The sequence below is a fragment of the Staurois parvus genome, unplaced genomic scaffold, assembly GCF_062004578.1.
Source record: "Staurois parvus isolate SC_StPar_1 unplaced genomic scaffold, SC_StPar_1.0 ptg001158l, whole genome shotgun sequence".
NCBI lineage: Eukaryota > Metazoa > Chordata > Amphibia > Anura > Ranidae > Staurois > Staurois parvus.
In genome coordinates, this window is record NW_028318954.1 from 3,769,374 (window position 1) to 4,057,731 (window position 288,358).

The following is a 288,358-nucleotide window of genomic DNA, read 5'->3' on the forward strand; positions in this document are numbered from 1 at the left end:
CAAATCCCACCCTTGATTCCTCTTAGGGGTAAAGCTCTTGAACATGCCCACCTCAACCCATTTACTCTCCCCCAGCATCTCGTCAGTTTAACCAAAAAGGAGAGATATTTAAAAAAAAATTAAAAAAATAAAACTCCCCTACAAACATAAAAAGAAAAGAAGAGAAGACAAGCAGACAACCTCTTTCTAGGGATAAAGAAGGAGAGAAGAAGGAGGGCTCCAGGGAATCACAGGAATCCGTGATCGCTTTTTCCTACGGACACAGTTGATCACGTGATAAGGTAAAAGGCCAATCACAGCAGCCTTTTACCACATGAACAGCTGTGTCCACTGACACAGCAGATCATAATGTAAATACAGTTGCCGGTTATCGGCTGCACTTTCCTCACGCTGTGACAGTGTGAGGAAAGTACTGCCGATAACCAGCAAATGTGACAGGGGAGATCTGCACTAATAATCAGGGCACAGATTATCAGTGCCGCCCAGCAGTGCCCAGCAGTGTCATCCATCAGTGCTGCCCAGCATTCCCACCCATCAGTGCTGCCTATCAGTGCTTCCTCATCAATTCCCACCAGTGCCGCCTCATCAGCGCCACCCATCAGTGCAGCTTCATCAATGCACAGCAGTGAAGGAGAAAGATTACCTGTTTGCAAAAATTTTTAACAGAAACAAAGAAAACTTTTTTTAATTTTAAATATTTTGCAGTTTTTTCATTTACAGTGCAAAAAATAAATACCACCAAAAAAAAGCTCTGTGTGAAAAAATTATAAAAATATATGGGTACAATGTTACATGACCAGTCAATTGTCAAAGTGCAACAGCCCTGAAAGCTGAAAATTGGCTTGGGCAGGAAGGGGATGAAAGTGCCTGGTAGGCAAGTGGTTAAATGGGTAACAGTCACTAGCAAGGGGCTAATCTAGTTTCCCACCAGAATGCTCCTTTCCCTATCTGCCCAGGGGTTGCAAGTGTACTCGCTCAGATCCTCTCCTGTACTGCTACGGAATGGCTGCTGCTACCAGGCCTATCAGCTGGGCTGCTCGTTTCCTGCCATACAGGTGGTCCACTCTCAGGGGGCCAGTGAGTCCTGAGGTTTCCTCCTTTCCAGCTCCAAACCTGCAGGCAGGCCTTCCTCCTCCAGCTGCACATCTTCCTGCTTCTCATCCCTCTACCACCACACAGTCCTGCCACTGAGCAGGCTCTTACACTTTTTAAAGGAGCCCAGCCCCTTGCCAAGCATCATTTTGGGGATTGGCTGAGGTCCCTCAAACGTGCAGCCAACCACCTACTGCATCCAAGGCCCTCCTCCGAAAGACTCAGAGCAGGGGGAAACTCCAGAGGGGCTAGCCCGCAGAGTCGCTCAGTCCTGACCAGAATTTAACCCCTCTGGCTATCTCACCTGAGCTGCTAACCAGCTCCTATTAGGGTCTAGCTCCCCCTAGCTAGACTAGGAGGGTGCTATAACAGTATGCCTACAGAAAATTACAACAGGGGCAGAGACAAGACCAGTCACCCTGAACAAGGAAAGAGCAGCAGTGGTAATGTTTCACACTGGATTACTGCACAGATCTGCAATAAATACACAAGCACACAGATTTAACCACTTGCCATCCTGAGGATTTACCCCCCTTAATGACTAGGCCTCTTTTTGCTATTCGGCACTGCACTATTCTGATAATTGCATGGTCATGCAATGCTGTACCCAAATGAAGTTTACATCCTTTTTTTCACACAAATAGAGCTTTCTTTCAGTGGTATTTGATCACCTGTGTGTTTTTTATTTTTCGCGCTATAAACAAAAAAAGACCGAACATTTTGAAGAAAAACAATATTTTTTTACTTTCGGCTATAAAAAAAATTATATAGTAAACTCAAAGTTAGTCATAAATTTAGGCCAAAATGTATTCTGCTAAGTTTTTGGTAAAAAAAAAAAATCCCAATAAGTGTATATTGATTACTTTGTGTGAAAGTTAAAGCATCTACAAACTATGGTATAGATACTGTAATTTACGCCATTTTTTTGCTATACAGCGCTGCACTAGTTTAACTGACAATTGCGCGGTCATGCAATACGGTACATAAACAAAATGCACAATAGAGCTTTCTTTCGGTGGCATTTGATCGCCTGTGCACTTTTTATTTTTGGCGCTATAAACAAAAAAAGAAACGAAAAAAAAAAACCCTATAATTTCTCATTTCTGCCATAAAAAATAGCCAAAAAAACCCTTAAATTTCATCATAAATTTAGGACAAAATGCATTCCACTACATGTTTTTGGTTAAAAAAAAACAAATCCCAAAAAGTGTATATTGATTGCTTTGTGTGAAAGTTATTGCATCTACAAACTATGGTATAGATCAGTGTTTCTCAACCTTTTTTCAGTCAAGACACCTTTTAAGATTATAGACAGTCCCAAGGCACCCATTAGAGTTATGGACAGTCTTGAGGCACCCAATTCTAAAATGGGGTGCCTCAAGACTGTCCATAATTTTAAAAGCGCACCCCATTCTAAAAGGGTGAAAAAAAATTCTAATAGTTTTATATAACGCAGCAACATCCACACATGTAGGACACCCAAAAATTTAAGTGATTTAGTCTTCCAAAAGCAAATACACTTTGGCACTGGTACTGACTAGTATTCCAGGGTTTCTCTTCTACCTCAGTTTTTCTCCATCACTGAGCTAATGTGACCCCAGCACTAATGGAGAGCGGCAGGAGAGGGTCAAACTAGGATGCTGTGCAGGCAACTGACATCCTCCTTATCAACTGATGATGACATTGGTAGTCAGGATGTAGGTGGCTAGAAGGTCATAATAGTGCACACTGAAAACCTGTGACTTTATGTAACTAAACGGTGGGCTTGTTCCACCCGCTGGCTTGTATACAACTTTTGGGCAATTTTTAGACATTTTGCCAATACTTTAAAAGCACCCCAGGGTGTCTGGGCACCCTTGCTGAGAAAGGCTGGTATAGATAGTGAAATTTACACAGCTTTTACTCTGACTGCCCATCACATTTCTTGAGGTGCTAAAATACCAGGACAGTACAAACACCCCCAAATGACCCCTTTTTTGGAACTTAGATGCCCTAAGCCATCTGCTGAGAGGCATATTGATTCCATGGAAGATTTATTTTTTTTCCCCACACGTTTATAGAAAATGACAAAAACTTTTTTTTTTTCTTTACACAAAGTTGTCAATTAAATTATACATTTCTTACACAAGCCATGGGTATATGTGGAATTACACCCCAAAATACATTCTGTTACTTCTACCGAGTATGGGGATACCACATGTATAAGACTTTTTGGGAGCCTAGCCACATACAGGAGCCTGAAATCTAATGACCACTTTGAAAGCCTGAAGGTGCGTAACTTCCTCATTTCACTTCCTCACTACCTATTACAGTTTCAGAGGCCCTGAAATGCTAGGATATCACCAACCCCTCCCCCCATCCGCCAAATGACCTCTTTTTGAAAAATTAGACACCCCAAGAAATTTACAAAGAGGCATGGTGATTAATTTTGCAGATCTAATTTTTTCTCACAAGTTTTCGAAATATAAAAAAAAAGGAAATATGTTTGTTGTCTCTTAATTTTTCAAAAACTTGCGGCAACAAACGAGATCTGAAAAATACTCACCATGCTTCTTATCAAATTCCTTGGGGTATCTACTTTCCAAAAAGGGGTAATTTGGGGGGGGGGGGGGGTTGGCGCTATCTTGGCATTTCAGGGCCTCCGAAACAGTGATAGGTAGTCAGAAAGCATAATGAGGCTATAAAGCCCTTTAAAAACCTGAAGGTGCTTACTAGATTTTGGGGTCCTGTACTTGGCTAGACTGCCAAAAAGTCTCACATGCGGTACCCCCATACTTGGTGGAAGTAGCAGAATGTGTTTTGGGGTGCAATTCCGCATATACCCATGGCTTGTGTGAGAAATATATCATTTTAAATGACAACTTTGTGTAAAAAAAAAAACTTGAAAATAACTTGCGGAAAGAAAATAAATTCTTGTATTGACTCAACATGCCTCTCAGCAAATAGTTTGGGGTGTCTACTTTACAAAAGGGTTCGTTTTTGGGGGTGGGGGCATTTTATGCCTAGCATTAGACGTTTATGCCACACATCATTCACTCCTCTAACCAACTGAAGACCAAGCCTTTTCTGACACTTTGTTCCCATGAAATTACTTTGAACCCGCAAACATTATATATTTTTTTAAAGCAGACACCCTAGTGAGTAAAATGGTGGGTGCTGCCATTTCTTTTATGTCACATAGTACTTGCGCAGCGATTCTTCAAACACAAAAAGTTTGTTAAAATAAAAAAAACAAAACACTTTTTCTTTTAATGCACAAAAACACAATATATTGGCCAATTATTTGGTACAATATAAAAGATAATGGTATGCCGAGCAAATAGATACCAAACATGACATGTTTTAAAATTGTGCATGCCCCGCGCAGTGGCAACAAACTGCATCCATTTTTAATATTCATAGGCAACACTTTAAAAGAATTTACAAGCTACCATTTTAGATTTACAGAGGAGGTCTAGTACTAGAATTACTGCCCTTGATCTGACATTCGTGGCGATACCTCACATGCATGGTGCAACCGCTGTTTACATACCAGCACAGGGTCAACACTCGTGCGCGCAGGGGGTGGGGGGGGGGGGGCTTTTTTGTTTTTTTTAATTCTTTTTACACTGTTCATTTTTTTTTTTCTTTTTGTTCACTTTTAATGCTATCACAGGGAATGCAAATATCCCCTATTACTTCAATGGGCATTGTCATATATTCTTTTTTTTTTGAGAAATCTGGGTCTATCAGACTCTAGATATCTCCTCTGCCCTTACATTATCTAATCTCACCAAGATCGGTGTGATCAGATGCTTTCCCAATTTACAAATGGCGCTGTTTATAACCTGAGAAACTAAAGTGATGAAATGCTTGTAGCTTCCGATTTCTTAGACTATAGAGATGATTGGTACATTCCGGTCTCCAATCAGCTCTATGGTCATCTGGCAGAAACACTGACTGCATTCTCAGGTTCCCCCGATGGCACGGGACTGCCCAAGAAGGCCATGGAAGGCAATGGGAGGGCATTGTCTCCCACTTCTTGTGAAAGCAATCCTGCAGCCAATTAGCCACAAAGATTGCTTTTACATGAAAGCCGATCGGCTGAAAAAAAATGATACCAGGATGATACCTGCAACTGTAGGCATCATCCTGGTATAACCATCCAAAGTCCAGTCATGTACCAGTACATCGCTGGTCCTTGTTGGGTATATATGCTGTTTTTTTTGTATGCAGCTTGTGGGCTGAATGAAAAAAAAAAAAAAAGAGAAGAAATCTCTGCCAGAAAAAGTGTGTGGTATGCCCACCATTAGAATATACTTCCCTGCATCCAAACACTTCTAATGGTGGGCACACATTAGGGGATTAGGGGGAGTACAGGTGCCGACTCTGCGAACACTGCGGTTTTGTGTACAATGTATCAAGTGACAGTGACCTACTGACACTGCACTTGCTGGGGGAGAAGGGGGGGGCTAAACGCAGGTGCCAGGGCTGATCCTGCTAACGATCTGTGTTTGGGGACACTATACTAATATGAACGCTGGTATAGTGCTGATCTGATCAAAGATATCAATCCATTCAGTGTGTTCCAGGCAATCAAGGGGTTAATGTGATTACTGGTGTACAGATGGGCAATCTGACACTATCTGGGAGGGGCGCGACAACCACGGGAGAGCAAATCACGTATATACACACTTGATTTTGCGCACCTGTGCCGCCCTGTAGCAATATCTCTGCTTTAGGGCGGTCAGGAAGCAGTTACAGAAGCAATTTGCATTACGGCGATGCATTATTTTAACTGACAATTGTGCAGTCATGCACTGCTGCACCCAAATTAAATTTACATCCTTTTTTTCCCACGAATTGTGCTTTCGGTGGTATTTGATTGCCCGTGTGTTTTTAATTTTTTGCGCTATAAAAAAACAAAAAAAAACAAAAAAAACAAAAACACAAAAAAACAAAACAATATTTTGGACTTTTTGCTATAAAACATGTCCAGTAAAAAAAAAAAAAAAAAAAAAAAAAAAAAAAAAAAAAAAAAAAAAAAGTAAATCGAAAAATTTTGTCATAAATTTAGGCCATAATGTATTCTGCTAAAAAAAATCCCAATACCTGTAAATTAATTGGTTTACGTGAACGTTATAGTGTTTACAAATGGCGGTATAGATACTGGGATTTTTCGAATAATGGCGGCGGTCAGCGACTTATGGCAGCTGTGACGATCGCGGCATCAAACCCCAGCCCTTCTCACCAAACTCGTGACCGAAGGACTAGCCAATCTAAAACCACGCTGTCACGTGCGTAACAATGCCACGCCCAGCCGCACCCTGCACAACAATTTTCCAGCTAATGGACCACAATCGATGGACCTGCAGCCTGAGCGCGATTGTTACTGGGTCAGGTTAATTACGCAATTAACCCTTCACACTGCCACCACCTCCTTTTTGTACAGAGCAAGAGGAAACTCGGCAATATTAGCAATGCACTATGATGGTTAGATAATCTGTATACCACTGTCACCGCAGGCAGGTTATACAGAGGGTTAAACACACACAGTACCGCTCTTCAGCGGCAGGAATTCGTAGTTTGCATTAAAGGCATTAGAAACAGTTCAACACTTTCAGAAAGTAAGATTTATTACTAAAAGGTCAAAAGGGTGCAATAAAAATATTTACAGAAAAAGATGTAATACATATACACACACAGAGAACAATAGCACAGCAAAGAGATAACAGAAAGGAGTTTAAAGGGTTAAAGTACTTGCCAGTCAGCCTTGGTTTAAGCAGTTTCAAGTCTTATGAGCCCAAAAGGATTTTTCTTGTCTCTGTCAGTTTTGATGTTAAAACAGGAGACCTTTTTCTCTCCCTTAACTCAGCTTAGCTTTTCTAGTATCTTCACTATAAACAATGCAGCCCTCCTCCCTGTAGGTATTTGCCGGTAATCACCAGGGGCCAGTGGGTAATCATTGGCTGGGACCCGGTGACTGACACCCAGGACCGCGAGTGTGCCCCCTACCAGGAAATGCAAAATCATGTATATATATATATATATATATATATATATATATATATACACACACACACACACACATAATTTTGCGCAGAGGGACCACCCTGACGCAGTAAATGTACTGTGGATGGGCCTTAAACGGTTAAATAATTATACATATGGCTCTTGTATATAGACAATATTTGCTTATTCCAGAATTCAATTTTAAATGTATATTTGCTGCTGATGAAGTGCAGCAGATGACTGAGCAATCTAACTTTGCATCTAACTGTAAGGTTAGGTTCACACATGTGGCTCTGCGGGCCATGTTTGCTTGGGCACAGCAGTCCATTCATTTGAATGGGCTGCCATGTCTGTTTCATGCACGAAAAAGTTTTCCTGCACTATTTTAAAACTGCAGCGGACAGGAAATCGCATTTAGAATGATTGGGGGGTACCATTACGTGTCTCTACAGAGCAGCGCATTTTGGCTGCAGGTGGTTTTAGGTACAGTAATAGCTGCGATTCCCGCACCAGCAACCACCTGCAATAGTGTGAACCTAGCCTTCTGTCCTGTAGATTATTGGCTGCAATACATTTTTCATATCTTTCCCTGAAAGGTGAGTTTGAACGATTTGAGGAGACACTCTCCAATTATCCGTGCAAGCCCCCCAACCATTTACCCACTGCACTTTTGTCCTTTACAGTTGATGGCAATACCCAGTGCTTATGGATATGGGGGATCATGTGACCTCCTCCTCCTTTGTGACTTGAGGCTAGAGGCCAATCACTAGGCCTGAACACGGTCATGTGACCCATGAAATGACACCAAACTTCCCAAAGTTGCCAACTTTGGTGATTTTGATAGGGAACAGAGAGAGGAGATTAGAGAGTGCTAGCAAGGTAAGCATAAGGGGGCCAGGGGAAAACTTTATCAGAGAAACGGTCACTTTGGCCTGCATGGCAAGATGACAGTGTCTCTAAGTATGGTGAAAACCTCTTAGTGAATTTAATGGTAAACTGCTCTTATAGGATCTGTGTACTTTTAGCTAAACAGTCACTAAATCTCTCCCCATTTCAATATAAACTGCGCTAACCACCATCACCCTCTCTAGCAGCTTTCTTGCCTCTGTAGTGCTGCCATTACCCCTTTACAATGTTGTTCCCTGAGGGAATGGGAGCCTGGGATTTGGGGTACCTAAAATGGACTGATTACCTTAAAAGGATCTTGACAATTATGGACTCTTTGCTACCTCTTGTGGATTATTGCCTTCATGGACACTTGCCTCTAAAAGGACTATGGACTTTGCCGTTATTCACGTAAGATTATGAATGCTGTCTACCCGGACTTAACGCATTGCCTGGCTGAACTGCCCCTCTGCTGTATGTCCCTGGACTTAACCCTTGCTATACCTATCAAGTGCCCTCCAAATCACTCAATAAAAGCCTTGTGTGCCCACTGCTCTCCGCGTGTGTTCTGTTCCACCTACACCTCTGTCACATACTGGTTGGCAGCGGTGGGATCAGAACATGGAAGAAGACGATTCCAATAGCCCCCTGGACCTAGCCTGGGCTAGTGAGTACAGGAACTGCACTGTGGCGAGTTTGCAGGAGAGGGCCCGGGAACTAGGCCTCCCCAGAAGGGGCCTATCCAAAGAGGAGCTGGTCACCGCCATCAAGGAAGCCAGCGCTCGAGGGGCTGACAGCTTGGATGCCCCTCAACCAGAGACAGAACGCCCTGCATCAGACAACCAAAGCCCCATGAGCCCCTGGATTACCTGGTATGAGGAGGAGATGGCCATCCTGGACCCCGGGGCCACTTTGGATGACAGGCTATCCAGAGGGCCCACGAGAGGGAAACCCTGGGAGGCATCAGAGGATGAGATTCCCTCCCCAGACCAAGAGCCCTTGGGCCTGACCCTCCAAGGGTGACTCGTAAGGATTTCAAGCCCTTTAGTGAAGTTGCAGGAGATGTGGAGGGGTTCTTCCAGGACTTTGAACGTATATGCCAACTGCTGGAGGTACCCCAGGCACACTGGATGCAGCACCTGGTTGGCCTGCTGGAAGGGGGTGCAGCTGCTGTGTACCGGACAATAGACACGCAATGGAATCGAGACTACAGGAGGATCAAACAGACGGTGCTGGAACACTACGCTGTAACCCCGGAAAGCCGTCCTTCAAAATGTACGCACACAAGATGTTGCGGTCCTGCCGGCGCTGGCTGGAAGGGGAACAGGCCCTCACCTCTGAACACGTTATCCAGGTCTTTCTGAAGGAACAGTTCTATACCCAATGTCCTGCAGAGGTGCAAGCGTGGGTGAACCCTGCCACCCTTGAGTGGGCCTCTGCACTGGCAGATGAGGTCCTCACCATCAAGCCCCACTGGAAGAAACTGGTGACTGAACGGCCCAAGGCCCAGAGCCCCTCCCGACCACTCCTTGGCCTCCCCACACCACCTTTCCAGCGGTCCATCATGCCAGCTCCAGTGCCCTCTCCAATGCCTTCCTACCGCCCCCGACCATCGGGGCCACCCCTGGACTGTTGGTGTTATGGGTGCAACCAGACCGGACACCTCCAGGCCAGCTGTCCCAGGAAACGCCTCCCCACCTGCCCAATCAACTACATCGAACTACCACTAGAGGAGGAGCCGTTTCCCCCACCGCCCAGCGAATGGGTGACCTCAACAGGTCAGTACGCCCTGGGGAGTCTACAGTGTTCACCCACTTGTCCCTTCCTACCCTGAGCAGAGGCAGCGCCACCTGCAACCAGTCCTGATCGATGGGCAAAGTACCACGGGTTTCCGAGACACCAGCGCCTTCCTCACCATTGCTGACACCCACGAAGGGAAACCGGAAGCCATTCAACCAGGCCCGGGGTTCTCCATCGAACTAGCAGGTGGCGCCAGGCAGCACATTCTCAGGGCTTCAGTACGTCTCGACTATGGATTTGGGGAAAAGCACTGCCAGATTAGACTTATGAGCAGGCTCCCCGCAGATGTCCTGCTTGGAAATGATTTAGGGGAGCCAAGCCAGTCGAGGTCTGCCAGCTGAAGAGGCCCACCTGGAAACACCTCCTACCCTGGATCCGGTGAGTGCTCCCAACCCTGACCTAAATACCACTCTAACCTGGGACTGGGAAAATGTAAGGGGAAGTGGACTCCGATCCCACCCTGAGCAGATTTAGAGCCCAGGCGGATACCGGACCAGTAAGGGAGTGCGGGGAGGAATTCTTTTGGGAGCAAGGACTACTGTACCACCTGACGGACTCAAGTCGCCCTGGCCAGCCTCGAACTGCAACTAAACAGCTGATCATTCCCCAACGGTTTAGGTTCCCACTGCTCCATATCGCCCACGGTATCCTTAGCTAGCCACCTGGGGAAGAGGAGAACAGAAAAAAGACTGACCCAAGCATTTTACTGGCCGGGCATCTCCCAGTCCGTTGCTAACTTCTGCCAGACCTGTGATGTGTGTCAAAGGAAAGGACGCCCAGGGGGATCGCCCCAGGGCTCCGCTCCGTCTCCTACCCATCATCGAGGAGCCCTTTAAGAGAGTGGCAGTAGATATCATCGGCCCTCTGGCCCACCCCAGTAAGTCAGGGAATAGGTATATCCTCACTATAGTGGACTACGTGACCCACTACCCAGAGGCTATAACCCTGTCTAGCATTTCCGCACCCAAGGTAGCAGAAGCCCTGGTCACCGTTTTTTCTTGCATGGGTTTCCCCAGTGAGATCCTAACTGATCAAGGCACCCAGTTTGTCAGATGTAATACAATCCCTGTGGCGCACCTGCGGGGTACGGGCCATCTGGACCACCCCAAACCACCCCCAGACAAACGGCCTCTGTGAATGCTTTAACGGGACCCTAAAAGGCATGCTGAAATCCTTTGTCGACAGTGAGGCAGACTAGGAATAACTCCTCCCCCATCTTCTGTTTGCATACTGGGAAGTGCCGCAGGAGTCCACAGGGTTCTCCCCCTTTGAACTACTATACGGGCGAAAAAGTCAGAGGTCCCCTGACCTTACTGCAGGAGCACTGGGAAGGGAAGGTTGAAGATTCGGGCACTCCAGTCGTATCATATGTACTCGAACTGTGAGAACGGCTGACCAAACTTGCTGCCGTAGCCCACAGCCACCTCAAAGCGGCTCAGACACGGCAGAAGGTGTGGTACGACTGCAGGTCTCGTGGACGGGAGTTCACCGAGGGCCAACAAGATAGTCCCCCACCCCCAGTACAAGCTACAGCACACCGGGGAAGGACCTTATAAGATCCTCGCAAAATTGACGAGACTAGATATGTGATTAGCCTAGACGATCGTGACCGGCAGCAGCACACAGTCCATGTAAACCTGCTTAAAGAACACCATGACAGGACCCTGCCCATACTGGCCATCTGCCCCACACCCAAAGGGGAAGCTGATGAGGGAACCCTACCCGACCTCCTGCAAGCCACAAAAACCACCCACTCCCTTGACCAAATTCCCACTGGGGCCCGGCTAAGCTACCAGCAAATGAGTCAGATGCAGGCCGTACTAGAGGACCAGGCTGTCGCAATCTCAGCAGCCCCGAGGCGTACCGATCTAGCCCTTCACCATGTAGAGACCCACAGACGAAAACCTATCCAGCAGGCCCCCCTACCAAGTCCCCGAGTCTGTGAAAATGGCCATCTGAGCAGAGCTCACAGAAATGCTCTAGCTGGGCATCATGAGGCCCTTTCGCAGCCCCTGAACTTCCCCAGTGGTGCTAGTGCCTAAAAAAGGATGGGAGCACCCGATTTTGCATAGGTGACTAAATGACTACAAAATTAGCGACGCCTACCCCATGCCACGCATAGACGAACTACTGGACCGAATTCTTCGGCCCAATACCTCAGCACCCTGGACCTCAGTAAGGGCTACTGACAAATTGCCCTTACAAGGGACGGCATAGAGCGCTCTACCTTCATTACCTCTTTCAGACTGATCGAATTCCTGGTGATGCCCTTTGGGATGAAAAATGCACCCGCCACCTTTCAGCGAGTCGTAGAACAGCTGTTGGAGGGATGCCAGGGATTCGCTTGTGCCTACTTAGATGACATAGCCATCTTTAGTGAAACCTGGGAGGAACACCTACTGCATCTGGGGACCATCTTAGACTGCATATGTGGGGCTGGGTTGACAAAAAGATTAGACAAATGTCAGCTGGGAATGGCTGAGGTGCAACACCTATGCCACCGAGTAGGGGGAGGGAAACTGAAACCATAACCAACAAAAGTCCAAGCTATCCATGACTGGCCTACCCCTCAGACAAAAAAAACCAAGTAATGTCTTTCCTGGGCACTGCAAGTTACAATCGCAAATCTGTTCCCCAATTTCAGCACTGTAGCAAAGCCCCTGACCGACCCTACCCGACCCTACCCGGAAAAACAGCCCTAGGATGGTGAACTGTACCCCGGCCTGTGACTCTGCTTTCCATGAGCTCAAATCCGCCTTTGCAAGCAACCCTGTTCTGGCTGCGCCTGACTACAACATACACTTTTTGGAGCAAACTGATGCTTCCACCTATGGCCTGGGAGCCGTCCTTAGCCAAGTGAATGAGACTGGAGAGGAACACCCCATTGCCTTCATCAGCCGGAAACATCTGGACAGGGAGGTCGCCTATGCCACCATTAAAAAAGAATGTCTGGCCATAGTCTGGGCCTTAAAAAAAAAACAAAAAAAAAACTTCAACCTTACCTGTATGGCCGGGAATTCACCATCCTCAACCCGCTCACAAAACTGAATAGGGTGTCCTGGGATAATGGGTGCCTCCTGAGATGGAGCCTCTCCCTCCAACTTCACCATCCAGTATCGACGGGGAAGCCAACACCAAAATGCAGATGGGCTATCCTGGCAGCAGGCCCCTCAGTAAGTGAGCTTACCCCCCACAAGTGCCTCCAAGGAGACCCGCCGAGGTCCCTTTGTAAGCACTTGTAAAATAAAGGGGGAGGGGCTGTCACAGTCCCCCCTCCCTCACTTCTTCCCCCCCTCCAGATTCCTGTACCCCCCCTTCCCTATTGCATGTCCCTGCACCCGCACATAGCCCACATAAAGTGGTGTCCCGGGAGCCAGGGAGCTGCCTCCTGCGGCGAGTCCTCACACCTCTCCTCGGCCAGGTGCCCAGGAGTCTGCCACCCCTCTGCTGTGTGCCCGGACTAACCATTGCCTGCCAGCCTGCCCTCTGCTGTGTGCCCGGACTAACCATTGCCTGCCAGCCTGCCCTCTGTTGTGCGCCCGGACTAACCATTGCCTGCCAGCCTGCCCTCTGTTGTGCGCCCGGACTAACCATTGCCTGCCAGCCTGCCCTCTGTTGTGCGCCCGGACTAACCATTGCCTGCCAGCCTGCCCTCTGTTGTACGTCCGGACTAACCATTGCCTGCCAGCCTGCCCTCTGTTGTGCGCCCGGACTAACCATTGCCTGCCAGCCTGCCCTCTGTTGTGTGCCCGGACTAACCATTGCCTGCCAGCCTGCCCTCTGTTGTGCGCCCGGACTAACCATTGCCTGCCAGCCTGCCCTCTGTTGTGCGCCCGGACTAACCATTGCCTGCCAGCCTGCCCTCTGTTGTACGTCCGGACTAACCATTGCCTGCCAGCCTGCCCTCTGTTGTGCGCCCGGACTAACCATTGCCTGCCAGCCTGCCCTCTGTTGTGCGCTCGGACTAACCATTGCCTGCCAGCCTGCCCTCTGTTGTGCGCCCGGACTAACCATTGCCTGCCAGCCTGCCCTCTGTTGTGCGCTCGGACTAACCATTGCCTGCCAGCCTGCCCTCTGTTGTGCGCCCGGACTAACCATTGCCTGCCAGTCTGCCCTCTGCTGTGTGCCCGGACTAACCATTGCCTGCCAGCCTGCCCTCTGCTGTGTGCCCCTGGACTTAACCCTTGCTATACCTCTGCTGTATGCCCCTGGACGTAACCCTTGCTATACCTATCAAGTGCCCTCCAAATCACTCAATAAAAGCTTTGTGTGCCAACTGCTCTCCGCGTGTTCTGTCCCACCTACACCTCCGTCACATAATCATTTCAGAACTTTTTCCACCTTTAATGTAACCTTTAAACTGTAAAACTCAGTTGAAAAACAAACAAATCTTAGGTGGAGGGAAGTAAAAATAAAAAAAAACTAAAATATGGTTGCATAAGTGTGCACACCCTTAAACTAATACTTTGTTGAAGCACCTTTTGATTTTATTACAGCACTCAGTCTTTTTGGGTATGAGCCTATCAGCATTGCACATCTTGACTTGGCAATATTTGCCCACTCTTCCTAGCAAAAACACAAACACTCCAAATCTGTCAGATTGTGAAGGCATCTCCTGTGCACAGTACTCTTCAGATCACCCCACAGACTTTCGATCGGATTCAGGTCTGGGCTCTGGCATTCGAAAACTTTAATCTTCTTCTGGTGAAGCCTATCCTTTGTTGATTTGAATGTATGCTTTGGGTCATTATCATGCTGAAAGATGAAGTTCCTCTGTGTTCAGCTTTCTAGCAGAAGCCTGAAGGTTTTCTGCCAATATTGACTGGTATTTGGAACTGAAATTACTCTGTATTACTAGCAGTGCATGCAATGAATGACAAAAGTGAGGCTTCCTACCTGTTAGCTAGGTGTCTCATCACACAGCGGAAGCAAAATAATGTTACATCACTCCTGCTTTCAATGTGAAACACTTCGAGTAGTGTTTTTGTCCTACACCTGTATATTCCTATGGGAAAGGTGTATCTGAAATGAATGGTGTGATGACAGGGTCTTTTCAAAGCCAGTGATTTTACTGCAATACACTTAGAAAGAAGTTAGCTCACCAGCTCTGTGCTCACCGGTCTTTGGCCTCTGCAACACACAGGAGAAACCCGAAAAGCCAACAACTACATCAAACAACGTAAAACCGGCAACTTCTGCATCCAAAAATAACTCCGTCTTGGCTGGGCGTCTTTATAGTTGCCTGAGGGCAGGCCCCGCCCAGCCTAGGTGTAGTTTCTGCATGTGGCGCTAGGCTCCGCCCCTGGGCGGGATGAGGGCTGTGAGTTGGGTGCTGAGCTGCTCTCTGCTGTGGAAAGTAGGTTGTGTGACGGTGTAGTCCGGTCTGGCCGGAGCCTCCTCCGGAGGTAGTGAGACTTCTCCCGGGTATCCTGAACTCCGCTCCGGCCATGGCTTTTGCCAACTTTCGCCGCATTTTGCGGTTCACTGGAGACAAGAGGAAGCTGCGGGAGTACGAGCACGTCCGGAGGGACCTGGACCCCAATCTGGTGTGGGAGATAGTGGGCGAGCTGGGGGATGGAGCGTTCGGCAAGGTGTACAAGGTGAGCCGGACACTAAGGGGTGTGCTAACCTGGGTGGTCAGGTGAACAGTGTGTGCAGGTGAGGTACCCAGCATGGTCCTATATAGTCGTCCACCTGTCATAGAGCCGTGTGCGGTCGTCCACCTGTCATAGAACCGTGTATGCTCGTCCACCTGTCATAGAGCCGTGTATGCTCGTCCACCTGTCATAGAGCCGTGTACAGTTCTACACCTGTCATAGAGCCGTGTGCGGTCGTCCACCTGTCAGAACCGTGTATGCTCGTCCACCTGTCATAGAGCCGTGTATGCTCGTCCACCTGTCATAGAGCCGTGTACAGTTCTACACCTGTCATAGAGCCGTGTACAGTTCTACACCTGTCATAGAGCCGTGTACAGTTCTACACCTGTCATAGAGCCGTGTACGGTTGTCCACCTGTCATAGAGCTGTGTATGATCCTCTACCTGTCATAGAGCTGTGTACGATCCTCTACCTGTCGTGGAGCCGTGTACGGTCGTCCACCTGTCGTGGAGCCGTGTGCGGTCGCCCACCTGTCGTAGAGCCGTGTGCGGTCGCCCACCTGTCGTAGAGCCGTGTGCGGTTGCCCACCTGTCGTAGAGCCGTGTGCGGTTGCCCACCTGTCGTAGAGCCGTGTGCGGTCGCCCACCTGTCGTAGAGCCGTGTACGGTTCTACACCTGTCATAGAGCCGTGTACAGTCGTCCACCTGTCATAGAGCCGTGTACGGTCGTCCACCTATTATAGAGCCGTGTACGATCCTCTACCTGTCATAGAGCTGTGTACAGTTCTACACCCGTCGTGGAGCCGTGTACGGTCGTGGAGCCGTGTGCGGTCATCCACCTGGATGGAGGCGCTGGGTGACGATGTCGCAGGGAAGGTAAACAAACGGCTGTTTGAAATGTTTTAAGGCACTTTTACTACATATGTTATGTCAGATCAATTCTTGTAATGCTTGGCTTTACTACACTATGAGAGACATCCTGTATCTGTATATTGGCAGAGGAGATGGCTGAGACCACTGGTCACTTAAAGGGGCATACACCAGGTGAGATATTAAAGGGGAGAAGATCTATTCATACCCCAGTGGGGGAAGTACTCCTAGAGACCAACTAAAGAAGGTTATTGGTCCATGATTGGAGGTGAGCACATTAGAGAAGGTGGGCGCACTATGTATGACGGGGTGGATTGCTGTGATCATTCAGCTCAAAGTGGAGGAAGATATTATTATTTTTTTTTTTATACAGTAATAACATTTGGGGACAATAAACAACGCTTGTTGAGTTTTATGGACTCATTTTTTGTTATATCACTATTGATTTTGTATTTATTGGAAAATCACAATTGATATACAGTGCTCAGCATACATGAGTACACCCCAACAGATTGGTCAGAAAACCTTTAGTTCAGTCACTTTTTTTCAAAGAAAAACGGATGAGTTTACATCTATTTTTTCATCATCAGCTGTCAACGGGATTCCCCACTCACAGCTGAATGTAAAAAAAAAATAGCCAGTAATTAAAAAATAATTTAAAAAATGGCATGGGCCCCCCCCCTTTATCTATACCAAGCCCTTCAGATCTGGTTTGGATTTTGAGGGGAACCCCCACGCCAAAATTAAAAAAAAATGGTGTGCCCCCCCCAAAAGCCATACCAGACCCTTATTGGAGCATGCAGCCTGGCAGGTTAGGAAAGAGGGGGACGAGCAAGCCCCCCCCAAACCATTCTAGGCCATATGCCCTCAACATGAGGGGTGCTTTGGGTCAGGGGGCTGATGGGGACAAGGGCCTCTTCTCCACAACCCTGGGCTGTGGTTGTGGGGGGCTTATTGGAATTTGGAAGCCCTCTTTAACAGGGCCCCCAGATCCCGACCCCCCCCCCCCCCATGTGAATGAGTATCGGGCACATGATACCACTACTCATTCACACAACAAACTGTAGTGTGAAAAAAGACAGGAGACATTCTTTGACAAGTCCTTTATTAAAAGAAGGTCCCCGAAGTAGGTCCAACGTCAATCACGATGCCCACCAACACTGACCGGGGAAAAAAACTAAAAAAAGGCTCCACTACCAACACTGGCCCCCGACCGTTTGCCTCTGAGCTGGTTTGACAGTTCTTAAATATGTAAGGGGGTGGGGCCATCACGTATGTGACCCCGCCCCCGTGTGATGTCAGTGGCCAGTATGCCCCGGTCAATGATGTCACCGGGTGTCCCCGTCCCTTACATATTTGAAAACTGGCAAACCAGCTCAGAGGTAGATGGTCGGGGGCCAGCGTCGGTAGCGGAACCTTTTTTTTTTTTTCTTTTCAGAGCGGAGGCGGTGGTGGGCATCGTGATTGACATTGGATCTACTTCAGGGGACATTCTTTTATTTTCCTTCTTTTAATAAAGGACTTGTCAAAGAATGTCTCCTGTCTTTTTTCACACTACAGCTTTTTTTTTTTTGTGAATGAGCAGCGGTACCGTGTACCCCATACTCCTTCACGTGGGGTAGGTGGGATCTGGGGGCTCCCTTATTAAAGGGGGCTTCCAGATTCTGATAAGCCCCCTGCCCGCAGACCCCCACAGCCACAGCCCAAGGTTGTGGGGAAGAGGCCGTTATCCCCATCAACATGGAGACAGGGTGCTTTGGGGGGGGAGCCCCCATGTTGAGGACATGTGGCCTGGTATGGTTTTAGGGGGGGGAGGGGTGCTTGCTCTTGCTTGCCCCCCCCCTTTCCTGACCTGCCGGGCTGCATGCTCTGATAAGGGTCTGGTATGAATTTTTTGGGGGCCCCTACGCCATTTTCTTTTTTAAATTTTGATGCGGGGGTTTCCCTCAAAATCTGAATGGCGTGGTATGGATGGAGGGGGGGACCCCGTGCCATTGTGGGTTTTTTTTTTTTGTATAGCCATGTACGGTTTTCCATCTGTCACAGTGCTGTGTACGATCCTGCACCAGATCACGGGGCCGTGTACAGTCCTGCACCAGATCACGGGGCCGTGTACGGTCCTGCACCAGATCACGGGGCCGCGCCTGTCATACAGTCTGTGTGCGGTCCCGCGCCTGTCATACAGTCTGTGTGCGGTCTCGCACCTGTCATACAGGCCATGTACCGTGCCAAATCGTGTTCCATGTTAGACACCTCCAGGAATATCAACCCTATTGTGTCATCAGCACCTGACAGATCCGTGCAAGGTCCCGCAGCTTGCTTAGAGCCGTGCGTGGTCCCACAGCTGACTTGGAGCTGGACCCAACAAGGAGACGTGGATATACACTTGCTCGGCTTGGAGCCGTGCAAGGTCCTGCAGCCGGCTTGGAGCCGTGCAAGGTCCTGCAGCCGGCTTGGAGCCGTGCAAGGTCCTGCAGCCGGCTTGGAGCCGTGCAAGGTCCTGCAGCCGGCTTGGAGCCGTGCAAGGTCCTGCAGCCGGCTTGGAGCCAGACCTGACAAGGAGATGTGGATATACACTGCTCAAAAACATTAAAGGAACACTTTTTAATCAGAGCATATTATCAAGTCAATGAAACTCCTGGGATATTGATCTGGTCAGTTAAGTAGCAGAGGGGGTTGTTAATCAGTTTCAGCTGCTTTGGTGTTAATGAAACAGCAGGTGCACTAGATGGGCAACAATGAGATGCACCCAAAAACAGGTATGGTTTGACAGGTGGAGGCCACTGACATTTTTTCCCTACTCATCTTTTCTGACTGTTTTCACTAGTTTTGCATTTGGCTAGGGTCAGTGTCACTACTGGTAGCATGACGTGATACCTGGACCTTAGAGAGGTTGCACATGCAGTCCAACTCCTCCTAGGATGGCACTTCAATACATGCCATTGCCAGAAGGTTTGCTGTGTCTCCCAGCACAGTCTCAAGAGCATGGAGGAGATTCCAGGAGACAGGCAGTTACTCTAGGAGAGCTGGACAGGGCTGTAGAAGGTCCTTAACCCATCAGAGGGATCAAAATCTGCTCCTTTGTGCGAGGAGGAATATGATGAACATTACCAGAGACCTATATAATGATCTCCAGCAGGCCACTGGTGTGAATGTCTCTGAAAAAACAATCAGAAATAGTCTTCATGAGGGTGGCCTGAGTGCCTAACGTCCTCTAGTGGGCCCTCTGCTCACTGCCCGGCACCATAGAGTTCGACTGGCATTTGCCATTGAACACCAGAATTGGCATGTCTGCCACTGGTGCCCTTTGGTTTTCACAGATGAGAGCAGGTTCACCCTGAACACATGTGACGGACATGAAAAGGTCTGGAGAAGCCGTGGAGAACGTTCTGCTGCCTTTAACATCGTTCAGCATGACCGTTTTGGTAGTGGGTCAATGATGGTCTGGGGAGGCATATCAATGAAGGGACACATGGACCTCTATAGGCTAGGCCAGCCTTTCTCAACCATGGTTATCCAGCCACCCTGGTGTGCCTTCAGGCTTCTTCAGGTGTGTCTTGACAAAATGCCTAAAAAAATTGTGTACAAGCCAGCAGGGGAATCAATCCTGCCTTTTAGTACACAAAGGCACAGGTTTTCACTGTGCACTTTTATGACCTTCTAGCTGCCAACATCCTAACAACCAATGACATCATCAGTTGATAAGGAGGACTTGGGGTGCATGCCCCTCTCCATCAGCACTGGAGTCACATTAGCAAAGTGAGGGAGAGAAACAGAGACACGCTGGAATACTAGTCGGTACCAGTGTGCAAAGGTGTATTTGCTTTGAAAGAATAAATCACCTCTAATGTTGGGTGCACTGAATGTGTGTAAAATAGTTTTTTACATTTTAGAATGGGATGCCTTAAGATCGTACAGAATTTTAAAGGGTGCCTTGAAATTATCCATAATTTTAAAGGGTTCTTTAATTGAACAAAGATTGAGAAACACTGGGCTAGACAATGGCACCCTGACTGCCATTGGGTAATGGGATGAAATCCTTGGACCTATTGTCGGACCCTAAGCTGGTGCAGTGGGTCCTGGGTTCCTCCTGGTGCATGACAATGCCGGCCTCATGTGGTGAGCGTATGCAGGCAGTTCCTGGAGGATGAAGGAACACCTCTGGTATATCATGTTTCAGTCCATTTGACACCGCCATGTTGCTCCTCAGACTGTCCAGGAGCTCAGTGATGCCCTGATCCAGATTTTGGGAGGAAATACCCCAGGACACCATCCATCGTCTCATTAGAAACATGCCTCGAAGTTGTCAGGCATGCATACAAACATGTGGGGGCCATAAAAACTACTGAGAACCTCTTTGAGTTGCTGCAATGAAATTTCAGCAAAATAGACTAACCTGCTGCATCATTTTTTTACTTTGATTTTCGGGGTGTCTTTGAATTCAGTCCTCTGTAGGTTGATAATTTTCATTTCCATCAAATGATGGGGAATCCTTACGTTCCTAACACATTACCCAGTCCGCATCAGTGTAGATATCCAGCATGATATTTTTCTAAAAGTGATCTATATTTTTGTTCGTATACATTTATTGGATGAATACATGAGAGCATTGGTGGTTTATTTTGCAAGATTGTGTTAAATGTGGGGACTGTCTGTGGGAGGTTGATTACAAAGTATTTATATAAACAAGGATGATTGGGATTTGGGAGTATGTGCTGATAATAGTATATACACTGATCAGCCGTAACATAATGACCACCCACCATTTCCCATCAAGGCATGGATTCCATTACACCTCTGAAGGTATGCTGAGGTATCTGGCATCAAGCCATCAGTAGCAGATCCTATTAAGTCCTGTACAGGTGAAACTCGAAAAATTAGAATATCGTGCAAAATTTTTTTTATTTCAGTAATGCAACTTAAAAGGTGAAACTAATATATGAGATAGACTCATTACATGCAAAGCAAGATAGTTCAAGCTGTGATTTGTCATAATTGTGATGATTATGGCTTACAGCTCATGAAAACCCCAAATACACAATCTCAGAAAATTAGAATATTGTGAAAAGGTGCAATATTCTAGGCCAGTGGTTCTCAACCTTCCTAACGCCGCGACCCCTTAATACAGTTCCTCATGTTGTGGTGACCCCCAACCATAAAATTATTTTCGTTGCTACTTCATAACTGTAATTTTGCAGTGGGAGGAGTAGTGCCACATCATTGGTGTCAGTGGTAGGAATAGTACCCCATCATTGGTGTCAGTGGGAGGAATAGTGTCCCATCATTGGTATCAGTGGTAGGAATAGTGCCCCATCACTGATGTCAATGGGAGGAATAGTACCCCATCATTGGTATCAGTGGTAGGAATAGTGCCCCATCATTGGTGTCAGTGGGAGGAATAGTACCCCATCATTGGTATCAGTGGGAGGAATAGTGCCCCATCATTGGTATCAGTGGTAGGAATAGTGCCCCATCATTGGTGTCAGTGGTAGGCATAGTACCCCATCATTGGTGTCAGTGGGAGGAATAGTGTCCCATCATTGGTATCAGTGGTAGGAATAGTGCCCCATCACTGATGTCAATGGGAGGAATAGTACCCCATCATTGGTATCAGTGGTAGGAATAGTGCCCCATCATTGGTGTCAGTGGGAGGAATAGTGCCCCATCATTGGTGTCAGTGGGAGTAATAGTGCCCCATCATTGGTGTCAGTGGGGGGAATAGTTCCCCATCATTGGTGTCAGTGGGGGGAATAGTTCCCCATCATTGGTGTCAGTGGGGGGAATAGTGCCCCATCATTGGTGTCAGTGGGGGGAATAGTGCCCCATCATTGGTGTCAGTGGGGGGAATAGTGCCCCATCACTGGTGTCAGTGGGAGGAATAGTGCCCCATCACTGGTGTCAGTGGGAGGAATAGTGTCCCATCACTGGTGTCAGTGGGAGGAATAGTGCCCCAACACTGGTGTCAGTGGGAGGAATAGTGCCCCAACACTGGTGTCAGTGGGAGGAATAGTGCCCCATCGTTGGTGTCAGTGGGAGGAATAGTGCCCCATCGTTGGTGTCAGGGGGAGCAATAGTGCCCCATCGTTGGTATCAGGGGGAGCAATAGTGCCCCATCGTTGGTGTCAGTGGGGGGAGGAATAGTGCCCCATCGTTGGTGTCAGTGGGAGGAGGAATAGTGCCCCATCGTTGGTGTCAGTGGGAGGAGGAATAGTGCCCCATCGTTGGTGTCAGTGGGGGGAGGAATAGTGCCCCATCGTTGGTGTCAGTGGGGGGAGGAATAGTGCCCCATCGTTGGTGTCAGTGGGGGGAGGAATAGTGCCCCATCGTTGGTGTCAGTGGGGGGAGGAATAGTGCCCCATCGTTGGTATTAGTGACACCAATGATGGGGCACTATTCCTCCCACTGACACCAATGATACTTACCTTGCTGACCCCTGCTCCAGCCTGGGCTCGCTCGCTCCCTCCCTCTCCCATGGTACAGACACTTACCGGTCAGATGTCTTCCTTCTCCGGCCGCTCTCCTCCTCTTCACTCGCTCGATCTTCGCGGTGCCGCTCGGCTCCTCCTCTCCAAGCCCCACCTCCTCGCCGGTGATTGGCCGCCTGTGTGCCTCTCCTGAGCTACAGTTCCAGCGGCCAATCACCGGCGAAGGATTGATCCCGGGGGTGTGTCCAGATGACAGGGATGGCATGTCATCCCGCCCACACCTGGAGACGGATAGAGGAGTGGTGTCTCGGTTCCTAAGGCCATCGGAAATATGTGTTTTCCGATGGTCTTAGGCGACCCCTGTGAAAGTGTCGTTCGACCCCCAGGTTGAGAACCGCTGTTCTAGGCTCAAAGTGTCCCACTTTAATCAGCTAATTAAGCCTTAACACCTGCAAAGAGTTCCTGAGCCTTTAAATGGTCTCTCAGTCTGGTTCAGTAGGAATCCCAATCATGGGAAAGACTGCTGACCTGACAGTTGTGCAGAAAACCATCATTGACACCCTTCATAAGGAGGGAAAGCCTCAAAAGGTAATTGCAAAAGAAGTTGGATGTTCCCAAAGTGCTGCATCAAAGCACATTAATAGAAAGTTATGTGGAAGGGAAAAGCGTGGAAGAAAAAGTTGCACAAGCACCAGGGATGACCGCAGCCTGGAGGGGATTGTCAGGAAAAGGCCATTCAAAAGTGTTGGGGACTTTCACAAGGAGTGGACTGAGGCTGGAGTTAGTGCATCAAGAGCCACCACACACAGACAGATCCTGGACATGGGCTTCAAATGTCAATTCCTCTTGTCAAGCTGCTCCTGAACAACAAACAACGTCAGAAGCGTCTTACCTGGGCTAAAGAAAAACAGACCTGGTCTGTTGCTCAGTGGTCTTCTTTTCTGATGAGAGCAACTTTTGCATCTCATTTGGAAACCAAGGACCCAGAGTATGGAGGAAGAATGGAGAGGCACACACTGCAAGATGTTTGAAGTCCAGTGTGAATTTTACACAGTCTGTGTTGATTTGGGGAGCCATGTCATCTGCTGGTGTTGGTCCACTGTGCTTCATTAAGTCCAGGGTCAACGCAGCCTTCTACCAGGAGAGACCGAACAATGTAGAAGAGCTGAAGGCCGCTATTGAAGCATCCTGGTCTTCCATAACACCTCAGCAGTGCCACAGGCTGATAGCGTCCATGCCACGCCGCATTGAGGCAGTCATTGCTGCAAAAGGGGCCCAAACCAAGTACTGAGTACATATGCATGCTTATACTTTTCAGAGGTCTGATATTGTTCTATGTACAATCCTTGTTTTATTGATTGCATGTAATATTCTAATTTTCTGAGATTGTGGATTTGGGGTTTTCATGAGCTGTAAGCCATATTCATCACAATTATGACAAATCACGGCTTGAACTATCTTGCTTTGCATGTAATGAGTCTATCTCATATATTAGTTTCACCTTTTAAGTTGCATTACTGAAATAGATGAACTTTTGCATGATATTCTAATTTTTCGAGTTTCACCTGTAAGTTGTGAACCGGGGCCTCCATGGATCAGACTTGTTTTTCCAGTACGTTCCACAGATGCTTGATTTGGATTTGAGATCTGGAGAATTTGGAGGCCAAGTCAATACCTAAAACTGGTGTTCCTCAAGCATGGTTAAATTTATCAGACCAAACCACCTTCTTCCATTGCTCCTGTGGTCAGTTCTGATGCTTGCATGCGTGTTGTAGGCGCTTTTGACTTTGGACACGGGTCAGCATGGGCACTCTGACAAGTCTGTGGCTATATGCAACAAACAGCGATGCACTGTTCAGACACCTTTCTATCAGAACCAGCAATTAACCAATTGCCTGCTGAGCACTTTTACACCCTTCCTGCCCAGGCCAATTTTCAGCTTTCAGTGCTGTTGCACTTTTAATGACAATTTCACGGTCATGCAACACTCTACCCACAAACAGAGCTTTCTTTTGGTGGTATTTAATTACCACTGGGTGTTTTATTTTTTTTTGCTAAACAAATGAAAAAAGACCTAACATTTGGGAAAAAAAATAAACGTTTTTCTTCGTTTCTGTTATAAAATTTTGCAAACCGGTAATTTTACCTCCTTTATCGATGTGCGTTGATGAGGCGGCACTAATGGGCAGCACTGATGGGCACAGATTTGCAGCATTGATGTGCACCTTCTGGGGCTGCATGGATAATCAGGGCACTGATTATCAGTGCCCTGATTATAAGTGTAGATGTCTCTATTCATGTTTGCGGTTATGAGCAGTACTTTCCTCATGCTGTGACACTGTTCTGGGAGGATGTCATATGGTGTCCCTCCCAGAACTGGATGACAGCGCTGTAGCTGTCATTCGGCTATGGTGAGGTCAGCAAGTGGTTAACTTTTACAATAATTTGAGCTATAATAACTTTTCTATTGGTTGGGACAACATGGGTCAGCCTTTGCTCCCCTTCTGCATCAATGAGCCTTGGTCTCCCATGACCCTGTCCCTGGTTTGCTGGTTTTCCTTCCATAGACGTCCTTTGGTCAGCCCTGACCAGTACAGACTAGGAACATCCCACAAGAGTTTTAGTTTTGGAGATGCTCTGACACAGTTCCCTAGCCATTACAATCCAGCCCTTGTCAGAGTTGCTCAACACCTTACGCTTGCGCATTTTTTTCTGCTTTCAACAAATCAATCTCAGGGTCAGCATGTTCTCTTGCTGTCTAATACTGTATATTCCACCCACTTTCAGATGCCATTCTAGTGGGACAACCAATGTTCACTTTTCCTGTTAGTGGCAATGTTATGGTCATATTATGGTCTATAGAGTGAATTGCCATGCTGCACTATTCATTGCTTGCCTTTTTTATTCATGAGAAGTATGTAGACTGCCTTTAGTTACTTTTACTTTTCAAGTGGTATATCTATAGCAAATTTGTATAGGTACTTCTTCTTTAAATGTTGTGTAGATTAGGGAAGGGTTAAACCCTGTCAGGTTAAGTCTCCATTCACACTATGTGGTTTGGAATTGCCGCCATTCCCCCCATGATTCCAAATCGTGTGGCAATTGACGCAAAACGTGCAATGCATGTTTGGGTGCCATTCATTCTAAATGGTACCCCAGACAGGCAGAATCACACTGCAGTTGCAGGAAAACTCAACTTTACAAAGCATGTGAAACTTGTCACCCAAAAAGGAGCAGGAACTTCTTTTGGATGACGATTGCGCATAGGGCAGCCCATTGAAATAAATGGGCTGCACTATGTGTGACACGTGGAATTGCCTGAAAATCACTCACACAAAATCACTAGCGTGAGCATGAGTTTCCACTACGCAAAGTGTGATTGGAGCCTTAGAGCTGATTTATACATGTATGGTGCAGATTGAAGCTCAGGTTTCACAGCTAATTGAAACAGTAGTTGTTCAGCAGGTCAGGTTTACAACAGGTTCAGGACAGGATTAGATCAGGTTCAGGTCAGGATTTTATCCTGTTTACAACTGATGGTCTGTGCGGCTTAGAAACGGTTCCTGTAATCCGCACCTGAACCAGACCTCACTGCTCAGAAATTGTACATGACTCTTTTTCAATCCGCATCGCCAGTGCATCGGACATATGTGAACAGGCACCAAGGGAAGCAATATATTTCCACATGTCATGTGGATTGGATGCGGTTCAAACCGCATCCAATCTGCATATATGTGAACCGGCACTTTCTCTTCTACAGTTGTAAGTACAACAGGTGTCCCTATTGGAAGACCGCACCTCTTGTTTTGGTGACAATCAAAATTTTGGAGTTACCTTTTTGTCTTGGTGACAATTATACAAGTGTGCATCTCCCCAGTGGGTACAAAATCAGCACTCAAAATAAACTTACTAGAGTATAGGAATATGTAAACTAATTATTCTCTTGTACTAGGTTTCCTATAAGTATATTCGTTTTAACTTTGTTTTGTTATGGATCATGATGACCTGTTTCAGCTTGTTTGGTTTATGAATCATAAACCACTTCAGTGCTTTTCATTTTTATTTAAAGGGGTAGTCCTCTCAAAATGGAAGTTTCAGTTATGGGTAGAAGCTAAAGTTTTAAAACATCAAAATCCTTCTTTCATACTAGATTTGCAAGCACTGCCACTTAGCTTTAGGGTCCTTTCACATGGTTCCGCTGTGCTTTGTTCAGCAGGGGATGTGTGACCAGATCCTCTGCTTAAAAAGAGCCGAATAGTACAGATGTCCGTTGTTTTACGTTTGTGCTTGTTCAGGTTGTGTCCACATTTACCCGGCAGACAGGGGAGGACCCTTGATCACTCTATGGACAGTTTGATGTAAACAGACTTGTGTCCAATTACATCAAGATGCTACCCATCCGTCATGTGTAGGTCTGAAAATATGGAAAAGGAGGAAATCCTTTTCTCTCTCCTTTTTTTTGTTTTTTTCCCAGACCTGGATGCACTCAGAGGTAGTAGGACACAAGTCTGTTGACTTCAGACTGCCCATAGACACATGGAGCTTCTCGGGTCCACCTGGAAAAACAGACAGGCTGACCTGGTCATAAAGCCTGTGTGAAAGGGCTCTTAGTCTAGATATGGTGTTCGAAGGGGTCTCACTCAGGCTACGTTTTTCATAACAATGTAGCTTAGCTCTGATAATAAAACAGTTCAGACTCTAAACCAGGGGTCTCCAAACTTTTCAAACAATGGGCCAGTTTATTGTCCTTCAGACTTTAGGGGGGACGGATTATGGCCGGCTGGGGTAGAAGATGTCCTGGGCCCAGAATACAGATGGCCTCAGGGTTGGTGGTCAGTAGGAGGAGAAGTAATGTCCCGTCATTGGTATCAGTGGAAGGAATAGTGCCCCATCATCGGTATCAGTGGAAGGAATCGTGCCCCATCATTGGTATCAGTAGGAAGAATAGTGCCCCATCACTGGTATCAGTGGGAGGAATAGTGCCCCATCACTGGTATCAGTGGGAGGAATAGTGCCCCATCACTGGTATCAGTGGGAGGAATAGTGCCCCATCACTGGTATCAGTGGGAGCAATAGTGCCCCATCACTGGTATCAGTGGGAGCAATAGTGCCCCATCACTGGTATCAGTGGGAGCAATAGTGCCCCATCACTGGTATCAGTGGGAGCAATAGTGCCCCATCACTGGTATCAGTGGGAGCAATAGTGCCCCATCACTGGTATCAGTGGGAGCAATAGTGCCCCATCACTGGTATCAGTGGGAGCAATAGTGCCCCATCACTGGTATCAGTGGGAGCAATAGCGCCCCATCACTGGTATCAGTGGGAGGAATAGCGCCCCATCAGTGGGAAGAATAGCGCCCCATCACTGGTCTCAGTGGGAGGAATAGCGCCCCATCACTGGTCTCAGTGGGAGGAATAGCGCCCCATCACTGGTCTCAGTGGGAGGAATAGCGCCCCATCACTGGTCTCAGTGAGAGGAATAGTGCCCCATCACTGGTCTCAGTGGGAGGAATAGCTCCTCATATCATTGGGAGCAATAGCCGGATAAAGGATAGCAAATGGCCACATCCGGCCCCCCGGGCCGCAGTTTGGAGACCCCCTGCTCTAAACAAAACTTGTGGCAGTTTTCACTTCAGTACTGTATTGTTGCTGCATCTGAGGTTGCATTCACACATGAGTGTTTTGAATCATGGGCAGAATTGCCACAATTTCAAAACGTTCTGCTAAAACGACAAATCGTGGAACTGTGTGTTAAGGTTCCATTTCATTTTAACGGCACCTGAAAAGGCCTTTCAATTCTGCTGCAATTGTCACAGCAAACTGCATCGCTCGAAGTTTCTGAACTTCTTTTGGGCGACATGCTTTGTGCTATGTGGTTTGCCGTGATTGCAGTGCAATTTATCATGGCAGATTCGCACTGCGTTTTCAAGTGCCATCAAAATGAATGGTACCTGAACATGTGGTTCTGCAATTCGTCATTTTAGCAGAGCGCTTGAAATTGCAGGAAGAATTGCGGTGATCCAAATGCCCATGTTTGAATGCAGCCTAAATGTGCTCAAATATCGTAACCACCATATAGCTGAATGGCACACCCCTAATTTCTTTTGACCCCCGCATGAAAAGAGGTGAAAATTCAGTTCCTATATATACTCAGTCGTGGAATCCTGCACAATGGTTAACTAACATTTTACACAGATCACTGACTACATGTTCCTACGGCTTGTTTACAAATTCATTTCATGAACAGTGATGTTAGATATTACTCACTGAATACATTTCTGGTAAGATGTAAATTGTTTGTGATGGGTTATGTGTATTTAAACAATAAATAATGGTGCAGTGCTGAATAAATACTAAATTAATATAAAATCAAACTAATTAAATCCATAGATAAACATACTTTAGTGAAAAACAGGTGTATCAATAATTAGTGCTCACACATATAATCAAAAAAATAACCCCAACACTAGGATCATATTAAGTGAATAACATAATTCATGCATGTGTATAAAACACTCTGTGAAATAATTCAATCTATATATTTACACATATACATATATCCACTGCAAACAAAATCCACACAATGTCCCAGTAATGTAAATATAAATATAAATCCGTGCTCCACAGCAATGACTCGCGTGTAAATATTGTGAATCCGGTGCCCACAACTTGTGAATCCAAAACCTTTCAAAGTGGCCCCTCACCTCCCAATAGTGACCACAAAGGCCAGCTCGCTTTCCCAAGAACAATCTCGTCACCACCAGATGGACCCTCCTGGATATTCACAGGCCTTTATCCTCCTGAGTACTCCACTCCCCTGGTACTTGTATCAGTGGTTCACCCACACAGGATCATGATAAAAACAGATAGAGATCCTCCATAGTGTAAATCAGTATTTATTGCATAGATAAATCAAAGAAATCCTACTCACATGTCCCACAGCAACATCAGGCATTTCCCCATATTATGGGTGCATGTGCATGGTTCCGGGTGTATAAAGATGGCCCCCACGCCGGAAATGACGTCACCGCGTACCGAAAGTCCTGTCACCGCGTACTGACGCGTTGTGTCACGATAGTCACGTGACTTCTTCAGGGTATCACAAAAGGGTTTACAAATTCATTTCATGAACAGTGATGTTAGATATTACTTACTGAATACTTTTCTGGTAAGATGTAAATTGTTTGTGATGGGTTATGTGTATTGCCGTCTTTACTCTACATTGGAAATATGTTTGCATTGTTAGGAGCACTTTAAGCCCAATTGAACTTTCAGTTTACATCCACTAAATACATTCCAGGTGCATTAAAAAGTGTATTAAGTCTTACTGTGCTTTTTTTTTTTTTTTTGTTTGTTTTGTTTACTTTTTTTTTTTTTTTTTTACAGTCTTTTCATATTATCCTGTGTCCATGCACACATAGACTTTTACCCCTGGTTCTCATTAGGTACAAATACCTGCAGCCACACCACGCACACAGAGGAATGCAGGACTCACAAGCGGGTGCCATTAATTCTAATGGCACGCCGCCCGCACTGGAGATCTGAGCCGTAATGAGAACGTCCGTTCCCGTGCGGGCTGCGATTTCCCAAGTAGTGCAGGGACTTCTTCCCAAATGAATGGGCTCTCGTGCCCGCGGAAATCACGGCCCGCATGACCACACAAGTGTGAACCAGGGGTTAGAAGCTTTTAATGGCAGGGGGCATTTACCAGCAGGAAAAAAAACCCCAGGGCCAGTGTGTCCAGGAGCAGCAGCATTTTGACAGAAAATCCCTTGCCACGTGTAAATGCATCTAAATGCGTGTTAATGCTGGGCTCGTTTAGCGCTTGATTGTTAATTAATTTCACTGGTTAGAAGAAATGTATTATTCTGGCCAATGAACTGAAACAACGCTCAAGCGCTTGACGCCTGTAAACGTGCCTAAGCATTTGTAACAGCGTCAGACACATTTTATAAGAGTTAGGCGGTTTTTGTTTTTTTTTTCCTGCCAAAATGCTGCTACCAAGAGGAGGAGCATTTTTAACTTGTCCTGTGTGCCCAGCTTCCACCCAAACTGCATTGGGATAGGTACAAATACTTACTTCTCCCCTTGCCATGTTTCCTGGGCTTTGCTGTAACACCTGCGGAACTGGGATGGTAGGTAGGGGAGAGCAAGACCAGCGACTTTCTGTTCACTGATTCCCCCCCCCCCCCCCAGCTAGTAAGAACCAGTAAGCAATGAGGATTTCATCACCTCAGTTTCAGCTGTCACTTTCAGTAGCCTGTGTGGCCAGGGAAGATGCAGAAGAATCATGATCTGTGCTCCATTAGTTTGTGGAGGGAAGGGGAGACATCCTGGGTCCAATGGAATCCTGATGTCTCAGTAAAGAGAAGCAAAATATTTGCACATAGAGGGCTTGTCAGCCCCTTGAGTGATGGCAAAAAAATTCAATGAAAATAATTATATAAAACTGAAGTTACACCCAAGTACTCTCCACCCCCCTTCTCTTCCATGTACACAGTGCATGAATATTGACACATGCATCTGGGGAGCCGGTGTATAAAAATGTCAGTTGCACTACACATAATAGGTATTGCTGCACAGGAGTGAAATCAATAATTCTAGGGCCATCACTAAAGTGTTACTAAACCCACAACAGTAAAATCAGTCTGTATATGCAGTAAAGCATGCTTGTTATACTCACTGTGGAACCTAAGGGGTTAATCCTCTGCATTGTGTAAAAAGCCGTTTGATCCTGACTTCTCTGCTCCTCTCTTGTTCAAATGTCCACATCTTATCTCAAAGGGGGCATTGTGCTCAACTATGACTTGTTTTGCACGTCTCCTCTTTTGAGGAGCATGTTGGTACTATGGGTCCTATCATTGATATATGACTCTTTTATGTCAATAAATGGTTATATGTATTTTACTGTGTGGTCTCTTGCTGTGCCCAAAGAATCCAATGCACTTGCCGTACCAAGCAGTTCGGTTTCTTTTTCTTTTGTATGTACAGGATTTGGCACCAGGAAGCTTTTTTTGGTATTTTTTTTTATGTATGTCTAGAGAGGTGTTTTTTTTTGTTTTGTTTTTGTTTTTCTTGGGAGAGTGCATGTGATCAGCACAAGGCCAATCAGCACTGTCCAGACAGAGGTGGGGTGTTTTGCATCCTCCTAGAGCAGAGAAAACTCCTACAAGCTTTAGTCAGTACTTTGCTGGACACTGATAGAAGTCACAAGACTGCTCTAACTGCTGATGAAAAAAGGTATTTAGCAGTTTATATTCACTAAAATAATTGCACTTCCAGGTTGTGTGTACTGTGGGAGACCAGATATAGTGAATGCAGGGTCCTGGGTTTAGTAACACTTTAAGGTTTTATTTATTTATTTCAAGTACTTATATATGGCGCTGTCAATTTACGCAGCGCTTTACATATATATTGTACATTCACATCAGTCCCTAACCCACAAGGGGCGTACAATCTAAGGTCCCTAACTCACATTCATATACAAGGGCATGTCTTTGGACTGTAGGAGGAAACCGGAGTACCCGGAGGAAACCCACGGAGGCACAGGGAGAAAATGCAAACTCCAGGCAGGAGGTGCCGTGGCTAGGATTCGAATCAACGACACTAGTACTGCCAGGCGGAAGTGCCACTGTGCTGCCCTTAACATTGAAACTTTAAAGTCCATCTCTGGAAAAGTCTGATTTTTTTTTTTTCTTTTTTTAACCTCCTCCCACCCCTGTCACTAACCCCCCCCCCGTTGTTGTTTTTAATTATTTATTGTTTTTTATAGTTTGTCCCTGTCAGGGAAAAAAGTTTTTTCAAATCTCTGTTCAGACCAATGTGAGTGCATTTGCACATGAACATTGCTGGTAGAGCAGCCCATTCATTTCAGTATGCTGCCCTACCCATGAAAAATAGGAAAGTCCTAGACACTTTCTTTTTTTAATCACGCCGAACCAAAATCACATGGTGGTTTAGCATGCTCAAAATGTTGTCATGGTTGCTGATGTGTGGAGGTGTCAGTACGAATTAAAGGCACCCTGTACATCTGCTAAAGTGCAGCACGTCTGTCTGCAGGTTAGGAATGTACATGTTCCCCGCTCACAGGGATGTGAACCTAGCCTAAAATCCAGGTGATATTATTACCTGCTTTCAGGATCTGTTTATTTTAGCCAGCGAGGGAGACAGTGCTGGTGAGGAAATGAACAGATAGCTCTTCTCAACAGAAAATGCTATCACTGAATGGTTGTCAGGAGCATTTCCTGATTTGATGGTGGAGGAAAGAGTTGAAGGCAGCCCAAAGAGTTCTCCTACTGTAATGCTGGAACACTTGTTACTATTTATCAAGGAAAAAAAAAGTGCTCAAAGAACAAGTGAAACTGTGGGCAGGCTATCAACATTTAAGTAATTACAAATTGGTTAGGGCTCATTCATATACAGTACTTGCAGAAATATAAAAGTCCTGGTTTTCAAGGAGTTTAAGCATTTTTAGAGCCTATGATGGGCATTCAGGTAAAAGCAATCAAGGCAGCTCTTGAGCCACCAAATCACTTTACAGAGCCTCTGAAGGTGTAGATCCCCCCCTTGTGATAAATACGATTAAGACGAAAAACTTAAAGTGTTACATTCTAATGAAAAAAAGAAAACTGCCCCATACACACCCAAATGTAAATGCACAGCATAGGACATGCTTTTGTGTGGAAACATAAATTGTTCCACATGTGGGTTATCATTGGAGCAAGTGCTATATTTCTAGAGCCGTAATTCATGGTTAACTCTGAACTGGTAATTGGTAAAGGCTTTGAAACCGTTGGCTATAGAGAACTTTGGGTACCATCGTTTTTTTTTTTTTATTATTTCTCAGGGGCCTGTAACTTTATTTTGACTTGTTTGGCATCTAATTACTCAATGCAACCCCAAATTTTTATTTTAGCAAAACATTGGGTATAATAATGTGTTTTTGCAGACAGATTCATTTTAGTGCATTTTTTTCCTGAAAAAATGCATTTGATAAACGACTGCGGAAATATTGTGCAACATAAAAAATTGCAGCTGCCTTTATTTTATTTTCCAGGTTCTCTTCTTTCAGTAGGGGTTTAAAGTAATTTCTAGCAAAAAATGCAGATTTTAACGTGTGCCAGAAATGAAATAATTGCCCAGTATAGGGGTTAACATATGCACTGCTGCTGTGATGACACTTATTTTGATGCAGCCAATGCATTGTATTGTAGTGTCTAGCTGACAACATAGTCCTGTGCACTACAACACATGCAATGTTTTATGGTGCATTAAAAAAACTAAAATATATATATATATGTGCAGCACAATGGCTTAACGGTTAGCACTTCCGCCTGGCAGTACTAGGGTCGTTGGTTCGAATCCCAGCCACGGCACCTCCTGCCTGGAGTTTTCATGTTCTCCCTGTGCCTGCATGGGTTTCCTCCAGGTACTCCGGTGAGAACCCCAGCCAATTTACCCTCACAACTGCCAAACATCCCTAAAGACACCTGCCCCCCCCCCCAACAAAAATAAAGGTAACAACTCTACACATACCTTTTTTGCCTGCAGTCTTCCTAGCCAATTTGGTGATGTCACAGGAGCTTCCTCTACATCTTTTGTGGGGGCTGGGAATTCTCTTTGGGCGCAGTATTCAGTCCCAGTCTGCGTGTTGACGCATCCCAGGGAAGGGGGGGGGGGGTGTCAGTAACAGGTTGGAATAATCAAGATAAAACACTTGCACATTCCAGTGACTTATATACAGTATATGTATTGCAGATCTGGTGTGGTTAATTAACAATTGAATGCATTATGATAATATTAGACCTTTGTGTTCTGCAAAAACAAGTCTGTCTTGTTAGGGACTGGAGGATGGTAAAATGTCAAATTATGATTTCATTATACCAGTTGCACAATGCATGGCATTTAATTCAGTCTTTATCCTTGCAGTAACTGTTTTCCAGAGGGCAAAAACCTTGATTTTAAACATGTAAAATCAAAATCAAATAGAAGTTATATGTTAAACACAAATCAATAAAAGATTGCCAGACTCAGTAACTATAAAGCACTGACCATGTTGGAGGAGAAATTTTGTTATGTAGGAGGTATAGGCCAATACAAGAAACTTTAGCCCTGGTTCACACCAGGGCGACTTGTCCTGCAACTTGAGAGTTCAAAGTCTCACCCCATTTGCAGCAATGGAACCGTTCGAATCACTTTGGCTTAAGTTGCAGCAACTTTAAAAAAGGTTCTTGCATTATGTTTGTGCAATTTCATCGTGACTTGCATTAACGTCTGTTTAATGAAGTCACAAGTCGCGTAAAAATCGCCTTTGAAATCTCGCTGAAGCAGAGTGACTTCAGAGCCGCACTAGTGTGAATCGGGGCTTAGCATTAAAGTATATGTGAATCCTCAGCTTGTAAAACAATCCATTCAGTTTAAAACGGATACGAAAGGCATTTGTGTATAGATATAAAACATTATAAACACTTTTTTTTTTTTTTTTCGCCCTTGTTTTATAAGATGACCACTCATGATGCACTCATCTATAGCATACATTGTGGTTCAGTCTGGATCTGTCTGAAAAAGCGATAGACCCAGACTGCATGCCTATGTGAAAGAGTTAATCCCTTTCTCTTCCATCAATTGTTTTTTTTTTTTGTTTTTTTTTTTTGTTTTTTTTTGTTTGTTTTTTTGGAGCTGCTTGAGATTTTTTTTCACGTCTAAACGATCTTCCACATGGGCACAGAAAATGCCATGTATTTAGGCAATCCCTTCAATTCTTGGGCTAAAAGAACCATTCTAGAATTTGTATGCACATAGGTGTATGCACGTTTATGCGACTAGACGTATGTACCATACATACTGAACTTGCGTTTTTTTTATGAAGGAACATTTTCCAGGAAGATCTGATGTTAATACAGCAGTACCGAGTGCAAGGACCCTTACCCAAATATTAAGGTCTGACTGTCTTTTTAAAAACAGTTTTAGATAACAGATATTGTTGGTGGTTGTGGCTTTGGGAATCCACATGTTAATTTCCTGTTTAAAAGTGATAGCACACATGGTTTGTGGATGAAGAAATACTTCCTGGTATATTGTTCCTCAGAAAATTGCTACATCAGTACACAGTATTCTTTGGCGTGCTGTATTTTTCTGTTTCAGTACTTTTTATTAAGAGTGAAGAAACGATACAAAGTATATTTAAAAAAACATGATACATTGGTTGCTTTAATTATTTAAAAGATAAAATAGATGGCTACATTCACATTTCTTAAACATGCAGGAAATGTGCGTCGTGCTAGCGGTGTAATTAATTGTTAATGGAACCACAGATTCAATTAGCAGATACTCATTTTGCCATACGTTATGAAACCTAAACGGATGACGATCCACCTCCAAAAGTTCAGTAATTATTTTGGAGCGTTTGTCAACTGAATGGGTTGCCCTGCGTGTGACATGCGGAAACGCACAAGAAATGTGCAAAAGAAAAAAAACGTGACTGGGAACACGAGTTCCAGCTACACGAAGATGTGAATACTGCCTAAATGTGATGTGACCAAAATATACAGATGAGGCCAATAGGCCTACTTATAAAGTATATGTCAAACATAACCATGAACTTATTTTCTCCCTTTGGGTCTGCTAACTACAGTATACCTTTGAAAATGTTTTGTTATATCTGTTCCATAACTGTGAAAAGACACTGCTTTGTCTACTGAAGTGAGTTACAGCTGAACAAGATGTTTCAAACCTGTAGGCTGAATAAAAACAATCTTAGAGTGGTTACATATTGGCCTCAAGTGATACACAAAGCTGAAACAAATCCTCCTACATAAGTTATACCTGTTTATCTATAGCCACCTGTCTCCTGCATCCATTTAAAGTGCAGAATTTATTCAGGATCTCTCAGCTCTGAAAAGCAGGGGGCAGAGAGCTGATTTGGAGAGAAGGGACATGCCCCCCTTTACACAGCTCACAGGAACAGAGCTAAGGCTGTCAATCAGCCGGAGGTCCCTCCCCTGTCACCATTTTTCTCTTGGTGTCAGGAAAATTCATCAGAAGTGATTCATGCTGAGAGCAGAGGAATGAGACAGCAGATAGAAATGACACGTAGTGCTCAGGATTGAGAGTACACACTATATAGGAACATGCTTTGTTCATATTTTGTCTGAGGTTAATAACATTTTCAAGATTCCTCCATCCACACAATACCTCAAATGGACGAATCTCCCTGTTTGGGCTATTGTATTCTGACAGCAGTTGGCTGTGGCTACAATAAATCAGAGGGAACACTAAAAGAATCAGGAGAAAATAAATAGTGGGGGTGGAGAGTATTTTAACTGTCCTCATAATATGTTGGACTCACAGCTGCCTTCAAAATGCTTTGACTGATCCATGCTGTCTATTGACCGTTTTTACATAATTTAATATTTAATTTTTTATTTTCAATATATACTTCTATACATAGACAGAAGACAAATATCTTGTTAGACTGATTTTGCAGCATATGCAATTATCCTGTCAGAAGAGTGCTTTATGCAAGATGGTACCCTAGGTGTGTGCATAGCTAAGCTCAGCAGATACCTGGAACCACTTTCATTTAGGAGAACAAATCTAACCTGTATATTAGCTTTCCCACCCCCAAGATCTTTCAGACATGAGTATGTTTGGACACTGCAGTTGTCATTTATTTATTACAGGTACTTATATAGTGCCGTCAATTTACACAGCACTATTCATGTGTATTGTGCATTTAATCAGTCCCAGCCTTCAAGTAGTTTACAATCTAAGGTCCCTAACTCACATTCAAACATACTAGGACCAATTTAGACAGGAACCAATTCACCTACCAGCACGTCTTTGGAGTGTGGAAGGAAACCAGAGCACCCGGAGGAACCCCCTACATAATCCAACCATGTAATGTTCCCTATAGAGATCTCGACCACTGCATAAAGTTGCCGGAGAGGGACCAGGAAACAGTCAGTATACGAGAGTATAGCTTGTGGGGAGCCGAGTAATAGGTGTAGTCCCTTTCTCCTGTGTGGAGTAACCTCCAGGCTTCCACTAGTTGATTGGTAGGAAGGAGTTGGGATATACATTTGCGAGAGCCTGATGAAAGTGAAGAGGAGCCCAAAGAGATATCCATTAAAGGGACGAGTGGGACATTAAAGTCACCACCAAGTATCAAGTAGCCCTCTGCAAGTCCAAAGTTTTGATAAAGTGGATTACAAGAAAAGGTCTTGAGTGTTGAGAGCATATATGGTTGCCACAGTCAACTTAACCCCACCAATCGTTCCTTTAAGGAACAAGTACCGTCTGTTGCCATCCACTAGGGCATCTGAGCAGGTTCAAGGTATATTACTAGAGACCAGAATGGAGACCCCTTTTGATTTAGCAGCTTTATTAGTCGCATGATAAGTCTGGGGTACAATTTGTTCCGGAGGAAAGGCAGTCGATCATCTCTGAAATGGGTCTCCCAGGTTTTCTGGGGTGCAAACAGCATTCTGCAGGTGTTGAGATAATGCTTTAAAAGTATACTTTTGGTTCTTTATCAGCCTTGTTCAACCAGGGTGTCTTCTGGGTTCTTCAGGAGTGCCTTGGCAAAATGCTTAAAAATTGCACCAGATTGCACAAAAACTGTGTACAAGCCAGCAGGTGGATCAAACCTACCTTTTCATTCTGCAGCATTAAAACTTTGGGAACACTTAGTGCCCCAACAGCCGATTAATGTCATTATTTGATAAGGAGGATGTCAGGCATCCTTGTTTGCACCCCCCGGGATGTTGCTTCTGCTATACTGGGATGTTGGTGAGCAGCCACTATATTTTTACAGGTATCTGCGGTACTTGCACTAGGGTTAAGGGGAGTGGCAAGGTACACAGCTTTGTATGTTAAGGAATGTAGGCAGGAAGGGTGGGGAATTTTTTAAATAAATTAACGTTTACTTTTAGTTTCTGTGGGCAGGTAGAATCACATGCAGTCATTTTATATCTTTTTGAAACTTTAGTGGCCAGATGTTTTAGTGCTATCATGATGATTACCCAGATGATGGCGTTACCCTCCACTGAGAAATATATGTAATGTATAATGATTAAAGTGTGTCTATGTTCAAAATGCAAAATCATATATTCATTTCCACATTTTATTTCAGTTATTTCTAGTCTACTGCTCTTAACCTGAATGATCTTTAAAGCGGAGCTCCACCCAAAAGGAGAAGCTTTTGCCCCCCGCTCCTCATTAAGGATCGGCACCTTTGGGGAGCGGGAGGGAGGCGGGTACCCAAATTTGACAGGTACTCACTCCCACTTCCGCTGCGATTGCCCAGGCGATCAGAAGCGGAAGTTGTCCTGCCCCCCTCCCTTCACGTAGTCTTCTTCAACACGTGACGGGTCCCAGAAGACTACGGGGCCATTCACAAAGCGCAGCGCTTCTCGCGCATGCACAGTGGGCACCCAGCTGTAAAGCCACAAGCTGTCACAGCCATATGCTCACTCTGACAATGCCGGCACCAGGGAGAGAAGACCGCCGAGGAAACCAGCGGTGGTGAGGACACCGCTGATCCGAGGGACAGGTAAGTGTCTGTATTTTAAAAGTCAGCAGCTACAGTTTTTGTAGCTGACTTTTTTTTTTTTTTTTTTTCAGATGCAACTCCACTTTAAGTCTGTAAACTGTTAAGCTTCCTACACGTTTTTTTTTTAAATTCTGTGACATGTATTCACTATGTCCTGTTATCAGGCGCTGCTGTGTCACACATTTCATAGAGCCTGCCTTCTGAACTACAGAGGTGCTGAGAGGAGGCGTATTAGGAGGTGGAGTCAGTACAGGAATCTCTGCTTGCAGGCAGCAAAGTACCATGGGATATGTAGTCTTTAGACTCTGAAAGTTAAACAGCAGAGGAGAAGATGCAAAGCATGCAGGGAATCCAGAAAGTTGTGGAAAGAGATGGCCAGCAGGCAGGCAGCAAGGAGATTTTTCAAGGAAGAGTATATTGGATTGTCAAATATAACTATAGTTTGTATTGTTGTTATAAAATGAAAGTAAATGCTGTGACCATAGTACTCCAACTTATTTGGGGCTCCAGCTAATACAGAGACTCCTTTCTTGCGCGGAATAAAGGAGGGGGGGGGGCAAAGATATGGACTAGAATCTGAGACAGTATTGCCATTAGAGTCCATAAAATATACTATGCATTTTCCCCCAGGTTATGTCTTTTAAAGTGATTGTAAAGGTAACTTTCTTTTTATTAATAAACATGTCCTACTTATCTGCTCTGTGCAGTTGTTTTGCAGAGTGGCCCCAAACCTCTTCTTCTGGCGTCCCCCTGCCTGTGCTGTCTGCTCCTCTTCTCTGCCTGTCTGCCCCATAAGGAACGGTGTGCTATGAGGGCAGACATGCGGTCTTAATTCTGAGCCGAGCTATGTGCATCTCTTCATACACATACACTATATTGCCAAAATAATTGGGACACCCCTCCAAATCATTGGATTCAGATACAGGCTGCTTCTGCAAACATTTGTGAAAGAATGGGTCGCTCTCAGGAGCTCAGTGAATTCAAGCGTGGTACTGTATTAGGTTGCCACCTGTGCAGTAAGTCCATCTGTGAAATTTCCTTGCTACTAAATAGTCCACGGTCAACTGTTGTTGGTATTATAACAAAGTGGAAGCAACTGGGAACAATCACAACTCGTAAAATGTCAAGGGGTCAAAAAAGCACACAGTGCGCAGAAGTCGCCAACTGTCTGCAGAGTCAATAGCTAAAGACCTCCAAACCTTGTGTGGCCTTCAAGTTAGCACAACATCAGTGCGTGGAGAGCTTCATGGAATGTGTTTACATGGCCAAGCAGCTGCATCCAAGCCTTGCATCACCAAGTGCAATGGAAAGTGTTGGATGCGGTGGTGTAAAGCACGCTGCCACTGGACTCTAGAGCAGTGGAGATGTGTTCTCTGTAGTGACGCTTCTCTGTCTGGCAATCCGATGGACGTGTCTGGGTTTGGCGGTTGCCAGGAGAGCGCTACTTGCCAGACTGTGTTATGCCAAGCATAAAGTTTGGTGGAGGTGGAAACTGCGAGTCAGGCCTTCTCGTTTGACATCAGTGCCTGACCTCACAAATGCTCTTCTGAAAGAATAATTAGACTTTCCCATAGACAAACTCCTTCCCAAAAGAGTTGAAGCTGTTATAGCTGCAAAGGGTGGGCCAACTCAATATTGAACCCTACGGACTAAGACTGGGATGCCATTAAAGTTCATGTGCGTGTAAAGGCAGGCGTCCCAATACTTTTGGCAATATAGTGTAGCACGGCTTGGCCCCACCCTCACTCCCTCCTCACAGGATTTGATTGATAGCAGCAGAAGCCAATGGCTCTTGTTGCTGCTAAATCTCCTGTGAGAAGAGAAAGAGGAAAGAAGTGCTCCTATAGATGGGCACAGCGCTTGATGCAGATTGGGCTCAGTTAAGTGATTGAAGGGAAGCTGGGGAGAGAAACGTTTGAAAGGTTTTTTATCTTAATGCGGACAGTGCAGTAATGTAAAAAACCTTCTTGCCTTTATGACCACTTTGACATTTTGCAGGTCATGAGTTACATTTTGGCTACATAAGCATTCTGTAGTCACCCATGTGGATAAATGCAGGATATGACTTTTTAGGAGAGCTCAAATATTACATTAGCAGCGTGATATTCTTCCATAGTAAAGTGAGTAGACAAGGAATACACAGGAAGCTAGAATAGATAGCAATGGGATCACCAACCTGGCTGTGCAGTGTGGTAGGCATATGTTAATCCCCAAACATTAAAATAGTTCACTTATATGTATTAAACATTTACTGTATATTCAATATGAATTATTTTTAGTAATTTTGTCTAGCCTTTCCCTCCTTTTTTTTTTTCTCTTTTTAATCCATTCCAGAAATCCTTAATTTTTTTCAGTGGTGTAATTCGGTGCCCATTATACTATTATTTTGAGAGCTAAATTTGTTATGGAGGTGCCAGACAGATCCTGAAACCATATGAATGCAACTCAGCTGAGTGATTAATAGATCTTGAGTAGAAAATGTACAGTATAGAAACTTAAATTATTTGTACAGAAATGTTAAATGGTGGGACCTTATGTGTTCGTTCTCAAGGAGAGGGTGTTGCTTGTAAGATAAGCAGAAGTGAAATTAGTGAAGACAAAGTTAACTGTAATAGACAATTTATTTTTTCAATAATAAGTGCTGTGCTTGCAAAACCATACAAAATTGTCATAAAAATTGTCCATAACTGCTGCCTGTAAAGGGCATTTGTATCCAAGTACGTATACATTAATTGTCATATGTACCGCTATACCCAGAAATGCCAGGTATTTCTCTAGAATGCAGAGTTGACTTGGGGCAACAGGTAGGCAAGTGGAATAGAAGTCAGCTCTACCTCCTGTAGGCACGTTAACGGTAATTTGTTCTTCATTGATTGACAGAGTAAGAGACTCAAGTCCCTACGGACTCTTTTTTTCAAGTAAGCAAACCTGTTTAGTCAAATTATAAATTGGCTTAAGGGAAAAAAGTCAACATTTTTTTTTTTGTACTGTCTGCTTGTGAAAAGGTTATTCATTTCCCTGTAATTTATTGGACCTTTGTTTGAAATTTTGACTGATTTGATATTGTTGTACTTGTAAATGACTTGATATAGGTGCTGTCCTACTCGTCAAGGGTTTGTAGTGTGGTGGCAGCAAAGAGATTGTGTTGGGTACTCCAAGGTTGCTAATTAAATGCTCGTTCTATGTGAACTACTCAGTTTTTCACAGTTAAAGAATTCTCAGTGGTCATACAGTGTAGCCAAAAACCTGGTACAGATATTCTCTAAAGCAAATGGCTATAGAAATACTTAGTCATCTATCCTTTGGTGGTCAGATGCAGTGACGTTCCGCTTTGAGATTTAGCCTCAGTTCTTGTCTTGTGAAACCAAAGTCAGCAGAACAGTTAATGATGGGAATTCTATTGAGATTGCGGAGACCAATAAAATCCAACAGAGGTGCTAATCCTTTAACATTCTAACACCAGAAAAATATCTGAATTTATGCTTAGTCTGCTGGACAATTCAACCTGTGGCCAAGAGTCTCTCTGCTCTTGCATATTTGAACTGCATTTGTGCTTGGCTTGACTTGTCCATGCTTATCCCAATCATCAGCCTGTTACCTCTGTGTCTGTGCTCTGTCTACCTGTCTGGAATCCGGACCTGTTTTAGTATTGGTTTGTTTGTGCATGATTGAAACATTCACTCAATGTTACTATCAAAATTGTTCCTGGGAAAAGCCTGGAGTACGTGGATGTTTTAGCAACAGCCAGCTGGGTAACTAGTATGAGCATGGAGATGAATATACAGTATGTTGCTAGCACACTGTTCTGGACATTAATACTGAACATTTTATAGATGGGCAACTCCTATCCTCATATTGATTAGTGCTTCCAAGTTAATAACTAGTCCATTAAGGAACGGACACACAATCCAAATCATTGTGCTGTTTATTCGGTGCATTTGAAGTTGTTTTTTGTTTTCTGGGTTTTTTTTTGTTTGTTTTTTTTTTTTATACATATGATTACGTAGGTATCACATTAATATTACAGTTGTACCTTTATGGTAACAAGGGGCTTACATAGGCAGGGTAATTTATAATTAGGATTCAAAAGAATGCAAACAATGCCATGTGCTCAATGAGTGCAGGGTGCAATACGTAGGCAAAGCATACAAAATGGAATACAATTTTATACAGAATGTACAAATTTCCTTTACATACATTATGGATCTGTAATATATTGTCCAAAAGGTTTGATCTAAAGCCAGCCATAGATGGATTAAATCTGACGTTTTTTAATACAAATACTGGATACAAGTATCTAATGTTTCTATTATAAGCAAGCTATTTTTTCGTATGTGTATGGACCTTTTTCTTTTAATACAAATACTAGATACAAGTACAGGCGTAGCTCGGTTTCCAAATGCCTCGGTTAATGTAATTCTAGGTTTACGAATGAAAATCCATTGAAAATGGTGCATCGGTTTACAAATTTTTTTCGCAATACGAAGTAAGTTTCCCCAGGATGCATTGCATCTTGGAGGTTTATAGCGCCAGCCCCATGCCTTTAAAGTGCACTTTATAATGAGTTTTGAACAGATCAGACTTTTACTTTTTTTTTTCTGACCTCCGGAATGGATTAACCACTTGAGCTCCAGGGGATTTACCCCCCTTAATGACCAGGCCTCTTTTTGCTACTCGGCACTGCACTAATTCAACTGATAATTGCGCGGTCATGCAATGCTGCACCCAAACAAAATTTACGTCCTTTTTTCACACAAATAGAGCTTTCTTTCGGTGGTATTTGATCATCTGTGCGCTTTTTATTTTTCACGCTATAAACAAAAAAAGGCCAAAAACAATATTTTTTTACTTTCAGCTATAAAAAATATATAGTAAACTCAAAGTTGGTTATAAATTTAGGCCAAAATGTATTCTGCTACTTGTTTTTGGTAAAAAAAAATCCCAATAAGTGTATATTGATTGCTTTGTGTGGAAGTTATAGCGTCTACAAACTATGGTATAAATACTGCAATTTACGCCATTTTTCTGCTATACAGCTCTGCGCTAGTTTAACGGACATTTGCACGGTCATGCAATACGGTACATAAATGAAATTTACATCCTTTTTTTTTTCCCCACAAATTGAGCTTTCTTTTGGTGGTATTTTATTACCTGTGCGGTTTTATTTTTTGCGCTATAAAAAAAAAAGGCTGACAATTTTGAGGAAAAAAAAACAATATTTTGGACTTTTTGCTATAAAACATATCCAGTAAAAAAAAATGCAAAAATCAAATTTAGTCATAAATTTAGTCATAAATTTCTGCCAAAATGCATTCTGCGACATGTCTTTGCTAAAAAAAAAAACCAATACGTGTAAATTAATTGGTTTACGTGAAAGTTATAGCGTTTACAAATGGCGGGAAAGATGCTGGGATTTTTAGTTTTTTTTTTTATACTAATAATGGCGGCGATCAGCGAATTATGGCGGCGATCAGTGATTTATGGCAGCGACCAGCGACTTATGGCGGGACTGTGGCGGACATGCTGACATTGGGGGGTACTGACTTGGGTTCACTGACATCCCCAAAAACACTAATACAGTGATCAGTGCAAAAAAAAAAAAAACACTGACACTGTACTAATGGCACTGGGGAGGAAGGGGTAACTTTATTTTGCAGGGAGGGGTTATCTGTGTGAGGGGAGTGTTTTAGTAGGGGGTGGGGGTGTGTACTGCACGGGACACCGCTGAGCGGGAGAGAGAAACTCTTCTTTCTCGATCAGCTTGTCCTCGAGCTGTCAGGGAAGTGACAGACAGCACAGCTACTGCAGCTGTGCTGTCTGTCACTGTTTGCTGGTGATCGCCGGGAAACAGCCGGTAAGGACCGGCTGTGACCCGGCGACTGACATCCGCGGCGGTGATCGGCGGGACAGATAGGGCGGCGGCGGCGCACCTCACGCGCGCCCCATATCTGTTTACAAAACACACGTTTTAAAACCTGGCTTTGCCTGCCTGTGCCACACTGCCGTCGTATTTCTACAGCGGCAAGTGGTTAATTGGTTTTTAATGCATTTACAAATTTTTTTTTTTCTTTCAGCATGTTCCTGTACAGTATTTTATGCCTTTTTAAAGTGCACTTTTATAAAGTGTTTTGAGCAGAAAAAAGACTTTTTTTTTTTTTTTTTTTTCTGACCTCCGAAACTGATTAATTGGTTTTCAATGCATTCCTATGGGAAACTGCATTTCGGTTTACGAATTTTTCGCAATATGAAACGTCCCGGAGAACACATTAAATTCATAAACAGAGGTACGCCTGTATCTAATTTTTCTTTATAAGTAAACTGTTTTTTCATATGTGTATCTACTATTTGCTCCACAAGTCTTGTTTGTATGCTGTTAGTGGAAGTCATTTTCTAGCTCTGTTGTAAGAGTATTTTGCACAGCTTGTTTTGTTTCTCGCTTGTGGTAAATGTAAGGTCTTGAGCCATCTCAGCAGAATGCTACATCCTGTGCACGCCCAGCTGTAATTTCTTATCATAAGTTTGAGACCTCACTGCTTGCCATGATAAAACCAGCATTACTGAACATGTCTCACACACATACAAACATAACAAAGCTGGTGTGACTGCATATTTGAAATGCACTCAATGTATTTCTTCTGTTTAATCCATGCGGTGTTCAGTAAAGCATTTCTGTCCTGAACTATGAGGACCACCATTGTTATATAAAATCATCAGTAAAAATGTTTGAAAGGCAGAAATTGTCAAACCTGCTGTAGTTCCAAGGAATAGTAGTTTTCTCAGACTAAACACTCAAAAGGTGAAATCATTTTCTGGCTCTATGAACATACTGACTGTTTCTCTTTGTTTTCACTTCTGATGCTGAAGCACAGTCCAAGTATTGAAGAAAATGAATAGTGCTTCTGATTTAGATTTTCTTTCTGTCCGGGGCCATTGTTTTCTATGTGCCCTTGTAGTGGCCAGTGTTAGCCTGGTGCGGAAAATCGCAGGTCACTGCACATGGTGAATACAGGCCCTAAACCATATAAACTTGAACAACTTTAATGATGTAATTATTTTGGTATGTCATTGTTTAATGATGGATAGGGTTCAATTATTTAAATTACATACCTTTTTTATGAAGGTGTGCATATTGCTTAAGGAATGTCAATATCTTTGGTAAAATTGGAGAAAAAAAAGATTTAACAGACTCTGAGAAATCAAAAATTGTAAATCCTTTTTAGACCACCACCAACCTTGAAATGATTCCACACCCATTTAGTTAACCTCTTAGACAACATTTAGGCTCCTTTCACATGAGTGGACCGATTAGGTCCGCCTGTCTTTCAAGCGGACCCAATCGGATGCTCCATTGCTCTCTACGCCCACCTCCATCCGATCCTGTCCGCTAAAAACAGACAGATTGGGATCCGTTCCCCATCCATCTGCCTGATCGGATTGGATGACAGGCAGACAAAAACACAGTTTCCCTCCGACACTCCATAGAGGACAGTGGGCTGTGTCTGCTCTGCATAACTGGAGCGGACATGCACCTGTCATCCGACTGGATCAGCGGGCAAATCCCCTGCTGAGCAAACGGATCCGCTGATGGGTCTGCCCTGTGTGAAGGGGGCCTTACTATTCCTTTGTTAGGGCCTGAATGTAGCTAAATTAAAAACCGAAAAATAGCTCAAGGGACATAATTTACAGTAAATAGGATGTGTCCCTTCTACTGATTCCTCTTCTTTTAGTTGAAATGTCCCTGCTTCTCCACCCCCACAATCTTTCAGTGCAGCATGGGTAAATACAACTAAAGCAAGCCATACATGGATCAAAATTTGGTTGGTTCAGAAGGGACTGGCCAAATTTCAATCCATGTGTTGCTCCTGTGGTTTTGCAGATGTAAAGAAGTCAATCTACTGATCGACTTCTGTGCAAGCAGCTGCGCTGTCAGATTTTCCCCACCAGATCTGCACTGCAGGCTATAGCCTGTAATGCTGATCTATGTATTTTGATGGTAGGGAAGCCTTCCTGCTGTCAGAATATAATAGCTCAGCGGGGAGAATTCTTCCATCCACATCAAATGTTTGGATGGGGGACATCAGGTCAGTTTTTTTTTTTTCTTTTTTTTTTTTTTTTTATTTAATTGAACCCGCTAGTTGAATGGAAAAAAAAAACCTGACCCATCTTTTGGCTTGCTTAAGGGGCTGTCACAAGCTCCAATCAAGAGAGCCCAACTATGTCTGCCCTTTCCTCTCAGCTCTGCCATTCATAGAAGACATGCTACAGCTTCTGCAAATGAAACACAATCTATGAATGGAAGTGGTGTACCTATCAATCTTCCACCCATTCTCCATTCAGAGATTCTGTTGCATTCATAGAAGATGTAGTACTGCTTCTATGAATGGCAGAGCTGGGCGGAAAGGGCGGGCATGGTCTGACTCTCTTGATGAGAGCCAGTGACAACCCCTGAGTTGTATTAACCCCATTGCACTGGAAGACTAATGTGGCTGGGGTGTTGGGCCGGGGATGGAGGAAGGCTTCAACTAAAAGAAGAGGAATCCGCACAAGAGACATATCCTACTGACTGTAAGTTATGTCCCTTGTGCTAATTTTTTTCTGTTTTTAATTTTAGCTATACTTAGGCTTTAAACATTGTACAGTATTCAGCATTTATCACATAATACATTTTTAAATTTAGCTAGTTTGCAGTATTGCCTAGATAGCATTAGCAAGTTCATTACTTTAAATTTGAAGGATCTTGAAGTTTGTAAACTTTGTGACGCTCCCCACACATTTACTTACTTGAATTCTGAGACACATATTCACTATGCCCTGTGATCAGGCAATGCTGTGTCACAGAATTCAGAGTCTGCTTTCTGAACTACAGAGGTACTGAGAGGGGGAGTTTCAGGAGGTGGAGTCCATACAGGAATCGCTGCTTGCAGGCAGCAAGGTACCATGGGATATGTAGTCCTTTGAATTGAGAGTTGAAATTGAAAGTAACGGCAGAGGAGAAGCTGCAAAACATGCAGGGAATCCAGGGGGTTGTGGAAAGAGATGGGCAGCAGACAATCACAACACAAAAAGAAAATTATTCAAGTATTGAATTGTCAAAAATAACTATTTCTCATAATATTATTACAATGCTGATGTTAAAAATGAAAATGTATGCTTTGACTATAGAACGTCATTAATTATTTTACATGGTTGCTGCAATCTTTGTCATATAACATTTATTTAGTGAGTAGATTTTAAGTTCTTATCACATTTACCAGAAAGTAATATTTGATATGACTCTATTTTCTAAAAGAATACAATTTTATATATAATGGATTTATTTATTATGAGCATGACCAACAGAAGAGTAGATTCTTGGTTCCTGACTCATTTCCTAACTGACTCAGCCACTGTGATTGAAGTGTTAGAAATATAAGAGGGATGTTTAGCATTTGTTTATGTTTTGCTTTGTTATAACCTGTTTGCCATTGTTCCAACCCCTCTGATCTCTTGAGTAAAAAGGCGGTGTCTTATGGGATTTCTTTGTTGGCTGCTACCTATATTTAACTGCTGTATAGCAGGAGGATAGGTTGCTCTTGAACACGTAGCACCAAAGTGTAATATATAAACAGACAGCACATACTGCATGTGCCAGGGACGTGTTCCTAAAATGCTGTAAGGTAAAATCTCCTAATAGCAATACAACCTGACAGTTTTAACCTTCCCCTTCCCTGTTAAAATGTGGTTTTAGTGCCTTCCCTTGGAGAGTTCTCTTTTCACTTCCTTTAGTGGTCAGCAGAAAAGGAAGTGGGGGTTTATTTTCCCAGTACTAGTACCTGACCCTTTCACAACTTATTGTAGGGGCCGTGCATTTTACATGTGTTGCTGGGCAAAAGGAAAGTGCATTTGCTGAAAACTGTACTAAAGCTGGCCATAAATGGATTGCAGTTTGACTAGTTCAGCAGGGACTGGCCTAATGGCAATCCATGTATGGGGACAGTGATTGTACAGAAGTCGATCTAACGACATGCTCAATAGAGTACAATATATCTATTCTAATGTATACATATGAATATGGTAAAATTCTTTGTGGGCTTTAGAGAATGCAACAACAAAACTAATACAAAACATAGTACAAAGTACATAGTACATAATTAGTCTGACTAAAAAAAGACAAAAGTCCATCCAGTTCAACCACGGAAAAAAATAAAATAAAAGCTATAATCCTATACCCACAGTTGATCCAGACGAAGGCAAAAAAAACCCCAGCAAAGCATGATCCAATTTGCTCCTGCAGGGGAAAAAAATTCCTTCCTGATCCCATGAGAGGCAATCGGATATTCCCTGGATCACCTTTACCTATAAATGTTAGTATCCAGTTATATTCTGTTATCTAAGAAACAATCCAGGGCTTTTTTGAAGCAATCCACTGAGCTGGCCAGAACCAACTCTTGAGGAAGTCTACAATGTTTTTTTTTTTTTTTTTTTTTTACTCTTTGATCTAAAATAGTTTTATTGCATAAAAGAATAAATCATAGGACTATTCAGACATTGCTAAATGCATATAATCAGAATAGAGGCCTGGTTGGATGGGCTTTTGCATGTTTGTGTTCCCATATAAGTCTATGGGAATTTCTAACACTGCTTGATGCAGATATTATTCAGGTCAAAAGGAGATCAACTGCAGGTCACACGCCCTGTCAGTGAATTTTGAATGATCTCAGAAGTGTCAAGTCCAAAACCTGTCGACACAAGGTCCTGTCCTGTAAACCTTTCTACCATCACACCTGTAGAAGAAAAAGGACAGTGCCGTGGACACATCCATATATAAATACTCCATTGGGCAATTTTACACCTTCCTGCCCAGGCCATTTTTCAGGTTTCAGCACTCTCACACTTTGAATGACAATTGCGCAGTCATACAACATTGTACTCAAACTAAAATTTTATCATATTCTTCACACAACTAGAGCTTTCTTTTGGTGGTATTTAATCATCGCTGGGGTTTTTATTTTTTGCTAAATTAACAAAAAAGTCCAAAAATTTTGTTTTTGTTATAAAAGTTTGCAAATAAATAATTGTTCTTCATAAATTTAGGGCGAGATGTATTCTGCTACATTTCTTTGGTGAAAATAACCCAAATTAGGATGTATTTTTTAGTTTGTAGGAAAGTTATAGAGTTCACAAACTATGGGATATATCTGAAAATTGATCAATCCTGAAGTACTGACAGCCAATCTAATTTCTTGAGGTCCAAGAATGTCAGAATAGTACAGATATCCCCCAAATGACCCCTTTTTGCAAAGTAGACAGTCTGACGTACTTCATAAGAGGCATGGCGAGTTTTTTGAAGTTGTATTTTTTTTTGTCATAATTTTTCGGAAAATGAAAAAATAAAAAAAATTATTTTCACTATTTTTTTTTTTATTTACATACTGTCACCAGTGCAGTACAGCGTCATCATATAACTGGCATGGTGATCAGGGACACTGACTGGTGACAGTGTGAAAAAAAAAAAAAAAAATATATATATATATATATATATATATATATATATTTTTTTTTTTTTTTTTATTATTTTACATTTTTTTATTAAATTTTTTTTTTTTAAGATTTTTTTTCATATTTCACTATGTCCAAAGTAGTACAATGTTACCATAGTAACATTGTACTACTTTGAGGAAGTGATCAGTATTTTTTTTTTTACACAACTTGCTTATAGCAAAGAATTACTTTGCTATAAGCAAGCATTTACCCGAATGACATCGATTCATTCAGGGTTTTTTTTTTTTTTTTTTTTATTTTTGTGCTTAGCTGTGATTTGGCCACAGCTAATCACATGACATATGCATGTGATTAGCTGTGACCATTCACAGCTAGACACTAGTATACAATGGATGGCATGAATGAAGCCATCCATTGTATACAACTGTCATGTTACCTGCTGTGATTGGTCACAGCAGGTCACATGGTACCGGCAACGGGGGCCGGTACTCAGATCTGTCATCAGCCGTGTCTGAGGTACACGGCCGGTGACAGATCGTGCTGCTGCGCGGCTCTGCAAGCACGCAAACTGCGCATGTGCAGGAGGACATCATATGGCGGCCTCTCGGAAAGCTAATACATTTTTACGGACGCCATTTGGCCATAGGCCGGGCGTCAAATGGTTGAAGGTTTTTTTATTTTTTTAACTAACATGTTATACTTCTCTGCTCTGTGCGATGTTTTTGCACAGAGCAGCCCTGATCCTCTTCTTCTCAAGTCGAGGATGTGTATAGGGCGCATCAATAGAGGAGGCTTCAGACAGAGAGATGTCAACCAAAGATGGAAGAGGAACTGGAACACAGGTACTGGGCAGCACTTCTGGGAGTTGAAGCAGACTCTGTATGTGGAAGAGGATGAAACCGGAAGGCGCTTCTAAGTGCAGTATGAACTTTAATGACAATAGTTAGAAACACTTACAAAGTAGCAGTTAAAATAGGCTCTATATAATCCGTAAGGATGCAGGGGCTCTATCCACCATGCGAGAACCCGCTGTGCCGAACCAACAGCTGAAGATGGAATGTCCAAGATAGCCGCCGCAAGTTTCGGGGTCGCTGGAGCACATGCTGTCCGGGAGACCACAACTGGAAGTGGCGTGGGCAAGGAGCGGTGACGTGTTTCAGAGCATGCGCAGAGCTCCTTCTTCAAAACGGGGAGCGGAACCTGCGGCGGCCATCTTGGACATCTCATCTTCAGCTCCCCCTGCAGCTGCTGGTTAGCACAGCAAGTTCTTGCACGGTGGATAGAGCCCCTGCATCCTGACGGATTATACAGAGCCTGTTTTAACTGCCACTTTGTAAGTGTTTCTGTCGTTATTAAAGTTCATCTGCATATACTGCACTTAGAAGTGCCTTCCTCTTTCATCCTCTTCTCGGGTCCCCCACCAGAGCTCCTGGCTCCTCTGTCTTGACCAGTGCGAGTGGTGCGAGTCCCACTGTATGCGTCCATAAGACACACAGAGCTGTAGCTTGGCCCCGCCCCCTGCTCTCCCCTCAATGGCTTACTGGCTGTGATTGACAACAATGGCTCCCGCTGCTGGGCCTCAGCTAATGAGGAGAGAGAGACCAGGGACACCCGAGTCTTCCGTGCATATCGCTGGATCAAACGGGGACTCGGATGAGTTTCAGGAGTCGGGGGGGGGGGGGGGAAGCAGCACACAGAAGATTTTTTACCTTCATGCCTGGAATGCATGAAGGTAAGCCTTTACAACCACGTTAATGCTCTCAATCAACATTAATGAATATGGAAACCCAACACTTCATATTCCTGTTATATGCCTGCTGTACCATGTACTTGTTCTCTTTTATTGCTTCCTTTGTGTGAATCCCTGGTATTTCTGCCAGTTTCTTCCAGTCCCTCTGCTTTCCTATTTAAAACTGACTAGACTAGGCATGGAAGCACAGCGTGGTCTGTTTTCTAGCTGTCCTGGGAACTCTGCCTACTCTCTCTGCCTACTCTCCTCCAATGATCAAGCTTGTGCCGACACTCCCCCCCCCCCCCCCCCCCACACACACATGCACAGCCATTTATTGGGAAGATCAGTGTGAGCTACTTTTCCTTCCCTACCTCTTAGGGAGCTGAGAACAAAGGGAATGTGATCTCTTATTAAAAAAAGGGGTAATATATATATTTTTTTATATCTATACACGAATGAAGGTGAAATGCCTGTATTTTGAACACATGTATACCTATTTTAATCCAAAAGCAGCTAAAATGAGCAAATTTGTCATTTGTTTCTTCAGTTTCTGGCCTAGGCCAAACTGATGTCATACATCCCTGGAGTCTTCATGGGCATTTTATCTTTTTTTTCTGGAGGAGGTGCTTTCCTAATTAACCACACTCTCCTGCCTGCATGCCTGAACTAAGAGTAGAAGGATTCCAGGAAGTAGATACTTCATGTATCATTTGCCCTTACTCAAGATGGCCAAGACTAGAAATGGTAGGGTTTATTTAAAAGTGATTTCTCAACAAAATAAAGCATGTAGACATGACGAACAAGTGAGTTTGCTTTGAAGATTAAAAATAGTGTTTGCAGTGCTCAGATGCAGTTACATTCTGCTTTAAGTTATAATTGCCTGGTGTTCCACTGTGAGTACAATATGAACACGTTTCATTTCTAAAAACTAAAGGTAAGACAAGTTAAATATTTATTTCTAATAGATTGGAGAAGGATTAGAACTCCTTCTGGGGTTTTACTGCAATCCAGGTCTCCATTAGAGGAGTTTACTCTTAGGCTACGTTCACACTAGCGTTGTGTGCAGGCGGCAGAGAGGTGTTTGGGAAGCGTTTTTACCGCTTCCCAAACGCCTCTGACAATTCTGCACATTGCAGCACATGGTGCTGTTCTAACGGGAGCATTAGCTTCGCGGCAAAACGGACGCCTCTGGTTGAGTCAGGAGGCGTTGAAACCTCCTATTCTAGTCTATGGTGCCACTCCGCAAACGCCCGGCCGGCGTTTGCGACGCGGTTGCGAGCCATTTGCGGAGCGGTAACACCATTTAAACTTCATTATAGGCGTTTGCGGAGCGTTTTTAACGCTCGGCAAACGTCTAGCAACCGCTGCTAAACTGCGCATGCAGCGTTTGCCAAACGTTGTTAAAGGCTCCGCAAACGCCGGACCAACGCTTGCCAAATGCTATAGGGGCATTTGGCAAGCGTTGGTAAAACAGTCAAGTGTGAATGAGCCCTTAGTGACAATAGGTTTTCCAGACAGGAAGTGAGGAAAAACCTATAAACAGGAACACAGACAGAATTAACAGGGGTTCTAGCCTTCTCCTACTGTAAGGAGTGGGGTTTGAACCTATCCCCACCCTATTCAAAATGAAGACAAAATGTTTTGGCTGGACATACACTTTAAAGCTCTAAAGGTTTTTTACCTTAATGCATTCTGTGCATTAACCACCTCCCATCCGGCCGTTGCATATAAAAGGGGCGGACGGTGGCAGTGCAGGGGCGGGTGGCCGTTTATAAATGGCCTCCCCGCCCCCTGCTTGTGCATGCTCCCTGGGAGTGCGCAGCACCGCAATCCAGTGCCTGCTGTGTCCTCCGGACACAGTGGAACAGCGATCGTCGTACGAGACCTCTGTGTGAGGTCCTGATCATGTGATCACTGATTGGCCAATCAGTGATCACATGCAGAGTAGTAAGCAAGATGTCACTTCTGACATCATTTCTTACTACGTGTGAAATCTGTGAATGATCACAGAGGTCACATGGTACAAGACAATTTACAACAGCCTTGTACCATGTGACAAGCTGTGACCAATCACAGCTCACACAGTAATTCTCAATGGCTGCAAGAATGCAGCCAGAGTGAAGGAGAAATTATTGCTTTTACAGCCTTTATGGGTGTAAAAGCAATCAGTGTAAAAAAAAAAAAAACTTTATAACCCCCCACAAGTAGTACAGTGTCACCATGGTGACACTGTACTGCTAGGGTAACAGTATGTAAAGAAAAAACATAAATAATATAAAAAAGTAAAAAAAAAAGTTTAAAAATTATAATTTTTGGTTATAAACTAATTTGGGTTTTTTTTTTTTTTTACTAAAAAGATAACGGAATAAATTTTGGCCAAGGTTTATGATGAAATATTATTTATTAGCAAAATGTTATAAGAAACACTTTTATTCAAAATTTTTGGACTTTTTCATTTACATAGCAAAAAAAATAAAAATCCCAGTGGTGAATAAATATCACCAAAATAAAGCTTTATCTGTCTCAAAAAAATGCTAAAAAATTCATATGGGTACAGTGTTGCATGACCGTGCAACTGTCAAAGTGTGATAGCACTGAAAGCTGAAAATTGGCCTGGACAGGAAGGGGGTAAAAGTGTCTGGACTTGAAGTGGTTAAGATGGAAAAATATCTGTCACAGACTCGCCTCCTTACCGCCCCTTATACTTACCTGAGCCCCATCGCTATCCAACACTGCATGGGAGCTGTCCCTCCTCACTAAGCTTATTGATAGCAGCGGGTGTCATTGGCTTCTGCTCCTGTCAATCAACTCCAGTGACAAGGGAGCAAGAGGTGGGGCTAAGTCTTGCAGTCTGTGTCAATGGATGCAGCAGCATGGCTGGGGACTGAGTGTTCCATGGGAATCTGTTTCCTATTGAGGGCAACTGCAAAAGAGGAGGAGCCAGGGGGTGGGACCTGAGGAGGATTGGTGACTTTCTGTGAAATTTTATTACACAGAGCAGTCCAAATCCTCCTCTTCTCTGGTCCCCCCACTTGCGCTCCTGGCTCTTCCCTCCTGCTGATCTCCCCCAGAACAAGCCGTTTGCTCTGGGGCACTCGTGCATGCTCTCTCCCGAAGTATCGGCTTCACCCCTCCGCTCCCTCCTCACTGGTTGTGATTGACAGCATGACTCCCGCTGCTATGTCTGAGCCAATGAAGAGGAAGAGACCTGGGAAAGCCACTGATCTCATGCATATTGCTGGATCGGGCTCAGGTAAGTATTAGGGGGGCTGATTGGGGGGGGGGGGGTGGCTGCTTAGAATGCATGAACACAAAACCTCTTCAGCCTTTACAACCACTTTAATATCACATATCCCAAAAAAATCACATTTGTGGTCTTGGAATAACATGTTCTATTATAGAAACCTATTTACAGTATTTTATTTGTGAAGCCTGCCTTGCAGCCTGAAAAAACTTTCACCAACACTTCTAGAACCCGTATGCTATAAGTTTCCTCCAACTTTGCTCCTGTTTTTCTTGCCTGAGGGTGTCATTTCACTGAAGCTGGAGCCCAGGAAACACATTCACTTCCTTGTTGAGAACTTTCCTTATCTCCTCTATCTGACACATCTACAGTATATGTCACATTTTTCAGTTAAAAATATGTGCAGTGTGGGCAGGGGCGGACTGACCATTTGAAAACTCTGGCACTGCCCGAGGGCCCGGGGTCAGTAGGGGGCCCCATGAGATGCCCCTGGTACCTTTTTCATAGGCTTTTTTTTAGTTTGGGCAAGGACACAGGGGCCCCATGATTCCCTGTTGTATGATTTTAAAGTTGCAGCGACTTCAAAGTAGTTCATGCTATACTTTGCTGCGACTTTCATGCAACTTGAGTGCCATAGACAGCAAAGTAAACTCTCAACTCCGTATGAAAGTTGCACCTGAATGTTATACATGCAACGGTTGTCTATTATCATTAATGAAAGCTAGTAATATCTATGTTGCACCCATCCAAAGTTGCATCAATGTCGATCTCCAAAGTCATACAACTTTGGAGTCCTACAAGTGTTAATGGAACCTTTGTTACTAAATATCGATTGGCAGAGAGGTTCTAATGGTCTGTGAAGGAAAATTGCAGGTTGTATGGATGACCAGACTAATAAAAAAAAAGAGCATAGGCGCCATACACCCAGCCCCACAGGGGACACGGAAATACACACTCTTGCTGGGCATTCATCGATCTGCACGTGTACCTGGATGGAAACGGAGCCCGTGTGTTTATAGTCCTGATGCTGGCGGCAGCCTCCGGGACTCCGGGCTTGAATCCAATAACAAGAGATACTTTGCACCGTTCTCTATTCATTGAACGGGTGGTGAGTGGAGCACTGCTTGTACTGAAAAGGAATTACAGCCTCTTCTATCTGAGGGTATATAGTGACTACCATATTGAATGTCTTTCATGTCACTTATTTATCACAGGATGGGGACATTATGCCACACTTCTTAGATGGTGCGCAGCATCCTACTTCCATTATACAGCGTGGATATCCATATTACTTCCACGTCAGATATGCAATAAGGGATGCATTTAGTCCGCATGCTGGCGGTGAAGAATCCCTGCATTATATTGGCAGGGCCCTGCCATTTCAACTACAGATGACGAATGTCATATGGAGAAGTCACTATTGTCATCACGTTTTTTTTTTTTTTTAAAGATTTATGTTCACCAAGTGCCACCTCTGGACACTATTGTCCACCTAAGCCAAGAACCACTCACTCCTGTTGAGAAAGTTATCTATCTGAGGAAAGTGTGTTTTCATATATCACAGCATCGGTTTTACTGGTGCATATATCAGTATTAAATTTTTGTGTTACATATGTATCTCTTTTATTAGATTTTTGCCCTGAGCTGGATTACATACTAGCATTGTCTAGTTGGGCTCCTCAGTCCATATATTACACTGGTACCAATGTTTTTACATTGCAATTTTGATGCATAGCCCTTTATGTCTATATTATTTGTGTACAACCCCATGCATGGAGGTGTTTCCAATGTGCCTGTGCTGCATATACACTAGACCTAGTGTCATTGTCTTTACAGCACAACTATACTCATGGCCGGTCATGACGTCCTTCTTTTAAATTTTTTGTTTTAGGTCAAATTATTTGGTATTGTCTCATCTCGTGGTGATGGCAAACTGTGGTATTTACCTAAATGTCTAAACGTTCATAATTTGCAATAAAGCATAATTTTCTAATACATTTTGGGGTATCGCTTTCTGTCCATTATGTAACCTCTTTTTTCTTGTGAATTTCTTTTCACACACCCCTTTTTTGCTGTATGGATGACCAGACCCAGTCATACCACCTATATGTTGGAGAATGCACAAATCCACAGTGAAATAGCTTGAAACCGATCCAAAGTAAAATTAATTGAACAAGGTCCTCTCTGGCCTACATACAGCCTCAGACATGACCTTTTATTCCACCACCTATGCTGTATCTACCTAATGACTGAGATGGGTACTTATTCTCAGAACTAAGTCAGGTGGAATTCTAAGCTGAAGGTTACTCTTTTAACTTCACAGCCGGGTGCCCACTGCTGCTTCCGATCGCCCAGGCAATTTCAGCGGATGTGGGAGCGAGTACCTGTCAAATGCTGGTACCCGCTCCCCCCCCCCCCCCCCTCCCCGCTTCCCAAAGGTGCCTTAATGGGGAGCGGGGGAGACACAGGCTTAAAGCGGAACTTCCCCTTTTGGGTGGAGTTTCACTTTAATTAAAATGCTATAGGTTCCTCTCAGTTGGTGGTGTGATCATTAATGCGTATCTAAACCCCAGAATGAAATTTTATGTATTGCAGTTTACCTATTCTTGGATGTGGTGGCTGGATTTCTTTTCTTTCTTCACACTTCTTTATGTTCACCTGGTGATTCTGCCACTATACACTTCCTGTTGTAGAATGACAGCCATACTGTGTCCCCCTAGGGTAGTTCATTAGGACTACATAATACCTTCCTATCTTCAGAACATACAGGAAGGTGTTTTGTAGTCAACAGCTAGGAACAATCCTAACTGATAACTATCCACAGAGTAAGGGAGCATTGGAAGTTATCATCTCATAAGATTTCTGGGTGGATGGACAGCTACTTTTTTTTTTTTTTTTGCACTTGTCGAACAGATGTAACAAAATGCTTTTCAATGGTATAATTAACAAACCATCATACTGAAGCAAATGGAAGAAATTTGTTGTTTACACACTTTTTTCGTGCTAAATTCCCAGTAGGTGTGTGTTTTTGTTTATTTATTTGAATAGTTGCATTGGCCTACCTTGGACCATAGTAAGGCTGCATATTCCATACCTAGCCAATCCATGTGGAAAAGGAGAATAACTGTAGTAGCTGTTGCTACTGCAGTGATTCTTGCTGTCTTCCAGGTCCCATGCAATACAGCAGCTCTGCTGCATAGTAACTACAGGGGTTCATTCACTCAGCCCAGGAACCATTGAGAACACTTAGCATTTTTTCAATGAATGCAATCCTTTCTCTGATTGAACAAGGTGGAGAGGCAAGGTGGTCTCCACCTAGTCAAATTGTCTAATCATAGAATGCCTTGTATTCCTTGAGAAAAATACAAGGCATTCTCTGTATGGTGCTTGTGCCAGGTGTGCAACCCCTTGTGGTTACTATGCAGCAGGGAGGCTGCTTGTCATGGGATCCAGAAGGCAGTGAGGATCACTACAGTAGTAGTGATTCTCCTCTTCCTCAGGGATCAGGTATGGAATATGCACACTTCCTTTGGGCCAACGATCATGGATCCTTCAGGGCTTGTGTAATGTCTTTCATTGTATACTGTACTTGTACCCTTGAAAGAATTCAAACAACTCTTAAGAATAAAAATAGCATTGTGGCTTGAAGAAGTTGGACACCTTCTACAAAATGAAAGTCTTGTCCATCACTACACTTCTGCTTTATAAACTGTAAAGAGTCCGAGCTTGTGGATTTCTTTCAGTTCCTACATATAAGATGACTCAAAATAATAGCTTTTACTAACCAGACTCTTGCTATGGTGTTAAAGTCTTCTCTGAAATGATGCTATTTGAGGTTCAATATCCTCAGTCCTCAGACGGGGTAACTAAATCTGCTCTCCAGCTGCATTACAAATGTCAGTGAATAAAAAAAAAAGTATTAAAATTGCTGTATATGCAATGCTTCTGTTCTTGCTTATCCAATTTACTTCTTGTTGCCTGACAGCAGACACAACTAAAATGTAAAGGGACAGTCCAAGTCCAAGATTTGGTGGAATAAAGTGATATTAAAGCTTTTTTTTTTCTGGTAAAATAATAAACATTTTATACTTGCCTGCTCTGTGCAGGCTGCTCTTTTGCACAGAGCAGCCCCGATCTTTCTTTTCTCGGGTCTCTCGCTGGCACTCCTGTTACCTATTAATCAGCAAGTGCCCCCAGGAAGCCGTATTCTATGGGGGAACTTGTGCAGGCTCCCTCCCGAGCCTCAATGCTTGCGTCTATTGACACAAACAGGACAGCTCGGCCCCGCTCCCTCAGCACAGGATTTGATTAACAGCAGAAGGTATCAATGGCTCCTGCTGTTATCAATCTGCCCAGAGAGGAGGGACAAAGCTGGGAGAGCCGCTGCTTTCATGCACAGCACAGGATCAGGAATAGGCTCAGGTAAATATAATGGGGGACGGGGGAATTCTGTTACATATAAAATGCATTAAGGTAAAAAAACTTTTAGGCACACTTGGATGTTTATTAAATGGAAACTATAACTATTTGATTTGCTTCTAAATGTATGTTTGTTTTTTTTTCTTACTATCTTTTACTTTTCCTTGCAATCTATTTTTTTATTATATTATATACAAAGTATTTTAAAACTGATAGAAACACCCTCTTTTCAATGGGCATTCCTGTCACTTTCTTCTGACAGTTCAGTACATAGACAGTCTACATCTAAGTGATCAGCCTGAACCAACTGCATACAGCACTTGCTGATTCTTAGCTTTTAGTCCTTCTTGTGCACTATGCTGTTTGAATGCAAATTTCTTTTTCACTTTTGGAGCATTCTGTCAGCAGGAATGAGTGTAGCTGGAAAGCACAAGTGCCTGCTGTCAGATTTGAGTACTTGGAGTTTACACTGCAATGTACATTAATACTATCGCCATTGTGAACACACTGTGGGTTTTATTTACTATCCTGAAAATTTGATGGTGAACTAGAACTGCTCAGATCTCCTTGTGTCATTTGATTTCCATGGGTTGTGCATTCTGGCCAATTTTTTTGATGCGTGTTCACACCTCTAGCCATTTGTAGACAGCTCTAGACAGTGGATTATAGAAAAGGAATGGTTTGTCTGGGTTATTTAACAGATCTCTTTTTACCTGTGAATCAATGAACAATATGGGTGTTATTTACTAAAACCGTTGCAAAATTTGGCGCAGAACTGCAGAGAAACCAATTAGCTTCCATATTTTATCGTCAAAGCTTAATTGAACAAGCTGAAGTTAGAAGCTGGTTGGCTACCATGCACAGCTGAACCAGATTCTGAGTGCTCCAGTTTTAGTGAATCTCCTCCCGTGTGTGCCTGTTGTCCATGCAGATGCCTGCTTTGTATCTGAAGAAAACATTTTACAGTTGTTTGGATGTGAGGAGGGTTGACAGCAGATTCTACAACCCCAGTTTGAATGGTGTGTAATAACTCTAGCATGATTTGAACATTGGAGATATTGTATTGTTATCTGCATCCCTAAAGTGGATCTAAAGGCAGAAGGTTTTTTTTTTTATCTTAAAGTGTTACTAAACCCAGGACTCTGCATTTACTATATCTGGTTTCCCACAGAACATGGAAATGCAATTTAGTAAATATAAACGGCTAAATACCTTTTCTCATTAGCAGTATGTAGCAGTCTTGTGACTTCTAGCAGTGTCCAGGCGAGCACATGTTAAAGCTTGTAGGAGGAGTTTTAATTTTTCTTTTGGAGGTTGCAGGACCCTTGACCTCTGTCTGGACAGTGCTGATTGGCCCTGTGCTGATCACATGCACTCTCCCAAGAAAAAAACCTCTTACAATAAACACCAAACTGAGCATGTGCAGGGTGACTCCACATGATATGCCTTATTAGGAGATAACAGGGGGCACTGATAGAAGGGGAGTCAGTATCAAACAGCCTTTTTACACAATTCAGAGGATTAACCCCTTAGGATTCTCAGTGAGTATAACAAGCATGCTTTACTGCATATACAGACTGATTTTACTGTTGTGGGTTAGTAACACTTTAATGATTCTATGCATGAAGGCAGAAAACATTCTGGGTGCTGCTTCCCCCAGGTCTATCTCTCCTCATTGGCAAACACAGCAGCGGGAGCCATTGGCTGCTGCTGTCAATCACAGCCAGTGAGCCAATGAGGGAGCAGGGGGCTGGGCTAAGCCATGCTCTGTGTGTGAAAGGACAATGTCCATTCACAGGAGCACAGCTCAGGAGTGAGCCTGCTCAAGTGCCTCCATAGGAAGAGGCTATTGCTGTTGGGGACACTCGGCAGGGATGAAGCCAGGACTGCTAGCAGGGGACCCAAAAAGAAGCATATTGGGGCTGCTCTGTGCAGAACCATTACACAGACCAGTCAGGTATAGCATGTTTGTTTTGTTTTTTGTTTCTTTACTTACAACCTTTAGGCTACATGTACACGGTAACTGCCACAGATGTTCACTCTATTGGCAGCAGAGAAACGCTAAACATGGCAAAAATGTGTTTTGCACTTGAATGTTCATTTTATTGGACAGAGTACTTGCCATAGAAATGAATAAACGCTGAAGTTGTGTTTTGACTTTTTTTTTTGTCCAAAACGTTCCTCCTTTGATTGCAATTCTTCTACGTTCAAAAGAGGAACGTTTAACCACCCTAGTGGTCTGATTATGTCCATATTTCTGTGCTCAAAGCGGTACATTTTTTTGCATTGAAATATGTATTTTGTTTTATTGTAGGCCTGTCATTTTTAGGAATAACTCACTGAAATTTGTCCGAACAAGAGTCTAGTAAGGATCCCGGGTATGTTAAAATTTGAAACACGAAATCATAATTATAATTTAATAAATAATCATTAAAAATAATAAAATTAATTCAATAATATAATCAAACCAAAAACACTGAAATTTGAAATATAGCGCCAAGTTCGCACATCACTGAGCAAAGTCACAAAATCGTTTTCAGTGTCTGATGACGAATTTCCCCACGAATCATCACTCAATTCTGCAAGTAGTTCTAATTTACTATCGCTGTTCTCTATCTGGTCTAAAACCGATTTTGACCTAAAGGGACGCTTTTTGGACGCCATGGACGTTTCTCAGTGTCCAGGCAGAAAGTACAGTAAAAATGTAGGCAGGGCACAGGACAAAGCACTAGGGACAAAATGTATGTGAAATGGTTTGATACAGTAATGTTTTACTATGTTATTTTAGTGAATTTAGTGAATGTCACTTTTTGTCATTTTCAAATTTCCCACCGTTCCGTCCCCATACATCCCGACGTCGCAGGGGATGGAACCCAGAAGACAGATGCCAGCATCCGCCGGAGGATATTACAGGGGACACTGCAGGAGGGACATCGCAGGAGCACAGGACAAGGTAAGAGAAGAACAGATCCCGGAGCAGCGCCGCATGGGAAGCCCGAGTGTAGCTCGGGGTTACCGCTTGTGGTAGTGAAACTTTACCCCGAGCTACACTCGGGAATACCGCCAGTGAGGTTAACTGCCCTTAAACTCCGATAAAAGCCTATGTGTAAGGAAAGCCAAAAAAGGGGGTGCACTCTCGTCGTGCATTGCCGCGGTAAAAAACAAATTTAATAGCAAGCGTAAAAGTGCATAATCACAAACCAAAGCAGATATAAAACAGAGACAAAGAGCCAGTGGTAATGGTCCCTGTGCTCTGAAGAAGGGAGTGCGTCTCCCGATACACGTTAGCTAACTACATCTATAGTTCCCCTTTATCTGGGACCATTACCACTGGCTCTTTGTCTCTGTCCTCTGTCCTTTATCAGTACTAAGATTTTTCGATCTCAAAAGGGCTGCATCTCCGAGAACGACAGATACAGTCAGCATGAAGATTTGAGCGCTGGTTTCGTTTAACTTGACATCTTTAAAGCCTATGTGTGCTTGGACACACAGGTATTTACGGAGTTGAATTCAGGGGCTTTGGCAAGAAAATGCCAAAAGCTCCTAAACTCATGTTTAGGAGCAGCAGTATACATGAGGCCTAAGGCTTTGTTCACATATGGGCATTTTGAATTTTGCACGCAAATTCAAAACACTCTGCTAAAATGAGAAATCACTCGTCACAAATTTCAGGTGTCATTCATTTTAATGGCACCTAAAAATGCAGTGTGGTTCTGCCATAATTGCTCCTTTTTGGGCGACAAGCTTTGCACCTCGCACCTCGTTTTTAGGTTCCATTAAAATGAATGTCACCTGAAATTCGCATTGTGCAGTTTCTCGTTTTAGTAGAGCTTTTTGAAATCGTGGGCAGGATCATGGAGATTCTGCCCACGATTCAAAATGCCCATATGTGAACAGAGCCTTGGAATCACTTTAATCCATCCTTGGCTGACAACATTCAGATATGTCCTCTACAACTGCTTCTGCTTGGCAGCATAAAAGCCCAGATTATTTACTGTTCTTTGAGAACTCTAGTCGGTCTATGAATTTTTGCTTAATGGTTTCTGCAGAAGCTCTTACCAAGTAGGATGATTTTTGAATCATTCACCTTTCGCTGACAAGTGTCTTATTGGCTCTCTTTTCGATCTGGTGTTTTGTAAATGAGGTGACTGCTAATATGAGGTAAGCTCCTTCTGCTAAGCTATTAAACTCCCGTGTAGCTTAGTTTTATGTTTTGTGCTGATTATATAATGATTACTGCTTTGTGCAACAAGATGAGGCCTGGAGAGTTCCAAAGTCCTCTGCTTAATAAAGGGGGCTTTTGAAACTATTTTTAGAACCACAAAATAGAAGGAAAATTCTTGGAAGGATTTAATGGAATTACTTTGGGTGACTTTTTATAAATCTTTGCACATATAATTCACACAACTTTTACTCAGGATATACACATTATTCTAATTGGATTCAGTTGGAACAATGAGTATATATTGGGTGAAGATAGTTTGAATAAGTTCGCAATATATTTAAATCAAGCTGCTCTAACACATATACCAGTAAGACACAATTTAAGGTATTCCTGACATAGCACTCATTTTCCCCAATTTGTGCAAAATCTTAAAAATCAGAAAGATCTGTCATTAAAAGGCACTAAACTCGCCACCTCATCTGTGCCATCATACACAATAGAAATGATTTGTGTGGCTGAATGTTTACAATTGACTATCAGTCAAGAAATCAACAAGTGATGTAGTAGCAGGGGCGGTCTGACAACTCATGGGGCCGCCGGGCAATAGGGGATCATGGGGCCCCCTGTTTTCTTGCCCAAACTCAAAAAAGCCTATGAAAAAGGTACCAGGGGCATCTCATGGGGCCCCCTACTGACCCAGGCGCTCGGGCAGTGCCCGAGTTTCCAAATGGTCAGTCTGCCGCTGCGTAGTAGATATAATGTAACTCAAAACTTGATCCTCTGTATTTACTTGCACTGAACAAACCAGTTACCTTTTAGATACAAAGTGGTGCAGTGCAAAAGCCCTTAGTTTATCTGTATAAGAATCAGGCGGCCATTCCAGTGAAATCCAATTATCTGCCAAGGCAAAATGTCTCCAGTGTGTCCAGTTCACACCACTGCATTGTGGTAGTGCGTGAGAGGAGTGCACACAGCGCAGTTGGCAAATGAACTGATGAAATGTCTCTGACATTTCAATAAAGTTAAGTAAAAAAAAAAAGGAGCCAGACTCTGAGGAAGAGGGTTACCCTCTAAACATGTGAGCCGGATTTGGCCCCTAGATGCCATTTCATTGAGGTCAGGGTCATTTAGCATGTGGATTAATGCATCTTGTGGCTATCTATGTGCGATCTGTCACCACTTGTTTGTGAGTATAATATTTTTACACGTTTTAATATACAGTTATCGTGGATAATGCACTAGACCAGTGCGCTCTTGTTTTATTCCGTCCTTGTGACATTTCTCTTACGTGTGGTACCACTGCTGACAGCATGATATGGGAAGGGGTTTTCTTTAAGTAACGCCCTTTTATAATCAACTGTCTGCTGGCCACCTGTTTAATGAATAATTAGATTCACTTGCAGTTGAATTCTTGTTAATTAAGATTTTGTTGTCTAAAATGTAGCTTTGCTCCTAAGACTTTCAATGGGATGTGTTCATTTTTGCAACATGGCCATGAATGAATTTGTTAGGAAAAATACTTTTTTGTGTGTGCAAATTAACAAATCTTGTTTGCAATCAATGACCCTCATTTGTGGGACTATTTTGTAGTATAGTGTCTCATAGAAAATGTTGATTCTGAAAGGAAAGTAAAGGTTTTCTGACATCTGTTGGGGTGTACTCATTTATGCTGAGCAGTGTATATCTTTTGTTTAACCCCCGTGTTCTGGATTAAGATAGAGCGCCATGGGCATTTCTTCTTTTTCTTTTCTTAAGCAATCTGTATATTGCAGTAAGCATGATTGCACCAAGTAATGGTCAGTATAGCAACACTTCATGCCCACTGGGTCTCTACCATGTTGGAGGGATGTAAAGTCTGTGTCTAGCATCAACTTATTTGGCCTTAAAGTCTTCATCAGGATGCAGGATTAGAAAAATATCACTTGCCATTCGTAATTAGGAAACATTTTGTAAGGACGCTGCACATCATGTCAATGCTTAATAAGCAATACAAAACTAAAAAGCTCTAACTCATACTTGGTACAAATTATGACATTGAGTGCAAAGTAAGATGATGGATAAATCTTACAACATTTTTAAGCATCATCGATTTTGTGCACATGACCACGTAATGTAATGTATAGCTCTGAGCACAGTTTGAATGCCCTAGCTCACCATTTTGGAACAAATGCAGTAAAATACCTAATGAAAGGTATTTCTTAACACAGTAGAGATGGCCTGGTAGTTAGCAGTTATATCCCTGCAGCACAAGTTTGGTTCCCCTACCTGTTCTATTGAAGTGGTTAAGGGTATTGATGCCAGAGGCAATGAGGCTATTAGACTTTCCAGAAGGAGAGGTCAGCAATAGTAGCTGCTTCATGTTTTATTTTTTGTACAGATTTCCTTTAATTATAGGCCCACGTGGCTGATTATATGACTATGGTAGGGACAGATAAGGTCCATGCTGTGCAACTCTTAGATTGTAAGCTCTAAGGAGCAGGGCCCTCTGATTCCTCTTGTACTAAATTGTATTGCAACTGTTCTGTCCTCCTTCATTTTGTAAAGTGCTGCGTAAACTGTTGGCGCTATATAAATCCTGTATAATAGTAATAATACTGATGTGTGACAGTGGTGGAGAATTTACCGTATGATGATGCTATTGAGATTAATCAGTAGACACTTGGCAGATTAAAGAATCTAATGAAGGAATGTATTTAGAATATGTGCTGTTCTAGGCAACACAAAATCTGCTGGCTACCAGCCCCCCTCTTCTCCCCCAGAGAGAGACTCGCCATCACAGCGGCTCCCTTCCCGGAGTCTCCCCAGCCGCTCCCACAGCTAACATTTGAACCCACCCATGACTGCTGCCCAGCCCCAGTGCTCAGGAGAACCAGCGTCCCTTCTGGGAGGGGGGGGGGGGAATGCCGCCCAAGGCACACGTCTTGTTTACCTCATGGCAACTACGCCCCTGATGTAATGGTCAATTTAAACCAAGAAGTTCAATCACTGTTTTGTACTTTTTGGACTCTTAGAGCAATGTATTCAACTTGTATGGAACCTTAAAGTTTGAAAAAGGCTGGGTTAGAGTATCAGAACACTAGATCTACTGCATATCACAGTAGATCCAATGTTCTAATACTCTAACCCAGCCTTTCTCAACCTTTTTAACACAGAGGAACCCTTGAAATAACTTTCCAGTCCCAGGGAACCCCTGCTAAAAATGATTGTCTACAACTCATGATAAACTAGTGTGTTGGTCAGTGGGAAGAATGTTCTTTACACTTGTGGTCATTGGAAAGAATGAACCCCTTATAGAACGTTAAAGAAATTGCTCAAGCAACCCCTAACAACCTCTGGAGGAAACCTGGTTGCGAAACCCTCCTCTAACTGCTTAATACTGGGAAAGGTGATCAACTACTTTCATTATCCTTGCTGTTATAAACAAATTGTTTTTTTTTTTTTTTGTTGCAAAGTTTGGCACATTTTTCTGTTTGTAATTCCTTAAAGGTGTGTAATGTCTCGAATAAATATCAATATATATATATATATATATATATATGAAACAAAATGTAAATTTTGCGGCTTTCTTTCATTGCCAGGCCAAAAACAAGGAGACGGGTGTCTTTGCAGCTGCCAAAGTTATAGACACAAAGAATGAGGAGGAATTGGAAGACTACATGGTTGAAATAGACATTTTGGCCACCTGTAACCACCCTAATATTGTCAAGCTGCTTGGAGCGTATTATTATGAAAACAAGCTTTGGGTGAGTAGACATATTAAATCTTGACATAGTAGTTGGTTTATCCAATAGGTGGAAGCTTCTGAAGTACTTCATAATTATAATTAATTTGATATTGGTATTAGAAAGATTTTACCTGTTTAGAGCTGATGGGATATAATGCAATTTGAAAAAGTGAACTGTAAGAGAAGCCGACACAGAATGAACATGCTGCAAGTAAGCTGATCTTACTTCAGCTCAGACATTTAGCTGCCCTCTGTCTGACTTGCATCTCCATAGACTCCTATGTCTTGTGCATGCTATTTTTTCCAACTGCCCATGAATATATTAGTGTATCATTGCCTGTGGCAAGAAAAACATGATTTGAACTCTGTGACTAACAGTGGAGAGAGCTGTGTAAATAGTGTGCATACAAGCATGCATTTCTGGCATCACTGTTAACCCTTAGTGGCCTTCCAGGAGTGTTCTCTCTTTCTTTCTTTATATTTATAACTGTGTGTGTCATGGAAAATGTAAATGTGTTGGACACTTGTGAAACTGTTTAAGCTTAGTGTAACCACCTCTTCTGTATTATTGTATTTTCCTCCATGCTGTTGCTTTGTCTTCAATCAACGGGGTTAATAAAGAAAATTAATGTAACCTTGTATAATGCCATACAAGGCTTTATTTTCCCGAGGTTTTCTTGATTTATTTTCAGAAGAAAGTGGAAAGAAGGTGTGTTGTTAAATGTGACAAGCTAATGTAAACCCACTTCTATAACTGCCTACCCACACCCATCCATCACAGAAATAATTTGCAGAGAACTAGAATATCCTTTCTAAAAAGTAATGGGAAAAATTCTCTATAAACATGCAGCATAATAAATGTGACTGCAGTAACGTCCACAGAAATAATTCAGCAAGGTTACAAATTTCATTGCTATCACTAAAGGCTAATTCACACGAGCATCATCCTTTGCCACTTCTCTGGAAAGTGATCCATGGTGACTTGATTTGTTGCCTCCTCACCACCCATTTTAACCCTGAAAAGCCTGCATGACTTGGATGCAACCAGTCGCGTTTGATGGAAGTACTGCCCACAGAATGTGATGAGGTATAATTTTTTCCATTTCCATGAAGCAAAGCATCCCAGTCATGGCATATGTACAGCCCTATGCAACTGTATGTCCTCTATAAGTTTGACAGTAAAATCAAGGCTCAACTGCTTGTTTTTAGTCCTGCCCCTGTGAACAAGGCATAAAATAACTACAGTACAATTGGCTGCTGTAGGTTACTGTACCTTCCATTATTTACTGCTCTGATAAAAATGCAGAAGAGGTTAAAATCATGCCAAACCAAGGTATTACTCACTAACAAAATTAGGGTTAAAAGCACCCACCCTAACTCCCCCCCCCCACCCCAATTCAGTAGTGCCCGTGTAGTTGTGGCTCCAGGGGACAATAACTCCTCAATTTATTGCTGTCAGTGGAATGGTGGCCCCCAAGAGAATATTATCCCCCTTCCCCCCAAACTATTGGTGTCAGTAGGATAGTGACCCTCAGAAGACAATGACCCCCAAATGATTGTTGTCAGTGGGATTGTGGTCCCCATGGGAGAGTAGCCCCCAAATGAATCACCTCTGAATTTGTTGGTGAAGGTAGGATTGTGAGCCCCCATGGCAGATTAGCCCCTTCATTCACTTACATCAGTGAGATGGTGGCCACCAGGTAAAAATAGCTCATGGATGTCAGTGGAAACGTCACTGTCATTGGATAGTGACTAACCAACCTAATTGTTTTATCCTGTCTGCGTTGTATGGTCTTTTTTCAAAAATTAGTGCAAGTTTACTCTGACTGCCTAGTGTGGGTTTCAGCACTTTATTTCTTGCACTGCTTCTTGAATACGGACCTTTGTCTACTGACATCCAATGGTTAACTACTGTCATGTCAAGCTGTGTTCAGTATTTACCAGCAATATACTGCAGGGTGCTATAATAACAATTAGCAGAGGGTATTGTACTTTGATGTCCACGGTTTATGAAACACTGTCTGCCATTGTTTCGCATTCTCTACTCTGGTGATGTCATGGCTCATATGTCCATTTTCTGCCCATCCAGTCCAAAGCGAGGAGGTGCGACTTTAACAGCCAACCAATCGTATCCAGCATCTAAAGCCAACTCCTTGATTCTGTTATCCACACTCTCAATCTTCTCTTCTCTTGGATTGTAGGGTTACGTTTCAGGCATTCGCTCTGTTTTTCGGGCCATACAATAGTTGTTGGTCCTGGGTTCCAATGTATAACCCCTGGCAAAAAGTATGAAATCACCATTCAATTGTTTAATTGCGTAGCAAAAAAAAATTAATCACAGACATACTTCAGAACTATTTTTCATTTAACATTCCAACCTTCTGGCTTTACGAAACACTTAAAAACCATAAAAAGAAAGCTGTAGTCCAGTTGCAACTGTTTTTGCAGATCAAGCAGAGGAAAAAATATGGAATCACTTTAAGTGATACTAAACCCAGGACCCTGCATTCACTAAATCTGGTCCCCCACAGGACACAGAACATGGAAATGCAATTATTTTAGTAAATATAAGCTGCTAAATACCTTTTCTCATCAGCAGTTAGAGCAGTCTTGTGACTTCAGCAGAGCACTGGATAAAGCTTGTAGGAGAAGTGTTCTTTCTTTTCTAGGAGGATGTGAAACCCCTGACCTTCTGTCTGGACAGTGCTGATTGGCCCTGTGATGATCATATGCACCCTCCCAAAGGAAAAAAAAAAAAACCTCTCTAGCAATACACACCAAACTGAGCATATGTATGTAACTATGGATTCAGTCTGTATCAGGTGGATATTTGAACAAGAGGAGGGGCAGAGAAGAAAGGATCAAACAGCCTTTTTACACAATGCAGAGGATTAACCCCTTAGGTTCCACAGTGAGTATAACAAGCATGCCATACTGCATATGCGGACTGATGTTACTGTTGTGGGTTTAGTAACATTTTAAAGTGTTACTAAATTTACTACACTTCTTTCTTTTTTTTCTTTTTTTTTTTTTTTAATCCAAACCGCTTTTATTATCAGAAAAGTAAAGTTATAGCATACAGGGTGTAAAATACACCATACTGTACAGTGTCAGCCTGTGGATGTGCAGATCCACCGAAAACTGAAAACCGCAATCAGTAAACATATAATGCCACATAACAAATAGAACTAAGACAATAAAAGCAAAACAAAAAATTAAGAACCGTAAAGAGTAAACATGTCACTTAGGGCACGATGCTAAAGACCAGTTTGACTTCTCAAGCACAAACCAAGGGGTGTGCAGTGGTGCCTAAGTAGACTTAAAGTATCAAACTTGTAACAACCTATCCATTATCAATTGAGATGGAACAAGCCCAGGTATGTCTAGCCAGCCTTGCCAGACTGTTTGAAATTTACGATGGGCATTACGGTGTTGGTATGTAAATTTTTCTCTAAGCAGTAATGAGTTAACATAATCTGCCCACTGATATCTGGTTGGTGGGGTAGGAGACAGCCATTGTCTAGCAATTAATTTCCTGGCTAGATACAGTAGTCTAGAAGCCATAATATACTCTCTGGGTTGAAATACTTCCTGATCTAATGCGCCTAGCAGGCACATTAGAGGTCCTGAATTATGGTACGATGCAATGCTAGGGAGATAGTTTGTAAGACCTCCTTCCACTATCTAGTCAATTTTGGGCAGTACCAGCTCATATGGATAAAGTCGCCCCTGTGTCCATTGAACCTTGGGCAGTTAAGAGAGTCCCTCCTGCCCCATTGGTGTAATTTTACAAGGGTCCTGTAAGCATGCATGGTGGAGAATAATTGAGATAATTTGTGGGAGACTGAGAGAGAGATCACTGGTACAGACTCCAGGGCAGCATCCCAGAGTTCGCCAGTAAGCTCACCGACATCTTGGGCCCAACTGAGTAACCTCTTTAAGAGAGCGAACTCTGTTAGTGAGAGGTTAGAGAGGAGAGATTAGTCTTGTAAGGCATGGCGACTTGAAGATACTGGTAACCTTGTTTGTGAGCAAGTGCAAATTCAGTTTGGAGCTGTACAAAGGACTTTAATGCTCTCCCTGAATACAGCTGAGCCACAAATTTCATTTCTTTTTCCCTCCAGTCCTGGAATCCCTCTAGTTTGGCTAATTCAGTGTAGTTAGTGTTGCGCCATAACTGGGTACTGGGCAAATACCCAGTCTCATGAAGAGAAATTTTCACAGTTCGCCACAGTCTCTTTAGGAGATCCGCATTGGGGGCTTGAGGAGGGAGGGCTGGTAGAGCCATTTCTAGGTGGGAAAGAGCAGGGAGAATAAGCTCCGAGAAGAGAAATTAGGCCCATGATAAGTCCCCAGTATCCAGTAAGTCTTACCTTACTAGCTGCTGAAGTTGAGTCACCAGGAAATACATCCTGGGGTCAGGTACCGCTAAGCCCCCAGAGTCCTTGCCGTATTGTAAAGTGGATAACCTAATCCTAGCCATCTCTTTTTTCCAGATGAGTTTTTTATGCGGTAGAACCATTTTTTAGGGATCCATATGGGAGAATTGTGAAATATGTAGAGGAGGGGGTCCGCACCATTGTAAGCTCGTAAGAGTAGGGCCCTCTTACCCCTCGTACGTTGTTTGTTGTTGTTGTACTGTGCCATGTATTGTCCCCCCTATTGTACAGCGCTGAGCAAACCCTTTGGCGCTATATAAACTCGTAGTAATAATAATAATAATAATTTTAATTAAATTCTCCCTCCCCACTACCGAAAGGGGGAGCTTACACCAGCTGTTACACTTCAATTTATGGTTTTGGAGCAGGGGTAGAAGATAGAGGTGTAAGTATTGTCTTGTATTAGGCGTGACCACCACCAGCAGATACTTAAATGAGGTAACTATTTGTATCTGCTGTGCGCAAACTGGGAAAGGAAGGTCTACAGGGTCCAAGGGCATTAGGTCAGATTTATTCCAAATAGGGTTCCACAGCCAGGGCTAACAGCAGGGGTGAGAGAGGACACCCCTGCCTTGTACTCCTTTGCAGCTGGAAGTAGTTCAAGAGATCTCCATTGATGCGCAACCGAGCTCTGGGGGCAGCATATAGTATGCGTACACAGTTGATAAATCGAGGTCCCATTCCGAACCTGGACAGCACCTCCCAGAGGTATGACAATTCTATGCTGTCAAAAGCTTTGGCAGCAACTAATGACAGGATGGCCCTGCCTCCAAGATTATGCAATGGGATTTGTAAGTTCAAAAAGAATCTGTGAATGTTATTGGCCATCGCTCTTGAGGGAATAAATCCAGATTGGTCTTTATGTATGATTTTAAAAATGGCCTTTGCTAGTCTGGAGGCCAAAACGTGGGCCAGTAGCTTAGCGTCCGTATTCAGGAGAGAAATGGGGTGGGAAGGAGTCTAGGTATAGCTTATCCTTTCCCGGCTTCAATAACACTGACGCGTTTGGAGGGGCAGTCTCCTCTTCCTCCAAGCTCTCAGGGTCATCCTTAAGAGGATACTCATGAATCTGGGAGCTGATCCTGTGTTCTGGCTGCTTTGTATCTGACACGCTTTTGTTTCTACAATGTTTGTCAGTATATTTTATTTTGGTTCATTATTGTTATCACCCTAGATAATTCACAAGGCTGGTGTGCCCTCTGTTTTCTTATGTAATGTTTTACCCCTGGTTCACATATATGCGACTGTGTGGGCCTTGTTTTGCATGGGCATGAGAGCCCATTCATTTGAATGGACTCCCGTGCCCCATGACATGCAGAGAAGAAGTCCTTGCACTTCTTCTGAAAACGCAGCCTGCACAGAAACCTCGGTTCCCAGTACAGCTGCATTTTCCAGTGCGGGCGGCGTGCCATTAGAACTAATGGCATCTGCCCGCGGGTCCGCATTCCTCTGTGCGGGTGCACGGATTTTCGTGCGGATCTGTAGCCACACCATCCGCACAGATGTGAACCTAGCCTAAAGCAAGGCTGGTAGAAGTATTCTTCCATACCTATTATAAATTTCAAAAGGTAGGCCATCAGATCCTGGGGATTTATTATTAGGGGCCATCGCCAAAGCCTCTGAGATTTCCACTATAGTAATGGGTGACTCCAGCCCTTTCTGGTCAACCTCCAAGAGACTAGGGAAAGGGCAGGAGTCTAAAAACTGAGTCAATTCAGAGTGCGTGGCAGTTGTTTGAGGCGTAGAGGTCTTCATAGAAGTGACGGAAGGCATGTAAGATAGCAACATGGGCCGTACAGACCTCACCGTTGGCATCCCTTATACTATTTATAGTAGAAACCTCCTGCTGTGCTTTTGCTATGAGGGCTAGGAGATGCCCCGCATTTTCTCTTTCCTCAAAATATTTCTGTTGAAAAGAAAAAGGTACTTTTTACAGCAGTTTGCACAACCACAGAGTTATAGAAGGCATGGGCTTCCAACCAAGATTTGCGGTTGGAAGGGCTTGAGTCTTTCTGTCGAGCATCTAATCACACTAAGTCTTCCCATTCTTTGGATCTATGCTTAACAGCTGAAATTTCCTGTAAAATTAGGTCTCTTAGGAAGGCCTTTAATGTATCCCAAACCACCCCTGCGAGGCCAAACCATCATGCCGCTGTAGACAGTCTGACAGTGCCTCTGGAATTGGGTAATTTACTGGAAATAATGTCAGCCAAAATGGATTGACCTTCCACAGTGGGTGAGATTGAATATATTGTGTTTGCAATGTAACCCAAAAAGGGGCATGGTTAGACAGAGTTCTGGGTTCATAAGCTTCATCTAACATATATGGCATGATAACCGAGTTACTAAGTCCCATACCTATACGTGATAGCCCATCATGAGTAACAGAATAACAGGAATAACATTTTGTAGTCAGATATTTCTCCCTCCACACATCTTGGAGACCTAGTTCTAACAACAGGTTAGCAAATTGGGTAGGTTGGGAGAACAAAAGTCTATCCCTGTTGCTTAGAGACAATTTATCTATAGAGGGGAGTAAGCAATTGTTGTTGTCTCCCAGCACCAGGAGGGGGATATCAGGGTATAGTACCATAAATTGTGCTAAACGTGTGAGGACATCCGTTGAGAAGGGTGGAAGGATATTTATATCGCTGCCACAATGCAGCGAAACCCATTCAATGTACACAGTAAGAACACATATCTGCCCCCCTTACCTATCTGCTCCTGTATATAATTAAATTGTGTAGTTTTAGAAATAAGAGTGCTCACTCCTCTAGAGAATGTGGAATAGTTAGAATGATATCGAATTGGAAATAGACAGGAGCGGAGTGAGCAAACAGTTTCAGGCTTCAAATGGGTTTCTTGAAGACATATGACAGATGGTTTAAAACTTCTGAGCAAATGGAAAACAGCCCCACGTTTGGATTTATCCCCCAGTCCTCTAACATTCCAGAAGAACAATAACAGTTCCTTACGTTGCAGAGTAATAATTGCTTTTAAAATGGTATGAGGGATAGCCCAGCCGGGCATATTTATAGAGTCACACAAATAATGTAAAAGCTAAAAGGGCTCGGGGGGGAAATACAAGTGAGATCCAAGACCATGGTACTTGATAGGACCGGGTCCTCTGTTTGAGAAAGACAAGAGGTGTGGGCAGAGTACAAGGCACCATTCAACATATAGGTGACCCAGGTGTACCAGTAACAAACTAAATTGAAATAGCAACAATGCTTCAATTGGGTAGGCCAAGAGGGCTATAGTCGTGGATGCATGAGGCTTAGGCAGGTGGCCTAAAGATCCATACAGGACCAAAAACATGGTGGGGTAAACACGTTGCCCCGTGGGCATGCAGGCAGTCAGGTGTGAAGGTTATAAAAAAAAAAAAGGAACCACAAATATGAGAGGGAATGGCAAGGAAACCCCGCCTTACTGCAGAGCTGGGCACAAGGCACAAAGGATTGTCAAGGTCCCCTCGATCATGTTCCTGAAGGATTTGCTAGGCAAAGTTCCGCTCTGTCCAATCAGTTCATGGCAGCGTTGGGGCTGTTGAAGTGAGATGTATCATCAGCGATCACCTTTAGTTTAGGTGGATACAGCATGGTATATTGGACGCCCAGTGCGCTGAGCTGTTTCTTAATGTCCAGGAATTTCGCTCGCTGTTTTTGAGCTTCTGCTGAAAAATCCGGGAACAAGGGATATTTGTACATTGTCAATCGACATGTTGGCTGTGCTTCTGGCTTTGGAAAGGATAGTGTCCCTATCCTGGTAATTAAGTAAGCGGAATAAGAAGGGACAAGGAGGGGCGCCAGCTGGTAATGGATGCGCCGGACTCTGTGGGCACACTCTACAGCAAACATGGGGGAAAAGGAGTCTCTCGTAAAGGTGGAGGTTAGCCAGGCTTCAATGAAGGCTACTGGGATGCCAACTGCTCTCACGTTGTACCGGCACAGCCAGTTTTCTAGGTCCCTCAATCTAGCAGCATTGGTAGAAGAAACTGATTGCGCTTAATGTACATCTCTGTGTATTGGCTGCCAGTCATCCTCCAAAGTGCTCACTCTCCCCTCAAGGCGGAGGTGCGGTCGCGCAGCTTCTGCATGTCTTGGTGCACCAGGGACAGCTCTAATTTCATCCCTTTTACTTCCCCAGTGAGATCTGCTATAGAGGAGTTGCAGTTAGTAACCTCAGAGAGAATCTCTCAAAGGGTAGGCTCAGGGTCAGTTTCATCAGGTGGTGTAGCCTGTTGCATATCAGACATGGAGGACAGGGTACTCACTCCAGAGCTGCAGGATGGGCCATCTTGGTAATCCAGATGTGGAAAGGTCTGGTCTGGGCCTGTAGGATCCAAGCCTGGATCAGTGACAGTCCAGGGGCTGTTTCTGTGAGTTTTTCCTGGTGAGCAGCCTGGCAAACAGCTTCTGTGCTGCCTCCTTCTGCTTCTCCTTTGTTGTTTGAAGCGGGGTACCCCCATCTTGGCCAGCAGCCGACTCTGTCACTGTCCTGGCATCCTTCTCCTACTTAGCCATCTCATATCGGAAGCAGAAAGTTGTCCAATGAGAGTGGTGAAGCCAGGGGTTCACATCACGGAGCAAATCAGAGCAGAAGACACAGTGCCAACAGGAGAAAAGTCAGGATCACCAGTGGAGCTATCTAGGCTTACATCCTACTGCATGCAATGCTAGCCACGCCCCCCAAGTTTTCTATCTTAATGCCTTCCGTGGTCTACCAGTACGCTTCCATTTTACAACCTTCCCATTTGATCTGTACTTGGTCCAGATTTTAGACACAGCTGACTGGCAACAACCAACATCTTTTGCAACATTCTGTGATGATTTACCTTCTTGAAGAAATTATATAATTCTCTCCTTTGTTTCAACTGACCTCTCTCTTTGTGTTGGATTCATGTCAATCAGCTTGGTGCAACAGCTCGCCAAGGTGTACAAGCACTGTTTTTTTTTGTTTTGTTTTTTTAATTGCAGACTAGTTACCAGATGTCATCTGATGCAGATGATTGTTTTAGAACTGTAAAGTACATGGTGATTCCATAATATTTTCCTCAGAATTGAGTGATTCCATATTTTTTTTCCTCTGCTTGAGCTGCAAAAACAATTGCAATTGACCAGTTTTCTTTCTTTTTTTTCTTTTTTTTAAGAGCTTCTTAAAGCCAGAAAGTTGGAATGTTAAATGAAAATAGTTTTGAGGCATGTCTGTGATTTTTTTTTTTTTTTTTTTTTTTTTGGGGGGGGGGGGGTTGTTTCTACACAATTAAACAATTGAATGAACATTTTCCAAGAGTGGTGATTCCATGCTTTTTGCCAGGGGTTGTAGACAGGAGGAGGGTGACAGCAGTCGCAGGAAGGTGCAGTCCCATGGTTGAGAACCATTTGATTGACATCTCCTTAGTCTGCTGATGCTTTTGATATGGCTTTTGACTGGAACATCTATCCGTAGAATTAAGAAATCTAAAGTGTCTCTAAAAACTGAAGTCTAGTTTTGGTATTTCTAATTCGAGTGAAACAATGTGGAGTTACATGCTGTTATAACGTGCTCAGATCACACCCTTTACAGAACTTGTTCCAGTTGACAATGTAGCGTGCTGTGATGTTATCAATATATCTCTGCTTTTTCATCCATGTCTCCTGAATGTCTTTGTCATTCTTGTGACAGCAAACCATTGCCATGTGGTGCTAGGTGGTTACTAAAAACCTGTTCTGATGAATTCTAACATACGTGTTTGTGGTATCTGTTTGCATAATCTAACCGTTCATTTTATCAATAACAAATTGTTAGTACATCCTCCTTATGCTATATGTTTGGAATTATTAATGCTTCAGGCATTGCATTGTTTATTATGCAAGAATGCTTGAAAAAAATGCACAAAAGTCACTACTGAGTCACAGCAAGTTGAATATAAGCTAGATTTCAAAAGCCAGTCACCAAGTGATTACTTTTTTTTTTTTTTTTTCCCCCAAGCATTAATGTTCTGCGATCAAGGCACCACTATATTGATTTATAAAGATTCTGTTAATGGCTATTACTGCTTGAAATGACTGATTTTATCATTTATTATTCACACACAACAACAAATTACCATTCAAATTCATAGTAGGATTAAAATTTATGGGCCAAACAAAACTGCTTCCGTGAGAAACATGTCAGTCTGTTGCTGATTTGTGAAGTAACAGTTATTTCATATGTCAGATATCCAAGAAAATTAGAATTCTTTACATTATGTCCACTTCTGTCTTTAGAGATAAGGGTAAAGTAGATCTAACCAGGATGGAAAACAGAGCATAAGGCAGCCCACTATAGATTATACAAATGTTTTCGTTCAATCAGCGGGTTGCATGAAATAAAAATGACTTGATTACTCCATCCAAACATTTGATGTGGATGAGGGAGTCCTCCCCGCTGTGCATTTTGTACTCTGGCAGGGAGACTTCCCTGCCATCAGAATACACTGATCAGCTTCTCCAGCTATATCCGACTGTGCAGGTCAAGTGGAAATTTTCTAACGGGCAGTTGTACAGAAGTCAGTTGGTAGATTGACTTCTGTACAACCACCCTGTCCATACATGGATTGACATTTTGGCCCTTGTATGGCCGGCTTAAGGCATTGATGCACACTGCACAAATTAAATATGTCCATGCATATTGAGAAACAGATGTCTTGCAGTACATGCTGAATACCAATGTCTTCTGCAACTGTAAAAAGACAGTGCTGAGATGCTGGCCTTAGAAGTGTAACTTAATATCTGAAAAAGAGTGTTCTGTATGGATGAGTCAAACTTTGAGGTGTTTACAAAAATGTATGTGAGACCTGGAGCTAATAAAAGGATGATGGAGTGCTAGTTGCTCTCTGAAAAGTATCAGAGTATATCCGTAATGGTATGGGACTGCTTCAGTTCTGGTAAAGTGGGAGAATCATGAAGGATTAAGCCCTGGTTCACACCAACACTACACAATTATTAGGCAAGGTTTATTTTGAAGATTAATTTCCTTATTGAACAACTACAGTGTTCTCTGTCAGTCCAAAATGCTAATAAACCTAAAACCTGAATATTTAAGAAAGTAAAAGTGAGGTTTTGGCTCTTTTAGAACAATATCTATGTGTGCACAATTATTGGGCAACTATTAGTGTGCAGAATTATTATGCAACTAAATGAAAAAAACAAAAATGTTCCCATCTCGCTTGTTTGTTTTATTATTCTCTCTTTAACAGATGAAAATAACTCATAATTTACAAATAAATCGAAGTCCCAGTCTACTTGTCCCTCATGACAATCTACTTGTCCTGTTAAAAAGAAATAATTTTTTCCCAAGATGAAAAAAATATGAAGGATTGATGTTTTTTTTAGGCAGAGGTGCTTTCAGTAATGTCTGGGGCTTTTAAAAACGAAAGGGGTTTTATGGTGACTTGAACTTTTAATGTTTTTAACAATGCGCTGTTTTATCTCCTACTCACTTCTGGGGGGAGGAGGCAAGTACATCTGTATTGGAAGCCTGCTGAGGTGGCCAATCAGTAATGCGGCTGGAGGGATGGGTGGGGGGTGAGGGATCACAAAAAAGTTAAAAATCCATCAGAGAGCTGGTGGGAACTTTGATTGCCACAGCATCCTTTTAACTCCGACACATATGAATTACACAGGTTATGGGGCTAATTTGATGAAAATAGGGCACTAAATGAGTTTAAGACCACCTTATTCAGACACAGAACCTGTGTAAATAATAGGTGTCTTTTTAAAGGGATGAGGTGGCAACTCACTGGTGCATTTGTCACTTACTGCTTCTCCTTTTCAAATCCACCTGTCACTATATTTTTACTCAGCTGCCAGCCAGCCACATTGCTGTGGAATGTGAATCTACATGAAGGGGAGTCAGCAGTATTCCAGGTTAGTCAGTGTAAGATCAGGTGCGGAGAGGACTGTCCTGGTGTGGAGGAGCAGGCGGTGGTAACACCCTCAGCTTGAGCTGACCATGACTGTGTGGAGGAAAGAGGGGAGGGGGCGTGACCTTGCTTCAATCTGCCAATGACACTTGGGAGTGCAGGACTATCCTGGTGTGGAGGAGGAGGTGGACGGAGCACCCTCAGCTATATCCTGCAATGACTGTGTGGAGGAGGGGTTGTTGGGGGGGCGCAGCGCAAGCCGATCTGCCAATGAGGCCTGAAAGTGCAGGACTATTCTGGTGTGGAAGAGGAGGTGGCGGAAGGAGGGACACCCTTGGCTTGCCTGGTAGCTGCTCGAATTGCTTTTAACAGGGAGCCAACAGTCGGCTCAGTAAGCCCTGCTGCTTGCCCACAGCAGGGCTAAATGTAAAAAAAAACCCTCCTGCCCAGAGCCCGGAACTACATGTCCTGGGCGTCGGGCAATAGGATTTGAACATCTCTGCAGTCATAAACCTTTCCATTCGTGGAGTCTGTCAGTTTCTTGATCTGTTGATGATCAACTTTTTGTGCAGCAACAACCACAGCCTCCCAGAATCTGTTCATAGAGGTGTACTGTTTTCCTTCACTGTAAATCTCCTGTTTAAGAAGGGCCCATAAGTTCTCAATAGGAGTCAGGTGAGGAAGGGGGCCATGTCATTCTTTCATTTTTAAGGGCTTTACGGGCTAGCTACGCAATGGAGTACTTCAGTGCATGCAATGGAGCATTGTCATGCATAAATATCATGGTCTTCTTTAAAGATGCAGACTTTTTCCTGTACCACTGCTTGAAATAAGTGTTGTCTAAAAACTGGCAGTAGGTTTGAGGGTTGATTTTTAGTCCATCTTTACCCAAAAAGGTCCAGCTAGCTCATCTTTAATAGCACCAGCATTTGATACCAGCGTCTGAGTCAAAGTGGAGCTCCATGCCAGTTACTGATCCAGCCACATGCCCAACCATCTGGTCCATCAAGAGTCACTCTCATCTCCACAGTCCATAAAATATTTGAAAAAAATCTGTCTTCAGATATTTCTTGGGCCAGTCTTGACGTTTCAACTTATGTGTTTTTCTCAGTGGTGGTCGGGTTTCAGCCTCGCTTACCTTGGCCATGTCTCTGAGCACTGAACACTTTGTACTTCTGGGCACTACAGGTAGGTTGCAGTCCTGGAATATCTGAAATCATAGTCTTGTGACAGGCAGGGCCCTAGGTCTTTGTTTGGTCTGTATTGTCGGAGAGTCCACTTACATTGTCCATGTTAATTTCTGCTGACATGAATGATGCCTTTTGGCTGCCAGAGTTGCTCTTCACAGGTCCTTAAATTGTACTTGCATGGTCCTGAAGTCTTCAAAAAGTGAGGTGGTGATGCCACGACACAAAAAGCAGAAACAAGACCTGGTGGCAGGCCTGGTCTTCAACTTTTGAGAATGGTTGTTTCTGGAAGGGTAAAGCGGACTTTCTTTCAATAACTACCCTCCTCTCTTACTCATGGTTGACCTCCCTGCCTCCATTCTCCCCTAGGCAGGAATGATGTAAAGGCTCCTCTTGTAGCCTCCTGGAGTGCCATTGTCTCATCCCAGGAGATTTTTTCACAGCTCAGGAAGATTCATCTAGCGTTGCTTCATCAGACAACTGGCTGCACAAACCCAGAGGAGACAGTCTGGCTCCCGATAAAGAAGCGACGGAAGAAGACATCATGGGAAGGTTTTTCAATGAAGGACCAATGACAGAGAAAAATACATCATTTGCTGAGCTTATGAATATATTTTTCCTGGATACAGTGCTTTTTAATTGAAGGCCATTTAATGTATCCTGCATGATGTTGGAAGAGGGCTGCTTGTATACCACTCACTCATGCTTTGTGGAGAAAGTTCAAAACTGACATCATAGACTGCAGTCCACGTTTGTAGTGTAATAGGGTAAATTACACAAAGAAGGTGTTAGTTTGGTGCCACCGACTATAGACTGCTGTGTGCACATTTAGAAGTGTCTTGCCCATATCAATATAGGAAAACATGCTTCTCCATCCTGTTCTGCATTTTTCACCTATATACTATAAAAGTATCTCAAACAGTAGTATAAATAGTGCAGTATTCTAAATAGTAGGTACATAGGAAAGCTTGGCTTTGCATTAACATGGATTTATAAAGTATTTGTATACAGGTTACCCATATTTTTCAGCAAGGTGGAAGACATGTCTCAATACATTCTCTTTAGCTCTGAAAGGGTTCATGTTTCCCTCAGTAACACAGTACAAAGGCAAATTGTCCATTCATATGCATGAGTCTACTAAAGAGTTAGTGGGCAGATAACACTTGTCCTGAATGGGGACATTGTCAGCTCCTTGGTATGGTATTCTGAGCAAGGCACAAAAACCTTATTCTTCCATCCCCACCTACAGAGTATGTGTACCCAACTCTGACGCACACAGCTGCTTTCCTTACCATGTTTTCCTTTGGGCAAATTTGCTGAAGGTGATTTTTATTTCTATTGTGTTTATACTGTAATTTTAAATGCAAGACTGCCATAAACAGATTTAACTAGAAATTAATAGGGTGTGTTTGAATGGATGGACAAAAGCATAGCAGTCTTGATTAATAAAATTATAGATCATCCATAAACAGCTATTGTTCTCCAGTATCACACAAAGAAGATCTTTACTCTCCTTGGAGCTTACTTGGTCATGGGGAGGAGATATTTCTGATTATGTGGAAATGTAACAACTGAATCTTTAGGTATTCCCTAATTAAAAAGGGCGAGCCTGCATATATGAGAATGGTAGCCCTAAAAGCCAAACATTCCTCTAGTTTACCTGGTCATGAGTTGAGGATTAATCTAGCAGCAAATTGGTGGCAACAGAGAGAGGTCATAAACTTTCTGCAGCTCAGGTGTTACACAACTATGCTTTTTTTGTCTGCTGTTCCCAGCTGATGAATTTTCCAGTGAAATGGTAGCTCTTTGTGTAAGGCATAGGACATACTGCTCTAAAAAACAACAATCCCATTTACATTTTTGTTAACATAATCATGTGAGTCAGTATTGTCAACATTACGAGTCATATACTACCTAGTCATTTCTGCCATATTTTTTTAAAATAGAATTAATTTGTTAAAAGCCAACTATTGTGTATTCTGTATCTTAAAGGTTAAACATTCTTTATAAATGCAGCAAATCTACATTGTGTGGTGTCTTGTAAAAATAAAAAAAAAAAAATCTGATTTTTTTATTTGTTTGACTTGTAGGACATGCCAAAAAAGTATCTGTAGCTATTTATTATCTGGGGCTGAGCTTATACAAGTGTGAAAATCTATGATTTTTAGCAGGAATACTGAATTAAAATTCACGGAGGTCCGGTTGGTATCATTTTCTTTCCTCAGAGGTCCAAATCTCATTTTTTTTTCTATTACTCTGGGCTTTCCCATTAAAGCCCTGCATACATCACAGTTTTCCTTGCAATCACAACCCCCACATCACAGCTCCCCCCCCCTCCTGACATCACAGCCCCATTTCACTCATTGCCCTCCTCCTCACACCACAGATGCTTCGTATCATAACTCCCCCCTCACATCCTGTCCCTCATACCACATCTCCCCCTTACATCACAGCCCCCCATACCACAGCTTCCCCCTCACATCACATCCCCTCCATTATCACATCTCCCCCTTACATCACAGCCCCCCATACCACAGCTTCCCACTCACATCACATCCCCTCCATATCACATCTCCCCCTTACATCACAGCCCCCATACCTCAGCTTCCCCCTCACATCACATCACCTCCATATCACAGCCCCCCCATATCACAGCTCACCCCTCACATCACAGCCCCCCCATATCAAAGCTCCCTCTTACATCACAGCCCCCCATATCAGAACGACCCCCTCTTACATCATAGCCCCCCTCACATCACAGCCCATCCAACTCATAGCTCCCTCTCTCACATCACAGCCCCCCATATCAGAGATTCTCCCTCACATCACAGCCTCCTGTATTACAGCTCCCCCCCATTTACACCCTATTTCACAGCTCCCCCCACTCACTGCCCCCCATATCACAGCTCCCCCCTCTGACATCAAAGCCCTCCTCCAATCTTCCCCCTACCTTAACTCAAGAGTGTGCAGGGCAGGGGGAATGGCAGAGTGCAATCCTCTTCTGAATGTACTTGTCGCCGGCGCAGCTGAACTCATTGCAGGGAGGAGGGTGGGAGGAATGGCAGGGTGGACTCCTCTTCTGTGTGACCTGTCCTGCCACCACTGCTGCTTAAGTCACAGTAGGGAAGAAAGCAGGAGGAATGGCAGGGTGGACTCCTCTTCTGAGTGTACTCGTCGCTGCCACTGCTGAACTCACTGCAGGGAGGAGGGCGGGAGGCATGGGAAGGTCTGCACTGAGGGCGGGAGCTGCCCAACTATTCTTGGTAAAAGGCGAGTGATCCGCTTGTTAATAGTAAAGATTGGGCAGCTGCCGTTCCTCCTGTAGACCTTCCGTGCTTCCTGCCCTCCTCCATGCAGTGAGTTCTGCTGTGGCAGCGACGAGTACACTCGGAAGAGGAGTCCACCCTGCCATTCCTCCTGCTTTTGTGCCTACTGTGACTTCAACAGCAGCGGCGGCAGGACAGGTTACACAAAAGATGAGTCCACCCTCCCATTCCTCCCACCCTCTTTCCCGCTGTGAGTTCAGCGGCGGCAGGAGAGTACATTCAGAAGAGGATTCCTCCTGCACTTTTTTCTACTGTGAGTTCAGCGGAAGGACAGGTCACACAGAAGAGGAGTCCACCCTGCCATTCCTCCCTCCCTCCACAATGCTGGGATTTTTAACAGCTGCAGCAGCAGGATGAGAGGAGTCCATTCAGGCTGCTAAGTGGTACAGTCGCGGTGCGGACAGGACTGTCACTCGGTCCGTGCCCGGAACCGCGGTCCGCCATTTAGTGACGCCTGATTTATAGTAAGCACCCAGTGACCTGTGCTAAATATGTGAGACATGATTTGTCAGTGCACTTGTACTACTATGGTAAATGGAGGATACTGCTGGACCCCCAGAATATCAACAAAGTTCCTCATGCCACTAAATCTTAAATGGTTGTTTTAGTCCAATAGTGTAGTTTTCTTATGCTATTCTTGGAGTTCCTCTCCAAGCTAAAGCAAGTCACAACTGTGACAAGACTATTTACTTACAGTATACACTTCTGTGCAAAGGTTTTAGGCAGGTGTAAAAAAATGCTGTAAATTAAGAATGCTTTCAGAAATAGAAGTGATCTTAGTTTTTTATCAATTAACAAAATGGAAAGTAAATGAACAGAAGAGAAATTCAAATCAAATCGATATTTGGTGTGACCACCCTTTGCCTTCAGAACAGCATCAATTTTTCTAGGTACGCTTGCACACAGTGTTTGAAGGAACGTGGCAGGTAGGTTGTTCCAAACATCTTGGATAACTAATCACAGATCTTCTGCAGATGTAGGCTGCCTCAAATCCTTCTATCTCTTCATATAATTCCAGACAGATGCAATGATGTTGAGATCAGGGCTCTGCGGGGGGCCAAACCATCACTTCTTGGACTCCTTGTTCTTTACACAGAAGATTGTTCTTAATAACATTGGCTGTATTTTTAAGGTCGTTGTCCTACTGCAGAATAAATTTTGGGGCCAATCGCATGCCTCACTGATGGTATGATGGATAAGTATCTGCTTGTATTTCTCAGCATTGAGATACCATTGATCTGATCAAATCTCCAAATCCATTTTCAGAAATGAAGTCCCAGACTTGCAAGGATCCTCCACCATGCTTCACTGTTGGCTGCAGAGACTCATTATTGTATCGCTTTTCAAAATTTGACTTCTCATTCTAGAGCACCTGCTGCCATTTTTTACACTCCAGTTCATATGCTTTCATGCATAGTTGAGTCACTTAGCCTTGTTTTCACTTCGGGAGTATAGTGGGGGTTTTTTTGGATGCAATTCTTCCATCAAGATCACTTGTGGCCATATTCCTCCAGACAGTAGATGGGTGCTCATGGAACCCACTGGTTTCCCCAAGTTCTGTGCTGATAGCACTGCTGGACACCTTCCGATGTCAAAGGGAAATAAACGTGTCTTTCATCTGCTGTATTAAGTTTCCTTGGCTGACCACTACATCTCTGGTCCTCAACTTTGCCCATTTCTTTGTGCTTTTTAAAAAGAGCTCGAACAGCACATCTCAAAACCATAGTCTGTTTTGAAATATTTGCCTGGGAGAGACCTTGCTGATGCAGTATAACTACCTTGTGTCTTATTGCCATGGTGTATGACCTGTGATATGAAACTGTTTTCAACAACCTCACCTTAGCAGCAGAATATGGCTGTTCCTCACCTTGTTTTAAGCCTCCTACACATCTGTTTCAGTTAATGACTGTGTTTCAACTCACATATGAAATTGATGATCATTACCACCTGCTTGGTATAATTGATTTACCCCTTGGCGCCGGCGCCTCCCGGCCCTTTAAGGGTTTCAGAAGCCGGGGGGAGGGGTTTTAGGGTCATGTGATCTCCGTGATTCGCGGTCAAATGAGCGTGAAAGGTCCCAATCGAAAGAGGAGTTTGGGACCTTTCCGCGTGTACCGGACATGTGTGCTGGGAGCGCACATGGCGCGCACTCTCAGCACATATGTTTTTCTTAATTGCACGCAAATGTGCGTCCACTCGGCATCAAGGCCCAGACAACAGGAGGCTGCACATTTGCATGCGGCCGGCGCCAAGAGGTTAATCATACACCTGTCTCTGATCCTACAAACACGTTTGACTTTGTGCAAGTGTAAAAATTGATGCTAGTTTGAAGCCAAAGGGTAGTAATGTCAAATTTTGATTTTATTTAGATTCTTCTTCTGTTCGCTCATTTTGCATTTTTTTTTTTTTTAAAGCATTCTTACTTTACAGCAATTCTTCGCATCTTCCCAAAACCTTTGCACAGTACTGTATGTTCCAAATCTTTTTTAAAAAACCTGGTCTACATTACTTGCTCTATTCCTTAACTAGCTGATTTTTGGAGAGAATTTATTTTTAGGTTTCTTAGTTACACTGATCCTAAAACTGTGTGTTCTTCACAGATCAGCAATTAGCAAAAAAATAGTGTTTTTAGAATACTACTAATCTATCCTCTACCTACAAGTTTTGAAAACAAGACCTAATCGGTTCCTTACAAGAAGTAGGAAACACCAATGTAATTCAGAGGGTTACAGACACACTCTTGTGGAATGCCTTCCTTCCATTTTATTAGCGTGACTACATCCAGCAATGGAATCATACAAATTCTCTGGATACCAGGAGGCAGAGTAACCTGATTGGCTTGGAGCTCAAAGTACAAGCTGAAATTCTAAGGTGCAGAGTGTGCAGAATACATAAAATAGACTGCAGCTCAGTGTCCTTTCATTAAAACAACTGTTGAAGTTAATTTGTACTGTACTACTAGCTGAATTTCAGAACATCAGAAAGTAAATAATACCTAAGGGTTACTTTTACTTTGCATATCTTGTTAAAGTGTTACTAAACCCACAACATTAAAATCAGTCTGTATATGCAGTAAAGCATGCTTGTTACACTCAGCGTGGAACCTAAAACATTAATCCTCTGCATTGTGTAAAAAGGCTGTTTAATCCTGTCTTTTCTGATCCTCTCCTTTTACTGTCCCCAATCCACCTGTCATAATACAGAGCAGCAGTGGCCAGTCAGCACATGCTCTGTTTGGTGTGTGTTTGCTACAGTTTTTTTTTTTTTTTTTGGGAGAGTGCATGGGATCAGCACAGGGCCAATCAGTGCTGTCCAGACCAAGGGGCAGGGCTCATGCAGCCTCATAGTACAGTCCAAGGAAAATAAAAACTCTTCCTACAGGATTAACCAGTGCTCAGCTGGACACTGATAGAAGTCACAAGACTGCTTTATGTAGCTGATGAGAAAAGGTATTTAGCAGTTTATATTTCCATTTCCATATTTTGTGTACTGTAGAAGAACGGATGGAGTGAATGCAGGACCATGGGTTTAGTAACACTGAATTTGGTTGTTTTGGAGATTCATGTACAAAATTGTATGTACTATATATTTTTTTTTTTACCTTACAGGGAAATAGTCTACAAGTAAAACGATGTGTACAAAATATTATAAGATGCTTGTGTGAGGCTTGTTGTAAACAGCATACAGGGATCATTTATAGGTATCATTTTGCTTTGTTGCAGATATTATACAGGTGTTGATTATTTTTTTAGTTATAGATGGAGAGGAGAGGGATAAGAACACCTATCCGGTTTTATTTCTTTCTGTCTCCCCATTACCGAGATTCACACTCTCTCTATTTGTCCTGTTCACCCTTGTCAAAAGTGAAAGAAAATCCAGTTTTCAAGAACAGGAATAGAGTGTTCTTATCATTAGGGGCAGAAAAGAGAAAGCAATATACATGGAAAGAGTGCAGGGCTAGCCACATGTATTCTGAAACAGGTCAGTATTAGGCTGCATTCACAATTTGTGATTTGGAATCTCGGGCAGAATTGCCTCAATTCTGCCACTGATTGCAAATCGCGTGGCAGTTGCTGCATAACGCACGTTTTGGGGCCAAGATCCTTTAATGGCACCCAAATGCGATGTGATTCTACTGCAATTATTGCGCGACAAATCGCTCCTTTAAAAATTGTGTGAAGCTTGTCCCAAAGGGAGCAGGAGCTTCTTTTCGGGTGACAAACGCGCATAGGGCAGCCCATTCAAGTGAATCACAAAATCGCTCTTTGCAAATCACATAGCCAGCACGCTCCTTGCCACTACACAATATGTGAATGGGGACTAGCAGTGTACATATTGGAAGTAATGACACATACAAGAATTAAAGTGGTTGTAAAGGCTCAAGGTTTTTTACCTTCATGAATTGTATGCATGAAGGTAAAAAACTTTGTGTCAAGCATCTCCCCCCCCCCCCCCCAATAATTATCTGAGCCCCATTGCAATCCAGCGATGTGCATGAGAGCCTTGGCTCTCCAAGGACAATCCTTCCTCATTGGCTGAGACAGCAGCACTAGCCATTGGCTCCCACTGCTTTCAATCACAGCCAGTGAGGAGAGGGGGCGGGGATGAGTCACGGCTCTGTGTGAATGGACATGCACAGCAGTGGCTTGGCAGCTAGCCTGCTTGGGTGCCCCCATAGCAACCTGCTTGCTTTGCAGACACTCAGCAGGAGGGAGAGGCTAGGAGCTTTGGTGGGGGACCCAAGAAGAGAAGAATCAAGGCTGCTCTGTGCAAAACCATTACACAGAACAGATAAAGCACAGTTCCAGCTGAAAAAAAAAAAAAGTCATCAGCTACAAACTGTAACTGCTGACTGATTCTCAGATGCGGTGGCTGCATCAGTTTTCTTTTTAAGGCCTGGTTTGATCAGTGTGCAGCTCCACATACACATTTATATGCATTTGTAACTAGCTGCAGCATATTTTGAATGTGTTTTTAGGCATTATATGATTTGTTTTTTTTACTGAGTTGCATTTTCATGCATTTGTGGTGGGTTCTGGTGCATTTATTTGCAAACACATGAAAACACTGCAATGGTGTAAACTAGATTGATTGATTGAAATGTATTCATTTGTCTTGTATATGCTTCTGTTTAAAAACACATTCTGGTGTAATGGAGCCATTTAGGCTTTTTTTCCTTTATTTTCACCTGTTATTTTTCAATCTTCTTTTAACAGATGAAGCTGCCCAACAAAAGTTTTAGAGGGTGCAGAAAAAACAGTTAACGTTGACAGAGGTCTTATAATTGTCAACTTTTATTAATTTATGTAAAACCTTTATTCTAAAAGGAAAAAAACTGTTGCTGTAACTGGGTAAAAAGTGTTAGCTGAAGTTTGGCTTTAATTTGTTTGTCAAGTCCACCATAAATCTAGTATTGAGCTAAAAAAAAAAGAAAGAAAAAGAAAGAAAATAAATAACACCCTCTCCCCAGTTTGACAATGCCACTGTCCAAGGGTGGCTCCAATGTTCCTCCAGTAGAGTGGAGCCACCCTAAGACAGGAGGTGTGTTATTGATCATCAGGTGAAAATAAAGAAGGAAAAAAAGCAAAAGAAAAAAAAATGCAGCAACCACACATAAGCAATGGTAAGCTGCAATATATTTTGTTTTGGGTTTAGTACAGCTTTCAAGTGTATGCATAGCCATGCTTTTTTTTTTTTTTTGTAGCTTTGTATAGAGTACAGAAGAACATCTGTCAAGTTTTTATTGCAGTCTGCCCAGTGGTAGGTGCATACCCTCTAACTTTCTTGGTCCCCAAGATAAAAAATGGAAGGGAAATGCAAAACTATCACCAGAACAAGACAGAAGTGTAAATATTTCAATTGGTACCCCTTTTCTGGTGACGGCTGTCTAAAAGGGAAATCTCCCTTAGTTTTGTAGAGATTTTCTGTTTTTGTTGCAAGAGAAATAAAAATTGCAGGAAATAATGAGCAATCTCCATAACAGGACACATACAGCAAAAAGGGCTCTATCCAAAAAGAAACTTCGGCTACAAACTTTATGGCCTATTCACACTGAACAGACAGCTGCTGCACAGTTAAAAACGGTTTTGCTGTCTGTTCTGGCTGCGGTTGGTGGCAGTTTGATGTGCATCACATAGCTCCTTTTTTTTTTGCTCAAACTTTATTTGAAGTGCACAAAAGCCACACTTCATTTGTTCTGCTGTACATCAGAGCATTTAGCTGTGCTACTGTACACTGACATGTAATCCTGTCTAGTGCACTGCACTAAATTGCATCATGTCTAGGTAAAGAGTGTTGGCTGAAGTTTTGCTTTAATTTGTTAGTTAAGTCCATCTTAAATCTACTAGTGATCTAAAAAAAAATAAATAAAATAAATAACACCCTCTCCCCATTTTGACAATGCCACTGTCCAAGGGTGGCTCCAATGTTCCTCCAGTGGAGTGGAGCCATCCTAAAACAGAAAGTGTGTAATTGCACTGCAGTGATCTGCATAATATCCGGTTTCTCCATGTGTCCTTGCTGTGGCTGGCATTTTACAGTGTAGTAGAGCACTGGTCACCACACTAGTGTGAATTAGCTCTGAAACTTTGCTCCAGCATTCTCAGTCACTCTTCATCTATGCAATACTACATCACCATCCTAAACATGCCGCCCTGCTCCATACATTAAATAAGGAATGACTTTGCTATGAGCACCAAGTTCTCTTTTTTTGGTTATTTCAGTGGAGTCCTTCCTTAACAGAATAGTGTTAAATGCAAATAAATTCAATCTATAACATTCATATGGAATGAGACCGTATCACGTATTAATGTACGTTTCTGTGAACTGGGGTTAAGTTCATGCCAGACATTCCAAAATAAGAATGTAAAGAATGGGGAAAGGCCTCATCTGTTTCATACACCTGCTTTGTTCAGGCATCACTGATTATCCCAGATACCAGGGTGAGGTGTGCCATAGATACATAAGTTAGGAAAAATGCCAGTTGTTAAACTTGCATAGGAGTGGTCAGGCTTTTATCATGCCCGTTGAGTTGACCTTCCAATAAATATGCCTTTTTGTTTAAAATTGTATTTTTTTGGTTACATTTTAATCACTATTTTAAATTTTTAAACTTATTTGTACACCAGTAAATTAGATTTTGGGTTTAAATATGGTGCAGGTAGAATTAACCCATAAGCTGACAAATTCACAGTGGTTTCATATACTGATGGAACTAGAAAAATGGTGACATTTTGTTTTTCTGTTTTAGCGTTGGGGTCATAGCATAGTTCCATCATGTTTAAAAGTTCAGTGAGTTGTGATTGTTTATTGCACAAGACCTGGCTATCTGATGTGCACATAGTAATAGGTTTACATTTTTTATTTTAAAATTGAATGGGGCAGGGAGTTATTAGGGCACCTGAAGATCAAAGATGTTATTGGCTCAGTCCAGGTACCTGCAGACTGAAGATGACTATGGCTGCATCCAACAGGTTACAGTAGGACTGGGCAACTGTATCTATGCTTCCACTCTCTGACCTTTTCTGTAGGGAATTCTCAGATGGTGACAATTATGGGCTTGTGTTTAATGTACACCCCTGACTGTCTAAGGACCTGTGTTGGTGGGCTTTTTTGGTGTCAGAATGCCTTGTCTATCCATACAAGTTAACTTGAATGCAAGATCAGCTTGAAGCATGTTAATGTACCTTAGAAGGAATTCAGCTGACCTTGTCATTGATCTTTGATCCAAAAATCATCTCAAACAGATGCCAGATGCAAGTGTAATGTACCGGCTAACAAGTTGCATTAGTCCATTGACAATAGACCTAAAGCTAGTAGGATTTTGGTTTGTCAAATGAACATGATTTACTGTTATGTAGCTTAAAGGTCAGTGTACTCAAAACATTCAAATTCCATCCAGTTTCTGTTTGATTTTATAACTTCATAGCCATCCTGACATATAAAAATCTATGTGTGGTAATTTAACTAACTATTGCAATATATTCAGCCAGCCACCTCACTCATTTACATGAGTGGAAACTATAAGTCTGCCCATACCCTGGTGTGGATCCATGGTCTTAACGCCTGCAATCATGCATGACCTTTGGCAGCCGTCATGGACTGTAGACTGGCCTCTGTGTTTGTTAAATGCTGGTTCCTGGGGGATGCACCGTGTCAGACAGGTATTGCATAGTAAAGCGACATAATTGCCTTTGTGCATTTGTAAAATGAGCCTAAAACGTTGCATGGAATGCACATTTGCTATACTTATTAAATTGCATCTACAGTTCAGAAATTTTGCATGCATAGCGTCTAAAATATACGTCAAAATTAAACTTAAAGTAGAACTAAAGGCAATGTTTTTTGCATTTTGGAGGGAGGGTTATAACGCCAGTCAGTGGAAGATTTCCCATCCATTAGGACAAATAGAGAGGGTAAATCTCCATAATGGGGGTACAGACAGCAATACAAACTGATAGGGTTTCTAATCCTTCTCCACTTTAACCAAAATAAAAAAAAACAAAACTTTACACTTTAGGTACTATTTACACTAGCAATCGCACAGGAACGCATTTTACATGCAGTTCTGTGCACTGCAACTTCAGCCCATTGATTACAAATGGGCTGAAATTGCGCCACAACACTACTTTTGTACCATGCGATCCGGTGTGGGCAAACACACTGCGTTTGTGATCTGCGTTTTAGCCATCATTAACTTTGCACTGATGCCTGCTGCAGATCTGTTTGCGTTCTGAATAAGGGAAACCCACACAGAACACAGGTTTCTTACATGGCATTCTAGTATAAACGTGACCCTGGAGTTCCAAATGCTCTGTGTCTCGCTGTTAAGACACACATGTATTTTTTTTTTCACACTCTGGAAAAATGTGTGCATTTATCACAATCTGGCAAACACAAAAAAATAAATCCTGGGAATAAAATGTAATCAGTTGTTACTGGAAATATTTCATCCTGTGCAATACAGACATGTTTTGCTTGTGCGGAATGAATGCTTTACATACAGTTGTGACCAAAATTATTCAACCCCCACTGAAATTGAGTGTTTTGGCCAGTTTGACATTGCTTTTGATCATTCAGTCATCTTGCTTACATTTACATTAAAGAGGCACTTGTAGGTCAGACAAATATAACATAACAGTTATAATGAAATAACCACAAATGTCTTTTCTGTGCTCACAGCATTATCAGTTTTATTCAACCCCCAAGTGACATTCAATCTTAGTACTTAGTACAGCATCCTTTTACAGTTATAACAGCTTTTAAACGTGAAGCATAGCTTGACACAAGTGTCTTGCAGCGATCTACGGGTATCTTCGCCCATTCTTCATGGGCAAAGGCCTCCAGTTCAGTCACATTCTTAGGCTTGCGCACTGCAACTGCTTTCTTTAAGTCCCACCAGAGGTTCTCAATCGGATTTAAGTCTGGTGACTGCGATGGCCACTCCAAAATGTTCCAGCCTTTCCTCTGCAACCATGCTCTAGTGGACTTGGAGGTATGCTTGGGATCATTGTCCTGTTGAAAGGTCCAACGTCTCCCAAGCCTCAGGTGTGTGACGGACTGCATCACGTTTCCATCCAATATCTCCTGGTACTGAAGAGAATTCATGGTACCTTGCACACGCTGAAGCTTCCCTGTACCTGCAGAAGCAAAACAGCCCCAAAGCATGATTGACCCTCCACCATGCTTCACAGTAGGCAAGGTGTTCTTTTCATCATAGGCCTTGTTCTTCCTCCTCCAAACATAGCGTTGATCCATGGGCCCAAACAGTTCTAATTTTGTTTCATCAGTCCACAGAACACTATCCCACAACTTTTGTGGTTTGTCCACATGGCTTTTGGCATACTGCAGTCGACTCTTCTTATTCTTTGGAGACAGCAAGGGGGTACGCCTGGGAGTTCTGGCACGGAGGCCTTCATTACGCAGTGTGCGTCTTATTGTCTGGGCTGAAACTTCTGTACCCACATCTGACAAATCTTTTCTCAGTTCCTCAGCAGTCACACGGGGACTTCTCTCCACTCTACGCTTCAGGTAGCGCACAGCAGTCGAAGTCAGCATCTTCTTTCTGCCACGACCAGGTAGCGTTTCAACAGTGCCCTTTGCCTTGAATTTGCGAATGATGCTTCCTAAGGTGTCTCTTGGTATGTTTAACATCTTTGCAATCTTCTTATAGCCATTGCCCTTCCTGTGAAGAGAAATCACCTCTTCTCTTGTCTTCCTGGACCATTCTCTTGCCTTCACCATGTTTGTAACCACACCAGTAAATGTCTAGAAGGAGCTGAGTATCACAGTCATTTTAAAGCTGCCTAATTGGTGCTTATTATGCTTGATTGCTGCTCGGTGACATCCACAGGTGTTTTCAATACCTGATGGAAAGCACCTGTATGAACCTCTGTTCTTCAGAGTGGTAGTCTTTAAGGGGTTGAATAATTGTGGCAATGAAGAAACCACATAAGAACCATTTACTACTGTATTACATAAACAATTGATGTCATTTTAGTTGCATTTGGGTAGTTACAACGTCCTTGTAGGATTTGATTCTGAATACAATTCCAAATGTACACTATAGTCCCTAAACCCCTTTACAGCATTGGGGGTTGAATAATTTTGGTCACAACTGTACCAAGCAGTCACATCAGCTTTCAAGCCAGAAAGTTAAATCACCAAAGCCTGATCCCTCTAGAATGCATTCTTCTGGCCTTGCCAGCATTGTAAGATAATGTGAAAGAGCAAGGAGGCCTCTTCTGTCCTTATTTTCTTTATGGCCACATTAGTAGGTCTTGATTGCACAACCAAATTCCAACATAAAAGTAATTAGTTATTCAACTTCCAAGTAAATTAGGCCAGAAAGGCCCTACAATGTTAAATAATTTAGGTCTTGTGTTTTTGGAGTTTAGTCGAGCAATGCCCAACAGCAAGAAACTATACTGTTAAGTTTTTAAAGATTTTCTACTTTGTTATTTACTATGTTAACTAGTGGTAGTATTTAAAGTGTAAGTAAATCCAAAATACTTTTCAGTGTGATGTCATGCTTACAGTATATATAATGTATGTTTAAGTAAATAGTTTGTGAATCTGTTCTAAAGTTTTTCACCTGACGATCCAGCCAAAATTGAAAAAATGGCACTTTCTGTTTCAGGCCAAAGACTTGAATTATCGGCAGCCTTCTCAACCTGTTTTGGGTGCCTCTTCAGTTGGCTGTTGGGTTGCCTCTCAGATCTGTTAGATATGTAGTACAATAGCTAAATGAAGAAGCAGTTGAGCAAAACTGATTTGTAACAAATTGCTTCACTGACATTTCATTTAATAATTGACAACTTTGGAAGTCATGTGCACAGTACACAGCCCAGTTGTCCATTCCAGGTCTAAACCAACCTTATCAGTCCAATAAGCTAACTGTATATTCTTCTTTTCTGTACCCATAAACAGAGAAAATGTGATGTTTGGAGACCTACATAAATTAAGCAGGAAGGACAAACAAGAAATAAACCTGTTTTGTTGCTGTTCCTGTTGTGTATAAATATTCTCTTCAAAGGGTCTCAACATCTGCTACATATTAGTTGACCAGAAATGTTTGTGTGAAAGATACGCTTTATGATGAAGTGGTACTTTAGACACCTTACCTGTATACCTGGTCTCCAAAAAGTTTTTGAAAAAAAAACAAATCCCATTCTTAGAGCTTCTTATTAATAGACACTCTTGGGGAGATTTACTAACCTGATGCAACCAGAATTTGGTGCTGCTGTTCATGGTAGCTAGTCAGCTTCTAACTTCAGCTTGTTCAGTTAACCTCCTCCCGTCTGGCCGTTTGTATATAAACGGCCGGACGGTGGCAGTGCAGGGGCGGGTGGCCGTTTATAAATGGCCTCCGCGCACCCTGCTTGTGCGTGCTCCCTGGGAGCGTGCAGCACCGCGATCCAGTGCCCGCTGTGTCCTCTGGACACAGCGGAACACCGATCGTCGGACGAGGTCCCGATCTTGTGATCGTTGATTGGCCAATCAGTGATCACATGCAGAGTAGTAAGCAAGATGTCACTTGTGACATCATTGCTTACTATTTGTGAAATCTGTGAATGATCACAGAGGTCACATGGTACAGGGCTATTCACAACATCCTTGTACCATGTGACAAGCTGCGACCAATCATAGCTCACTCAGTAGTTCTTAATGGCTGCAAGAATGCAGCTAGAGAGAAGGAGAAATGATTGCCTTTACATCCTTTATGGGTGTAAAAGCAATCTGTAAAAAAAAAAAAAAAAATCTTCACCCCCCACAAGTAGTACAGTGTCACCATGGCGATACTGTACTGCTAGGGTGACAGTATGTGGAAAAAAAATAATAAAAAAAAGTTTAAAAATTATAATTTTTGGTTATAAACTAATTTGGGTTATTTTTTTTTTACTAAAAATATAACGGAATAAATTTTGGCCAAGATTTATGATGAATTAATATTTACTTGCAAACTTTTATAAGAAAAACACTTTTTTTCAAAATTTTTGGACTTTTAATTTACATAGCAAAAAAAATAAAAATCTCAGTGGTGAATAAATACCACCAAAATTAAGCTTTATCTGTCTCAAAAAAATGCAAAAAAAATTCATGTGGGTACAGTGTTGCATGACCGCGCAATTGTCATTCAAAGTGTGCTAGCACTGAAAGCTGAAAATTGGCCTGGAAAGGAAGGGAGTAAAAGTGTCCGGACTTGAAGTGGTTAAGCTTTGGCAATAAAACTTGGAAGTTGATTGGTTTCTATGCAGAGCTGCGTTCTCCATTTTTAGTAAATAATCCTCTCTGGGTCTTTTTTTTTTTTTCTTTAGTTCCTTCATGTGAATCCTGTCCAGGGTTAAAATGTACTTCTTGCTTTAGAATGGCTGATCCTATTACAAAATCAGTGTGTCAGCTGTGGGTTTATGAGGGGGGGATTCCCACAACCTTGTTTCCCCACAACCCAGTTTCCCCACTTTCATGGCTAATTGGTTTGTTTTTTAGTAACTGGTGACACTGGGTTCCTTATTAGATGTGGTCACTTTTTGTGAGAGAGAGGTGAGGCATATTGGTGAAATAAAGCATTGCTTGCTTTGCTCCATATACCCAGAGATTGGTCTGAATGATTAATTCACATTACAGCACAGCTGGATAATAGCATAGAGCAACATTTTTAACCTTTCTACCTAAAAATCCTAAAAGTAATTTTTACGTCCCAGGGATCCCCTGCTAAAATGTAATTTAGCTACAGTTCATAGTACAGTAGCATAATCAGTAGATTGTAAAAAATTATAAACAGAATAAAGAAGACATTGCACCTAGAGCAATTGATACCAGAACTCATAATTGTATGGCATCCCCTGCTTAGTAGAGCTAAATATTCATGAAATTAATAATAATGGCCAAAACAATACTGACTAGGTTGACTATCAAAAATCTGAAGCCCTTAGTTTTAAAGTTCTGGAATGTGAGCTTTATGCTGTCAAAAGTAGTTTTTCCTTTTGATGGTCTTCCACTTTGATTGGATACTTAGGCACATTCATCTTGAGCAACCTAACTAAAATGTATGCCCTAAACGTCTTCCACTTCTGCAACACTTTTGCACTAACCTCATTCAGTGGCAAAATGGTACATTCTCTTGGAATGGTAGATACAATATTATTAAAAAGAACATTCTACTGAAGATAATATACTTAATACAAGCTCTGTCCATATTCATATTGAAGGCATTCTTCTGCCAAATCCATGCTCTTTTCTCCAAGATTATCTAGGTGAGTAAACCAGCAAGAATTGGACTCACTATCTAAAATTGCAGAGGGCCTTGGATTTCCAGATGTCGGCCTCTACTGCTCAGTGACTCATTTAGGGAGAATGGTAGATTGGTGCTGACTCATGGAATCTAAGTAGTGTGCCGATACAAAACAATTGGCCACTTTAGTCCCCCTATGGAATCTTCTGTGGTGCTCCAAGGCTTTTCATCACTATGCACTGATTCCACAACAGGTCCAACACTCGCAATTTTCTTAGGGCTTTTTGAATCTCGTTCCAACCTAAGGTTTCTGATCCCCTTTTTCAAACTTCAGCAGTGGCAGGCAAGACCAGGATAGTACACTTTGGCAACATTTTCAAATAGCCCATACTGTCAACTATGCAACACAAACCATTTTATTCCCCTTTAGGTTTTGGAGAATCCTTCAATTTCACCATTTTACGTCCTCACTTCCCCGCAAAGGAGTTGCTGTCACTGAGTGACACCTTTTTGAAACTTTGTTCGTTAAAAGACCTAGGTAAACATACACTCACTATGTTACATGTGTTGCTTTAAGGCAGAGATGGCTTGCAATCACAGCCATTTGTACAAACATTAGTTATCTTTTATTCAAGAATGCATGTGTACATCACACACAATACCTCTCGCAGTAGCAGCTATCCAGAAACTACCTATAAACTTTTGACAAGATGGTATAGAGTCCATAAAATCCTGTACTTAAATTCTCCATCCCTGTCCCCGGAGTGCTGGTGTTCTGAGGAGGATGAGAGAATGTTTTTCCATATATTCTGAGGGCCTGCAACTTTCAAAATTCTGGGTTAGTGTTGACAGCCTAAAACATTCAAGGATTTCCCTCAAGACTTAGCCTTCTTTTTGCTATATCACACACCATGCAGGGACAGGAATGCTCAGTGCTCACTTATAAACACTCTGGTATACATTGCCAAATCCTGTATCCTGACGCTGTGGCATAGGCAGGAGTCTCCTACGCGCTCACAATCGTTTGCTTGTATCAATAAGATCAACTCATGGAGGATATTTCTTCCACAGTCAAGTGAACAGAAGAATCCTTCCAACGATAGTGGTTCAACTGGAACACCTTTTATTTATTCGGCTGAATACACCTCCATCCATGCTGCTTCATGAGCCCTTGAAGCAAAATTGACATGGCAAACGTGAAAGAGTCAATATTGTGAGGTGACCTTCTCCATCTCCCCCATTTCTACCCTTTCCTTTTACTACTCCTTCCCACTTCTGCCCCCCCCTCACCTTCTCCCTCCTACCTCATGTCCACCCTCCATACTTGTCGCAAATGTGCACAACACACAGTGAAGTACGCAGACTCCATCTTGCTAAGAGTAGCCATTTCTCCCTTATCCTTCCCCTACCCCTCCCTCTCACTGAGAGGAGACATTTGGCCAGTGTGTGTGTGTGTGTATATGTGTGTGTGTATATGTGCTGGTTATGGGTCACTGCCCGGCTAAGGCATCTCTGAGCTAGGTGCTGAGCTGTCTGTGAAAGCTGTATCCTTTCTCACCTAGGAAGAGATAAGGCCAGCTTTCCCAAGAGAGTTTGAGTCTCACTGTCCAAAGTACCTGTGTAATTTCACACCTCGTAAAAAGATAACAGAGCCTTCCCAGGAGTTCAAGGCATTCCCAAGAAGCACACACCAGATAACATTTTTAAAAGATCCATATTTTCCCTATGTCTCATATCTTGGAATATGAAAGACTTACATGAAAACCGGACACCTCGTCAGATGGCCAATGAGCAGGCAAACAGTTTGATGGGTCACTCGCTTTGTCTCGGACCATCAGGGAAGCCGAAACGTAGAACTCGTGAACCGTGCAGTATATAATTTCATAATTTATATCTAAATAATCCTCAGACTTTGTCTGCATAATAATATACCCGCGGGTGGACTGTCGCTTGTGCAGATGGAAAATTATGGACCAGAATATGAGTTATGAAAGATGTTGGCTCCAGTTTAGGGCTCCGCCTGACGATTCCTCCCTAAACAGGGGATTGGTCCTTTACTTCAGAGCCACCCCCTGCTGGGAAACTTTAAAACAGGCCTAAGAGTTGAGTTGAAGACGTCTCCCATTTTAACATCAATACCACCTGGGGGAGACCCGTGCCCCTTCTGCTCAGAAACTTGATCTGCTTACATCCAAGGCTTAATGGCAAGTACCTTAACCCTTTAACCTCTCTCTGATATCTCTTTGCTGTGCTGTTATTCTCTGTATATTTATATATATATATATATATCTTAGTTACATCTTTTTTTTGTAAATATTTTTATTGCACCCGTTTTGACCTTTTAGTAATAAATCTTTCTTTCTGAAAGTGTTGAACTGTTTCTATAGCTCTGTATTGCAACTCACGAATTCCTGCCTCTAAAGAGATGCTACTGTTTGTTTAAACCTCTGTATAACCGGCCTGCGGACTGTTTTATACAGACGATTATTGCAGTCATTATAGTGTTATAACTGATAATGCAGGTTTCCTCTTTCTCTGTACAAAAAGGAGGTGGTGGCAGTGTGGAGGGTTAGTTGCGTAATTAACCCGACCCAGTAACGATCACCCAGGCTGCCGGCACATCGATTGTGGTCCGTTAGCTGGAAAATCGTTGTGCAGGGTGCAGCTGGGCGTGGCATTGTTACGCACGTCACATCGCGGTTTTAGATTGGCTAGTCCTGCGATCACGAGTTTGGTGATAAGGTCTGGGGTCTGACGCCGCGATTGTGACATATTAAACGTTGCGATCGTGGGATTGTCGTATGTTGGTGGCAGCGATCTTGCGATTGTGACAATACTCACCCCCTCCTTCACCTGACTGTTTCTGGTCTTCACCAGTCTCCTTTGGTGCATGCCAAAAGCACCTGCCCCTCTTAAGGGCTGTTTATACTGCTAGCAAAACTATGGCGTGCTGCAAGGAAGTAGTAACTGAAGTCTAGGCTAACATTAGAATGTTCTAAAAATCTGACTACAGTAGCGTACAATGATGCTTAAAGTGATTATAAACTCTATTATAAAATTGAACTCTATTAGAAAATGAAATTGCACAGAGCAGCAACCTCCTCTTCTCAGGTCCCCAGTTGGCGCACCCAGCGCCTCCTTTTTTTGGTGTGCCCCCATAGCAAGCCCCATGTTATGGGGTCATACTTGCAGCCTTGCTTCCTAGCCACTCTACCTGCGTCTATAGACACAGACAGCATTGCTTGGCCCCGGCCCTTGCTCCTTCTTTACAGGATTTGACTGACAGCAGAGGCAGACTGGCTCCAGCTACTCTCAGCCAAGGCTGTGAGTGCGGGAACAGGGGAGAGAGGCATTGCAGATGGTCACTGCGCTGGATTGAGTGAGAACTCGGGGGGGTGGGGGTGAGTTGGCATATTGCTACCTAAACATTTTTTACCTTAATGCAAGGAATGCATTTAGAACCATGTAGTTTTTGTTAGAATAGAAGCTTTATGACTCAGATTTGTAAGGACTATCAGTGCTCAGCCATTTAGTAGCTGTCCAGATTTGCTGCTTTTTATAAATTAAAGATTATGTGTGTGTATATATATGTGTGTGTGTGTGTATGTGTATATATATATATATGTATATATATATATATATATGTGTGTACAGTGTATATAAAAATTCTGCACACACCTGTTACCATGTCAGGTTTCTGTGATGTAAACAAAATAGGCAAAGATAAATGATTTCAGAACTGTTTCTACCTTTAATGCGACCTATAAACTGCAACTCAATTGAAAAACATACTGAAATCTTTTTTTTTTCTTCTGGGGGGCGGGGAGTAGACATAAAAAAACTAAAATTATGTGGTTGTATAAGTGTGCGCACACCCTCTAACTGGGGATGTTCAGAATTGAGCAATCACATTCCAAATCATGTTAAATAGTAGTCAGTACACTCCTGCCATCATTTGAAGTGCATCTGATTAACCCCAAATAAAGTTCAGCTGTTCTAGTAGGTCTTTCCTGACATTTTCTTAGTTGCATCCTACAGCAAAAGCCATGGCCCTCAGAGAGCTTCCAAAGCGTCAGAGGGATCTTATTGTATCAGTCAGCAGAAGGGTACAAAAGAATTTCAAAGGCATTAGATATACCATGGAACACAGTGAAGACAGTCATCAAGTGGCGACAACCTACAGCAACATTAGAGCAGCTGCGGGAATATCTGGCAAGTACTGGTGGTACATGTGGCTGTGTGGTACATGTGACCACAATCTCCCATATTCTTCATATGTCTGGGCTATGGGGTAGAGTGGCCAGAAGGAAGCTTTTTCTTACGAAGAAAAACATCCAAGCTCGGCTAAATTTTGTATGACCACATTTGAAGTCTCCCAAAAGCATGTGGAAAAATGTGTTCTGGTCTGATGAAACCAGGGTTGAAATTTTTGGCCATAATTCCAAAAGATATGTTTGGTGCAAAAACAACACTGCTCATCACCAAAAGAACACCATACCTACAGTGAAGCATGGTGGTGGCAGCATCATGCTTTGGGGCTGTTTTTCTTCAGCTGGAACTGGGGCCTTAGTCAAGGTAGAGGGAATTATGAACAGTTCCAAATACCAGTCATTATTGGCACAAAACCTTCAGGCTTCTGCTAGAAAGCTGAACATGAAGAGGAACTTCATCTTTCAGCATGACAACTACCCAAAGCATACATCCAAATCAACAAAGGAAGAAGAATAAAGTTTTGGAATGGCCCAGCCAGAGCCCAGACTTGAATCCGATCCAAAATCTGTGGGGTGATCTGAAGAGGGTTGTGCAGGGGAGATGCCCTAGCAATCTGACGGATTTGGAGTGTTTTTGCAAGGAAGAGTGGGCAAATATTGCCAAGTCAAGATGTGCCATGCTGATAGGCTCATAGCCAAAAAGACTGAAATAAAATCAAAAGGTGCTTCAACAAAGTATTAGTTTAACCTGTTAAGCTCCGCCCCATAGCAGAAATACTGCTACAGTATACGTGATTTTGCATTTCCGGGTAGGGGACACATGATCACCCTATCTCGGCCGTGGCTGTCAGTCACCGGGTCCCTGCCGGTGATTACTCGCTGGCATCTGGTGATTGCTGAGGATCTCTGATGGGCCGGAGAACTGTTAGTAAACAAAACAGTTTTCCTCCCTGTCAGCTCTGGCACACTGCTTTGCATGGCTGTGGACAGCACAGCCATGCAAAGTAGTGTGTGCTTACAGTGAAGCACAAACACATGCATTGTAAAACAGCAGACAGTTAACCCTTTGAGCACCCCACATGTTAACCCCTTCATGCCCAGTGCCATTTGTACAGTGTCAGTACTTTTTATTAGCACTGATCACTGTATTGGTGTCACTGGGGCCGCAGGTGGCCCTAACACCCAGGGCATTTTTTAACCGGCCATGGTTGGAACTCCGTTCCGCCACCCCCAATTCCCACCCTCTACTCCCCGCTAACCACTCACCACTGTCTTTGTAAACATAGAAGGCTTCTGTGTTTACAATAGACAGCTTTTCTCTCAGCAACTCTGCACGCGTTCACGGTGGGGAAAGATGTCGACCAGTGATCTCTCTGCATGTCTGAGAGATAGGTGGAGCCACCTACACCGCTGAGAGGTACTAGAGCTGGGCTAGGTAGGTGAGATACAAGGAAGGGGGAGAGCTAAGGGCAGTGGAGGCAGATGGGTGCAAAGGTAGGGGATGGGGGGGGGGGGTGCAGAGGTTAAAACATAGCGCACTCCTGAACATAGTCTTTCAGATGCAACCAGCCCTTTGAGGGCTACCCAAATTCCTGCAATGAAGTGGAGTTTGACACCCTTGTTGTAAACTGTATTATGAGCATATCAAAACCGTTTCCAAGTAGAAAAGGCAGACAAAAGAAGACCGCCCAAATTTGCTGCTTATTCTGTGCACGGACACTGCATTATAAAAAGCAATGTTTTACAGTTGCTGCAGTGTTTCTTCACTCCGCCATACTTTGTGACTGTATTGAAGACCTGTACAATGAAATGAATGATGCCACCAATAAGCCTAGGTTCACACCATTGTGGACCGTGTGGCCAGGTTTGCTCTGGCACAGCAGCCCACTCATTTTATTGGGCTGTTGTGCCCACATTTCCCGCAGAAAAAAGGTGCATTCACCTTTTTAAAAAGGCAGTTGCAGGAAAACTGCGGGTTGAGTTATACAGGGCTCCGTTCAGAATGAATGGCAGTACCACGTGTCTCCTAAGAGCGACGCAATTTATCTGCAAGTGGTTGAGGGTATGGAAACAGGTGAAATTCCTACAATTTCAACCAGCCCACTGGCAAGTGTGAACCAAATCTAAATGGTTTTGTTTTAGATTTAAGCAAACATCAAATTGCACATTTTGGTTAGTATTAGAGCAGAGCTTGAATTTGACTTCTCTTGAACTCATGGCTTTATATACTGTAAGGCTTGTGCACACAAACATCTTTTTCTTTAAATATGTTCCCAAACAAGTTTTAAAAGTGTGTAAAGCTGCATTCTGCTTTGACTCTATTCACATAAACACAGCTGTGTCTTGACCTTCACTATAGTTGGGTATAGAGGAAAAAAAGGAAACTAGCGGAGGAGGAAATGTCCACGGTGTGTTAATGATAAAAACTTGTGTTGACGTTTAAAGTCACACAGCACTCCTTAAGTGCTGCTACAAGCAATAACCGCCTTATTCAATTACTTTAAAAAACTTCTGATCTCAGATTTTTAAAATTTTAAATTGGTGTATTTGCAAAGACAGCTGATCAAAGTCAGGGATGAACAAATTGGCCTTCTATTTTTGTACTGTTAACTGACAACCTGTAATATTTCATCCCAGTAAAACAGTTTCTTTGGGTCTTTCATCAGCAGTTACACCCATGGACAATTTTATGCTCTTGCCTGTAAAACCATAAAAGATCAACATTTGGAATCTCTTTCTACAGATTAATGTAGTGATGACAATGTTTTATTTTAGTGGTTCCTGTTTCAAAGCTTCAAGGACTTTTAGAGCAGTGTAAGACTTCCAATGTATCTTTCTAGATGGCTTCACATGACTGAGCTACAGATAATTGCTTTTTCTCAACACACTGTGTCCTTGGAAATGAACAGTTAGTGTATAATAGTATCATGTACAGTATTGTGATTTAATATGGCCTCACTTACCCTACCTATTAAGATATTTAAACTTTTGAACATATATTTGTCAGATAATCATGTTTTTTTTTTCAGGGTTATGCTATAACTTCACAATCTTATATCACTGGCCTCTTGTCTTTGGACAACTTGGTTACACTTATAGCTGATGTAATCATTGCTCTTACACTATTGTGTACTGTATCTATAAAACTGTGAGCACCTCTAGCGTTTTACACAGTTTGTTTTTAATAACAGTCATAGACAGATTCCTGTTTTTTAAATGAGTAAAATTTCAGTCTTGCAAAACAAAAGGGTTGATTTACTAAAACTGGAGAGTGCAAAATCTGTTGCAGCTCTGCATAGAAACCAATCGGCTTCCATTTTTGTTTTTGTCAAAGCTTAAAGTGTTACTAAACACAGGACTCTGCATTCACTATATCTGGTCTCCCACAGTACAGAGAACATGGAAATGCAATTATTTTAGTAAATATAAACTGCTAAATATCTATTTTCATCAGCATTATATAGCAGTCTTGTGACTTCTATCAGTGTCCAGCAGAGCACAGGTTAAAGCTTGTAGGAGGAGTTTTCATTCTGCTGTAGGAGCATATAGGACCTCTGACTGGACTGTGCTGATTGGCCCTGTGCTGATCACATGCACTCTTCCCAAGGCAAAAAAAAACCTCTCTAGCGAGCATGTGCAGAGTTACTCCAAACCTCTTCTATCAGGAGATATTTAGGGGGCAGTGGAAGAAGTGGAGGATCAGAGAAGAGAGGATCAAACATCTTTTTACACAATGCAGAGAAATAACCCCTTAGGTTCCACAGTGAGTATAACAAGCAGTCTTTACTGCATATACAGACTGATTTTACTGTTGTGGGTTTAGTAACACTTTAATTGAACAAGCTGAGGTTAGAAGCTGGTTACCTACCATGCACAGCTGCACCAGATTTTGTACTCTCCAGTTTTATTAAATCAACCCCACAATGTCTACACCAACACCAAACATATGTCTGCTGAATCGGTCAATATATATTCTCATAGCACAATATACTATAATAGACCTAATTGGTTAGGAGGCTGTAGCAAACATTGACTGACATCTTTCTTGGGTCCTGTTGCAAAGTCCAGGCTTTGCTGACCCATCTCATAATAATGCACATTTTACTTAAGACATATGCCTGCACCAATAACGTGCTAGTGTTCTCTTTTCAAACAATAGCTATTTTCACCTCCAGTCCATTTCTAACCTCTAGCAGCCACACTGCCCCCTCCCACTATCGGCTAAATGTGGGGAAATATGACTGCTAGTACGTTGCCACCCAAGAATGGCCAGTCTCCATACCAACAGAACAGTGCCACCACCTTCACTTCTCAGGCAGGACTCCCCACGAGGTGACACATAATCACCCATTTACCTTCCATTTGTACATTATCTGATGCTGGTTGTGTCTAAATAGAGTGGGGATGGCATTCGTAGAATAAAAGTCTGCCACATCCTATGCAAGAAGGAGCTCTGGTCAAGTAGGTACCTTCATCATCACGCATATTACTTTGGGGAGAGCCATCACTGAGCCCCAGTCCAAACCACCTGCACCTGCAGTGCCTGTGCTCCTAAGCAGTCATAGTGCACATACGTAATCCCACAACTCATTGGCTGGCCCTGTACAGAACATCTTGGTTCCAACTGGACATTTTCCAGTCACTATGATGACCTAGTAACATGAATTTGTCCAGCCATGCTTTAGTATGCGTGTAAGAACTTGCCTGGGCAGAGTGATTGGCTTTAAATGTGCACGGTTAACCGTGTTTTGTTTTGTTTTTTTTGTTTTCAAAGTGAATGGTGGAAGGTAAGGTAGTTACAGATGAGTTTCCTTTAGGACTAATGCACAGTGACCTACATTTTTCTGCATGCAGAACCATAAATTAAGCAGATCTTAACGCAACAGTGTTGTATGCTCTGGGCCCATGCATGCTGACTTGTTTTGGTCCACAGTGTATAGCTTCTAAACCAAAAGTAGGAAAATCTGCTTTCACAGTGCATGTACTGTATTTTACACTGTAAACATGTAAATTTTTGTGTTAGCATTTACATTTTACAGCATGCATGGACCCTATTGGCTGCCACCACTGCTCAGGGCGGACAAGTAAATATCAACAATATGTAGCCAGTGGAGCCGCCACAACTGATTGCACTCTATTGATGTTTATATGTTGGCCTTAAATGTGTCCTATAAAAGGCGGTAGGGCATGTGCAGAATGACCTCAGTCAATTGACTTATGAATGGCTCATTCAGGGCTGACATGTAAACATCAATAGTGTATAATCAATGGGATATCTGGATGAACATTGTTGATATTTACATGGCAGCCAATAGGGTTCATGTATTTGTATGCATGTAAAGTAGGTGCAAATGTTACATGCATGCAGCGTACAGACAGCCTTTTACACAGGATCTTGCTCGCAGATGCAACAAGGCCTGTGGGCATGAGACCTTAACTTAGCTGTGTTGGTAATGCACAGCGTAAATGAGTTTTTATTTAGGCATGTGTCCGAAGCCCAAATTTTTTAAAGCTTTAGATAGTGTGGAAAGGTTATAACCTCTGTCAGGTTTTTCCATGTCCCGCAAGGAAATTTCACCCCTCTGTTTGTCCCAATAACCACTGTAAGTGGGACTAAAGGTGAAGGAAAATCCAGCATTTTGACTTGTCAGTGGAGCAGAATGATGGGGACACCTTTTACGGTGACAACTTTTCAAAGGTGCAAATTCCTCTCATTTTCTCTTGTTTTTACAGGACAGGAACTGAGGGAAATCTCCCCAGTTGGAAGCAATGGGTAAAACAAAATGACAGGGGCTTTAATAATTTCTTTCTGTGTCTTCTTGTACAGTTTTACTAACACAAGTTGCAAAACTGGGTTCAGGCCTTTAGGCTCCCCTGGAGCCTTTGTAAATGATTTTCTCCTGGTAGGCGTAAAGCAGCATCAAAAATGTGCCTAAGATGTGTTTTTGCAAATATGTTTAGGCATGTCAGGTGCTTGGGCAGTTATTTATTCCATTGGCCAAATTTTTTATTTATTCTTTCCATTGAAATGAAAGAATGCTCAGGCAGCAAACATGCTTTTTCCTGCTAACATGCTCTTCTCTTGAACGCACAAATTATGTTTGTTTGTTTTTGCCTCTAAATGCCCCTGCCACTAAGTTGTAAATGCCTATGTGTGCATGGACATATAGGCTAAAGCTGGCTACACATTATACAATTATTTTTTGTACAATTTCCTTTAGATTTACCAAAACCTTATAATATGAGGTCAAACCTAAAAATTCAAATTGTATGCAAGCGGGCATGCCCTTGCACTACATAGTTGAAGGTAAATCTGAAAGAAATTGAACAAGAAAATTGTATAATGTGTAGCCAGCTTAAAACAGAGGGACATTTAGGCAGGAAATATAAAGTAAAACAGGTGTTTTTGAGCTCAAGTGTGCATGAGGCCTATTATTTATTATACCTTTAGGCATTAGGGGTGTTAGAAACTGAACAGGGTTTTTATAAATTCTTTATCTATTATTTTCAACAAGGACAAGTAGGAGAGTAGCTGCTCAACAAGGCCAATGACATAATACAGCATATAAGTTGACCGATTCGGTTCATCTCCATGAACAATATCCAGTTACCAATACTCAAGTAGTAATGTCTTAGGTTATATTCAGGGAACCCAGAAGAGTATTTGGCAGATGGCACCTGAGGTATCTCAAGAAGAACTCTTAGGCATGTCGCAACTAGTCGTGCACCTGAATCTACACTATATTGCCAAAAGTATTGGCACACCCCTCCAAATCATTGGATTCAGCTATTCCAATCCCCTCCATGGCCACAGGTATATAAAATCAAGCACCTAGGCATGCAAACATTTGTGAAAGAAAAGGGTTGCTTTCAGGAGCTCAGGGAATTCAAGCATTCAAATGTGGTACTGTGATAGGTTCCCAACTGTGCATAAGGTCTATCTGTGAAATTTCCTTGCTACTAAATATTCCACAGTCAACTGTTAGTGGTATTATAACAAAGTGGAAGCAACTGGGAACAACAGCAACTCGTAGTATTACATGAAGGGGTAGGCCATGTAAAATGACAGAGCGGGGTCAGCACATGCTGAAGCACACAGTACGCAGAAGTCACCAACTGTCTGCAGAGTCAATAGCTAAAGACCTCCAGACTTCCTGTGGCCTTCAGATTAGCACAACAGTGTGTAGAGAGCTTCATGGAATGGGTTTCCATGGCCGAGCAGCTGCATCCAAGCCTTACATCACCAAGTGCAGTGCAAAGCATTGGATGCAGTGGTGTAAAACACACCGCTACTGGACTCTAGAGCAGTGAAAATGTGTTCTCTGGAGTGACGAATCATGCTTCTCTGTCTGGCAATCCGATGGATGTGTCTGGGTTTGGCGGTTGCCAGGAGAATGGTACTTGCCTGACTGCATTGTGTCAAGTGTAAAGTTTGGTGGAGGGGGGATTATGTTGTGGAGTTGCTTTTTTTATGGGGTTTGCCTTTGTCCCTTCGTTCCAGTGAGGGGAACTCTTAAAGCGTCAGCATAGCAAGAAATTTTGAACAATTTCATGCTCCCAACTTTGTGGGAACAGTTTGGGGATGGCCCCTTCCTATGCCAATATGACTGTGCTCCAGTACACAAAGCAAGGTCCATAAAGACATGGATGTGCAAGTTTGGGCCTGCATGGAGTCAGGATCGCAACCCAATAGAACACCTTTGGGATGAATTAGAGAGAAGACTGTGAGACAGGCCTTCTCGTCCGACATCAGTACCTGACCTAACAAATGTGCTTCTGGAAGAATGGTCAAACATTCCCATAGACACACTCCTAAACCTTGTGGACAGCCTTCCCAGAAGAGTTGAAGCTGTTATAGCTGAAAAGGGTGGGTCAACTTAGTATTGAACAACACGGACTAAGACTGGGATGCCATTAAAGTTCAGGTGTGTGTAAAGGCAGGCATCCCAATACTTTTGGCATTATAATGTAGTTGAAGGCACTCTCATGTATCAAAAGAAGATTAACAGACTAACAAAAAGGCCAGACAAGAAAAAAAAAGGAGGGGGGGCTAGAAGGCTGTTATGAAAGGAAAAGGGACATAGGGGGAGGGGGGGTTGAGTGTGTGATATCTGGGTGCTCATGGGAAAGAAGCAGCACCCTGAATCATCAAAAGTATCCAGGACGCCAAACTACAACTGTGAACCTACGGGCAATTAACCCTTGCAGTGCGTGGACAGCATAATTGTTTTATTTGCCTGGAGTTGGTGTTTATGGTATTAGTGTAGTTCTATTCCCTGTGCTGCTTGTTTGCCTTGTCTTGTAATAATTGGCTCGTGTGTTGTGGCTGCAATTTGCAGTGTCATGGCTCATCGATTCCCCTATGTCCATGCATTGCTGCAGCTAACCTGTCCCTGTGCTCCAAGGGGACAGGGCAACTTTCCGTTCTGAGTCACATTGCATTGCTAGCCACCCCTCCATGTTGCATCACAAATGTGTGAGTGTTAACACATCTCCCAGCTGCATAGTGAGCTCTGTGTATGTCTATGAATACTCTGCCTGTTTGTGTCTGATGTAATTACTGTGTGACTCTCACTTGCACCAGCACTAGTCTGATAGACCCAGGGACTGTGGGATATATAGTTTCTTCACAGGAAGTGTCAGGTGTCACATTACAGACAGAGGTCATGCACTAGGCTCAGTTCACACTGCTGCAACTTAGGATCAGATTTATTAGACCCCCAAGTCAGATGATATGTGAAATACAATGTTTCTCTATGAGAGCCATCTTAACTGATACTACACAAGTTGGTTTGTCTTTAGAAAAGGTTCCTGCACTACTTTGGTTTGACTTTGATATGACTTCAATGCCACAGTTTAAAAAGTCAAATCAAAGTCGGACTCCAAAGTTGCAATGAAAGTCACGCAACTTTGGAGTAGAGCTAGTGTGAACCAAGCCTTAACCTGCTTGCCTTACCTTGCAATGATGGGCTCCCGTGTTGTGGCTGCAGTTTGCAGTGTCATGGCTAATCGATTCCCCTGTGTCCATGCATTACTGCAGCTAACCTGTACCTGTGCTCCAATTACAAGATTTGTATATCCTGGATTTAGAAACTACTAGGGTGCACCAAAAAAGAATTTGGGGAAAAAAGCGTGTGTGTGAATACAATGTGTTGGATTTTAGTAACAATTTTCATGTTGGTACTAGCAACTTATTCTCATGATTGTGTTCATTAGTTTTTCATATATATATATATATATATATATATATATATATATATATATATATATATATATATATATATTGCACACGTGCCACAATTTTATCAAGATGTGTGATACAAATGACTACAATAAGCGGGTTACCACTAACACTCCAGCTGGATATGTTTGTTTACCACAGTAAGTGTACAGGAGAATCGGGCCCCATATTTACGAGTTACAACAAGCATATTGCTTTTTGACTTTGGCAACCAAAGACCATTTTTTCCCCTTCTCTTTTATTGAGTAATATGGGTTTGGAACTTCTGAACCTGCTTTCTGTATTGCAAATGTTGATAAAATTACCACAAGTTTTCCGCTTAAAGATAAGCAGATACAGTATTTCTGCTAGTCAGGTGCAATTTGGGAAATGTCCGCACACACTTGTACATATACTGTGTGTGTCTTTATTTTTTAATTTTTTTACTCTAATCCCTATTATAGGGTTAGAGACGTTAGAAGTTGTCATGCTTTCTTTTAAGCTAAAAAAAAGAAATTGGTCCAAAACTGATGCAGGATAGCAATACATAGGCAGTCTGTCGACTTTATTTTCTTGTGGAAACTGGTTAAAGTACATGACTTCCTTACAAAGACCCAGCTGTTATCTGGAGGAAGCCGTCATATTCCATAAGGCAGCTACAATTATTTGAGAGTATGTAGTACAAGATTAAAATCCTGCATTCTACATACTAATATGTAGACATCCTGTACACCATTGTAAGGAAGTGAAGACAGAGACGTTAGTATCCCTTGTGTTAAAAAATGTAACTTATATTTGCATCTACTGACAAAAGAATGTCCTAATAGAATAACATTAATAACTATTGATTAAAACACATATATTGCCAATATATTCTTATGGCTTATATTGTACATACACATTGCATATTATTCTCTGTCCTCAAAGGAACTTAACCACAATTGAGCATAAACACCGAAGCAAATCATGTTGTAAGCCAATTTATCTACAAGTATGTTTTTGGTTTGTGGGAGTAAATAAGAGCACCCCGCCATCACAATAATGGGGAGCAGAGAAGCTTCGTACCGATCAAACAGCAAGTGTAACGTTATTGTTCAAGCTATCCTATGTGCTTTTTTTGTGAAATCGTATCCTTAATGGATTTCTCTTTTTCAAATTTAAAAAAGAAAAAAAAATCCCATTCTATATCCCATATTTGTCCGCTTTATTATTATTATTATTATTTCAGGTGCTTATATAGCGCTCAATTTACACAGCGCTTTACACATATATATTGAACATTCACATCAGTCCCTAACCCTCAAGGAGCGTACAATCTAAGGTCCCTAGCTTACATTCATACATACACATATTAGGGCCAATTTAGACTGGATTGAAGTAACCTACTAGCATGTCTTTGGAGTGGGGGAGGAAACCGGAGCACCTGGAGGAAACCCACGCAAGCACAGGGAGAACATGCAAACTCCATGCAGGAGGCGCCATGGTCAGGAATCGAACCCATGACCCATTTACTGCAAGGCAGACGTGCTAACCACTAAGCCACTGTGCCGCCCATGCTTTCACAAAATAATTTTATATATATTTAGCATGGCTAAATTTTAAAGCATTTTACAAAAAACATTCAACCCACAACTTATTTTTCTGCCCCTAAAGAGTTTATAGTCTAATGTCCCTATAAAAATTGTGCAGACAGGTAATAGTGCTTGTTAAGATGAAAGACTGTAAAAGGACATATTATAAATGCATTACATTAAGGGAATTGTTAATTCACCTTTTGCAAAGGTTAGTGGTTTGCTGAGCCATGGTTGGTGACTCCAATGTATCCAATTTTTTTTTTGCCCATTTTGGTAATAAACAAAATTGATTGACAGCAGCAGGAACCAATGACTCCTGCTGCTGCCTTTGTGTTCTGTGTGAAGAGAGAGATAGCATCACTGCTGCAGATGGGCACAGAGATGGATTGAAAGAGCAGCCAGCTAAGTATTTAAAGGCGCTAGGGGAGCTGATCATGGAAGGTTTCTTTTTGTTTTTTTAATCTTAAAGCTGAACCCTATCTTTCGTTCCACTTCACATTGTTTGGGCCAATCAGCCAATGTGATTGTCTGGATTTTTTTTCTCATTTTGTCTCTCATAGTTGAGGTCTACCTATGATGCCAATTACAGGCCTCTCTCATCTTTTTAAGTGGGAGAACTTGCACAATTGGTGGCTGACTAAATACTTTTTTGCCCCACTGTATATAAAACACAAATATACATACATAAACATATATACGGTAGTTATAATTTATATCAATGTTTAACCCCGCTGGTGCTGATATTAGGAAGAAAGAAGCCTTCTTCCTCACATCACAGCAGCTTCTCGCCAAGACTCTCCAGCTCTGTGCTGGGGAATCTGGGAACGGAGATATTTTAAAGAGATGGCCAGTAAGATCTTCAGATCCCAACTTCATAAACTGGTTCTCTGCTCCTGACCTCAGCTTCATAAACTGGCACACCTGTTCTCTTTCTTAAACGGACACCAAAGTGTAAATGTAAAGTTGAACAAAAGATGGAGTTCAGCTTTAATACATAGAATGCATTGAGGTAAAAAAAACAAAAACTTATGCCTTTAGAACCACTTTACCCACCATCCAAACATCAGTAGGCAAAAAAAAAAACCCAAAAAACCTAGTTGTGGATGTGGTCTTGCATCAAAACTTCAGACCTGTAACTTTATAAATGAAAGCACACTGATTTCAGCCACGCACTGATCAAGATCCACAGAGCACAGCTGTTTTATTTTTCATTGTTAATGTAGATTAGTTACTTACTGGAAATGCAAAGGTTTATGTAATTTTCTTTTTTTTCTGCATGTGAAAGCGGTTGGAAGTAAGTTGCCCTTAGATTCTGTGTAGCTTTGTTTTGTGTAACTTTTTTTCTTTTTAATCTTGAAATACACTGATGCAGAACTATATTAGGATATCACATACTGTGTAATTTATAAAGTGGTTCTAAAGGCTTGACTTTTTTTCTTTCTTTAAAATAATAAACAGCTCATACTTACTGCTGTGTGCAGTGGTTTTGCACAGAGCAGCCCTGATTCCCTCACCAGAGCTTCTGGCCCCTCCCCTTCTGCTTGCTCGGGGGACACTTGTGTGTGTTCTCTCTCGAGCCACCACTGGGTGTCTATGGAAGACACAGTGTAGCTCAGTCCTTCCCCCTGCTTCGTCATCACTGGCTGTGAATGACAACAGCGGGAGCCAATGGCCCCAGCTGCTGTGTCTCAGCCAATGAGAGAGAGTCCTGGGAGAGCCTCTTCTGTTGTGCATAGCAATGGTTCAAGATCGGGCTCAGGTAAATATTAGTGGGGACTGCAGGGGGAGCTGTTCACTGTAGGTTTTTCACCTTCATGCATAGAATGCATGAAGGTAAAAAACCTTCAGCTTTTACTACCACATTAAGGAATAGCGACTTTACAGTCATCACAGCTTCATCTTATTTATTAAGCTCAAACATTCACTTTGTAATCAGTCATTTTAAAGCAAAAATCCTATGTTATTTACAGTGGTATTAAAACCCAAAAGCAATAATTTTATTATATTGCAGCTTCCCAATCTTAGATGTGATGACTACATTATTTTTCTTTTTTAGGCTTTCTTTCCTTTCCTCTCACCTGGTGATTCAGTCAGTAAGTCTGTTGCAAATGTATCAGTTAAGGGTGCTGAGACAAACCATGTACTACTGAGAAGGATACTTACAATGATCAGCTTTTTTTTATTCAAGTAAAACTTTTATCCTAAAAGAAGAAAAATGTGCTGTAACTGCAGTGTAAGCTGGAGGTTGGCTTCACTTTTTTAGTGTATCTAAATCTGACACATCTAACACCCCCTTCCCCAGAATGAAACTGCTGCTGTCCAAAGGTGTTCCTATCCTCCTTCATCCAGAGTAGGAGCAATCTACGGGAGTTGTATTGCTGGCCAGATCATCAGGTGACAGATCCCCAGATGAAAACAAAGGGAAAAGCCTAAAAAACAAACCTGATGCAGCCACCACAATTAATGATTGGTAAACTGCAATGTGCTTAATTTTTGGTTTTTAATTTAGTACTGCTTTAAAGTGAATCCAGGTGCAACTGATTTTACTATTTGCTTCACAAAGTGAACATTGATCATAAGTTTACAGCCTTTAATATAATCAATCCATGATGTATTTGAGAATACTGAAAGATGTTCTCATATTTAACTATGTGTTTAATACTTTAGAAGTTCTTCAAAATTGTGTGCATATTTTTATGAAAAGCAATTATGTGGCAGGGGTAATGCAGGGATTTTTTTTTTAAACTTTGGGCATTTTATATATTTTAAAAATACAACGATGATCATTTAGCAGAAATTAGGTAAAACACAATTCAAGTGGAACTCAGATTTTTATATCAGTGACTCACAGTATTGAAATCCAAGATGGTCAGCCAACCAGCATTTTCGATAGGTGGTCAATGGTAACTATTTTCCTAAATTTCTCATGACCGGTTTCCTTGAAAGCCTGCAGAATAAACGCAATGGCTAATCCAACCCTTTGTGTGGTTTGTCATTTTGAAGAAGCATCCTTACTAAATATTTATAGAACAGTCGTTTCAGTTGTGTATCATAAAAGGTGTTTGCCCACCTCCCTTATTTTGTTGTTGTTTTTACAGATCATGATTGAGTTTTGTCAAGGAGGAGCAGTGGACGCCATCATGCTAGGTACATTTTCTTTTCTTTTTCTTTTTTTTTTATTTGATGTTTAAAAATGACACAATTGAATGTGTAGCCAGTGATAGTACTCACAAGAAAGAGGAAATCTTAATAGAACCCTGTACTGAGAAAATACACAGAAACATTGCTTACATCTTTGGAAAAACACGATTTTCCTCGATATGTCTGGCTTGGGTCAAAAATAATATACATGCTTGGATACTAACATTTAAAAAGAATGGAGAGAAATTACAGTCTGTTACCACCAAAAGGCCAGGATTGACCTTCTCAAGGAAAAATTTACCTGTTCATATCACAGTGAACAATTACAAAAAAAGATAAAATCAAATGGTACCTTCATATTAAGATGTAGGTGAGTTTCTTTAGTCAAAGAAAAAAATCCAGCAGGATGTTCCATGCCCTGAAAGAGAATGAAAGGATAAGTGCACTTAACCATTTAGTCCACCCCTGACCCCTGCCTTTCTCCTAGCTTGCTTCTACCTCTTGGCCTGTGACCTACACTATTATACACAGTGGGAATAGAAAATAATCACCCCCCTTTAAAATAATCACATTTTGTTGCTTTGCAGCCTGAAAGGAAGACAGAAACAGTTTTTGTTATCCAGATGTATTTACTCAGTGCAACCTATAACATCCAAATGAAAGATATAACACCAAAATGTCAGAAAAAAAAAAAAAATTGAAAAACAGAATCCCTGGTGTTGGAAAAAAGATCACTCCGCAGTGCCTGTATTTTGTTGAACCACTTTTTACTTTAATTGCTGCCTTTAGTCTGTCGGGATATGTCTCCACTAACTTTGCACCTTTAGACTTTGCAATATTTTCCCACTCTTTGCAGAACTGCTCAAGTTTAGTTACATTTGATAGTGACTGGTTGCTGTAGGCCTCTTGGTAGTCTCTCTGACCAGCTTCCTCCTGGCTCTTTCATCCAGTTTGGAGTGATGTCCTGATCCAGGGAGGGTCTGTGTTGTACCACATAAATTCCACTACTTAATAGTAGACTTCACTGTGCTTCCAGTCATTGATAAAGCCTTTGACATTTTTTTGTATCCATCTCCTGACTTGTGCCTGTCCACAACTTTATCCCTTTTTTTTTTTGACATGCCTTGCCACCTGTAGTTGATTGTTTGTTTGCTCCAGGGACTGATATGTTCCTGGAAAGCTAACATGGAGAGGTAGATGAGAGAGCTATGGACGGAGGACTTAGAGACATCGAGGAGGACTGAGACATGGTGGTGTATATGAGAGGGATAAGAAGGGAGGACTGAGAGACATGGAGAGGTATATGAGGGGGTTATGGAGGACGACTGAGAGATATGGAGGGGTATATGAGAGCGATATGAAGGGAGTACTGAGAGACATGGAGGGGTATATGACAGAGCACTGTGGCAAGTCGGGGAGAACTGCACTGATGTGCTAGTCTTCTCCATGCCCTACTACCTGTCCTGCTGTCACTCTGCAGCGACAGGACAAACCATGTTATATGAGAAAAAAATTAATTGGGGGGTTCAGGTTGACATCATGTTTTACCACACAAGGTGACACCAACCCTAATGACACCACTGTTTACAAGTAATTTTTTGAAAAGGGAGGGGGTGGGGGGATTCTCTTTCCAACTCAGTGATTCTGTTTTTGGATTATTTTTCTGACATGTTGGTGTTCTATCTTTCACTTGGATGTTTTTAAAGATAGGTAACTACATCTGGATTAAACAGAAACACTGTATGTCTTCATTTCAGGCTGTACAGCAACAAAATGTGATTATTTTAAAGGAAGAGGGGTGATTCTTTTTCTATCCCTGCTGTATCCACAGCAAAAAAAAAAAGTTTGGCTGTAAAAACATTTAGCAATCTTCAAAATGTAAGGTTTACTTGCAGACAAATTCATCAAGGAGCAGGAGGCTCTTTTCCCTGGAAACATGTTGGCTTTATTTGATGCTCTTAAATGTTTGAAAACGGCTTTCAAGAGAGATGGACTTTTGTACCAGTTACTCCTTGGTACACACCTGAGAAATTCATCAGACAGCTATCTGAAATAGCTTATGCAGGCCATACATAGGTTGAATTCTAAACAAATTTTCTTTAAAAAATCTGAAATTTTGTGCGTTTTGTAATCTGATGGTGCACCATTAATTTTGAAATTGAACCAAGCAAGCCTTCAATTTCACCTCGTTTTGCTACAGAAAAAAAATTTTGTGGCCAAGAATTTTCTTTTCTTTCCAGGTCACAGCTCATGCTCATTTCTTTTTCGATTATATTTCTTGCATTATTCTCCCATCATTGATTCAAAATTCAATCGTTTTTCAAAAAATTTCCCACATGCCCAATCACACAGATTCAGACTTTTCTGTGACCCACTAGTGGAGCGAAATTTGAACGAAAATTCTTAGAAAAGATTTAAAAAAAAAAAAAACTCTTTCGGAATTTGAATCATCGGTTTTAATCATTTAGATCACTGACAGAAGAAATGAAAAAGTGTGGCTAATAATACAGGTAGAGCTTTGCTAAATATGCCACATTTGCTGAATGGAAATAAACTATTGACTTTATACTCTTTATGTGTACAGCTAGGACATTTTATGTTGGTGAAAATTTCTGATCCACATAATGAGCAAGTAGTTATGTATTCATTCTTCAAAATGTCTTGGTAAAAATGCTTTATTATAAAATGCTATATCTTTAAAGTTAATCCCAGAAACAGTGATTGTAGGAATTTATGTAATCCTAATCATGAACTCCTATTGCTCTGTATGAAAGTTATGATTGTTTTGTTATAGTGACCTGATTACTAAAAAATAAAGCTCTCAGGTATAGCACCTGAAAAAACTGAATCATTTAGTTGTACTGTGAGTGAGATGCAAAGAAACTGCAGTTTATCCACAAAGGATACAGCCCTAAAATGTGTCTGTTTTGGGCATCCTGGAAATGTAGGGCCATACGCACACTGAACTTAAAACACACTGTTTTTAGGAGACATTTGGTGTGTCTTTTTTTTTTTTTTGTTTTTGTTTTTCAAAAGCACCGCTATGTAAGCCTATTTGTTCATGCACACATAGGCATTTACAAGCATATGCAAAGAGGAGCGTTTACAGGCTGAAAAAAATTTAGACTAACAATGGGGCAACAAAAAAAGAATGTATAGGTAAAGGCTAAATAAACATATCCAGTTTGTGCTTCTACCAGTCTACCATTCTGAGCAGAATCTAAACCGTGTTCACACAATCCTCCTTGGTGTACTAGCAATCCTGCACATTTTGTTGAGCCAGGAAAAGGACATCAAATAAACCACAAAACAAAGGTAAAGGTAAAAAGTGCTTAGATTTAGACCTAGCCCTTGGACAGACAAGTTGGGGTTTATTTACTAAAGCTGGAGAGTCCAAAATCAGACTCCCTTCTGCATAGAAACCAATCAGCTTCTAACCTCAGCTTGTTCAATGAAGCTTTGGCAATGAAACCTGGAAGCTGATTGGTTTCTATGCAGAAGAGAGTCTGATTTTGGACTCTCCAGCTTTAGTAAATAAACCCCGTTATGTCCAAACAAATTACCAACCAGGTAACAGCCAAGAGCCTACATTGAACATCCTTAAAGTGATAATAAGCCCACACATAAGCCCCCTGAAGTGAATAGTGTTAGGTGATACACCGTGTTGAAGCTGTACATGTTATCTGCTGCACGCTGTCCTCCACAGCCTTTCAAAGTACAGCAAGTCCCCTACTTATGAATGAGTTCTCTTCCAGGTTTGTTCATAAGTCCAATTTGTTCGTAAGTCCAACAATGTGAGGTTTATAATACTTTTCACACAAATAATGCAATGGCTAAGTGGTTAGCACTTCCATTTGGCAGCACTAGGGTCTTCAGTTCAAACCCCAACCATGGCACTACCTGCGCGAAGTTTGCATATTCTCCCTGTGCTTGCGTGGGTTTTCTCTGGGTACTTCGGTTTCCTCCTACACACCAAAGACATGCTGGTAGGTTAACTGGCTCCTGTATAAATTGTCCCTAGTATGTATGAATGTGTATTAGGGACCTTAGATTGTAAGCTCCTTGAGAGCAGGGATTGATGTGACTGTATAATACATATAGTGGGGAAAATAAGTATTTCATCCCCTGCAGATTTTGTAAGTTTGCCCACTTACAAAGAAATGAAGAGACTAGAACAGCGGTCACTAAATGGTGGAGCATGGTCCGCGTATGGGCCCAGAAGCACTGCCACCCAGACCGCCAGCCCACAATGATAGATCTGCTGCTGAGCAGGGTGGTCGTCATGGCAACATGACATCAGACAGTGCCGGGGCACTCTGATGGGCATATTGAATGTTAAGGGGTACTCTGATGGGCACAACATAGAATGTACCCATCAGAGTGCCCCTTAACATAAAATGTGCTGAAGGGCACACCCTATTTGGACCTTAGCCAGAAGAAAATTTTTGTGACTGGACGACCTTGATTTTTAATTCAATACCCCTGGTCTATAATTTTTATCTTAGGTGTATTTTAAATGATAAAGACAGAATATCAACCAAACATCCAAAAAAACACATGATAGAAATGTTATAAATTGAGTTGCAATTCATTGAGTAAAATAAGTATTTGATCCCCAAGCAAAACATGACTCAGTACTTGGTGGAGAAACCCTTGTTGGCAAGCACATAGGTAAGATGCTTCTTGTAGTTGGTTACCAGGTTTGCACACATCTCAGGAGGGATTTTGGTCCACTCTTCTTTACAGATCTTCTCTAAACCCTTAAGGTTTCTTGGCTGTCATTTGGCAACTCGAAGTTTCAGCTCCCTCCATACATTTTCTATAGGATTAAGGTCTGGAGACTGGCTAGGCCACTTCATGACCTTAATGTGCTTCCTCTTGAGCCACTCCTTTGTTACCTTGGCAGTATGTTTTGTGACATTGTCATGCTGGAAGCCCCATCCATGACCCATCTTCAGTGTTCTGGCTGAGGGAAGAAGGTTCTCATCCAAGATTTTACAATACATGGCCCCTTCCATTGGCCCCTCAATGCGGCAAGTTCAGCCTGTATCTTTAGCAGAGAAACAGCCCCAAAGCATAGTGTTTCCACCTTCGTGCTTGACTTTAGAGATGGTGTTCTTAAAGTCATAGTCAGCATTTTTCTTCCTCCAAGCACAGTCGAGTCAAGTTAATGCCAAAGAGCTTAATTTTGGTCTCATCTGACCACAGCATTTTCTACTAGTCCATCTCTGAATCATTTAGATGTTCACTGGCAAACTTCAGATGGGCCTGTACATGTGCCTTCTTGAGGAGGGGGGGGACCTGACAGGTGCTGCAGGATTTCATTCCATGGCGGTGTATTGTATTACCAGTGGTTTGTTTGGTGACTGTGGTCCCAACTGCCTTGGGATCATTCATAAGCTCCTCTTGTGCAGTTCTGGGCTGATCCCTCACTTTTCTCATGATCATCCTTATCCCATGAGCTGATATCTTGCATATAGCTCCAGACCGAGGGCGATTGATGGTTATTTTGTATTTCTTCCATTTGTGACTAATCGCTCCAACAGTTGTTTCCTTCTCACCAAGCTTCTTGCTGATGGTCTTGTAGCCCATTCCAGTCGTGTACAGGTCTACAATCTTGTCCCTGACATTCTTTGACAGCTCTTTGGTCTTGCCCATGATGGTGAGGTTTGAATGGAAGAAAGCGATTCTGTGGACAGGTGTCTTTTATGGACATAACGAGTTGTTGTTAGGAGCGCCTTCTTAAATTGGCAGGACTAATGTGTACCACATGAGCACATAGCCAGTCTGTAGGAGCCAAAATTATTGTTGGTTTGTAGAGGATCAAATACTTATTTTACTCTCATTTGCATCTTTGAAAATTTGCAGCTTGAATGGTTCTTAAGTAGGAGACTTACTGTACACAGGTAATTAGATGGTATTTCTTAGCTTCCAGGAGACAGATATATCATTTAATACACATAGCAGATAGCTGAGTGTAATCTGACACCTGAGTGAAAGGAATGGACACATCCCCTTCTACTCAGTTTCACGTGGGAAACATGCGCATCTGAGACTGTCAGTCACCTGCTGTGTGCTACAAGGGAGACACCTGTTACCATGGATTGCCTGTTATCAGGGTAAACTATCTTTTTTAGAGGAAGGAGAGAGAAGCCAGGATCCACATTAGGTGCTATGGACTGAGGCAAGTACAGTTAATATGAGGATATGCTTTCATGTTTAATTTGAGGTTTACAACCACTTTAACCCTTGATTTCAGGGAAGTAAAGGTTGAACAAACAGGATATGTCCAAACAAAAGCTAATCGGCGAACAACTGAGACGCCCTTAACAAACCTTTGAGTTTAGGGAGAGGGAGAGCCATAAAATGAAGAATATACCTGATCGATAAGTAATCTCTCCAGAGATATGTTTGGAGGTAACAGCCCTCTCAGCCGCAAACCTAAATGTATAAAGAAACCATAAGCTGAAAAAAAGGGTAGAATTTGTAAATCTCAAAAGACAAAATTATAGTACGTTTTTCTCAGCAGAAATGAAGTAAAGGCATCCAACTACCAAGAACACTAGCAAAAAACTGAGGCATGATTGTTGGAGGTGTGGTTTTACAGGAACTAGCTTAAAGGCTAATTTCACCTGTTATATATATAAAAAAAATATAAATGCATGTCTTTTTTTCCAGGTAAAACAATGTGCATTTATTATTATTATTTTTTTTTTGCTCTTCAGCCTGTAAGGCATTGCCAGATTCCTGAAAGGTAATGCCAGATTCCTGCAGACTCTCAGCTGCCTGCACATACCTTGTACAGGTAGATGTTTACTGAATTGCAGGAAGAAACAATGAATTATGAGAGTGCTCACTAGCACTCTTGTAGTTCATTGACAAACTGTTCGCTGCGGTGAGTGACAGCGGTTGTAGTTCATTCATTCACAGAACTCTTATACTTTAACTTTGTTTCCTGGCATTACATTCTCCTGAAGATGGCAGTATAAACTAAATTTAAAAGAATTATTACATTGTTGTGTCCCTCAATGGACAATAAAGAACTGTCTGTAACAAATTTTTAAGATAGCCCATGCCGTTTGGAGTCTGAGATCTAAAATTGTTATCAGCATTTTGCAGAGGACCATTGTGCAGACATTGGCCTGTAGAGTTTCCCAGGAAACTGGAGTTTGAGTTTGGTTGAACTATCTTAAAGGCATGAGGAATGCCTACTGGAATGGATGATTTACGGGGATCAGTGGGATAAGGGAGAAGAAGAGCAGGGAGCAATGTAATTCTGGGAAGCCTTATCCTCATCTCCTGTTAGCCTAGCTGCCTGTTGGTGTATGATTTACTTGTTATACATGTTTACTTAAAGCAGAACTAAAGTCTAAAAGAAAACTGGGAGCAGGCATGCCCTTAGAGACATGTAAAGTCTCTTCTGCAATAAAATAAACCAACCTGCCTGCGCACCTTCTTCTGTAGAATGTACACTGAGCTGAGCATGCACAGCTCAATTTACCTTCCAGCACAGTACCTGTGTGCCACAACAACTGCACTCCTGTGCATGCTCGGGAGTGATGTCATTCTGCACTGGCCAGTCAAGATGGCCAAAGACCAGCACCTGGAAGAAGCTAGAGAGGCACCTCGCGGATGTCAGAGTGTTGAAGCAGAGGTAAGTATTCAGGTGCATGGCAACTGCAAATCAAGCAGAGGTTAAGATGGCAGATTACTTGACTGTAAAGGAAAAGAGGATTTAGTTCTTTTGTTTCATTTATTTAAATATATATCAGCAGTACTTATCTACTATGTCTGCCTAAGTTTGCTGACTGTTGCATTTTTACTTCTGACAGAACTGGATCGTGGATTAACAGAACCCCAAATCCAGGCCATCTGTAAGCAGATGTTAGAAGCGTTATCCTACCTCCACAGCATGAAGATCATCCATCGGGACTTGAAAGCAGGGAATGTGCTGCTAACACAAGATGGGGACATCAAGCTAGGTTAGAATGATTTTTCATTATCTTTAAGCTTTAACATAGTCTTTAAATACTAGAGGAGTTTAAACTGCATGCACTAGTCAGACAATAAAATGTTCAGTGTATGTCTAGGCTGGCCATACATTATACAATTTTCTTGAGAATTTTTCTTTAGATTTAGCAAAAACCATATAATAGGAGGTCAAACCTAAACAACACTTCAATTGTATCCAATCAGGCAGGTCCTTGCACTACATACTTGAAGGTAAATCTAAAGGAAATTGGACAGAAAATTGTATAGTGTATGGCCAGTTTAAGTCTGTGTAGATTCTCATTTAACATGGTCATAGTATATCAAAGTGGAGTGGAGTAGGATTATAGGAGGGATTCCCAGGGGATGTATCTTCAAAAGCTTATCAGCGTTCAATCACCTGAGAGTACCAGCCTATGTCCAAGGGTCTATACTCAGCTTGTGTCCTGTGCTGTACTCCAAAATGTGAAAGTTAGAGGCAAGTCAAAATTTCTCCTATTTATTTCCATGTTGTTGTTGGAGTTTTTCTTTCATTTGGGACACAAAGCTGATAGGTGAACCATGATTTCCCATGCCACTATTGCTGGACTTTGGGTGGATGAGGTTATACATCTAAAAAACATCATCTATATTATCTGGGCATACCACATACACTCAGGACTTTCTCAGCAAAGGTCTTAGAATGAGACCTGGTTGTCCTTGTAATCTCAGGTACTGTGTCCTGGGAGTGCGGACAGCAATGTCTATGTAAAAGCAGCCTTGGAAAAGTTTCTTTTCAGTCCTTACTAATAAATAAATTTTCACAACATTATTATTACCATGTAATAAAGCTCTTTTGTGTGCAGATCAAAGAGATATCCTTTGATCTGCATGTAATGTTCGGTAAAACAGCTTCACAGGTGACTATAAAAGTTTTTGTTTTTTTTTTCTTTTTTGATCAAAAAACATAGTGCTTAATTGAAGCATATGCATAAACAAACAATCTTTGACATTGTGAGACATTGGAAATCAGAGTAAGTACAGTAATCTATACAGAGGTTCAACATTGATTTGCAAACAGTGGAATTCACCAATGGTTTCTACCAGGTACCCACAAAAAGATCTATCTCTGCCTATGGTAGGTTAGGAGTAATGAGGTAAAGAATGTAGTAGTGGAAGCCTGGATACTCAATTATTAGCAAAATGAAGACTTGGTAAGGGGAAAGTCAGTCAGGCTGAGAAGGAAGTTAATAGATACCTATCAGGCCAAAACAATATACTATAAAGGGAGATCACTCGCGTGTGCCTGGGTGATGTAGCCATCGAGCCCAGATTTTATTGTATTTGGATGGGAAACCCTTGTGAATATAAATTAATTTGGAATTTTGGAATTTCCAAGAGCAAAGTGTTGAAGGTGAGGCACTTATCCAGCCCTGTGCAATCAAGTTTTGGGCATTTAAAGAAGGTTTTGTATAAAAATGTTTTGGTAAATGTATCCAGGTCAGGACTGGGGTAGAGTCCCAGTAGGCATTACTTGAGGTGTAGAAGTAATGGGCTTCCCATAGTGGCATGAGGAATCCTCACTACTTGCATCCAAAAGCCCTGTATAATGGGGCAGGCCCAGAGCAGGTGACAAAATGTACCCAGGGCAGATGAGCACATGGGGCATAATCTGTTTTGAATAGGGTGAAATTTGGACAATCTAATGGGAGTTAAGTAGGCTCTCTGCAGTCTATACAATTGCTTTAATGATCAGACAGCTTGGGGACACCTATTACAGTTGTTGATGACCTTGCCCCAGTTTTCATGATCTGTATCTTCAATATCCGCATTCCAGTGCACCTTTGCCTGGTAGAACAGGTTAGAGGCCAGGGAAGTTAGTAATAATTTGTAAAGCATGAAGATTACATTTTGAGGTTCTTAAACCTGGAGCACATCTATAGGGGGGCTGGGAAAAGGTGGTGGGTAGGCTGTGGGGAACTTAGTCTGCAGGGCGTGCCTTAACTAAAGATACTGATAAAACATAGTATTAGGGAGTGTAAATTCCTCTTTTAACTGGTCAAAGGTCTTGAGACCTCGTTATGTGAACAGATTTTGTAGACAATAGATACCGTTAAAGGCCCACAGTTTTGCATTAAGGAAAGAGAGAGGAGCTCAGGTAAATGCTTATTTCCTCAAAGGGGGGTGAAATCATGGCGTTTGAGAATATGTAGTTAGGTCAAGGCCAGGTCCCAGACCTGCTGGTAGTGGTAAAGAAGGCTCTGTCTATCGTCATGTGCAATTGTTCTCAGTAGACCTTGTATAACAGTGCACATGGAGTGTGGAATAAGGGTAAACACAGTAGAGCAAATTAAGGAGTGAAACCGTTGCCAGTTCAGCTTGTCTAAGTGGAATGAGTGGGACAATTGCGCTGCAAGATAGTATAAGCTGAAATCCGGTAGGGAAGCTCCCTCAAAATCTGTTGGATTCTTCAAAGTGCGCCATGAAAGGTTATGCCTACTTCTGCCCCAAGCAAAGGAATTAAGGATAGCTTCCAGGAGTTTGAAATGTTTTAAGAGGTAAGTATATGGGGGAGTGCCATAGAAGGTACAGGATTTTGGGCAAGAATATCATTTTTATTAAATTGATTCTGCCTGGTACCCCCAGTGGAGGCAGACCTGGGTCATAACCTAGTGGTATGAATACCTAAGTGAGTTATCGTGCTGGTTCTCAGCATGGGGAACAAATTCCTGTTCCAATGTGGGAGGGAAACTATTGATAGGAAGTACCTGAGATTTGTCCCAATTAATTTTGAGACCAGAATGTTCCCCAAACAGTTCAATTGTATGTAAAGTGGGGCCCAAGTTTTCCAAGTAAAGAAGCATATCATCTGCATAGAAGCTGATTGTTTCTACCAGTGAGCCCATCTGCAGTCCCTGTTTTGAGGGATTAGACCTGAGGGAGATTGCTAAAGGTTCTGCCGCCAGGGTGTATAAAAGTGTAGATAAGGGGCACCTCTGACATGTGCCCCGAAATAGGTGGAACAGGCCAGAGATCCAATTATTTGCTGACATTGTGGCCACTGGAGCCTGATGTAACAACTGAATCCATTTAATGAAAATAGGGCCGAGGCCGAAACATTTCAGACAGTCCCATAGATACGTGCATCTAAAGTTACTAATACACTCATGCCAATATGGTCATGTGGAGCTTGAAGGTTCATAAACCGGTATCTGATGTTAAAGGATGTGTTACAACATGGCATAAAGCCCATTTGGTCCAGTTGAATCAGAGACAAAATAACCTTATTGAAGCATATAGCTAGTATTTTAGTAAGTATTTTAATGTTTACTTGCAGGAGTGAAATAGGCCTATACAACTTCTGCCATCCTGGATCCTTGCTAGGCGTAGGGATAACAATAATGAGTGCTTCTCGCATGGGGGTTGGTAATGTAGAAGTTTCAAACATGGTGAATTTTGGCAATCAGAGTTTCACTGTATTGAATGTAAAATTCTATAGGAGAGCATAATAGTTTTTATTTTTAATAAAAATGTTTCTTATTTAAAGTATAACTAAAGGCAAAACTATTTTTATTTATCTTTGGGTAGAGTTGCAAGCCATTTATAAGCAAATGGTTTGTCCTTCCAATATACACTTGTTTTTATAGCTTAGTCTATTGCTTTTCCATGGGCTAATTGATAAGAAAAATAGTTGCTCTGTCTCAGCAGTTATTGAGCAGAGTTGTGTACTTTTCTGCCTGGTATATGGCTCTCCACTATTGGTTTTTGATTATTTATACAGCTGGTATTTTGTAGCATTTTACAGAGAAACCTAAAGTGGTAATTAAACTCAAAAACAAAATTTATTATATTCCAGTTTACCAATTCTTAGAGGTGATGGCTGCATTGATGTTCTTTTTAGGATTTCTTCTATTTTCACTTGGAGATCCAGCCAGTAAGCCTTTTTTCAACAGAACAAGCTGTCCTACACAGTTGTAGCAGTTTAGAGGGTTGAGACAAACCATTTACCACCAACAAGGGTGCTTGCAATGATCAGCTTTTATTTTTTATGTAAACCTTTATCCCAAAAAGAAAAAAAACTGCTGCTTTAGCTGCTTAAAAATAATCTGGAGTTTGGCTTCAAATTACTGGTTGTATAGTGTAGGCACTCTAATACAGCAAGTGTGTTACTTGCCAGATCACCAAGTGAAAACAGGTGAAAAAGCCAAAAAAGAAAGCTGATGCACATCTGATTGGTAAGCTGCAATATTACTTTTTTGATTTGTGTTTATTACTGCTTGAAACTATTCACATCAGTTCCTACATCCACTACAGTCAGACTGGGTAAGTGATCAGTATTATTCAGCTTTGTAGGAACAGCTGGCTGTGCTTCCCTGTTATATTTCAAGTTGTTGCTACACAGAGCTTTGTAACTTGAAGACTTGGCTCAATTCACTTTTCTAGAATGATCATTATTTGACATAACTGTTGTTACAACCAGCAGTGAGAGCCAACAAAATCTGAAAGTCACATGGCTGAAAATAACGATCTGCCTTAATGCTGAGTAAATTGAGCCTATTATCTTCCTTATCTTAAAAGTGGGAAAACCCTTTAAAGATAGCTTTTATATGGAACATTAATTTAAGTGGTTGTAAACTCATATATACCCAGTGCAGTGACTAGCCTCAGGTGATATACATAGATAATAAATCATCCTACATAAGTTGTACATGTTTATATGCAGCCCCCTCTCCTCTACAGCTTCCTAAAACACACATTTGGCACAGTATTTCTAAGCTCTAGAAACCAGGGGACGGGGATCTGACATCACACACTACACAGCTCAGTCACAGGCTGTGTGCTGAAGGGGGATCACCATTTCTTATAGATGGGAAAACCTTTCATCAGTGAGCCATGCAGATAAAGAAACTTGACAGCAGAGAGAAATGAGCCTTTACTAGCTAGCCACGCAGTGGAGTACTTTGGTGCATCCGATGGAACATTGATTGTCCTGCATAAATAGACAGACTTTTTCCTGTACCATTACTTGAAGAAAGTGTCTTTTAAAAGCTGGCAGTAGGTTTGGGAGTCCATCTTCAACCCGAAAAGGTTCAACTAGCTCATCTTTAATAATAACAGCCCATACCAGTAACCCACCTCCATCTTGCTGGCATCTGGGTCGAAGTGGAGGTCTATGCCCATTACTGATTCAGCCAGGGGCCCATCCATCTGGTCCGTCAAGAGTCACTATCATCTCATCACTTCATAAAACCATTTTGTCTTCAGATATTTCTTGGTGCAGTCTTGATGTTTCAATTATGTGTCTTGTTCAGTGGTGGTTGGATTTCAGCCTTCCTTACCTTGACCATGTCTCTGAGCACTGAACACCCTGTACTCCTAAACACTGCAGGTAGGCTGCAGTTCTGGAATATGACAGGACTGGAGGATAATGGGTTCCTGGTAGCTTCACATTTGATTATTCTGAAATCTTTGGCAGTTCATTTGCATCTTCTTTTCTAAACATGTTTTTTGCAAACCTCTGATTGCAAGGCAATGGTTTAGCATCATCATCCTGCAACAGGAAGTTTTGATAATGGCCAGATCTCCAGCTAATAGTTCCCAGGAGAAAAAGGAGAGAAGCGCCTCTAAGTGCAATAAGTCTTTTAATTCAAGTCTAAATGTAGAAACACTCACGTGTGTGAAGTAATCATAAGCATAAAAACCGTGGTTAACAATCGTTAACGGTGGGGTGGTAACCCGGGTGAAGAGCCGTCATCTCTCTGCGATGTGGGGAGGTCAGCTCTCAGCTGGAACAGCGTGGTGGCTGAAGGGGGAACAGCGGTGAGGCCAGCCTTCATGCACGTCCTCCCTCAAAGCCGGATGGAACGCACGCTGGAACGTAGCGGCGGCGTGGCCGTGATGACGTCAGATCCCAGGGTGCACTGCGACGCGTTTCGGAGCATGCACTGGCCGTGGAAGGCGGAAGTGCACTCCTTTTTCAAGCAGGGGGAAGTGGGTGAACAGGGGTGAATATATAGGGAACGTGAGTCTAATTGATCAATTAACCAATTAACCAGTGATTGACCATTGCTGTCAGGTGAATAGTGTAAACTCATGGATGTTAACTGGGGGGTAAAAGGAAACCAAATGGAAAAAAGAGAGGATGTAATAAATAAGAAAACGGAAGACGAAAGAAAAAAAAAAAAATTATGTTCTGGGAGATTAGTGGGGTAAAATGTTCACCTTGCAGCACTGGCACATCAATTATGTAACAGTAGTGAGCAGATATTTAGTGGTAATACAGCATGATTGCAAGATGATAAACATATTGGTAATAATACATGCAGATGACATTATAAAAAGTAAATTACATTGTAAAAAATTATAAAAAAATAGAATAAAATATAAATAATGAACAAAAGGTTATAAATAATAAACTAAAAATTGGATTTAAAAAAAAAAAAAAAAAAAAATCGATAAATTCGATTAAAAAATTTGATTAAAAAAAAAATAAATAAATTTTATAAAGAAAGGGGGGGGGGAAGTATCATTGTGAGTGTTGAGTGGCTGTGAATGGGAGATTGTAGTGTTTATAGTATAGTGTTAATGTCTAATTCCTCGTTGAGTCCGCCTGGGGACAATGTATCTAATGTAAATATCCAATAAGTTTCTTGTGAACAGAGTTTTTTGAAACGATCAGACTCAGAGAGATTGTTGTGTATGGATTCTAAGACCCATACTTGTAGGCCATCAGTGGATTTTTGGTGATATTCAAGGAAGTGGCGGGGGACGCTATGTTTGTCTTTACCATCTTCAATAAGACGTCTGTGCTCGCCAAACCTGGCGCGGAGGGGTCTGATGGTTCGTCCCACATATAGGAGGCCGCAAGGGCAGGATATACAATAGATCACATGATCAGTGGAGCAGTTGTAAAATTCTTTGAATGAATAGGTTTTTCCTTTTGTGGTGAAGTTTTTTTGTCCGTGTTTAACGAATTGGCAAGTTTTGCATAGCGCTTTGTTGCATCTATACATGCCGACAATGGGTATGAGGCAGATTGTGTTGAGTGTGTTGGTGGGTGGGTTGTATTTGCTGGGGGCAATCTTATTTTTAAGGTTGATGGCTTTGCGGTAGGTGTATTTTGGTTTTTTATCTAAGATGTCTATTAAATGTGGATCCTGTAGTAGTATCGGCCAATGTCTATTGATGATAGACTCCATTTTGTGAAAGTTGTTGTGGAATTTGGTTATAAATCTGACCTGGTTGGGAGGCTGTGTGTTATTGTGTGTTTGGGGTCTACCCTTGTGGTAGAAGGAGTGGGCCTCATCTACTAGCTTGTGTGGGTAACCTTTGTCTAGGAATTTCTTTATTAGAATGTCACTCTGGAGATTGTAATCTGAATCTGTGGTGCAGTTTTGTCTGAGACGACAGAATTGTCCTTTAGGTATATTTTGGATTCATTTGGGGTGGTGGCAGCTGTTGAAGTGGAGGTATGAGTTGCCAGATACGGGTTTGAAGTGGTTTTTTGTTAATATTTGGAGATTGTCATGGTATAATTCGAGATCTAGGAATACAAGAGTATGTTTGTGGTGAGTGGAGGTGAAGGACAGTCCAAAAGGATTTGAATTGCAATGGGTTACGAACTGGTCTACGTGTGATATTGGTCCATCCCAGATGACGATAATGTCATCTATGTAACGGCCGTAAAAGATGATGTGGGCGGCAAAGGGATTGTTGTGCCATATGTGTTTGTCCTCCCAGAAACTCATAGTCAAGTTGGCATATGAGGGTGCAAAGTTGGCTCCCATGGCTGTACCTTGAGTTTGTAAGTAGAAATCGTGGTTGAATGTGAAGTAATTGTGTTTGAGGCAAAATGAGGTGGCGTCTACTATAAAGGAAGATTGTTTGGGGTTGAGTGATGGATCCAAGGATAGATAATGCTGGATGGCGGTGATGCCTACATCATGGGGTATCGAGGTGTATAGGGAGCAGATATCTAACGAGACCCAACAATAGTCGGGTTCCCAGGAGTATGTTTGGAGTAATTCTAGCAAGTGTCCGCTGTCCCGGATATATGAGTGTTGAGCCTGTGCAAGGGGTTGTAGGAAGTGGTCGATATATTGGGAGAAACCGCTGGTAATGCTCCCTGCGGCCGCTACGATTGGTCTTCCTGGTGGATTATTTGGATTTTTGTGTACTTTGGGGAGAAAGTAAAAATACGAGGTGTTGTAGAAGTCTTTAGATAGAAAAGAGGCTTCCTGCTTGGTGATGACACCATCAAGTAAGGCTGTGTTCGTTAGTAGTAGTGCGTCCTGTTTGAATTCGGGTAGTGGGTCTTTAGTTAATTTGGTATACGTGGATGTGTCTGAGAGGAGTCTGAGGGCTTCGTCTATGTAGTCAGTGGTATTAAGAAGTACAATGCCGCCGCCTTTATCGGCGGGCTTGATAATAATGTCCTTATTGTTTGATAAAGTGGTAATGGATTTTTTTACAGTGTTTGGTAGATTAGAGGCGGAATGGTGCTGGTTGGGATTGCACAATTTGATGAATTCCGAGTAGACTACTCTATAAAAACTTTCCAGGTAGGGGCCCTTAGAATGTGTGGGATTGAATACTGATTTGGGTCTGAGCGTAGTGTGGGCCACAGGTGGGGGGTATAAAAGTTGTGAAGTGAGTGTAAAATCTAAAGGTGGGCCATCATCAGGGTGAGACTCAGCAAATAATTGTTCTAATATGTCTAAGGCGTCTGAGTCAGATGGGGTTGAGGGGTTGATATTGTCTGTGTCAGGTGAAATGGCTGTAGGCTGAGTTTTTTTGGATTGAATGTGAAAGAATCTTTTTAAGGTGAGATTGCGTATAAATTTATTCAGGTCTTTGAATAGTGTGAATAAGTTGGGTGGGGAAGTTGGGGCAAAGTTTAGACCGTGATTGAGCAGAGAGATTTCAGTTTGTGATAGTTGATGGTTGGATAAGTTGAAGATTTTTACAGTTTGCGGTGTTTGTGTTTGGTGTGTGTTGCGGTGTTTATTTCGTCCCCCCCTACAGCCTCTGTGTGTTTTCTTTTTCCGTGGGGGGGATTTTGACCTAAAAAAGACGGTGAGGTGCTGGTGGGGGAGTGGTGAGCAGAAATGAGAGTGGGGTTAAGATGATTGTTCGAAATCGGAAGGCCAAGGGTGATGACAGTATGGGCATCGGTGGATGGGGATATGGGTTGAGGGGTGTTTGTGTGGGTGATGGGAATCTGAGTGCCATTAGGTGTGGTGTCACCAGTTATGGGTATAGGGGTGGTGATGGTCTGAGGTATATTTATAGGGTTTTTTTGTTGTTGGTTTGTGGAAGTGTTATTGGGAGGTGTTTTAGTGTTGGGGCGAGACTTGGGTGTGTCTTTATTATGCAAGCTTTTGTGGTTGAAGTGATTGGTGTGTTGTGTGGGATATGATTTGGTGAATCGTGTTTGAATGAGAGGGGGGATGGGTTGTCGTGGTGTGGTATGTTGTGGTGTTCTAGATGTGCGGGGGAGGACTAAATCCATGAGGGTGGGGATGCTGTGATTTTTCCAAGTGAAAACTCTATTGTGGTTATAGTCATCTAGATCTCTTTTAAATTTGGCAATTTTGTTTGATACTATGAGGTTCTCTTGATGTTTGGTGTTCTTTTTTAGAGTTTTTAGCCACTGTGTGGGTAATTTGTGTCCGCTGTCTAGGAATTCTTGTAACATGATTTGGATGTGATGTGTATGCTGTTGGAATTTGTTCTCTCTTTGGGAGATGATGACTTCTATCCACTTGGTGGTACAAAATTCAGAGAGATTTTGCCAATTTTTGTGGTTTGTAGGATCCAAGAAGGGGCAGGCCTTTAAGATTCTCAGGCCTCTAGGGGTAATCTTGTATGTAAGATATTGATTGAGGAAGAATTTGTCCCACCATTGGTGGTTGGCGATGGAAATGAGTCTTTCTAATTTTTTAAATTTGCCCCCAAAGAGATAACGTGTCTTCCTTGGTAATATGACAAGATCAGAAAATAAATCAGATGGAAAGAGGGTAAAGAATTTGTCTAGGATATCGTATCTGATTGCCTCAATATCATGGAGTAGCTCCATGATGAAGGTGAATGGATGGATAAGTATTCAGTGGTGTATGAGAGAGGGGAAGGAAAAAAAAAAAAAAAAAAAAAAATTCGATAAAAAATTCGATGAAAAAAAAATTTTTTTATTTTTTTTTATATATATATATATATATATATATATATATAATAATTGAAAAATGATTGAATTGTGTCAAAAATAGATTGTATCAAAATTGTTTGAGAGAAAAGAAAGGAGAGGAAAAAAAAAAAAAAAAAGGGAAAGGAGAGAGTGGTTAATAGTTAATAGTTCCCAGGACCCCAGTGGAAGCGTGGCTGCAGAGGAGGTTTATATTCAGAGGAGGGATCCTGGTTCCATGCTGTCTGTCAGGTCCATTTAAAGGGGGCTTCCCGCAGATTCTTGTTCAACATATATTGCGTTTTAAGTATGCGCATCTAGTGAGTGTGCATTTTTTCAATTTTTGTTTTCAATCTTCCGCACAGATAAAGCCACACAGAATTATTGGATACCACTTGTGCAATAGGACCCGTTTGAAGCACTGTATGCTGACCTGATTGTGTCAAGCCTTCACTACTTTATGAACACTTTTTGTTATAAGACTTTCACAGTTGCACTTACTTTATTGCGCCCATCATAGCGCTTTATCCACTCATATTTGTTATCACTATTACTTAATATTGATTTATTAATATCATCACTAACAAGTATTCATTTATTATTCAATATTTCTTCAGTTTTACACTATGTAATGTTTTAGCTCTGCACTGGTTTCTATGTTGAGTATCTGTAAGGTTCCTTTTTCAGTGCAAATACGGCTGACTCAGTTGGATCCCTGAGCGCTCGCTGTTTCTTTGTCTGGTTTAATGTTTGCAAACCTGTTGACTATTTGCAAAAAATTGTTTGGTTCTGTGATCACTCCCCAATATTTTAGCAATTTCAAGAGTGCTACATCCCTCTGAAAAACTTTACAATTTTTGACTTTATAGAGTTAAATCTCTTTTGGCCCATTTTGCCTTAGGAAAAGAAGCTGCCTAAAAATTATGCACACCTTGATATAGGGTGTTGATCTCCCTAGGCCTCACCCTCCCTCATTGCACAAATGCACATCACCTGACATGCTTAAATCCAATAAGCATTCAAGTTTATACAGCTTGGAGTTGGACAGTATGCATAATAATTGTACACACTGTGTAGATTGGCAGAGCCCTGGAGTTCCACCTGTTAGAAGATGCACTGCCAGCCTATGATGTTGCTTTGCCCTGGATCCTGTCATGGGTTCTCCCGATGGCATGTAGTATAAAGTGAAGGTAACTACAGGGTGCTTTACAGGTTTAGGACTCTGGTGCATCTGGTGGAGAGCCAAGTCTCTGAAAACTCCTGCAGAGGTATGTCCATCATAGAGGGTTGTTTTCTCAGGGTTGGGTGATGGTTTACATTTGTGGGGTTTTGATCGAGATGTACAAAGAGAGATCACACAAACACTTGTAGGTATAACATTTAATTAAATAATGACAGATACAGATAACAAATGTAATAATACAACCCCTGGCAAAAAGTATGGAATCACCACTCTTGGAAAATGTTCATTCAATTGTTTAATTGTGTAAAAAAAAAAAACAATCAGAGACATGCCTCAAAACTATTTTCATTTAACATTAGAGCCTTCTGGCTTTAAGAAACACTTAAAAAAAAAATGAAAAAGAAAACTGTAGTCAGTTGCAACTGTTTTTGCAGATCAAGCAGAGGAAAAAAATATGGAATCATTAAATTGTGCGGAAAATATTTTAGAATTGCCATGTACTTTGCAGTTCTAAAACAAACATCTGCATCAGATTACATCTGCTAATTAGTCTGCAGTTAAAAAAATAGTGCTTGCACACCTTGGTGCGCTGTTGTACCAAGCTGATTGACCTGGATCATGGCTCCAACATGAGAGATGTCAGTTGATGCAAAGGAGAGGATTATAAAACTTCTTAAAGAAGGAATGTTGCATCACGGAATGTTGCAAAAGATGTTGGTTGTTCCCAGTCAGCTGTGTATAAAATCTGGACCAAGTACAAATCAAATGGGAAGGTTGTAAAAGGGAAGCGTACTGGTAGACCAGGGAAGACATCAAAGCATCAAGATAGAAAATGTAAAGCAATATGCCTTGAAAATAGAAAATGCACAACAAAACAAATGAGGAACAAATGAGTCGATGTCTGTGACCGAACTGTAAGACCATTGCCTAAAGGAAATATGATTTAAATACAGAAAAGCCAAACTAAAACTATCATTAACACCTAAACAGAAAAACAACAAGGTTACAGTGGGCTAAAGAAAAGCAATCATGAACTGTGGATGACTGGATGAAAGTGATATTTATTGATTAATCACGAATCTGCATTGGGCAGGGTGATGATGCTGGAAGTTTTGTTTGGTGCCGTTCCAATGAAATGTATAAAGACGACTGCCTGAAGAAAACATGCAAATTTCCACAATCATTGATGATATGGGGTTGCATATCAGGTAAAAGTACAGGGGAGATGACAGTCATTAAATCTTTGATAAATGTACAAGTTTTTATTAAGATTTTGGACACTTTTCTTATTCCATCAATTGAAAGGATGTTTGGTGATGATGACAATTTTTCAGGATGATAATGCATCTTGCCATAGGGCAAAAGCCGTGAAAACTTTCCTTCAAGAAAGACATATAATGTCAATGGCATGGCCTGCAAATAGTCCAGACTTCAATCCAATTGAAAATCTATGGTGGAAATGAAAGAAAATGGTCCATAACAAGGCTCCAACCTGCAAAGCTAATCTTGCAACTGCAATAAGTGAAAGTTGGAGTCTGATGAAGAATACTGTTTGTCGACAGTTAAATCCATGCCTCAGAGAATTCAAGCTGTTAGAAAAGCCAGAGGAGGCAACAAAGTAATAGTGGTGTACTGTAGTGTTTTTATTCATGATTCCATAATAATTGAGTGATTCCATTTTTTTTTTTTTTGCTTGATCTGCAAGAACAGTTGCAACTGACTACAGTTTTCTTTATTTTTCATTTTTTTCAAGTCTTAAAACCAGAAGGTTGGAATGTTAAATGAAAATTGTTTTGAGGCATGTCTGTGAATAGTTTTTTCTACGCAATTAAACAATTGTATAAACATTTTTCCAAGAGTGGTGATTCCATACTTTTTGCCAGGGGTTGTATTAGAATATATAACAAGAATACTTTGCTACAGATGCCTTCGCCAAGGAGTGCCCCCTGTATCGATTTGCAGCTTGGCACAGATGTTCAGATCAGATGCTTACATGATAGCAACTCTGAGATAAGACTGGTTTTTCCAGGTTTTGCCTGTGTTATTTACAGGACTAGTGTGTGAGGAAATACCATACCCCCCTTAAAAGCAACATGACCTTTTAAAGACTTGGTCAGTTTGTAATGACCTTCCTTTGGTATGAAGTCAGCTAAGGTAACCAGGCTTAGAATCCATTGTTAGATATTTTGAGCCAATATTAATAAGTAAATATGAAATTTTCCTATCGAGGGTGAAGCCAGGTTGGGATTAATCTGCTGTTAAATTTACTACTGATGTGATAAGTACAGGACCGCAGTTCACTAGAATTTCAGGGTGCTTAGCCTTGCTTTTCCCCTTTAGGTGAAACTGCTTTCCACGCTTTTGGTGGTGTGGTAAGAACCAAGAATGGCTGGTGTTAAAAATGTTTACCTCGTTGTCATTGTTTGCTTTCAAGCACACTTGTTTAGGTGCTATTGTGTCTGTGTGGGAAACTGATGATTAGCTTACTAGTGCACTTGGGAAACCGGCTCTACTGTGCCTGCATGGTCTTTTGCGCTTTCACCACCTCGTCCTTACAGAGGTTACCAAGCCTCTGCTCCCTGCTTCTTCCTTGCATTCAGACCTCCCAACTAATGAGATCCGTTGGTTCCTTTTCTGAGGATATGTTGCTGGCGGTTAACTCTTGCAACTCACAGCAGCCTATAGATACTTGCACAAAGGCATCTGTAATAGTTGTGTACATTAGACACATGAATGCTGTAGGTGACATCCATCTTGTTCAGGTCTCAGCCGCCTTCTTTTTTTTTTTTCCCCCTTTAACGCTAATCCAACAAGAATCCTGATGGACAATGCCAGGATCATGGGTTCCATCAATTATCAAGAAGGCATCGGAAGTTGCATCACTTTAAGGCGGGGTTGGTGAACTGACGATCGCGATCTACCTCTCGCCTGTGGATAAGTGACAGGATCGCAGGGATGAGCTCAGGTGGGTTCAGACTCAAGTCAGAACCCACCTCAGCTATCCCACTGGGAAGCTGACAAAGCCGACAGTCACAGGTGGCATAGGCTACCCTGCTTTTGTTTGGCTGTCAGGTTTGAAAGCCCTCTTAGTGTTCCTGCTGTGCTCTGGTGGCTGGGCTCTTTTTTGGCCAAGCTGCTCTTTGAATTTACTGGCACCGCTTCTCCCCTCACAACAGTTCTGCCAGAGACAACAGAGTGATGCTTGAAGGATACCCCATACAGCAAGGCAGAGATGTGAAAATCAGCTGTGAAGCACTATGGGAGAAATCTCAGGAAGACCGCTTTCCTTTTCATATGCAACAGATTTTATTCTCTGCTGACCAAACACAACTGTGAATATATTGTGCTCCACCTGCATTGACAGTGGTCACACAGCCATACTTCTTAAGCTGGTCTGTGAGTATTCGTAGGGGAGTGATAATATTGTAGCTGAAGTTTTCCCTCTGGTGCTCATTTCTCCTCCTTTTTTTCAGCAACTGGTTGCACCCTCTGATCACAGAGGTGTAAAACGTCCCCCACCACTTTCCCCAGTTGAATCTGACATAGAGATGCCCAATAGTTTTGATTCCTCCAGGGATCCTCTACGGTGGGGGTCATCAACCTGTCAATTGTACCTGAGCTATCCTTCCAGGAAGCTGTCAAAGCTGACAGCCAATCAGAGGTGATGGTGATGCCAAGTGCCTGACATCATATGGGATGGTTGGGACAGGGGAGGAAGGCTTGCGGGGATTAGAACACCAGAAGAATATATCACCACCACATCCCTGCTTTGCATATTATTATTATTATACAGTATTTATAAAGCGCCAATAGTTCGCTCAGCGCTGTACATTACAGAGGGGAACAAAACATGTGACAGAACAATGCCAATACAATGCAAAACATGAGGGGATCGAGGGCCCTGCTCTTTAGAGCTTACAATCTAGGAGGGAGGGGATGGTGGCACAGGAGGAGATAGCTGTGGGGGATGGAGTGGTAGGAAGAGTGGAGGAGGTCGGCAAGTTAGCAGGGGGTGGGGTAGGCTTCCCTGAAGAGATGGGTTTTCAGTGTGCGCCTAAAGGAGAGGAGAGTAGGTGATAATCTGATGGGTTGGGGCAGGGAGTTCCAGAGGATGGGTGACACCCTGGAGAAGTCCTGGAGGCGGGCATGGGAGGAGGAGACCAGGGAACTAGAGAGAAGGAGGTCTTGTGAGGAGCGGAGTGTGCGTGCTGGGCGGTACTTGGATATTAGGTCAGTGATGTAGTTCGGGGCAGTATGGTGGACAGCTTTGTACGTCAGCGTTAAGATTTTGAATTTGATCCGTTGCGCAATCGGAAGCCAGTGGAGGGATTGGCAGAGGGGGGTGGCGGAAACGGAGAGGTTGGAAAGGTGAATGAATCTGGCAGCCGTATTCAGGATGGACTGAAGCGGGGATAGCCAGCGGCGAGGCAGGCCAGTGAGGAGGGAGTTGCAGTAGTCGAGTCGTGATATGATGAGGGAGTGGATGAGCTGTTTAGTGGTTTCTGGAGTTAGGAACGTGCGGATTTTGGCGATGTTACGGAGGTGGAGTCTGCACGAGTTTGTTAAAGAGTGGACTTGGGGCTGGAAGGCTAGGTTGGAGTCCAAAATGACACCAAGTACTCTGGCCTGCGGGGCGGGTTTGATGGTGGCGTTGTTGGACATGATGGAGAAGTCAATGGGGGGTGGTGTCCGGGCTGGAGGGAAGACAAGAAACTCGGTTTTGGAGAGGTTCAGTTTAAGGAAGTGGAGCGACATCCAGTCTGATATGTCGCTCAACAGGTGTGTGATTCGGGCGGAGACCGAGGGGGTGAGGTGGGTAAAATAGCTGACCTCCGTCTTCTACCCGCTGACTTCTGTACCTTGACCTACCTGACTGCCACCCTGCTGACCCCTGTACACTTCTCCACTGACCTTCACCCTGCTGACCCCTGTACAATGCCTTGCTGATCTCTGCCCTGCTGCTAATTCTTGTACATTGCCCTGATGACCCCCCCTTCCTCTGCCCTGCTGACCCCTATAATCTGCTCTTCAAATTCCTGACCCCTGTACATTGCCCTACACACGCATGACCCCTGTACTCAACTCTAGAAACTTCTGGCCCCTGTACACTGCCCTACAAGCTACTGATCTCTGTACAATGCCCTACATATTAATTTTTATTGGGGCCTTGCACACTGCAGTCTGATATCTTTTATGTTGTCCAGGTGGATCTTCACCTCTCAAAGGTTACCTACCCCTGCTTTAAGGGAATCGGACTTGTGTCTGGGGAGACACATGTTCCAATTCATCGTAGAACATTTTTCAAGTGGACTTTCTTGATCATCTGCATCTGAATCTAATGGAATGGACTTTTCATCTGGAGGTCTCTTAAGCCCTTTGCCGCAGGTGGGAGACACTAGATGTGAACCTGTTGTAGTGTCCAGATTCCACAACAAACTGGACAGGTTTGTTCCAAGGTCTAGAAACCCTTGGATCTTCAATGTAGATATTCCGGTGGTGTTGTGGGATAAGCTCAAACTGAGCTGAGCCTTTGCACCCCTTTAAATTCTCTATTTCCTACTCAGATGAATCAAGAAGCAGGGCATTTATCTCTTGCACGGGATTGGCCCAGGAGGACGTGGTATTCAGATGTACTCAATCTACTGGCAGATGCTCCATGGGTCCTTTCAGATTGTCCAACCCCCCCCCCCTCTTCCTGTCCCAGAGGCCAATGTTCCATCCTGCTTCTTGATCCCTGGCTTTAAAGCATGCTTCTAGCACCCCAATACTGCTCCCCAGACACAGTACCTTTCTGCCAGCCACCTTTTCTTCCACTGCATATTCCTCTGCTGATTTTGCCGCCCCTAATAACCCCTGTGACTGCGACACATTTGCCTCTTTTGCAGGAAGATGCGGAGAGGGGAGGAAGACTGAGCTTGGAGTTTCTGGGCTCCCCGTCTACTTGGTGTTTTGCTCTGCCTACTTCTTTCTCCCTCTAGTGATAACACCTGCTTCCTAATGCAGGCTGTAGATGCAGATCATCTTCCCAGAGGCTTGAAAGGTTTGTCTCAAACACCATAAAACCTGGGAATGGGCCTTCATAACTGAGTGTTCCCCACGTTTTCTTGGTGAGTTAAACTGCTTCATGATCAGGCAGTCTGACCTCTAGTGGCTCTGTGCACATTAGACCCCATTCACACTTGAGTGTTTTTGAGCGTCAAGCTTCCAGCTGAAAAATGCTCAACAAGTAAAATCCCATTATTTCCAATGGCTCCTGTTCACACTTGAGCGTTCTGTTGCCTGTAGCAAAATGCTTGTAGCTCAAAAAAGTACTTGCTCTACTTTTCAGGCAGATCTGAGCGTTTTGTCCCCATAGACTTGAATGGGAAATGCCCTAACAGTGGGAATGAGTGTTTTTTTCAAACGTTTTATCAGCCGTTTTCATCTCAAACAGCAGCTATTTCTATTGGCCACAGCAAAAACACCTAAATGAAAAATTCCAATATTTGCAAATCTGCTCAAAGAAATGCTCAAAGACGCTTGAAAAAAACACCTGAAAAATGCTGAAGCTTAGTGTTAATGGAGCGTTACGTGTATTCAGGGAGAGAAGGGAAGAGGGAAGCGCCCAACACTAAGCTGGCTTTTTGCCTCCTTTACTAAAGGACCCTTCCAATGCAACAGCTATCTTTACAAAGTGCAAGTATTAGCATGTATTCTTCATTTTATTTATTTATTTTTACTTTCATGGGAAAGATTTTATTTAACACCACAATTTATCACTCCTCCCTCCTAATCTATTGAATCTTCTAGAATTATTGTGTTGAACATACAATCTTAATATCGGGAAAAAACTAAGGGGAAAACTAAAATTCCTTTTTGCTTCCTGTATTTATCTTTTCAATAAGTATAGGAAGATGTAGTTTTATGATCACTTTCACATTTTTATCTTATCGGGCAATCTGTTGAAAAAGGCCTGTTTGCAGAACTCAGTAGGTCAAGGTAAGATGTACAGACATGTGACTGGCTTATTACAGTAACTTATCCCTTATCAAATAACTCAATAAGAGGCTTCAGCAATAGCCAATTTGCCTGAAAAAGATTATTTCTGTTGTGCTGTTTTGTTTTTGTTTTTTAAGTTATCCCACAGTACTCTGGGAATCATTTATATAATTTTCCTTTCTCACTGCCAATGGCAGCAGGTCATGACATTGAATGGTTTAAACAAGCACCCCCTATTTCCTCACCTCCACCCCATCATTCTAAAATGCCTTATCTCTCCTCTGTATTGTGAACCTATCAGGGCTCAGCTCTGTTTCTTCGCTGTTAACTAATTTGACAGCCAGTATAAGCTGGTGTTGGAGCTGATCAGAAACTTCTGTCCTCCATTAGCTATGACTGAATGACAACTTCTGCTGACAATGTACACTTTTGACTTTTCCCTCACTTTATGACCCAGTGACAATGGTCACCAGCAAAAGAAAAAGAAAATACTTGGCTTTAATATATACTATAAACAGGAGAGGACCTAAACCTGGGTTGGGCTTTAACAAGGATAATGGTTTTTAATACTGTGGTTGAGCATTTATTTGCTTGCACTACTGTTTCATTTTACTTGCTTACTTTGTAGCGTACTGAGATGTTTTGAAGTGTGCATATAATACTGTTCTAATGATTTTGTGAAATGTGTGGTTTATGTACTGATGTGGCTTGGGTTACCATCTCTTTTTAATTCTGTTTCTGTGAAATATTTCTTTTTGTCCATGTGTGGTGACAGTTGTTTTCTAAGTTCAGTTTTGTGGTGATTTTAATGTGCTTGTATAAGTTTCTGTGCCATGACTGTTGAGCGTTTTCCCATGCCTGTGTGGTGGGGGAATAATCTGCTGCTGCAGAGAGCCCCTTTTGTTATATCACTGACTTAATACCGCTTCCAAGAACAGCTCTGCTCTGTAGTGAATGTTTTATGTAATCAAAGAGTTGCATTTTTTTGCCAAGAGGCTAATAGTTTAATTTTAATCCTTTTTAGCTTAAGTGGAATACTCTAAAGACTCTACGTTTTGTAATTTGTTGTGTTTTTAAGTAAGGCCAATCCTAAACATCATTACAAGAGTTATCTGAAAGCTTAGCCCTGTGTCTCAGTGGAGCATTGTATGGCACAAAATAAGATGCACTTTTTTTATCAGGACACTGCTCTATCTATGTTACATTAAAGAATATGTAAACCCAATATTTCATATTCCTGATATGTGACTGCTATACCATGTACTTGTATGAAAAAATATCCTGTTCTTTTGTTCTGCTTTTTGTGTGAGATACCTACTGTTCTCCTGCAAGTCCTGCTTTACTATTAAAACTGACCACACTAGGCAGCAGAGCACTTCGTGGTCAGTTCTCTGTGCTTGGAACTTGGCCTGCTATCCACCAATGATCATACTTTTGCTGACACCAGTTCAACCCCATATGTTACCCCTTCCTGCCCAGTGTCATTAGTACAGTATCAGTGCATTTTATTAGCACTGATCACTGTATTAGTGTCACTGGACGTGCCAGCGTCAGAATTCTCGCTGTACTGTCACAGTCCTACTATACAGTATTTTGAAAAAGTATTCATACCGCTTGAAATTTTCCACATTTTGTCATGTTACAACCAAAAAAAGCAGGGTTAGGTTATAAAAAAAATATCCCAAGCTTTGAACATCTCAGAGTATTGTTCAATCCATCATCTGAAAATGGAAATAGTATGGCACAACTGCAAACCTACCAAGACATGGCCAGCCACCTAAACTGACAGGCCAGGCAAGGAGAGAATTGATCAGAGAAGCAGCCAAGAGGCCCATGGTAACTCTGGAGGAGATGCAGAGATCCACAGCTCGGGTAGGAGAATCTGTCCACAGGACAACTATTGGTCATGCACTCCACAAATCTGGCCTTTATGGAAGAATGGCAAAAAGACGTTGTTAAAAAGCCATAAGTCCTGTTTTCAGTTTACGAGAAGCCATGTGGGGGACACCGCAAACGTGGAAGAAGGTGCTCTGGTCAGATGAGACAAAAATGTAACGTTTTGGCCTAAAATCAAAATGCTGTGTGTGGCAGAAAACTAACACTGCACATTATCCTGAACACACCATACCCACCATGAAACATACAGCATCATGTTGTGGGGATGCTTTTCTTCAGCAGGGTCAGGGAAGCTGGTTAGAATGGATGGAAACTGGATGGAGCCAAATACAGAACAATCTTAGAAGAAAACCTATTTGGATTCTGCAAAGACTTGAGACTGGGGAGGAGTTTCACCTTCCAGCAAGACAAAGACCCTAAACATACAACCAGAGCTACAATGGAATGGTTTACATAATTTTCATATGTTAGAATGGCCCAGTCAAAATCCAGACCTAAATCCAATTGAGAATCTGTAGCAAGACTTGAAAACTGCTGTTCACAGACACTCTCCATCCAATCTGACTGAGCTTGAGCTATTTTGCAAAGAAGAATGGGCAAAAATATCACTCTCTAGATGTGCAAAGCTGGTAGAGACATACCCAAAAAGACTTGCAGCTGTATTTGCAGCGACAGGTGGTTCTACAAAGTATTGACTCGGGGGCTGAATACAAATGCATTTCACACTTTTCACTTATTTATTTGTAGAAAATGTTTAAAATCATTTTCTTTCCACTTCACAATTATGTGCCACTTTGTGTTGGTCTATCACATAAAATTCCAATAAAATACATTTACGTTTTTGGTTGTAACAAAATGTGGAAAATTTCAAGGGGTGTGAATACTTTTTCAAGGCACTGCAATTCACTAATTGCCATTACTAGTGTGTGTGTGTGTGTGTGTGTATATGTATATATATATATATATATATATATATATATATATACAGTATACATGCTGTCATTTGTAGACTCTATCAATTTCATGCAGACCAATTGATATACATTTATTGGGATTTTTTCTTTTACCGAAGACATGTAGAAGAATACATTTTGGCCTAAATGTATTAATTTTTTTTCAAAATGTCATCCTGGGATATGTTTTTTTTTGGTTATAGCACCATACCGTGTGTGTGTGTGTGTGTGTGTGTGTGTGTGTATATATATATATATATATATATATATATGTGTGTGTGCGTATTGTGGGAACTCGCTTCAAAGTGGTAGAGCTTTTAAACGCACACAGCTACTCGCTTTCTTTAAGGGCCTTTTTAGCCCACTTTTATTTAAATGAAAGTTCAAAACAGAAGTTTCCCACACAGGGGTATCGATCATCCACATAAACAACGGTTCAGCCTCCTGGCTTATACTCAGTTTGCTGTCTGTCTCCTGCAGACTTCCTCAAGAATTATGGCTCGTGCACACAGCTGGCCACTAGCACACAGCTAGTCTCTAGCAGCCCCTTGCTGCTTTTGGCTTCCACCTCTCCTAGGTGGAGCCCTCCTGACTTCCAGGCAGTGACCTCCTGTCTTCCAAGTGGAGCCCTCCTGACTCCTATCTGCCGGGGTGGAGCCCTCCTGACTCCTGTCTGCCGGGGTGGAGCCCAGAACTCTGATCCTGACTCTCTGAAAAGGCCTGCACACACATGTGCAATCAGTCTCCTGGCCATTCCCAAAACCTGGTCCCAGGATTGGAGATTTCATCCCTCCCAGATCTCTTTGAAATCTCCAGGCTCCAGATCCCAAAACAGACCTTACAAACAAAGGAGGAAAGTGAAAAGCCACTTTCCTCTGCATCAAACACATACCCTGGTGCCCCTCAACCTGCCTTGTTGAGAATCCTGGGTGACAGATTGCCACACTGTCACAGTATGTACAGTCAGGTCCATAAATATTGGGACATCGACACAAATCTAACATTTTTGGCTCTATGCACCACCACAATGGATTTGAAATGAAACGAACAAGATGTGCTTTAACTGCAGACTGTCAGCTTTAATTTGAGGGTATTTATATCCAAATCAGGTGAACGGTGTAGGAATTACAACAGTTTGCATATGTGCCTCCCACTTGTTAAGGGACCAAAAGTAATGGGACAGAATAATAATCATAAATCAAACTTTCACTTTTTAATACTTGGTTGCAAATCCTTTGCAGTCAATTACAGCCTGAAGTCTGGAACGCATAGACATCACCAGACGCTGGGTTTCATCCCTGGTGATGCTCTGCCAGGCCTCTACTGCAACTGTCTTCAGTTCCTGCTTGTTCTTAGGGCATTTTCCCTTCAGTTTTGTCTTCAGCAAGTGAAATGCATGCTCAATCGGATTCAGATCAGGTGATTGACTTGGCTATTGCAAAACATTCCACTTCTTTCCCTTAAAAAACTCTTTGGTTGCTTTTGCAGTATGCTTTGGGTCATTGTCCATCTGCACTGTGAAGCGGCGTCCAATGAGTTCTGAAGCATTTGGCTGAATATGAGCAGATAATATTGCCCGAAACACTTCAGAATTCATCCTGCTGCTTTTGTCAGCAGTCACATCATCAATAAATACAAGAGAACCAGTTCCATTGGCAGCCATACATGCCCACGCCATGACACTACCACCACCACGCTTCACTGATGAGCTGGTATGCTTAGGATCATGAGCAGTTCCTTTCCTTCTCCATACTCTTCTCTTCCCATCACTCTGGTACAAGTTGATCTTGGTCTCATCTGTCCATAGGATGTTGTTCCAGAACTGTGAAGGCTTTTTTAGATGTTGTTTAGCAAACTCTAATCAGGCCTTTCTGTTTTTGAGGCTCACCAATGGTTTACATCTTGTGGTGAACCCTCTGTATTCACTCTGGTGAAGTCTTCTCTTGATTGTTGACTTTGACACACATACACCTACCTCCTGGAGAGTGTTCTTGATCTGGCCAACTGTTGTGAAGGGTGTTTTCTTCACCAGGAAAAGAATTCTTCGGTCATCCACCACAGTTGTTTTCCGTGGTCTTCCGGGTCTTTTGCTGCTGCTGAGCTCACTGGTGCGTTCCTTCTTTTTAAGAATGTTCCAAACAGTTGTTTTGGCCACGCCTAATGTTTTTGCTATCTCTCTGATGGGTTTGTTTTGTTTTTTCAGCCTAAAGATGGCTTGCTTCACTGATAGTGACAGCTCTTTGGATCTCATCTTGAGAGTTGACAGTAACAGATTCCAAATGCAAATAGCACACTTGAAATTAAATCTGGACCTTTTATCTGCTCATTGTAATTGGGATAATGAGGGAATAACACACACCTGGCCATGGAACAGCTGAGAAGCCAATTGTCCCATTACTTTTGGCCCCTTAACAAGTGGGAGGCACATATGCAAACTGTTGTAAAACCTACACCGTTCACCTGATTTGGATGTAAATACCCTCAAATTAAAGCTGACAGTCTGCAGTTAAAGCACATCTTGTTCGTTTCATTTCAAATCCATTGTGGTGGTGTATAGAGCCAAAAATGTTAGAATTGTGTTGATGTCCCAATATTTATGGACCTGACTGTATATGTGTTTTTTTTTTTTTTTTTTAATTTCAGTCTTTTTTCGTTTGTAACACAAAAAATAGAAACCCAATAGTGATCAAATACCACCAAAATAAAGCTTTATTTTTGTGGAAGACAATGGTATAAAAATCAGCACAGCACCGTATAGCAAAAAATGGCCTGGACATAAAGGGGGGTAAATCTTCTGGAGGGCAAGTGGTTATACTGCATGGGTTGTTTTACAAGGTGAGAGTTTACATATACTTTAAATTAGAATTCCAGCTAGAAAATTGTTCTAGTTTTGGATAATTAGAGACTTTGAAACTCTTACAAAATGTTATTGTTTGATGTGTTCTAGTTAGGTAGACGTACCTGCAATTTTTGTCATGGCGACCATTATCCTGGGACAGTCAGGGAAAAAAACAACCTTTTATTGTCACCATTACAAGAGGGCATATATTCCAATGTAATCACTTGTTCTGGTGACAACTGACAAAGGTTGGCGGTCCCCTTATAGGGTTAGTTCTACTCACGTGTTTAGGATAGGAAGGTAGGCTAAATCTCCCTGATGGGGACGCAGATCCTAATAAAACATTGCAGAGCCTCCAATGCTTCCCTACTTTTTCAAAAATAAGACTGACATTCCACATTTTAATTGTTTTAGACGTGTGCAAGCACATCTTTTGTTCTAATGGTGGGAGGGGCATGTAGTTTAAAAGATTTCCATAGTAATCTGGTAAAATTGAAAATTTGATGGAAAGCTGGCATGGACAGGAGGATACTGCACTCCAAACATCTAAAACTTTGGTAGAAGCTATAAACTCCACACAGACTTCTTTCTCCTGGCTAATTCCAGATTCTGAAATCGTGTACAGTGTTCAGAGCTTTGCTGAGCTTGTCAGTGCAGGGACACAGATTCCACAATGGAGTGCTATTTTGTCCCAGTAGAATGTGATCTCTGGTGTGTGTAAGATATAGTCTGTATGAGAGAAGACCTTGTCTCCTAATGTGACTATACAGAAGTAATGTATTGCCTAAAATGGTAGCATATGTCAGCCAGTTCTGTGAAGTACAGCTGTTCTAGGTATGCAGTGGATGCATTAAATCAGAAGCAGAGGGCTGACTCAGTTTCCCGATGAGCTGTTTTATGGAAGTTTTGTGAACCTGTATTTATTAAGCAGCACTTATGGAAAAAGGCCTCCTTTTATGTGTGTGTCTTGTCTGCGTAGGGACTCTGGTGACCTTTTCAGGTTTAGTGAAATGTGTTCATGGTTTTATATACTATAACAGAGAAGAATGCCAATTTATTATTAATAAGCTAATATAAGTGAAAATAAATGCATGGGTAATATATAGGCTACTTTAAAGCATATCTAAACCCAAAACCAAAAATGTAATATATTGCAGCTTACTATTTATTAAATATGGTGGCTGCATTCAATTTTTCATTATTACTCTTGCCTTACATATGATGTTTTCCATTTATTTTTACCTGATGTTCCTGTGAATGACACACTTCTGTCCTAGGATGTCAACACTCACTTAGTATCTATCAAGGAGCAGCATTGTCACCCTAGTCTGCTCTTCTGATTTAGACTAAAACATCTCCACCTTTCCCCAGTTACATTGGCAGTAGAGGTTTTGTAATTCACATACTATATAGCAGGATCAACAGGCATTTTTCTGTACTTGCAGAAAATTTACTATGCTTGGAAAAAAAAAATGATAATAATAATTAAGGCACCGCAGTTAAGGAGTGGTAAGCTACAATACAGTCAATTTGTTCTTAGAGCAGAGTTCCGGTCTTTTTTGTGTTTATTAAAAGTCAGCAGCTACAAAAACTGTAGCTGCTACTTTTAATGAACACACACCTGTCCCAGGATCCAGCGATGTGCTCACGTGTACCGTCCCTTATCTCCCTCTTCTCCCCTTGGCGCTGGTACCTCAAATATAGGCTCCCAGCTGTGACAGTCGTGCTGTGCCACCCGAATGGCAGTCTTCTGTGACCTGTGAAGTGTCTCAGAAGCCCTCAAGGAGGAAGAGGGGGGCCGAACTTCCGGCTCAGTTCCCTACTGCGAAAACCAGTTGCCCTGGCAATCTTCTGTGACCTGTGAAGTGTCCCAGAAGCCTTCGGGGAGGAGGGGGGCCAAACTTCTGGCTCAGTTCGCCTCTGCGAAAACCAGTTGCCCGCTTCCTTCTCCTACCCAAAAGGTGCCAAATGTGGCACTGGAGAGAGGGGAGGAGACATACAAGCGGAGCTTCCCCTTTTGGATAGAGCTCCGCTTTAAGTTTAGATAAACGTTAACATATCTAGACCAGTGTATCTCAACCTTTTTTCAGTCAAGGCACCCTTTAAAATGATGGATAGACCCAAGGCACCCTCTTGAGGCACCCCATTCTAAGATGTAAAAAACTATTCTAATAGTTTTATGTAACGCAGCAATATCCACACATATAGGAGACCCAATTCTAGAGGTGATTTATTCTTCCAAATCAAATATACTTTTGCACACTGGTACTGACTAGTATTCTAGTGTTTCTCTCAGGTTTTTCTCCACCACTGAGCTAATGTGTCCCCAGCACTGATGGAGAGGGGCAGGGGAGGGTCAAACTGGAAAGCTGTGCAGGCAACTGACATCCTGTTTATCAACTGATGGTTGTCAGGACGCCGATGACTAGGAGGTTGTAGTGGCGCACGATGAAGACCTGTGGCTTGTGTCTTTTAAACATTTTGCCAAGGCACCCCTGAAGAAACCTCAAAAGGCACCCCAGGGTGCCTGGGTACCCTGGTAGAAAAAGGCTGATCTAGCCCAATCAAGCAGGTTTGAAAATTTGTCCTAGCAGCATTTTTCTTTTATCTTCCAGTCCTGACATTTGTACTGGAATAAACAAAATCACATTTGTGTAGACTTCACTCAAACCTCCCCCAAAAACAGTGGGGTGCCATTCTTTGTTAATGACACCCCAAATGAGTCAAAAATGCGTGCAATAAAATGAAAAAATACAAAAAAGTTTAAAAAGATACTTGAGCTTCATTGCCAGTTTGTAAAGTGAAAATGGAAGTGGAAACATGTATATATGTGATGTGCTACATAGTGTGAATAGGACTAAATGGAAGTTGATTGGAAAACAAATCTGGGTACTAGCACTAGTTCTATTTAGACATGCATGTCATTTTCAGTTTTTACTTGTTTTTGAGAGTATACAAGCATTTTACAAGCATATTCAAACTTTGGATGCTTTCTTTTAGCCAATGGAAAGCATTGAGGGGAGGAGATCAGTTAAAATAAGCTAAAAAAAAAAAAAAAAAAGCCTGAAATGTGCCTGAAAAAAACACTTGGAGTGTTTTCAAGTGTTGCCATTGAGGTCTGTGGAGTCAGAAACGCTCATTTCTGCCTGAAATGTAGCTCTTGTACTTTTTTGAATGGCAGGTGTCCAGCTACAAGCGACAGGATGCTCAGATGTGAACATGGGATTTATTGAAAGCTACGGGAATTGACTTTTATTATGTATCTTGCAAGCCACTATGGTTCACCATTGAATAGCTGCCAGCACCCTAACACCCTCTCGTATGTATCCCAGTAATAAATAATTTAAGCAATGGTGCAGCGCTAATGAAAAACACAAAAAAATCTAAATTAAATCTATTTCAATTACCATATAGTCCAAACAAATAGAGAAAAAGTTACAACAAACTAACCAAACTGTCCATCGGACACATGATCACAATGTCAACAAAGATGTTATGAATCAAGATGAATTATAACATCTTTGCTTTCTTTACTAGTAAGCTGTGATTGGTCCACAGCTATCACAATTTACCTGGGCCAATCACAGCACCCTGTACCATGTGACTAGCTGTAACCAATCACAGATCACTAGTATTCACAGCTGTCATGATGTTAACCTATTCATGACAGTTCAAAGCATTGCTGGCACAGTAATTTTCAATGTATCAGCAATCCAAGTGTGTAAAAAAAAAAAAATCCCTGTTCACACCTCTGTACTAAAACAATGTTATTATGGTAACATTACACTACTCTGATGAAAGTATTTAAAAAAATTAAATTAAAAATAATAAAAAAAAATAAAAAAATTACAACTTAAAAAAAACATGCCATGCCTCTTACTAAATACCTCAGACTGTCTACTTTCCAAAAGGGGTCATTTGGGGGGTATTTTTACTGTCCTGGCATTTTAAGGGACTAAAAAAATTAGATTGGCCATCAGTACATCAGGATTGATCAATTTTCAAAAATATATACCATAGTTTGTGGACTCTAACTTTCCTACAGACTGGTAAAAAAAATAAGTGTATATTTTATTTAAAGAGATGTAGCAGAATACTTTTTAGCATATATTTTTGAAGAAATTTTGATTTGTTTTTGTTTTTTTTGTATTGGATGTTTTATGACAGAAAATAGCAGGGCTTTTTTTAAATTAATTTTTCAGTCTTCGTTTACTGTATATAATTTAAAAAAAAAACACAGTGGTGATCAAGTATAACCAAAAGGAAGCTCTATTTGTGTGAAAAAATTATATTAATTTCATTTGTATACAGCGTTGCATGACCGTGCAATTGCCAGTTAAAGTATCACAGGGCCGAATAGCAAAAAATGGTCAAGAAGGGGGTAAAATCTTCTGGAGCTGAAGTGGTTAATCTTTTTTTGTTTGTTTGGGGGGGGGGGGGGGTTGCAGAGTGATCACTGTGGTAGTCAAGCACAGGCTATCCCACCAATCATGTGATTTGGGAGCCAGTCCTCCCAGCTTCCCATCATTGGCATGAGGCAAGAAGCTCTCGTCTCCATGGGAGTGCACTATGGAGGGTGTTTCCAGCGCAAAATCTAACGGTAAATGTTTGGAGTCTCAGAAGGCCTGCCTCCAAAATGCCACATATACATGTGATGCCAAAGGCAGTAGGCTAAATGTCCTGAGTTGACCTATAAAAGAAATTCCAGATCAAACTTCAGTTTGCAACAGGAGCATATGAGCTCTGAGACTTTTCAGGTGCTACTTTGATAGATTGCACGAACAATTAAAATTTGAAAAACCGTTGCTTTTATTATGATACAAAATTAATAAAATAAACATCTAAAATCAGTTTGGGTGCTTATCCATTGAGTTAGTGTTCACTTTAATGACTTTTTTTTAAAGTCCATATGCATTACAACTTTATATGTACATTAAAATGCTGTCATTTAAAAAAAAAAAAAAATCTTATTTTTTAAGCTTCTTCTACCATGACCTTTCATTCTCCATCCTGCCTAGATGGCAGGACATTTGAATGTTGGATGTGTAGCCATTTTACAAACAAGCACTTGGCTATGAGAACGGAACTTGCTTCACCTTGCATGTGCAATGTGCTAATGTGCTAATGTGATAGCAGCCGAACTCCGCATTCTGTGAAGAATAAAACCATGGGGTGGGCGGATAGAAGAGTCCTTGTTTTGACATCACACATGCATGTGACAATGCTGGGCCAATCAGTGCAGGAAAATCCATAGCCTTGTGTGAGATTAGACTCTGGAGACTTGTAATTTACACGGGGCTTTCTGTTTTATATCAGATGGTTGAATGGAATTATGTAGGGAAAGAAAGGTATGTATATGCATCCAGGTCTACGTAAAGTCAACCTGTTGCTTTACACTGTGGGGGCACAAATTCAATATAAAGTGATTGAGTTAAGTCTTGTAATTCTTCCAGTCTGCAGTTCCTCCCAATTGAACAAATAGAAACATGCCTCATCGCTCCACTTTGGGTGGAGAAAGCAAAAATTGAGCCTGTCAAGGTAAAACTCACAGCTCATTAAATTGTGACTCTCAAATAAACTTCATCGGAGAAAAAGGCAACTAATGTTTTAAAGCATTAAGAAGATTAATGAAACAGCTTCCATCTATAGGGACATTTAGTGTATTGATCTTAACCTGGCAGTAAAATCCTGAAACGGAGTACATTTGTTTGATCTTTTCCTAGCTGACTTCAAATCTAGCACCTGCTAGCAGTCCAAACAAAAGATTTGTGTCTCTCAGGAGTATGTTGGATCAAAATGTGTGCAGAAGTCTTTTAAGACTAACGTATGCCATGTATTCAAAGTTTTATCACCCATGTCATGTGAGTGTTTGACAAAGCTGATATTTCTGATAAATTGCAGACATTTTAAATGCATTGTTCCTGTTATCCACAGTTTCAGCAATACTTTTTTTTTCCATATTTACAGACCTAAATAATAGTCAACCTATCTTAAATTTGTTGCTACGCTATATATCTAAAAGACCAAAATGGTATGCAGGGTTTCCCATCACAGTTCGCAGAGTAAACTCCAAGTTGTAAAACATAAAAACCTGTAGAAAGCTAACTAGCTACATTGCACCTCATATAAGTGTATATCTGTGGTGAGGTACAGTTCTCTTAAGTATCAGTGAGACCAGGAGTGAAGCCCTGGATGGATTCCTTATGTGGCAGTCTTTCACTGGCCTGACTGTACAGTGTAGCTCTCGGTAAAGAGTCTGGTGACATGCCAAGACTGGATCTCCTTGTTCAATTACTGTACCAAAAAGGCTTAGCCCATCACCCTGACAACATCATTTGTGACGAAATGCATAGGGTGGGAGCCTATAAGAGTGACGTCATCACGCATGCTGAGTTGATTGATAGCTGGGTCTGAACTGCTAGCCCATAGGGATACCACATTACGATACATGCTTTGAAGCCTGATTGCTATGTATTTACTGTGAGCGTGCAATTTTTTCTTATAAAATTGGCATTACATTTTTACACTATAAGAGTGCCTCTTATGTCTTACGATTGGAAGTGGTGGCTGCATACCCCTTACTGGCTCAGCAGAGGAGACTTGCAGGTTGATGAGAGATTATTAGTTTTCTTCATAAGTTCTTATGGATTTTATCCGATACACTTTATTATTATTATTATACAGTGTTTATATAGCGCCAAAAGGTTTGCTCAGTGCTGTACATTAAAGTGGGGGGACAGAACATGAGACAATACAGTAACAATATAATACACAAGGGATTCGAGGGCCCTGCTCTTTCGAGCTTACAATCTAGGAGGGAGGGGGTAGAGGTACAAGAGGAAGTGGCTGTGGGGGATGGAGTGGTAGGAGGAGTGGAGGAGAATGGCTGTTAGGTGAGGGTGGGGTAGGCTTCCCTGAAGAGATAGGTTTTCAGGGTGTGCCTAAAGGTGAGGAGGGTAAGTGACAGTCTGATGGATTGGGGTAGGCAGTTCCAGAGGATGGGGGAAGTCCTGGAGAAGTCCTGCAGTGGGGCATGGGAGGAGGAGACTAGGGAGCTAGAGAGTAGGAGGTCATGTGAGGAGCGAAGAGCACGGGTAGGGTGGTATTTGGGTATCAGGGCAGTGAGGTAATTTGGGGCAGCATTATGAACAGCTTTGTATGTCAGTGTTAGTAATTTTGAATTTAATGCGTTGGGCAATCGGGAGCCAGTGGAGGGATTGGCAGAGGGGGATGGTAGATGCGGAGTGGTTGGTGAGGTGGATGAGTCTAGCCGCTGAGTTTAGGATAGACTGGAGCAGGGATAGCCTGTGTTGGGGTAGGCCGGTGAGAAGGGAGTTGCAGTAGTCTGGGCGTGAGATAATAAGGAAGTGTACGAGTTGTTTATGTAATTTCCATTTGTTGATTTTTAGATCACTGGCACTTGGAAATTTAAGTGATTGATTTATTTGAACATTTTATTTGCACATTCTTTTACATTTAATATTAATTTAATGTTTTAAGGTTTATAATGCTGCACTTATTCTTTTATATATTTTGGTGAGCTTTTAGTGCTGACAGCTTTTTTTATTAGTGTTATCTAGCCCAAGCACAGTGAGTTCTATATGTATAATAATTACTGTACCAGTTCCTCCCTCCCTCCCTGAACTGTATGTTCAGCCAAAATGTTTTTGGTAGTGTGGGGAAGGGTTAGAATCCCATTGGAGTTTTTACTGCTATCCGGGAATCCATTTGAGAGATTTCCACCCTTTTCCTGTTCTGCTGTTAGTGGTTTCAACTGACAGAATGTAAAGGAAAATCACCACTAAGATATAACAAAGGATTAAAAAGGGTAAAAAAAAAAAAAAAAAAAAGCTCTAGAAAACTTTATTACAAAGTGACATTTCCTTGAATTTCAACCTCATTTGCAAAGCTGAGGAACTCTTCCTTTCTCTGTGGTCTGCAGTAAAGCTGTCAAAGTCTATTCTGTGCTCTTTCCATGAAAACGGTACAGACCAGTATTGCTGTGTGATGTAGTGGAAGCACAGGGCCACCTGTGTCCCCATCTTTCTACAGTACATATGTACACGAATTCTGCTAAATGGGATTGTGCTCCACTTTTGGCAAAATTCCAACCAGTGTGTTTTCTTGTTTACTTTTTCTTGTTTACTGTATGCACCGTCTTTCTATGCCACTTTAGTATTTACCTACAGATACAGCAATGTTAACAAAGAAACTTGTTTCACTGATATCCTATGTTGTAATGAGTAGGTTTCTTTGAGACTTTTCTATTCTTGCAAGCTGTCTGGTCATTGAGTGAATCTTGTAGATTCGTTCAAAGCACACCGATGTAATAACATTTGAAACTTCTGAGTGAAAACATTTTAAAATTGCCCGAATGGAGCTGTTTGAGAGAAGTTGTCTAGGTCAGTATTTTTTTAAGGCACAGAATAACATAGCAGGATATACATTTAAATTCTTACATTTGAAAAGCACTAGCAACAAAAAATATGTGAGCTGGGAGAAATAAAATGAAAAGGGGGATTTTACAGGAGAAAAGAGATTTTTTTTCTTTTTTTCATTGCATCAGAAGATCACCCAGCAAAGCATGCACTTTTTCAGTCTCACACAGAACTCCTTCATCCAGGCATGTGCTATAAAAAGTCAATAAAAGAAAGGCTGCATAACAATATATTGTGTAGAAGATCTCAACAATGCCAGATGTTGGTCCCTATAGCACCTGTACCAAAAGGAATACAGCATGGTGAATTCCAATTCGGTGTGCGATTAGGATATACTTTGTTATAACAGAATAAAAAGGACTTAGTGAAACAAAACGGCATTCTGATATCAAGTTTTACAACTTGCATTGCCTGCAATAACTACATTAAAATAATAGTACAGTTTTTCATCTGAAATATTCGTGAATTTTAAGCTCCCTTCATGTTGCAAAGTGACCCCATGTCCATACAGCAGGCATCTCCAGGTACCTGCTCATATCCTACGATTATTGTTAGAACTCTCGAGGTTCCCCAAAACCCATGATGCTCGGTTATTCTAGTATATTATACACAACTTTCCTTATTTAGTTTTAGCCCTTCCTTTAGACCTTCCTTTTTGTTTTTTAGGCAGGAGGGTGTTTGCAACTTGGCCAGTACAAATGATATATCTTAAGCTGGTTACCCCGAGTCATGATATGTAACCAGTCAGACATTAAAGCCCAACTCAGAGCAAATAAAAAAGTATCCCATGCAGTGGGGCTGTGTCTATGCTGCAAGGGTTAATTATGCATTTATCATCAAGACCAGAGGAGGATCCATATCCCTGCTCTGGAATCAAGGGTGCTGAGGGACAGTCTACTTCCGGATCATGTGGGAAATGCGCCTGCCGGGGGATTGGAGGATCAGACTATTTCTCCTCTCCTCTGGACAAAATGAGCTATTAACCCTAGCAGTGCAGGTAGAGACCCACTGCAAGGGATATTTTTTCTGAACGGAGTTGGACTTTAAAAAAGCAGTACATTGTAAGAAAGACAATGACTTTATCCCTGCTTTCCTTTTTTCCACAGTAATATTTCGGCTTTCAGTCATATCAGTTCAGTTTTAGTGGTGTAGCATAAATAATGAGGTAAGATGACCCAGGTAATACCTTTGTGTTTCTTAGGTCATCATTAGCTGTGTTGTCGTATTTTTCTTGCAGTTTTGTTGTACTTTTGCGTCAATTCATGACTGTAATAGAGTATTCATTGTGGCATTTTATAACTCTGGTGTGTGTGTCTGTATTACTGCATGGTCATGGCAAAGTAGAACAGTGTAAGTACTAGGTTTAGCCTGGCCAAAACCAAAGGCCTTATAAGCCTCTTCAAATTATCTGGTTGCATAAGTAATCTCTATGTTCTGTGGTACAATAAGGTTTACATAAAAGGTTCAGAAATCCAAATGAAAATGCAGAAAGTTTATCATTCATTTGTGCAGAATAAAATTAAAAAATACCTATTTTGTTTCTGTTCTCTGAGGATCCGTGTGATTAGATACTTAGAACCAAAAGCAAGCCATGGTAATGCAAATTATTTTTCACAATCCTGGGCTCAGAAACCAGAAAGAGGTTTCTAGATCTCTTCATAGCTACATGTCAAATGACTTTCCACTTTAATGGTCTTTCACCATCATGCCGGTATTTCTTGCACCAAAAAGAAATAAATGCTCTCATAGTGCAATATTTCTTGAGGCAAAACGTATATGTACTATAAAAAATTTTTACTTGCATTAGGAAGTGCCCAATATCTCAGCACAAATACATACAGCCTGAAGCACAATACCAACAACGCAGCTCCACTCTCCGGAAAAACGGGGTGCATTCCAAAGCCCACATATTGGTTCCGAAAGTGACGTCACTACGTTGCCAAAAGTGGCAGACATAGTCCCTCCTTGGCACGTTTTGGCATCGGCATCCTCAGGAAGTGTCCAGAGAGCGGAGCTTCATTTGCACTTGCAGCTTCATTTGTATATGGGTGTGCAGGATTTTTGTTTACAATATATCCTTCAAAACCGCTGACCTTGATTAGTTTGTTGTTGACCCTCTGGTCTACAATTGTTGGAATTGTTTCAGACCTGTCCACTGTAGATCCTATGCTGTTTTGCTGTTGGGCTGCTTGTATCATAATGCACACCTAATGACCGCAGCAGAGATGACAGTGCAGGTTCTAAAGACTTCAAATCTTGCTGAGGTTTTACAGTTCAAGACATCTGAACTAATAAAACGTTGAAGAACGAAGCAAATGTTTGAAAACATCTGGTCTTTAGGTGGGCACTTTCACTAAACAGAACCCCCTCAGACATGCAGACATGTTGTAAGACAAGTTCAAACATCCTATAGCTCCTGAGCCAAAGGTTAATGTAATGGAACTGGGCTGCTGTTAGAAACCATGCAGCTAACCTGACGCCCCCTCCCCCCCAAAAAAAGGCAAAACACAGTTTACTATGCTTCAGCTATGCGTAACCACAGTGAGTGATCGGTACAGATCGCCCATTGTGTTATTTCAGGAAAGGAAGGGGCTGGTAAATGTAACATATTTACTGGACCCTTCCCCCACACTTCATCTAGAAGGATCCTATTGTGTGTTTGCAGCTGTCGGTGCGAAGGAGAAGAGGAAAGCCAGCACTGCGGGGGAGGGGAAGCAGGGGAAATGTATGGTGTACAAGGAGGGTGGTGGGTGTGGAAGTGGGGCAATTACTGGAACCAATCTCCTGTATGGCTCTCTGCAGCAATTGAAAGCCAGCAGGAGGGAGAAGAGAAGAAGCCAACTTTCATCTGCTGCAAAGAGAGCTGCACAAGGTATCAGTCCCACTAATTGCTCCCCCTCCATGCCGATCACCCTCCCCACCCACATTTGATTAACCCAGCTGCCTGAGCCCCCCTTTTGTCCTGGGCCCTATACAGGAGGACCGGTGGTTCCCCCTTGTCCACGGCCCTATTCACCACACACACATCAAAATCTGATAATGCAAACACCTTTTAGTGTGGATTCACACATGTGCAGTGCAGATTGAAGCTCAGGCTTCACAGCTATTTGACACAGTAGTTCAGGTCAGGTTTCCATCAGGTTAAGGACAAGTTTAGATCAGGTTCAGTACAGGATTTTATCCTGTTCACAACTGATGACATGTGCAGTTTAGAAACGGTTCCCATAAAAGTCAATGGTCTGTAATCTGCACTTGAACTGGAATGCACTTCTCAGAAATTGTACAGGACTCTTTTTCAATCCCCACTGAATTCACACTGCCAATACACTGGACATATGTGAACAGGCACCATAGGAAGCAATGTTATTTCACATGCCATGCAGATTGGATGCAGTTCAAACCGCATCCAATCCGCATATATAGTATGTGAACCAGCTCGCACATAGGCCCCAACTTGAGAGACCCCAAGTCGGATGACATGAAATTCAGTGTTTCCCTATGAGAGCCACCTTAAAGGAGAAATACAGCCATTAATTAACTTTTATTTAGAATTTCATTTTCTTACAATCATGTCATTCATTTCACATCAATATATGCATATTTCCCCAAAATGACAGATATTATGTATGTTTTAAGTGGAAGTTTAATTCTGTCTGTTTCTTTGCAGCTGACTTTGGTGTTTCTGCAAAAAATGTGAAGACTCTACAGAGAAGGGATTCCTTCATTGGAACTCCATACTGGTAAGAAAGTAAATGTCTTTATAAAGTGTGGGAAATGTTTTCATGGGATATGTAGGTTCTAAAGTGCATTTCCATTTAAAGAGAATATTTGAAGTTGATATCTTCCTTGTAAGCCAGGTGCACACTTGGCAAGATGTTCACTTTGAATTCAGTTACTAAAAGAATGGATGAGTTAAAACATTGTAGAAGAATGGAGTGTCTCCTGATAATATTACTTTACAGAAAGGATTTATACACACATGATCTCAGTGGAGGGTGTATTGTACTGCTGTCTGCTTTCCCTTGTTTCTCTGCTTATGCGTTTCTGTTAGGTGATCTGTATCTACTGTAATGAGTTCCTCATGTGAAACAGATGAATGTGGTGAACTAGCTCTGCGGAGGGCAAGCAAAATGGTGATGAGGAACAAACTGGGAAACTGCTAGACACTCATATGCAGGTTATCTGGGATGCAAATGTGAAGAAGGTTCCTTGAGGACATGGGCTGTATGCAAATGGGATTTTATCAAAGAAGACATGGCATCCCTTTAGATGTGCATGCTCACTAAGCTAGATACTGTTGATCTGCACATTTATATGAATGCCAGGTTTGCATTTTTAGTTTTAATACTGGAAAATTGTTTCTGCCCATAGACATCCGCTATAGTCACGTCCTTCTAGGAATGATGATTAGGGCTGCTGTACTGAATCACTTAAATCTAAAGAGTGATGTAAGTGCTATTTTTTGTTTTATAAGCTATACTTTTTCTTTACAAAGAGGTTACTAGGAACTGCACTGTGGATCTACTTCCTAATTTGTGGTGAATTTCCACACTAGAATGTGGATCACTGCTATATATTTTTAGCAGTTTTTCCTGGTATACTGGTTTTGTCCTTTAATAGTATGTTTACGTAAATGCTCTTTAGAATACATTTGTAGTTTTAAAGGATAAGTTCACTTTTGAAAAATAATAAATGCACATTTGTTTGCAGGTCAAATTTTTTTTTTTTTTTGGAGCCTATAAAGCATTGGACCAGCAATTATCAGATGCCTGGTGCCATGCAGGTCTCCAGCAGACTGTCAGTTTAATCTGTGTGCTCGTATCTTCTATAAGCAGACATTTTAACACTGACAGGAACTCAATGAACTACAACAGCACTCCACAGCAACATGGTAGTTCATTGAGAAACTACAAGCCGACATCCGCAAAGGACGTCGATACTTGTAGTTAATGCATTCACAGAACTCTGTGAATGAATGTTGCAGCCATGTGGGCGGAGCCCAGCACGGCCACGCTCATTTCAAAAAGTGACAGCTAGTACAGGGAACTTCGGTCATACTGCTGTCACAGGGAGAGGGGGGATCAGACATCGGCTGCAGTGCTGGGAACATGTTACATGTTTCACCCTAAAAATTGGTGGAACATATTGCATGTTCCACCCTAAAAATTGGTGGAACATGTAACATGTTCCCAAAGGTGAACTTCGCCTTTAATGGTATTTGTTGCATTGGCGTTCCAACAAACCTTTTTCTGTCTCGTTTACTTTTTTTTAATTCTTTTTATTCCATTTTAGTAATAAAAGGTGGTACAAAACAGAGCCTCTGGGCACTCGCCTGCTCACTTGACATAAACAAAAAACATAACGACTAACTCACTCCAGCTAACCATTAACCTCAAGTAATTGGTACACACTGATAAAAGAAGGTCTCAACAGTTATAGGAGAAGAAACAGGACCTATAGGGGGAGGGTATTCACTACCTCATTTACTTTAGGCGTAGCTCAAAGCAAACCTACAGCTGAGACACATTTAAATGAACTTTTTTTGTTTGTTTTGTTTTTTTATTTACCCCGTTGACACATTGCACATCAAGGCATGTGATATATATGTTTTGTAATTTTAATTTTGCAATTTCCCACCGCTGTTCCATCCTGCTCAATGGACAGTGAACCCTTATTATAACCTTTGCCCAGCAATCAGTGCAGTGACCCACGGATTTGTAAAGCTAAATTAGGAAACTCTGGAGTCCCCTTTACTACACTGTGAGTAAGTTAAATAAGATCAGATAACTCTGGGGAAATTGAGAAATCTCCCCCTTCAGTGACACTCCCGCACACTGCAAGTGAATGCTTGTTTACTTCTACAATACCAGTAAAATGCACGTTTACTTTCCCCAAGGTTGCTGAACATGTGGCCTGCAGGCCACATGTAACCCTTGCAGCCCTCTGATGTGGCCCTTGACCTCAAACCAGGGAAGCACACTTCTATTATAATCTCAATACAGGAGTTTTGGTGCACTTTCCACACCCGCAAGATATAATTGAAGTCTATGGTAAAGCACAACTAACCCACAGGTAAAGTGCAGCTAACTGTGGTGCGGGTAAACAGCATCACATCAATGCAGCCCTATAGGAAACTCAGGACAGTAAGGGCTTGTTTACATTTGAAGTTTTGGGGGAGGTAAAACCCCATAGTAGACATGTTTTTACCGCACACCCCAAACCATTGGTATAGTGTCAGGGGTCACACTGGTGACCCCTGCCCCATGCTCCAGGGGGCCTATGTGGCCTCCCTGTCACATTCTATTTTACGTTTGGACAGGAGGGGCGGCAGGGGCAGCATATACAGGAATTTATCAGTTTTCATTTCCTCCTGCAACTGCTGAAAGCTGGCTTTTCCTCCTCTCCCTCCTGCCAGTATTCATCAGCTGCAGGAGGAAATGCTGATTATGCTATTCAAAATTTAAAAAATGGGAAATTCTGAACCATTTTGTTTCATTGTGGTCCACGACCAGTTACCAAATCAGTGGCCCTCTTCAAAAGGGTGAGCACCCCTGGCTTACCCTATCCCTCACCTCCTCGGCAGCAAGCGCACTTCTCTTCCCTGCAATGCTCTTGGTTTTGGACAGGCCCTCCGCATCCTCATTTACAGTGCAGGATTGCTGGTCCTGCATTGTATCTGATAACGTTTGAGTGAGACTGACTGACAGAGCATCGAAGTGCTGGGGACTGGTCTCGTGGAGTAAGTAAAGCCTGCAAGATAAGGCAAGTAAAGTGGTTTTCAATGGTACCCTAAGCAAAAATTAACCCTTGTAACCCTTGAAGTGAAAGGGGAGTCCCACCGCAAGGGTTTTTTTTTTTTGTTTGTTTTTTTTATTTCCACAGAGTTCAGAATTAACAAATGTGCCTGGAGTGCCGCTTTAAAATTCAAATCCCTGTCAGCACACAAACGTAGTCAAAAGCAGAGAAACCAAGGATCCCTGTGTCATGTTTGGTATATTTTAGCTAACATAATGTTTTACCATAGCAATTCTTTTTATACTGGTGTTACTGGAAATAGTATATCTTAGCATATCTTTAGGTCATTGTCACCATGTATGAGAAAAGTACTGGAATTGAGCATTCGCAATCCTCCAGCTGCTGAATTATATTACTGTTCTTTCCTGTACAAGGTGCATATGATACAGATTAAAATAAATTCGGATCCCATTGGTGTTTTCAGCATCAGTCCCTAGTACTGGAAGAGATGGCTGGTTTATTCTAAAAATTGTAAATGCCACGGCTTGTTGTTGTGTTATATAATGTGGCCTGTTGATATCCAGATGTGAGGAGAATGTTTTTCATCAATATGCTTTTTATTTGCCTAGTTATATCCTATGCCAAAGCCTCTTTGTTCACGCAGCAGCCAGATAGATAAAGAGTTTAATAAAAAACAAAAACAATGGCAAATAATTGATGTCAACTTCTGTCTGCCTGAACTTCTGTTTGCAGGATGGCTCCTGAGGTGGTGATGTGTGAGACTATGAAGGATGCTCCGTACGATTACAAAGCAGATACCTGGTCTTTAGGAATAACGCTGATTGAAATGGCTCAAATTGAACCCCCACACCATGAACTGAATCCCATGCGTGTCCTCTTGAAAATCGCCAAGTCCGAGCCACCCACGCTTGCTGCCCCTTCAAAGTGGTAATGATTCTGAGCTCTGTTTTATGGCATGGTGGAAAGGTATTCATAACATAGTCCAGTTCATAACAGGATGTATTGCTAGAAATTCCAAAAATATTTTTCCTCTGAACATACTGGTTTGTAGAAGCTGAGCGAATCTGCTTTATATTAGTGGTTGTTGATGATCAAAACACACATGCAAGTGTTGTTATGGAGTGTTTGGAAGGCAGGAGGAGAGGGAACTCAAAATAAGAATTAGGAGTTTGAGGACTTAGAACATAATTGAGCTTATTTGACAAGGTGGTGCAGAGGAATGATAATAGGCAAAATGCAGCCAACATACTTCAGTTTCCCTTAACCACTTCAAGTCCTGTCACTTTCACCCCCTTCCTGTCCAGGCCAATTTTCAGCTTTCAGTGCTATCAGACTTTGAATGACAATTGTGCGGTCATGCAACACTGTACCCATATGAATTTCTTTGCGTTTTTTTTAGACAGATAAAACTTTATTTTGGTGGTATTTATTCACCACTGGGATTTGTATTTTTTAGCTATATAAATGAAAAAGTCCAAACATTTTGAAAATAAAGTGTTTTTTTCTTATACAATTTTGCAAATAAATAATCTGTCTTCATATATCTTGGCCAACATGTATTCAGCTATCTTTTTAGTAAAAAAAAAAATAACCCAAATTAGTTTATAACCAAAAATTATAATTTTTAAAAATGTTTTTTTAATTTATATTTTTTTTTATATTATTATTGTGTTTTTTTAACATACTGACACCCTAGCAGTACAGTGTCACCATAGTGACACTGTGCTACTTGGGGGGGTGATGATGTTTTTTGTTTTATTTTTAAACACAGCCGTAAAGGCTGTAAAAGTAATAATTTCTCCTTCTCTCTGGCTGCATTCTTGCAGCCATTGAGAAATACTGTGAGAGCTGTGATTGGTCATAGCTTGTCACATGGTACAAGGCTGTTGTGAATAGCTTTGTACCATGTGACCTCTGATCATTCACAAATTTCACTAGTAGTAAGCAATGATGTCAGCAAGTGACATCTTGCTTACTACTATTCATGTGATCACTGATTGGATTTGCTCTGTATAATGGTTTTGCACAGAGCAGCCCTGATCCTCCTCTTCTCAGGTCCCCTGCTAGCGTTCCTGGCACAACCCCCCCCCCCCCCCACCATGAGTGCCTCCATAGCACATAGCAAGCGGGCTAAATCCTGAGCCACCTCTGTGTGTGAGCATAGACACAAAGAGCACAGCTATTTTCACTTTTTTTTTTTTTTACATACTGTCACCAGTGCAGTACAGCATCATCATATAACTGGCATGGTGGTGGACAGGGACACTGACTGGTGACAGTATGAAAATATATATATATATTTTTTTTTTTATTTTTTTTTTTTTTAATTATTTTTTTAATTTTTTTAATTATTTTTTTAAGATTTTTTTTTTTCATTTTTTACTATGACCAAAGTAGTACAATGTTACCATAGTAACATTGTACTACTTTGGAGAAGTGATCAGTATTTTTTTTTTTACACAATTTGCTTATAGCAAAGAATTACTTTGCTATAAGCAAGCATTTACCTGAATGATATCGATTCATTCAGATTTGGCCACAGCTAATCCCATGACATGTGCATGTGACCTGCTGTGACCATTCACAGCTAGACACTAGTATACAATGGATGGCATGAAAGGAAGCCATCCATTGTATACAACTGTCATGTGACCTGCTGTGATTGGTCACAGCAGGTCACATGGTACCAGCAACAGGGGCCTGTACTCAGATCTGTCATCGGCCGTATCCGAGGTACTCGGCCGGTGACAGATCGCGCCGCTGCGCGGCTCTGCAACCGCGCATGTGCGGGAGGACGACAAATGGCGTACACCCCGGAAAGCTAGCATTTTTGCAGCCGCCAAACGGCTATAGGCCGGGCGGCAAATGGTTAAATAATTGAAAGATGATTTCTGATTGGTTGTGCTGAGTTTCTGCTGTTGCGTATTGCTCTTTTGAATAAACCCAATATGTGTTTGGGTTATCTTTACATTTTTCTGTATATAATTAGACAATCTTATTGTTTGAAAATATGTACCCTGAATCTTTGGTTTCTGTTAGTTTGGTAGTTTGCTTAGGGAAATGAGTAAGTAAAAGAAGAATGCTTCAAGCTGTGGTCATGTTTTCTGTCATATTGTATCTAATGACATCACAAACTATTTGTGTCATTGGAAGGTCTCTGGAGTTCCGGGACTTCCTGAAAAAAGCCCTTGATAAGCATCCTGAAACAAGGCCAAGCGCAGGACAGCTTCTGGAGGTAAGCCAAGCATCTTCAGACACAATGACCCTTATCTACAAGATCTCAAAGTTTTGGCTAATATTATTCTTTTCTTTTACTATGAAGAAAGCAGGAGACGTTTTGTTGTATCTATAACCTCTTCATTGCCCAGGATATATTACATCATAGCTGTACCCTATTTTAGATGGCTATGTGATGTATGTAATATGTCATGTCAATAAATGGTTGAAAAAAGACAAGTTCAAGTCTAAAGAAAAAAAATTATTGAACATAACAAACTAGTTTTAAATAATACAAAAACAACCACTATACCCCACTCCTCCACCACCTCCCTTCCCAATAATTTGCACACACAAGAAACCTACACATACCCACCAATATTATGCACAGGTATACATCAGAGCCATATGGCTGTACTCATATGAGGTTTTACTACATAAGTAAGAGCTTTTTGAATACTTTTAGGGACCTAATTTGTGTATAGTACTAAATGTTTCATGAAAATCTGTTAGGCTAAATTCACATCTGTGCGGGTGGTTCCTGTTGCGATTTCTTAGCACCTGTTCCCACAGCCACAACCACTCGCACAGAAAAATGCAGGAGGTGTAGCGAATGCCATTAATCCTATCACACTGAAATTGTTCCTGCACTGCGAACCAGAGGGCATGCGACCTGTGAAACTAGCCTAAGAACGTACAAACTCAACAGTGCCAAAATAAAATTCTAATATGCTGCACTTTTATAAAATATCGGGTATGGCGAAGTATTTTAATAAGGCTGTAATGTATTTTCAAGGCAGTAATGCGTATGTCAAAAATCGCAGCCTAAGATGCATGCAACATGAGAGGCAGGACTGAGCAGAGATAGCTATCAATTGGAAAATTGAGCAAATAATTTATATGAATGCAATGCAAGGTTGCTATAGTGAAATAGCAGTGTGCAATTTTTCCCTTTTAAATAATCACTTTTATTCAGTATTTTTTTTTTTTTTTTATTGATATCTAGCTCCTCTTAAAAGCCTTTTTAGGTAGTATACAGTGTCTGGTCAGTTCTGGCATCTTAGATGCCAGAATTAAAGTTTTCAAGCATCAGGTGTTGCTTGAAGTGACATGATTAGCATGCAAACATCCTCTTAAAGAATAAGTTCACCTTTACAAAAAAAAATAAATGCACATTTTTGCAGGTACAAAATATGCATTTATTATTTTTTGTTGTTGTTAGGAACCTGTAAAGCATTTCACCCATGATCAGCAGATCATGGGTGCAGTGCCACAGTCCTGCAGACTGTCTGTGTAGCTGTCTGCCCATATCTACAATACAGGTAGGCAGTTACCCTCTGACAGAAAGCTCACCGAACTACCTAGAGTGCTCAACAGCACTGTGGTAGTTCTTTAAGAACTACAAGCCAATGGCCACAAAGGCTGTTGGTACTTGTAATTGTCACATTTACAAAACACTGTGAATGAATAACACAGCCAGATGTGTTTTTTTTTTTTAGATTGTGATACCAAGCACAGGAAGAAGATCCCCCACTCGCTGTCAAAATGTAGGATCAGGGGTGCGGAGGCTGGTGCATCTGTAACATGTTACACCCTGAATATGAGTGTAACATGTTACAAAAACTGAAATTATCCTTTACCACTGTAATGTTCTACTGATTAGTGTGACAGCATGGAATATGTCAGATTTGGCTTTTTGTTTCTCCACTTTTTTTTTTTTTTTTTGTCATACCAATACAGACAAAAGAAATAAACAGGAAAATGCCTAAGCATTTGTAATGGCAATTTTCTGGGTGAAGTGGTGCATTATCTGACAGAAGTGCAGAGGTGCCAATATTTTTGGCCACGACTGTATCATATTTGTAATCTCCTGTTCAATTCCACATAACTTTGTTGGGGCTCTTTCCTAATCTCCCTTTATTTACATTATGAATGCCTACATTTGTTAGACTAGTAATCCTTGTGTTCACAACTGGATCAAGTGTACTTTTTTTTTTTTTTTTGCTAATGCTTCCCAGCACCCATTTGTAAACAAAAACATAAAAAATCGAGTATTACGGGAACTTGTCGCAGAAGCAAAAGCTGAAGTTTTGGATGAAATAGAAGAAAATGGAGAAATGGAGGAGGAAGAGTCCCCAGATCCAGTTTCTGTAAGTTACCATCTTCACTTTGACGGTCTGACTTATTGTGGCTTTTTTAACATTTGTAGTAATTGTAAATAAAATTAAGGGCCAGTCTACCTAAAATCTCTTTCCCTAACAATGTTGGGTACATTCCATCTGTAGGCATCTGATACTTATCCTGTGTGTATTTATTTAACCACTGAGGATTTACCCCCCTTCATGAACAGGCCAATTTTTACATTACGGCGCTGCGTTACTTTAACTGACAATTACACGGTCATGCAGTGCTGCACCCAAATTAAATTACCATCCTTTTTTTTTCCCACAAATTGAGCTTTCTTTTAGTGGTATTTGATCACCTGTGCGCTTTTTATTTTTTGTGCTATATTTTGGACTTTTTGCTATTAAACATGTCCAGTGAAAAAAAAATTGAAAAACAAATGGTGGTATAGATAATTACACTTGTGTGAGCAAGGCCTATGGGCGTCATCAGTTCAGTCACATTTTTTGCTCAGTAAAAAACTGATGAATGTGGAATCTGGTTACATCAGTTTGCGCTTCCTTCTTCAATTCAATTTATATCCGTTTACACAGTTTTTTTAATCTGTTTTCATGTTGAATAAACTAACCATAAATGAAATTATAAATATAAATATGGTTCCTGCCTAAAAATGGACATCAATAGAACAGAATGGATGTAAACAGACAGCATCAGTTTAAAACATGACACAGAAAAGGACATTGCCTTGTTCCATTAAAAAAATGGACCTGAACAGACTCAGATGTAGGTGGATATAAACAGATGATCGTCTGTTTACATCCTCAGGCTCATAGGTATAAATTGATGTCCTTTTTTCATACAAGAATGGGCAGATGAATAACAGTAGTGCAGAATGCTAATGTGCAAGGGCCTGTAGACTATGGGTTATATGCTGCTACTGTCAGGTGATTGAACACTGGCAAAAGCTTTGCTGGGCCACCTAGTGTATTCATGTAACCCAGCCCACTCCGTGATGCTCCAATTTTTTACTAGTGCCCTTTAATAATTAACTCCTCTTCCTGTTGATGATTTTTCTTTTTTTGACCGTTTTCTTTTCCTCCTTTGACTGCCACATATCAAGATCTGACTTCTTATTGCTTTATGGCACACAAGCAGGAATTTCTATTTTAGGTGTGCCATGGGATCTATACCCAGACGTTGTGGCAGTGGGACCAGCCTGTACTGTTTGCTTTAGCCGCTTACCATGGCACGTGGTGCTACCAATATAGTTATCTGCAGGGTGCTATACATGTCCAAAGTCATGGGCCATTCCTGTGATACTAAGCTGGGAGGTGTGTTGCAACTACTTCATCCTCTGCCTGTAAAACGGCACAAGGAACCAGCCTTTAGTACAGGGGATCTCTAGTGAAGTTTAAACTTCTCTCAACATTTTGGAACTATCTCTACAACACCGGACCTTCCTTCTGCAAGGTAACCCTGTCAAGGTGCAGTCACAGTGCAACACTTAAACCATCAGCAGGACACCAGAAGTCAAACTTGCATTCCAGCTCTCTCAGATGTTCACATCCCTGGAATGGACAGTTGGTAGATGTACCTCTTAGCCATCACCTCCTGGACCTAGGGCAGTGCTTTCTGTACCTCTGTCAAAGGTGGGGAAAACCAGATGTGGGCATAATGGCCACCAGGCTCATCAACAAACTGAACGACTTTGTACACAAAATCAGGGACCTTCTAGCCTTAAATTTAGATGTTCTGGTGATTCCTTGGACTCAATTCAAACTGGTTTTTGCCTTCCTCTGAAGAAGATTCTTTCTTGGTTGTTGCACAGGATAGAGGAGGAAAGAGTCCTGGTGACTCTTATCGCACCATTTTGGCTTAGAAGAATGTGGTACACAAGCTTATTCAAATGTCTGGTGGATGAGTCTAGGCCTCTGCCAAATAGACCGAATGACTGGCCCAAGTGCCCCTATGCTATTAGGATTCACAGTCATCGGCTTTAACGACATGGCTTTTGAAACCCATGTGCTGAAAGTCAGGGGTATTGCTAATCTGCCACAAGATTTACCACTGTACATGGGAGGCTTATTTTGCATGGCACAAAGATAGACAGTTGAACCCTAGGGAATACCTTATCACTTTTTTGGCCTTTCTTCAGTCCAGGCTAGACCATTGTCTGGCCTTGAGTACCTCAAAGGGACTGGCTTCTTATCCATTTTCTTACAGAAGCCTCTTGCCTCGCAATTCCTGATTAAAACTTTTCTTCAGTGAATTTCTCATATAAATGCCCCAATTCAACCTGTGTCGCCTTGGGATCTCAGTATTGTGCTCTCAGATCTTCAGACACTTTCTTTGAACCAATTAGCAATATTACTTTGAAAATACCTTACATCTAAGGTTGCATTCCTGGTTGCTGTTATGTCAGGTACATTTCTGAGTTGGCAGCTCTTTCTTAAAAAGAGCCGTTTCTTTGTTTTTTGTTTTTTTGTTGTTTTTTTTTACAGGACAAGGTGGTCCTGAGACCAAGACCTTTCTTGTCCCCCTTTTTCTTTCCAATTCTCCCTTTTCTCTATTCTGCTTTCAACATGACAAGAACATTGTCCTACATTGCTTGGATGTGGTCAGGGCATTCATGGTCTACCTTTGTTCACAAGACGAGTCCCTCTTTCTTATGCCTGTAGGTCATCATAGAGGACGTACCACTTTCTGATCAACAGTTGCCAGATGGATCAGAAAATCTATTTTTCAGGGCCTATGTCCTTGAGGAAAGGATTCCACCCTTCCCCTTCAAAGCTCATTTCACCAGTGCTGTTGGTGTATTTTGGATTTTTCAGCATCAGGCTTCTATATCCCCAGTTTCCAAGGTCCCCACCTGATCCCCTTTTCACACATTTTGAAATGTCTACTGGGTGTTTTAGGGTACTTTATCCCTTTTCTTTTTTCATGGACCATTTGGACGTTCTATTTTGCTATATTGTTGCCCACCCCTCAGTTTACTACTTGGGGATTTCCTATGGTTTATGAATAAAAGTCCTGTAATGTACAATTAAGATCATACGAATTTTGACTTGCTCATAAATTAATTATCTTGGAGTACAATACCATACACAAGCCCCACCCCTCCATGTCCTAATCACTCCTTATTGCTTAGTGAAAAAAAAAGGGACTCTCATGGATTGGGTGGTTTTATATGAATGTACAATAGGAACAGCCCTAGCTTTTTTTTTGTCAGTGTCTAAACACCTGAAGATAGCCTGCATATAACCCATAATCTATAAATAAATGTCCTGTGTCCTCTACTGTACTCCATAATAAGGAATTTACAGGTAAGTCAAACTTACTATTTTTAGTACTCTCCATAAAATCCTTTTCCTGGAGTCCATTGAGGTGTAATGCATGTCTCCATTGTCAATGATGCAACAAGCCTGTAGTTTGTCAATCAGCACCTAGCCAAGCCAAGTCCTGTCCCCTGCTTTCTGGATTCACAGCATTTCCTCTGCCCTGAACCCTTGTCACTGAACTGTAGTATAAAATGGAGGGGATTTGGCAAGATAAAGGAAGGTTTAGGTATCGGATAGTAACATAGTTGGTACTTGGTAAGACTGTGATACAAGAGACCAAAGGATTGTTTTACCTTAATGCATTCTATGCATTAGGGTAAAGAGCCTTCCAGAATCCACTCCCCCCAGCCCCCTTATAAATACTTAACTGGCTCCTCTTTCAATCTGGTGCCCAAGGGCAGCATTGCTTTGCTCTCCCACTCCTCACAGGTATGGAGACAGCATCCGGAGCCATCAATCAAATCAAAGAAGAGGCGCCAAATGCACCAGCAGGGGACCTCAGAAAAGAAGGTTCAGGGTCGCTCTGTGCAAAACCATTGCACACAGCAGGTAAGTATACCATGTTTGTTATTGTAATAAAAAAAAAAGCTGAAGCTTTACCATCACTTGATAAATTATGCAGTATGCAAAAATGATTTGTAGGTCTGTTAACTGTATTTTATTTGCCACTATAGTATATATTTTGATAATTACTTTTACATCCATTTTTCTTTACATTCTGTTAGCCACCTGCAAAGAACGGCCAGTACTCATCTGATGTGGAAAAAGACAAGCACCCTGTTAGCAATGGAATAAAGCCTCTTGCAGAACATTCAAAGGACCAAAGCCCAGACAGCACTATAAGCAGCAAAGCTGACAGCAAAAGTTCTTCCGAGAATATTCATGTACAGAGTCTTCACGGTGTAGAAGATGCAAAGCCTGACATTATTATCATCAATCCATTGATTGAAGTAGATAGAAGGGGCCACTCTGCAGCTGAAAACCATAGCAAAGACGCGGATAAAGACCACACATCAGTTACACCTAATAGTCACAAGCCAAAGAGCAACCAATATGAACGTCTTTCTGCTGAACTAATACATAATGGAAGCATCAACTCTCCCTCGCGATTCTTCAGCAGCTGGTCCAAAAGGGATTCTGACTCAGGCAGCAATTCTGCTTCAGACAGTATGGATCTCAGCATGAACCTGTCAGCTGATCTTTCCCTTAACAAAGAAACTGGTTCATTATCAGTCAGGGTAAGATGATGTTTAACAACGTCAATATGTTTTTACATTTCTTTAGTAAAAGATAAGTGAGATTTGCTGGTTTCTCAGCAATAACTTGCTAAGCACCACTTTCAGCTGTGTCATTGGTGTTCCTCAGTGAACTTTTTTTTTCTTTACCCTTAGTTCTGTTTCCTACAGACTTATGAAGCTGAACTGTTTTGCCTCTTGAGTTAATTGAACTGATACCAACTGCAGCTTCCTGTTCACTTTCCTGTTGAGCCAGATGAAAGTTGAGTGGTTCTTGCTAGATGGGTCTAGTGGCACCAGTATAGCTCGAGTCTATTCAGTGCTGGATGTAAGCAGAGCAATGCGCCTCTGTGCATGTGGCTTTATTATAGAAGTTAGGAAGAAGACAGAATAAAAATGCCTGTGACAGAAGTTTAGCATTTTGTAGTGATTGAAAAATAAAACCTCTGATGGCTTGCTAATGGTAATACATTCGCCTTCCTTTTCCTCCAGTTTTTCTACAAAGTCTTGTTGAATGTCTTGGTATGTTTTTCTTAACAGCTGTATTTGCCTTATTTATGTTCTGACTGCTTACTTTTTGTATGTAATTTGCAGTTTATTTGTGTTTGGACAGCATTGTCAGGTGTGCTTTTACATGTTGTGGGACATGTCGTTTGTGTGATAAATCATTACAGCAGTCTAGATTTGTTGTTTCTTACAGGTAGTTTTTGTGTCTTTACAAACATATAGAAAAGGTTGCAGAAGAATTAACATATTATACCCTCAGCAGACCAACGGTAAAGAGTACATGGCAGTTCCTTGTCTTTAATGCTCCAGTGATTTATTGTATGTGAACATCACTTGGAAAGTTTGTATGTTGTAGAGGTAGGTGCTCTTGTGAATAGCAATGTAGTCCTTCTACTATAAAACTGGCTATACACTGATGGCATATTTTGTTCAGCCTGCAGGCTGAATGAACCAAAACTGACAGATTCCTTCATCCAAGCTATACAGCACAGATAAACGAATCTCCCTGCTGGCTGTGAAAACCCAAAACATGTCTGCATTTATTTGAATTCAATCAGTTATCAGCTAACAATTTTTTGCCTGTCTTTTCAATCAAGGGATGTCAGATAGGAGGCAGCCAATAGCACCACCCCCTAAGTGAATTTCAGCCAATTCCTCAGCAGTGGGATGACATTTGGCAGGGCTCAGTATAGAGCATTCACTCCCCAATTAGGCCTAGAAGTGTGATAATCAGTATTACACTAGATTTGTTGTCTTTTATTTTTGCTTAGATTATCTTCTGTTTATTTAGGTATTGTTTAGACATTTTCCGGCAAATCTTACCCCAGACCTTTTGTGAAATTTCAACCAGGGATTTAGGGGTTGGCTAGTAGCGTCCTAATATCTGTGGTTTCTCTAAGCTTCCGCTCCAGCTCAGCCATATACATAGAGATTTTCTCTATCTTTTTAAAAGGCAGAAGGAAGTAATATGACAAAAAGTGTAAAAAGTGGTTCACTTTTTAAAGAATTATTAAGCCTTTTAAAGTTAACATATACAATGTATTATGTATTCAACCACTTGAGTACCAGCCTCTAATACCCCATCATTACCAGGCCATTTTAAAAAATTTTTGTGCGGATTGTTTGACTGACAATTACTCAGTCATGCAATACTGTTCCCAAATAAATTTTGTTATTTTTGTTAAACATATGGCAGTTTCTATTGGTATTTAACCGTTTCAATACCGGGCAATTTTACACCTTCCTGCCCAGGCCATTTTTCAGGTTTCAGCGCTCTCACACTTTGAATGACAATTGCGCGGTCATACAACATTGTACCCAAACTAAACTTTTATAATTTTCTTCACAAAACTAGAGCTTTCTTTTGGTGGTATTTAATCATCGCTGGGGTTTTTATTTTTTGCTAAATTAACAAAAAAAGACCGAAAATCTTGAAAAAAAAACACGTTTTTCTTTGTTTCTGTTATAAAAGTTTGCAAATAATTAATTGTTCTTCAGAAATTTAGGCCAAGATGTATTCTACTACATGTCTTTGGTGAAAATAACCCAAATTAGGATGTATTTTTTAGTTTGTAGGAAGGTTATAGAGTTCACAAACTATGGTATAGATCTGAATATTGATCAATCCTGAAGTACTGACGGCCAATCTAATTTCTTGAGGTCCAAGAATGTCAGAATAGTACAGATATCCCCCAAATGACCCCTTTTTGCAAAGTAGACAGTCTGACGTACTTCATAAGAGGCATGGCAAGTTTTTTGAATTTGTATTTTTTTTGTCATAATTTTTCGGAAAATGAAAATATAAAAAAAAATTATTTTCACAATTTTTTTTTTTTACAAACTGTCACCAGTGCAGTACAGCATCATATAACTGGCATGGCAGTGATCAGGGACACTGACTGGTGACAGTGTGAAAAAAAATATATATTTTTATTTTTTATTATTTTAAATTAAATTGTTAATTTTTTTTTTTTTTTTTTTGATTTTTTTTTCATATTTCACTATGTCCAAAGTAGTACAATGTTACCATAGTAACATTGTACTACTTTGGGGAAGTGATCAGTATTTTTTTTTTACACAATTTGCTTATAGCAAAGAATTACTTTGCTATAAGCAAGCATTTACCTGAATGACATCGATTCATTCAGGGGTTTTTTTTGTTTTTTTTTTGTGCTTAGCTGTGATTTGGCCACAGCTAATCACATGACATGTGCATGTGATTAGCTGTGACCATTCACAGCTAGACACTAGTATACAATGGATGGCATGAATGAAGCCATCCATTGTATACAGCTGTCATGTGAACTGCTGTGATTGGTCACAGCAGGTCACATGGTACCGGCAACAGGGGCCGGTACTCAGATCTGTCATCGGCCGTGTCCGAGGTACACGGCCGGTGACAGATCGCGCCACTGCGTGGCTCTGCAAGCGCGCGAACTGCGCATGTGCGGGAGGACGCCATATGGCGGCCTCTCGGAAAGCGAATACATTTTTACGGATGCCATTCGGCTATAGGCCGGGTGTCAAATGGTTAATAACCACTGCTTTTCATTTTTTTTGTTTGTTTTTTTCTTTATAAAATTTTGATGCAAAACATGATGCTTTCACTGCCTTTTTTGAGGCCCTAAAATGGTTTCATTTAGGGCATAGTGTATACAGTGCAGCAGTCATAGTGCAGGGCTCAAGACTATGTAATGCACAGAACAGCTTTTAGATTTAATTACCCAGGGATTAGTGAGCCCTTCTAGTGAATCAGTCAGTGGTGAGTGCCACTTTACATGTTGGTAGTCAGTGATGTGCCCTTAAATATTGGTGATCAGTGATGGCTGCCCTATAACTGTTGATAGTCAGTGGAATTTTTCCCCCATTATATTTGTGGTCAGTGTGACCACTTTATCGTCAATACGCCTCCTTCTGTGGACTTTCCTGCTGTTCAGTGTGCCCCTTTTTTATTAGTGGTCAGCTTTGGCAGAAAAGTAAGGAAAGGGTTGATTTGGCATTTTTTGTTTACATTTGTTGTTGCTGTGATTGGCTTTTAGCGATCCTAGGTACAAAGCCACACTGATTGGCTTTGTGCATTTTCCTGTGATCTGTGCTGTCTACTGTGTGTGCAAGCTATAAAAACAGTGCTGTCTTTAAAGCGCTTTCACATTATTTTTTTTTTGTTTCTATACAGTAGTACTGAGACATATAAAATATGTGCAGTATTTATCTGTTTGCTGGCATACCACTTTATTACCGTGAGCAGTTTACTAAGGTATAAAATATAAATCTCATTTGCTGTCAATATGTGGCTTACTGTACTAATTTATGTATTTTGAAAGTTTACCTTTTTTAATATCAATTTGAGGGTTTTAATAGCAAGTTTGTATTTCCATTTTAAAACGAGCCTAGTTCACGCATCATTATTATGCAAATTGTCTGCTTAACAGGTTTCACATGAATGTTAAATGTTGACGAAGATTGTGAAATGGTTTTTCTAATTTTGGGTTGACCAGTTACTAGTAATAGGAAAGAGAAACCTGTTCACAATTAATAAAATTAAATTGTGAGCTGTATGTTAGTTTTTCTAGCTGTGCCTACATTTGTACTCTGAACATTCATTGTGTACACAAATTTTCCTGCACTAGAGGTTATTTCTGCTAATAGTGTATTTGCCTACCTGGTAATCATTCACCAAGGCTGCTGACATGTGTGTTCACACTTCTGCATCCTAGGACTTGCCCAACCTGCTTCTTCACATTTCTGGAATGTTAGTACCAGATGAGGCTTTGTTTAAAATGACTTAACATCTGCATATTAGTAAGCATTATTTAGATAGGTCAAAGCAAAGTGAATGACGTTAATTGTATGCCTTTTTTATTCTCGGATAGATAAAGCTCTTCAGCAATGATTTACTTGGTTAACTTGTTTAGTCAGTTTGCACCCACCCTCTTCTTATACTGACATTGACAGATGAAAAATGGACAGCACTGCATTCCTATGGGCAAACAAATGTAAATGGATGATTAACTGTTCACATCCATGTCTGCTCAAGTCTGTTTTTTTTTAAATGGAACAAGTCTATTTTTGTTCCGTAAAAAACGGAAACTGACCTCTCCTAGATCGTAAGCTCGAAAGAGCAGGGCCCTTGACCCCCTCGTGTTTTGTTTTGTTACTGTATTGTCTCATGTTCTGTCCCCCACTATAATGTACAGCGCTGAGCAAACCTTTTAGCGCTATATAAATACTGTATAATATTAATAAACTAATGTAAATGGACAATGGTCCATTTTTGCATTGGTTGTTAGGAGCTGGCATGCTCAAACATCCTAACGACTCCCTGCTGACAGGGGGATTCTCCGCAGACAGCAGTGTGTAAACCAAATAATCAAGCTGTGACGGGTGCGGCGAGACCCCAGCTCTTCTCACCAAACTCGTGACTGAAGGACTAGCCAATCTAAAACTGCGCTGTCACGTGCGTAACAATGCCACGCCCAGCTGCACCCTGCACAACGATTTTCCAGCTAATTGGACACAATCTATGTACCGGCAGCCTGGGAGCGATTGATACTGGGTCAGGTTAATTACGCAATTAACCCTTCACACTACCACCACCTCCTTTTTATACAGAGAAAGAGGAAACTCAGCAATACACTAGGATGATTGGTTAATCGACAGTATACTGCTATCTCTACAGACCGGTTATACAGAGGGTTAAACATGCATAGTAGCGTTCTTTTTAGAGGCAGTGATTCGTAAATTGCAATTAAGAGCTATAGAAACAATTCAACACTTTCAGAAAGTAAGATTTATTACTAAAAGGTCAAAAGGGTGCAGTACAAATATTTACAGAAAGAAGATGTAACATATATATATATATATATATATATATTCAGAGCACAGCAAACAGATAACAGAAAGAAGTTTAGGTAAATATGTACTTGCCAAATAAATGCCTGGAGTTAAGCAGTTTCAAGTCTGATGAGCTAAAAAACGGATTTCTGGTCTCGCATTGGGTTTCGTTGTTGCCGCGAGATTCTCCTTTACTTTCTGTCCGATAGATGTTATATCGAACGGTCCTCACTTGTCTGACTCCTCACAAGAACTAACTGCGTCTTTTTCCTACACAAAATCTCTTCCCATGATGGACAAGCCAAGCCTTATTTGGCAAGAGGATTGTATAGACAGCCCCTTAGCAAGGTACGCTGAACGCATTCCTGAGGGAGGGGGGGAAATCGGAGGAGAGAGACTGATTTGGGAGTTTAAGAGAAATACCAAAATGTAGTTGTTTGGAGCAGAATGGATGACCACGCCCATCTCTGTGTGCATGATTGTGACACCTCCCCCCTCAGGTGGTTGCATGGGAGGGAACTACAATTTCCCTCCTGACGCAACTGACCCCTGCCCAGAGGTTCACCTTGGGTTGACAAGGTGCCATTGCCAGGTTCCTTCTGTTGTGCCGACCAAGTGAGTGGTCACGGGGGAGCACCAGTCGGCTGTGACTATCCGGACATCGTGGCGACTGCTGGGGTGCCCACCTGTTCACAAAACACTTCGGCTCAGGGGTGTCATCTGCTAACATTTTGAAATGTAGCTTTTTGTCGAGGTAGAGAATGAGCTTTCCCTCTTCCATCTCCTTCCTCTGAACCAGGACTGTATCTGACCCAAAGGTAGTGGCGCTTGTGTGTACCGGAACCGGACAGGCGAATTCTGGAAATCGCTGCCCGGATGGGTCCACAGGTACCTTCGTCCAAGATGAACAGACTCTTTACCTGCTAGTATCCAGGACACCAGTTCCATCCGTTTCCTGTCTGCTAGGTCAGTCACAGGTTCAGCTGAGCTATGATAGTTGCACCCAGGCGTCTTACTGTAGCCAGCTGCATCCAAGATTGATGAAACCTGCTTCTGGGCCTGGGGAGTAGGCCAGGCCATAACTGCCTTAGTCTCCTCATTCCCAGACCTCTGGGGGTCTCTTCCTATCGGTGGTTCCCAAAACTGAACCACTGACATGCCCCTCTGACAGTTACCATTCTCAACTGTCAGACTAGGCACTGGCAGTTCGCTCCTGACTAGTGACAGGGACCCGAGTTGCTCTTCCCAGACAGGGCCGAACACCGTAAGGCCCCTAAAGTGGGCAACTGCACCCAGTCCCATTCCACATTGTAGGCCATTCCTGACCCCTGGGGAGGTGGTTGATGCATTTTCAACCCCAATTAGCTTTCCAGGGAATTCAGGCAAGCGCATGGTATGGTGAAGGCTGACTTGTCCTGAGCCTCCTGGGTTAGAGATGGTGGCCCAGACCCTGTGCTCAGGTCCATGATGGTTAGACAGCGGGCCCCTTCCGGATGATTCATTATCTCATGGCTCCTGGGCATGGGGTAGGCCACAACCACAGGGCTGGCGCTCAGTTTTCCAAGGTCCTCACAAAGTCTGGTCATCTGATCCTGTTTGGGGACCAAGACTACCGGGGATGCCCTGACGGCACCATTCCCTCTGTCTCTTTGGCACATTCAGTCTACACTTCCTGTGAGATGAGGTTGGCTGAAGGCATGGGGGAAAAATACACCCTGCCGTCCAACTCGTGAACAGCACGGTGAGCTCTCCCCGGGTTTTCCTGAACTCTGCCTCTCCGCCTTCAAATAATTTTTGCTCATTTTCTCATATTCTGCTGCCCCAGGCATAATTGCAAGCAAAGATAAAAGTAGAAAAAGGAGCTGTTGCTATAAGTCTCTCTCTCTCTCTCTCTCTCTCTCCCCCTCTCTCTCCCCCTCCCCCCTCTCTCCCCCTCTCTCTCCCCCTCCCCCCTCTCTCCCCCCTCCCCCCTCTCTCTCTCTCTCTCTCTGTGTGTGTGTGTGTGTGTGTGTGTGTGTGTGTGTGTGTGTGTGAATAAATAAAATATGCACCACTTGTTTCTAAGGACTGTTGGGAAGCCCCCCACTACCCCTACCCCAAATCCATACCAGGACCTTCAAACTGAATTAATTTTTCTTTGCTAAAATGTGACTGAACAGATGATGCCCGTGTGAAAGTGGCCTAAATCACAAACAAAGTAACAAACCCTTAGCAGGTAAAACAATAAACACATAGACTTTGAGTATGCAGCTGTTTGTCTGGAGTTCTACTTTACCAAAGTGAGATCTGTAATATCTGTTTTAGTAGTGTTGATAATTTAATATACACAAAAGGCAGATGTGAAATTGTTTATTACCAGGAGCAGTACTTTCACAGAAACATTTACTAAAAAAAATAGAGTGCCAGAGCCTTTTCACTTTCCAGCTTTGAATGTCAGAACCCTTTTCTTTCCCTTTCCACCCTTGAGTCCTGGAGCCTTTTCTCCTTTGCACCCTTGAGCCATGGAGCCTTTTCTCCTTTCCACCCTTGTGTCCTTGAGCCTTTTTCCTTTCCACCCTTGTGTCCTGGAGCCTTTTCTCCTTTCCACCCTTGTGTCCTGGAGCCTTTTCTCCTTTCCACCCTCGTGTCCTGGAGCCTTTTCTCCTTTCCACCCTCGTGTCCTGGAGCCTTTTCTCCTTTCCACCCTCGTGGCCTGGAGCCTTTTCTCCTTTCCACCCTCGTGTCCTGGAGCCTTTTCTCCTTTCCACCCTCGTGTCCTGGAGCCTTTTCTCCTTTCCACCCTCGTGTCCTGGAGCCTTTTCTCCTTTCCACCCTCGTGTCCTGGAGCCTTTTCTCCTTTCCACCCTCGTGGCCTGGAGCCTTTTCTCCTTTCCACCCTCGTGGCCTGGAGCCTTTTCTCCTTTCCACCCTCGTGTCCTGGAGCCTTTTCTCCTTTCCACCCTCGTGTCCTGGAGCCTTTTCTCCTTTCCACCCTCGTGTCCTGGAGCCTTTTCTCCTTTCCACCCTCGTGGCCTGGAGCCTTTTCTCCTTTCCACCCTCGTGGCCTGGAGCCTTTTCTCCTTTCCACCCTCGTGTCCTGGAGCCTTTTCTCCTTTCCACCCTCGTGTCCTGGAGCCTTTTCTCCTTTCCACCCTCGTGGCCTGGAGCCTTTTCTCCTTTCCACCCTCGTGGCCTGGAGCCTTTTCTCCTTTCCACCCTCGTGGCCTGGAGCCTTTTCTCCTTTCCACCCTCGTGGCCTGGAGCCTTTTCTCCTTTCCACCCTCGTGGCCTGGAGCCTTTTCTCCTTTCCACCCTCGTGGCCTGGAGCCTTTTCTCCTTTCCACCCTCGTGGCCTGAAGCCTTTTCTCCTTTCCACCCTCGTGGCCTGGAGCCTTTTCTCCTTTCCACCCTCGTGGCCTGGAGCCTTTTCTCCTTTCCACCCTCGTGGCCTGGAGCCTTTTCTCCTTTCCACCCTCGAGCCCTGGAGCCTTTTCTCCTTTCCACCCTCGAGCCCTGGAGCCTTTTCTTCTTTTCGCCCTGGAGCCTTTTCTCCTTTCCACCCTCGAGCCCTGGAGCATTTTCTCCTTTCCACCCTCGAGCCCTGGAGCCTTTTCTCCTTTCCACCCTCGAGCCCTGGAGCCTTTTCTCCTTTCCACCCTCGTGTCCTGGAGCCTTTTCTCCTTTCCACCCTCGAGCCCTGGAGCCTTTTCTCCTTTCCACCCTCGAGCCCTGGAGCCTTTTCTCCTTTCCACCCTCGAGCCCTGGAGCCTTTTCTCCTTTCCACCCTCGAGCCCTGGAGCCTTTTCTCCTTTCCACCCTCGAGCCCTGGAGCCTTTTCTCCTTTCCACCCTCGAGCCCTGGAGCCTTTTCTCCTTTCCACCCTTGAGCCCTGGAGCCCTTTTTGCTGTTTCCTTGTGGTGCATGGAAGCAAAACATTTGTAGCATTAAGATAAAATCAAGTCAGGTTTGTGCAGATAAAAATTGCCATGACATTGACTTTTTCACAATTCACAATTATATCGTACTCGCTTACGTGTTTAATAAAGTTGTTGGGAACCTGTGGATAAATGGGGAGGGGGAGATTTTCAAAGTTGACCTCTAGGCAAATCGCAAAATACACAGGAAATACAAATATGGGAGTTGTTTTACCTTCCAAAGAATTTGTATTTCATTCCGTTGGTCTGAGATTTACACAGCTCTTCCCAACAGCGAAGCCTGCTTGGAGGTCTGATGTCTCCCTACTTCAGGTACAATAGATCTTTCCCATGCCTTGAATCTGTGATTGGACAGTGAAGAAGCAGCAGGCTGATGAGTTACTCATTTTGCTCTCCCTTTTGTCACAATTGCCCTTGTTACAAAAGAGCAGTGTGGCACAACTGATTGGCTCCTTGGAAAGCTTCTTTCTCTTCAGTCTGAGCTCTGTTGTGCAGGGGTTCAAATGAAGGGTTGCTACCAGGTCATATTCAAGGACTTAAAGTGGAAGGCAAGTCAGAATCTAACTAAGCTTAAATTTACTCCCACCCCATTCTAAGCCTATTCTTTCTACCCTGTAAAAAGAAAGATGCCTATACTTGCCCAATTTCTGAAGTTGCTCCAGTCCAGTCAAATGATCTCTCCAGCGCCAGCTTCAACGTATAGGAGGGATTGTCGACAATAACTGCGAAGCCTGGGCGATGTCATCCATAGGCTTACTATAGGGAATCCGTTGTCGGCTGTCCTTCCTCTAAACTGAAGCTGGACCAGAGTAACTTCAGAATAGGTATGTATAGACATCTTTCTTTTTACAGGGTAGATAGAATAGGGAATAGATTTAAGCTTAGTTAGGTTTTGACTTGCCTTCCTTTTTAAACCAGTTGTTAAAAAAAAATACAGGTAAAATGAATATCTCCTAAACATGCACCGTTTAGGAGATATTTGCTTTTTTTGACAGCTGGCATTCCTGTGCCATTCCTTCAGAGCACAGTGACGTTGCCCAGGACTCCCACACGCATGCTGGTGAGCAGGGGCGGACTGACAACTCATGGGGCCCCCAGGCAATAGGGGATCATGGGGCCCCTGTGTCCTTGCCCAAACTCAAAAAAGCCTATGAAAAAGGTACCAGGGGCATCTCATGGGGCCCCCTACCGACCCCGGGCCCTCGGGCAGTGCCCAAGTTTCCAAATGGTCAGTCCGCCCCTGCTGGTGAGTGACATCGCCGCAGCTCGGCCAGTCAGATGGCTGGAGCTTGTGAACCCGGAAGGAAGACCGGGTGAAGATGGATGCCTCTGCAGCGGTGACAGTGCCTTGCTGGAGGGCTTAGTTTTAAGGTAATGTCAATGTATGTCATACTAGCACATTATGACATTACCTTGCAGGGGATTTACTTATTTCTTTTCACTTACCCTTACTGTGCCCCCCTCACTGCAAAGATGGTAGACTATGATCTGAGGCTCCTGGGATATGAGAAGGCCTTAGGAATCCAGGTCAGACAGCAAATAGGAGCGGCTTCAGGGGACTGGTCATATGGAGAGGGAGAATCCTGTAGGAGTAAGGAATAAGCTAAGTACTTCACCATATTCTTCTCTACTTGATTGCACATTTAACCTTTGCAGTGCAAGGGGGTCCCAGTGCAAGGGTTTTCTTCACCCGGAGTTCAACTCTATTGATTTTCAGTCAATGCATCCCTGTAGAAATTTGTGTTTTTATGCTCTGTTTGAATCAGCAATTGACAGCCTTTATGTTGATCTTGGACGTGTTTATACATTTGATTAGTGTACGGAATTCTTCATGTTCAGAAGCAAGTCCATTTTTGCCTTTTGTCGATTTAATCTGGTATTCAATCATTTTTTTTATTTTTTTTTGCTATGTGCTGACAATTGGGTTTCTTGAACATTGCTGCCTAAAAACTCAGCGTTTTAAGTATACAGGCATTTTTTTTTTAACTAATCTAAATGCAACAGATTGTACATCTCCATGTACCTGTAGACACAGGCGCATAAACATGCACTGCGTATAGATAAAAAAGAAATATGAGTTGCTAGTCAGTATTTACATTCATATGCACATAAAATGTTAATTTGAAGAAGCTAATATTCCATTCTGAGAGCTAGAATGTATTTTACTCCTGTACACACTTAACAATAATAGTAATAAACCCCAGAAAGCTTGGCCAGGAATGCTGATGTTCAAACATCAGTACTGTGTGCAAGTACCGTTAGAATTGTACAGTAGTCTAAGAGGTGTGTTCTAAGGCCCCTTTCACATAAAATGGTACGATCGGGTCTGCCTGTTCATTTTTTATTAGGTGGACCCGATCAGACCCTCCATTGTCCTTTGTGGGCAGTCGGATGTAAACTTACTTGTGTCTGTTTACACTTGGCTACCTTTGAACAAAATCAGCAAAAAGAAACGGGAGGGGGATCTGTTCCCTTTCATCTGGCTAGATCAGATTGGAGGGCAGTCGGGTGTAAACGGACAGCTGGTCCATTTACATCTGACTGTACATAGAGCAAAACAGGCTGTTTCTGTGTGCGCTCTGCATAAGTGGATTGGACATGGGCCTGTCATTTGGTAGCTCCACTCAGCGGGCTGATCCCCTGCTGAGCAAAGCCGGATCTGACCCATGTGAAAGGAGCTTTATATATATTAGGTAATGCTACATTGTTACCGTGTACTCATCTTTCTGAAGAATGTATGCCGCTGTAACTACTGTCTTTTGAGTGCTGCCACTTAGTTTACTGATAACCAGAGTTGTTTTTCAGTCACATTTGTTAACGGGTGTAAAATAAACCATTAATGTCATTTTTCCTTTGTGTCCTAGGAGTCTCGACTTCACAGCAAAACACTGAAGCGTACCAGGCGATATTTAGTTGATGGTGTTGAGGTGAGCGTTACAACCTCAAAGATTATTGGGGATGATGATAAAAAAGATGAAGAGATGCGCTTTTTGAGGTACACAAGATCTTTTTGTTCTTCACCGCATTGTAAGCATCACTTATACTTGTAGTTGGTAGATATAGGATAAATCACATTAAAGTGAATGTAAAGGATCATTTTTTTTATTTTAAATACTTACCTGCTGTGTGAAAAGATATTGCACAGGGCAGTTCCTTACCTATCCTTCTGGAGCACCCCCGCCATCACTGTCCACTCCTTCTTATGAGCAGTTCCGTGTGCTGAGGTGGCACCCATGCAGGTGCACTACCAAGCTGGGCTGTGTGTGTTCATAGACACACACAGCGTGGCTAAACCACACCTCCCACTCCCTCCTCACAGGATTTTACTAACAGCAGCAGGATCCTATGGCTCACACTGATCTCAGAGTCCCCTTTGAGACTAGAAAGAGTAAGCAGCGACACTGCAGCCAAGACAGGGCTGGAGTGTGAGAGTATTTGGGAATGGAGGGGGGACAAGTATTGGAAGTTTTTTTTACCTTAGAAGGAATTAAGGTAAAAACACCTTTTGAGTTTAGAACTACTTTAAATGTAGGGTCACGCTGGTGCTGCGGATTAATCATGCTTTTTTCACTGCGTTTTTGTGGCATGTTTATGCATGTTTTTCATGTGTTTTTGTTCAATCCATGACTAGCAATATCTGCTGTCTTATTGTTGGTAGGAGGAAGAGACTGGGTGTTAAGGCCAAAACTGCACCAAAAACTTACTTCATGTGCTCTCATTGGCATCTATGGGGCCAAAAGCACACCTGTAACGCACCAAAAGAAGCACATGCACCTTTTCAAAATTTACACAGCACAGTATTTCTGTGATGTAAATGAGCACCATGGAGAATAATGTGATTTGTGTTGTCATACATAGCAGCAGAATGGCAGACATGCAACTAATTGCACTAGTGCCCTCTAGGGCTTAAATGGTACATTTACACAGTGAGGCACTGATGTTTAGAAAGCACTAACAGAGTTACAAAATGCCAAAGGAAGATTGTATTTTCCCCCTAAGCTCAATTCTATATAGTGGAGGACTGGCTAAGAATATTAAAAATAAAGAATATGAAGCATGATGTTGCTGAGCTTTCCTTCTAAAATGCTGATTGCCAGGCCATTAGGCCAATCCACTGGCTTGAGTACTTTCTGCAGCTAATCTCATTCTACTCTGCGTGCTTATTTCAGATTAGTGAGTATTGAAGTCAGGGACAGACTGGCAACTAGTATTCTTAACAACAGCCTCTTTTTGTGAAGGTTTCGTTTTTAAAAGTATCAGGAAAAGAGAAGAACTGTATACAGTTCATATCTGTAATAATGCACATTTCTTGATGTTTTACTCCTTTAAAGACACTCGGATAAAGAACAATGCTTGTTGATTCTGGCAGCAATGGACTCGGCTACTAATTTGCAATGTATATTTAACAAACGAAAAGGGAACAAAGAAGGATTGAATATAAGAAAATACTTTGCAATTTATGTTTAAAGTGTATTTAAATACAAAACCTTTTCATTTCGTTTAGTTTTAAATAGACTAGAGAGGGTTAAAATCCCTATCTGGCCCTAAAAATTCAGTAACAAACAAGAAGAAATATCCCCAAAGTAAACATAGTTTCAATCCAGCAGGGATTGGCCAAATTTCGTTATGTGGGTGCAGCCTCAACAGTCGGTTGCTTCAAATATCTGTCTAAAGGACCTGTTGGAAAACTTTTCTTGATCAGCAGCTGAAGCTGCTGATCAGTGTATTCTGACACCGGCACCTCGTTTGTATGGTTGGACAGATCTGTTTCAGTTGTCATGAGATCAGATGTTCCCATTGACAGAATTTATCTTCATATTGTACCCTGGTGATAACGCACCGACAGGAGTTGAAAATTGTTTTCTACTCTATCCAAAAACGAAAAAAAAAAAAAATTTTAGTTGTTGGTCAGTATTTTACAATCATATAAAAGAGAGAAAATGAGAGGTTTATTTATTTTTAAGCTTGCATACACTACAATTTATTATATGGGGAGTTTTTTTGGGTTGGTGTTTGGGTACTTCTTAGAAAGTGTTCACTTTTGAAGTGTGGAATACTGGAAGGACAGAAAATGATTTATAAGAATGTTGCTGAAAGGATAATTGCAATTTTTATATTGATCATCAGCAAGGGACTATCACCAGTCTGCCCTTGAAATAGGTGAATGACATTATTGGGATTTTGGGATTCCTGATATTTTTGTATGGCCTTAGACCGCCTCGCTTTTACATAACTTTGACTGACAGCACCATTATTAGTGCCAAACTAGGAAGCGAGGAAATTGCCACTTGCATTGTTGGAGTAGAGATTTTCATTCTTGCTTCAGACCAGCTTTAGCTCAGCATACTAAGAATTTCTAACCTTTGGAACAAATGTCTGTGAATTTCTAACACCATGTGTTTGAGACCAAATAATCTTGTCCATTAATATAAATGGTATGCAAATACCAATTCCAATAATGTTTTTTTACCCATCTCAGGCGCCAGGAACTACGTGAACTGAGGCTGTTACAGAAAGAAGAGCACAGGAACCAGGCCCAGCTGAATGCAAAACATGTCTTACAGCTGGAGCAGATGATACGTCGCTTTGAACAGGAAATGCATGTAAGATTCCTTTTCCTATTTATAGTAGAAGACATCTCATAATTTCACTCACAATGTACTGTGGATGGGTGGCTTCTGTAGACAAGGCAATGTACCCATATGTTTCTGCCTACTTCTGGGTTTCGGGCACCCTCTGTAAACAGCGGGAGCCTGTCAGCAAGCCTCAGCCAATAATTTATAGCCGGGACATGCTGATCAACTGTGTACAATCACAGAGCTCTGTACAGAGGGAGAAATCTCTGTTTCTCATACCTGCAAAGCATCCTAAAGGATAAGTTCACCTTTGGGAACATTTTACATGTTCTACCTGTTTTTAGGGTGGAACATGTAACATGTTCCCATAGCTACCGCCCCCCTTCCCTCTGACAGATAGTACAGGGAGACTTCTCCCTATACTATCTGGCAAATTTGAAAACGGCGTGGCCATGCGGGGCTCCACCCACACAGCCGCATCATTCATTCACGGACTTCCGTGAATAAATGAACTGCAAGTCCCGACAGCCTTAGCGGCTGTCGGCTTCTAGTTTTCAATGAACTACCAGGGGGCTGTGGAATGCCGTGGTAGTTCGTTGAAGCTTTCTGTCAGAATATCTGCTTGCTCATTCATCCCATACAGCAAGCAGATATTCTGACAGGTCTGCAGGAGACCTGCATGGCATCAACTATCTACTGATTGCAGGTGTAATGCTTTCCAGGCTCCTGTAGACAAAAATAATAAATGCATATTTTTTTACCTGCAAAAAAATGTGCATTTACTATTTTTGTCTAAAAGGTGAAATTGTCCTTTAAGTAAAAAGAAGCACACTTTACACATTGAAAACATAGTTAGGCACACATTTAACCCCTTGATCACCCTAGATATTAACACCTTCTCAGCCAATGTCATTAGTACAGTGACAGTGTAAAATATCACTGATCAATATATTAATGTAACTGGTGATGTCCCTGTTAGTTCCCCCCAGCGTCAGTGTCAGATTGCCCGCGCCCTCCCACAGTCACATTATAAGTCAGTGATCATCGCCATCAGTAGTCTAAAAAATGAAATAAATACAAATTCCAGTATATATACCATAGTTTGTAGGCACTATAACTTCACACAAACCAATCAATATACACTTATTGGGAATTTATTTGATCAAAGACGTAGCAGAATACATTTTGGCAAAATCTATGTAGAAATTTGATTTTGCTTTTCAGAATTTTCATTTTTCATTTATATCACAAAAAATAAAAAGCCCAGTGGTGATCAAATCCCACCAAAAAAGAAAAAATATCAATTTTGTTTGGGTATAGTGTTACATTACCGCGCAATTACGAGTTAAAATAGCGCAGTGCTGTATAGCAAAAAATTACATGGTCATGAAGGGGGTAAAATCTTTTGGAGCTCAAGTGTTTCAAGTATTTTACCTCTTCACATTAGACTTTTGGCTTTATATACCAGCGGTTCTGATGGGACAAAAAGGAATGATTTTCATCGTCCAGCCCAATGTTCTGCAATGAAGAATAATCCTGTTGATTTTGAAATAAATTATGGCATGAGACATGTGAACAACTTTTGTTTTAAGAAGGCCTTACTATGCAAATCTCATTGAAAAGCATCGCACAGCAAAATATTGCTTAGTGGGAAACGTGATAGGCAGAGTCAGTAAATCTCAAATACAGCCTGGTACAGTAGTGAAAATTTGTCAGTTCCTAAGATTTCCTGAATTTTTTCCAAGATATAAATACATTTGTGCTTAAAGAGACCCTTTTCCAAGATTATTAATTTTAACAACAATCTTCCAATAAGAATATATGTGCATTTAACGTATCTAATGCATGTTATTTACTTGTAAAAGCCTCCCTTGTGTGGGCCTGAGAGGACTGCTGGGTGCTGCCATCTTGGTTGTGATGTGAGCAGCCTCAGAACTGTCATTCAAGTGACACTTGATAGTATTCTCCTTTGCTCCTTGTGTGGCTGCTAAGGTTATGTAGGCAGGTGAGGGGTGGAGTTGGACCAGCCGCGAGTAACTAGGCGCTCCCAGAAGAAGAGGGCTGTGCTAGGAATTGACTCTGACCAGTGTAGTTAAATTCCATGACAAATTCAAAGGCACATTGTAAAATTAACAGTAACATTAAAATACTTTTCTGTGCATTTTCCTGCAATCATTTAAGTTGGTGACAAGGTCTGCTTAAGCTGATGAAACACAAACAATTGTACTTTTGACACAATCGCATCCAACAGATATCTCCAAGAGCTACTGGTAAGCAGGAATTTCACAAAAAAAGTTTGTTATTCTGGAGCAATGCTTAATCTCAGGTTGAGGACTTCTTGTAAACCAAAACTTCCAGAAGTGTTGCTCTTTCGTCCCCCTTTGTGCTTTGCGGGGGAGATTTACTAAAACTCGTGCACTCAGAATCTGGTGCAGCTGTGCATGGTAGCCAATCCGCTTCTAACTTCAGCTTGTTCAATCAAGCGTTGATAATAAAACTGGAAGCTGATTAGTTTCTATGTAGAGCAGTACCAGATTTTGCACTCTCCAGTTTTAGTTTAAACAAAAACCTAACTGCCTCTTCTCACTGACCTTCATAACATCACATTATTCGGTAGATTATTTCATACAACCATAAAATGTTTCTTCTTTTTAATCTTTTTTTCGTGAACAGATCTTGCCTCTAGAAGCATTTTTTATAGGGCAGGTCACTTTTTAAAATCACACCTCCAATATCTCATTTCCTGGAATGCCTGAGTGTGATTTACCTTTTTTCAGTATGTCAGTGCTCTAAAGGTTAATCCTATTCACACTGACCTTAATGATGTGTATTATTTGTTTATTAAAGATACCACAGTGTAAAAAGGGTGTTTTGTGTTATAACTTAGCTGAAGATTAGACTCAGTCATGCAAAAAAGCCAGGAAATGCACAACATTTTTCTTGCAACTGTATGTAAAAATATCAATAAATTCTATTTATACCTGAAAATGGTATGTCTTGGTGACAGGCGATTGTCAAAAGAAATCCTACCAACTTTAAAGCTGAAATCTTTGAATTTTTCTAAGTCTGTTATGAGTACTGCCTGAGGCCTTGCCTTCGCCATTCAAAATATCGGGGGTCGCTCTCCTCCACCATTCAGAGAACAGCTTTTTTTTTAAATGAATAGGGCATTCTCTGATTGGAGAATGTGCGGTCAGTAACTCTGAAAGAGATCAGCGCTGACTATATTTATCACAGACTACTATAGTCATTTTCTGCATCCTCAGCAGCCCTCTTGGTGTGAGATATGAATATCTATGTGAACTGGTATTGTTGGCACATTTAAAATCCCAGCATTCCGGTCTTCTTACGGGTCGAATAGAAACTTTGTTCGTATTCATATGATTGATAATTTAAGGGATGGTGCCTCAAATGTATCCACCAGGGTATTCCACTTTCTAATTAATAAAACAAACTGTGCAGCTCTGACTAAAGTTGAATAATGCCCTTGTTGTAGGTGTAGGCTATTTACGTATCTCCTGAAGTCTGACAGGAGTACTCCCAGGACATTGCTAGGACATTGCTAAGTAAGACCTAGTCAATGCTGTTCACTTCCACCATCACAGGAGTGAAGTTTTTCTCTGATTCAGTCCCCATAACAAGTTCTTTTTTTTCACTGATGCAGTAGTTCTGAACCCAGCATTTGAGAGCTAACCCTTGTGATGGAGGAGGTGAGCAGTAACTACTAGACCTCATTTAGTAATGTCCTGAGAGTATTCCTGTCGGGCTTCATGAAGTACGTAAATGGCCTACACCTGTAGCAAGGGCAATATTCAACTTTAGTCAGAGCTACACCATTTGTTTTTATTTACAGTCGCCCCTTATCTGCATGGGCATTTTTTTTAAGGTGGACTAACCCCTAAAAAAACAAAAACAAAAAAGAATTCAAATAAAGAGGAAAAAAAGGAATAAAAATAAAAAGAATTCTTGGAGTTCAGCTCTACATAGAAATGGAAACCCGTCATGATAGAATAAGTAACTGCAATGCCTAACCATCTCCTGATACGATTAGTTGTCCGGATGTTGCTGACCCACTGGCTTCAGTATTTTAAGAACCACTGTTCCATAACAGATCAGGGAATACGGAGTTACTACGATGTTAGATCTATATCCTTGTTCCAGATCAGTCAATAAAAACATTGTAACAAGAGGGCAAGCATGCCAGCCAGGCAGCTAGTGTTTTCAAAAAATGCACATGCAGGTGGTTGACGTCATCGTGTCTTAGCCATTCAAATGGCTGGAGCCCACGAACCCAAAAGGAAGACAGGGTGAAGATGGAAACCCTGTCAGAAGTTACAGCCCACCACTGGAGGGGTTCGTTTTTAGGTAAGTCTTTCATAATGTGCTAATCTGCAATGCAAACAAGCACATTTTGACACTACCTTGCAGGAGGATTTTTTTTTCTTTTAAAGAATGTTTACTACCACTTTAAAATCCATATCCATAAGCATGGGTTTCTTTGAATGTGACACAGTCATTGCAGTTGTTGTTAGAGGAATGTAATGAACATTTGGCATATCATCTATTTACTCTGATAAGACATAGAATATACACTGTGCAAATTGTATGCCATGTGTCCCTTTAAGTAGGCATTGTGCCACAGTGCACCTTCACTTTCCTGTAGAGAATACAGTATTGACTATCCTCTTTACAATATGACACCTATCTCTCTTTTTTTCAGGCAAAAAAAAAGTACTATGATACAGAACTTGAAATGTTGGAACGCCAACAGAAGCAGCAGATTGAGCACATGGAACAAATGCATGCCATGCGCAGGAGAGATGAAACAAAGCGAATTCGCACTGAGCAAGAAAAAGAATATAACAGATTCCTTGAGCAGCTTAAATTACGAAAAAAAGAGGTAACTGCCTGTTGTTTTGACATGTTTGTACATTTCAGATGTATCTGATAATGCATTTTTCATATTATTTGACAGAATTGCTTTAAGCAACCTTACATCCTGTTCAGTAGCATTTGTCTTTTTTGAAGAGTATGTGCTATTAAGAAAGGAAGTATTTTTAAGTGTTAATGTGTTCATATGTTCACCAGTAATTAACTGGAATGCGTATTTTAACCACTTACCGACCACCCGTTTGCAGTGTACTGCAGACAGGCGGTAGCTGCAGGCAAAGCGACGGGCTCTTCAAAATTTGGCCCCTCATAAACCACCTCACTGAGAAATTTGCAGATGTGTGTACGCTCCAGCAAAACATCTGCGTGGAGGAGTCCCTCATTCACTTTACTGGCTGCCTTGCATTCAAACAGTACATCCCCAGCAAGCGTGCCAGATGTGGGGTCAAATTGTATAAGCTCTGTGAGAGAGCCGCAGGCTATACATACAAATTTAGGGTTTGATGGAAGAGACAGCAAAGTAGAGCCCCCCGACTGCCCAGACTACATGGGGAGCAGTGGCAAGATAGATTGGGACTTGGTGTCATCTTTGTTCCGTAAGGGACAATCTCTATACAAACTCTATACAAGCATGCCACTATTTAGACATCTGTACAATCTTGCAATTGGTTCATGTGGCACCGTACGACCTAATTACCAGGGCTTCCCCCAACGGCTTGTAAATACCCAACTTAGAAAGGGGGAGAAAGCCTGCTTGAGGAATGAGGAACTGCTTGCAGTGAAGCGGGAGGATGTCATATGACAAACTCTCAGAACTGGATGACCATGTGTTAGCTGTTATTCGGCTATAGCGCAGTCAAGAAGTGGTTAAACATCCTCCTTGGAGAAGAGGGGATATGATAGTGATATACAAATATCTTAATGGTGATTCTAGCAGTGGGAGGAAACTGTTCAGTCTCAGGTCACTCAATAAGACTCGTGGCCACTCAATGAAGTCGACAAGACGCTGTTCAGCCTTAACCCCTTAGTGACTGGGGGTAAACAAATGTTCATGCCTGAACACAATGTTGCAACTTTGATGTGTTAGTAAAACTGTACATATCATCTCAACTACTCTGTGTATCCATCTGGATTATACCTTGGTATTTTTTCAGGACAAATTGGGCTTTCATTTGGTGGTAAATGATAAAGGATAAAAAAAAGCAATTGTTTTAAAATGTAGCTGTGTATTTCTTGGTATTATCATCATTTACCACCAAAGAACAGCCCAAAATTTGCTGTGCGGTACACTGCCAGCACAAAAGAAGACATATATATGGCCCCACAGATAAAGGCCAACTTCTGTGAGACTGCAAAAATGCGTACAGTTGGCGGGAAGGAATTAAACTTGTAAGGATTTTTTTTCCTGTTAGAGCAGTAAGAATGTGGACTCCCTTTCACTATCCGTGGTTTCAGCAGGAAATATTGCTAATTCCAAAAAACTTAGATGTGCATCTTATTGAACACAGTATACAGGGATATGAGAAGTGGTAGAGACATAAATACACCCACACAAGTTGAACTGGATGGACTGGTGTCTTTATTCAATCTTACCAACAACAGGATGTAACTGATACATTCTGTTGGAGAGTTTGTTCTTTTGAAAAACAGACTCACTGACACAAACACCACTTAAAAATAAAAGAAAGAAAACCTAAAAAAGAAAACAAATGCAGCCATCACATCTAAGAAATGGTAAGCTGCATTATAATGTTTGCTTTTGGGTTTAATACCACTTTAAGGCAATCATTACATGAAAATGTTTACTAAACGAACATGAATAGTCGTATACACGTGTTAGCTAAATTAGTATGAATCAATATCTTTTTTAAAATAAATATTTGGCTTTTGTCTGAACATGTGACTGTCCAGATGTGGCATTCTCACTTGCAGCAGGAGCATGGAGATTTATCATGTCACAGCTTTGCATTTCTTTTCTATTCTGGCTTCTATTACTAGTGGCTTTTCAAATACCTTCTGCTTTTTCTTACAGGTGAAGGCTGAAGTGGAGAGGCTTCCAAGACCACAACGAAGAGAGACCATGAGGTTAAAAATGGATGACTTTGCACAGAAGAAACAGTCAGAGGTAACAGCATGCTGCTTTCTTCCATAGTAGTGGCATGTGTTAACACAGGGTTTGCTTTTAGCCCAGATTCACACTAATGCAGTTCGGCACATCGAATATGATTCGCACAGGAACTGTACCGCATTCCTGTGCAAATCGCATGCGATTTCTGTGCGGTGCAATTTAAGCCATACATTTTGTGTGGCTTAATCACACCGCATCCGCATCAAAATAGAGCAGGACCCTTTTTTTTTTTTTTTTGTCCACACCAGAATCGGATCACCCGTGAACACCCATGTGATCCGATTCTGCACATCACACCACGTTTTGTGAACCAATTGTTGGTGTTATTAACTTAAAATACACACCCGCAGCGGTTCGCATGAATGGGGTGCGATTATGATTCCGCACTGTATCAGGGCTCAGTAAAGTTTTCTACTAGCCCCAGTGTGAAGACTGATGTAGTACAGATTTTTGCTCAGTTCATGGTTTGTATCAATTTGCAAGCATTTACATTGCTCCATGTATGCTCTTTCTGAGGCTTTGTAGGACCAGGGGACTAAAGTGAATTCATTTGATTTCTACTCTGTTATTGTAGTGTACAAAACGTATCATTGAAAAGATATAGTGAAAACCCCCTTTGAGCAAGGTGCTCAGCTTACCTGTGGATAACACTGTTCTTTTGTTCTATAAAAAACACATAGCTAGCTTATTCAGAGCTCACTGGCTGGCCCTGAATAACTGCCAAATGCTCCTTGGAATTTTTTCTATACTGCTTTTGTATTCTTAGTAGGGAATGTAACATAGATGCTGCACTCCTGTCATTTCACCAGTGTAAACACCTGCTGTTGGTATACTGGTTGTTCTTTCAATATCACCCATGCAAGTGTTGGCTTTGAATGCTGAGTTTCAGCTATGACTGCATTACAATTCACTCATGTCATTTTTTTGAAGGAGCAACACTTCCTAAATAAGCAGAAAGAAGATATGGCTCTGGCCATGAGTTCCATCACCCTAGAGAACAAGAAAGAGATTTACAGCAAGGAGAGGGAATTTCTGAACAAGAAACATCAACTTCTTAGAGGTAACGTAACACCTGAGAGGGCCATTCTACATCCCACTAGTGTGTACGGTGCTGTGCTGTGAGTTCTCTACCTCAGCTTTACCCCAGTAGAGGAATAGGCTTGGTGGAAGTGACCTTCCAGGATTTGCTCAATATGGATTTTTCCCCTCCTAAGGCAAACTGCATAATGCCTTAATGTGTTTGTTATTTTGTATGCCTTTTATTCACTTTTTCAAACCATTAAACTAGGTGTGAAAAATGTGTGTATCTCTGTAAGATGAAATATTTAATGCAAAAGGCACTACCATTTTAAATTTAAAGCATACAGTGGGTAAAATAAGTATTGAACACGTCATAATTTTTCTCAGTAAATATATTTCTAAAGGTATTGAGATTAAATTTTCACCACATGTCGGTAACAACCCATGAAATCCATATATACAAAGAAACCAAAACAAATAAGTTCAGGAATTAAATTATGTGTAATTAAATGAAGTGACAAAAAGTATTGAACATGCTAACTGAAATGTATTTAATATTTTGTAGAAAAACCTTTGTTGGTAATGACAGCTTCAAGACACCTCCTGTAAGGAGAAACTAGTTGCATGCATTGCTCAGGTGTGATTTTGACCCATTCTTCCATACAGTCTTCAAATCTTGAAGGGTCCGTGGGCCTCTTCTATGAACTCTGATCTTTAGTTTTTTCCATAGATTTTCTATTGGATATAAGTTAGGTGATTGGCTAGGCCATTATAGCAACTTTATTTTCTTTCTTATAACCAATTGAGAGATTCCTTGTTTTGGGTTTGGGATCATTGTCTTGCTGAAATGTCCACCCTCGTTTTATCTTCATCATCCTGGTAGATGGCAGCAGATTTTTATCAAGAATGTCTTGGTATATTTTTCCATTCAACCTTCCTTTAATGAGATGAAGTTTGCCAGTACCGTATGCTCCACACCATGATGTTCTCACCTCCAAACTTCACTGTTGGTATGGTGTTTTTGGGGTGATGTGCAATGCCATTTGACCTCCAAACATGGTGTGTATTGTGGCATCCAAAGATTTCAATTTTGGTCTCATCTGACCAGACTATATTCTCCCAGTATTTCACAGGCTTGTCTAAATGTTGTGCAGTAAACTTTAAACCATCTTCAGCATGCTTTTTCTTCAGCAATGGAGTCTTGCGTGGTGAGCGTGCATACAGGCCATGGCGGTTCAGTGCATCACATATTGTTTTCTTTGAAACAATGGACCACAAGGACCACAATTGGTCCCTGGCTCTTGGACAACTCTTCTGATAATTATTTTCGCTCCTCTCTCAGAAATCCTGCTTGGAGCATTTGGTCGTGGCTAGTTTATGGTGAAATTATCTTGTTTCCACTTTTGGATTATGTCCCCAACAGTGCTCACTGGAACATTCAGAAGTTTAGAAATCTTTCTGTAACCAATGCCATCAGTAAGTTTTGCTACAATAAGGTTGCAAAGGTCTTGAGAGAACTCTTTGCTTTTATCAATCATTAGATGTTCCATGTGTGACACCCTGGTAATGAGCCATCGTTGAGACTGAACCAGCTGATATTAATTTGCATTGACAAGGGGCAGGATTGCTTTCTAATTACTGACAGATTTTAGCTAGTGTCTTTGCTTTCCATGCCTTTTTGTGCCTCCCTTCTTAATGTCTTCAATACTTCAATACTTTTTCCTTGTGTCATTCCATCTTATTACACTTAACCTAATTTCTGAACTTATATGTTTTGGTGTCTTTGTATATATGGATTGCATGGGTTGTTACCGACACGTGGTGAAAATTCCATGTCAATAGCACCTTTAGAAATATATTTTATATTTGAGAAAAATGGTGACGTGTTCAATACTTATTTTACCCGCTGTATGTAAACTACCTAAGAACAAAAATGAAAAACTTTATTGAAGCCTACTAGTCCTTAAATGTGGTGGATGCATTTGTTTTTTTGTCTTTCAGCTTTTTTTTTTCCTTTTTCACCTGCTGAACTACCAGTAACATACTTCCTGTCCTAGGGTGGCAACGCTCGTATACCATACAGTATATATGGAAAAGTAGTTCTGTCACCATAGGACAGGAATACAAACACCTTCCCCTCTCTTCTTCTCAGAGTGGAGGGGTACAATGTAATTAACCGCTTCCCGACTGCCCTATAGCAGAACTACAGCTACAGGGCGGCAGGGCTGCGCAAAATCACCGTGATTCCCCACCAGCACCCGGTGATCGCCGAGTATCATTGACGGGGGAGAGGTCTGTATGTAAACAATACAGATCTCTCCCCTGTCCGCTCCAGCACGTTGCTTTGTATTGCTCTGCATAGCAGTGCAGATGCCCAGGGTGTGCTAAGTATATTTACTCCACTCCTCTTCCAACCCCACAGTTGCTTATTAGTGTACCACCTCTCTGTGCACTACCCTGTTTGTGTCCCTGCTAGGGAGATTAACCCTCTCTTGGTGCCCAATATCACCGATAATGAAAGTGAGAGAAAATTTGAAGTTGGCCCCAGAACAGGGGTGGGAATGCGAACACTTGTTCTGTTGCAAAGATGATTTTCTTCACTTTTGATTAAGATCCATTCACTGGGACAAGAAATGAAGGGAAATCTTCACTGGCAAAAATCCCCTCCCCCCTCGAAAAATGAAAAACTTACAGGGGTTTTAAACATTCACTGTTCTATCAAAAATAAAAAAAATTGGCTTGAATTATAAATCAAATTTTAGTAGTTTTTTTTTATTGTATTCTTTTTTTAACCAGAGTTCTTTTCTGTTCTCTTAGACAGAGAAGCCTGCATTTGGGATTTGGAGGAACGCCACTTGCAGGAGAGACACCAGCTCAATAAGCAGCAGCTGAAAGACCAGTACTTTTTACAGCGGCATGAATTGCTTAGAAAACATGACAAGGTACAAAAACAGTTGGGGCTGATCATTGGTGACTTTTTACATTAAAAGTTCGGCGTTAAAAAAAATGACCAGCTCATTACTCCTCCAACTTTATATCACCTATTAGGTGACAGAGCTTGATGAAAATGCATTAGAATATGCTCTTTGTGATGGAGGATTAAATATCTATCCCTTGGACTAGACTTGCCTGCATGCCTTTATATATGTTTTTGTGCAGGTTTGTACTTTAGTTTATGAATACACTCTGCTTTTTATTTACACTCGGGCTCACCTGTTACATTGGAAATGCTCCATTCAATATTTCCTGTAACAGCTGCTTCCCCTGAGGTGGGAGCCAGCTCTGGAGAACTCAAACCACTGTCTGTGGCTTGACGAGGAATGCTCAGGTGAGTGAGGCCTGGCTCCCTGTCCCTGTGTGGAAAGGGAGGAAGGGGAGAGGAGGCAGCCCTTCCCAGTGCATTCAGTAGAAATCAGTGCACTATAGAAAATACTGCAGAGACCAGCTTCTATGTAAGTGATCTTCACTAGTTAGACTGCCTAACCTAAGCCTGCATTGTCCAGTGGTTTAGGACTGTGGTCTTTCTCTATGGAACCCAGTCACTGAGGACTTCTTTGGGGGTATGCTCACCATTATGGGCGAACCCTGGACTTTATACTGGGCTAGACAGTCCAGCATCATCGACAGGTAAGACTGGGTCAGTCTGTATGTCTGACTATTACTGTAAAAATGGGGGCATGTTTAGAATTGTTGTATTCACTTTGCACTGCAAACTTTTCAAACCGCCCAGAGTTCAGTCTCAAGTGGATGACCAGATGTTACATCACACCACTGCTCACATATTTTAACTCCACTTCAGCCTAGAGCCTTCTAAGGTACTCAGGCGCTTCCTCTCACCCTTTTGCCATGAAGATTTGTTACAGGACGCGGTCTACACCTGGGTTACATCGTATTCTTTACAAAGATGCTTAACCTATACTTGGCACTATATTTGGTGAGTACCCCACGGGAAAATCCTTGCATGTATATATGGTGGGGACCAGGTGAAAGGGAGTTAATGGAAAATCGCAGGTGAACATTCGTTCCTGTACGACATTAATCCTCGGAGTGACGATGCATCCTTTGCACTAGAGCAACACCAGTCTTGGTATCCAATTCTTGCTGTATTTCTGGCACACAAATTAATTGCCTATTTGAGTAAAGAAGAATTCTCTGCATCTGTCACACTTCCTTGAACAGATTGCGACCTTAATACAGCCACCTTCATTCAAGGCCCAAAAAAGCTACACCTCTTCTCCTACTCCTGTATCTCAACCAGAGTCTGATCCTGACATGCCAGTCCTAGAAGATGCAGACACAGAAGGAAATAAAGAGGATATTGAGGCCAGTATTGGAGGAAGCTGCAGAAGATTTTTCTCCCTTATATTGTCGCTATATTGAAGAGGTAGCCTATGGAACATGCTTGCCAATGTTGAAAACCACATTGCCCCAGCCTGCAAAAACCTTGGCATTGTGCAAGCTGACACTCCTGTCATTTCATGCCCCTTTGGGTACAAAGAGATCTGCAAAACATTTCCTGTTCATGAACAGATAGAATGTGCAGTCTATAATGACAGGGTCACTAAAAAAAAAATCTTTCCTTAACTCTGTCCTGTGGAAAAAGCACACATCCTGCCATCTCAGTTTCTATTAAAGATATTGCTTCTTTCAAAGATTCTACAGATAGAAAGTTTGAGTAACTCCAAAAAGCTATCTTTAATCGTGCAGGCTTAGTCCTGCAACCATCTCTTGCTGCAATTTCAGTATGTCAAACTTCAGCTAACCAGACTAGGACAATGAACAACCAACATGACCATGTATTTCAAGATCATGTTGTTACATAGCAGTTGCTTTTTGCTCTACTTTTCTGTGTAGAGCCCTAGAACATGTCATGAGACAAACTTTCAGAATGTTTTTGATCTCAATTCATATGCACAGAATCCTATGGCTAAAAGTATGGACCGCTGAAGCTGCCTGCAAAAGGTGTCTTACATTACACATATGCCTTTCCAAGAAAGACATCTGTTCGAGCACTTGTCCAATTGATCAAAGTCACAGGTGGGAAGTTAACATTAACATTAAAAGGTTCAAAAATCACCTTTTTCAGGACCCCCTAGCTCCTCAAAACGCAGAACACCCGAGTGTACTAACCAGGTTTCAACTTCAAAACCTAAGTTCAGCCCTTCTTTTCGGAACAAGGCTTGTCCCACCAAAGCCATCAAACCTTCCCCAGAGCCCTCTTCACACTGAAAGGGCACCCTTACTCTTGAGAATGGGGGGATGTCTGTTACATTTTGCCTCTCTCTGGGTCACAGATGTCCCTGACCTGTGGATTTGAATCAGTGATTTTTAAAGGGTACAAAATAGAGTTCAACATTCTACTACTTCACTGCTTCTTTTAAATCAACTAAAAACTGCCCAAAGACTGTTTGATTTGCAAAATGCCCTGAACCACCTTTTGTCCTATGGATTCATTGTGCCAGTGTTGCCACAAGACAGGTTCAAAGGATTTTCCTCAAACCTGTTCACGGTACCTAAGCCCAATGGAGTTATTTGTCCTATTCTGGATTTAAAATCCCTCCACAAATTCCTTCAAATTCCAAAATTTAGCATTGAATCCACACGGTCAGTGATTGCTTTTCTGAGACAAGGGGGATACATGGCATCTGTGGACATCCAAGATGTCTTTCTACATGTTCCCATTTAACGCATTAGCACTGTCTGTGATTTGCATTGGCAGACAACCACTTCCAGTTTGTCGCACTGCCTTTTGGTCTGTCCTCTACTCCCAGAGTGGTCTTTGCAGCTCTGCTTGTCCTGCTCAGGGCATCCAAGTCACAAGCTATTTAAAATACCTTCTTGTTAAGGTCTCCTCTTGCAGCTATCAGAAAATGTCCACAAGACAATTCAGATGCTCAGATTCATTTGACTGGGTGAACAATTGCAACACATCTGCTCTCCAGCCTTCCCTTTGCTTGAAATACTTAGGTCTGGTCCTCAGCACATCCCAAGCAAAAGTCTTTCTAGCATAAAAGAATGTTCTTTATAAATCAAGTAGTCTCCTTGTCTTGAATTGCCAATGCTCCAATCTAGTCAAGCAAGGAACTCTCTATCTTGGTGGATCACCACCCTGGCAGGGAAGTCCTTCATTCCCTGTAACTGAAAAGTTATTAAGAAACACATTTCTCTGAGGCTGAAGAGGTGTCTTGCCATCCCTAACCGTCCAAGGAACATGGTCATTGAGCAAAGCCAAGCTTCCCATCAACATCTTGGAGCTCAGAGCAGATTGGACATAAAGCAAAACCCTTTCTGAAAGGGTACCTGATTAGATTGCAGTCAGACAGTGCTGAAGCAGTGGCCTACATCAACCATCAAAGGGGCATCAGTAGGTAGATAGCCTTGAAGGAAGTGAAACCAATCATCTCTTGGACAAAATCTCACTGTCGAGATCTCTGCAGTCTACATGCCAGGGGTGTACAACTGTTAATTCGACTATATCAGCGACCATCACCTGGTTCAGGGTAAATGGGCCTTTCATTTAGATATCTTTAATCGTGTATGCCAAAAATGGGGGATTGCAAATATGTACACCCTAGCCTCCAGACTTAACAACAAAATACCTCTGCTTGTTGCCAGGCCAGGCCTCCGATGTCTCAGAAACGACCCTTTGAACCTATCAGGGATATCCACCTAGAGAATCTCTCGTGCACAGTGGCCGTTTTGGTTACGATCATGTCTGTCAGATGTGTTTCTAAACTGGTGACCCTTTCCTGTAAACATCTTTTCTCATACTTCACAATGGGTTGTCCTATGCTCAATGCCATCCTTTTTTCTGAAAATGGTCTCTGCATTCCACCTAAGTGAAGAAATTGTCTTTTGATGTGTTTAACATCACCATACTGAAACTGACATTTCTTTAAAAGCAATAAGCTTGCTGATGTAACATCCTGCTTTACACATTGCTCTTATGAATGCTCAATCGTAAGTATTAGACGACAGCCCCCAGTTTAGCTGTTTTAAGCTGGATCTGATCAGATGTGGGTGTTTTACACTTACTTAAGACTGTCTTTTCATGATTTAGATGTAGACCTTTTTTCACAGGGGAGAGAGGGAAAACACAGCAGCGCCATTCTAAGTGTAGATGTTCTGTAAAATCAAGCAATTTAATCAGTTAAACCGCCTCGAAATGTAGGATAAAAAGGCATATCATAATGCAGTATGTCCCGGTGGTGTGATGGCTAGATCCTGTGCAATCCTCCTCCTCGACCCGGGTGTTCTGGTGGTGTCCAGGGCTCCGGGGATAGCAGAGAGGTGCAGAGAGGCTAGCAGCTGATGACATCACCTGGAAAAGGTAGACTGCATGCGGTACACGTTTGGAGCATGCACGCCCCTTTCTCAGGCCATGGCTAGGTCTCATGGCCTGAGGAAGGAGCACGCATGGTTTAAAGACACGCAGTCTTCCGGTTCCAGGTGACGTCATCAGCTGCTAGCCTCCCTGCTATCCCCGGAGCCCTGGACACTACCAGAGCGGCTGGGACGAGGAGGAGGAGGAGGATCATACAGGATCTAGCCATCGCACCGCCGGGACATACTGCATTATGATATACCTTTTTTATCCTACATTTGTGAGTTGTTTATTAAATTGCTTGATTTTACCCAACATCCACACTTAGAGTGGCACCTCTATATTTTCCCTCTCTCCTTCTGTGTACTAGAGTTGCTTCTTGCTCTGACAGCCGGCTGCCTTCTATCCCAAGACTTATTTCCACCAAGGAGACATCTTTTATTCCTGGACTCATACCCATTAGGACATTGCCGGATTATACATGTCCACAAGCTTTACCTTACATGTGTGGACTTACATTTTTACCTTTATTTGGTTTAAATACACATTGTTTGAATATACATCTGGGACTGTATTCTAGAGCTCCGCATTTCTTTCCTTTGTTTTTTTCATAGTGACATGTCTGGGCTATTCTGAAGTAAAATGCAATTGTATCCTTGTTACAGGAGAAAGAACAAATGCAGAGATACAATCAGCGCATGGTGGAGCAGCTTCGATTACGGCAACAGCAGGAAAGGGCTCGACTGCCAAAAATCCAGAGAAGTGAAGGAAAGACCAGGATGGCAATGTACAAGAAAAGCCTTCATATCAGTTCTAGTTCTAGTGGTGCAGAGCAGAGAGAGAAGATTAAACAGGTAGGTGGCATAGGTCTAGTCCTGCCTGCTATAGATTTTTAATCTTTCATTTGTAAAGGTGTGTGCATGTGTCCATTTCTAATCTGTTCATGGTAATCCAACTAGTTTTTTAAAGATAAACTTCACCCCCTGTACAACATTTCTTTTTCATTCCCCACTTACCTTTTTCTCTGGAGTATTCTTAAAAACATACTCAAAAGCCCAGAAAATCTAGATCTAGGATCTGCTAATCTGCTGCTGCACATGTGGTCCAAAGCTGCAAAGCAGTTTTTCAGACTGATTGTCCATTTTAAAGCCCTGAAAAACACCCTTTTTTTTTTCCTCTCAAGCCCTGTGCTACAGCACCCCAGTTGTTCATCTGTGGGTTGTGTTGCACTGTCAGGCAGAGTTGGGACGCCATTTAAAACGGTACCACACTGACGATAATGTCTCAATCTAAACTGTGGTACTGCACGTTTAACCGTGTGTTACTACAATGCATAGATGTGAACGAGCCCCAAAACCAAAGCTGTGAAGTAAAGCTATAAACTTGGTCTTAGACTGGTGGATACTAGGACCTATTAGCTGTGAAGTGATCCAGTCCTTTCCTGGTCCTTTTCCCCTAATGTAATGTTTAGTGAGTCGGATAAGTTATAGAGCCAGTACCCTCCTTTATACTTTGCCTTTGTTAGAGATGCTAGTAGTAGACTGTTCATACTGCATGTTTTGAAGGGCATGTCCTTGTAATACTAAGCAGACCACAGAGAAAAAAAATACCGCTTTGGCTGAAAAATAATAAGGTTTCAACAAATGTGATTTTAAACACATCAGAGCTAAAGATGCACTGTTAAGGCATGGGGTCAATTCATAAAAGGTTAAGGTTTGCTCTAAAAGTGCCAAAAACGCAGTATGATTTTTCAGGGTGTTCTTGATCTGCTTGATACATTTATGTTGCTGTCTTTAATTGCAGACCAAATTAAAGTCTTTTTTTTTTTTCTCCTTTCCAGTTCTCTCAGCAGGAGGATAAGAGGCAGAAAGCAGAGAGAGCACAACAGCAGCAGAAACACGAGCACCATCTACTGGAAATGCAGGCTCAGTGTGACAGCAATGCAAGGGAGCTGCAGCAGTTACAGGTGAAGACAAGCCAAAGATTCTATGTGTATATGTGATGTGTTATGGATCTTACAGAATAATAGACTATTTTAGTATTTTAAGTTTTTAATTTTTACAAGATTGTAATCATGCTTTGCAGTTTTTCTTTTTTCTGCATAAGTTTTATTATATAGATAGGTATTTGTGGCGATATTGTAGCGTGTCTAGGTAGCTTCTACTTTTTCATGCAATTTCTTTTACCTACTTTCATGCTATTGCCTTCAAACATGGACTGATTGTGTTAGCAGTTTATTTTTTTACTTTGGGCTTTTCCAGGCCTTTAGGACAGAATCTGTGTTTACATTTGAATTTATTTCAATAACTTTTGTTAAACCTCCCAAGCCCACATTTCCTGTTTTAGTAGACTACAGTGCAGTTTAGGTCATTGCTGAGCTCTACAGCCCCACATTAAATGGTGTCAGTGACTCCAGCTAAGATGCTGCCATATTTTCTTCCTGTTGGTCATTCTTTGTTCCTCACATGTATTTGCATTCTTTGGATTGCTTTTTAGAATGAGAAATGTCACCTTCTAGTGGAGCATGAGACACAAAAATTGAAGGCAATTGATGATGGTCACATTCAGATGCTGAGAGACTGGAGAGAGAAGCTGAGACCCCGTAAAAAGGTATGTACATAACATTCTCACCTTGTATACACTTTGTGTGTGGATCAGTTTTAATTCTTCCTTGTGGTTTCATTTAGCATATACACTTCCCAGGCTTGAAAACTGTCCATCCGAATACTTTAATATGCATATATGTGGTGGGAAGCATTTTGTTTGCATTAGAAACATAGAAATTGTAACATTTAAAAAAAAATAGGCTTAATTGCTATAAAACTGTCCAAACTGTACAAAAAAACCTGAGCTTTTGCTGCTGACCGTTTCTGAAAAATGGTAGTTGGGTGATTGTTATGCTAAACCAGTGGTTCTTAACCTTGTTGGAGGTACTGAACCCCCCCCAGTTTCATATGCGCATTCACCGAACCCTTCTTAATTGGAAAAATAAAATATGATTTTTAAAATTCAAAACATAGGTATATATTTAGGTATATATTTATACATAGGTGCACAAAATGAACAAAACCGTTAAGAACAAAGAACAAAACCATTAAAACATGATTTTCACACAAAAACATAATAATGAATATTTACTGCACGAATCATATGAGTCGGGTGTGGGTCTTCACCTCCGCCGAACCCGCGAGACTGACTCACCGAACCCCTGGGGTTCAATCGAACCCAGGTTAAGAACCACTGTGCTAAACCAAAGGCTACAGTTCATTTAGAGCCACTGACTGAGAACAAGTATGATGATGAGGAATGTTTGAAGCCCTTGCCATCATACCTGTACTCGGTCAGTGACTTGAAGTATGAAGCAAGTGGGTCAATGTGACAGCTAGGCAAGCATGATAGCACAGCCTAGCCTGTCTTCATATTTCTGTAATGACAGGTTTGTTTTCAATGTGACATGTTCACCGCAGGATCACTTCTTAACTAACCCTGGACTGTAAAGGGTATCTGTCTTACCTTTTCAGTGGCCTGTCTCTTCAAACGCTGACTTTTTCCCAGTAATACCTGTTCCTACTGCCTTACACTGTGTTTTCTCTTGTCTGCTCACAAGTCACAAATGGGATGTATGAGCCAGCGGAAGGAAGCACAGCTTGTAGTAGGGGCAGTAGTAGTATTAGGTATTGAACTCACCTGTGAGTTTCGAATACCTGCCACGGCAAGAGAGTAGTAAAGAGCAAGAACTTGAAAAAGTAAGTATAGATGCTCTTCTTTTATAAACTGGGAGGGTTACTTTTAAAAGTATTTCAGTGATGAAAAAAAAAAAAAAAAAAAAAGGTGATTTTAATAAACCAATATAAATAAAGACAATATCAGACTAGAATTTTTAACATTCAAAAGCAAATAAAGACCAATGACATTAGCAGTTGGTTCTCTTTGCTGTGGCAGTTGACAGGAATGGTGGTTACATTTTCCAAAAACGTTCCTCCTTGGAACACTACAAATTCTGGACGAACCCTCTGCACAGCAAACTGTGCACATAAAGATGGATTTTAATTCACATATATTGTAATACATATTTAAAGGAGTAGTATGGACAAAGGTCTTTTGGACCTACTTCTCCTGTGGGCCACAGGAGTGCACTTAGTTCTTTTGTCACTCATCTGGTCCAGACTCTGGAGGGATCTTGACCTTAATGTCAGGGTCCACCCAGACACCTGAGTGACAGGTGGCTCAGCCTCTCAGTTGCTTCTGCCCCATCCACAGCCCAGTGCTCCCGTGAGCACTGGAGGTGCAAAGCCGAGAGCTGATGTCTTACTGTCACTGTTCAATGAAGACCAAGAACTGAGCAATCAGCGGTCTTTGATTGCTTAGTTTTTGGTCTTAGAGGCAGTGGGGGACAGATGCAGCACCCACCTAGGTGAATAAAATTGCTTGTTATTTTGAAATCGCACACTTTTTTTTTTTAAGCTGGCCAACTGCATCACCATACACTGTTGTGCAAAATGCATATGCTCTAGTGGACATATTGCCAATATGGGACAGATAGACACAAGGTGCTGGAGAGCAACAGGTCTAGGTCTGGCCATGACTCACACCATTCAATAGAAACAAGCTACGACCGTGCTCAAATCCAAATAGTAAAGGAGTGTAACCATATGTTAAGCTGACCAACCAGTTGCTGTCTAACCCAAACTGTCTTCGCTGTAAGGAGAGGAAAGAAAGCATTGGGGATTTCAAATCCCCGCTGCTTTCTCTCCTCTCCTACCACTGACATTCAGCATGGGATGCCTGCAGGGAGGTTTCCCGCACCGCTCCTGCGTGAACTCGGGCTATGACAAGCCTGGGTTCACACAGGAGCAGTGGGGAAACCGCATGCCATTTGGACAGGAATCGCATTCCTGTTCAAATCCCATGCTAATCTTTGTGGGGAATTTTGCATCCATTAAGGCAAATCACACCGCAAAGTATCGGTACTCCGTATCGGCGAGTATGTGACCGAAAGTACCGGTACTCATACTCACCGATTAAAAAAAAAAAAATGGTATCGGTGCATCCCTAACTTAAAGGCATTTACAGCATTAGGGTAAAAAATGTCAATATACTAATCCTTGTGCGCTGCTACAGATCCAATCCAACCCCATGTGCTGAAAACATCAAAGATGAAAAGTAAAAGTAAATCAAATATATTTAAATCCAATCCAATGTGTTGTGCTAAAACACAACAAACCAAATTGCATATATATATATATATATATATATATATATATATATAATTCTACTTCTGTGCCATAAAAGTTTGTGTGTGTGTGTAATACACCAGAAACAATAAAAAATATTTAAATGTGAACCAGCTGCAGTGCACTCATTGAACTCTCATACTAGTCATCAAGCCTATAAAAAAAACACAAAATGGTACTGCGCTAATCACATAAACATGTGTGTCATGTTCAATCCAATAAATTGTGAACCAAAATACAATATATAACATAAAATCTCACTGTGTTATTGTAGAATTATCCCAGAGCACATATGTGCATGTTAACCCAGCTGATATGACAATCAGTTTTGATATGTATAAGTGAATGTCCAAATATAACAGACAGCAGCCTTCCAGGATGAGATTTCAGCCAGATTTTCCACCTCCTTATTTTGCATGCAGAATATATTAAACTGTACCACCGCCACCAGGTGAACTCTTACCTTAGGGATTTGACCTCCCACTTAGTGTTCAGTCTATCAATGCTTTTTGTCCTCACAACAGTACCTGGTCCTCCTCTCCACCCGGGGCTCCAGCTTCAACCATGAATCCCCTCTTCCAACAAACTCCACTCCATTACATGTAATGGGGTTACATGCGGTTTTCCATGTAAAACCCTGCAAGTAGCAGGGTTCAGAGCCAATGGTCGTTATCTGCAGAAAAAAAAATATATATATAATCTGCCTATTGCTATCACAAGGGATGTTTACATTCCTTGTGACAGGAAGAAAAGTGATCAAAAAGAAGAAAATTAAAATGAAAGTGTAAGAATAAATTAATTAAAAAAAATTTAAAGCACCTCCATTCTCGTGCACAAAGATGAACACATGCGTCTGTCTCGTACACACACGCAAACAGTGATCATCCCATACATGTGAGATATCACCATGAACATCATATCATGGGCAGTAATTCTAGCACCAGACGTCCTGTGTAAATCTAAAGTGGTGACCTATATAGGCTTTTAAAGCATCGTCTATAGAGAGTAAAATGTATGCCATTTGTTGCTGCTGCACAGGAGTGCACAGTTTTAAAGTGTGACATGTTTGGTATCTATTTACTTTAACATCATCATTTATATTTTACAAAAAATTAGGTTATGTATTTTCTTTCTTTTTGCATTAAATATAAAAAAATTTTATTAAAAAAAATTTGTGTTTTAAAAACCGCTGCGTAAATATTGTTTGACATAAAAAATTGCAAAACCCACCAATTTATTCTCTAGGACCTCCTAGCAAAAAATACAAAACATGAAAAGCTTAAGTTGGCATGAAGCCCCTTTCATTTTTAAAAGCCCCAGATATTCCTAACAGCATCTCTGCCTAATAAAAAACATCAAAATTTTCCATCCTGGGAATTTTTTTTTTTTTTAATCAGGACAAGTAGATTATGAAGGAAAAGTACATTTGAACCCAGATTTAGTTTTTGGACAAGTAGTTTTTTTGTTTTTTTTTTAATTTGCACACCCCTGCAGGGTCAATTATGGTAAGCATAACTCCCCAGCCCTTCCTTAACAATACACAAAAAGGGGAAAGTGAAGTTGGATTAATTAAGTAAAAAGCAGCAATGTAAATGTGTTTTGGTTTTTTTTTTTTTTTTGTTTTTTACCATATGAATGGGAGCATGCAACAAATACAAAGTATGCATTAAAGGATAAGTTCACCTTTTGGAGCATGTTACAGGTTACATCCATATTTCAGGTGTAACATGCTCCAGCACCTCTCCCTGCATCTCAGGCCTACCCAACTGTGAAACTGGTTGGGGGATCTTCTCCCTTCACTGATCACTGGTGCAATGCTCCACAGACTCCTGTGCAAGCAATAATAAATGCATATTACAGTAATTTATTTAATGAAAAAAAACATTTATTTTTTACAGGAGAACTTAAAATTTAATCCATTTTGCCTGCAAAATGTGGAAATATGCTTTAACCACTTTGCGTCTAGGGCAGTTCTTACATTTTTTTTTCTATACACATGCTAAAATTGGCATTTTTTAAAAAATTACTTAGAAACCTCCAAACGTACATTTTTTTAAACAGATGCCCTGTAGAATAAAACGGTGGCAATTGTATTTTTTTTCCACACAATATTTGTGCAATTTTTTAGCAAATACATAATGTCAGGAAAAAATACACTGGATTGAATTTTAGTACATACTGTCACAATTTAATACCCAATTTCTGATAAATTCTAAAAGATAAGGATGCGTGGAGTAAAGAGATACCAGACATGTTAAGACTCAAAATTGAATCAACCAAAGAGTCAGCCCATGCATAGAATGCATGAAGGTGAAAAACCTTTCAGCCTTCAAAACCACTTTAAATCACAAACAAGAATTATTCTAAGATTTTTAGCTTTTATTTTACTTCCCTTCTATTTTTTTTTTACTTTGCACCAGGCACTGGAGGACGACTTAGACCAGAAGAAGCAGGAACAGGAAATGTTTTTCCGCATGAGCGAAGTAGAAGTCGGACAAGGGGGATCAGTCCAGAAACCCGCCAAGTTTTATGCCTACAGTTCAGCCGAAGCGTCATAAAGTTTTGTTTAACAAAAGAGAACAATACAGACTGTAAAGTTCATCTGCAGACAAAGCTGGACAAAGATTTCTTACAACGTCACCAACTACTTCTATTGGTGCTCCCAGCTTATCTGTAAAGATGGATGTAAGTTATCTCCAGGACATTCTAAAATCTGAAGATCCCACAAACTATAGGAAGAATTCAGTGTTCATTATTATAGGTGATTTAAGGTTTTTGCTTGTGTCTTAAAAGGCAATAACACAACAGACCGTTACACCATATGCAGGAATGGTTTCAGGAACAAGCCATTGTTTGGCTCTTTGTATGGTTCTTCTAAATAAAAAAAAATCCAATGTGCTTCCATTTAAAAATAATTTAGAAACTCTGTACATACTGTCAGTTTATTCATTATCCATTGCATGCATCGTCACCAAGATGATCCGTTTACCACTGTGCTAATCTTTGTGTCACTTGATTGTGTGTCTATCACTCATGTCATCATTGCAGATGCTTCTGCAGCACTTCTTCCTACATGGTGAACTCTCCATGTGATGTTACATGCCAAATAACCTAACCAAAATATTTAAAGAGACTCTGTTAGTTTCCCACTCGGAGAAAACTCTTTTGTAAGAAAAACCTTCTCTATACTCCTCTGCCTCTGCATGACTTGGAGTGCAGAGTCCTAATCCCTGTGCAAGTTCTGCGTCAGAGCTCCCACATGGGTAACTTATTCCACATCTTCATGCTTGGGCATGGCAAGTGGGTACTTAGGACTGAGAACTGCATCCTGGGAAGAGAACCAAGGGGTGGGTTTTTTCTTACAAGAGAACCTGTTACTTTTTCCTAGAAGAGTAAGTTAACTGATTCTCATTAAGTCCAAAGAAGCCCTGTAATTTAGATGCAGGCCAGAATATAATCTATTTATATTTGGAGTTTAAAATCTTTGTGGCTTATTGAACGAGGCAGAGCAAGGAATGAATAACCCACAGAAAGCAATCAGATTTCAGTCATGTCTTTGAAATTGAATTCCAGTCTGAATGCTGTGGGTTATTGCTTTTTTTCTCCCCCTACCGTATCTATTTTATTTAATTAAAGCATGACAAGGGACCAAGTGAAAAAACATTTCTTTAGCCATCTACCCAGTAAATGTGCCTTCTAGATATTTGCATAGGGGTTTAATATATTTCATAGCTTTTTGACTTGAAGTTGATTAGTTCATATGTTGCTGTTTGAAAAGTAGCAGACTGCTGGCCAGTCATTAGTGAAGGTCAAGTTAAAGAAGTGAGGGGGATCACCTATAATATAGTGAAGGATCAGTATAAAGCTTGTATTTTGGAAGGGCTGATGGCTTATTTACAATGGCAGAGCAAAAAGTGAATATTGTCCATGGTGTGGTACCCCAGAGCAACCCGATCAGAGTACAGTTTGACGGGCTAGTGATAGATCAATGCTGATTAGTTGCTCCATATTACCACTCTTGACACACTGCTCTTTGCCGCCTTAGAATAAGCCCAAAGAATTTAACAAGACGACAGTAATAATCAGGCATACTACTTTGCTTTCTAATCATTTTACACTTAATATATCTGACATTATGTAGCCAGAGACTAGCTCCGTTCATATGGAAAATATGCGTTCCCTGACAGGAAGAGAAGCTATTGGCTGCAGCTGGGAACAGTTTTTGAATTCTGCATGATGTGACTGCAGCCAACAATCTATAAAAACTCTGAAAAGCCCCCTTTGCTAATTGCTGCTAACTCCTGGAATGCAGTGTTTCTGTTTTTCAATTCTGTAGCTGTATTGGAAAAACCTATATATCCATACTGGAAAGTGATTTTCATTTAGACAGAGAATTCTGCAAGAAACTTGAATGCAGTTCCAATATTGTTCAGAAGGGTTTTCAGCTGGGGTAAAAACACTGTGCAATGTATATAAGAGTATCTAATAAAGTAATAAATGAAAATTGAAAGCTCCTTCTTGTGTGTGTGGTTTTATAGATTTCTTTTAATAAATGATACCTGTCTCTTGTATTTAGTAAAGGAAGTAAATTAAATTATAATTAAACTCAAAACTTTTTTTTTTTCTTTAGTTTTGGATAGACTGGAGAAGGATTAGAACACCTGTCCAGTTTGTATTGCTGTCTGTGCCACATTTAGGGAGATTCATCCTCTATTTGTCTTGTTTACCATTATCATTGAAAGTGAAAGTAAAAGAAAATCCCACATTTCGGGTTGTCCCCAGAAAAGTAATAGAGGCGAAATATTCCAATGGGGACACAAGTTCCGGACCTGGGGGTCCCCAAGGAATTCCCTTAAGTAGCAGGGATTTCCTTTCACTTCCTGTTTGGCTATTGGACAGGAAATGAAGGGAAATCTCAGCAATGGGACACAGATGGCGAAAAGAAATCTGACAGGTGTTATAACCCTTCCTTACTCTATCCAAAATGAAAAAAAAAATTTTTTGCCTATAGTTCTACTTTAATCTTACCAGATCATCTGCCGTCATTAATGTATTTTGGTCAGGACACGAAATGTCTATTTGTCAGCACATTTTTATTCTGATCTCAAGCAAGTTAAGTAAATGCTTTTCCTGTTTTTTCTGACAAGACATTTTGAATCCAACAAGGACTGTGTAACAATTTCTTATGTCCTTTAACAAGTTCCCAACTGCACTCCCCCTGCGTGCCCCCAGCGACGTGCACCTGGCGCCGCTGGTGATCGCTGTGTACTACGGACACAGCTGATCACGGGGTACAGTAAACAGCCAATCACAGCGGCCTTTTACCACGTGATCAGCTGTGTCCAATGACACAGTGATCACCGGGTAAATACAGTTGTCGGTTCTCGGCTGCCTGTCACAGCGTGAGGAAAGTACTGCAGAGAACCAGCAGTTGTCAGCAAAGGGATCAGCACTGATCATCATGGCACTGATGAACAGTGCCCTGAAGATCAGTGCCACCCACCTGTGCCCATCCGTGCCACCCATCTGTTTCACTCAGCAGTGCCACCTACCTTTGCCCCGCAGTGCCAACCACCTGTGCCCACCAGTGCTGCCCATCAGTGCCCTCTATCAGTGCAGCCTCATCAGTGCCAGCTCATCAGTGCCACCTATCAATGCCGCTTATCAGTGCCTCCTATCCATTCCCATCAGTGCCTCCTATCCGTGCCCATCAGTGCTGCCTATCAGTGCAGCCTCATTAACGCACATCAGTGAAGGAGAAAAATTACCTGTTTGCAAAATTTTATAATAAATACAAAGAAAAACTTTGTTTTTCAAAATTTTTGCTCTTTTTTTGTTTATAGGGCAAAAAATAAACACTCAGTGGTGATTAAATACCACCAAAAGGAATCTCTATTTGTGTGAAAAAAAATGATAAAAATGTCATATGGGTATAATGTTGCATGACCGCACAATTGTCATTCAAAGTGCAACAGCGCTGAAAGCTGTAAATTGGCCTGGGCAGGAAGGGGGTATAAGTGTCCAGTAGGCAAGTGGTTAAGGACCCCCTTTTTTTGTGTCAGAGTTCCTGAATTGCTTTTTGTCACATATATAGAGCTCGTTCATACCAACCTTATTTATACACTGCGGTTCCATTCCTTTTGAATGGAAATCCAACACAACTCCACAATGCACTCCACCATAGCACACTCGGGGGTGTATTTACTAAAGCTGGCTGACTAAGAATCTCTTGCACCTGTGCATAGTAGCCAATCAGCTTCTAACCCAAGCTTGTTTAGCAATACAACGTGTAAGCTGATTGGTTTCGATGCTGAAGTGCATGAGATTCTGAGTGAACCAGCTTTAGTAAATAAACACCACAATGTTTCGTGCTGTGTTTCGCTGCAACAAAATATGCAGCCTGCACTATTTTTTGTTCATTCCTTCCCATAATGTGAATGGACTCTCAGAGGGGAGTCTCAGCCTTTTCTTTTATTATGAAGTATGGAAACATGAAGACTCTAATGCAGTGGTGGTCAACTTTCTTGATACTGGGGACTTCAAGTGTGGCTAAAGAGATAAAAGGCTTGCTATACAAGCGTATAAATTCCCCTTGGGGGAGATCTCGACATACAGTTACTGTTAATAGGTCTTATTTTACAGAAGGGTACTCCAAAACTGTGGTCATAGTAAGTAAAAAAAACATATAGGGGACCAAGAAGGCCACCCTTAAAGAGGCTTTAACGGAGAACCAACCGCGGTGTAACCAAACTATACAGCTTTTTTGTGATCAAGTTAGTGTAAAATTAGGTCAAACGACCAATAATCCTCCAATCACTGTTAAAATAAGGCTAGATAAGTTATCACCTTAAGTTACAAGCCCAGGCACCGCTCACCCACTCACACACACTGCTATTCATACACTGGATCTTGTGGTACATGTAGCATAACAGGCCATCAGTCTCAGGAACAGACAGTCAGTGTAGACTGGTTTTAGCATGGTGGACTGCTCAGATCGACTTGTCCGCTGCCACTCTAAGAGTGATAAAAAATAACCCCTTCCAGAAAATGGTGGCCAGGTCCTAATGGGTCGCCAGATGTATCATAAAGCAAACACACCAAAGTCCTTATATGGGTAGATATCCTTTCATGATCTGTTGTCATATACAACATAAGTTGCATGTATAGGGTCCATTGTTGTAGCTGAACATCATATAGGAATTGGTGCCCCAGTCTGTGTTGGATAGGATTAGCCCACAGTAAATAGCTAAGCAGACCTATGGTACAGACATAGCAATCTGGTCAACCATAAGGTAAATCCACCAGTAAGTGTCCATATGCAGACTCTGCCCTTGCAACATGTATCAGCATAAGACAGTGTATTGTGGACAGCCCCAATAGGCACGAGGAGCATAACTCATGAACTACTGCAGGATATACAGTATCTCACAGAAGTGAGTACACCCCTCACATTTTTGTAAATATTTTATTATATCTTTTCATGTGAGAACACTGAAGAAATTACACTACAATGTAAAGTAGTGAGTGTACAGCTTGTATAACAGTGTAAATTTGCTGTCCCCTCAAAATAACTCAACACACAGCCATTAATGTCTAAACCGCTGGCAACAAATGTGAGTCCACCCCTAAGTGAAAATGTCCAAATTGGGCCCATATGTCAATATTTTGTGTGGCCACCATTATTTTCCAGCACTGCCTTAACCCTTTTGGGCATGGAGTTCACCAGAGATTCACAGGTTGCCACTGGAGTCCTCTTCCACTCCTCCATGATGGCATCATGGAGCTGGTGGATGTTAGAGACTTCGCGCTCCTCCACCTTCCGTTTGAGGATGCACCACAGATACTCAATAGGGTTTAGGGCTGGAGACATGCTTGGCCAGTCCATCCCCTTTATCCTCAACTTCATTAGCAAGGCAGTGGTCATCTTGGAGGTGTGTTTGGGGTCGTTATCTTGTTGGAATACTGCCCTTCGGCCCAGTCTCCAAAGGGAGGGGATCATGCTTTGCTTCAGTATGTCATAGTACATGTTGGCATTCAAGGTTTCCTTAATGAACTGTAGCTCCCTCATGCACTCATGCAGCCCCAGACCATGACACTTCCACTACCATGCTTGACTGTAGGCAAGACACACTTGTCTTTGTACTCCTCACCTGGTTGCCACCACACACGCTTGACACCATCTGAAATAAATAAGTTTACCTTGGTCCCATCAGACCACAGGACATGGTTCAAGTAATCCATGTCCTTAGTCTGCTTGTCTTCAGTAAAATGTTTGCAGGCTTTCTTGTGTATCATCTTTAGAAGAGGTTTCTTTCTGGGACGACAGCCATGCAGACCAATTCGATGCAGTGTGCAGCATATGGTCTGAGTACTGACAGGCTGACCCCCCCACCCCTTTAACCTCTACAGCAATGCTGGCAGCACTCACATGTCTATTTCCCAATGACAACCTCTGGATATGGCACTGAGCACGTGCACTCAACCTCTTTGATCGACCATGGCGAGGCCTGTTCTGAGTGGAACCTGTCCTGTTAAACCGCTGTATGGTTTTGGCCATCGTGTTGCAGCTCAGTTTCAGGGTCTTGTCAATCTTCTTCTAGCCTAGGCCATCTTTATGTAGCGCAATAATTCTTTTTTTTTTTCAGATCCTCAGAGTTCTTTGCCATGAGGTGCCATGTTGAACTTCCAGTGACCAGTATGAGAGCGATAACACCAATTTGGTGATTTGTCGCCAGATTTGGACATTGTCACTTAGGGGTGTACTCACTTTTGTTACCAGCGGTTTAGACATTAATGGCTGTGTGTTGAGCTATTTTGAGGGGACAGCAAATTTACACTGTTATACAAGCTGTACACTCACTACTTTACATTGTAGCAAAGTGTCATTTCTTCAGTGTTGTCACATGAAAAGATATAATAAAATATATACAAAAATGTGAGGGGTGTACTCGCTTCTGTGAGATACTGTAAATGGAGCATGCCTCTCACAGGGTAGTGGAGCCATGAGCACTGGAACCAAGCCTTAAGCTGGAATGGTGGCACAATTGTTGACAACAGTCGCATGTAATGTGCCCAAAGGCTCTCACCACTCTGATGTGTTGATCTGTGCTCTTGCCAGGCTATGCTCGATGGTATCCAGTCCTACACAGGGTTTACTGGGGCTTTAAGATGACAGGCTGACCACATGGTGTTCTACATAAGGATCTGTGTATTTAGGACAATCGGGAGGTACCGCCATTAGGTGTTCAGGCAGCAGGCGGCTGCAGGACCCATGGCTCGTTGACGCTGTCAACGTGTTTCGCCCATGTGACCGTGTGTTTCATCAGGACACCTCAAACGTTGCCTCTGACATCACCAAAGGGTCTCACATAAAATTTAGTGAATAGTGTCCGAGACAGCAGACGCACAACTGGATAGTCAAAGCCTAGATGGTCAGATGTTGTAGACAATACAAGAGATGGTCAGAGACTGTGGGCTTGGTACAGGAAGTGGTCAGAGAATGCAAACATGATGCAAGATGTGGTCAGAGACTGCTGACATGTGGACATGCTATAGAGTTGTTGGAGACTGAGGACATGCTTTAAGAGACAGTCATAGACTGGCGACACTATACATGGGACTTCTAAATCGCTGTTATAACATGGCAATATGGAAGCACAGATTAGTGTCTGCAGGGGCCCCAAGTGTTGCACAAAGAGTGCCAAAGGTCTGCAGGTTGGGCAACAAGTCTCTAAATGCAGAGATGTCAAAGTTTGAAGTTGGACCAGGGAGCTCTTTCCATTAGAATATGTAAAAGAGGGTAAAAAGCCTGTGAAAACAGCACACAATTTCTTACTTTTTTCTGTGTTATTTTTTTTTAGTTTTTGTTGTTACATTTACAATCATTCTGTTTTTGCCCTCCCAGTATAACATCACTGGATACAACCTCACTTCTGACATTCTGGTAGGTGTCTCCTGTAGTTGCAAAAGCTGTTCTACAAGTCAGGCCACTTGGTGGCGTAGGAGTGTCATCACAGAGTTGTTCAGAGTGTGAAAGACCAAACAGTTCTGTATATTACTGCAGAGGGGAAATAGATATTAAAATATTTGGAATGTGTATCCTCCATGAACTGGGCGTGTTAATAAAGGGGGTCATAGTGTTTCAAAAGGCAGAACCTCCATTAGGCAGCAAAATATGTTCACTCTATCTCTCAAATGACCAATTAACCTATACAAGAACAGTTCATCTTTGTGTTCTGTCCCTGTGGTCTCCACACAAATCTGAATGACTGACTGTAAGCCCTCTTGCACAGTTTCCCATTGTAAGGAAAAAAACTTTCATTTTTCTTGAAGAGACTGTTAACCTTTTGGCTTTCAACTAATTCAAACAGTACATGGTTTAAGACCTAGTACTGTGTATGTATATATATATATATATATCTCTTTTCACTCTATGAAGAGAAACCTTTGTGAAAAAACTGGGTTGGCTTAAACTTAAAATGATTGTAAATTTATTTAAAAAACAAAAAAAACAAACAGGTCATACTTACCTGCTCTGTGCAATAGTTTTGCACAGAGCGGGGCCGATTCTTCTCTTCAGGGATCCCCTGACGGTGCCCCTCCCAAGTGCCCCCAAAGCAAGGAACTCGTGTGAGCTTGATCCTGTACCGGACTCTGTGCGTCCATTGCCACACAAAGTGTGGCTCGGTTACGCTCTCTGTTCTCTCCTCACTGGCTGTGATTAACAGCAGTATGACCCAATGGCTCCCACTGCTGCCACCATGACCATTAAGGAGAGATAGCAGTGCCGCTGCTCTCAAGCACAGCCCTGGATCAAGATCAGGCTCAGGTAAGTATTTAGGGGGTATTTTTATATATAATGGACGGCGCCACTGAATATATATATATTTATATATATATATATATATACATACATACAAAAAAAGGGGGGGGAGGGGGAAGAAAAAGAAGAGCAGATATCTAGTCCCTGGAACCAAGGTAAATTGTAAGGTAAGTAATCAAATAGAAGAGCGCCCCTCACCAGAATATCTAATAGTAGTTCAAATCAAAATAGTGACTACATCAATATTAGTGCAAATAAAATGTGTATAATGACCAACGATAATATAAAATGTGAAAAAGTGAATAAATCCTCTGTGCAAATTCTAAAAATTAATGAAACACATATACAATAAATCATGCAATTATAGATGTGAAAAAGTGACTGTATCAAATAAATGTTTATGAATAAATAATCATTTAAATAACTCCGTGTCCAAAACATCCATGAAAAATAGAAGAAATCTCCTAAATGAGTCTTCTCATTAAACCTTCTGTGTTGTGCTACACCAACACCACGTGAAATCCACCACCAGACAGAAATGAATGAACTCACCAGAGCTCCATGCTGGTAAAATTATAAACCAGCCTAAACTGCATTGGCTCTGGGAGCAATGATCTGCAGAGACACCAGCTGACTATTGCAACTCCTTATTCAGATCTTCATATACTCATGTGGAACCATAAAGGAAAGTAAGAGGAAGCTTCACAGCGTAAAACCATAAAGGTACTTTATTGCATTAAAAACTGTAAGTCACACTCACTGGGGCTGCACAGTGGCTAAATGGTTAGCACTTCCGCCTGGCAGTACTAGGGTCGTTGGTTCAAATCCCAGCCACGGCACCTCCTGCCTGGAGTTTGCATGTTCTCCCTGTGTGGGTTTCCTCCGGGTACTCCAGTTTCCTCGCACACTCCAAAGACATGCTGGTAGGTTAATTGGATCCTGTCTAAATTGGCCCCTGTATATGAATGTGAGTTAGGGACCTTAGATTGTACGCCCCTTGAGAGTTAGGGACTGATGTGAATGTACAATATATATGTAAAGCGCTGCGTAAATTGACGGCGCTATATAAGTACCAAATTAAATAAATATAAAGTGTCATAGCCGACACATAAAACGCATGTACAAAACAGCAGGTCGACTCTAGTCTGAATCTACCACCAGCAGCTCACCCATACGTGGTGACATCACCTCCAAAGCCCCACCCTACGCGTTTCGTCATCCAACGTCCTCTAGGAGCAGAAGGACGTGCGTTACCACCAGCATACAATTTATACTCCAAACAATCAATATTCAAATATAAAAAAACAACATGTATATCTATTGATACAGTCACTTTTTCACATATATGCATGATTTATTGTATATGAGTTTGATAATTTTTTTGAATTTGCACAGATGATTTATTCACTTTTTCACATTTTACATTATTGATGGTCATTATACACATTTTTTTTGCACTAATATTGATGTAGGCACTATTTTGGTTTGCACTACTATGAGATAATTTTGGTGAGGAGCACTGTTCTGATTAGTTACCTTAAGTATTTAGGGGGGACTGGAGGGGGAGCTGATCACAGAAGGTCTTTTAACCTTAATGCAGAGAAGGCAATAGGGAAAAAAATCTTTCTGCCTTTACAACCACGTTAAAGCCAATTGGCATGTGTGATCTCAGTCTATAAACAATGCAACAAAATTGAACCTATACCAAAACAACAATTAACTACAATAATACTAAAGTAATTATTTACTACTCCTGCTGGCTGGAGGCAACCAACCTGTTGATTTGCTAAAACATATATTACTTACAGTTACAAGAGAAAGTATGTGCATCCCTTGGAATGAACTGGTTTTCTGCAGTAATTTGCCATAAAATGTGATCTGATCCTCATCTAAGTCCCAAAAATAGACAAACACAATGTGCCTAAGCTTATAACATAAAACAATTCTAATTTCTCTTGCCATTATTGAATACACCCATTAATCGGTTCCCAACCGTACTATAGCCGAAGGACGACTACAGCATGGTTGTTGAATCCTGGGATGACGCCCATGGACGTCACTCCAGAACCCGCCCCCTGCGCGCTCCCAGCGCTGGCGGTGATCGCTGTGTCCTACGGACACAGCTGATTATGGGGTATGGTAAACGGCCAATCACGGCGGCCTTTTGCCATGTGATCAGCCATGTCCAATGACACGGCGATCACCAGGTAAATACAGTTGCTGGTTCTTGGCTGCACTTTCCACACACTGTCACAGCTTGAGGAAAGTAGTGCCGAGAACCGGCAGTTGTCAGCAAAGGGATCAGTACTCATCAGTGCCCTGACGATCAGTGCCCAGCAGTGCTGTCCACCTGTGAAAAAAAACAGTGGTGATCAAATACCACCAAATGAAAGCTATATATGAGTGCAAAAAATTATATATATTTAATTTGCGTACAGTGTTGCATGACCGTGCAATTGCCAGTTAAAGTAGCGCAGTACCAAAAAGCAGAAAATAGCCTGGTTATGAAAGGGGTCAAATCTTCCAGATCTTAAGTGGCTAAAAAAAAAAAATCACACTTTTCAGGTTTAACCAAGGTCATTTGCATGAAGCTCCTACCGTTTGATCTGCTGATGAATGGAACAGAGTAGATACAAAAGTAATAATGTTAACATAACAGATTGTCTGCACTCCATGCCTTGCAGTATCAGTCCCCCAGATTTACACTCTGTGTTCAGATGCTGGCAGAAATAGAGCACATCTCACTCCCAGAGATAATATGGCCAGAGCTGTGGATAAGGGGGTACCACCAGTCCTTCTCTACGGGGCCCAGGCAGCTGGCTGAATCAGATGTGGGCAGGGAGGGTTATTGGCACAGCATAGGGCAATTAAAATCACCTAATAGCCAGCTTCTCCTCTCCCGCTGGCTTTCAGCTGCAGTAGAGAGAGCCATACAGGGGATTGGTTCCACTAATTGCGCAACCCCCCCCCGCCACACCCATCACCCTCCCTGTCTACAGTATGTTTCCCCCTGCTGCCTAGGCCCCTCACCCTTGCAGTTCTGCTGGATTCCCTCCTCTCCTTCCCACCAGCAGCTGCAAGCACACTGCAATACACTGCAAGCTGCAATAGGATCCTTTAGGATGGAGAGTGGGGGAAGGGTTACTTAATGTGTTCATTCATAACTGAAGCACAGTAAACTGTATTTTTTTGTTGGGGAAAAGGGGCCCTGTCAGAAAGGCTGTATGGGGCCCCGTGGTTTCTAACAGCAGCCATGAATATGGCATGCAGGTACTGCCGCACACTGTATTTAACCACTTGCCGTCCGGCTGCTGTATATAAATAAATGGCCGGACGGTGGTAGTCCAGGGGCGGGTTGCCATTCATAAACGGCGCCCGCCATTTTGGAATGTCCGCGCTCCCTGGGAGTGTGCAGCACCGCAATCCGGTGCCCACTGTGTCCTCCGAACACCGATTGATGTATGGGACCTCTGTGTGAGGTCCCAATCATGTGATCACTGATTGGCTAATCAGTGATCACATGCAGAGTAGTAAGCAAGATGTCACTTCTGACATCATTGCTTACTATGTGTGAAATCTGTGAATGATCACAGAGGTCACATTATGGAAGGCTATTCACAACAGCCTTGTGCCATGTGCCAAGCTATGACCAATCACAGCTCACACAGTATTTCTCAATGGCTCAAAGAATGCAGCCAGAGAGAAGGAGAAATGATTGCTTTTACAGCCTTTATGGGTGTAAAAGCAATCCGTGTGTAAAAAAAAAAAAAAAATCTTCATCACCCCCCACAAGTAGTACAGTGTCACCATGGTGACACTGTACTGCTATGGTGACAGTATGTAAAAAAAACATAAATAATAATATAAAAAAATAAAATAAAAGTGTATAAAAAATTTTTTAAAAATGATAATTTTTGGTTATAAAGTAATTTGGGTTATTTTTTTTTACTAAAAAGATAACTGAATAAATGTTGGCGAAGATTTATGATGAAATATTATTTATTTGCAAAATTTTATAAGAAAAACACTTTCTTTCAAAATTTTTGGACTTTTTCATTTATATAGCAAAAAAAATAAAAATCCCAGTGGTGAATAAATACCACCAAAATAAAGCTTTATCTGTCTAAAAAAATGCTAAAAAATTTATATGGGTATAGTGTTGCATGACCATGCAATTGTCATTCAAAGTGTGATAGCGCTGAAAGCTGAAAATTAGCCTGGGCACGAAGGGGATAAAAGTGTCTGGACTTGAAGTGGTTAAGATAAATGTAAAACAGGCTTCAGCTCATATCCCAGCCCATTGGTCGTGCCACACTGACATATTTCACCCACATTGGGTTTAATCATAGAGGTGAGCATGTCCTGTGGCAGAGGGATTATGTGTACACACACATCACAAGCAAGGTGAAACTTAATGATTGTACACACACACACATGAATTCCTCACCTCCAGGACTTAACAGAGGCCTTTTTTTTTCCTGGACAGAGCTGAATCTAGTTCCGTTTCAACAATTCACATCAGAGGCACTCTGAATGGGTTGGCCGATCTACTCAGTAATCAGCAAATTCTCCAGGAAGAATGGTTTTTGCATCTGTAGGTGTATGCCAAATTAACAGAGCATTGGAGGTGGATCTTTTTGCCTCTGAAAGGAAGGAAAGTTCAGACCCTTAGGCCCTGGCATCTTGTGATCTTGGTTGAGTCTCTGTGATTCTGCCCTTGATCCCAAATCGCACTGCACCGTGCGTGTTTGGGTGCCATTCATTTTCAACAGCACCTAAACGCGGTTAGATTTTGCCGTAATTGTCATGCATTAAATAATTGCAAACTGCAATGTGCAAAGCTTGTCACCCAAAAAGGAGAAGGAGCTTCTTTTGGGAGACGAGCTTTGAGCATTGCAGTTTGCTATGCAATTAAAAAAAAACAAATGGCACCCAAACATGCATGGTGCATTTTGTCATTATTGCAGTGAGATATGGGATCACAAAACGATCCAGATGTGAACAGGGCCCAAAACTGACAACCCAGTTTCTGAAGTGGAGATCTTGAAGTTTAGGGGCTACCCTCCTAAACAGATGTAAGTCAATAATAACAGCTATCTACAGAAAGGTGTGAAAAAGGTTAAATTCCTGGAAAAAATAGAAAAATTTGACAAATTTCAATGCCCTGGTCATCCTGGATGTTTTAAAAGAGGGAGCAGATACAGATTCCGCTCTTAGCACTTGAAGGTTCAGGTGGCAAGTCTAATGCAGGGTACACATGGGGAGTTTTTTTCATTCAACACAGTGGGCTGAACAAAAAAAAAAAAAAGTGAGGTCTCCTTACTAACTAAGCAAGATTAGTGCAGTGATTTCCTCTGCTAAACTAATGTGCTCTGACAGGGGGACTGGCCCCGTCAGAGCACACTGATCAGCTCTCATAGCTGTTGGCTGCAAGTGCTGATCGGACACTGGTTTTCCAGCATGCCCATTTGATAAACCCAGGTCTTTAGACCGGCTTCTGTCAGACAGGCTGCTGTGCATATGGTCCAAATGTTAGCCAGTTGCTGTTGAAGCAGCCAATATTAGGCCCATGCATACCAGCCTTAAGGTTAGGTTCACACTGCTGCCACCCAACTTTGACCCGATTATGTAGTGCAGCTTGAATGTGGTTTGCATATTCTATGGGCCTGGAATCACTATGGAAGAAAAGAAGTAGAGGAACTGTGCATCATCAAAAACAATGTGATTTCCATTGTCATGCCATTCAGTGTCACTGAAATCACACAAGTGTAAATGAAGCCTTAGTGATTTTCTTCAGAAACCTCTATCTACAGAACCACTAATTGCAAGATTTTTGAAAGCACTCTTGAGAATTAGGCCTATTTGAATTTTACTAGGCGGGACTTGTCCTTGGTTCCATGGGCAATGATCAGAGCACCCTTTGAACCCTTGTCTGATGCTTCTCTTAGAGTCAAGTCCACTCGTAGGATTGCTGAACAGGCCCTGTCCATGAAGGATCTTTTTGTCTACATTTCTGAGATTGTATAATCCTGAAGACTGCTCCCTCATTTTTGCCCAAGGTTTCTTCTACCTTTCACAGGACTCAGGATATTAGTCTTCTAAACTTCTGTTGCAACCCTCTAACAGCAACAAAGCCCATTTTCATTGTTTGGATGCTACACGCTACCTTCTAGCTTACTTAGAAATCACTAAGGACTTTAGGAAGTCAAGTGTGTTGTTTGTTCTTTTTTGCAGATAAACACAAATGCTGGCCTTCAATTGTTCAGTTGGTCATTGAATCAGGCTAGCTATAAATGAATCCTACACCATTATTCAATCTGCCCCACCTCCTTTCATGAATGTTCACTCTACCAGGTCTTTAGCAGCTTCCTAGCACTGGTGCTATTCCGGAGCAGATTTGTAAGGCTGCTATGTGGTAATTATTTTCCATATTTTTACACCAATACTGCTTAGACCTTCCATCAAGCCAGGATCAGGCCTTTGGGGAAAAAAAGGTCCATCGGATAGATATCCCTCCCTAATCTGATACGTTCTTGCTTATCTTTTGACCCGGAAAACCAGAGTTAGACTTACCGGTAACTGTATTTCCAATAGTCATCCAGGACAGTAAGGTTCCCGCCCTACAGTGTTTTCAGAACTTGTTGAGCTACCAGGTTTCTGCTAGGAACAATTTCAGGGACCCATTCCTACTTAAAAAATATCTTCATGAATAAATGGCTGAACAATACTGAAGCAGGTCACATTTTACAATTTAATTGTCCAAACATTCTATTTGTTTATCAGCAATTATGTACTGTGTGAGCTTAAAATATATACCATGTATTCCCTCACACTGCATGTTACAATCAGATTGGATTGTGTGTGGGCAGTTTTGGGATACCACACAGCAGGAGCTCCTAAAAGGTGGGGAGAGGGTCACTTTTAAAACCATTATCTTTTCAGCACTAGATTCAACTCAGTGAGCCACTCACAATAATAGCAGTTGGCAAGACAATAGAATTGTTAACAGGGTTTCTTCCCAAATTGACATTTAGGTGCAAAACAGGATCTAAAAAATTGATCTGAATAGCTTTGACTTAGAAATTAGTATACAGCAGGCTGTTCACACTACAGACATGCATGCAGTATCTCACAGCAGACATACGAGAATAGGGAACATATAAGAACATGTTTTAAAGCTGAAATTGAGGTATAACAATTTTCACATATCATGTAAATAGAGGATCTAAGGTGGGGATTTTACAACTTTATTTCAATTATATATTTTATCCAACACGTGGTTATATGTTCATTACAGTCTGGTCCATTTGTACCTCCTGTGGTCATAAAGGAACCCCTGGTTTGACACCAATCTGATGTTTTATTCTTCTTCCTATAGATGGATGATGAGTAATGGGGTAAGCATGCCTGGGATATAGCTGCAGATGTTTAATGTGAGACACTGTCATTGTTCTTATATTTATTGTTTGTTAAGTCAATCACTGTAAAAATGAAAATTACAAGATCTTGTTAATGGAACTTGTGGTTTTATTATGGAATATTTTATTTATGTAACTCAATAAACTTTGTATAAATTGTAACAATTTATCAGATTACATCACTTGTGAGCACCCAAAAAGTCACCGACTTACCATCCTTAACATAATTACTAGAATTGGGATGTGGTGCTAAGTTAATCAGCCACCCACACCACCAATTAAGAATAGTTACATACAGTATGTCCAACTTGTCCCATACATGGGAATGTCAGAGAAGCTGGAAATAACAGTGATCTCCGTTAGCCTTCGGGGTATTGTGCTGAGCAACTGCCCTGCTACATTCTGAACACAAGAATTTGCTTGCTTGGTGTGGGCGCCATTCAAAGAACACTTTGCATTTTCCTCAATATTTTCTGATTGGACAAGGTAAAGATTGTGACATCATCACTCTGCCTCTAAACCTTGTTGAATCTGATATAGCTTTGCATTCATTGCAAAGTGTTCCCTGAATGACGGTCATGCCAAGCGAGGGACCTCCTGTGTTCACAATGCAGCAGGGCAGCTGCTTAGCAAGGGACCCCGAAGCTAGTGGAGATTACTGTAGTAGTATTTCCTAGAACAGTGATTTCCACATTCCATGGGGATCCCAAAGGTATGGCACATGCACACTTACATTGTTCCAAGTAGGGTCAATGTAATGATATAAAAATTGCCATACCTGGAATTCAGCTTTAAAATATATGTGAACTCTTACCTTGTAATAATAACCCATTCAGTTTAAAATAGAAATAATAGGAAACACACGTGTGTGTGTGTTTAATATATATATATATATATATATATATTTATTTATTTTTTATCTATTTTTTTTAACACATAACCTCTGTTCTGAGCTACATAAGATGTATGGGTGGATACTGTACAGGGGTGTATCGACATTAGGATGAGAAATAATTATATACTGATCTTCACAATGAAGAGCTGCTCAGAGAGGGGTGTCAGCACCAGTCTTGGCCATTGGAGGACAGAAAATAAGCTGTGCTCCAAGCACAGCCAGAAAACTGACCACACTGGAAAGGATGTGCTGTAATGCTTAGCATGGTCATTTTGAAATAGAAAAGCAGAGGGACTGGAAGGATCATCAGGGAGTTCACACAAAGAAAGAAATACAAAGAGAACAGGATAATTTTTAACACAAGTACATGGTACAGGTACATATATCAGGAATATGAAATGTTGGGGTAACATACTCTCTAAAGGCATAGTTCACCTTTACCAAACAACTGCCAATGCAGATAAGTGACATGCAGATAAAAACAAACTGTGCAGCTTTGACCAAAGTTGAATAATGCCTTTGGTATAGGTCATTTACCTACCTCATGAAGCCTGACTGCAAAACGTCTAGGACGTTGGTAAAGACAATGCTAAGAGAAGCCTAGTGCATACTCTTCACCTCCACCATCACAAGCTCTTTCTCTGATTCAAACCTCCTCACATGCACTTTCTCTCTATGATGCAGTAGCTCTGAGCTCAGTATTTGAGACCTCACTCCTATGATGGCGTAACAGCTAGGCATTTTGTAGCAACATCCTAGAGGTTTTCCAGTCATAATTCATGAGATAGGTAAATGGCCTACACATATAGCATTATTCAGCTTTGGGCAAAGCGGTTTTTATTCACAGGCACCCCTTATTTGCACTGGCAGTTTTTGGTAAAATTTAACTAACCCTTTGTTTTATTTTTTTTTTTTTTATATACAGTGAAGGAAATAAGTGTTTGATCCCCTACTGATTTTGAATGTTTGGCCACTCACAAAGAAATGATCAGGCTAAAAATCGAATGGAAGGTGTATTGTAACACTGAGACAGATTAGCAAAAAAAATTCAAAAGAAATGCATGTCTAACAAATGATGCACTGATTTGCATGTTCATGAGGGAAATAAGTATTTGATCCCCTTCAGAAAACATGACTTAGTACTTGGTGGCAAATCCCTTGTTGGCAATCACAGAGGTCAGACGTTTCCTGTAGTTGGCCACCAGGTTTGCACACATCTCAGGAGGGATATTGGCCCACTCCTCTTGGCAGATCCTCTCCAAGTCCTTAAGGTTTGGTGGCGGACGTTTGGCAACTCAAACTTTCAGCCCCCTACACAGATTTTCAATTGGATTATGGACTGGAGACTGGCTAGGCCACTCCAGGACCTTATTGTGCTTCTTCTTGAGCTACTCCTTTGTTGCTTTGGCCTTGTGTTTTGAGTCATTATCATGCTGGAACACCCATCCACAACCCATTTTCAATGCCCTGGCTGAGGGAAGAAGGTTCTCACCCAAGATTTGACGGTACCTTGCCCTGTCCATCGTCCCTTTGATGCGGTGCAGTTGTCTTGTCCCCTTAGCAAAAAAACAGTCCCAAAGCAGAATGTTTCCACCACTATGTTGGACAGTTGGGATGGTGTTCTTGGGGTCATAGGCAGCATTCCTCCTCCTCCAAACACGGCGAGTTGAGTTGATGCCAAAGAGCTCGATTTTGGTCTCATCTGACCACAACACTTTCAACCAGTCCTCCTCTGCATCATTCAAATGTTCAGTGGCAAACTTCAGATGGGCCTGAACATGTGCTTTCTTGAGCAGAGGGACCTTGTGGGCACTGCAGGATTTCAGTCCTTGTCATCCTAGTGTGTTACCAATTGCTTTCTTGGTGACTGTGGTCCCAGCTGCCTGGAGATCATTGTCAAGATCCTCACGTGTAGTTCTGGGATGATTCCTCACTGTTCTCATGATCATTGACACTCCACGAGGTGAGATCTTGCATGGTGCATCAGATCTAGGGAGACTGACAGTTGTTTTGTGTTTCTTCCATTTGCGAATGATTGCACCAACTGTTGCCATTTTCTCACCAAGCTGCTTGGTAATAGTTTTGTAGTCCAATCCAGCCTTGTGTAGGTCTACAATCTTGTCCCTGACATCCTTGGACAGTTCTTTGGTCTTTGCCATGGTGGAGAGTTTGGAATTTGATTGTTTGATTGCTCCTGTGGACAGGTGTCTTTTATACAGGTAACAAAATGAGATTAACAGTACTCCCTTTAAGAGACTGCTTCTCATCTCAGTTTGTTACCTGTATGAAAGACACCTGGTAGCCAGAAATCCTGCTGAATGATAGGGGATCAAATACTTATTTCTTCATGAACATGCAAATCAGTGCATAATTTGTTAGACATGCATTTCTTTTGAATGTTTTGTTGCTATTCTGTCTCTCAGTGTTACAATACACATTCTGTTTTTAGACTGTTCATTTCTTTGTGAGTGGGCAAACTTTCAAAATCAACAGGGGATCAAATACTTATTTCCTTCACTGTATATATACAGAGGTTCCTACCCACAATATAGATTATCTGCCCTACACAACCCCTACCACAAGCGGGGCCAACATGCAAATATACTGTACCACTTGGAATATAAACATGAAACAACAGAATATATGACACACATACAATGCATTGCATTGTTTATGCATTGCATTATCTGACCGAAATGCAGGGGTGCCAATATTTTTGGTCGTCACTGTATATAATTATAAGGTCATATAATATTAAAAGATCATAAGGTCACATTCAGGCATAATGAAAGTAAAAAACCTTGAGCTTTTACAACCACTTTTAGGACATCTTCGGACTGCTGGGCTGGAATAGGAAAACCTTTCACTGAAGAGCGTCTCAGGGAAGCTGTTTGGGAGCTGTCTCTGGGCATTGCAAGTAGGACCCTGCCTAGAGCTCCAGGGTTGCTTGTGCTTTGAGGAACAGCTTGTGTTTTTGGCGTATTCTGTCCCCTTATCCCTCTCTCCTGTTCAAATACTGCATTAAAACTTCAAAAAGACATCCCCTAAATTGGTCCTGTGTTTTTCTGTTACCTGGGCCTGGCAGCCTCTGAACAAATAGGGGAAACCTGGCTTAATTATAGCGGCCCCTTTGGGAGTAAGAGCTACATGAAAATGAAAATGCATTAGCATGTGTAAAATGGCCCATTGTGTATACATTTAATTTAAAGAACTATAGGCTCTCATAAAAACAAATAAAATATACAGTACTCATATATTTGTACAGTACTGGGCACAGAATGACATATTCTGAAACACTGGGTTATACTGCCACCTTCAGGAGAATGGGATGATAGCAAGTAAATCTGTAAGGCTAGCCCAATATAACCCTTCTCCTCCAGCTTACCTCAGATTTGTGCTAGTGTTTGTAGGAGATATCGTCTCTTTGCTCTGGGAGAAACAAATTAATTTTTTTTGTGGGTCAGCCTGTAATGTTGTTCTCTGGTCACTGGATCCTGTATTTGGTGCTCACCTAGGTATGTGGTACAACTCTTTGAACTGGCTGCACGGTGCTGTACAGGTCCAGCAGTGAGTTCCACCTGTCTGGTGAACACAAGACCCCGAAGGCCCTTGAGAAGGTATGTCCATCGGATGGGCCAAGACTGTGGGTTTGGCTTGTTCCATCATTCCTACCTACATGAGATGTCCAGCTGATGGGGACCACAGAGTGTCCTTGACCATTTTATCATTGGGCACTTTGTGTGTTTACTGCTTATTGTACCTCCTCAGGGATTTACTTAGGGCCGCTGGGTGATATATATTTGCTCACATGTTGGCAGCAGGAAAAGCAATATTGCCACTGTGCCTGGGGTGCTATTATTTTGGGCTTACTGTCCATGTCCCAAACGGAGCATGCACAAACCCCCTGCTGCCTACAATGACAGTGTCTCATAAGGCCAGGAAGGGTTACTTCCTGTGCTTTTATGTATTTGTACCCATGTGGAAAATTATTTGCTTACATACAGTGAGAAACAGAAGTATTTGAACACCCTGCGATTTTGCAAGTTCTCCCACTTAGAAATCATGGAGGGGTCTGAAATTCACATTGTAGGTGCATTCCCACTCTGAGAGACAGAATTAAAAAAAAATTCAGGAAATCACATTGTATGATTTTTAAAGAATTTATTTGTCTTGCACTGCTGAACATAAGTATTTGAACACTTCAGAAACAGCAAGAATTCTGGCTCTCAAAGACCTGTTACTGTGCCTTTAAAAAGTCCACTTCTACTCCACTCATTAATCTAACTTAGTAGCATCTGTCTGAGCTCTTTAAAGACACCTGTCCACCCCACAGTCAGATGCCAACTACTACCATGGGCAAGACCAAAGTGCTGTCAAAAGACAACAGAGATAAAATTGTGGACCTCCACAAGGCTGGAAAGGGCTATGGGGCAATTGCCAAGCAGCTTGGTGAAAATAGATCAACTGTTGGAGCAACTGTTAAAAAATGGAAGAGGCTAAAGACGACTGTCAGTCTCCCTCATACTGGGGCTCCATGCAAGATCTCACCTCGTGGGGTATTACTGATGATAAGAAAGGTGAGGAATCAGTCCAAAACTACAAGGGAAGAGCTGGTCAATGACATGAAGAGAGCTGGGACCATGGTTTCAAAGGTCACTGTCGGTAGAACACTACGTCGTCATGGTTTCAAATCATGCATTGCACGGAAGGTTCTCCTGCTCAAGTCATCACATGTCCAGGCCTGTCTGAAGTTTGCCAATGACCTTCTGGATGATCCAGAGGAGGCATGGGAGAAAGTCATGTGGTCAGATGAGACCAAAGTAGAACTTTTTGGTCTAAACTTTACTCGTTGTGTTTGGAGGAAAAAGAAGGATGAGTTGCATCCCAAGAACACCATCCCTACTGTGAAGCATGAGGGTGGTAACATCATGCTTTGGGGGTGCTTTTCTGCAAAGGGGACAGGACGACTGCACTGTATTAAAGAGAGGATGAATGGGGCCATTTATTGTGAGATTTTGAGCAACAACCTCCTTCCCTCAGTCAGAGCATTGAAGATGGGTCGTGGCTGGGTCTTCCAACATGACAATGACCCGAAGCACACAGCCAGGATAATTAAGCAGTGGCTCCATAAGAAGCATATCAAGGTTCTGGAGTGGCCTAGCCAGTCTCCAGACCTAAATCCAATAGAACATCTTTGGAGGGAGCTGAAACTCTGTGTTGCTCAGCGACAGTCCCGAAACCTGACAGATTTAGAGGAGATCTGTGTGGAGGAGTGGGCCAAAATCCCTGTTGCAGTGTGTGCAAACCTAGTCAAGAACTACAGAAAACGTTTGACCTCTGTAATTGCAAACAAAGGCTTCCGTACCAAATATTAACACTGATTTTCTCAGGTGTTCAAATACTTATGTTCAGCAGTGCAAGACAAATACATTCTTTAAAAAAAAAAACATACAATGTGATTTCCTGAATTTTTTTTTTATTCTGTCTCTCAGAGTGGGAATGCACCTACTGTCAGGGCTCCCAGGTATGACCAGAGGTGTGTGACTGAAGCAGGGAAACGCAGACTTCAGATATGTGATTAACAATGTAATTTATTAACACTAACAATACAAACATAAACGCAGTGCAATACTAAACATAATACAGTGCAAACAAACCCAACCAACCACCCACAGATAACAGTACATACAAGCAAGCGTCGTCAGGCAGGCCGAGTCAATATCAATTGGGCAGGTAGGTACAGGGGGAGCAAGCGGAGAATGGTCGGGGTCACAGGCCAGGTTCAGCAGGTAGCAAGCAGCGTAGTACAGAGGGTCAGGCAGAGGGATGGTCAGGGACACAAGCCAGGGATCAGAACAGGTAGCAAGCAGCGTAGTACAGAGGGTCAGGCAGAGGGATGGTCAGGGTCACAAGCCAGGGATCAGAACAGGTAGCAAAGGAACAGAAACAGGATGCAGGACAGATACAGGGCCCAGGACAAACACAACACCAAGGCAGAGTCTGCAAGTCTGGCCATCCCTTAAATACACCAGTATCATCAGTTCCAGGTGTTAGCTGGCTGAAAGGTTGAGTCTCTGATTGCTGGGAGCACCCGCTGGCCAGCCCTGGTACTGCAGATCAAAAGGCAGGTGAGTCCCACCATTGCTGGCCAGTCCATTCCTGACACCTACAATGTGAATTTCAGACCCCTCCATGATTTCTAAGTGAGAGAACTTGCAAAATCGCAGGGTGTTCAAATACTTCTGTTCCTCACTGTACAGTGGCATGGTAAATCATAAGGCCATGGGCATAAGTTCCATGGGTCCTGCCAACTTTGGATCTGCTGACAGTTTTTTTTTAACATAAAGTTTATTGGGTGCAGGGGCGGACTGACAACTCATGGGCCCCCGGGCAATAGGGGATCATGGGGCCCCTGTGTCCTTGCCCAAACTCAAAAAAGCCTATGAAAAAGGTACCAGAGGCATCTCATGGGGCCCCCTACTGACCCCGGGCCCTCGGGCAGTGTCCGAGTTTCTAAATGGTCAGTCCGCCCCTAATTGGGTGGCAACGAAATTACAGCCAAAGCAAGTAGGCAGAAAGAGAACAGAAAGAAGTGGCATACCAGTTTACAATATCAAAATAGAATAGGTACGTATGGCAAGTGGACAGATCAGTACAAAAAAATCTGCAAACAAGATATCAATGTATAAGCAATTAAACTCAGAGTAGCATAGTAAAACATACAAATATTCAGGTCATCCCAAGGTGTTGAAATAGAAAATAAAAGAAGGGAGGGTAAAGAAAAGGAAATAGAAAAGAAGGGGAAATGAGAAAAAAGAGATAAAAGGAAAAAAGGGGGGGGGATAAAGACAGGGAGGGGGTGGTGTTGTCTTATATCACAGCAAATATAGTGATTCTTTTCCAGGTGAGATGCATTTAATCAGCTCAGAAACAATCCATAAAAGTGTATTTATAACAGAAAAGGCAACCCGGTAGTGGCCAGAATAGAGCGAGTCACAAAGTAATAACAGTGGGTCATAGCGTTAGGTCCCTGGCCTTGATCCAGGGACCTTAAATTTTGTGGGGCAATTACATCCTAAGTATGTGAGCTTATATGGGGGTAACACTTGGTTAACCAAAGTACGCCACTGTTGCACCGTGGGGGGAGTGCCCAACTTCCATTTAAGAAGAATAGATTTCCTAGCATAGAACAATGCATAAAACAAAAACAATAGTTTATAATGAGTCATATTAAATGAATCATAAATGCCTAGGAGGAGAATTAACAGGTCCAAAAGGTACCACCAATGCACTCAAATCACTCAGGTCAGATACCACCATGTTCCAAATTGCTTGTATAATAGGGCAAGACCAAACCATGTGAAGAAAAGTACCAACATCCCTCTTACATTTAGGACACGTGGGGTCTAACGTAGGATATATCGAAGAGAGACATTGGGGAGAATAATATACTTTATGAAGGAATTTGAATTGAATCCATCTATCCCTAGCTGAAATCATAAGGGGGGATGTATTGTTGCAAACCCTCTTCCCAGTCCCAATCCTTCAGGTTGAGCAAATCGTGGTGCCAAGTGTCGTAAAGACCAGTGACCTCAGATGTATCTGCTTGAGCCGAGCAAAGATATATAGAGGAGAGTGGCTTGTCCAATTGATCCATGATCAATAAATGTTCAACCGCATGTGAGTCCAAAACCAACAGAAAGGTAAACTGGGAATGGGCAGCGTGTCTAAGTTGTAGATACCTGCAACAAAATGTCTTACTGAAAATATTGCCATTTATCTAACATACAAAAACTATTCCTTCTTATTTTTTAACTCTTGAAAGGAGCAAATTTCACCTCCATTCATTATATCTTAACCGTGCATTCCCTGTTCTTATCCATTTACTCAAAATATTTTCTTTCCCTGGGGGAAAGAAATCTATAGCCACCAACGACATCAACATATAATTAAACTCCCATCCCATTTGTTTGTGAATTGTATCCCAAACCCTAATTACATTTTGTGTATAAATGCTTGTACTTTCTGCTAAGATAAGATATTGGTCTGGCAACCACACAATCCTATCCAATTTTGGCCCAATTAATGTGTTTTCTATTTTTACCCAACTTTTTCCTAGTGCATTGTGTGTCCAATCAAAAATACGTGATAATAACACTGAATGGTAATATCTCTTAAAATCAGGCACACTTAATCCTCCATTTTCCTTATCTCTATATAACACTTTGTAACTTATTCTCATTTTTTTATTTCCCCAAATATATCTCAATATCATTTTTTTCATTACTTTAAAGTAGGTTCCCGGAAGTTGTATAGGTAACATATGAAATTTATAAAGGATTTTTGGAACAATTATCATTGTTATCAGATTTATTCATCCTATCCAGGAAAGTGGTCCTACCGATAACCTCCTCAGTTCCTCCTTGATCTCATTTATTAATGGGATGTAGTTTATTTTATATAAATTCATGAAGGACAAGGTCAATTTTATTCCTAAATATTTTAGTTCTCTCTTCCTCCATGATAAGGGAAATTCTCCTTGCAGAGCTTTTTTTTCAATTATCGGGACATTAACATTTAAAATTTCTGATTTTGCTGGGTTAATTTTCAAATTTGACAGCTCTCCATAATGTTTCATTATTTTCATTAGGTTGGGTAGTGACAACCTAGGATTAACCATATAAAATAGCATATCATCAGCATAACCTGCCACTTTATGTTCTATCTCTCCTATCCGTATCCCTTTTATATCTATGCTATTTCTTACCATTGCCAGAAGGGGTTCTAAAGATAAGACAAACAACAGAGGTGAAAGCGGATACCCCTGTCTTGTCCCATTATGCATCTTGAAAAACTCTGATAACGAACCATTGCCCTTTACTGCTGCTGACGGTTGACTACAGAGCTTTCCTATCCACTCTCTCATTTTGGGACCAATTCTTAAAGACTCTAGCGTATCTAACATGAAGCACCAATCTACCCTATCAAAAGCCTTCTGTCAGGAATGGACTTGCCAGTGGTGGTGGGACTCACCTGCCTTGTGGGCTGCAGTACCAGGGCTGGCCAGCGGGTGCTCTCAGCAACCAGAGGCTCACTCCTGCAATGAGCCATCACCTGAAGCTGATTACAACAGGTGTATTTAAGGAATGGCCAGGCCTGTGATCAGGGCCTTGGTGTATGTTTCCCATGGGCCCCTGTACCTGCATCCTGTCTGCTTTCTGCCTGATCCAGATTCTGCTTTGATCCCTGACTCTGCATGAACTCTGCCTGTCCTGACCTCGGCTATTCCTGACTACTTCCGCCTGCTCCTTGTGCCCTGCCTGCCCGTTTGCTACCGACCCGGCCTGCCCGACTACGCTTAGTATTGCTTCTATTGTTATCTGTTGGAGGTTTGGGTTGGTTTGTTTGCACTGTGTTGTTGTTTAGTCTTACACTACATCTATGTTTTGTTTAGTCTTAATAAATTGTCTTATTCACACTATACCTGAAGTCTGCGTTTCCCTGTGTCAGTCCACACATTTCTGGTCATACCCGGATCCCTAACACCTTCTCTGCATCCACTGATAAAATCATTACAGCAGGTTTTTCGCTCTTACTTTTTTGTATAAGGAATAGTGATCTTAAAAGAACTCAAACAAAACTTAAAAACCCGCGCTACCGTGGCAAATTATATACAATAAAAAAAACTTATATATATATACACATATATACACACACAAACACACACAGTAAAAAAAAAAAAATATATATATAAAAAATTATTACTATATATGATGCTACTGTTCATAAAGTGAAAAACACATTAAATGATAAATGATCAATAGTGCAGCGCAAACAATAATTATAAATGTGAAAATATCAAAAGTCCCAAACAAACAGTGCTTCAGTGAAAAAATATTTTGTTATATCCAAACCGGAAGTGTTGTGTAAATGGTGTCACCCCACAGTGCTTCACAATCACCACTTAATACATGCCACACTCACCAGATTCGGTGGACTCCTAGCTCGTAAGGCATAAGAGTCAAAAAGGCTTAAACTGGTGAAGTGTGTTCTCAGGTATGGCCAGGAGTCAGATAGATAAACCCTAGATTCCATATACTTCTTCAATACTTGAACATGATCCTCATGCATGCAGGAAAGTTGTAAAAAACAAGAGGAACACACATAGTGTAAGTCTGTAATACTCTTTTATTAAGCAACAATAAAATATATATTGCACTCACATGTGTTAAAAAATGTAAAGTTTTTTTTAAAAGGCAATGTTCCACAATCCCCACATCAATGGGCACAGAAAATGGCTTCAGAGCGCTGCACACAGCGTGTGCTACACTCACCGGACGTGACTTCACAAAGGTCAGACTGAAGTTGGAAATTGCATCGACGCATTTCGCCCCTCCAGGGCATTATCAAAGACAACAATCTTCGGTTCCTCCGCACTAGACATACGCTGCCTTCATTCCTCCCATCTTACTACCGCTCTTCCCATAGGGTGTACAGCCTTCAATTCCATACATATATACAGCGCTTCCTGGTGTACTCAACTTAAATCACATAAACAGAAGGGACCCCGCTAGTTGGGAACATATTACATTTCCCGATGAATGGGCAAAAAACAAAATCAAAAATACATTGTAAAAAATGAATACAATAAAATATAAAAATGTAATAAAATTATTACAAATATTTAGACACTGACATCATATAAATAATGTTAATGTTAATATTACAAACATTTTGGACACTAAATAATCCCCATTCTGAACAATTACCAATTAGAAGGAAAACAGTTTAAATCAATATCTATATTTAACCCCTTAGGGGCTAGAGCGTCAAGTCTAAGGATCCATCGGGTTTCATTCTGTGAAATAGATTTCTTCATATCATGCCAATGAGGTTCTATTTTATATATCCCACAGAATTTTAAAAGGGACGGATCTCTATTATGACAGACGCTAAAATGATGAGAGATACTATGGTGTTTGAAACCTTTCTTAATGTTCCTAATATGTTCACCAGGTAAATTATAGAAAACAAAACCCTGTACTAATGGGACTTTGAAGGCATCATACATAAAATGTGTAAACTCTTTATTTGTCAAAATGTCCTTAAATTTATGGCACAATACGCATTGTTGCAAAACAGTTATATTGTACATTTTACCATATCACCATTAAAGGATGTTATACACAAGTTATACAGAGATGTTTTTTGCAAAATTCCAATGTGTTTCGGAGCCATATAGCTCCTTCCTCAGGGATATCAGACACACTGTATATAGGTGATATAGTCTGTCAGATTGAAAATACAATTATTAATTACATATCATATACAAGCAAATAAAGTATTTGCATGGTTCCAAATGTGTAAATATACTCACAATATGAAATACCCAAAACGTAAATGAATTTTCAATAAAAAGAACAAGCTTCAGGACTGTCAGCACCTCCCGGCCAGGGCACCAATGGGCTCCAGGGACCTAGGATTCCCATCTAGACGTAAAACAAGGGCCACCCAGATCACTAACAGAAAAAAAGTTTGCATAGTGAGAGATATAGACTACATCATGGGAGAAAATAAAGCCATAAAAAAGCTAAGCGAGGATACCCACCATTATACTTGTGGAAAATCTCAGTATCCTCGGAATTAATATATTGGCACCTACATAGATAAGCCATAGACCATATATTTGTATGGGTCTAAACAAATCTCTGTCCAATCATACCTTGTGCCCCTTTAGAAACACCACAAATAAAAATACCAATGAGTAGATATCGTTCAAGCCCAGAAGAAGGCGGCATACATATACAACTTTCCAATTTCCACAAAGACCCATACACATATTTGTTAAGTACAAAGGTCTATGTAATGCTTATCATCACAAACAGAATCATAGCATAGTCATGAGACATCCATGTTGGCGCCTCAGAGTCAGGAGTATCGACTGTGAAAGGGAGACCCCAAATATATAGGGCCCTAAGTGAGAAATCCTGCAAATAATACCCACCCCCCAAACAAAGCAGGGACCGAGGAAGTGAATGGCGCCCAAAGGCCAATCTCATATTGACTCCATGAGGGACATGGCAGGGCTCCGTCCCCAGCACGTCGGTACGCGGCATCACCACGCCATGTCGCTTGGAGTGTCGTCACGCATTGGTGTGCCACCGACATGCTGAGAAAGATGCACAGTGAGGGAGAAAGGCAAAGCCAGAATTCCCAGCCACAGCGGTCAGGCATTGCTGCACTCACCAGACCAAATATCCGGTGGCACAGCCCCAGCATGTCGGGCACCGAAGAGAAGGAACCAAGGAGCCCTGGTTCGAACTCCACCGGTCCCATGACAAGAGAGAAAGCTGAAAAAAATGAAGCTAGACATATCACCATGCAAACTATATAGATCTCATACATAATATGTTACATCAATATTATAACAACAGATATATTATAGCATTGTACAAAATATAGGGCCAAGAATGACATAAACCCAGAAAGGGTTTCAAACAGATACATAGAGCAATAGTAGAATATACAATCCACCACAGGGCATTAACACCATCATACACCGCAATAGAAAGAACCCCCCCACTCTCCCAAACCCCCATTAAGCAATTCAGAGAGGCTTCTATTTGTCCTTCCCTCCGGATCCAAACCCCTCTAAAAAAAAGGCCTAAAATTGACAGACTCATTCATGACATGTTGTCCTAAGGGTAATTCAGGATCACCTGTATGCATACTTTTTATATGTCTATATGCACATCTCCAAAATTCCAACTTAGTCTTTCCCACCTAAAAACAGCCACATTCACAAAGGAGTAAATTGATCACCCCAGCAGTTCGACAATTAGCAAATTGCTTAGGTTTCAAAAAGACCCCATTGGATAGTTTTGGTTGTATTTCTGTATACATGTACTTGCAATAATTACATGTGCCACAGCAAAATGTACCCTTTACCTTACAAGGATCTCTGGATTTCCCTTGTATTCACTTTGTATAATACAATCCTTCACTGATGTAGCTCTCCTAAATGTAATCAAAGGGGTAGAGGATACAAATTTCCCTATCATTGGGTCTATAGTTAGTAAATGCCAATATTTTTGAATAATATCTCTAACTTGATTATGTTGATTTGTAAACTTCATAATGATTCTAGTTTGATCATCTGATGTTTTTTTCTTTTTAGATTCTTTATAAAGAAGGTCATTTCATACATTGCTATGGGCATATTTAAAGGCTTTCTTTATGCAGGGTTTAGTATAATCTCTCTCCAGTAATCTAATACGGAGTACATCTGTAGCAATCGTGCACGAGTTGGATACGAACCTCCATTTTGCTAAGAATTTTCCATGTTGTACCATTTCTCACTCCCAAAGCAGGCTGCCTCCTCCAATCATCCCTTCCTCCCTCGCTGTGGAGTGACATGTGGGCTGAGTGATGACAGAGGTCACAGGCAGCCAAAGCACAGCAGGAGAGCTCCGAGCTATAGAAACCCCAACGGGGCTGACCGTTCCACAGATGCGTCTGCATATTAATCTACTAGTGGCACGGCTGCTAAATGCCCTGAGGAAAAGTTATGGGTCATAACATAAGCTAAGAGGGATTTTCGTTCTAGCTTGGGTCTCCGCCCCAACACCCCTCCCCAAATAAGGCAATTGGCTCTCTGCTGTAAGGAGACACACTGCTGAGATCCTAGAAAAAGGCTGTTATGCTTGGAGTGGGGGGTGTGAGAGAGAAAAGAAGAGTCTCCTGTTTTAACATTGAAACTGACAGTAGAGACAAGAAATCCTTTTGACTTATGAAACATGAAGCTGCTTAAACCAAGGCTGACTGGCAAGTACTTTAACCCTTTAAACTCATTTCTGTTATCTCTTTGCTGTGCTATTGTTCTCTGTATATTTATATATATATTGGCTACATCTTTTTCTGTAAATATTTTTATTGCACCCTTTTGACCTTTTAGTAATAAATCTTACTTTCTGAAAGTGTTGAACTGTTTCTAAAGCTCTTTAATGCAAATTATGAATTCCTGCCACTGAAAAGCGCTACTGTGTGTGTTTAACCCTCTGTATGACCTGCCTGCGGTGACAGTGGTATACAGACGATTATTTCAACCATCATAGTGTTATTGCTGATATTGCCGAGTTTCCTATTTCTCTGTACCAAAAGGAGGTGGTGGCAGTGTGAAGGGTTAGTTGCGTAATTAACCTGACCCAGTAACAATCGCGCTCAGGCTGCCGGTACATCGATTGTACATCAATTGTGGTCCATTAGCTGAAAAATCATTGTGCAGGGTGCAGCTGGGCGTGGCATTGTTACGCACGTGACATCGCGGTTTTAGATTGGCTAGTCCTTCGGTCACGAGTTTGGTGTGAAGGGCTGAGATATGACGTTGCGATCGTCACAACATCTGCCTCTTCTTTAAAAGAATGTTCATACAAGCAATTCCTCCTTATTCTCAAATATTGACTATAGGGAATGAATGAGACCAATGCCTTAGGATGAAAACTTGACGCATGCAAAATAGTATTAATATAAATGTGGTAGAATCCTCAAAATACCCCAATCAACTACACAATTCTAAATAGAAATAACTTTCCACCCTAGAAAGTTGTAAACATCAAAAAATTGCTCTAAAAAGAATCATCCAACCCACCACTAGTGAAAAAATCCCCTATTCAAAGAATATATAATAACCAATACGTGCCTTTCAAATGATAAGTGTCCAAACACATATAATCATACACACTATATCAATAAGTGTCCAGTGTCTTATAGTCCAAAAAATAAAAAAAAAATAAAAAAATGAAAAATGAATGAATACGGCCCACTTGAAATCACTTCTTTGTACTGCTGAGGATCCTCAAAGGCCAATTTCCGCAGAATCCCTCAAAGAAATCGAAAACTCAACATTGCATTAACTTAATAACTAAATATATAGCACTCCACACGTGTATTTAAAATATATAAGTGCAAAAACCATGAAAAAAAGAAAAAAACCACAGCAACTTGTGCCAAAACAGTGATGTGTTCCACTCAGTGTAATCACTTCAATGGTGTATCACTTCTAATACTTATAGCATATATACCCTTACCAAAATCAAAATATCAAAACCGCTGTAAGGTATAATATGGAGAAGTCTGCAACACTACTAAGCCTCCTTGCCTCCACTCCTGACTTTGTGGTTATAATCTCATCCCCTCATGCCTTAATGCGCAATTATCCCAAATTGACAAAAAATCCTTCGATAGACTGAACCTCCAAAATGGGCAAACCTATCCCTGGGTGTTCAACCATAACTGTGCTAGGTAATTCACAGGGTGGTGGTATACGCTCTTCTTCTACCTCCACAGACGAAACATTTGGAGATGTTCCAGTTTCAGATGTGGCTAGAAATATCTCAAATGATCCCACTGTGACATCATTTAACAATTCTTATTTTTTAGCACAAACTCCCAATGCTCACAATACAAAGGACACAGAAATATAGAAACATATATGAAAACAACAATGGAGAAATAGGTTTAAACATTGTGAACTTATCCACCTACCAATTATCAAGAGAAGAGAAAAATGTTCTCGCCAAGGGTTTAAGTTTCTGCCCTGTAGAAAATTTTGATACATTTTCAGTGATTAAAGATTTACAGCTATTTGCCGTAAATTAATTTTAAAGGATATGTACAATAAATTGAGAAATTAGCCCCTTAATAGGGAGGATCAAAAAGCCTTGGACAATCTTTTGTCCTAATTGGAAGAAAATGATCCTCTAGATATAATTGATCGTATTAATATTGAACAACTTCTTCAACAAATTGATTCGGATGAACAGCAACCTTCAACACACACATCGAGGCTCAAGAAAAAAATCTGATTTTTTTCCCTCCTCCTAGTTCCAATTTTTATGTAGCAGCCTTTTTAAAATTGGTATGTGGTGAGACTGAAAATTTTAAAATCAATTATAAGAACAGAAACAAAAATAACAAAAAAAACTCTTGGTGAACAACAAGCTTTAAAATGCCTAGCTGACAATGCTTCCATTGTCATTAAGCCCTCTGACAAGGGAGGAAATATTGTCATAATGAATAATGATCCATATGTGAATATGTGTAATAAGATCCACTCTAATAGAGATTGGTTTTGTCAAATTTCATCTGACATGGTGGATAAGTTCAACAATCAATTTTATGAATTGGTTGATACTGCCTACCTCAATAGAATTATCACTAAAACTACCTTGGATTTTGTTAGAACTAATTTCCCTAGGATTCCTACTTTTTATTATCTTCCAAAAATGCACAAAAAGTTAGATAACCCGCCAGGAAGACCTATTATCTCTGGCAATGGAGCTTTAACGGAGAGTTTAACTCAACTTGTTGACAAACATTTGAGACCACATGTAGCCAGCCTTCCATCTTATATCAAGGACACTATGGGGTTTATTTACTAAAGCTGGAGAGTCCAAAATCAGACTCCCTTCTGCATAGAAACCAATCACCTTCTAACCTCAGCTTGTTCAATGAAGCTTTGGCAATGAAACCTGGAAGCTGATTGGTTTCTATGCAGAAGGGAGTCTGATTTTGGACTCTCCAGCTTTAGTAAATAAACCCCCATACATCTATTAAAAATAATTGACAACTTACATATACCTGAAGGAGCTCTCCTGGTAACAATAGATGTAGAAGAATTATATAGCTCCATCCCCCATGATAGGGGAATAGCAGCAGTTCAACATATTCTAGCACAGAGGAGTCACCAAGAATGGGCTTATAATGAATTTATCGCCTCAGCAATCAGATTAATTCTTCAGCACAATGTTTTCCAGGTGCAGGGGGTGGCGATGGGGACCTCCTGCACCCCATCTAACGCCAACCTGTACCTAGGGGGAGTGGAAAAAAATGTTCTTGGCTGAAAAAGAACTGTAGATACAGTGGGGATCGAAAGTTTGGGCACCCCAGCTAAAAATTTGTATTAATGTGCATAAAGAAGCCAAGGAAAGATGGAAAAATCTCCAAAAGGCATCAAATTACAGATTAGACATTCTTATAATATGTCAACAAAAGTTAGATTTTATTTCCATCATTTACACTTTCAAAATAACAGAAAACAAAAAAATGGTGTCTGCAAAAGTTTGGGCACCCTGCAGAATTTATAGCATGCACTGCCCCCTTTGCAAAGCTGAGACCTGCCAGTGTCATGGATTGTTCTCAATCATCGTCTGGGAAGACCAGGTTATGTCAATCTCAAAGGTTTTAAATGCCCAGACTCATCTGACCTTGCCCCAACAATCAGCACCATGGGTTCTTCTAAGCAGTTGTCTAGAAAACTGAAACTGAAAATAGTTGACGCTCACAAAGCTGGAGAAGGCTATAAGAAGATAGCAAAGCGTTTTCAGATGTCAATATCCTCTGTTCGGAATGTAATTAAGAAATGGCAGTCATCAAGAACAGTGGAAGTTAAAGCAAGATCTGGAAGACCAAGAAAAATATCAGACAGAACAGCTCGCAGGATTGTGAGAAAAACAATTCAAAACCCACGTTTGACTGCACGATCCCTCCAGAAAGATCTGGCAGACACTGGAGTTGTGGTACACTATTCCACTATAAAGAGATACTTGTACAAATATGGTCTTCATGGAAGAGTCATCAGAAGAAAACCTCTTCTATGTCCTCACCACAAAAATCATCGTTTGAACTTTGCAAATGAACATATAGACAAGCCTGATGCATTTTGGAAACAAGTTCTGTGGACCGATGAGGTTAAAATTGAACTTTTTGGCCGGAATGAGCAAAGGTACGTTTGGAGAAGAAGGGGCACAGAATTTAATGAATAGAACCTCTGTGCAACTGTTAAGCATGGGGTTGGATCAATCAAGCTTTGGGGTTGTGTTGCAGCCAGTGGCACAGGGAACATCTCACGAGTAGAAGGAAAAATAGATTCAATAAAATTTCAGCAAATTTTGGATGGTAACTTGATGCCATCTGTGAAAAAGCTGAAGTTAAAGAGAGGATGGCTTCTACAAATGGATAATGATCCTAAACACACCTCAAAATCCACGGGGGATTACATCAAGAGGAGTAAACTGAAGGTTTTGCCATGGCCTTCACAATCTCCTGACCTCAACATAATTGAAAATCTATGGATAGACCTTAAAAGAGCAGTGCGTGACAGACAGCCCAGAAATCTCAAAGAACTGGAAGACTTTTGTAAGGAAGAATGGACAAAGATACCTCAAACAAGAATTGAAAGACTTTTGGCTGGCTACAAAAAGCGTTTACAAGCTGTGATACTTGCCAAAGGGGGCAGTACAAGATATTAACTCTGCAGGGTGCCCAAACTTTTGCAGACGCCATTTTTTTGTTTTCTGTTATTTTGAAAATGTAAATGATGTAAATAAAATCTAACTTTTGTTGACATATTATAAGAATGTCTAATCTGTAATTTGATGCCTTTTGGAGATTTTTCCATCTTTCCTTGGCTTCTTTATGCACATTAATACAAATTTTTAGCTGGGGTGCCCAAACTTTCGATCCCCACTGTATATATGAACCACATCTGTATGTGCAGCCTTTATATTGACGATATATTAATGGTGTGGGATGGCCCTGAGGATCTTCTAAATGGGTGTTTGGAGAGAATGAACAAGAATGAGTTCAATCTCACATTCACTATGATGTGTGATAAAAAGCAGGTTACCTTCTTGGATGTTACTATCCAAGTAAAGGTTGATGGCAGTTTAGCCAGCAGATTATATCGCAAACCAACTGCAGGCAATACTATTTTGCATGCGTCAAGTTTTCATCCTAAGGCATTGATCTCATCCATTCCCTATAGTCAATATTTGAGAATAAGGAGGAATTGCTTGTATGAACATTCTTTTAAAGAAGAGGAAGATGTACTCCGTATTAGATTACTGGAGAGAGGTTATACTAAACCCTGCCTAAAGAAAGCCTTTAAATATGCCCATAGCAATGTATGAAATTACCTTCTTTATAAAGAATCTAAAAAGAAAAAAACATCAGATGATCAAACTAGAATCATTATGAAGTTTACAAATCAACATAATCAAGTTAGAGATATTATTTGAAAATATTGGCATTTACTAACTATAGACCCAATGATAGGGAAATTTGTATCCTCTACCCCTTTGACTACATTTAGGAGAGCTACATCAGTGAAAGATCGTATTATACAAAGTGAATAACAAGGGAGATATATCCAGAGATCCTTGTAAGTTAAAGGGTACATTTTGCTGTGGGACATGTAATTATTGCAAGTACATGTATACAGAAATACAACCAAAACTACCCAATGGGGTCTTTTTGAAACCTAAACATTTTACTAATTGTCGAACTGCTGGGGTGATATATTTACTCCTGTGTAAATGTGGCTGTTTTTAGGTGGGAAAGACTAAGCTGGAACTTTGGAGACATGCATATAGACATATAAAAAGTATGGGTACAGGTGATCCTGAATTACCCTTAGGACGACATGTCCTTGCGGTGCATAATGGCCAATTCCCAAGGATCAAATTTCTCATTCTTGACCGAGTTCATCCAGGCCTTAGAGGGGGAGATTGGAACAAGCTGTTGTTGGAGCTTGAACTCTGCATGCTCCAACTTTTCCATCTGCATGCCACTTCTCCACCAGGCCTGAATGAGTCTGTCAATTTTAGGCCTTTTTTACAGGGATTTGGGTCCGGAGGAAAGGAAAAATAGAGGCCTCCCTCCATTGCTTAATGGGAGTTTGGGAGAGTGTGGAGGGGTTCTTTGTATTGTGGTGTATGATGGTGTTAATGCCCTGTGGTGGATTCTACTATTGCTCTATGTATCTGTTTGAGACCCTTTCTGGGTTTATGTCATTCTTGGCCCTATATTTTGTATAATGCTATAATATATCTGCTATAATATCACTTACCTGGTAATGGAGGCCAATGAAGAGAGGGCTTCCCTTGCTGCTAAGTTCCAGACTCCCGAGAGTGGGACAGCGGGAGTCAGGCCCAAAGTGGCACAGGTCACCTGTAGGAGTGCTGGTTAGTGGTCCACCCAGAAGCGCAAATGATGTACGGAGATAGGTCTGCAGACAGGTGGCGCCTGTGCGAGCTATGCAAGCCCTTCCGGGATTTAGAGATTTACTGGATAGCCAGTTCAAGCCAAGGTCAGGTACCAGGTGGGAATCAGAGCAGACATAGTCAGATGGGATAGCCGAGGTCATACACAGAGGAGCGAGAGAGAGAGTATCCGTTAGCCAAGCTGAGGTCAGATCAGGGGTTAAGCAGAGTAGACAGGTCCAAGAGCAAGCTAAGTCGGTATCAGGAAATCACAGGTCACAATAACAGAGGAAACAGGAACAAGGCACGGGGAGTTAGAGATCATCCAGCAACTTGAGGAAGTGATGAGCCTCCTTATAAAGGCCGTCTGGCACCAAACTGAGGCTGATGTGTGCTGCTGCGGCCATGCAGGGTACTATCAGAACTGCCAGAACTTCTGCCATGGACAGGACCCTGACATATTATAATATTTATGTAACATATTATGTATGAGATCTATTTAGTTTTCATGGTGATATGTCTAGCTTAATTTTTTTTCAGCTTCCTCTCTTGTCATGGGACCGATGGGGTTCGAACCAAGGCACCTGGGTTCCTTCTCTTCGGTGCCCGGCACGCTGGGGCTGCACCACTGGATCTTTGGTCTGGTGAGCGCAGCAATGCCTGACCGCCGTGGCTGGGAGTGCTGGCTTTGCCGTTCTACCTCACTGTGGCAGCTGCACGTCTTCCTCAGCGTGTCGGAGGTGCGCCAGTATGTGATGTTACTCTACACAATGTGGCGTGGTGACGACGCGCACCATGCCAGGGGGCGGAGCCCAGCCATGTCCCTCAAGGAGCTGATGTGAGATTGGCGTTTGGGCGCCGTTCACTTCCTCGGTTCCTCCTTTGTTTGGGGGGGGCGGGTATTACTTGCAGGATTTCTCAATTAGGGCCCTATATATTTGGGGTCTCCCTTTCACAGTTGATACTCCTAACTCCGAGGCACCAACATGGATGTCACCAAGGATTTATTATCTCCTGCGCTCAAAGACTCAGATCAAACAGGCGTTAGTGACAAGCAGCGTGTTGTGTGTTCATCCGCTGGTGATCAGAGATTGCGCGGCTCTATCATGAAGCTGGGGAAGCTTAATAAAACTGTAGAGGAAGATGAAAGAAAGAGCGCACAAACCTTGCACATTACATCAATATATAGTTACTAATTTTATTAATAAGGAAATATACTCACAAAGTGATGGTATAACAGGCATAAGTAACCATAATCCAAACAGGGTTACAGGTAAATCGAAAAGGGGGGGTGAAGGCTGACGCGTTTCAAAGGGTGCTCCCTTCTTCATCAGAGCTGAAACAGGCTGAACTGCTGTAATACTGACACTCAGTGGCTGAATATCTCCTTGCCATGGGAACTCTGCCATACTGAAGTCTCTATCTGCTCAACCCAGCTCTGATGAAGAAGGTAGCACCCTTCAAAACGCGTTAGCCTTCACCCCCCCCTTTTCGATTTACCTGTAACCCTGTTTGGATTATGGTTACTTATGCCTGTTATACCATCACTTTGTGAGTATATTTCCTTATTAATAAAATTAGTCACTATTTATTGAGGTAATGCACAAGTTTTGTGCGCTCTTTCTTTCATCTTCCTCACCAACATGGAGGTCTCATGACTATGCTATGATTCTGTTTGTGATGGTAAGCATTACATAGACCTTTGTACTTAACAAATATGTGTTTAGGCCTTTGTGGAAATTGGAAAGTTGTATATGTATGCCCCCATCTTCTGGGCTTGAACGATATCTACTCATTGGTATTTTTATTTGTGTTGTTTCTAAAGGTATGATTGGACAGAAATTCGTTTAGACCCGTACAAATATATGGTCTAGGCTTATCTGTGTAGGTGCCAATATTTCCATTCCAAGGATACTGAGATTTCCCACAAGTATAATGGTGGGTGTCCTAGCTTAGCTATTTTATGGCTTTCTTTTCTCCCATGATGTAGTCTATATCTCTCACTATGCCAACATTTTCTCTGTTAGTGTTCTGGGTGGCCCTTTGTTAGGGATCGGTGTTTCTGCCGCGATGCGCCGGGCGGCGCATGCGCAGAACACCGATACACCCTAGCCAGCGAGCAGCGGGACCTGGGCGATCGCGACAGCCGCGCACGCGCACTCGCGGACACGTTCCTGGCACCAATGACAGCGCAGGGCGGGCTATTTAAACAGGACAGGAGGTATGTCAAATTGCCGTTTGGTCTTATTTGCTCTGTTCCTGATATCTGATCCTGTGTATATTCCGTTGCCGACCTCTGCTTTGTACCTGACCCTGCTGATTGTCTCCTGCTTAACCCCTTGCTTGCCTGACCATCCTTCTGCCTGCTCCTCTGTACTGCGCTGACCGCTAGTTACTGAACCCGGCTTGTGACTCCGACCATTCTCTGCCTACTCCTCCGGTACCTCGCTGCCCGCACGTTGCTGACCTGGCCTGCCTGATTACGCCTCACGTTACCCAGACGATCCATCCTGCACGGATCGTTCCCTGTTACCAGGTTTGCCAGCCTCTTCACATCAGACTCCTTTCCCCGCACACCTCTGACGGTGCTCTCTACCATTGCCGGACGTACTCAGGGGTCGCGACCTGGTCTCAGTCTGCTCCAAGTCCATCCCCACCATCAGGGGCCCTGGTGAATAAGCAGATTGGGACTTAGACCCTGCGCCCTGAGGAATCCCGTGCTGTGGGCTGCTAGAGACACCGCCAGGCGGTTCGTGACACCCTTACTTTCCATCTAGATGGGAATTCTAGGTGCCTGGAACCCATCTGCAAAAGAATTTGCCAGTGTTTAAATGCTACCCCATAATCTTCTCTTTTGTTATTAGCAATGTATCTCTAGCCATACTTTTTACCTGGTCCCCTTTTGCTCTCACATTCCTATACCCTTTTTCTTCAAATCTTTGTATTAAAATGTCTGTCTGTTCATCATAATCTCTATCCTCATCACAGTTGTGTTTAATCCTCAAGAATTGGCTCTTAGAAATTGAATTAAGCCATCTAGGATGATGGCAACTATGTATGGGAATGTCACCATTCCTATGTACCTCTTTAAAGTGAGTCGGGGTATACAACTTCTTACCCCTCTTATATACAGTAAGATCTAGAAAATTAATAGACTCATAACTAATGTCTTCAGAAAATGAAATATTATAATTGTTCATACCCATTTCTTCAATGAAGTGTTTTAAAGATTCTTGCGTACCTTCCCAGATAATGCAGATGTCATCAATGAATCTTTTATAGAGCTTCAACTCTGGTCTCTTGTTCATAAAAATTGATTTTTGTTTCCATTTGCTCATAAAAAGATTTACCACTGAGGGGGCATATTTTGCTCCCATTCCAACTTCTGTCTTCTGCCTATAATATTTCCCATCATGCCAGAAAAAATTATGACCCATTGCCAAATCAAGACTCGAAACAGAAAGTCCTTTTGCTCTTTCTTCAACTGGGTATTTTCCTGTAAAGCCCATGCTACTGCTTCCAACGCATCCTCATGTCTAAGGTTTGTATATAAAAAGTTGACATCTAAACTGGGCATAACACATTCCCGATCAACCTTGATCTTCCTTAATATCTCTGCTATCCTTAAGATAGGCAGGGAATTACTGGACCAAAGGATGGAGAAATTAGTCCAGATATTCACCCATCCTAGCAAACAACGAGTCTACACCACTCACTATAGGTCTTCCTGGTGGTTTCTTGAGATTCTTGTGAATTTTAGACAACTGATAAATTACCTGAACAATGGGAGCATCTCTTACCAAGTCTCCCTTTTCTTCAATAATCCCTTCTTTTATCCAAGTGCAACTAGCTTTTTTAATGTTGCTTTGTATTTGGTGGTAGGGTTCCCTTTTAATACTTCATAGGTTTGACTATCCCCTGGTAGTCTATTTAATTCCTCATTATAATCTTTTTTATTAACAATTACCACCCCTCTCCCTTTATCTGCTGACCTAATTACAATTTCTCTTTTTTTCTAATTGTTCCAAACTTCTCAGGAGATCTCTTTTTTGTCTAGTATGGGGAAAAAATTAAAGTGTCCAAATCATGCTTAACCACCCTCTTAACCACTTCCATACCGGGCACTTTTACCCTCTTCCTGCCCAGGCCAATTTTCAGGTTTCAGCGCTATCACACTTTGAATGACAATTGCGTGGTCATACAACACTGCACCCAAACTAAAATTTTATGATTTTCGTCACACAACTAGAGCTTTCTTTTGGTGGTATTTAATCACCACTGGGGTTTTTATTTTTTGCTAAATTAACAAAAAAAGACCAAAAATTCTGAAAAAAAAACCCCACATTTTTCTTTGTTTCTGTTATAAAAGTTTGCAAATAAATAATTGTTTAGGCCAAGATGTATTCTGCTACATTTCTTTGGTGAAAATAACCCAAATTAATATTTATTATTTAGTCTGTAGGAAAGTTATAGAGTTCACAAACTATGGGATATATCTGAAAATTGATCAGTTCTGAAGTACTGACAGCCAATCTAATTTCTTGAGGTCCAAGAATGTCAGAACAGTACAGGTATCCCCCAAATGACCCGTTTGCAAAGTAGACAGTCAGACGTATTTGATAACAGGCATGGCGAGTTTTTTAAAGTTGTAATTTTTTTGTCATAATTTTTCGGAAGAAATTTTTATTTTTACATACTGTCACCAGTGCAGTACAGCGTCAACATTTAACTGGCATGACGGTGATCAGGAATACTGACTAGTGACAGTATGAAAATTTTTTTATATATTTTTAATTATATTTCATTTTTTATCACATTTTTTTCTCTTTTTTAAAGATTTTTTTTCATATTACACTATGATCTGGAAATGGGTGATGGTTGATCCCAACCTCTCAGGGGTTCAAACCTATTTTGAACCGCTACTCTGAAATATTGTGTTTGACCTTGATTTTGATCCGGTCTCTCCTATTTTTTTTTTTTTTGGGGGGGGTTCCCCATTTCCCTTATGGGATTCTCCCCATTGTTGTGTATTCCTCTGTGGATGCTCTGGAATTTCCATTTCCTTGATCCACCTCCTCCTCCCATTTATAAACCAAATTCTGTTTATAATCCTGAGTGTCTCTGTAATACTTCTTTATTTTTTTTCTTCTGTGTATCCTCATCTACCTTTTTAATAAATTCCTGCAGCTGGTTCATTCTATCTTTATAATCTGTGGTATTTTCTAAAGGTGCTATTTTATCTTTCAAGATGTGAATTTTATCTTCCAAAAACCTTAATTTAATTTATCTTCTTGCTATAATAAGCTCCAAAAGTTTCTTTCAACATGATTAAAAAATAAGAACCACTCTCCCTCTAATTTTTTTCCTGACATACCATCATTAGGTGCCACCTCCCACCTTAATCTTCTAGGTGTAATACCTCTTTGCTCTAATTTGTTTATCTAATGTATTCTTAAAATGTCTAAAATCCTGATTTAAATCTGTGTGTTTAATAGTTTGTGAGAAAATCTCAATATTCACTTGTATCTGTTGAATAAAATTAAACACCTCAATAGCTGCTGGGTGCAAATCACTTAAAAGAAATGAAACAAAACTTAAATGCCTGCGCTACCATGGCAAATCATATACAATCAAAAAAAGTGTGTGTGTGTGTGTATATATATATATATATATATGAAAAAAGTATTGAAAAACTCTGATAATGAACCATTGCCCTTTACTGCTCCTGAGGGTTGACTATAGAGCTTTCCTATCCACTCTCTCATTTTGGGACCAATTCCTAAAGACTCTAGCATATGTAACATGAAGCCCCAATCTACCCTATCAAAAGCCTTCTCTGCATCCACTGATAAAATCATTACAGCGGGTTTTTTGCTCTTACTTTTTTGTATAAGGAATAGGGATCTTAAAAGAAATCAAACAAAACTTAAATACCCGCGCTACCGTGACAAATCATATACAATCAAAAAAACTCATATATATGCTGTAAAAACATTATTACTATATATGATGCTGCTGTTCATAAAGTGAAAAACACTCAAATACTCTTTTATTAAGCAACAATAAAATATATATTGCACTCTCATGTGTTAAAAAATTTAAAGCTTTTTTTCTAAAGACAATGTTCCACAATCCCCACATCAATGGGCACAGAAAATGGCTCCAGAGCGCCGCACACAGCGTGCGCTCCACTCACCGGACGTGACGTCACAAAGGTCAGACTGGAACCAGAAATTAAGTCGATGCATTTCCCCCTCCCCCACTAAAGCACTGTTTGTTTGGGACTTTTGATCTTTTCATATTTATAATTATTGTTTGCGCTGTTCTATTGATCATTTAATAATGATCTTAACCCATTGTCTCTTCCCTCCGTCCCGGGGATTATTCCCACTTGATCTAGGTGAATCCAATCTATCATTAGATCTTTCAGCCTCGCTGCCATGACCTTTGCATATAGTTTGGTGTCCATATTTAACAGTGAAATAGGCCTGTAGCTAGCACATTGGGTCCCATCTTTCTGTATAATTGTAATATATTCTTGTAATGACTCCTCCCTCATTTCCATCTCGTCTCCTAATGCATTCATGTATACACTCAATTTGGGGACGAGTTGTGTCACGGATCCACACCATACGCACAAGCCCACAGCGACTAGCTAACTGATGTGTGCACATCCAGCCGTGACTTGGGGTAAAGAGGGAATGAGGGGGACTTATTCTGAATATACAAGACCGTCCGTGATACACTTTCACAGCCCGCACTACCTCTGGCCACCACTAGAGGGAGACTCCACTCCAATCCAGCTGGCTGTCCACACACAGACAGATAAGAACCTTATATACAATTTGGTGCACTCTAAAGGTTGAGGAGTAGCCTAGCAATTGGCACACCCTTCTAGGATTCCTCCAGCTATCCTACCAGCTAGAACCCAGGTGTTAATCACTCTTCCACTGTCCACGCACACCCACACCAGACACACAAAAAGGGTAGCTTGCCACCACCCAACATTTTGTCCGCAGACTGGTCTGCTGGGCCACCACACACACACAGATCTCCCTCTGGTAGATCTGTTACTTTACAATCTGCATGCAAACTGCCAACACGCAGTACAATTGCATACAGATAGGCAATGAACTTGAACATATAAAGACACTGCAATACAATACAAATAACTCTTATCTGCCAATGTCCAGTGGACTGTGCAAACCCTGCAAAACTTCAGGTGGGTCCTAAAATCCACAGGAATCAGTGATGAAAGCATATGATCATTTGGAGTATCTGGGCCTGGGCTTCGATTCTGCCCTGTCCATGTATTTCCTTCCCTTGAACAAACCCCAGACTGGGCTTAACAGTAGCCTCCCACAATGCAGTTCCATATACCTATTTCCACTCTATACCATTGCAACTCAACAGTCTTACTGAGTGGGACAAGAAGGCACAGTCTTTATTTTGTTCCTTACAACTGCCCTGCAAAACCAGGCTTGCCCCGTTACGGCAGGTCACTTTTTTGATGTTGAAATAGGGAAAAATCTTTTCCCCAATGGCTTGCAAGCACCTTGTGATAGATCAAAGTATGCTGGATATCTATACTGATATGAACTGGGTAATGTGTTAGGAATGTAAGGATGCCCCATCGTTTGATGGAAATCTAAATGATCAACCTTCAGAGGGCTGAATTCAAAGACACCCTGAAAATCAAAGTGAAAAAATTATGCAGCAGGCAAGTCCATTTTGCTGAAATTTAATTGCAGCAACTCAAAATGGTACACAGTAATTTGTATGGCCCCCATGTGCTTGTATGCATGCCTGGCAATGTTGGGGCATGCTCCTAATGGGACAACGGATGGTGTCTTGGGGTATTTCCTCCCAGATCTGGACCAGGGCATCACTGAGCTCCTGGACAATCCGAGGTGCAACCTGGTGGCGTTAGATGGTCTGAAACATGATATCCCAGAGGTGTTCTATTAGATTTAGGTCAGGCGAGTGTGGGGGCCATTCAGTGGTATCAATTCCTTCATCGTCCAGGAACTGCCTGAATACTTTCGCCACATGAGGCTAGGCATTGTCATGCACCAGGAGGAACCCAGGAACCACTGCACCAGCTTAGGGTCTGACAATGGGTCCAAGGATTTCATCCCGATACCTACTGACAGTCAGGGTGCCATTGTCTAGCCTGTAGAGGTCTGTGGGTTCCTCCATGGATATGCCTCCCTAGACCATCACTGATCCACCACCAAAACGGTCATGCCGAACGATGTTAAAGGCAGCATAATGTTCTCCATGGCTTTTGCAGACGCTTTTAAGTTGGGCCCTCAGGCCACCATCATGAAGTCTGTTTCTGATTGTTTCGTCAGAGACATTCACACCAGTGGCCTGCTGGAGGTCATTTTGTAGGGCTCTGGCAGTGCTCATCCTGTTCATCGTTGCACAAAGGAGCAGATACCAGTCCTGCTGATGGGTTAAGGACCTTCTACGGCCCTGTGCAGCTCTACTAGAGTAACTGCCTATCTCCTGGAATCTCCTTCATGCTCTTGAGACTGTGCTGGGAGACACAGCAAACCTTCTGGCAATGTCACATATTGATGTGCCATTCTGGAGGAGTTGGACTGCCTGTGCAACCTCTGTAGGGTCCAGGTATCGCCTCTGCATTTATTTTGAATTTTTTTGTTGCTATTCTGTCTCTCAGTGTTACAATACACCTAACATTCAATTTTTAGACTGATCATTTCTTTGTGAGTGGGCAAACATTCAAAATCAGCAGGGGATCAAATACTTATATCCTTCACTGTATTTGGATGAATTTGCTTTGGATGGTCACTTTGTGAGCTGCCCAGTTGGTAGATGGGGAGGTACGTATTAAAACATTTTCCCTAAAATATTGGTGTAGTGCTGTTTCTACTTCATGAAAGACAGTGGGGTCATTACATAAAGAGGCACCACGTGCAGGGCCTAGGTTTAGTCTACAAGTCAGCCACAGTCATTTGGACTGGAGAATGATTAGACCATGAAGTGGTGAGTATCTTTGCGGATGCAATGAAAGGGAGTATAGGAGACAAAGTAAATATGTGATCTACTCTTGAATAGGTTTTATGAACATGTGACTAAAAATTATAGTCTCTTTTTGTGGGGTGGTTGTCTCTCCAGACATCAACAAGATCGTGGGCATGTAGTATACAGGCTAATTTTGTGCTTTGTTTGGCAGTGTGTCTTAAAACTCTCTTGAGAATTGGTCTAGGGGAGTATTGCTATCTCCACCCAGGATGACATATAACATAGCCCGCCACATATGACATCAGGACCTAAAGCATGTCTCGGAATAAACTCATCTGTCCAGAGTTGGGGACATAATAAGGGATAAATGTGACTACATGTTCGTTGATTTCCCCTCCCACCATAATGTACCTGCCTACCTTATCCCATATGACTACATTAGGAGTGAATGGTACCCTTTTAGCTAGACATTTTGCCACTCCTCTCTTCTTGTCAGGGCCATTCGACAAGAAGGTAGGATATTTGGCATTGAGATATACAGGGGAAAGCTCATGAAAAGTGGGTCTCTGGGACTTTTTAAAAACTGTGAGCAGACAGGTTCTTTATTGTTGAAGAGACACGCAATGTCTCTTCTGCAATAAAAGAAACCCACCTGCCTGCTCAGTTTTCTTTGAAATGTACATAAGCACAGCTCAGTTTCCATCATCACACAGCACCTGTGTGCCAGGATAAAATGGGATAACTGCACTCCTGCATATGTGCAAGAATGACGTCACTCTGCCCTGACTAATGATAATGTCGGCAACCCGGCACCTGGAGGAAGCTAGATAGAAATACCAACACTGACGAAAGACGTCAGACTGTTAGAGGGAGGTTTCGTGGAGTTTAGCTCTGCTTTAAGAAGCAGCTAATGGATGGTAAAAACATAGCTCAATGGTGTGTTTTTACTGCAACCCAGCCACAAGTCTAAAGCTGGTAATTTTTTTGTTCAGCCAGCAGGTTGAATGTAAATAATGTACTCAATTTCCCCACACACGCCCTGCTGAGACTTTCCCACTGTCAGAATACAGTGATCAGTGCTGCAGGCTACAACCTGCAGTGCTGATCCAGCAGAGAACATGTGACAGGGTGGTTGTAGAGAAGTCAATCAGTAGATTGATTTCTGTACAACCAGCCTGCCCATACATGGATGGAAATTAACCTGGTCCCTGCTGAACTTCGATTCTTGTGTGACCGGCTCAAAATGGTTCTAAAGGTACACAAAATATGTATCAAACTTGCGCCAAGGAAATAAGTGAAAAATTAAGTGCTGCTGTTCAAGGATTGACTAAACATCAAAAATAATAATAAAAATAATACAAATAATCAAAATTGTGACAAATTAATGTGAAAGGCCAAAGAAAAAGTCCCAAATTAGAGTCCAATGTCCCAAATGTCTCCATCCCAGATATTTCCTCATATAGCAAAAAACATAAAAGAAAAAGATGCCAATGATATATTGCTATATACCGATCAAAAATATATTTTATAAAAAATGCAAAAAAACACCTTCCATACACTCACATAAAGTAATTAAGCCCCAATTTCCATAGGATAAATTGATCTCCCACATCACAGATGGCGATCCACCCTTATCTTCCTCCAAACTCTCACTCCTGGATGGACGGATAGGGGTACTTTATGATCAGTTTGTTAATCTCAAGCCTTCGCTCACGATTCCTCCTTAATTTGCCCCGAATGGATTCTCATGGATGGATGGATGAGAAAAATGCAAAAGAAAAAATACCAAAATAGTGTAATACTGTTAAAAACTATTTAATGCTCAAGTGATGCTCCAAATGCACTCACATTTTCAAACTGAATAAAAAGCCTTTTTGTATACAAATCAGGACTCATCAAACTTGTTCCAAGAGCTCCTCTGACAATTCCAGCTAGGCAGACACAATTACTCAGCTTCGGCAATGAAGAACTGGCAAAATTGTAAAATCAGACCTCTTAGCCCACATTAAATATGGCCGAGGAATGCCACACCGGAAGTGATGTCACACATACAGCGTCAGAACCGGCAGTTGCGTCAGCGCGTTTTGCCCTCCCACAAGGCGTCGGTATATAGTAATATATTGTTGGAATCTTTTTCTTTTATGTTTTTCACTGTATCAGGAAATATCTGGAAAGAAAAGTCAGTGTGAGATCGCATAAACAGTTATATCATGTCTGAGGACACCACACCCCACCTGCAGGCTTGCCGTTTTTGCATCTTAGAGCCATACCAGTTTGGGAATTCACAGCATTTGGTGAGTGCGGATCTATAAAATGCTTTTCACAGAAGATGTGAGTAGGCTGGAAAATTTATAAAGTTTGAGTAAATAATAATTTTTTCACATTTTTTGGGACATTTTCTTTGGACTTTCATATATAATTTGTCACAGTTTTGATTATTTGCGCTGTATTATTTTTATTATGGTTCTAGAAGGTTTTTTTTACCTTAAAGCAGAACTAAACCCTCCTATAATTTTCAGACAAGGAAGCTGCCATCTTAACTTCTCTTTGACCCTCAACTGCTGTGGTGCTGCACATGTGATCAGTTATGACACCAGCCATTTGATGGTTTAACAGTCTGGTTGAAAGCACAAGCAAATGTGACCGTTAGCATTCCTGGCATGACAGGAATGTAACCGTTTTTTTTTTAAACCATTAAATTGATGAGTTTAATTCTGCTTTAATGTATCCTTTACAAAAGATAAAAATCCTTTTGTGTTTAGCTCCAGCCCCCCCTCACAGTGCCCTTACTCTGGGTTCACACTAATGCGGTGCAGGACACCGCATGTAATTTGCACAGGAATCATACCTCATTTGTGTGTGAATTACACACGATGTCTGTGCGGTGTGATTTGAGCCATACATTTTGTATTGGTCAAATTGCATCGCATCTACACCAAAAAGGTGCAGGACCCTTTTTTTTTTACCTACACTTGAATTGCATTGATTTAACATTGACACCCGTACCATATCGCATGAACGCCATGCGATTGCAATGCGGTGCAGGAAACGCACAGGATTCACAGCGTTTCCCAAACTGCATTAGTGTGAACCCAATCTTATACTTACCTGAGCACGATCTTGATCCAGCACTGTGCCTTAGAGCAGCATTGCTGCTCTCTCTGCTCACTTGCTCAGAGGCAGCAGTGGGGACCATTGGCTTCTGCTGCTGTCAGTCATAGCCAGTGAGGGGGCGGGGTCAAGGCAGTGTGTGTGTCAATGGATACATGGGCGGGGCTCAAGATGAAGCATGCAGGGTGCGTTACCGTGCGTGTCAGGAAAGCATACAATTTTGTGTAAGTTCTCAGCATCCATAAATCTGTACCAAGTCTAAAGGAGATTGTACAATCTGATTGTATAGTGCGGGGTCGCCCTTCTAGTTGCTAAAACTGCCAATCTCCCTTTTACCCTGCCAAGAGAGGTTTGGTTTTGCAGTGTCCTGGGGCATAGTTTGTGGAAATGAGGAAGACTGTCTTACATGTAGAAGAGTACATGACTGACCAGCACTGCATGTAGAAGAGCACATGACTGGCCAGCACTGCATGTAGAAGAGCACATGACTGACCGGTACTGCATGTAAAAGAACACATGACTGACTGGCACTGTATGTAGAACACATGGCTGACCAGCACTGCATGCATGTAAAACAACACATGACTGAATGGCACTGTATGTAGAAGAACACATGACTGAGCGGCACTGTATGTAGAAGAACACATGACTGAGCGGCACTGCATGTAGAGGAACATATGACTGACCGGCACTGCATGTAGGAGAGCACATGACTGACCGGCACTGCATGTAAAAGAACACATGACTGACCGGCACAGCATGTAAAAGAACACATGACAGAGCGGCACTACAAGTAGAGGAACATATGACTGACCGGCACTGCACGTAGGAGAGCACATGACTGACCGGCACTGCATGTAAAAGAACACATGACTGAATGGCACTGTATGTAGAAGAACAAATGATTGAGCGGCACTACATGTAGAGGAACATATGACTGACCGGCACTGCATGTAGGAGAGCACATGACTGACCGGCACTGCATGTAAAAGAACACATGACTGACTGGCACTGCATGTAAAAGAACACATGACTGACTGGCACTGTATGTAGAACAAATGGCTGACCAGCACTGCATGTAAAAGGACACGACTGAATGGCACTGTATGTAGAAGAACACATGACTGAGCGGCACTACATGTAGAGGAACATATGACTGACCGGCACTGCATGTAGGAGAGCACATGACTGACCGGCACTGCATGTAAAAGAACACATGACTGACCGGCACTGCATGTAAAAGAACACATGACTGAATGGCAATGTATATAGAAGAACACATGACTGAATGGGACTACATGTAGAGGAGCATATGACTGACCAGCACTGCATGTAGAAGAACACATGACTGAACAGCACTGTATGTAGAACACATGACTGAATAGCACTGCATGTAGAACACATGACTGAATGGCACTGCATGTAGAACACATGACTGTGCGGCACTGCATGTAGAAGAACACATGACTGAACAGCACTGCATGTAGAACACATGACTGAGCGGCACTGCATGTAGAACACGTGACTGAATAGCACTGCATGTAGAACACATGACTGAATGGCACTGTATGTAGAAGAATACATGAGTGAATAGCACTGCATGTAGAACACATGACTGAATGGCACTGTATGTAGAAGAACACATGACTGAATGGCATTGTATGTAGAAGAACACATGACTGAGCAGCACTGTAAGTAGAAGAACACATGACTGAGCAGCACTGCATGTAGAAGAACACATGACTGAATGGCACTGCATGTAGTACACATGACTGAGCGGCACTGCATGTAGCACACGACTGAATGGCACTGCATGTAGAAGAACACATGACGGAGCGGCACTGCATGAAGAAGAACACATGACTGAGCGGCACTGCATGAAGAACACAAGTGAGCGGCACTGCATGTAGAAGAACACATGACTGAATGGCACTGTATGTAGAACACATGACTGAATGGCACTGCATGTAGAAGAACACATGACTGAGCGGCACTGCATGAAGAAGAACACATGACTGAGCGGCACTGCATGAGGAAAAACACATGACTGAGCGGCACTGCATGAAGAACACATAACTGAGCGGCACTGCATGAAGAACACATAACTGAGCGGCACTGCATGAAGAACACATGACTGAGCGACACTGCATGAAGAACACATGACTGAGCGACACTGCATGAAGAACACATGACTGAGCGGATCTGCATGTTGAAGAACATATGACTGAGCAGCACTGCAGGAAGAAAAACACATGACTGAGCGTCACTGCATGAAGAACACATAACTGAGCGTCACTGCATGAAGAACACATGACTGAGCGGCACTGCATGAAGAACACATGACTGAGCGGCACTGCATGAAGAAAAACACATGACTGAGCGGCACTGCATGAAGAAAAACATGACGGAGCGTCACTGCATGAAGAAAAACACGACTGAGCAGCACTGCATGAAGAACACATGACTGAGCGGCACTGCATGAAAAAGAACACATGACTGAGCGGCACTGCATGAAAAAGAACACATGACTGAGCGGCACTGCATGAAAAAGAACACATGACTGAGCGGCACTGCATGAAGAAGAACACATGACTGAGCGGCACTGCATGAAAAAGAACACGACTGAGCGGCACTGCATGAAAAAGAACACATGACTGAGCGGCACTGCATGAAAAAGAACACATGACTGAGCGGCACTGCATGAAAAAGAACACATGACTGAGCGGCACTGCATGAAGAAGAACACATGACTGAGCGGCACTGCATGAAGAACACATGACTGAGCGGCACTGCATGAAGAAAAACATGACGGAGCGTCACTGCATGAAGAAAAACACGACTGAGCGGCACTGCATGAAGAACACATGACTGAGCGGCACTGCATGAAAAAGAACACATGACTGAGCGGCACTGCATGAAAAAGAACACATGACTGAGCGGCACTGCATGAAGAAGAACACATGACTGAGCGGCACTGCATGAAAAAGAACACATGACTGAGCGGCACTGCATGAAAAAGAACACATGACTGAGCGGCACTGCATGAAAAAGAACACATGACTGAGCGGCACTGCATGAAGAAGAACACATGACTGAGCGGCACTGCATGAAAAAGAACACATGACTGAGCGGCACTGCATGAAAAAGAACACATGACTGAGCGGCACTGCATGAAGAAGAACACATGACTGAGCGGCACTGCATGAAAAAGAACACATGACTGAGCGGCACTGCATGAAGAACACATGACTGAGCGGCACTGCATGTAGAACACATGAGTGAGCGGCACTGCATGAAGAACACGAGTGAGCGGCACTGCATGTTGAAGAACACATGACTGAGCGGCACTGCATGTTGAAGAACACATGACTGAGCAGCACTGCATGTTGAAGAACACATGACTGAGTGGCACTGCATGAAGAACACATGACTGAGCAGCACTGCATGTAGAATAACACGATTGAAAGGCACTTCATGTAGAACACATATTTCAGCAGCACTGCATGTAGAACACATGACTGAACGGCACTGCATGTAGAACACGTTTGAGTGGCACTGCATGTAGAACACATGACTGAACGGCACTGCATGTAGAAGAACACGTTTGAGTGGCACTGCATGTAGAACACATGACTGAACGGCACTGCATGTAGAAGAACACATGTTTGAGCGGCACTGCATGTAGAAGAACACATGACTGAACAGCACTGCATATAGAAGAACACATGTCAGAACGGCACTGCATGTAGAAGAACACATGTTTGAGCGGCACTGCATGTAGAAGAACACATGACTGAACAGCACTGCATATAGAAGAACACATGTCAGAACGGCACTGCATGTAGAAGAACACATGACTGAACAGCACTGCATATAGAAGAACACATGTCAGAACGGCACTGCATGTAGAAGAACACACGTCAGAGCGGCACTGCATGCAGACATGACTGACGAGAAGGACAGCCTAGCATGCTCAAGCAGTGGACGAGTGACATAGCTCCGGTAACCGGGATGTAGTCAGGCTCCTGAGGGCCGTCCTGCAGGGGGTGGGCCGTCTTACAGAGGGGAGGGGTGAGGTGAAGTGGGAAAGAAAGAAAGGAACAGCAGGAGAGCAGCTGGGCTCTGATCCTGGCTCTTGTGCCGCTCCACAGGCCACTCATTGTCGGGAGCAGCGCCGGGCGGACCGGAGGGTTGAAGGTTCTGGACCACACACATTCCTCGTCACTCATCTGTGGTGTGCTCGGTGTAGAGGAGCCCGGCGGAGCCATGCCCAGGAAAAGCATCGTCCAAGTCAATGTGCAGGACGTTCAGAAGAGGCGCAGCCCCAACAAGCACTATGTGAGTCTTGTCTGGACATAAGGATGCTGCTAGGAGGGGGGAGGGGGGCTCACCCTGCACCTCAGATAGTGCTGGAATGTGGGCTCTGCCAATCAGGACAGCCGGAGGGGGTTTGGGAAGCTGTTGTGTAGCTAGTCCAGCATGCTCCAGCCTAGACCACAGACATTTCCTGGTGGGAGCTATCAATCAATGGGGAGAGCTCAGCCAGGCACACTGCTCAGTGCTTGTGGCAGTGGAGTGTGGAGGATTCCTATGGACAGCACGAGGCTGATCACAAACCAGAGTCTTTGGGTTCATCCACACTGCCTGCATGCTGAATGCTCTGTTCTTAGAAGCTGTCTGCTGCTCTGAGGGGACGGCTTGATGCACATATCAGCACATTGCACTGTTTACTTTTTATTAAAAAACTTTATTTGAGTGTCACAAAGTGACATTCAAATAAAAGTGGCATTTATTCATGTCTGCATAGTATGCAGAGCAATTCAGGGTGCTGTGGTGACATACCACATGTCTGCCTTTTACCAAAGCTCCGCGCACCTCCTGGCAGTGTTGCAGCATTAACATGGCACATAGAAGACAGCTGACTAGTGATCATCTAGTGTGGAAAAAATGCCATTCACCACAGTACATATGAACAAGACTTAAGTGGCCATGGGGTGGTAAAAATAGGCAGTTGAGCTATATTTTTACTGCCCCCTTACAGCGGAGTTGCAGCCAGGTTTGTGTTTTATTAGAAGTCAGCAGCTACAAAAACTGTAGCTGCTGACTTCTAATAAACACACACTTACCTGTCCCAGGATCCAGCGATGTGCTCACCCATGCTTTCCCTTCTCTGCCTCTTCTCTTCCTGGTGCCGGCACCACAACTGTGGGCACCAGGCTGTGACAGCTTGCAGCTTCACAGCTGGGTGCCCACTGCGCATGCGCGAGTCACGCAGCCCATTCTCATTGGTTTGGCAGTCTTCTGGGATATGTGTAGGTTCCCAGGAGACTGTGGGAGGAAGGAGGGAGGCCGAACTTCCAGTTCACTTCGCCGTGGCGAACTGAGCCAGAAGTGGGAGCGGGTACCTGTCAAAAACGGGTATTTGCTCCCCCCCCCCCCAAAAAAAGGTGCCAAATATGGCAGTGGAGAGGGGGAGGCAACAAACAAGTGGAGCTTCTGTTTTTGGGTGGAACGCCACTTTAACCACTTCCTGTCTGGACACTTTTACCCCCTTCCTGTCCAGGGCAATTTTCAGCTTTCAGTGCTATCACACTTTGAATGACAATTGCGCGGTCATGCAACACTGTACCCATATGAATTTTTTACCATTTTTTGAGACAGATAAAGCTTTATTTTGGTGGTATTTATTCACCACTGGGATTTTATTTTTTTTTGCTATGTAAATGAAAAAGTCCAAAAATTTTGAAAAACTGTTTTTTTAAATAAAATTTTGCAAATCTTTCTTCATAAATCTTGGCCAAAACTTATTCCGTGATCTTTTTAGTAAAAAAGAAAAAATAAGCCAAATTAGTTTATAACCAAAAATTATAATTTTTAAACCTTTTTTTTTTTTTTACATTTTTTTTTTTTTTTATATTATTTATTTATTTTTTACATACTGTCACCCTAGCAGTACAGTGTCACCATGGTGACACTGTACTACTTGTGGGGGGTGATCAAAACTTTTTTTTTTTTTTTTTTTTTACACTGATTGCTTTTACACCCATATAAGATGTAAAAGCAATCATTTCTCTTTGTCTGCATTCTTGCAGCCATTGAGAACTACTGAGTGAGCTGTGATTGGTCATAACTTGTCACATGGTACAAGGCTGTTGTGAATAGCCTTGTACCATGTGCCCTCTGATCATTCACAGATTTCACACATAGTAAGCAATGATGTCACAAGTGACATCTTGCTTACTACTTTGCATGTGATCACTGATTGGCCAATCATTGATCACATGATCGGGACCTCGTACAGAGGTCCCGTCTGACGTTCGGTGTTTCACTGTGTGGGAGCGCGCACAAGCAGGGTGCGGGGAGGTCGTTTATAAATGACCACCCGACCCTGCAGTGCCACCGTCCGGCCATTTATATACAACAGCCAGACAGGAGGTGGTTAAAGCAATATTAAACACAAAAGCAAACCTTTATTATATTGCATCTTACGGAATCTTAGATGTGATGGCTGCATTCATTTTCTTTTTAAGGCATTCTTTCTTCTATTTTTACCTGGTGATTGGTTATTTTTCAAAAGAACAATTTCTCCTGCCGATGTAGCAGTTACAGGGATGTGACATTTACCACTGGCAGGGGTGCTTACAATGATCAGCTTTTATTCATGTAAATTCTTTATTCCAAAGGGGAAACAAAAATGCTGTAACTGATTTAAAAGTGTTATCTGGAGTTTGACTTTAGTTTGTTGGTGTGTTTAATGCGGCTAGTGCAGATAACGCTCCTATCACCTGATTGACAATGCTGTGCCCATTCCTCCACAGTGGTGTCTCATTAATACAAGAGGTGTGTTACCGGCCAGATCACCAGGTGAAAACAGAGGGGGGAAATGCTGAAAAAAGAAACCTAATGCAGCCACCACATCTAATGATTGCTGAGCTGCAATTTATGACACTTTTGGTTTTGGGTTTAATACCAATTAAGCTGTAAAGGCATCTGGATAGGGTTGTATATTGGTGTGGCAAAAATGCTTTGCGCTGCAGAAAACATTATCTCCTGTCACATTCCGTGGCCAATATGGCCACTAAATGTCACCCATTCAGGACCTATACAACTATGCACAATTGTGGTACTGTGCTGTGGGATTTGTAGAGTTAAAACAGGCAGTGAGGAAGCCACATACCACCTCCTTACCTCTTGTCAGAAAGGAAAAGCGGCAAGGCATCTACATCTGTAAACCTAAATATAACCAGAATCCAGCGGGACCTGGTAAGGTGTGTAAATCTCCACATTGAATTTCTCTTATTTGCTCCCCTTTGGTCTGTTTAGTATACCACTTTTGTGTTACCTATTCCATAAGTGCACAACATGTCTGTTGATCCTGCCAGAAATCTGATCTGTTATCTCAAACCCTGGCCAGGGGACCTCTGTAAACTACAGAAAACTGTTTCCCTATGTTATGGAGATTAAGAAAGGAGGTGATGTTCTGTAGTCCTCTCCTAGGGTGACAACCCTGTTTGTCCGTAGATACTGTATGGTGAGTGACAGGAAATGTGGTGGTGGGTTCCACAGGTGGAAAAAAGCCTTAAAGCTGAACTCTGGGAAGGACCACTGCAAGGTTTAACTGCTCATAAGTCTACGGGTGCAGGAATCGAAGAAATACTTGCCTTACTCCTGGCTCAAGGCTGCCTCTTCTCTAGGGCTCTCCTGGCTGCAGTCGCACTGCTGCCTTCTTCACTTACAGTAAAGGATTAATAGACCTGCAATGCACGTGATGATACAGGTCTGTCCACTGGCCAGAGCTTCAAGGTGAAGAGGGCAGTGCTGGAGCAGAGAGTAAGGTAAGTAGCACTGCCTTTTCATCTCCATCATAGACTTAAAACTATTTTTTTTTTTTTTTCAATTCAAATAACAAACATGCAGGGGCGGACTGACCATTTGGAAACTCAGGCACTGCCCGAGGGCCTGGGGTCAGTAGGGGGCCCCATGAGATGCCCCTGGTACCTTTTTCTTAGGCTTTTTTGAGTTTGGGCAAGGACAAAGGGGCCCCATGATCCCCTATTGTCCGGGGGCCCCATGAGTTGTCAGTCCGCCCCTGCAAACATGTTATACTCGTCTGCTCTGTCAGTGGTGTTGCACAGACCGGCTCTGATCTTCCTCTTCTCGGGTCCCCCCGCCAGCGATCTCAGCTCCTTATCTTCTTTGTGTGTCCCCTATTGCAAGCTGTTTGCTATGGGACACACATTGTGTGCACACTCAAGACCTGTGTGTCTGTGGAGCCGCACTCCATAGATATATACAGTGGGACTTAGCCCTGCCCTCTGACTTCCTCTTCTCTACATTTGATTGACAGCAACAAGAGCTAATGGCTCCTGCTGCTGTGTGAGTTCCTGTGTGAAGAGGAAGAGAGGGGAAAAGAGATGCAGCCATGTACAGCGCTGATTTCTCTCTTCTCTCATCTCTTCCCCTTTACACAGGGAAGGTAGAGCATAGAAAATGTTTTTTACCGCAATGCGTTAAGTTAAAAAAAAAAAAAAGTTTTTAGGCTTAGTATCACTTCTGTAAAGGTGACCTTACACCAGGCCCCCTCCCTCCTCTCCCCTGAAACTGGCCACTGGGAGATGATCATGCTACTGGACTGAAACGCCCTGAGAATAAGTATAATCATCTTCCTTCTATAGGGAAGTTAGTATAGGTGCTAGAAGAGGGCGGGAAGTTTAGTTAGCTCTTGTCTGGAATTCCACTTAAATTTGAGGGGCGTTCAAGTCAAATGGGACTTCTAATTTTACAGGTATAAAATGGGGTGCTAGTGTGGCGGTACTACACGCTGTAGTAAGTGGTAAGTGCGTCCTATTTCTGATAGGTGATGCATATGTCAACTGAAGGTGTAAAACCTGCGGATATGTACAGAAGACCTCAAGCACAGTACAGTGATGAGGAACTCCGCTGCAGTAAGACATTTGAATGGTGTAAACATTTCGAAGATGGTTGTACGTCCATCAGTGATGATCCCGGACATAGTAGCCCCCAGCCCACAGCAGTAATTCCTGTGAACATTCACCACGTGGAACGTCTGATCCTGGATAATCGACGCATAACCTGTTGTGAACTTGCACAAGAGACAAATCTTTCTGTGGGAACTAGGAACACGATGATGAAGTGAAGCAGGCTGTCCTAGGATGGTTCAGGCTTACTGACAAATCTTTCTATGTCGAAGCTTTCTAGGCATTAGATAAACGCTGGGATAAGTGTATAGATGTAGCAGGGGAGTATGTTGAAAAATAAATGCAGTTTCCAAACTTTGAAATTTGTTCTTTTATCATATAAACCTAAAAGTTCCATTTTGACTTGAACGCCCTTCGTATATATGGCAGCTGACCAGTCCTTTTGATATGGTGGCTGCATTAGCATTCTTGTTAAAGCTAAACTCTGGGAATTAAACAAAATGTACCCTTGTAGTGCTCCCTTCCCCCCCCCAACCCTGCACTACAAGGGTTAAATGCTTGTTAACCACTTGCCGTCCAGAGGATTCACCCCTTCTTCTTGACCAGGCCATTTTTTGCGATACGGTGCTGCTTTACTTTAACTGACAATTGCGTGGTCATGCAACGCTGTTGCTATAAATCATATCCAATAAAATAAAAACAAAATCAAATTTCGTCATGAATTTAGGCCAAAATGTATTCTGCTACATGTCTTTGCTAAAAAAAACAAACCTCAATACGTCTAAATTAATTGGTTTATGTGAAAGTTATATCATCTATAAATGTCGATTTTATATACTGGAATTAAAAAAAAAAAAAAAAGTTATACTAGTAATGGTGGCAATCAGCGACTTATAGTGGACTGTGGAGGGCATTCTGACACTGGGGTGGGAACTGACTAACTGCCACTGACATCCCCAGTGACACTAATATAGAGATCAATGCTAATAAAAAGCACTGACCCTGTACTAATGACACTGGGCAGAAAGGGGTTAACTTTTGGCCAATCAAAGAGTAAAATGTGTGTGTTTTACTATGTGTGCTGTTTTATTAGAGAAACATGCTGCTTTGTGTTTCTCTGCTGTGCAGAGAATTACAAAGCAGCATGTCCTTGCTGGCAGGAGACACACAGGTCTCTCCCCTGTCGGCTTTACTTGACAATCTCCGGGTGCCGGCGGAGAGTCTCCGTACGGGACCCGGCGATTGACATCCCTAGCTGCCAATGGCGGTGCCGGTAGGGCGGCGCCCGGAAATGCAAATAATGTATATACACGTGAATTTGTGCAGCTCTGCCACCCTGTAGCAGTAGTTCTACTATAGGGCGGTGGGCAAGCAGTTAAAAGGTTTGATGGCCTTTACAGAAATCTGAGGCGGTGACCTATCACTGGACCACCTCCCCAAAGTTCTGTAAAAGTGAATGCACCCTTTAACAAGCAGTTAACCCTTGCAGTACAGGGCTGGGGGGGGGGGGGCTACAAGAGTACATATTGCCTAATTTCTGTAGTTCAGCTTTAAAAATACTTTTAATGCAGCCACCATACCAAATGACTGGTCAACTGCTGTATATTAAAGTGGAATTCCAGACTAGAGTTACCTAAACTTAAAACTGCTCCCACCCTCCCTTCTAACTCCTATACCCCACGCTGTAAAAGATTCTTCTACTTCCCTATTCTCAGGGCCCTTTGGTCCAGTCACATGGTTGGCTTCAGGGGAGAGGAAGGACAGCCGACAACAAATGCTTCATAATAAGCAAGCCTATGGGTGAGGTCAGAACTTTCTTCTCCCCTAAAGCCAGCCTCTGGGAAGATCACATGACTGGACTGGAGTGCCCTTAGAGTAGGCAACTATATACAGATTTCTTCTATAGGGTAATTAGAATAGGAGCTAGAAGTGTGTTGGGAGCCTTTTTGAGCTTTATTAGTTCTAGCCTGGAATTTTACTTTAATTACATTTGGGTTCTTAGGTTAGATACACTTTGTTAATGTGTGTGTATATGAGACTTTTGGCAGCCATGGGGTGTCTTATTTAAGCTGAACTCCAGCCTTTGTTACACTTTACACAATTTGTTTGAGCTAAGTTTGTTGGGCCATGTGAGGCGGCTGGATGGGCTTTATAAACTGTATTCGCTGAGGTTCTGTATACAGTATACAGCACTGTGTTCCGGGTGCGAGCCCGAAACCTTCCCCTCTCATACCCGGAACGCAGTAGTCTGTTTAAGCGGCGCTCAGCCATTCATAGAAAGCGAATGCATATACTCTCAATGAATACAAAGTTTCCTGTGATTGGCTGAGTCAGAGGTTGTGACATCATCAGCTCACCTCTCTGAATAAGCCAGTCAGAGGAAGCTTTGTATTCAGTGGTAGAATACATTGCTTTGTATGAATGGCTGAGCAGACTCTATTGTTTACTTGGTTGGAGACAAGAAGGTCTCGGCTTGCACCTGGAACACTGTGCTGTATATAGTCTCGGCTACATGCAGTTTATACGGCACATCCAGCAGCCCCACATGTTAGTGAGGGATATAATTTGTTTGAGCCAGCTTGGTCCAAAGGAACGATGTAAAGTGTAACAAAAGCTGGCGTTCAGCTTTAAGGTAACCTACCACTAAGCAAAACAATCATAACTATTGGTGGTAGCAATTGCTTTCCAGTGGTGTCATAAACATCAAACTGTTGTCTGACCTTGGTGCAGTAGAGCATGAATGTTCCTGCTTACAGACTCTGCTTGGCCCACATTGACAAGGTTCTCATGGTGGAAAAATTATTTGAAAACATAAAAATAATACCACAGAGCAAAAATTAAAACAAATAATAAAATGCCATCAGTGATGATGATGATAATAATAATAAAAACAAAATGTGTGTGTGTGTAAAATTAATAAAGTCCACTGTCCCAAATAAACAGTGAAAAAGTGGTCCAATCAAAGAAACAGTGCCGAAGGAATTACAACGTACCCACACAATCCGTGACTTCCAGTAGGGTCCACACTCACCAAACTTAATGGACTCCTAGCTTAAATAGCTTAAGAGTCAAACAAGCTTTTAGGTGAGATGTGTTCTCTAGAATAAATCCCAAGCAAGGAAAAAACTCTTGAGGAGTTGACTTTATTTACTTTATTAATTTTACACACTTGTATATATATTTTTTTTATTATCACTGATGGTATTTTTTTATTTGTTTTAATTTTTGCGTTGTGGTGTTATTTTTATGTTTTGATGGTTTTCATCTATGAACAGCAGCATTAATTAATTAATTGACTAATTTTAGGTGCGGGTTTACTTTAGACACGGAAAATTATTTGAGATGAGGAAGGTGCGAGGCAAAACCCAAAAAACACAGAGGTGTGATCTGGTCCACTCAGACTAGGGGATGGAGGACATGTGTAGCATTACTATGTATAGATGGAGCTGTTTCCTTCCAGGCAACAGAGATACAAAATTAGGACAGCCTGTGCTTGCCAATGTAAAAACTCATCTTCCTAATTGCAACCTAGAACTGACTCTGACATGGGAAACCGTTTTTTTCCCCAGCAGCGCTGAGCTCTTTGTGGTAAGTGATGTATGTGGATGTGCACTGCTTAGCTGTAGGATAAAGGAGTGTCACCTACTGAACCTGACGGGGCAAGCATGGCAGTACTGCTTCTTGTAGATGGACTGTCACTGAAATGTCATTTATCGATGTGCTTAGTGCATTAGCCTGATGCCCCTGTAACCGACCCTAATGATTTGATTTATGTTTCAGGGAACACCCCTTCCATTTTAATGCAGATCAATAATGTAGTAGTGTACTGCTGGAGTGTGTTTTTTCTGTATATAGTATCCAACATGTTTGGTAATAATTTCTGGATATTTGCATGTGAATATTTCTGTTAATATAGAAACAAATCCTGATCAGTGTTTATTTTCCAAAGCTGTTCTTTGCTGACCTCACTTTACATCCTTGTTACTAAGTTTGCCTGAGCATTATGGGTATTTAGCTGCTTGAGTCAGCAGATGTCTTGCTGATTTTGGAAATATTTCATTCTGAATAGCACCCTCTGCTTTCTGCTTATGAGGCAATGAAACATTGATAGGAAAGGGTGTAATTTACTATTCTGTGGATGTAAAGTCCATTGTTCTTGTAGTACACATGACATAGTCATGACATATCTGTGGTCTTCTTTTGTTGAGATCACAGGTTCTCTGACTTCTTTCACATGGGCATATATGTTTTTTTTGTTTTTTTTTTCTTTTTTTGCACTACTACTTTTTTTTACAGTACTAGAATAAGATCCATGATAAATGTACCTCTAAAGTACTTGTGTTTAGATGCCTTTAAATGTGTACAATTCTTCTAATGACTTTGGGCTCCTGCACAAAGCTGTACTTTAAAATATAAAGCCTTACAGCGTGAAATACACCTGTTATGGCACCTGGGAGCCACTGGAGTGCTAGCTGAGATATGTAAATAGCTGTACACAGCGATTTCTGTGGCTCTCAGGAGCTACAACAGCAGGCATATTTTTACCCCCTTTTTGTAAGTGATCACATATCCTTTTGTTCACAGCTGTCTTAGGAACTGGGGGAGGAGAAACGGCAGTGCACTGATCTTCCCAGTAAATAGCTGTGCAGGGTGGGAGGCATGTCAGCAGAAGTCTGATCATTGGAGGAGAGCAGGCATTAGTTCTCAGCACAGCTAGAGAACTGACCACACTGTGTTCTCGTGACTAGTGTGGTCAGTTTGAAATAGGAAAGCAGAGGGACTGGCAGAAACACCAGGGATTTCACACAAAGGAAGCAATACAAAGATAACGGGATGCTTTTTCATACATGATAGAGCAGGCACATAACAGGAATATGAAATATTGGGTTTACATTTTCTTTGATGTAACATAGAGCAGTGTCCTGATGATTAAAAAAAGAAAATTGGTACTTATTTTGTACCACAGTGCTCCACTGAGATGCTGTACACAGGGCTATGCTTGGTACAACAGGCACATATCGGGAATATGAAAGGTTGGGTTTGCATATTCTTTAATTCACTTGTTTACAATGATACAATTTTATCATTTATGGAATCCATATCATCTCTCCCATCTGGGGTGAGCCAACATCTGATATAAAAGACAGCAAAAAGAAACAAAAATCCTTTGGGACTTGTAGGCTTCATTCACATGGGTATATGGATCTATATGCCTTTGTGAAGGACGGATCTATATGTCTTTGTGAAGGACAATCTTCTGTTGTCTGGGATTGCACAGCTTTTCCGTGCAGGGGTTCAACAGCCTGTTGAAATCGATGACGAGTGGCGGACTGCACGTATCTCCATGTACATATTGGAGTGCATATTCTTACAGAACTGATGCAGTTAAAGGGTAACTCCACTTTCATAGGGAAAAAATGGCAAATAAGAAAAAAAAAATAGCATATGGAATTGCAAGTCATATTGTAATTGAATGTTATTAAAAATGACCGTTCCTTTTCAATCTGTTCCTTTTTCTGTAAAATGCAATGTAATATGGCTACCTGGAGGCATTCTGTACACAGATGGTGTACTGAACACCCCTGAAAAAGTAATTTCCTGCTTGGCTTACTGATTTTCCAAGAAGTCTGCACTAAGATGCAAGTTCGATTTTGGCATCCTCTGCAACAAATATGTCATTTTTGGTATGATACTCCCAAAGGGAAATCACGTCTAACGGGATGCAGACCCTGTCACTTTCCTTGTTGAAGCCCTGCGGGTGCAGCAGCTGATTGATGACAATTATAAAACACTCCCATACAGATTCACTTTGCACATGGCCTCAGACCAACAAACAGCTAATTGTTCAGAATAACAAAAGGAAGGCATCTGCAACAACGTTTGTTAAATCCTTGCAATGTACATAGATCACCCTGAGGGTTTGCCATGATTGCAGAATGATTAACTCCACTTTTGCAGAGAAAATAATTCCCCTCCTAGATAATCTATGTACATTGCAAGGTTTTTAATTTGCTATTTTGTAAAGGGTAACAGTGGCGTTACCCTTTAAGGCTGGCCATATACTATACAATTTTCTGTCCAATTTCCTTTAGATTTACCTTCAGCTATGTAGTGCAATGGCCTGCCTAATTGGATACAACTGAAAGTGTTGTTTAGGTTTGACCTCATATTATATGGTTTTTGGTAACTCTAAAGCAAAATTCTCAAGAAAATTGTATAATATATGGCCAGCAATTTTCTTGAGAATTTTGCTTTAGAGTTACTAAAAACCATACAATATGAGGTCAAACCTAAACAAAACTGTCAATTGTATCCAATTAGGCAGGGCCTTGCACTACATAGTTGAAGGTAAATCAAAAGGAAATTGGACAGAAAATTGTATAGTGTATGGCTAGCCTTATGCAGGCCATACATGGGTCGAATTCCGAACAAATTTTTTTTAGAAAATCAGAAATTTTCTGCTTTTTTGTAATCCGATCGTGCCACCATTGTTTTCGAAATTCAACCAACCAAGTCTTCAATTTCACCTCTGTTGCTACAGAAAATAATTTTCGTGCCCAAGAATTTTCTTTTCTTTCCAGGTTACAGCTCATGATCTTTTCTCTTTTGTTTATATTTCCCGCATGATTCTCTCATCATTTGATTCAAAATTCGTTTTGGTTTTAAAAAAAATTTCCAACATGCCCGATCACTCAAATTCGATGGGCACTCGAAAATTTTCCGTTTCTGTGACCCACTAATGCTGTGAAATTCGAACGAAAACTCTTAGAAATTTATTTTGGCATTCGACCCATGTATGGCTGGCTTTAGAGTCCCACAGAATTTTTCTTCCTTTCAACTGATGAATTCACCTGTTTGTGAGGAATACCACAAAATGTTGGTGAGGTCTGAATCAGCAGGTGCATACCTGTCGTATTTATTTTGGATGAATAGTATTTTCCCCAGCTGATCTAGTCTCGAACTCTTGACCAAACAAAAAAAATGGTATGCGTATTCTTCCTTGAATCTTACGCTGGCCATACATTATACAATTTTCTTGAGATTTTTGCTTTAGATTTACCAAAAAACCATATAATATGAGGTCAAACCCAAACAACACTTTCAATTGTTTTACATTAGGTATGCCCTTGCACTACATAGTTGAAGGTAAATCTAAAGGAAATTAGGTAGAAATTGGACAGAAAATTGTACAGTGTATGGCCAGCCTAACGCAGTCGAAAACTGGCCGATTTTTAAGAAAAAAAATGAAAAAATCGGTCGTTCAATAGGCCAACGTTACCACCAACGGTAAAAAAAAATTGGCCGATTTTCGTCCTGTCTACGGCCGGCATTTAATTACTTCTGTCCCTGCAGAGACCGCTATTATATTTGACATGAAAAAGTATTGCGGTTGCAACAATGTATCCATGTCGGATACAGATGTTTTTATTCAGATACAAATAGATACATTGTTGCAACTACAATACTTTTTCATGTCAAATATAATAGCGGACTGGAATTCTTCTTTTTCTTATTCTTCTTGCAGGTCACGGCTCACGCACAGATTTTTTATCGGTAAAAAGATCGGCCGATTTGCCCATCATTGCCAGGAACATTGGCCGATCGGCAAAATCGACTTTTTTTTTTTTTTTTTTTTTTTTCCAACTTCACCGATTAAAAAAAAAAAAAAAAAAATGTGCCAAAACCCTGAAAAACGGCCAACTGCTTAACCCATTAATGGTGCGAAAATCGGCCGTTTTTTTTTTTTTTTTGGCTGAAAAATCAGCTGATTTTTGGCCCATCTATGGCCTGCATTAGTGTCCTTGGTGTATTTTTTCCAGATCTGTCATCCAGAATGAACAATTCTTGCACAGTGCCTCCGTGCAGGATCCCACTGTAATAAAGACCACTACTGTCTTATTTTTATAGGGTGATTGGTGTTGTATTCGCCCTCCTGTAGTTTTCTGCAGTCAGCCTGTAGTAGGTGGCGCCTGCTAAGAACTCCCACAGCTCTGCTGTCTGCACAGGCACAGCCATTGCTACTTTTTTTTTTCATGGTAATATCTGTGATTGCAAAGGCATTTGGTGCACACAAAATGGATTTATCTTGTTTGGGACTGTTATGGAAAATATTTATAGGAATCTTTTGCTGAGAGAAATGTTTGTCTTGGCCAACACAAGACTTACTGGATTCCCTTCATACTCCTTACTAGTCAATGGCTCAAAAAGTATTGAAGCCTTTTGATCAGTAGAACAGCCAGGCAATTCACAATTTCAAAATCAATGCTCAGCAATGCCGGCCTGCATGTTTTAAATCTGTTCCCTTTCATTAGTCTGGAGAATTAATATAAAACTAACATATTGAATAATATGTTTTCTAGAAATATCACATTGTGTTAGTCATTCGCAGTGTCTTTTTTTTTTTTTTTTTCCCCATGTAACAGCTGGCCATGAAAGTGAAATGTGTAGGTCATAAAGTAAGATGACCTTTAGTGAATGATCTGCTTAGATTATATATTTCAAGAGAATGTCAAGCCAAAATGCTTGTTTTTTTTTTTTCTTGTTGGATTGAATGGGGAAGAGTTAAAAACCCTGACAGGTTTTACTGCTATTTGGGGCACTTATAGGGTGTAAGATCTGGTGTGTTGCATTACCACACGTAATGTTCTTTCATCTGCATTGCGTTTAGCCCATTCATTTTGAGCAGACCGCTAATGCACCTGCACTTTTTTCTGCTAAAGCACCTACAATACAGTATTACTGTGTGTTGCAGAGCACTGCAATGCAGGTGCACCGTAGAGGTACGTTGGGGTGCCATTCAAAATGCGTATAATGCGTGTTACCCCAACGCAATGGTGTGAATCCTGCAAACCATGTTTTTCTAAACCGGAGATGAGGGGAACTCTCCAATAGCAATACAGACAGATGTACATTTGGTTTTCTAGTAGAACACCCCCCCCGCCATCAGATTTTTATTTCTGTCTCTATACCCAATACAGAAAGTGGGGAAAAGTCTCTTAACGAAACCCCAGACAGCAGTAAAAAATAGAAGTGCTTATAATTATTCCTCTACTAATAAGAAAAACCCCCCCCTGTTTTTGACTTGATTTATATTTTAAAACCTTTCTCCCGGGAAAACTAAGCCTCCCCTTGCAGTGGGGCTACCTCTGCACTTCATGGGTTAGATGTTCATTTAGGTCTAGGGTTCTGGAAAAAGCAGTTTTGCTTACATGGTCCCCATTCTCCCAGTAGCCAGCAGTAAACTGTCCCTCAGTGTTCTCATATACAGTGTAGGGCTATGGGTCCTTCATTGTACTTGATTATGTCAGAGGAACTGTGACCCCCCCCCCCCCTCAAGAGTGTGAGGGAGAAGAAGCTGCAGAGACCAGTTTTAACAGTGGTGAGGGAGCCTGCAGGAGAAGAGGATGGGCAAAAGTGCTCTTTCTGGAATCCTAGATGTAACCAAGCATTTAGGGCCAGTTCACACCACATGCAGTCCAGTGCTTTTTTTTTCTGCATCAAAAATGCATTGATAGTAGGTTACATGGTTTCCTATGGCATAGTTCACACCAGTGCGGTCAGTTCCAGTGCGTTTTAAGACCCAGAAAAAAGTAGAACATACTGCATTTTGCTCTGCATTGAACTTTACTGGAACACAGTAAAACATCAAAAATTCACCAGAATGCACGTTATTTTAAGTTTAAGTAAAAGAGAGGGGAAAAATGAACCCGGAACCCATCAAAAAAGCACCAGAACGCATTAAAAACACGCATACAGAACTCATCTGGAATGCATGTGGACTGCGTTTTTATGGGGTGAACCAGCTTTTAAAGAAGAAGAAAAAAAAATTCCCCCTCTAGGAGATCAATGTACATTGCCGGGTTTTTACCAAACTCTGTTGCTGATTCCTACCTTTTGTTATTCTGAAGAAATAGCCGTTTGTGAGTCCATGTGCACAGTGAATTTATTGGGAGTGGTTTTATAATTATCAATCAGGGTTCTAGTGAGGTAATTGGCAAGGTCTGCATCTCTTTTAGATGTGATTTCTTTGCGGAGTATCTCAGGAAAAATGACATTTGTTGCAGGGGATACAAATAAATCTGATTTGTATCTTAGTGCAGGCTTCTGGGAAAGTTAGTAAGCCAATCACACAAGCAGGAAATGACATATCTGGGAGGGCATTCTGTACGCCATCTGTGTACTGGGGGGGCGTTCTGTACGCCGTCTGTGTACTGGGGGGGCATTTTGTATGCCATCTGTGAACACCTACAGCTTGCCATATTGCATTGCATTTTACATAAAATTACAATATGACTTGACTTGTCAAATTTGTATACACTATATTCATTTTTTTTTTTTTAAATTTGCTAATTTTTTGTCTCATGAAAGTGGAGTTGCCTTTTAAGCCTTTTAGTACAGGGGTAGTCTGCCCTCTCTGCCTCAGCCAGTCAGAGGAAGCCATGTATTAATTTGGGAAACAGAAAGTTTCCTGTCATAGGCTAAACATAGCTGAAAGCAGATCTTTACCCAATTGTGTGAATTGGCTCCTTTGTAACCCGCCCACTCTCTGCTGCACACATCAGATTCCTTTGTTTTTTTGTTAGCTTTTTTTTTTCCCTAGTTTTGTTTGGGCTCAATTCCCTAGCCTAGGCGAATGATGTTCATATCCCATTAGGCTGTGGGAGCCCACAATTCACCCCATTAACTAAGGGCAAGCCTAATGCTGCATCATCAGTAGGCTGCGGCAGAACCCAGAAGAGCCGGTGCAACCTGACAATGTCATAAAGGTACATGGTGGCACGGGATACGGAGGCAGCTACAGAGAAGAGGATCCCATGCAGGACAAATCTGGATCCTCTGTGGCTGAGTATCTCAACTGTAGCCATTTCAGCATCAGGTAAGCAGGAGGTCGACTTATGTACAACCAGCCTTCCCAAAGGTGGGTCGAAATTGGCAACTCCCTGCTAAAACGCCCAAATTTTGATCCATCTATGGCCAGCCTAAAAATGGCAGGTGATCCTAAACATCAGATTATCATCAGAATAAGCTGCCTACCAGAAAGGGGGCATTCCTCACTGAGTCAGACTGTGGATGACTAAAGTCCCACTTACTATTGATCATCCTGTGTCATTATCTGTAGACAAGTGAGGAGATCAGACACATGACAAGAGCTATTATCTAGTGTCTCCAAACATGAATGATATCCCTGGAAGACCCGCATTAGTCAAACATAAAAGGGAACACTGTACAACTGGAAAATGTTAATGTGCTCCATCTGTGTCTGGTGTTCCCTCAGGGAATGTCTTTCACATAGGAAATGGTTTCAGTTATCAGTTTACACTGTCCAGTGCTACGTTTTATAGGGTTCAGTCATACATGGAAGATTGTCTCTCGGTTGGACAATGAATTAGTACACTTCTGGTAGAAGCAAATTTGGAGGGTTTTAGCGAAGGGAAATGTGTAAATTTTTTTTTTTGTAAATGTGTGTAAATATAAGTGCAGTTTCAGTGTGCAAAATCAACAATACTGTTGCACAAGTTCTATGTATTGTTGCGCAGGCCACACCAAATCACTTTAAAAGTGATATTCAACAGTTATTATTATTATTCTTATTATTATAATTATTGTGACAATGTTACAGGATACAGTAAATATAAATCACTAATTCTCCCCAATTCTTTATAAGCACACTTCACCTCTACCCTTAGAGGTGCACAAATATAAACATAAATATGCTCAGTGAAAAATTAATAAAAGAAACCCTTCATTAGATAATAATTTTAAATTAAAGTCCAAAATATATAAAAAAAATTATAAAAATTAAAAACCAAAATGTCCAAAAATATATATATCCAGTATCCCAATAAAATAAATAAGTACGTGTTGTACAAAATTGATTCAAGTGTAAAAACTCTCCGCTGCTTGCAAAAACTTGATTACCTCAAAAAAACAAAAATATACATAGTGCATTATCCTGTATAAATCAAAAAATTACATGTGAAATCACTCCAATAATGATCACCCAAGTGAAAAACAAGTGTGTATATCAAACCACATACACATGCAATATACAGTGCAAAACCGTGCATGTGAAACACTCTACTGTGCTCAAAGACTCACAACACAGTGTACACTTCTATCAAGGTAAGGAGTGAATACCCTTACCAATATTCAAAATAATTTTCGCTTTGATCTCGATCCACAAAAATTGCACGATGAAATAAATCCTCCTGCAGATGTCCTCAGGGTTTACTTTGATCCCTGTATGGATCCTTCCACCCTAGCAACTCAGATATGTTTCCACCATATACGCCATTCAGATACCCATATATAAGGAACAGATCATAGTGTAATACTGCCACATACTAAGATCCAAACTTTTAATAGTACTGCTTACATTAAAACCATCTTTCAATCGCATAAAGCAAATAGAAACCTTTCTGCCATCCAGGATCCAGGAGAGTCCTAATCGCAAGTCACAGCCGATTTTTGCCCTCTCCAAGATGGCCGCCACTCCACTTCCGGTTTCTCGTATGCGTCTGACGTCACTTCCCTTTGACGCGTTTCGTCATTGGACATAATCATAAAGGGTTATTATTATTATTAATATTGTGACAATGTTACAGGATAAGTTATCCTTTTATAAATAAATAAATGCTCGTCTCTTTGTAGGGGAAAAAAATGGGCATTTATTTATTTTAAAACTGCAGCCTGTAAAGCGATGCATCTGCAATGCCTGGCTCCAGCGTACCCTCAGTACACTGTCTGCCCGAACCTTCCATATGGACATGCAGTTACTGAATGGCATGAATAATCTATGAACTATAAGAGCGCTTACCAGCGCTCTCGAAGTTCATTGAGAACCAGCCGGCAGCCGAAGGTAGTTGTAGTTCATTTATTCACAGAACTCCACGTGGCCACGCTATTTTTACATTGTGACAGCAGGTGTTGGGAGAAGGGGGGCATTGATGGGAGAGAAGGCAATTGCAGGAACATATTACATGTTCCACGCTGTTTACGAATAGAACATGTAACACGTTCCAAAGGTGAACTTAGCCTGTAAAGCGGAGTTCCAGTCACACTGTAAAAAAATAAGTGAGCAGATGCAATAAGTACCTGTCCCTTGATTCCACAGTGTCCTCCTCACAGCCTGTTTCACCAGCTGTCCGGTGTCCCGAGCGCCAGCTTCGTCAGTGTGGGCACCCGGCTGTGAAGCCACAAGCTGTCACAGCACTGTGCTTTGTGAATGGGGGGAGGATAACTTCTGCTTCCGATTGCCTAGGTGGTCGCAGCGGAAGTGGGAGGATACAAAGGTGCCAATCCTTAATGGGGACCAGTCTTTAAAGTGGAAATTCACCTTTTGTGTGGAGCTCCGCTTTAAGTAAAAAATTGTACTAAAATCTAGACCATTACCATAGTGGCTTAAATACTGCAGTGAGTTAATTAATTGTGATTTAAAGATTCTTACTAAAATCCTGGCCCTACGGCTCCATAACTTCTTGGCTTTATACATTCATGATGACCAATCAGGATTCATAAGTGGTCGACAAACATCGGACCAAATTAGGCGGACTATAGCTTTGCTGTCAGCTGTGCAGTCCAATTGGGATGGATCGTCGCAAAGGGAAGTTTTACTACTGTCACTGGATATTCAGAAGGCATTCGACCGTCTGTCCTGGGACTATTTGTTTAGAACGTTGGATAGGTTTGGGTTTGGCCCTTATTTTACAACGCTGTTGCGGGCCCTCTATTCTACTCCGTCAGCTCAAGTTTCCATTCGTGGACATAAATCAGTCCCTTTTTCGATAGAATGAGGAACTAGACAGGGATGTCCTCTTTCTCTGTTGCTCTTTGCGTTGGCGATGGAACCTCTTGCGATTGCTATTCGCGCTGATTCCACTATATCGGGTGTTACCTGTGGTCAAAGGGTTCATAAATGCGCCCTATTTGCCGACGATGTTCTTATGTACATATCTAATCCTCGAACGTCTCTGCCTGGTTTCTTCCATCTGTTTCATTGGTTTTCTGAGGCCTCCAGTCTTACGCTCAACTCATCTAAAACTGTTGCTTTAAATATCTCGTTACCCGATTCAGAGGTTCGCTACTGCCGGGAAAACTTTGATTTTCAGTGGGCCCCTGGTTCTCTCCCCTATCTGGGGATTCTCCTTACGAAATCTTTATCGACGCTATACCAGGCCAACTATCTCCCACTTTTCAAACGACTTAAAAATGACTTACTAGCCTGGCAGGATCTTTCACTTTCCTGGTTCAGTAGAATTAATTCTATTAAAATGACCTTCCCACCTAGATTATTATACTATTTCAGGACGTTACCAATTCTGATTCCCAAAGGAGAACTAGTCTTACTACAGGCTGCAGTCTCCAGATTTGTATGGAGGGGAAAGCGCCCTAGGCTGAACAAATCTACCTTATTTTCTTTGAAGAGGCATGGCGGTTTGGGACTCCCTACTCTTTTCGCATACTTTCAGGCGGCCCAAATAGCAGAACTATCTTGTACTATGGCCAGGGGATATGTCCCTCAATGGGTTGGGATTGAGGCTGTTTCGTGCCGTCCATATGCTATTGGTACTCTCATGTGGCTTCCCAGTAGATTGCGCCCTCCTATTTTGTGTCCTACTCTATCCTATTCATTGTCAGTGTGGGATAGATGGCGAGCTCGTAAACCTTTCTTCTCTCCGCATACCCCGTTGGCTCCGGTGTTTGGTAATCCTGAGTTTGCCCCGGGTTTATCTTCGCGAGGTTCCAAAGGTGGATTAATAAAGGGTTGCTACGTATTGGGGATTATTTGGATGGGGTTCGCCCTCGATCTCTTCATTATTTTGTGAATTTTTGTGGGATGCCTCGTGGAGAGATATTTCGTTAACATCAACTTCGCTCTTTTATTGATAGCAAACTTAGACTACTCACAGAACCTTGTGCGCTTACTTCCCTCGAGGTCTCCTGTGGGGCAAGTGGAATGATGCGAGGTCGCTTGTCCATTGTTTATGCTTCGTTGGTTGATCCCCTAACTAAATTATCTTACATGATTCTATGGGAACGGGATTTAAATAGTTCATTAGATTTGGATACCTGGCGGACTGCGGCCCATGCCCTATTGAAGATTTCGATTAACACTGATCTTGTTGAATCTAACTACAAAACGCTACTTCGATGGTATTTGGTTCCTGCTCGCCTAGCCATAATGTATCCTTCCGTTTCATCTGGCTGTTTCCAACGCTGTGGTCAAGAGGGTACCATGTTCCACATCTGGTAGAAATGTCCAGTCGTGAGTTTGTTCTGGATCCGCATATTTAATTTTCTTTACTCAGTGACAGGAATTAATATCCGTAGATCGCCGGAAGTGGCCTTGTTTAATATACTACCCTCTGATGTTCCCAAAAAATCGATTAAATTAATTTTATATATCATATTGGTGGCTCGCATTACCATAGCTAGAAGTTGGAAACAATCCTTGATCCCGCTGGATAGAGTGAAACAAAAACTCAACTGGATAATGGTTAATGATAAACTGACGAGTATCGTCACTGATGATGTGTCCAGATTTGAGAGGACTTGGGATCCTTGGATTAATTATATTACTGTATCGTGAGTGTCTGGCAGCTGACCCCCCCCCCCCCCTTATATTTTTTTTTCTTTCTTTCACTTAAGAGTACTTTCCTTTTCGTCTCTCTCTTCCTCTCTTTTTCTACTATTCATTGAAACATTTTTTTTCTCTGTTATTTTTGGTTCATTTTGGTTTAATTTTTGTTTATTGATCTATGAAACCTGTATGCTCTGATGGCTGACTCTTTTTGTGTGAATTGTAATGCTAATCTTTTTATGTACCTACCAGTGTTATGATTATGATTCTACATCTTGTTCCACCATGTGGGTGGGCCCTTTTTTTTCTCTTTTATTGTTTGCCATCTTGTTTTACGCTTTAATATGCTTGTTTCTGAATAAAAATATTGAAATATAAATACTGCAGTGAGGAGGGGCAGAAAGCAAGGAGTATCACTCAGAAGGGAGGTGGATGCATATGAATGGGGAGTGCATCACTATCATGCAACATATTAATGACTTGTCATGCGACAAATGTATTTATTTGGTGTATAAAACACTAAGTGTGCATATATGTCCCCTGATGATGTCAGACACAACGAAATGCATTGCCTGGAGCTTGACGATCCTGTAGTGAGCTGGTTGTGTATTACATTGAAGGGTCACTATTTTTGGTTCCATCTATAAATACCTACCTGGTTTAAAGAAATATGCACATATGACCTTCTTGTAGGGAAAGTCAAAACATAAGTTGAGTGGATATCTGTAAGGGGTGGTAGAGGTTGTAAATCTGTGAACTGTACATCACTATTTTTGCATGTATTTGGATTGTTTGGACTTATCACAGACTTTGCATGGAGTTGGAGTTTCACATATTTGTATTTATGCACTGAAAATATGTTTATTTTGACCATCTTCATTGTGTGTATTGCTTAGACAGGCCATAGGGATCTCAAACTGGCGGCCCTCTAGCTGTTGCAAAACTACAAGTCCCATCATGCCTCTGCCTTTGGGAGTCATGCTTGTAACTGTCAATCTTGCAATGCCTCGTGGAACTTGTAGTTTGGCAAAAGCTGGAGAGCCGTCAGTTTGACACCCGTGCCATAGATTATGCAGTTTTCTTTCCTTCCACCACAGGTTGCAGGAAAGAAAATCGCTAGATTCCCCCATCAACATCATCGTGGAGGAATCCGTCCCGTGGAGCGATTGCGTTCTCCCAGTGGTGGGGGGCGTGGGGAGCTGTCCCTGCCAGGAAAACACAGTGATTAGTGCTAGCGGCTATAGCTGCTGGCAATAAATGCATGCTAAAAATCTGACACGATGGTTGTACCCAAGTCGATAGAATCTCGGCTGGTCCTTGTTATCTATGGTCAGCTTAAGTTTGATTATTAATTCAATTAGCGCATTACTCCTTTACACACATAAAGGTATTGGTAAATTTTTCTCTGTGTGCCATTCTTTGTTAATCCTTCCCATTGTGTGTGGACTTGCAGTTCTCAACAATATAATTTCACAATTTTTTTTTTTTTTTAATATGCCTTTTTTATTTAGTAGTATTTTTTTAATATCTTGCATTTTGGTAGCCCCAGATTACCTTTCCCTTGCAAGCAGAGTCACACTAGAGCTAATAATGCCAGTCATAGTATTTCATCAAAATTCCAGATAAACACTCTACTCCTCTGACTTTCAGGATATTTTGGGAGCAGATCCCAAAGGGAAACTTCGCTTTTATGAAAAGTTTTATATATTATTGCTGAGCAATATTTTAACTTTATTAAACACTTCAGCTTGCAACTGTTGGAAATCTTCCTGTAACTGTCATTAAAATGTTAATGCTGCCTTCTTGAAATATGTTAACCTGAAGGCATTGTATATGCCACATGTCTACTCTCCTAGAGGTTTCACATTTCAGGTATCTCTTGCAGTAGTGGTGAGATCATTTAAGTCCCATTAAATACATATAAGGATGCAGGCACTGCAGCTTCTCTTATAAGAGTACTGAAACAGCTCAGCTGGAGATGGTGATGGATGACCCTCCATTTTAGAAATGAGTTTCAGCAAGGACAGGGCAAGCAAGAATCAGAAAGGTATCAATCTGTAAAAAAAAAAAAAAAAAAAAAATTGCTAAAATCTTCGCTGTTCCTATTGGTTCCCTGGAAGGATTTTTTTTTCTCATTTTCATCAGAGTGGGCTTGTCAGTATGGACCCATTCATATCAACCTATGACGCAACTCACCAATGCATATTATTGTGCATTTCGGTAATGTGCGCAGGACTAAATGATTTCCTGATGTTTCCCAGGATATAGCAAAAGGATGTTTCAAAAACACTCTACCTCTTAATCATTGAGCTCCAGTCAGATGACTGCTGTAGAATCCTCAGTCTGTTGCAGGCAGAAGGAAGCACTTCCTTGGGCTAACCTTTCCCAGTGATTGTTTAGACTTCAATATTGTAACTTTATTGGTGAGCGACTGCAACAGGGTACTGGTCAGACATTTGTGAACACCTCCCAAGAACTACAGGGGCAACGGTACTTGCATGCTTGTGCCATGTCTGAGACAGTGAGGTTGATTTACTAAAGTAGTTGAGAATCTTTACACAATAAATTGTTTGACCATACACTTGAATTATCCAGTAATGTCCAGATGAAAGAGTAAACAGATTTGATTTTTATTTGATTTGAGTAACTGAAGTAAATGTTCCCACAATTAATTGTATGAAGATTCTCAACTCCTTTTAGTAAATAAGCCTCAGTATCTTAGTCCAGGAAGGAGATACTAATCCTGGATGATGGCTGAAAAAAAAAAAGACTGGAAGCAAAGCATATGAAGAGATGATAAATACCTGTGGTATAGTTAGGGGCCATTCACAGTTATGTATTGAAAAAAAGTTGGGTTATGTACAATTTTGCTTAATTGCAACGCATTAGCTGTCCATTCAATTGACACACCACAGCACACACTAGAAATATTTGACGATAGGTCAATTTTCAGCAAACTGAAATAACTTTAAAGTGACCCTGTCCCATATATTGGTTTCAACAAAAATCTTTCCATATTAGATGTGATGTCAGCAGACTCAAGTGACACTGTAGTTTATTGTCCCTCCAGTGCAGCACCTTATCCCCAACACACATGCAACCTGTACTCCATAAACTTCATTAGAAAGCCTGTATTCAGCTTGTTGTGCTTTGCCATTGGAGTCAATGGACTTCAGGCTGTGCATGTGTTAGGGGCAAAGTGTGATGGTGAGAAGATTTTAATGGGTTAATGTGTGGTGTTTTGTAGGCTGCACATTAAATATCACCATTTTAAGTATATAAAATTACAAATCTACTGGAAGAGGGGTAGGATTCATAAAATCTGCTAAAAAGGTGCTTATC

General features: G+C 41.8%; 1 protein-coding gene across 1 annotated transcript; it reads left to right on the forward strand.

The window, feature by feature from the left end:
• The first annotated feature begins 15,110 nt into the window (after nt 1–15,110).
• Nucleotides 15,111–213,735, forward strand: STK10 (serine/threonine kinase 10). Its single transcript, XM_089659470.1, has 19 exons — nt 15,111–15,368; nt 67,831–67,995; nt 116,649–116,697; nt 124,524–124,673; nt 160,794–160,866; nt 164,615–164,809; nt 167,036–167,117; nt 169,117–169,248; nt 173,286–173,798; nt 185,914–186,044; nt 188,529–188,652; nt 193,346–193,525; nt 195,548–195,640; nt 196,574–196,703; nt 199,481–199,605; nt 204,653–204,841; nt 205,828–205,953; nt 206,484–206,597; nt 211,642–213,735. Exons 1-19 carry the CDS (start codon nt 15,216–15,218, stop codon nt 211,777–211,779), a joined length of 2,862 nt encoding a protein of 953 aa, XP_089515596.1. The 5' UTR covers nt 15,111–15,215; the 3' UTR covers nt 211,780–213,735.
• The last annotated feature ends 74,623 nt before the right edge of the window (nt 213,736–288,358 follow it).

Coding starts and splice junctions, on each gene's coding strand:
- STK10 (XM_089659470.1), top strand. CDS start 15,216: ATGGCTTTTGCCAACTTTCGCCGCATTTTGCGGTTCACTGGAGACAAG. Junction 186,045..188,528: donor GAAGAGATGCGCTTTTTGAG/GTACACAAGATC, acceptor TACCCATCTCAG/GCGCCAGGAACTACGTGAAC. Junction 193,526..195,547: donor TTAAATTACGAAAAAAAGAG/GTAACTGCCTGT, acceptor TTTTTCTTACAG/GTGAAGGCTGAAGTGGAGAG.